Source organism: Trachypithecus francoisi, unplaced genomic scaffold (genome assembly GCF_009764315.1).
Source record: "Trachypithecus francoisi isolate TF-2019V2 unplaced genomic scaffold, Tfra_2.0 Lachesis_group0, whole genome shotgun sequence".
Classification (NCBI taxonomy): Eukaryota; Metazoa; Chordata; class Mammalia; order Primates; family Cercopithecidae; genus Trachypithecus; species Trachypithecus francoisi.
The window spans coordinates 177142197-177430554 of record NW_022681453.1 but is presented as its reverse complement, the minus strand read 5'-3'; the positions used below and the strand labels follow the sequence as shown (position 1 = coordinate 177430554).

Below are 288358 nucleotides of genomic sequence, written 5' to 3'. Positions count from 1 at the left end.
GGGCTGAGACTATAGGGTTTTCTAAATATACCATCATGTCATTTGCAAACAGGAACAGTTTGACTTCCTCTCTTCCTATTTGAATGTTCTTTATTTCTTTTTCTTGCCTGATTGCTCTGGCCAGGACTTCCAATACTATGTTAAATAGGAGTGGTGAGAGAAGGCCTCCATGTCTCGTGCTGGTTTTCAAGGGGAACACTTCCAGCTTTTGCCCATTCAGTATGATGTTGGCTGTGGGTTTGTCATATATGGCTCTTATTATTTTAAGGTATGTTCCTTCAAAACCTAGTTTACTGGGAATTTTTAACATTAAGGGATGTTAAATTTTATTGCAAAACTTTTCTGCATCTATTGAGATAATCATATGGCTTTTGTCTTTAGTTATGTTTATATGATGAATCACATTTATTGATTTGCATATGTTGAACCAACCTTGCATCCTGGGGATGAAGCCTATCTGATAGTGGTGGATAAGCTTTTTGGTGTGCTGCCAGATTAATCTGGCAGTATTTTGTTGAGGACTTTTGCATAGATGTTCATCAAAAATATTACCCTGATCTTTTCTTTTTTTGTTGTATCTCTGCCAGGTTTTGGTCACATTGCTTTGATAGTACATTGGTGCAGTGTTTTCTAGACCTTAACTGAAAATTCTGATAAATGACAGACACCAAAAGGAAAAATGAAATTTGTAAAAGGGACCAAATGGAAAATCGCCATCTTTGACTTTTCTTGTGCTTTCTGAGAGAAAAACCTATCCAAGTTCCATACATAGAAGTTCAAGGCCATGGCTTGTGGTCACTGGAATCTATATCTTAGGCTAGAACTAAAATAAGGTCTTCTTTCATTCATTTTCCTATCTGTATATCTTTTGCCTTATCATGAAATGGAAAACATTGTCTTTTACTGCTAGTTGAAATTCCCAAATTTACATCTTCTCTGAGCCAGACCTAGATCCAAATGCTTACTCAGGGTCTACGCTTAGATATCTATAGGTGTCTGGAAGTGATATGCCTAAGATAAAACTCTTGACCACCATCATCTTTGTTCTACCTAGAACGTATTCCAGGACAGTCTCCAATATGTCAGTTTATCATCTATCTCTTAATCATGTCACAATACTGGGTACCATCTTTGATTCTATTTTCTTCCTTTCTTAATTTGTTTCTTCTGTAAATTCTGTCATTTCTTCCTCTAAAAAGTATTCTTTCACCTTTCTCCTGTTACCATACTAATCTTGGCCATCATCAAATCTCATCTGGATTCCAGCAGTAACTTCTAATTGGTTTCCTTCTACTCTTGTGTAGCATCAATCTATCTAGCCAATGTTATACTAAAAAATGCAAATCAAATCCTTAGCCTCTTTATAAAGACCTAAAAGGTGGTAAATAACTTCACCCCTACCACTTGCAATCTATATCCCATATCATTTTTCTCCTTCTATAATTCCTTTAGCCATGATTGATATTCTTTTATTTCTTCCTATATGCTAAGCTCTTTTCACTTCATTTGGCTTTTGCATTTATCATTTAGCCTGTTAAATATTTTTTTCTACTGTGAAATGGCTAGTTTCCTGTTCTTCCCATCTCACCTTAAATGTCACCTCCTCCAGAGAAGCCTTTTCAGATTCCCCTTCTCTATCTTTTCCACCTGGGCTATGTTTTGTTCGTTCAGTGACTTGTACAATGCTTGGCACTTAGTTGATATTTAATAAATGTTAATTGATTAATTGAATTAATGATTATGAGAAATTATTTTAGTGAGAGATCCACTATGATTGAGATTTTACTTTTGTATGTTTGTTACTTGTTAAGTTGTAAGTCAAATGTTAACAATATTTTATAGCAAAATAGGTGGAAAAGTTTACCATGAAGCAAAGAGAGGAGTTATTTTTGCTCCCCAAAGGAAGAAATAAGCAGCTAATTCTGCTAGAGAAAGTGCTGGTTAGGTCAAGGTATAACAAAGGGACAGAACAGAATAAGATAACAGAAAAGACTGATTTATCTAATGGAGTGGAAGATGTGAACTCTTCCTTTGTCCCTACTACAAAATCTTTAGTACCTTGATCATGAATGCATTTGTGCAGGAAGATTCACTAAGAAGGTGCTACATCTACATTTGGATCCAGATTAGCATGGATTGAACCAGGTAATGCTCATATAACATAAGGCAATCCATAAAGTGCTCACACAAAGGAATCAGAGGATAAGGTAGAGGGTGACATCCTCATGACCACGTAAAATGAAAGCATTTTTAGAATAAGACACAAAATCTACAAAACATAAAAGAATTTTTGATATCTTAAAATTAAAATTACTTTAAAAACAACTGTGAACAAAAGAAAAAGACAGGCAAGAGACTGGAAAATATATTTGCTGTTCATATAACTGACAATATTGTACTACCCTGAATGTATAAAGAACTCCAACATTGTCCTTTGGAGAGCAATTTGGCAATATCTAGTTAAGTTGAAGATATTAATATCAAAAAATTTAGCAATTCCCTTCTAAGCCAACCCCCTAGACAACCCTTACGCATGGAAACATGGATAAGAATGGGTTTTGCAGCTTTGTTTTTCGTGATGAAATACTGGAAATATCCCAAGAGAAAAGAGCAATAAATTATGGAAAAATTGTACAAAAGAAAAGTATACAGCAGTTATAATATTCATAAACCATACAGTTTGGTATACAACCAAAACTATTGAGCACTTATGGATCTAAAAGTATGTATTAAAATATAAACACATGCATGAGAATAAAAATAATGTTTTTTATTATTAACATAATAAAAATTATGTTAATGGTTCTCTCTAAAAAGAAAGGCAAAGAAATGGAATCAGCATCTGGCAAAAATATCATGTTTTTATAAGACTATAAGGGGCATCCATGGGGGCTCATGATGTTTGCATTAAAATCACTTGTACATATAAAGTCTCTGAAAAATTAAAAATAAAAAAACATAGAAAATGAATATAAAGAGAAAAAAGTAAAATGAAGTAAGATGAAACCTAGGCAAGGTAAACACAGTAAGAAACAGAACTGTTCTCTACCTTCAATGTGGCAAAAAAAAAATTATAAAACTAGAACACAAACTGTGTTCCCAATTCTAGGAGATAAATCCTTATATGCAGATCATAGTATTGCATGAATTCACAAATTTTGAGAGTTTCAGCAATTGTTGCAATCCCTTCATTTCAGAAGAGAAGAATCGAAATCAAATGCCAATTCTACCTTCTGCCACCTGGCTATATGCAGTGCAGACTGCTAGGAGCAGTTGTAAGTTTTTCCTGGCCGACATATTTCTGAGTTAGTCTGACAGAGGGGACATAAAGTGGCATCTCTAAAAGCAAATGAAATTATATTGTCACAAATAGGTAAAAGCTCTGGCCAGGGCTCAACATAAGCACTGCCCAATGAATCACTGCAGGCTGCTCTCTTTGCCAAAAATAATCCAGGGCCTTTTGTGTTGGAGGAAGCCATGAATCTTTCTACTCCCCAAGCAGCAAGAGCATCTCTCTGCACTGATCGCTGTGAGAAAACTTCTTAAGACAGAGGTAAGAGGAAAAAAGTATAGTGAGAACTTGAACTCTGAGGAGAAAAGAAATGGGTCATGTTTGCGTCTTGTCTTGCTCATCTTTGGAGAAACTAAATTCTCTTCAAATCAACTAGGAATTTAACCTCCTTGTAAAGAGGCTAAGATTTTATCATAATGTAAAACCTGACACAATTACAGTTGATTTTAAACCAACATTGCTTTTGGTCTTTGTTTTTCCCAGAAGCTCTGCCAGATGCTAGTGCCCCAAAGAAATTAGCAATGTAAAAATATATACTTTCTTTTTAATAAGTCAGGATGCTTTACTTCACTTCCTCATATTTTTCCAGTTACTGTAGCCACTGCAATTGTTGGACAATGGGGTCTCATCCTCAGGGATATCCCAACCCACCAGGGAGAAGTTCAGAGTCTCCAGCACTGTCCTTGTTCAATTCCCCACAGCTGAGGTGACTGGCTTCTATATTCCCAAAGTTTTGCTACTGTCCCAGCTTCCAGAGCTCATGACAAGTAGCAGCTTCTCCCACAAATGTCATGTTACCTCTGCCCTCCACAGACAGCACAGGTTATGATATCTCCACTCAGACACAGGCTAAGTCCAGGTTTTGTTGTAGATTGTGTTTTATTTTAAACTGCTTCTAACCTCAATAGTGTAATGTAAATGAGTGTGACAAGTCCAAGGAGGACAGTTTCCCTAATTGGAGATACACTACAGAGGTGGTTGCTTGACATTTTTCAGAAAACCACACATAAGAGATAGCATCTACAAAGCCTCAGTTAGCATTGTCACTGATCAACACTAAAGGTTTCTCAATTAGCATAATGAATGTTATAAGTGGATTTTCATTGGTGAAATCAGTGGCTTGTTGATAAGCATAACGTTAGATCTGGGCATTCATTGGTGAAAATGATTGTGTTCAAGATGCAAGGATGGGCTAGAATATGACAGACATATTCCTATTTTTACATGAACAGAGAATAAAAGTCTAATATACCTTCCACCCGTAGTAATGGCTCCCTAAATCTGATTCCTACCTGGTTCTGGAATGCTGGTTCAGAACATTCTTGATCACTTGATGCTAAAAAGAAAATTGATTAGAAAATGTATGCCACAGACTAGTGCACATTTGCCTTAAGCGAAGCTTTCATATGAGTTGATTTTGGAGCAGATAAAAGGGCAGAGCCAGGACTTCATGGAGTTTATAGAACTCTGTGCCCACTTGTTTTAGATTTCAGGTATGTGGAAGAATTCTGCTTGAGATTTTCTTTCCTTATTCCACGTAGAGATACTCAGAGGGGAACAGTAAATCTTAATATGTCTCATACTAAAAGGAAGCTGATAGTTGTACATAGTCAATTTGGTTTAAATCTAGTTTTAGCATAAGAACCAAGGCAGACTCAAACAATGGCTTGAAGAGGAAGAAAGAAAAAAGACCAGAGGATGTGTATATAATTGGGCAATAAATGACTGATGGGAAAGAGGGAGTTAAGAACAGGTAGACTTACAGTGACAAAGAGAAGTAAAAAAAAGTAAATAGTAGGTGAACTGAAGGTATTAGCAAGGAGTGAAAATGATAGGAAATATTAAAAATAAAAAGGTAATGTGGTGACCAGGTAAGAGACATAGCAATACCCCATCTCTACAAATAATTTCCTAAAAATTAGCCTGATGTGGTGGTATGCACCCATAGCCTCTGCTACTTACGAGGCTGAGGTAGGAGGATTGCTTGAGTCTGGGCAGTCAAGGGTACAGAGAGTCATGATCACACCACTGTACTCCAGCCTGGATGACAGAGTGAAACTCATGAAAAAACAAAAAGGTAATGTTAAAATATATATTAAAAATGTGTGAATAAGATAAGATAATGACTGTATGTCCTTTCATTGCCACTGGAATATTATCTAACAGGTCTTCTCCAAGATTATTTAATTTTCTAGGAGAATGTAGCTTTGTTTGATTAACCAATTACCATTGATTAGGACTCATAATCTTTGAAGTTATATGTTAATTTTACATGTTGCCTGATAGAAATGCAAATCATATCTGAATATGGTTACTCCAAAAGTTAGTTTTATTGCCCTGTAGGAAGTGAAAAAAAATTATATCTAAATCTAGCAATTTATCCTAGCTGTCTTTCCTTCAGAACCTAAATATCCTCAGTTTTGCAAATTCTCTTTGAACCAGCTTTAACATCCTGCTGGTTCCTTCATTAATGAGTTAAATAACTCTTTGACATGATAGTAATGTTTAATTTTTTAAAAAATTATGCTTTGGTAGAAAGATGGAAGATTTACCGTATCACTTATAAGTAATTTACAGTTGCTCAAAGAGCTAAGAATCAGATTGTTGTTTTATTATTTTAACTCTCTAAATGTCTACATGGAAAGGTGTCAAATTGTTTTCTTTTTTTCATTCCCATTTAACAGAGAAGAAACTGAGTTTGAAGAGATTAAGTAAATTTGCCCTTTTTTAACTACCAGAGAATGTATTCAAAAGGATGCCTGTCGGAGTCTTTTCCCCAAGTTACACAACTTTTAGTTTCTAAAAATAGAATTTTAAAAGAAATTAAAGGGTTATCCCATAAATATACTTCCATCTTAAGCAATCCCTTAGTGCTCACGTTCCGTGTTGCTCCAGGCATCTTGCGGAAACCCTTTACTTTAGTCTGGTCAAGGCATCCACTGCCTGAGGCTAATTATCCGCAGTAGGATCCTTACTTATCCTCCTAAGAAAGTAAGGATGTTTTATAGGCACCTTCCTACAGCTCTTTCCTAATAGTTAGATAAAATAATCTTGGTTTCGGTTCTACCTAGAACAGTTAGGGAACAGTGTGATTATTATTGCAATTTTTAAATTGTCAGAGAACGAAAGAAAATAAGCCTAAGAAGATAAAAATATAATAATACCTACATTCTCCCCAGTTTTGACACCAAGGCTAAAATGAGGTATAATTTCCACCTCAGTTTTTTACTTATTTTTCTTCCTTTAGAGCATGAAGATTGATTTTGATATACAGAGAGAGAACTAGAAAATAGGAACTTTAACAAGACCCCCCAAAAGAAGAGATGTTGAAAACTGAAGCCCAAAAAGACACATGGATTCTCAAATCATCTCTTTTGTTGTGTCTTCAGGGTGTCTTACATTGTGCTAGATACATCACTTGAGGAATTTGAAGTCTACTTTAAAGAGACAAAGTGAACGTAGAGCAAATGGTTCAATAATCCAGTATTAAATGTGAGACAGACCCTACAAGTTACAGAAATTCAAAAAGGCAAGAGTAGAACAGAAGAAAGCAGGTAGTCTGGAGACGCAGGGAAGGTTGAATGCAGAGATCAGATTCCATCATGGGCTTCAGTAATTTGTAAAATTAGAGAGAAGGAGAGAAAGATTTCTAAGGGCCAAATAGATCTGTCTGCAGAGTTCATACTGGTAAATAATAAGCATAATAAAGTACTATTCAGTGAGCCTTTCTTCTTTGTCAGGTATAGGATGTAGCAGTTTCCATAAATGTCATGTATATTTAATTTTATCTAGTTATCAGTCCTGTAAGACAGATATAATTATACCTGCTTAACAGATGAGAAGACTGACATGTTGTCCATGATCTTAACTATGGATTACTGAGTTCACTCACTATATATGAGGGGACAAGGAACATGTGTCTGCTAGGATTGAAAGTGGAAAGGTCACTTGATAAAGTTGCAAGGCGCTAATAAACTTTGAACAGGAGAAAAGGGTCTGGGCTTAAACCAATAAGCATTAGAGAATAACTGTGGATTTTTTTCTTGAACATATGACATGATGAAGTCAGTGTGTGGGATGGAAAAACAGAGAAGAGAAAAAGAGCCTGGATTGCATAGACATGTTTCTTGCCATCTCCGAAGATTTCGTTCCTTCTATTTAAAAAAATGTTTTTTGCCCTATTGTAGTTATATACTTCTTTAATTTTGCTTTTATTTTAATTATACAATCTGGTTAAATGTAAACTAATCATAAAAAACAATTTTAGAAATTGCTTTATAATTTAAAATCATTTTTAAGTACTTTACATTATTTGGTCCTTGTGATAGTTAATTTTAGGTATCAACTTGACTGGATTAAGGGATACTCAGATAACTATAGCTGGAAAAGCATTGCATCTGGATATGTATGTAAGTTTGTTTCCAAAAGAGATTGGCATTTGAATCAGTGGACTGAATTTGGAAAATCTGCCCTTACCCAATGTGGGTGGGCCCCATCCAGTCAGCTGAGGGTCCAGATAGAACAAAAGGGCAGAGGAAACTTGAATTCCCCCTCTCTCTTCTCCCCTACCCCCATCCCACCTCCTGGAACAGGGACATCCTTTTCTCGTGCCTTTGGACATCTGAACTCTAGGCTCCCTGGGCTTTGGACTCCAGGACTTGCACCAACAGCCCACCAGGTTCTCAGGCCTTCAGACTTGGACTGAGTCGTGTTACTGATTCCCTAGTTCTCCAGCTTGCAGATGGTATATTGTGGGACTTGTCAGCCTTTGTAATTATATGAGTCAATTTCTCTAATAAACCCCTTGTCATCTATCTATGTATCCATCCATCCATCTATCCATCCATCCATTCATCCATCCACCCACCCATCCATCTATGTATCTATCCATCCATCCAGCTATCTCTACTGGTTCTGTTTCTCTGGAGAACCCAGACTAAGAGAGTCTTAAAAATGATTCTCAGAGATGGAAAGGGCAGAGTTATTTTACAGATTAGGGAAATGAGGCTCAGAAGGTTAACCTACGGGTCCCTCTCTGTCCTCATCTGCCATGGATAATATCATTACCTATCTATTAGAGTCAAACAAACCAGACACTTGAAAATTATCCTTAAATCTTCTCTGTTCCATATGGCCTAATTCCAATCTGCCATCATGTCCGAACAATCCTATATCAATTTAACAAGTCTCAAATGCAACTCCCCTATCCTATTCCTAGACTATCTTAATTGAGGTTCATCACTCCATCATTTTTCACCTGGATTACTTCAGAAATTTAAAATATATCAACTCTCTCCTGACTCACCAACATCTGATCCCCTTCTTAAACTACTGCCAGTGAGATTTTTGTAAAGCTTTAATCTGGTGATATCTTAAATACCACTTCAATGATTCTCATTATTTCTTATGAATAAATACAAACTCCTTGTTAGATGCAACAGGCTAAACATTTGTGTTCTCCCCAAATCTATATGTTGAAATTCTAACGTCCAAGGTAATAATTTTAGAAAGTGGAGCCTCTAAGAGGTGATTAGGCCAAGAAGGTGGATCCTTCGTCAATGGGATTAGGGTCCTCATACAAGAGGCTCCAGAGAGTTAGCCAGTCCCTTTTGCCATGTGAGGACACAGCGAGAAGGCATCATCTATGAGGAAGAGGACCTGTAATTACCAGACACCCAATTTGCCTGTGGCTTGATCTTAAAGTTCTCAGGCTCTTGAACTATAAGAAATTACTATTGTTTATAAACCACCAAGTTTCTGATAGTTTGTTTTATCAGCCTGAAATGAATAAGACAGTGCCTTGTTAAAAGAGACACCAAAGAGTGCTTTCACCTCTTTGACCGTGCATGGACACAATGGGAAAGTGCTGTCTATGAACTAGGAAATGGACTCTCACCAGACACTGAATGTGCTGGCACCATGACATTTTACCTCCCAGCTTCTAGAACTGTGAGAAATAAATTTGTGTTGTTTATAAGCTACTTAGTCTATAACATTTCTATCAGTCTATGATATGCTACTATTATAAGCCACTCAGTATATGGTAGACAGTTTATGATATGTCTTAGTCTACGAACAGACTAAGACAATAGAGTATACAAGGTCCTTCATGATATAGCCCTCATGCAACTCCAGCATTCTCTTGCAATTTACCCTGCAAACAACAACCCCTAGTCATAGCTCCATCCCATGCACTATATCTTCCAGCGGCACCAAATACTTCCTATTGGTCCCAGGAGACTGCACACTGGAAATCTCTGCATGTGTTCTTTTCTGTGCCTAGGATGCTCTTTTTCATTGACCTCACCAAGGAACGTCCTACTCAAACTTTCAGTATTTATTTCCTATATCCCCTTTCCCGGAAAGCCTTTCTGACTCCCCCTAGTCTAGACTGACTTTTCATACTCACTTAGCCATATCATAGTATTTACCACTCTCACATCATGCTGCGATTTGCTTATTTGTCAGTCTTATCACTAGACTCAAACTATGTTACTACATGTCATGAGCTTGTTTTAATCCTCTGTATTTTCATTTTTGCCATCTGTTTCTTTAATACGTCCTTGTTAAGATGGCATTACTGGATAGAACACTCAACTAGGCTTTGGGAAGAACAAGGGATATAAGGTGGAAATTCTGTAAATCTGAAAAAGGATACTATTCAAGGGAAAGTAACAAAGTAGGCATCAAATGTGGTAGGTCAAATAGCGGTCCCCCAGAACACCTATGTCCTGCTGAAATCTGTGAATGTGACCTTATTTGGCAAAAGGGTCTTTCCAGATGTGATTAAATTAAGGATCTTGACACGAGATCATCCTGGCTTACCTCAGTGGACTCTAAATCCAATGACAAGTGTCCTTATAAGAAAGGATACAAATAGTAAAGGAGAAACACAGGAGAAGGTGATGTGAATTCCGAGGCAGTGATTAGGGTGATATATCCATGAGCCAAACCACAACAAGGGTTGTTGGCAGCCACCAGAAGCTCGGAAGGAGGCATGGAATGGATTCTCCCTCAGAACCTCCAAAAGGAACCAATCTCACTGACACCTTGGTTTTGGATTTCTGGCCTCCAAAACCGAGAGAGTAAATTTCTGTTATTTGAAACCACCCCGTTTATGGGAACTCGTTATAGCAGTCCTAGGAAACTAATGCCACAGGTAAGAACAAGAAAATAATACCTCAATTATTTTCAAAGTGCTTTTGAATATGTTAAGTTCTAACAATTTAAGACTCTTTTCTTTTTCCTTACACAGCTGTTCTCCAATTGTCAGACAGAACTTAATGTAGGGAAGTGCACACAGAGATGCAATACATGCTTAGTAAACATTGATTGACAGATAACATTTTTTGGAATAAAAAGTGAGATACTACCACAAGAAAAACAAAATGAATACAAGTACAGAAATGTATGCCTTTCTTCCTTCTTAAAAAAATAAAAAATCTGTCAGAAATAGAAAAGGACCATCAAAGGTACACGATATCAAATACATAAATTGTGAAACACAAGACACAGCACAAGTTGTTTGTGACAGTAAATGCATAAATTTTTATCAACTTAGAAAAAAATATCAACTACTTATGCATCCAAGTTATATATAGTCCTTCCAACATTTTAAAAGTGTCCTGCAGTGATCTCCAGTTCAAGAAAGATAAGACGGTAACTTATATATTCAGAACAAGTTAGAACTTTTATCTTAAGAAAAAACTTTCTTTGCAAAAAAAAAGTCGACACACGAAAGAGGGGAAAATATATGACAGACATTATTACCTGTAACTGACAAGGATAGGTGAAAAAAGGGGACCAAAATCTTCTTTTGTAATTTGAAATTCAGTATCATATCCTCTTAGCTGGTACCAAGTACCATACTTCTTACTGAGGGATTAACTCCCTGAACTCATGGAACTTACATTCCGGTGCAGCTGTTACAAAACTATATGTAAATCTAAAAAAAAATATGTAAATATAAAACTATATGTAAATCTGCTATAGAATAGCTTTGGACTCTTCTTCTTCCATATAATGTTAATAGTTAATAATTATTGAGTGATCATTATGTACTAGACACTTTTCTAGGCTCTCTTCAAAGATTAATGCGTTTAGTACAACAATATATTATTATATCTATTTTACAAAAGAGGAAACTGAAGCACAGAGAAATGAAGTAGATTGTCTGCTGGCTGAACCATCAGGAAGTGGTGAAGATTGAATTAAAACCTAGCGGCCTAGTTCCAGAGCTCTTGGGTTCAATTACTATATCCTATTGCACCTATATGTTATAACAACATATGATAACTTAAAAGTTACAGAATAAATTAATCAGCCTTTAGTCTGCATCAGAAAACAAAAGTCAAACAATAGCTTTAGTCTCAGAGGTTAAAAAATATTCTTACATTTGGAAAAATGTAGAATATAATAACACTTGTTTTGTAGGATTTATGTGAGGATTCAAGAATAGAACAGGTGTAAATGTGGCTAGCATAGTGCCCAGAACCAAAAATAATAATAAATATTTAGATTTAAAATACATATGTAGAGTTTGTTTCATGAACTTTTTACTATATTTTAAGTGTTAACTTAAAATTTGGCTAAAAATGCCTAAAAATCTGATTGAAACCTACAAAGTATATAGTAAACCCAAAACTGATTGCCTATAACAGGAAAATAAAATGCTATATTTTCCCTAAAATGTTTTATTTTCCTTCTGGACACATAAGGTGACTGTATTTCATGTCTTAGAAGAATGTGATATATACCGTTTCTAGATCTGACCCCCTAAATCCTCCACTTCTGGCTCTAATGCACCAGCTTTTGTCAGACCAATGCTGCTACTAAGAATAACTAGAAAAATTAGATAAAATGCCAAAATGAAACACAAAATAAAAATATCTGTTTGAAAGCATCAGAGGTATTTGAAGGTACTGAAGAGTTAGCAAGGCATATGGAACTTGAAGGGTCATGATGCTACTGACAAAAAAATCACTAAGATAATTTTGGCTTCTATACCGCTTTTATACATCTAACCATCTATTAATGTGTGTGACAAATAGATCAGATATGGAGAAACAGAGAAGAAATCAGCTGCTAAAAAACTGAGAAGTTTAGCAGACCTTTTGACCTTACATCACATTGGGGGCATATAATCAGGAGTTCAGGGCCCATATGGGTGCATAATCTCCATAGGATTATACACCATTGTTAGAATGAAGCAGAAATGAACTAGATCTTACAAGGACTAAAACATAACTTCAAATCAACTCTAATCCTTTATCCAGATGCTAAACAAAACCCTCTCTGAAGAGACATAACATCATTCATAGTCTCTAACACTTATTAAATACAATGTCTGGCATTCAGTTTAGAATTTCCAGGCATATCAAGAAATAGAAGAGGAAAAAGCAGAGAACAGAAACAGACCTAAATGTGATCCAGAGCTATCAGACACAGACTTTAAAATAAATGATTAATATGCTGAGAAAATAAAGACAAACGAATTTTACCAGTGAATTCGATTCTATGAAAAATTAAGGGAACTTCAGAGTTTTTTAAAAATTATAATTACTGAAATTTAAAATATGATAATTTTACAACAGAATAGGCACATTTTTTTTTTTTTTTTTTTAGGCTGGAGTGCAGTGGCCGGATCTCAGCTCACTGCAAGCTCCGCCTCCCGGGTTTACGCCATTCTCTCGCCTCAGCCTCCCGAGTAGCTGGGACTACAGGCGCCCGCCATCTCGCCCGGCTAGTTTTTTGTATTTTTTTTAGTAGAGACGGGGTTTCACCGTGTTAGCCAGGATGGTCTCGATCTCCTGACCTCGTGATCCGCCCGTCTCGGCCTCCCAAAGTGCTGGGATTACAGGCTTGAGCCACCGCGCCCGGCCAGAATAGGCACATTAAAGAAAAGATTAGTAATCTTAAAGTTAGGTGAGTAAATAATATCCAGACTAAGAGAGAGGATTAAGAATGAGATGCACAAAAAGCATATAAAAGACATGTGGAAGAGATTGGAAATATATAACACATGTAAATGGACTCCCAGTAGTGGAGGGAGTAAGAGTGAGGTAAAAGCAAATTTTGAAGAAATAATGGCCCAGAACTTTCCAAGACAAATGAAAGATGTCAACCACAGGTAAAAGAAGCTCAGTTAGCTCAAGGTAGATTAATACAATGAAAACCACACGTAGGCACATCATGGTAAAACTGAACTAAAGCAAAACAAAATCTTAAAAGTAACCAGAGAATAAAAGATGCATCACTGTCAAATGAGTAGCAATAAGACTGGCAGCTGACTTCCCAACTAAAATGATGAGAGCCAGAAAACAATGAAGTGACATCTTTAATGTGCTGAAAAAAATGTCAACTTAGAATTCTATACCAGTGAAAATATACCTCAAAAATTAAAGTGAAATAATACATATCACAATAGACAAAAAGCTGAGTTTATCTGCAAATTTTTCACTAAAATAAAGTTAAAAGGCAGATAAACCCAGAAAAATCACAATAATTTTGAAGATCAAAGCAAAGTTAGAGAACGTACATTACCAAATTATAAGATTTATTATAAGAACTACAATGTCACATTTAATAAGACAATGTGGTACAAGTGCAAGGATAGACATACAGTTCTCTCTGGAATAGGAAGCCAACACAGATAGGCAGTCGAGAAATAAATTACACATATATGATTTCCAACAAAGGTGTTACAGGAATCAGGTGGAGAAACGATAGTATTGTCAATAAATTGTGCTAAAGCAACTGGACAATTAACTTGGGAAGAAAATAAACCTGCATACCTAATTCATACCATAAATTTATTCAGGATGGATTATATATCTAAATGGAAAAGTGAAATAAGGAAGATTCTACCCAAAAATGCATAGAAAAATATCTTCATAATGTTGTCAGTTGGCAAATACTTTCTAACCTGGACATACAAAGCACTAATCATAGAAGGGGAAAAAAGAAGACAAATTAGATACAATTAAAATTAAGAATATATGTCCATCAAATGATACTGTTAAGAGAATTAAAAAGACAAGCTAAAACTTGGGAGAAACTATTTACAATACAGTCATCTGCTGAAAATTTACATCTGGAAAATAAAAAGGATTGCTTTTGCTAAAATTAATAAGAAAATGACAACCCAATTAGAAACAGTAAAATACATGAACATGCTCTTTATAAAACAGAGCATCTATATGGCCAAAAAGCAAGAAAATGTATACTTAATATCATTATTCATTGGGTAATTTAAAATCATAATTTTATATCTTGATACCACTTCAAGCCACCTGAATGCTAAAAATAAAAATACTTTTAAAACCAAACATAAGCAAGATTGCAAAGCAATTGTAACTCTGATACATTGCTAGAAGCATAAACTGTCTCAATCACTTTCAAAAACTGTTTAGCAATATCAAATAAAGCTACAAATAATCCTAAATTATGTCCCACTAATCTTATCTCAAGATATAGACCTCAAAGAAATGAGTACATATTTTTTTTTATGTAAACATAACAGCCTTCTAGTGGAAGAAGATGTCATCTAAGATATTCATAGCTAGAGAGAAATTAATGACTGACTTCAAAGCTTCAAAGAACAGGCTGACCCTTTTGTTAGGGGCCAATTTTGAGGTGACTTGAAGTTAAAGCCAATGCTCATTTACCATTATGAAAACTCTAGAGCTCTTCAGAAGTATGCTAAATCTACACTGCCTATGGTCTATAAATGGAACAACAAAGCCTGGAAAACACTACCTCTGTTTACAAGATGATTTTCTGAATATTTTAACAGTCCACTGTTGAGACCTAGTTTGCAGAAAAAAAAGATCCTTTCAAAATAGTACTGCCTATTGACAACGTACCTAGTCACTCAAGAATTCTGATGACTATGTACAAGGAGATTAATGTTGTTTTCATTCTGACTAACACAGCATCCAGTCTGCAGCCCATAGATCAAAGAGTAATTTCAATTTTCAAGTCTTATTGTTTAAGAAATACACTTTATCCGGCTACAGCTGCCATAGACAGTGATTCCCTTGATGGATCTGGGAAAAGTAAATTGAAAACCTTCTAAAAAGACTTCACCAATTCTAGATGCCATTAGGAATATGTGTGAATCATGGGAGGAAATCAAAATGTCAACATTAACAGGAATGTGGAAGAAGTTCATTCTAACCCTTACGGATGACATTGAGGGGTTCAAGATTTCAATGGGGAAAATAAATACAGATGAGATGGAAATAGCAAGAGAACTAGAAGTAAAACCTGAAGATGTGACTATTTGCTTCAATTTCATGATCAAACTTGAATGGGTGAGGGATTGCTTCCCACAGGTAAGCAAAGGAGGTGATTTTTTGAGATGGAATTACATTCTTATAAATTATGCAATGGACATTGTTTAAATTATAACAAGTGATTTCGAATATTACATAAACTTAGTTGATAAAGCAGTGACAATGTCGGAGAGGATTGACTCCAATTTTGAAAGAAGTTCTACTGTGGGTAAAATTCTATCACACATCATTGCATGTTACAGAGAAACCTTTTGTGAAAGGAAGAGTCATTCAATATTGCACACTTCAATGTCATCTTATTTTAATAAAATTGCCACTGCCACCACCACCACAACCTTTAGTAACCACCACTCTGATAAGTCAGTAGACCTCCGCATCAAGGCAAGACCCTCCTCCAGCAAAAAGATTATGACTTGCTGAAGGCTCAGATTATTGTTGGCATTTCTTAGCAATGTGAAATAACTCTAGAATGGAAGAACCAAACATTGTTCTCACTCCTAAGTGCGAGCTAAGCTATGAAGATGCAAAGAAATAAGAATGACACAATGGACTTTGCGGACTCAGAAAGAAAGAGGGGGAAGAGGGTGAGGGATAAAAGACTACAAATTGGGTGCAGTGCTTAGATGATGGGTGCCCAAAATCTCAAAAATCACCACTAAAGAACTTATTCATGTAATCAAACACCACCTGTTCCCAATAACCTATGGAAATAAAAATAAATAAAAATTATTTTAAATTAAGATAGGTACACTTTTTAGACATAATGCTATTGCATGCTTAATTAACTACAGTATAGTGTATATATAACTTTTACATATACTGAGCACCAAAAAATTCATTTGGCTCACTTTATTGCAGTATTTGATTTACTGTGGTATTCTGGAACTCATCCTGCAATATCTCTGATGTATGCCTATAACCATACAATGGAATACCTCAGGGAAATTTTTTTAAATTATTGCTATATTCACCACAGTGGATGAGTCTTACAATATATTGAGCAAAGGAAGTTAGACACAAAAGAATCTGTATGACTCAGTTTACATGGAATTCTAGAACAAGCACCTTTTACGATCAACAATTAATTAGTTGATAGAAGTAATAATAAAGAAAAACATGAGTGGGTTGAAAATGACTAGAAATGGCCAAGAAGAAATCTTCTGTGTGTTAACTTGACCTGGGTGGTGATTTTATGGGTGTATAAATATGTGGAAATTTATCAAATTACACACTTAAAATTAGGGTACTTTAGTGTATAGATGTTATGACAGGGAAAAAAAAAAACAAGAAAAAATTTGAAAACATATTTCAAAATCACAAATTAATGAAAACAAACCTACAATATTAAAAAAGCAACAAAACTAAAAGTAGATTCTTTATATAGACTAATCAAGAAAGAAAGGTAAGTGGTACTACGGATCTTACAGATATTTAGAGAAAACCGGTGACACTCTGAAAAAATTTACATCACTAAGTTGAAATGTAGAAAATGTGGGTGAAAATTATATTTGTGAAAAATAAAACTTACCAAACTAACAAGAAACTTTCTCCAACTTTAGAAGAAATAGAATATCTGAAAAGAGTCTTATATTTATTAAAGTAATTCAATCAGTATCTAAAAATATTCTGGCAAAGAACATTGTTGGCCCAGATAATTTCTATAGTGAATTGTTCCAACTATTTAACTAAGAATAATATCAAAATTAATCAGAATTTTACATAATAGAAAATATCTCTTTTCAATGTATTTTATGAACCTGATTAGGAATTAAAAGGAAGATAAATCACAGGCCAATCTCTCATGAACATGATTTTTAAAAGTCATCCACAAAATCCTCATCCAATTTAAAAATGTCTAAAAAAGAACAATACATTATCACTAAGCTGGGTTTGTCCAAGGAATGTAAGTTGTGTTAATATTTAGTTCATATTACTATTTGGTATAATTTATTATACCAAATGTATACCAAATGTATAATTGGTATACATATATAATTGGTATACATATTTGGTATATAAATGTATAATTGGTGTACATGTATAATTGGTATACATATTTGGTATATAAATGTATACCAAATGTATAATTTATTACATTAACAATTTCAAAGGAAAAAATCTATATAATACACTCAATAGTTATGGAAAAAGCATTTAATAATTTTTAACATTCATTCACTATTTTTTTGAAAACAGCTAGATAGAAATAAAAACTCCTTTTTAAAATAAATCCCTTATTTATTTAATAAAAATAAATAAAATTTATTAAATTTTATTTTATTAAAAATAAAAAATAAAAAAATTTTATTTTATTAAAAATATAAAAAGTTATTTAAAAATAAATAAAATTTTAAAAGGGAGTTTTTAAATAAATAAAACATATTTTATTTATATTTTTATAAAGGTTTTCTAGATAATAATAGTTATTATTATTATACTACAAATATCATACTTAATGCTGAATTACTGAAACCCTAATCCCCTGAGATTAGAACTGAGTCAAGGATATCAGCTATCAGCATTTTTCCTCAACATCATATTGAAAGTCCTAGTCAAAGAAATAAAAAAAGAAAATAAAAGTTATCAAGATTAAAAAGTAGAAATAAAATTATAGAACAGGATCAAATTCATCATTTCTTTTCAGTTTACAGATATATCATTAAAATTAACAAGTGAATTCAACAAACTTATTGTATACAATGTTAACAAACAAAAATCAATTCTATTTCTGCATATAAGCAATAAATCATTAAAAAATAAAATATACTTTATTTACAATAGTAACAAAAAATACTTATTACTAAGTCTGAGAAAAGATGTGAAATACAGCTGGAGAAAACTGTTAATATTGAGAGTAAAATATTGTTAACAAAACTGTAATTGAGTTATGTTTATGCATTTTTATATATGTATGTTATGTTATATTGAAAGTTTTTAATAATGGGTGAAACTAAAGAAATTCTAAAGAGAGTTGTATCATATTCTGAGTTAGAATACTTAACATTGTAAACTTATCAAATCTTTCTACATTGACCTGTAGATTCAAGGAAATCACAAAGAAAATTCTTGTAGGATTTTTGCCACAGAAATGTGTAAGTTTATTTTAAAATGTACTTGAAAATCATAAGATTCAAGAATAAAAGATGACCTTGAAGCAGAAGAAAATGAAAACACAAACATTTCTAGATATCAAGATTTATTGAATCAAGGGGAGAGAAACAGATCTTTGAAATAAATACAGATTCCAGAAACAAATCCACATATATATGGTCATTTGATTTTTGGCAAATTTACAACCATAGCACATTGTGAATAGATGCACTTTTTATTAAATAGTGCTGTGTCATCAGATATCCTTGTGGAAATAAAAAATGAACCTCAATCCCTATCCCACATCATACCCAGAAATTAATTTTAGATGGATCACATAGCTAATATAAAATTTTGAAAAACTATAGTTTCTTATATGGAATAGGGCCAGGGAAGTACTGGGCAGAGAAGATATGGGGTCCCTGATGAGGGCTCCAGCCTCAGGCCTGTGCCCACGGACCTAAGTGGAAACAGTCACTCCTGTTTTTGTGCCCAAATGTTGTATTTTCCAAGACCACTCTGGCCTGTCACGCCCCCCATCCTGTGTTCATAAAAGCCCAGGACTGTAGCAGGCACACACGCAAGTGACTGGATATCAAGAGAAGCAGAAGAGCACACCAACAGACTCCAGCCATCACCCGCAGACCATCAAGTCGGGATGGCACAGAATTTGATTGGGAATGGTTGGAGGAGAGTCCAGCCACTGAGCGGCCTGACTCCAAGGGAAGACCACCTTCCTACTCCATCTTCCTTTCAGCTCCCTATCCACCTCACTGAGAGCCACTGCCACCACTCAATAAAACCTTGCACCCATCCTACAAGCCCACATGTGATCCAATTTTTCTGGTACACTAGGGCAAGAACCTGGGATACAGAAAGCCCTCTATCCTTGCGATAAAGGAGAGGATCTAATTGAGCTGATTAAAACAAACAGCCTGTAGATGGCAAAAATGAAAGAGCATACTGTAACACACTCCCACTGGGGCTTTGGGAGCTGTAAACACTCAACCCTAGACACTGCTATGGGGTTAGAGAGGTTTGAGTACCAATTATAATTTACAGCAAGGACTGACTTGGCCTCAGGAAGGAACCATTCATTTTGATACCATCCAGCAGTTGGAACTTTTCTGTAGATGAAGACAGATGATCTGAGGCCACATCTGTACAGGCTTTCTGTACCTTGGAAGGCAATCCAGACCTTTGTCGACAGTGTAGGATTGATCCAGCCCTCCTGTTTGCCATCTCAGGGGAGGCTGCAAGGTGCAAGCCCAGGGAATGAAAGATACAAGTCCTAGAGGCACTCCCGGCAGAGGACCCAGCTGCCTCCAGCCCTGCTCCTCTGGGTCCACCCCGATCTTCCTATCCAGCTTCAGCCTCTCACTTGCCCCCACCTAGAAATCCTCACCCTAGACAAGCCCCAGTCTCACACTTGCCCCTCCAACAGATGCCTGGTGAATTTGGTCCCAGTAAGGTCCAGGTCCCTTTCTCTCTACAGAACTTAAAGCAAATTAAGGGGAATCTTGGCAAGTTTTCAGATGAGCCTGACAGATACATAGAGGCTTTCCAGAATTTCACCCAAAGATTTGGGCACTCCTGGAGAGATGTAATGTTAGTTTTGAATCAGACCCTGATAGACACTGACAAGCAGGCCACTCTGCAAGCAGCAGAGTGATTTGGGGATGAGCTTTGTATCACATATAGCATCAGGGAATAAGAGAGTGAAAATTATCCAACTGGAAGAGAAATGGTACTGGTGAATGACCCTAAATGGGATCCCAATGATGAAATGGGAGACTGGAAGAGGAGACACTTTCAGGTGTGCGTAACGGAAGTCTTATTTAGAACTAGAATCAAGCTAAGTTGTCTGTGATCAACCAGGACTTCGATGAAAATCCCACTGCCTTCCTGGAAAAGCTAAAGAGATGCCTTGATAAAGCACACCTTGCTATCCCCTGATTCAGTTGAGGGACAACTAATTCTGAAGGATAAATTAATTACTCAGGCAGCCCCTGATATCAGAAGGAAGTTGCAGAAATGGGCCCTGGGACCAGATAGTACATTAGAAGACCTCCTGAAAGTGGCCACCGTGGTCTTTTATAATAGAGAGACAGGAAATACAGGAAAGAGACAGAGGCTTTAATGGCTGCTAGGAAAGCCCACAAACCCCAGAATTCCCAGAGGGCACCTGTTAACTGCTACAGATATGGCAAGAACAGTAATCTGTCTTCTAAAGTTTAAATGCTCCCATAAAAGGTTTAATTCCTTTCACCAGGGTGAAACAGCTCTGGGTAAAATGTTGTTGTTAGTATATTTTACTTCTTATCTCTGTAATATTTGGCCCTGAATTTTTTCCTTGTATAATGCACATGTTTAACCCATGCATACTTAACTTTATAAAACTTGGTTTTTTTGTTTGTTTGTTGTTTGTTTTTTCTCTCACACTCAGAGGCCATCAATCTCCAAATGGCCAGGCAACTAGCGCCTCGGATGATGGCTCCCCTTTGCCAGGAACCCCCTCTGGGGGGAATATGACTGATATTCCCCCCGCGCCCCCCCAAAAAAACGCCCCCTGTGAGCAGGAAGTAGCTAAGACCAGTTGTCATCCATATTCTAATGGCAGTTAGATGTACCTCTTAAGAGCAGGGAAATGATACGGGAGAGGGGCAGGGAAGTGCTGGGTAGAGAAGGGCAGGGTCCCTGGCAAGAGCTCCATCCTCGGGCCTGTCTCCATGGACCTAAGTAAGAACAGGAACTTCTGTTTTCATACCCAAATGTTGCATTTTCCAAGACCACTCTAGCCCACCATCCCCTATCCTGTGCCCATAAAATCCCAAGAACATAGAGGGCACGGACACAAGCGGCTGGACATCAAGAGGAGCAGAAGAGCATATCAACAGACACCAGCAGGCCTTTGAGACTGGACGATGTGGAATTCGGTCGGGAGTGGTTGGAGCAGAGTCCAGTCGCTGGGTGGCCCAACTCCACGGGAAGACCACCGTCCCACTCCATCCCCCTTCTGGCTCCCTATCCATCTTGCTGAGAGCTACTGCCACCACTCAATAAAACCTTGCACCCATCCTCCAAGCCCACATGGGATCTGATTGTTCTGGTACACTAGAGCAAGAACCTAGGATACAGAAAACCCTCTGTCCTTACGATAAAGGAGAGGGTCTAATTGAACTGATTAAAACAAGCCACCTGTGGTCGGCTAAGCTGAAAGAGCATACTGTAACACACACCCACTGGGGCTTCGGGAGCTTTAAACACTCAACGCTAGATGCTGCTGTGGGGTCGAAGCCCAGAAACGTTCCCCACAACCTGCCCATCTACATGCTTCCGCTAGAGATTTGAGCAGCAAGGAACCAAAGAAGTGAGCCACACCTCTGTTGCATGCCCTGTGAGGGGTATAAGGGAACTCCTCCTGTTTCACTTCTAGATGATAACATAGGATAATATTTTCATGATATTGCCATAGGTAAATATTTATTTAAAGGGATACAAAAAGCACTAATCATAAATAAAGAGTTTTATAGGTTAAAAACTACATTAAAACTAAGAACTTCCACTCCTCAAAAACAACTTTAAAATAGCAAACGTCCAGCCATGCATTCCCAGAAGATATTTGTAATACATACAGTTGACAAAGGTCCTATAACCAGAAGATTCCCACAAGTCAATAAAACGATAGTCAATCTAATAGAAAAATAGACAAACAACACCACTTAAACATACCCTTTGAGAAAGATGATGTCCAAATAGCCAATAAACAGAAAATAATGCTAAATTCCATTAGTTATCAGGAAAATATGAATTAAACCACAATATGATATATCACAACACAGCCAACCAGAATAGTTAATTTTTTAAAAAGTGACAATGCCAACTGTTGGTAAAGATGTGGGGCAAATAGAATTTTTAATGACATAAACTTGTAAAACAAGTTTGGAAACTTTTTCCCAGTGTCTACTAAAGCTGAACATATACATATGCCATTACCTAGCCATTCCATTTCTAGGTAAATACATAAACAACGTGTGCAGATGTGCACCAAGGAAAAGCACAAAAACATGTATAGCAACACTTCAGAGTGACCCAAAACTAGAAAATCAGAAAAAACTCAAATTTATTTCAATAATAAAATGACATGATGGCATATTTACACAATGTAATACTATATAGCAGTGGAAGTGAGCAAATTATTGCTATCTGCAAAAATATGGATGAACTTTACATATATGTAGAGTGAAAAGAAGCTAGGCACAAAAGAATACAGACTGTATGATTTTACTGACATAAATATGAAAACATTTCAGATTAAATGTTGATGATATTGGTCAATCAAGCAGGCATTACTGTGGGGAGTGGAATACTGTTTGGAAGGAGGTTTGAGGGAGCACTCAGGCTTGTTGGTAAAGTTCAGTTTCTCAGTGCAGACCGTGATTTACAGGTGTTTTTATTTTGAGAAAATTTATCAAGTTATGTACTTAACACACAAAAAAATATTTATTTTTAAAAAATTACAGAATGGTAAAAAGGGATGTAGGTGATAAAGAAGGTTTAAGGACTGTATCCACCATTTCCCACTGCAAACTGACCACCTGCCATAGGTTCTAGGTGTAGATAGGAACACTAATTACTTTCAAATCATGCTCACAATTTTGCTAATTATAGGACACCGGACATTTTACTCCTGGATGTTCAATGACCTAAATATAACAAGAAAGTGCAGGGAGATCCTGAGTATTCATCCATGGTCAACGTTTTAAGCGCTGGGCAATAAATACATATGATATTCGTAATTGTTTAAAACCCCTCTCTTTTTCTCCATACTACAGGAAGAGGACACAGTGGAGGACTTGAGTCACACCCTAAAGAGAATTGCCCAATCAAGGAAATCCACTTTAGACTTCTCTGAGACATAAACTTTTACTAAGTAGAGTTACAATATTTAAATGTGTTTGTTACAGTTTTTAGCCCAACCTAACTAATACACTACTCTTAGAAGTTTCGAGGTACACCAAATCACGAAAGTTTCCCAGATGAAAAACCAAAATGTCAGAAAAGGTCAATAATGCTCATCAGGTACTATTTAGTGTCAGCCTCTCTGCTCTTAGTAACTAGAATGTCCTAAGCATTTACCATGTACGATGTTAACTTCTTTACATACATTATTTCATCTAGTTTCTAAATCAATCTCTGTGGTTAATATAATCATCATTCTGCAGACAAAGATAGTGAGGCCCAGACTCACATTTCGAAAGCAGTGATTCATTCCAGAACCCACTCCATTCAGATTCAAATGTAGATCTGTCTTGCTCCAGAACCTGTGAATTTCATTAGACTAGCAGTTCTCACAATGAGCTATCTGTATACCAATTCCTCAAGGAACTGTGTGGCTTAGAAAGATAGTTTAAGTCTCTAAGTTTCTGTTTCCTCATTCAAAAAAGTAAAAAGAGTAAAAATAGGATTGTTCTGGTTATCATATTTATAAAGCACTTAGAATAATGCTGGACACATGGGAGTAGTTTGATACCAGAGAGCAACTACTTTTTAATAATGTAGGTGTGATTGTGTCCTGAATAGATGTTCCAAGCAAAATAAAAAAGGTGGGGGCTGGGGGGAGGCCCATGATCAAATAAGTTTGGCATATCCTAGAGTGATAAAAGTAAATAGATTTCCTGCATGTAGGACTGTGACATTCCAAGAAGGAAAAGTAGAATATGCAGTGTTTCCAGCAATTATTTGTTAATAAAATACTTTATTTTCAGATCATATCTTCATTTAACAGATATTTATTGAAGGTCTATTACATATCAAGCACCAATATAATGATGAAGATGATCTATATGGTTTCTCTCTCATGGAACTACTAGATAGCAGGGGGAAATACAAAAACAATGGAAAAGTAATCAAATAAAAAAGATACAAACCATGAAAGGCTATATGAAGTGGAACTTCAATGTACCTACTGAGAAAGTATAGAGGGAAAGCAGGTATTCCAGGTGAAGGACAGAGTGTAAGTGCAAAGAAAATAACACAACGTAGACATAAAAAATTAGAACTGATCTCAAATTAACAGCTTTATTCCTGTTTGTTTGTTGTTATCAAAGATTGATGTTTACTCCTAACAGCAGCTATGTCCGTTTAGGCCAATTATGTTGTTTGTCCAATTACCCTGTTGTTGCTATGGGTAATCAAAACACAGAATGGTACAAATAAAGAAGAAATTAGAGACTTCAGTACAAATAATTATGCAAATGAGGAAACTGAGGCCTAGTCAGGCTAAACGACTAGTATTTCAATTTCTGGCTGCCTGGACCCACACTATTTCCTTTACATCATTCTTATTCCCTATAGTTCATCATTTCCTGAACTGGAAAAAATAAATAAATAAATATTTGTCAAGCTTGAGACAATGCTAAGTGCTAGGAAAGACTCAAGGCTGAATAACATGAGTAAGGATGTAATCTCTGGCTTTAGGGTACTTAGATTCAAGTTGGGGCACCAGAGAGAAACACATGAAAATAACATAATCAAGTTCAAAAAGTAGTTCACAAGAGCAAATGTCTAGAAAAAACAGGTAGCACGTCACAATGTCCAATGAATCTAAAAGCAGCAATTATTTTAAGAGTTCAGAGAAGCGTTTGCAATGATTTGGTAGGTCTTTTGCAAGTGATCAAAGTTGAATTAGTTATAGAAATTCTGGAAGGATTTGAAAAGCAGAGTGAAGGAGAAAGTTTCCAAATGAGGGTAATGAAGGCATCAGAGAGGGAAGCTCAACGTATGTTGGAGTTTAAAGGGTGCCCAAGCATGAATACAGCAAATAGGAAGTGGCAAACTGCAGTCAGGAATGATCAATGTAATGTATTGCTTGGTCTGAAACCAATTTCAGAGCTTATTGAGAGGATTAATCAAATGTGAGGAATGTTCAGGTTTCTGTAAACCTGGTTTGACCTTACCATTTACTCATTCACTCATTTGAGATTTATTGTCATCCTATGATATGCCAGGCTCTGTTCTAGGCTTTGAGGGTACACAAATGCACAAAACATGTTTGAAGGAAAGAAAGATCCTCTGGGAGCTTGTATTCTACTTTAGGACTTCTGAAATGTAGCTGTATGTTACAATTTCCTGAGAAACTTTTAGAAAAGACTTGAGGAACCTTCAACGCCTGTTGCTAGATGAAAAGAGGCAGTCTAAAAAGACCACATACTATAATTCCAACAGTGCAATATCCTGTAAAAGGAAAACTATACCAAACAAAAAAGATTAGTTGTCTCCAGGATTTTAGGGTGAGTAGGGGAGAAGGATGAACAGGTGGAGCATAGAATTTTTACAGTGGCAAAATTATTCTGTATAATATTGTAATGGTAGGTACAGGGCATTATGCATTAAACCCACAGAACTGTACAACACAAAGAGTGAACCCTAATGTAAACTATGAATCTTAGTTAATAGTAATACATCAATATTCTTTCATCAATTATAACTAATATTCTGCACCAATCTAAGATGTTAATAATAGACAAAACCTCACAAAGGACAGGAAGGAAAATGGAAACTCTGTACTTTCTGCACAGTTTTTCTGCTTAACCTAAAACTTTTCTAAAAAATAAACGAAATAGTAATTTTTAAAAGGTACAGCTCTTAGACCAAAGAAAGAAAGAAAAACCTGCATTTGGGCCCCACCTGGAAATTCTGATTAAATAATATAATGAGTCTCAAGGACTCTTTTTGAAGTCCACCACCAACCCCTCATGCTCACAAACCTACAATACCAAATGCTGGCAAAGACTGGAACATCTAGAACTACTCTCATGCATTGTTGGTGAGAGTGCAAAATGGTACGACCACTTGAATATATACTTACCACATGAATTCGTGATCTCACTCCTAGGTATTTACCCAAGAGAAATAAAACTATATTCACACAAAAACCTGGACGCAAATATTTATACCAACTTTATTCATAAGCCCTATAAACTAGAAATGATCCAGAAGTCTTTCAGCTGGCAAATGGATTCATTTAGGTATGTCAACACAATGAAATACTACCCACCAATACAAAGGAATGAATTACGGAGACATATAACATAAGTGAAACTCAAATGTGTTTTCCTTCGTGAAGGAAGCACTGTAATAGTGATATAATCAACAAAGAAGAAAACATGCAGTTAATAACACAGGGATAAGTGCTATAAAAAATAACAAAGCAGAGGAGGGAGACAGGGAATGCTAAGGATGAACTCACAAGGCCCAGAGAGGCCTTTCTGAGAAGGTGACATTTGAGCAAAGATCTGAAGGAGATGAGTGAGTGGGACTGTGTAACATGAGGGCAAAGTTTGGATTTTATAGGAAGGGCATAAGAATGCCTTTGGAGGATTTTACAGAAAATGGTCAAGAACAAATTTATATTTTAACAGCCCATTCTGGCTGCTAGTTGGAGAACAGACCCCTGTGGTTTAAGAGAGGAAGCAGGAGACGAGTAAGACTATTTATAGTAGTTAAGGTGGGAGATGCTGGCTGAGGGAAATACTCATATTGTACCAACTCCCTCCACACAGAAACATACATAGTTTTCAAAAGGAACAATCTCTCTCAAAATGGAACAGAGATAGAGTATAGCCAAAAGGCATTTTGAAGTCTGTGCAAAGTGCTAATTAAGCCTGGCAATGCAGGAGTGAAAGGAGAAAAACGCTCGCTTTTAGAGTTACCGAGACAAATGTTTACTCTCTCAAATGCAGACTGGCAATAGAAAATGAACAAAGCTCAGTCTAAGTAGTGCTAATCTGTCTTCCACATGTGCATGTTGATGAGCAGGCTGCATGACACAACTGATGGGGAGAGAGAACAGCAATGAAGAGTTCAGCTAAACTGTCTTAGAAGACCCTCATCTGTCCAAGATGCTCCTCTGTAAGCAGATTCTTACCAACACCAGCTCCTCCAAACTCTGAAGCCTTCAGTGTCAGCCAATGGGATTCTGTAACTAGTACTTCCAAGCCAGGACTGAACCTGAAAAATCAGGCCCCTCCCCAGAACGACAAAGAACAATGGCCACAAAGAGTCAACAGTCTTTGTACATGTCTTAGGGTTTTCCCAGAAACCCACCCCAAACAAGGATTCAAGTGCAAGCATTTTCTGTGAGAGATGCAAGAGGCATTCCTAAGAAAGTGGGAAAGTGACAACAGGGAACAGAAAGCAGCTCACAAGCCAGCTTCACTTCTGGAGTGACAACAGGGAACAGAAAGCAGCTCACAAGCCAGCTTCACTTCTGGATAAATGAGCTGAATCCTGACTGCAAACTCTAGAAAACTGCGTAAATTATTGCTTAAGAGTTATATCACCCAAGGAACTAGGAAGCTGGGGTGTTAATATACCAACTCCTGTCAGCCATTGGTAAGGTGCTGCTGAGGACCAGTGAGTAAGTTATTTTCTGAGCACTGCCAGCCTAGAGGCTTTGGGAAAAAAACGTCCTCAGGCAGAGAGATTCAAACACTAGCATTTAGAAGTCAATAGTAGCTCTCTGAAGTCCTAAGGCCCATGGGATATGAACAGAGCATGCACAGATTCCGCAGCATTACGCTTTTTTCCTCTTTGTCAAGAGCAAGACATTCTTCACCTCTGGCCAACATTTCCTCTGCAGAGGAAATGATTCCAACAAATTGCAAAAAGGAGGAACTCTTCCCTCCATCCATTTCTCTCAAAGCACTCCTCATTGATTTATCCATTACATTATTGTTATAAATTAATAAAGTAAGGCATGCGTTAATTTACTTTATAGGTTTCTCAGCCACTGATTTCCTATTATCCCTTTCTATTACCCAACTCACTGACTCCTCCAGATAAATTGTCTGCAATGCAAATGCATTCCAACTCTTGGATTTTATTAAGTATATAAAAGGTGTGTGATTTGTATTAACAACTCAACTCATCACCCCATATTCAAAACTTAGCCAATTAAGCTCAAGTGCATATTAAAATAAGAAATAGATTCCCAATTTCTAGTTAATATTCTTATTGCCTAATGAATTGCTCATTCTTTCTAATTCTAGTGCCATTTGCTTAATTTTCTTTTAATTTCTAAAATATAAGAAAACATCCAATTTTCTAGATGTGTGAAGACATATTGTCTTAAGAGTCCTTGTTAAAATGTCTTAAAAACATTGAGGAAAAGTGCCATAATGAATGATAAGTAATGTATACATCACCTGACAAAGTGCCAGCCACAAAGTAGGCTCTGAATAATTGCTTATTGGAATCAATGAATGAGCCTAATACATTTATACAACTGATGCTCATGCACAAATTAGAATACTGTTCAATTCTCACTGTAAAAGCTTATTTACCTGGTTACTATTGTCTTCATATATTTTCAGTATGCTTGGTAAGGTGAAAAATATATATTTGCATTTATATCATTTCTTAAGACTAATTGGTAGTTCTTTATGGTCTATAAATGCATCAATAAATTTCAATAAAAACAGAAGTCATTAATTCACTCATTTATACATTGAAAATATTTATGAAATGCCAACTATGGGCCAGGACTTATGAAGAATTTTATGAGGCTGATAAGGTTAAAATGATGCCCAGACCTCTAGAACATCATCCTCTGTGGTTAAGAGCTTATAATGCTACCCTAATGCAGGATACAGAACAAGGAAACTGTCCAGAGGGAGTTAGGAAAGTTTTATCAAATGTGAAATATTTGAAATGGATCTTTGGCTAAAAAGGCCTTCAAATGATGAAAAAATGAGGAAAGGCATTCTGGATAAAGAGACAACAGGTGCAAAGTTCTAGCTTTTTCTTTTCTTTCTTTTTGAGGAGACTTCATTGCAGTGTCACTGTATTCAGTTCTCTTGAGAAAAAGAACCAATAGGCGATCTCTCTCTCTCTCTGTCTCTCTCTCTCTCTCTCCTCTCTCTCTCTCCTCTCTTGCTCTCTCTAGTCTATATAGAAAGAGAGAAAAAGAAAGAATTTACCTGAATATATAGATATACCTGCATTAATTACCTAAGTATGTAGAAGGGAGAGGAGGAGGTAGAAGGGAAGAGAGATGGGAGAGATTGATTTTTAGGAACTTACATGGTTGTGGGGCTGGTGACTGCAGAATTTGTGGTAGGCTGGCAGGCTGCAAATTCAGGTTAAGAGTTGATGTTGCAATCCCAAGTCTAAACTGCAGACCGGTTCAGAAACTTAGGCAGGAATTCTATGTTTCAGTCTTGAAGCAAAATTCCTTTTTCTGAAAACCTTGGCCTTTACTCTTAAGACCTTCAACTGATTGGTTCAGGCCCTCCCACATTGTGGAGGCTAATCTGCTTTACTCAGACTCTACCAATTCAAATGCTAATCACATCTAAAAAAAACAAAAAACAGCCTTCACAACAACACCTAGACTGGTGTTTGGCCAAGCAACTGGGTACCGTGGCCTAGCCAAGCTGACACATAATTAATCATTATAGTTACTGAGGCAGTGGTTCTCAAAGTGCAATCATCAACAAGCATAATTAGCATCACTTGGGAACTTGTTAGAAATGCAAATTCTTGGGACTTCCCAAGACCCTCTAAATAAGAAAATCTGGGGATGGGGCCACCAGTATTGTCTTAACAAGCCCTTTAGGTATTTCTAATGTATGTCAGAGCATGAGAACCACTGGACTAGACCGTTAGGTTCACATTTTCGATTATGAAGAAAAGTGTTAACGTAGGAGCAAGGTATTACTTGGCATATTTTTCATAGGCCTCAGTCACTTGATAGATTTTTATGTTTAAATGGCAAATCTGATAGTACCAGCAATATCAAGATGTATTCTAATTTTGGAGACATAACAAAAGGGAATATGATTGATTGTTTATAAATCTTTATTCAGTGATACTAAATAAGCAATCTATTAAACTTTTCCTCCATCACTACCCTGAACTCTTTGGTTGTAAGACTCTGCAAAGCCAGCTTCAATTTCCTTGATAAGGTCAATAGGACCCACATCAGAATGTGCCTCAAGATTCTTTAATAGTGCTTCTATTGGTATTGATCACACAATAGGAACTGTTTTTAAACTGTTTCAGAGAAGTCTAGAGACAATATATTAAGATAACCAATGGGAATGGTTACTGCTTATACTCCTTTCAGTGATTTAAGTACTCCATTCATTCTTGGGCTTCATATTTGTGTGTCAGTTATCTATTGCCACAATAATGCTGCATAATAAGTAACCAAAAAACCTGAATGGCATGTAACAGGAAGTGTTTACTGGTCCTACCTCTGAGGCAGGTGCCTAGGTGGCTCTGCTGATCTAGGCTAGACTTAGCCACATGTCTAAAGATTGGCTGATCCAGGATGCCATCAGCTGGATGACTGGAATAACTAGGCTCTGCTTCGTGTCCGTCATCCAACAGCATTCTCACCCAGGCATGTTCTCATGATGACGGAAGAGTGCAAAAAGAGGAAAAGCAGAAATGTAAAATTGCTTATTCATGCCTCTGTTTGCAATATGTCCATTAATATTTCATTAGCCAAAGCAAGTCACATGGCTAGAGTCTGGATGAGGGGGCACTTTAAAGTTACATGGCAGCAGACCTGATTCATCTGGACAGAGAAGAATTGAGATAATGCATAATACCTACCTCATTTTTGATTGAAAACTCTTCCCTATCGCCTCCCCATTATCTTCACCTGGCTACCTTTTACCCACCTTTTGCATTTACCTTGTAACTTTCCTGGAAAACTGTCATTGGCTCCTCAAGGTTGGATTCCATGCCCCTCCTATGAGTTTCTGTAACTCCCTAAACATCCCATTGTTGTAGACTATCATACAGTTGTGAGTTAGTAAATGCAAGAAAGCTAATGAGATGCTCATAATATATTTGAATAATGTTGTGCTATTTTATTAGTAAACAACTGAAGAGCTACATTAAGATTTACTGGTTTTTTTTTTTTTTTTTTTGAGACAGAGTAGTCTGGCTCTGTCGCCCAGGCTGGAGTGCAGTGGCCGGATCTCAGCTCACTGCAAGCTCCGCCTCCCGGGTTTACGCCATTCTCCTGCCTCAGCCTCCCGAGTAGCTGGGACTACAGGCGCCCACCACCTCGCCTGGCTAGTTTTTTGTATTTTTTAGTAGAGACGGGGTTTCACCGTGTTAGCCAGGATGGTTTCAATCTCCTGACCTCATGATCCGCCCGTCTCAGCCTCCCAAAGTGCTGGGATTACAGGCTTGAGCCACTGCGCCCGGCTAGATTTATTGGTTTTTTTGAGATTTTAACTTCTAGGATAAGTGATGCAAAGTTCTGTTTTTTATAAAGATGAATTTTCCTCATCAATACCCACCCACACACTGCTCTTCTTTCCCATAGGTCATCACTTCACCTGTAACCTTTCCCCTCTGTGCCAAACTAAATCCTCCTTATCTTTCAAGGTTCTACCAGGTTTAGTTAGCAGCAATCCCTAGTGCTCCCATCACATTCCACTTACCTTTATTACAGCATCAATAATGGTTTTAGAAGTGATGGTATGAAGGCAACAGATTATTTCCACTTTCTTATTTAATGAAGCTTCTGGTATTCAGCCAGATTGTGTCGTTAATAGTTCAAAAGATGAAATGGAAACTTACACCCAGAGTGCCCATTGTGACCTGGTGCCCAGGCACCTGTGTGAGCATCAGGCTACAGCCTTACTTTCTAATATCCACCAACTGATTACAGTAAACCTAACTCACTGGGCTCCTGCTCAGTCTGTGATGCCCACTTTCCTGTAGGTCACTAGATACTTGTTGAAAAACCCCTAATTTGGTCCCTGAACTCTTCCCTTAGGTGTTGTCACCTTTCCATCCCCAGGTGACTAGACTGTGCTTTCAGTATTATTTATTGATGTATTATTCAAATATTGCAGCAATACTAGGACCACTCACCAGCACAAAAATACACACAAAGGGTTTGGGCTACCTTATTTTCATAGCAAATTCCCTCAATCTCACTGCCAATGGCCATTTCTATTGCACAAATGTCTTGCCTCTACTTCTTCCCATTGAATTTCTAGCATCTAATTCAGTTGGCAACAAGCTGTTAGAGTTGCTCGTATCTGTCATTCCTTCTGTTTTTGTCCTCTCTTCAATAAAATATGCATCTCTCATAGTATTTTAGTTTCCCAAAATTTATGTTTGCCATCTTCATTTTCTGTTAGGGAGTTCTTGTGGCTGAAGACCCATGCCCTTCCTGTTTACCTGCCAGTTTGAGGTGGGAAACTAGATGGGATGAGAAGGAAAGAAAGAAGGAGGAAGGAAGGAAGGAAGGAAGGAAGGAAGAAGGAAGGAAGGAAGGAAGGAAGGAGGGAGGGAGGGAGGGAGGGAGGGAGGGAGGGAGGGAGGGAGGGAAAGAGAGAGAGAGAGAGAGAGAGAGAGAGAGAGAAAGAAAGGAAATATAATTCAGCATGTACACATCATGAGCAGGAAGCAAGTTGGTCCCAGGTGTAGTGATTAGGCATTTAAAGAAATAATGATGGAAAGCCTGAAAACCATACAGCAAAAAGCATTAAAAATAATCACTGGCCAACTTTGTGAAGTCAATGACTTGCAAGCAGTTTGAGTCATAACTGAAAGGGTCTGTAAAAAAATTAACAGACTTTTTAATGATTGCCATTCTAACTGGTGTGAGATGGTATCTCATTGTGGTTTTGATTTGCATTTCTCTGATGGCGAGTGATGATGAGCATTTTTGATGGGTGCAGCACACCAACATGGCACAAGTATATATATGTAACAAACCTGCACATTATGCAAATGTACCCTAGAACTTAAAGTATAATAAAAAATAAATAAATAAATAAATAAGAAAAAAAAATTAACAGACCAAAGCACAAGGCAGGTTCCTAATCATTCTTCCAAGGACCAATAGAGGAAAAATAATTTCCATTCAGGAAAGGGTTCCTACCATAGATAACTAGTGGTCCTCTGGGCTCTGTCCTAATTTTACACCCTCTTCTTAGGATATGCTATCCACTTTCATGGATTCCATTTCCACTTAAGATATTGACTTTTTTCAGTTCAAACTATCTCTTTGAGCACAAAACTCACATAGGCGCTAACCTATTATATTTTTCTATTTGGATGGCTTGGAGGTACTTTGAGTTGTTTAATGTTTATTTGTCCCCCCCGACACTCTCCTTTCCCCTCTTCTCTCTGCTCTTGGCCCCAGAAGACTGACTCTATGGATTTTAACAATCTGGTTTCTCAGCCTTCTGATTTCTAGATGTGTTTAGTGAGAGTCACTGGCAGGTGCTCAGGGGAGAAGAGAGGTTGAGATTTTTATTTCCCTAGTTTCCTATGCTTTGACAAGTCCACAATACTCTACCTAAGGCCCCATCTCTTTTTGGGTGGCTCTTTCCTATTGCTACAGTAAACTCTGAAAACCATCACTTCTCTTTGATCTTAGACCTATAGATAGTGGTAATGACTTTCCGTCGTTGCTGATATCACAACACTTCACTATCCACTGTAGATTTCTTTTATACCCTGACCACTACTTTGTTAAAAGACTCTTTATTAAACTTTCTTCAATGATACCTTCTGAGTGTACATCTGTATTTAAATTCTCCATGTCCAAAGCTGGATTTAACCTCCTTATATTCCCATTCTCAGCATCATCCACCTGCCCCTTCTTCTGTACTACTTCTCACAGTGAATGTCTGGGTGACACATTCCAGACATGTCCAGAAGCCTGGACATCATGGGTGACTCCTTCCCTGCACACTCATTATCATCTATCAATAATCAAGTCCCGTGCATTCTGTAAGACTCTCTCTTATGACTTCTCCTCAACCTTAGTCTGGGCCAACATCATCTCAGCACATTTATTGTGAAAGTGGCCTAAATGATCTCCATGCCGTTGATCTTGACCTATGTCAATCCATTCTACATGACAGAGGAAGAGTCATTTTATATAAATGCAAATCTGATTAAGTCACTCACCTACTGAAACCCTTCTGTTCCGCTTTTCTGTCGTCATTGGTTATGATCCTGGTTCTGGGGAAGCGGTGCCTGGCACCAGTCCTGATTAATGTTAAGTATAGAACTGTTGAAGTCTTGGGTACATAGACTGCACGTGGAGGCAGGCAGCAAGATCTAGCTCCTCCTTTCTCACTTGTTCTCCTCAACTGCATGCCTCCTGCTGATGCCATGCTAGCAGTAAGCCAGAAGCAAGTAACTGCCTGCAATTGAGAGACGTTAGTCTCTCTTCTCTGTTCCTGAATGTGCTGACTTCTTTCTGTATCATATTAAAGAGTAGTCCTTTTACATTTATCTCAGTTTTTCATTGTGTCTAATCTTTCCATCCATGTTAACCTAGAATTGACATTCATCAATTGATAGTTATGTAGTGTATTAGCTCCAGTACTCACAATAACTAGACTAGATGTTATCCTCATTTGGCTGAAAAAGGAAATAAGCTAAAAATACAGAAGCAAATGTTTCAGAGTCATATTGTAAGCAAGTGGTATGACTGGAACCCAGTTCTGCTGGAGTCTAACATCCATGCTCTTCCCATTCCTGTCTCTCTAAGGTGCATGATACAAGGAAAAGTCAATGTCCAGTGGATATTCTTTTCCCTACAAGGACTTAGTGAAAAAGCTCGAAAAGGAGAACAGAGGTAACTCATAGTGGCATGATTCAACGACTTCAGGTGGTGTCCCAAGCTCCCCAGATGTGCTGAAGGAATTCATCACAACCTACTGAGTATCCTTACACTTGTTCTCCATCTATGCCTTGATTGTGTTTTGATTGTGTTCTCCATCTTTGCTTTGATTGTGGCTCATATTCAACCCTCCTAGGAAGTTTTGCTATATTAGCTTACCAGGTAGTATTTTCCCATTATCACTTTACCTTTGAGGTCAGGCTTGGTGCTCTGGTCATGTCCTCTTTATTCTGGAATCTTGATCCCACCCTACTTCTCACTGATATTGTCCAGTTTATTTCTAAACCACCAAGTTCTCATACTGGTCTGAGGCACTTCCATAGGGATAGGAGCACTTTGGTCACAAAAACTCTAGGAAGAGATCATCAGGGTCAGGGGAAGAAAAAAAGGGCTCCCTTGAGACTGCAAGTAGACAGCAAAGAATAGCAATGTGCCCCTGAGCCTGTCTGTGAAACTGGTGTGCAACCTTTATGACATAAAAATGACATAAAAATAAGATCCACTTATTTTTGTACTTCTGCTCAACCCTAATGAGGTTTGTGTTTTGAATAAAGTTAGTGTACCTACCTCTTTCTTATTATCTTAAATATTACTCACCCGTAGTTTTCCCTAATTTGTAAAGAAAAAAAGCATAAAAATCACCAGTTCATAGTATTGGTGTGAGGGTAAAGGAAATGTGGTACACTATTTGGAATATAGCAGTATCTCAACAAACAGTAGCTAGCTCTTAAGTATGTACTTTACATGGTTCAAGGCATCTCTTAAAATTCATTCTGCTAGGAGCTTCTGAGAAGAGCAAAGTCTAGGATGGGCATAATGAAAATAATAAGAGGGAAAATCAAAACAGAAAGGAAGGAAAGAAGTTCTAATTAAGCTTTTCCATAAAAAAATTTTGAAGATGGATGGACCATTCTGTATAAATCACATGCAAATATTCTTCAATAATAGAGACCAAGCTTGTTCCAGTTTGCAATTATAAGAGACTGCAATTTATAACTTCTTATTCTGGTCTAGGGTTGAATTAAATGTATAAGAGACAGTAATCTAGTTTTGCAACATTCGCAAAGGAGAAATCAGTGAAGACAATGATGGAGGAAATATCAGTGTTAGACTAGAGAAGGCATAGGTATGCCATACTTGAGAAACAGAGCAACACAGTGGCCTAGTTCATGGCAAGGAGAAGCTGGAAGAAAATGGAAAAATATTTCTGTGTGAACATACACAGGTTGTTGACATAGGCAATTTACAATCACTTTCTGGGAATTTCAGTGTGAGATAGGACCCTAAGGGAGATTTTATCCCCTTTGAAAAGGCAGTTTGTATACTGAAAAAAGGTACGACACATACAAATATATATTTCTTTTCAATTAGACTTTCATTTATAAATGTTAATCTCAACAATGAAATCCATAAACTCGAGAGAAGAGATGAAAGACTATACTTAAAAGAGAAAGATATATAGTGACTTGGGCAGTCATTTAACTTACCTCATGATCTCAGTTTCCTCTCCACCACAAATTTTGTGAGAATTTAAAAAATATGACAAAGAGTCATTTGTAAATAACATCAACAACAATAATAGTAACAGCCACTTTTGGAATTTCTGAGCTCTATGTACAAGGTACTATTCAGCACTTTCCATACTTTTTGTTCACATAATGCTTCTGATGAGGCTATGAGATAGCATACTATAACTATTCCCATTGTGGTGATGAGGACATTGAGGTGAAGATAAGGTTAGGTTATATGACAAGCTAATGAGAGAAAGAGCTGAGATTCAAAGTAGGACTGTCTGACTCAGAGTTTAATGTTGCCTTTCCCACCATGGCAGTCTATGGATAGTAGTTACCGAAGCTGTTATGACTGTACTTCTTGGGTAGCCCCAGAAACCTGACCAACCTGACACAGACATGTAAGCAAAATACAACAGCTGAAATGAGACACCGCAGGACTAAAATGGGAAAAATCCGAAGTTTAAGGTTAAAAATAGACAGATGCTTCACTCACTTTATAAACGCCCTGGCCATAGCTCTTGTATCCATGGTTAAACAGTTGGACACATGGCCTGGGTAAATTTCACCAGAAGGGGAAGAGGCTGGCTGTGTCTCACTCATAAAAGAAAGCCACAGGGAATGGGTAGGATAAAAGAGGAGACAAAAAGCATGTCAACAGAGCAGTGAGGGCACAGTGGGGCAAAGTGAAAGAGAAAAGAAACATCCTAATTGTTAACAGAGAGAGGAAAACAGGCAGAAGTTAGCAGGGTAAAGGCTGCCTGGTGACACTGTCCTCTGGGGAGCAAGAAAAGAGACTGCAATTCAGAGCAACTTGGGGGCACTTCGTTAGATTTTATTAAAATCACAACTGTACGGGCACTGAATGTGAATTTTTGTCACCAGTTTTTCCTTAATGTTTTCCGGAAATGCTTTTCCCTCTAAAAGTTAAAGAGCTTAAAATTTATTTGAGGTTGTGAAGAAGAATCTTAAAATTAAAAGCTCTCGGAGGTAGAGTTCTTCCGTAAAATTAGTAGAAATAAATGCTAATTTTTTCCATTATGATCCTGGACAGAAAAGGTAGACAGAGCTTGTAGGGGAAAGCAATCAAGAAGATTTTTAAAGACAGGGCTTCCAGGTGCCAGCCAGGGAGCTTGATGGAGGCTGGACCTGAGCTCTCTTAACCTTAAATAAGACTATTACCCAACGATGTCAAACATGGACTTGCTTTCTATGTCAAGAACAAATCACTTCTTAGTGCAAGTTGGTGCAACTTCTTTGAAGAGCAACTTGGGGACATCCATCATGTTAAGAGTTAGCAATCCCAATTCAAATAATTTTGTCTATAAGACATACACAGATGTGTGTGTGTGAAGATATGTGTTACAGTTTATTTATAATACTGAAAAACTGGACAACCTAAATGGTCATCAATAAGAGATTAGTTACATAAATGATGCTGTGTCGTGCAAGGAAATATTATGCACCTCTTAGCCATTTTGGCAAAGTAAAAAGATCTTTATAATATATTCATTAAAAATAACAGTATATATAAAATGAATGACTTCATTGGTGTTAAATGGATTACACATAATTTAATATCCTTTTGTGTGCATAAAAAGTTCTAGAAAGATTCATTAAAAGTTGTTTTTATACTGGTGGGGGTAGAGCTAGGGCACACTTGAAATGGGAGAAGTTTCAATTTTCATTTTATATCTTTCTGTACTGTTTGCATTTTTAAATCATGAGCATGAATTTTTAAAAACACAATATTTAAAAAGCTGAAAAGATGTTTCTCTGTGAAAAAGTATAGTTTAAAATGGAATCTCTTTAACATTAAAATACAAATCCATACGCAGAAACTATAGTAAAATGGAATCAATACATTAGTAATTTTTTATCCTCTATGACCAACTAGAGTTTATCCCAGAGATTTAATAGAAGTTTAATATTAGAAAATCTATCAACAAAATGCATTACATCATTAGACAAAGGAAGAAGAATTACATAATCATCTTACTGAATGCCAAAGGACATTTGGTATGAAGAAAAAAAGTGATTAAAAAAACTATTTATAAATAGCAGACTTCTATAATGGGTAAACAATAAGTATCTCAAAACAACAGCCAACATCATCATTGGAATGATGGAGACATTCCAATTATGTGGAACATTTTCTAATTTTCAACTTTTATGATGTTTATGTCCGAGATTCAATAAAGAAAAAAAATAATAGTTTCAGAATCTGTCTAAACAATTCCTCTGAGAACAGTGAGAAGGGTAAATATGTGAGCTTGAGAAATAATCCTCAGTACAGAAAAAGACCCAGACTTAGCCCCAAATCAATAGACTAAGGCATTGTTTTAGAATTCAGTCTATTCCGTGGCCTTGTTTGAGAACACTGAGACTCTTCTCATGGAGGACTCTAAACTATCTTTATAAAGTCCTTCAATATGACCCAATAAGAAATGACTGAGCATTTACTCTGTGATCGAGGACTGTGTTGGCTTAAGGCTTTCAAAATAGGAAAAAGGTAAGAAAGGGGCCTGTGGACACTGAAAGCTTCCAGGAAGATGTCAAGATTTGAGATGAGGTCGTGGATTAGAACCAATTCCAGTGTTACAGGACTGCTAAGCGCAGATGACTTTTAGTGTGGTAGAGAATGGCTGCTAGGAGGATAGGATGCACTTTGAAGCAGTCTTTAATGTTTACCTAAGTGTAGAAAGATGTGAAGGTGGCAGTGAGGAGTCAGGAAAGAAGGAGCAGCTTCTATGGAAAAATGCTGTGAGGCAAGAAGCAGCACCAAGGAAAACCAGGGTTCCATTTAGACAAGAAGAGTGAAGAGAATGTTTAGTGGCGAGTGTGAAAATATAGGTGCATTTGTTCACAATGAGACACAAGTGACAGAAACTGAGAGAAGATAAAAGGTCAGGTTTTAGGGTTCAGGTAGATTAGAGGGGATGGCTTTTCATTCATTCATCAAGAATCCCAAAACCAAGAAGCCTCATTGGAAGTAACCAATTTTAAATATCCCAGCTTTAACACATTGACACCAGAACTGTCCAAGGGCACTAGCAATTGTTAAGCAGCAATTCATGGCTCGGATTGAGGGCTGGAACCCCTCACTTTGGCACTTCCCACATCTTACCCCACCATTGCCAAAATCTGCCCCTGTAAGTACGTTCCATGTACAAGGCACTGTGTAGAAGATAATGGAAAGAATCAGGGGCACAGCCCTCTGCTTTCAAAAAATAGGACCACTAAGATTTGTGGCAATGACTCTTAAACATTAGCATCACCAGAATTACCTGGAAGGCTTGTTAAAAGTCAGTTTGCTGGGGTCTGAGGCAGGGGAATCGCTTGAACCCAGGAGGTGGAGATTGCAGTGAGCCGAGATTGTGCCACTGCACTCAAACCTGGTGACAGAGCGAGACTCTGTCTCAAGAAACAAAAAAAAAAAAAAAAAAAAAGTCAGGTTTCTGGGTCTCACACCAAAGTGTCTGCTTCACTAGGTCTGGGGTGAACCCTGAGAACTTACATTTCTAACAGACCCCAGGTGATGTTCATGCTGCCAGTTCAAAGACCACATCTTGAGAACTACTGGCCCAAGGGAGACAGCTGTAAATAACTTGGGAACTCAGAGCGTAGAGATATTTATTTATGGAGATTAAAATCAGACCGTGAATAAAATTTTGGTAAGTTCCCAAAGTAATGACTTTAAGGCCAACAAGGTTCTCTGAAAAATGCATGTGGTTAATGTACATTTTGCAAAAGAAAAACCAGTTCCTAAGTAAATGCAAAAAACTGGACATTATATACTGCCTTGATTCAGGCTTACCCAAGCATTCGAATCAAGATTCTAATTATCTTTACAAGATCAGATCCTGCAGCACAAGATTCACAGGACAAGTCCATGGTCACTGCGTGTGTGGGCCAGTCTAGACTACAGGATACATCTTTCCTCCTCAAGCCTTCCTGGGGAAAAAAAGTATCCATAACAGATAAAGTTCTATAGCAGACTGAAGTTTACAAGTACTTTTACATATGTTTAACTCAGAGACCAATTGAGAAACATGTAAGTGTGCTTGTAAGCTGCAAAGTGTATTTAAATATTAGTTACCTTCATAATTTGATTTGTACAGATTCCCAAGCATGAGTATCACTATCTACCTTTACCCATAAATTGAGTGCTATGGTTTGAATGTTTGTCCCTTGTAAAATTTATACTGACACTTAACTCCCAGTGTGGCAGTATTGAGAGGTGAGGCCTTTAAAAGATGATTGGGTTATGAGGGCAAAGCCCTCATTAATGAATGAATCCATTCATGGATTAACGGATCAGTGGGTTTTCACAGGAGTGGGACTGGTAACTTCATAAGAGGAAGAGATATCTGAGCTAGCACACTCAGCCCCTTCACCACATGATGCCCTGCACTGCCTTGGGACACTGCAGAGCGTTCCCACCAGTAAAGGAACCCTCACCAGATGTGGCCCTTGACCTTGGATTTCTCAGCCTCCATTATTCCATAAGAAATAAATTCCTGGCCAGACGCGGTGGTTCATGCCTGTAATCCCAGCACTTTGGGAGGCCGAGGCGGGTGGATCACCTGAGGTCAGGAGTTTGAGAGCAGCCTGGTCAACATACTGAAACCCTGCCTCTACAAAAAATACAAAAAATTAGCTGAGCCTGGTGGTGCATGCCTGTAATCCCAGCTACTCAGGAGGCTGAGGCAGGAGAATTGCTTTAACCTGGGAGGTGGAGGTTGCCGTAAGCCAAGATTACACCAATGCACTGCAGCCTGGGCAACACGAGTGACACTCTGTCTTAAAAAAAATTGGGGGGGGGGGGGGAAGAAATTCCTTTTCTTCATAAATTACCCACTTTCATGTACTCTGTTATAAGTAACAGAAAACAGGCTAAGACAGTGAGGCTACATAGGAAAAGTGATTTGACTATGGTCAGAAAGATTCCAAGTAGCAGAGATAAAATAAAATTAAGATAGGATTTTACTTCTAAATTATGTACTGTATTAGAAGATATACCAGAAATGTAAAACTTCGCTCTCCTGCTTCATCTATAGCCACCAATGACAGTCCTGGGTGACCATGTTTTATATTATGTCATTCTCTGCTCTTTCTTTTTTCTCCACCTAACCCCATACCACCTCGATGGTTCACTGGACTAGAGGTGGGGACCTCACTATGAGTTGCCATTGCATATGCCTAGGATACTGTGGTTCTCAAACTTAAATTTGCATTACAATCACCTGAAGGCTTGATAAATCAGATCACTAGGGCCTCACCCCAGAGTTCCTGATCCAGTAGGTCTGGGGTGGGACCTAATAATTTGCATTCCTAATGAGTTCCTGGATGATATTGATGCTGTTGGTCAGGAGACCAAACTGAGAACTCTTAAATTACAGGATAGCGAGGACAATCAGATTCCCTTTCTTCAAAATTTGAACCTAGAAATTCTGAGACCATGAGGTTCTTAAGAATGAAAGAGGAAAATGAAATGAAACACAAAGAAAGGATTAATAAGAGCTATGAGGAATTATGGCAGTCTAGATTTATAAAGGAAGAGAAACTATAAAGTGGTAAAACAATGTGGCACAGAAGTGGTTTTCAGAACAGCAGAAAGAATGGGGCAGTTGATGACAAAACAGACCAAAGCAACCATGCAAAGGCACTGGTGCTGAGAGAGCTTCATGGCATGGGCATAAAGACCCCAGAAACCTCCTGACAAGGCCTCTACCATTTCCAAGGAACCAGAACATTCCGATTCCTCTACTTTCTTAGTCTTGGTTATTTGACTTCTTGTGAATGCCCTTGCAATACTCCCTGCCCTATTAGATGTGATAACTGTGATCGTTAATTTTTGTGTCAATTTGACTATGCCATGGGGTGTCCACATTAAGCCTCGTTTCTAGGCATGTCTGTGGGGATGTTTCTGAGTGAGCTTAGCATTTGAACTGATGGACTTAGTAAATTAGATGGCCCTCCCGAATGTGGGTGGGCATCTTCCAATCTGTTAAGGGCCTGAAGAGAGTAAAAAGGCAGAGGAAGGAGTACTTTACCCTATCCCTTCCTGCCTGATTGCTTGAGCTGGGATATCAATCTTTTGCTCTCAGCACTTCTGATTCGTAGGTTTTTAGACATAGACTGGAATTTTCACCATTGGCTCTCCAGTTCTCAGGTCTTAAAACTACACTACTGGCTTTCCTGGGTCTCCAGCATGTAGCCAGCAGATTAGAAAACTTAGCCTCTATAACTACTTGAACCAATTTCTTATAATAAAATCATATATATTTAAATCATATATATATGGTAAATCTATATATATGATTTATTATATACAATGATATATATATCAGTTCTATTTCTCTGGAGAATCCTGACTAATAAGAAATCTGTCTCTTTCAAAGACAGGGCTCCACATGATCAGGAGAGAAGCCCAGAACATTTTTCAATAATCTATCCTATTTATGAAATCCTAGTATTGCAGTCCATAGACTTGGAAACTAGCATTGTTCATCAAAGTAAGGTGGTTGCAGAGTCACCCCAGATCATCAGGTTCCTTAGGACGAGGCCATTCGCTGTCCTCTGGGGCTAACCAGTTGACTCCATCTGCAACCGTCAATTTCTCCAGTTTGTTGCCCTGACAGGTACTTGGCACATGGTCGTTCCCCAGTCGTATGACCTCTCCATGGAAAGCAATCTGTGTCCTAAACGATTGCCAGCATAACCTCCCAGCATGGTTAAGGCCTGCAAAAATAACAGCCAGAGAGTAAAAAAAAAAAAAGAAAGGTAAACTATAGTTCCTAATACTTTTAATGACTAGTTACATGATTTAGGGTAATTACTCTTTGAAAATATAAAGGCCAGTTTTATCGATAAGGTGGAAAGTGTGTCTAAATTACAGATAGATTTACTTGCCAATGCCAGTCAATGTGGTGACTTCCTAGAGTGCTGTCAAGAAAAGGATAATGAGCCTGTGAGCCTGTGTCCATCAAGGGTGCAATGATGGGTTAATAATGTCTGTCATGGCATAGAAAGGGGATAGGGGGATTAAAATGCTATCATAGGTCCCCTATATCTCTTTTCCATTTATCCTTTTTTTTTTTTTTGAGATGGAGTCTTGCTCTGTTGCCCAGGCTGGAGTACAGAGGAACAATCTCAGCTCACTGCAACATCTGCCTCCCAGGTTTAAGCAATTCTCGTGCCTCAGTCTCCCAAGTAGCTGGGATTACGGGCACCTGCCACCACGTCCAGCTAATTTTTGTATTTTTAGCAGACACGGGGTTTCACGATGTTGGCCAGGCTGGTCTCAAACTCCTGACCTCATGACCTGCCCACCTCAGTCTCCCAAAGTGCTGGGATTACAAGTGTGAGCCACCTCATCCAGCCTCTATTTCTTAATTCTATGATTTTATGTTATTATCTCTAATGTGAATGTACCAAACATATATTTACCTCTAAGATGTTAGATTTATTTTTCTTGTAGGGTCAACTCTCTGCCTCTTTTCCTCCTGTTGGGTCTTGGGGCCCATTTTTTCTCAGGTGAATATTACAATACTGCAGCTCACAGCCTTAAAGTGCACAGCAAATGCATAATAATATAGCGTCTGCTAAACACTTTATAAAAAGTAGCCTTAATAATCCATGCCACATCTTTGTTTGCTTAAAAAAACCTACATGTGGCAGATGGATTCAGAACTCCAGCGGAAGGGAGCAGCAGCCCTGTGACCACTGCCACTGGATCCAGATGAAGTGGCTGCAAGAATAGACTTTTGATGAAAACCACATTGATTTTCCCTATTTTGTTTTCTTTGATTTATTTATTTTTTCCAGAGCCTCTTTAAGATGGTGTCAGGTTATTTTGATGCACTATGGCCCTGTTTCTGTAGAAACTGTATCAGCATAAAATTACACAGCAGAGAAAATCATTAGGTCTAAACATTCTTTCAAAGTGCATTAGAAAGACAGCACTATTTATCTTGTGCTGTCAATGTCAACGGGCTGCCTCTTCCTGGGCAAATCACCTCTCTGAGCCTCAGTTTCCTCATTTGTCAAAAAGGGGGGTACAATAGATGAATTCTCAGGTCCTTTCTAGCTGTGATATTTTATGAATTGTATCATCTTCACTACAAACAATTGCTACATGGAATTGGGAAATTAAATGTATTTTGAAAAGAACTACCTTATTATATCTATAATTAAAAATTCTAATTGTTCTTTATCAATGAGAATCCCATCAAAAAATAAAATTGAATAGGTTCTATTTTGGATACAATGTATTTTGAAAAGAACTACCTTATTATATCTATAATTAAAAATTCTAATTGTTCTTTATCAATGAGAATCCCATCAAAAAATAAAATTGAATAGGTTCTATTTTGGATACGTTCAACCCAGTGGCATACCCTTCCCTGGTTCTCAAACTTGAGGGGGTGGGGAGAGGATGGAGTTTCCACCAAGGATAAATTTACCACTATTTGGAGACATTTTTAGTTGTTCCAACTGGGGCCAAGAGACAGAGTTATTCCTGGCATCTAGTTTCTAAAGTCAAGGTATACTACTAAACATCTTACAGTGTACAAGAAAGCTCCCTGCAACAAAGAATTATGTTCCCCAAAATGTCAATAGTGCTAAGGTTGGGAAATCCTGGATTAACTCCAACTCATGGCAGCAGAGTTCACAAAGATTTTGAGGGTGGGGAATGAGAGCTTCAACCGGATGTACAAAAAGGTTTATTTCAATTAACAGACATTAAGTTGTGTGACTCATGTCAACTACACCAGAACAAATTATTCACTACACTACAATATAGTAAAATATTAAGAGTTTCTAAATATTACAACATAATAAAAAAATCACACTTAGCAATTTCTGAGCTGATGAATACTACTAGGAGCAAGTCATTTTTTATGGTCACATGTTTTGCTTGTGTGAAGTTTAATCTCCCATAACTTTATTTTTAACTTTTTTCAAGAAAAGCTGCAAGATCCTCCTTAATTATTATTAGATGCAATAAATAAAACAGTTTTCTATTTTCCAACCTCATTCAGCTAAAGTACAAGAATGGAAAAGCTTGTCAAAGGAATGTGCCTTCTATTTTGGAGGAGAACCAAAAGTACCTTCCTATATCTAGCACGAAGATTGCCAAAATGGAAGCTGAAATGAAAACATATTTTTGCAATTCTGCTAAATTTTATTTTTGCATGTTAACTATCTTTAGAGGATTGGAAAGACTCCCACAGAAAAACTACTATACCTTCTTTTCTCCATGACAAAAGAGAGGCAAAGATTACTACTTTTTGTGCTAAACCCTTGAGATTGGAAGACTGCTATTACAGTAGCATAACCTAGCCAATGCTGAGTGATACACTCAGAAACTGGACCACTCGCTAGGATAGGCCAACAAATTAGAGCTCACACTGTCTTCAGAGTATGGTAATATCTAATATTTTAAGTAATATAATTTAGAATTACAAACATGTAAATCCTAAATGTTGCTTTTTATATACACTCTGTGCCTCTTAGCTGTGCAGTAAATGGGGTCTGAGAAACTCCCCAATCAGTGTCCCCACTGGCAAAACTTTAATCCCAGGTACTGACTGTCATCCTTCTAAATGGTGGAGACAAGATGATGAGTGAACATATTTTCACAAAGTATCCCAAGTAGATCTCTTTATTAAGTGATGACGGATCTGGGTTTGAGTGGTTTCTTTTTTCCACTTAAATTCATCCAAAGCACTAACTTTCCCCTGTAAGTTTTTCCTTTGTTTTATAAAGGAACAAATATCAAGTATCCCTTCTCGATAGTGACCGCCTCTGCTTTATATTTCTGTGATACCATTTGCAGGGTTTTCTGGGACAGAATTAGCAAGTTTGATTAACGATTTGACCTAATCTCTGCTCATGTATTATTTTACTGTTTTCTGTACCCTCTTAATGACAGGCTTTTCATAGTCACAAAGCCCATGATAAAAATTTTATAAAAGAACTGTATCATTTATTAGGACTTCTCCATCTGAAACTTTACTTCAGTTAGAACCTGAAATACCCAGCCCCATCCCATCCCAGACTGCCCCCTGCCATAAATAGCTAACCCCATCCTACCCCAGTCCACAAATATCCAACCCCACTCCATCCCAGCCCACTCCCTGTCAACTGCCCAGTTAAGGCAGGTTGTTATCAAGTTGTCCATTTTCTTTTATCAGTGGAAATCTGATTTGTAAATTCTAAAACTTTTGGTAGGTCACTCTTCAAAGGTATGCTCTTCCACTGCTCTTAAAATAGTATTTTTTTTTTTAGAAACTGTGCATAATTTTATTCTTTACTATGGTAAACTCTCACAAATCCAATACTAGGTCCTAAACTAGAGAAGTTAGAACTCAACAGAAAATTTTGGCCTAAAGAGCCAACAGTGGCTCCATGCAAGGAAGACCCAAGACATCTAACCAGAGCAAATGGAAAATGAGAATAGGCCCAAATATCTGAAACCCCTATCTGTCCTCAGAGTGTGCAGTTAAAAACAACATGGATGGCAGAATGTATAGTAACTCATTGTTTACTTGTGACAGGATACAGTAATTTATCTATTTACAAATCTGTTTCTTCTGGACTGGAATGTGAGCTCTCGAGAAAAGGGAATGTGTCTTATTTATCACCTGAAGGCCTTGAACAGTGCATGGCACATAGAAGGTATTTGATTCACTGAATAACTACATAAATGAACACTAGTTTTTCAACTTGATTTATCTGACCTATATATACTGTTCTGTTCTGCCCCTTACGTTGACTTTTGCATTAAGAAACTATCACTAAAAATTTCTAACAACTTTAGAAAATGTTTCCCTTTCCAATCAGAGCCCTATGGCAATATCTATTTTGTTGATGGTGTTCTTAGGAGGATCTCGAGACATGATCTTAAGACTAAACAAGAAGAAATTGTAAGAAATTAGGGTTGTACATAAAGGACAAAAAGTGACAAATCATTGAAATGAGAGTCCCAAACATCATTTCAGAGTACCCAGACCTTTTCTTCTGTGGAACCCAAATGAACCACCCCCTGACCCCGCCCGCCCCAAAGTTTCTTTATTTCATGACCTCTCAATGGCCATTCTGGCCCTATGATAATATAAAAGGGATGGCATTAGGGAGAAAGTCTAACCACCATTACTCTGCTATAAAACAAGAGTAAAAATGCCAAGCTACACATCGAAAAATAAAAATAATGGAGATTATAAAGCACTTTGCAAACATAAAGGACTCTAGCAAGCTGAATAAGAGACATCCAACAGAGCCACTGCATTTGACAGGATTATCTTAAAACAACAAGGGGGGAACATTCTGTATAACAGAATAAACAACTATTGCAAGTGTCCTGGAAATCCATATGAAGCATCTGAATTTTACAATAAAAAGCTGTTTTTCTGTCTCTTTCTCACTTCCTCTTTCCCTCTCTCCATATGTCCATCTATTCCTCTTGCCTTTCCTCCCTTTTGTAGTCTTATTCCTATTAAAATATGACAAAAATTATCTAAAGTAAAGAAAATATCATCCAATTTACTTAAGACAGAGCAAAACTTCACAGAGTTCTTTATCATTTTAAGTAGTGGAAAGCTTTTAAGAGGAGGCTTAAGTAATTGAAAGCCAAATTACTTCCAAATATACTAGCTTAAGGTATCTGGGTGAGAGTGATTGCAAAAAAGGGCCTTGTAGAAGATGGATTGCACTAATGACCATACTGCATCTTTCATTGCAATGTGACTTGGCAGCTCCTTGCGTCAAGATGGGTAGTTTGTGTGCTCATTTCTTTTTAATGTGGACTGGCCTCTGCCTGAAAGAATATGGCAAGAGTGACAGTGTCAGTTCTGAGTGTTAAGGGCTTTATATGTTTGCACTCTCAATCTCAAAATCCTCACCACTGTCACAGAATAAGCCTGGGTTAACTCACTGGAAGATTTGAGAGACTATGTGGAGATCCACATTGTCCTAGTTAAGAACAATATCAATGAATAGTAAATGTTCAGCCAACTCTTCAAATACATGAGAGAGTCCAGGCAATATCAGTGGAGCCTCCTACCTAACACACAACTTACCCCGGACACCTGAGTTATTTCGGCTGTGACCAGAAAAAAACATCCAGCTGAACCACAGACTTCTAAGCCATGATAAATGCTTACTGTTTTAAGCCCCAAAGTTTTGGAATGGGTTGTTAGATAGAATATCTAACTGATATAGGCCTTATCTTTACTTCCTAACTGCTTGATTAGTTGATTTACCTGACATTTATTAACTTCAATGGAGTTGATACATTCTAAGATCCTGGACATACACTTTGTACCTGCTACATTATAACTGATAATTGATACTTGGAGCAACATCTGTGATGCCAAAACAGCGTTCCTATACTCAGAGGGATGTTCATAGCCTTTATGATGATCACAATCCCTAGTCACAACTCTTGGATACCCTATGCTGTTATTAACATTAAAGAGGTAATGTCCAAGCATGAACAAAACTGTGAAGTATAACACGCAAATTGGCAACATCGTTTCATCAGTTATCTGTGATGAAGTCTTCTTTTCCCTCACAGTTATGAACATATTTAAAGACTTAATCTGGCCGGGCGCGGTGGCTCAAGCCTGTAATCCTAGCACTTTGGGAGGCCGAGACGGGCGGATCGCGAGGTCAGGAGATCGAGACCATCCTGGCTAACACGGTGAAACCCCGTCTCTACTAAAAACTACAAAAAACTAGCCGGGCGAGGTGGCGGCGCCTGTAGTCCCAGCTACCTGGGAGGCTGAGGCAGGAGAATGGCATGAACCCCGGAGGCGGAGCTTGCAGTGAGCTGAGATCCGGCCACTGCACTCCAGCCTGGGCGATAGAGCTAGACTCCGTCTCAAAAAAAAAAAAAAAAAAAAAAAAAAAAAAAAAAAAAAAAAAAAAAGACTTAATCAGACAATCTCTGTTGGCAGGAAAGAGTGAGAAAAGCTCTATCTAAACCAGAGTTTTACCCAGAGACTACTGTCCTTATAAGAACAATGGGAAATCTAGAAAGTGTGCAAACATTTGTGTGAATGTCCAAACATGCATTTTTTACTGAAAAATTGTCCAGTATCCACTCTGAGCAGCTGATAGAATTACTAGACAGAAAATCAGCAAGGATATAGAATATATGAACAACATTGTGCACCAACAGTATCTACTTGACACAGAACACTTCACCCAACAACAGCAGAATTTGCATTTTTTCAAGTACATATGGAACATTCACTAAGATAAAACACATGAAGGTCATTAAAAAAACTCAACAAATTTCAAAGAGTTGAAGTCATACAGAGTGTGCTCTCTGACTGTACTGTAATCAAATTAGAAATCAATCATGGAAAGACAACTGAAAAATCTCTAAAAACATGAAAATTAAGCAAAACACTATTAAATAAACCACAAGTTAAAGCAGAAAAAGTCTCAAAAAATTAAAAGTACATAGACCTCAATAGAAACAAAAATACAACATTACATAAAAACATAAAATTACATTTTAGAGAACACAGCTAAAGCAGTACTGGGAGAGAAACTTATAGCACTAAATGCTTACATTGGAAGCAAGAAAAACTCCTTAATCTAATCGAATCGAATCGAATCTAGTTTCTATTTAGAAAAGTCTAATCTAAGTTTCTACTTCAAAAACTTTTTTTTTAATTGTAACATTTGGTGATTGTAATAATGGCTTTGAAATTCCAGGAAGAAGTCAGTTTTCCAAATTTCTTCTCATGTACATAGCTGTTACTCTCCATTATTCTCTGTTCCTAGATAATATTATTGGTATTATTTCTTAAGCTGTTCCTTTAAATATAAAAATCATGATAGACACTCAAAAAGCTTTGGAGAAACAGAACACCACAAAGAAGAAAATAACTTACAAGATGAGAAAAGAAGCACCTAACAAGTGAAAGAAAAAAAATGATGAAAATAGAAATTAATGGAATTGAAAACAGAGAAAAAAAAAAGAGAGAGAGAGAAAAAATCAATGAACTAAAAGCCAGGTTCAACTGATAAAATTTTAGTAACACTGACAAAAATTAAAAAGAAATAAGACATAAATTATCAATATATTGAATGAAATAAGGGATATCACTATAGATCCTGCAGTGTTAAAAAGATAATAAGGGAATATTAGAAGAAATAGATCACTTACTTGAAAACTAAAAACTACCAAAATTCAACCAATATTAAATAGACAACGTGAATAGGTCTATAGCCATCAAAGAATTTGAGTTTATAATTAAAAAGTTCCCAAGTGATAAGTCTCCAGGGTCAGAGGGTTTTATTTGATAATTCTACCAAATGTTTGAAGAAGCATTTACAGAAATTTTACAAAATCTCTTTCAAAAAATGGAAGAGGAGGGAATACTTCCCAACTCATTTTATGAGGCCAGTGTTACCCTGATACTAGAACCAGACAAAGATAAAAGGAGAAGGGGAAATGGAAGAAGGAGGAGAGAAGGGAAAAGAGAGGGAAAAGGGAGGGGGAGAAAAGTACTAGTATCGCTCATGAACTCATATGCAAAAATCTTTAACGGGATATTAGCATATCAGAGTCAACAATATATGCCCTTATGCCCCATTAAGAAAAGAATTGCTGCCAAGCTGCATGAACTCTTAGTACCTTCAATATCTGCCTTAGTTGCAAAGAGCTGCCTTGCCCAAGGTGACACTCCTCCTGAAGCAGTTCCATTTGGCGAATGAGAAAGGTTGGGGCATAAAGACCTACTTATTTTAGTGCAATGCAAGATATTTTGACAAACCTGTTTTAAGAACTGGGATATCAGGTAAGAAGTTGGTCAAAAGAACACTGGAGCATGAATGCCCTCCCAGATCTAATCGGCTGCCTTATGGGCTCCTCCCCTGCAGTGTGCCACCACTCCCAGGACTACTGTTCTCTGCACAGAACATTAGTCAAAACTTTTTGTTCCACATCAAAACTTTACCCTCACACTCTACCTCTTCAACATTTATCTGTCCTCTATTCTATTTTTATTTGGCAAACACTCTGCTCATATACTTGTTCCAATGGAAAACATATGCATCAAATTCAGATGGTGTTAGTGACTAAATGTCTTTACATCTTTCAGAATCATCTGCATGCTAACATAATAATCCTAGGATACCACCACTTAACCCCAAGTAATAAGGATGTCTTTAAAAATTCTAGTGCCTAGGCTCTACTCTCAAGTAATTAAATCAGAATATTTTGAAATAGAGTCTAGCATCTGTTCTTTTTAAATCCCTACAGGTGATGATCATGCATAGTAAAAGTAAAGAATCACAGATTGAAACATATGAAAGGGGAAAATTTTATCCAATTATGGGATTATCTCAAAAGAAAGAATCTATGTTTCAGTGCAGATATATTTGGCTCTACAACACTCAAGATGCTAAAAACAGAATTACTTTAACGAAATTGTAGTATCAACGTCATCAAGTAATCTGAGCGATTTGTGTTCAGTGGACATCCATTACATTTTTGTCTTTCGTGACTTTGCCTTTGGGGAACAGGCCCTCCCCCAGCCTTCCAGTCACATGATTGTGATTCCCCTGCCAACAGAGTAAGCACATGACCCAGCATGGCCAGCCCCTAGACACAGAAATTGATCTGAAATAGAAAACATGACCCAAATAATATTATTAATGTGTTCTTTTGGAGAGATTTACGTAAATACTGGGAAAAAGAAGTCCCTTCTCCTTTTCAGATAGTTATAACGAACATGCTTGGAAAGCTGGAGCAAGCAGCAACATCTTTGCTGCCACATGAAAAGATTTTTGTGAAATGAAGTTGTCTCAGAGACAGCCACATGATAAAGGGAGTCGGACTCTTGTTGACTGTGTTGGCACCCCTAAATGGAACCCCTTAGCCTTCCCGGTTATCTAGGCCAGTAAATTTCCTTTTTTCATAAACCAGTTCAACTTAGATCTCTGTTATGTAAAATCAAGCATATTCTAATATATGATGTGTTGCCGAGAATCAACTGAAGTAATCTCATCCTTTGAAATCCAACTAAAATTTATTTGTATCACCTACCCTCCATTCTATAGTCATCCATTTAACTTTCCCAAGATTACTATAAAACTTGGGAGGAGTTTTACTGCAAGATGACTGCAACTTGACAGGAATTGACAGTTTCCCTGCATTTAGCTCAAGGTCCTTATGTTACATCTGTGGAAACCTGATCATCCCAAGTAGATTTATCTTTATGCTACACTGATTCATCCAGAGAATTCAGCTCCTTTTCTTTGACATTGCCAGAAATCACTCACAAGGTGTGTGTGAATGTGCCTGTGCATATAGCTGAGGTTACTAAAATTTTAAAGTTATAAAGGGGCTTTATATTACAGAAAAAACCAAATAACCATCACTGATTTTTAGATATACCTGTTTTTAAAAAGCCATTTAGAGTCCTTAATTCAAAGAGAAATCTACCACTAGTTACTGTTTTCAACCTTCCTTGGTTCCCAACTATATTGCTTGGTGCTCTTCCTCTTCCTTTGGACTTTTACACCTTTTCTAGCTTTCTTATTTTCCTGCTGTCTCAGCCTTAGGCTACCCTACCCAGAAAGCCAACAGCCCACTCTATTATATAACAAATTACCCTCATTCAATGAGTCTCATAGTCACTGTTTCAGTTGAACAAAAAGGCTATCTGCGCAGATATTGTGTTCATCAACAAAGAACAATTGCCAACGCTTCTAAACTTTCAGTTTCACCTACTCTCTCCCCAATATGTCATAGTAAATTGAAAAAAGCCATATAGGGATTTACTTCACCAATGATGACAATGCTCCTGCCACCATCTATCCCCCCACCCTCTCTTTCCCTTAGCAGGAAAGACAGCTATAACCAGTTTTGGTTTCAAATAACAATTTCCTCTCTCAAATACACATACGTTTTGATTAAGAGATCCTGAAGAACACCTCAGTTCTTCATTCTGTTGTATAGTTCTCCATTCTGTTGTGCAGACAGCATCATATGCATAGCAACTACTTAGTAAAACTGAAGAAATTTCGAGCAAAAATTTCCTGCAGTTGAAATGACCTGAGGTTATAAGCTGTAGTAGTCCTAGTCTGGAGGTTAGAGAGGGTCAGGGGCAGAAAGGCTGCAGAAGCAGCCAATAGGAACCTTTTCCTCTCTAGGATAGGGTTTCTGAACCTCAGCATGATTGGCATTTTGAACTGGATCGCTCTTTGTTGTGGAGGGTTGTCCTCTGCATTGTAGGATATCTAGCAGCATCTCTGAGCTCTACCTATTAGATATCAGTAACACACACACTCACCCAAGTTGTGACAATTAAAAATGTCTCCAGGCATGGCCAAATAGTCCGTGGGGGACAAAATTGTTGCTGGTTGAGCAACTAACGGCTCTAAGGAATCACTGTTTGGGAATATACAACATAAAAGAAATGGACATAGATTACAATATCATAAAAAGCCGACATATAACCTATTCCATCCTAAAACAATGCATTAAACTTTAATTACCTTGACTATGTAGTTTTAAACGATAACAAAAAATCCAATTTAAATATTAAGGTAAAAAATAATGCTTATTCACTATACTAATTTGTTTTAAAAGTAGTCTGGCACACACTTTTGGTAATGATATATACTTCGAAGCATACTGGGGGAATTAATACTTAGAAAGTGCTTTAAAGATAAGACCATATTAAAATTATTGTGAAGATTTTATAACCTATATTGTTTTGAAATGGATTTTGCTAAGAGATGTTCTGAATTTCTAAATGTAAAACCTCTATTCATCCCTCCCTAATTACTTGTTACTGGATTTTACAGATGTATGACTGGCTGTAGTGCTATGGTTATTGATCTTTAACATTTAATACTCATAAAATTTTTGTCTACAAAAGGTGACCTATTATATTACACTGTCATAGCTAGTTTAGAATCTTCCCCAAGCCATACTGGATTCTTAATATGAGAACATAAGAAAAAGCCAAAAAAAAAAAAAAAAAAAAAGAGAGAGATTGGATATGGCCTAAGCCAGTGAGACCAAGATGGTAGGTGGCCAGAGGACCAAACTCCAAAGTACCCTAAGAAACATGACTCAAAAATTCACCCAGATCAAAATACTTGAGATTAGGTAGGCTGGCAGTGCTATGGTTCTGAGAAGTTTGTGTAACCTGGAAAATGTCTCCAAGGCGTGACTGCCAATATAAAGGGGCAGACCCACAGTGTAGAAATTGTAGTTAAGTTTGGATTTCATAGGCATCTCTTGAAGCTCACTGAAAACAGGGGTCAGAAGAGTAAGACTAATTCCACATCTATCCTGCTAGTGAGAATAAAGCTTCCAATACATCCCAGGTGGCCAAATCTGGTTCAGAAAATAGAAAGAGCCAAGGCTTCTGGGGGCTTAGAGGCTTCACTTGAGTGTGCTGGAGATGGCAGGCTACCTTTATATAGTAATTAACATGTTCTTGTGCTCTGTGGATCAACAGGGTAGTTTTCCGTAATTTTAAACATGGTTCTGTAGAGAGTGACTTATCCAAGAAGATCCTGATACTCATCAACACAGTGGAACCAAAAAATATGACTGAATATTACTAACTACATATTTAAACACCTTTCATTAGAGATAAGTTCCTATCACTGACGCAGACATAAATGGGGAAATGGCATTATAAGGGCTAAGGAGAAAGGGAAGGAGAATGTATCTCTCAGAGAACACTGCAGAATAAACAATTCACCTCCAACATTTCTAATCAAGAGACAAAGGTACTTGACAAGAGTTGAGGCACTCAGACATTAGCAAGATTGGAAATCCATTACCACCTTTGGAGTCAAAGAAGTAACAGGATAAAATGAACATTTCAGGGGCTCCATGAGAGCTGTGTTTCTGTCTCTCTTTATGATCTCAGATTCTACCAGAGACTCCTGGCAGACAGGCTCTCTGGTGGAATCTGAAATTACACAGAGATGCAGCTACTATTAGAGATGGAAATTTAAAGCAGGGAGGGAACATGGAATGAAAGCCTGGCTTCTCTCTCCTTCTGCTGATATATTTCTGGTGTCATCCCTTGGCCATACCCTACTGGAAACCATGTGGCAAGGGAACTTAAATATTGCAGTGCAGAGGAGTCAGCCTTCAGTGTTCCAAATCAGGGGTATAAGGGCAGAGAGTGGGTCTAGGTGCAGAGTTAAAGGGAGAACAACCAGCACAGAAATAAACATTTATTGGACATTCATGTAAGAAGAAGACACTGGACTAGGCATTTGATCTAATTAAAGTCATATGTAGATATAATTGGTGAGTGATTTGGGGAAATCTTTCCCCAAATATTTTCCCTCTCAGTCTGAAATTTCCACTATTCAGTAAGAGTTGGGTTTATACTGGTGCTCTGACAGTCTTTTGGAAGAATAGCTCTTTGTACAGAAAGGAAACACAGTTTGGCAAATGTTTTCCAAATATCACTCTTGAAGGGGGAGCAGGCACATCACATGGTGAAGGCAGGAGTGAGCAAGAGAGAGAGTATGTGTGTATCGGGGAAGCTTGGGGTGGGGAGCACACACTTTGAAATGACCAGATCTTGTGTGAACTCAGAATGAGAGCTCACTTAACACTGAGAGGATGGCCCAAGCCATTCATGGTGCATCCACTCCCATGATAAAAACACCTCTCACCGGGGCCCATGTCCAGCATTGGGGATTACATTTCAATATGAGATTTGGGTGGGGACAAATATCCAAACTATATTATTCCATCCCTGGTCCCCCCAAATCTCAAGTCTTTCTTACATTGCAAAATACAATCATGCCTTCCTAACAGTCACCCAAAGTCTTAATTCACTCATATTAACTCAGAAGTCAAAAGTCCAAAATCCAAAGTCTCATCAGAGACAAGGCAAATTTCTTCCATCTATGAGCCTGTGAAACAAAGAACAAGATAGTTTCTTCCAAGGCACAATCTGGGTATAGGTATTAGGTAAACATTCCCATTCTAAAAGGGAGAACCCAGTCAAAAGAGAGGGGCTACCGGCCCCATGCAAGTTTGAAAGCCAACAAGGCAGTCATTAAATCTTAAAGCTCTAAAATAATCTTCTTTGACTGCATGTCTCACACACAGGGAACACTGGTGCCAGAAGTGGGCTCCCAATACCTTAGGTAGCTCTGCCCCTGTGGCTTGGTGAGATGCAGCCCCTACAGCTGCTATCATAAGATCTGGCACAGACCTGTGGACACAGGCAGAGAGGTTTAACATGCTGGGATCTAGGGACAGTGGCCCCTTTCTCACATCTCCACCAGGCGGTGCCCCATTGGGGACTTTAAGTTGGGAGTCCACCCCTGCAGCATGCTTCTGTCTGGACACACAGTCTTTTCCACACATCTTCTGAAATCTAGGCAGATGGTGCCAAGCTCTTTTACTCTTGCACTTTGTGTGCCCATAGGCTTAACAACGTGGAAGCTAGCAAGGATCATGGAAGTTTGCACTCTCCAGTATGGCAGCACAAAGAGTATCTTGGGCCCTGTGAACCAGGTCTGGAGCCAGAGTAGCTGAGATGCAAGGAGCAGTGTCCCGACGGGCCTGGCCCAGGAAACCATTCTTCCCTCCTATGCCTTGGGGCCTGTGATGGGAGAAGTCACCATGAAGTTCTCCAAAATATCTTCCAGGCCTTTTTCCCATTGTCTTGGCTATTAGCACTTGGCTCCCTTTTAGTTATGTAAATGTTTTCAGCAAGTGGTTGCTCCTCAGCTTGCTTGAATTCCTCTCCTGAAAGAGCTTTTTCTTTCTCTGCCACCTGGCTAGGCTGCAGGTTTTCCAAATTTTTATACTCTGTTTCCTTTTTAAACATAAGTTCCAACTCTAAGTCATTTCTTTGCTTCTATGTCTGAGCATAGGCTGTTTGAAGAAGCCAGGTCACATCTTTTTTTTTTCTTTCTTTTTTTTTTTTTTTAGATGGAGACTCACTTTGCTGCACAGGCTGGAGTGCTGTGGCATGATCTTGGCTCACTGCAACCTCCACCTCCCACGTTCAAGCGATTCTCCTGCCTCAGCCTCCTGAGTAGCTGTGTGCCATCACACCAGCTAAGTTTTGTATTTTTAGTAGAGACGGGGTTTTGCCATGTTAGCCAGGCTGGTCTTGAACTTCTGACGTCAGGTGATACACCCCCTCTCGGTCTCCCAAAGTGCTGGGATTACAGGTGTGAGCCACTGTGCCCAGGCTACATCTTGAATGTTTTGCTGCTTAGAAGTTTTTTACCATAAGATACCCTAAATCTTCACTATGAAGTTCAAACTTCCGTCGATCCCCAGGGCATGAGCAGAATGCAGCTGAGCTCTTTGCTAAGGAATAACATGTGAAACCTTTCTCCAGCTCCCAATAAGTTCCTTATTTCCATCTAAGACCTTGGAACCTGGACTTCATTGTCCCTATCACTATCAGCACTTTGGTCACAACCATTTAACCAGTCTCTTATGAAGTTCCAAACTTTCTTTCATCTTCCTGTCTTCTTCTGAGCACTCTAAACTCTTCCAACCTCTGCCCATTACCCAGTTCCAAAGTCAAGTCCATATTTTTAGGTATCTTAATAGCAATGCCCTACCTCCCACTACCAATTTTCTGTACTAAGCCACCTGCAAGTTGGGGAAAGAGAGAAGCTGATAGTGGTTCAGTCTACGTCTGAAAGCGTCAGAACCAGAGAAGCAAACATTGTAGCCTTCAGTCTGTGGCCAAAGGTCCAAGAGTCCCAAAGAAGCTGCTAATGCAAGTCCCAGAGTCCAAAGGCTAAAGAACCTACAGAATTATGTCCAAGGGCAAGAGGAGCAGAATTAAGCATCTGGCACAGGAAGAAGGAAGAGACCCAGAAGACTCAGCAAGAACTTATCCCACATTCTTCCACCTGCTTTGTTCTAGCCATGATGGCAACTGATTGGATGGTGTTCATCCACATTAAGGGTGGGTCTTCCTCTCCCAGGCCACCAACTTAAATGTTAATTTCCTCAGGCAACACCCTCACAAAACACGCAAAAGCAATACTTTACCAGACATCTAGGCATCCCTCAATCTAATCAAGTTGACACGTAATATTAACCACAGCATCTTTCAAGTGAAAGAGAATAAAGATTTCTTTCTTATACCTGTGACATTTAGAAAAGTTTTAAAAATTAATAGCCCACAGGCCAAATCTAGCTGTAGATATATGCTTGTCTCTCAAAGTGTTGTCTCCCAGAAGGTCTTAAAGGTTTTGAATTAGTTGCCAATTTAAAAATGAGGAGATGCCAAATAAAGCTGCCCAATTCTGGTGTTCTTGAAAAAATTTATAATATCTGGCCCACATTTCTTCAAAGAAACAATAAATGAGAGTGAAAGATGGCACACTCTTCAGTTTTGACCACAGTCCCTACCACGCAACTATTGTCTTCACCATGTTCTGGTCACATGCCATATGCCATTTTTTATATTACTTGAACTTTTAAATTTTAATACCTGGCTTGCCTGACTCATGTAAATTATCTGCCAAGGATTTGTAGACATTTGAATTTCCTAAATTAGAAATACGATCCGTGGATAAACTCGTCAAGACATACATTTTCACCTGACTATAAGGATGAGATCTCCAGAGATGGCATTGACTGCCATGAGTGATAAAAAGTACAGTGGCACTGAGGATTTCTAAGGGAAGATGGATCACCACTTTGAGAAAACTCTACAGAGGGACTTAAGTGGTCAATGACAATTCTTAAAATTTCCTCCCTGAGACTTTACTGGAGTTATAGACTGTGATCTTTTAAAGTCATAAACTATTCCCCATTTATCTCTGATTCTAGCATAGGTACCAGCATATGTTTGAGGCAAAATACACATATACTATGTCAAATAATACTATGATTCATTAACTATTCTGTGTTTTAAGGCCATAATGGCTAAATTAAATTTTTTAATCTGAAAAAAATGGTATATAGTTACTGTCATTTATCAGCAAATTAATAATCTTATCTGATTACTTAGTCAAATAGAAAGTCCCAGCAGTCACGAGAGTCAGACCAAGTAAAGCCTAAAACATCATGCAGAAGTTCTAAAGGATTTAAAGGATTCTAAAAGGATCGAAAAACTTCCAAACAGTGTTTATCCTTTAACATTTTTTAAAGGGATTATTCTCGTGAGTTGCACAATAAGGTCAGTCACTTATAGAAAAAAATATCTGAGCACAAAAGACAGCAGGAAGAGAATTCTACTAATATTGTAAAAATCTAGAGTGTGATTAGCTCTAAGTTTTTAATTAAATACATTGGCTTAAAAAAATAATTGGCTTAAAAAAATAATTGGCTTAACATTCCCAGTAATCCCTGAATCTGGGGTACACAGACTGGTGTTAAATGATGTCCCACTGTTCTCCCCAGTTCTGTTGTTTCTTTTAATGGACTTCTCTTTGAAATGTGTGAGTGTTTGTGTCTGTGTCAAGAGGAGTTGTGTTCTTTATAATAATGGCAGAAAAACTGGCTTAATTTAAAAAATTTATATTGTGTACCCACTGTACTATATACCTGTCATTCTTAAAAAAGAAATTGAATAGTTCTATGAAGAGCGTAAGATCTCTTTTGTCTACATTTGACACAAGATGCTGACATGGGGCACAGGTCAACATCACTATTTGGCCTTGTTGCTAGAGCATGGAGCTTTGCTGTAGTCATGAAAGTTACAGTGTTATGAGGAAAGACATTTAAAACTGTAAGGTCCACGTAGCCTACACCTTTTGGATTTCCTGTCTTTTTAGAATGTCTCTCTTTTGAAAGTTTTCTCATGCCACTGGTAAAGTAAAACAGCCCTTGAGCTCTTTATCTTTTCGTTTATTCTTTCCTTTTTTTTTTTTTTTTTTGCCATAGAATCCAAAAGATCAAAGGCCAAGGTAGTTTGTGGCCAATGGGGAAGGAAGCCAAAGAGGTTGCTTAACTTGCTTTTAATCTAGACCACAGAGGAAAAGGCATTTTTGAGACCTAACTATAGGCTGGCCAGCTCACCCAGCTTAGTTTCCAAATATCACTTTGGAGTCAACAACTTAGGAAAACAAACAGTCTGCTTGCTTTTTCTCTTGTGTCACTGTAACTTCATACCCACAGTCATTTTCCTGCTTTATTTAATGGTTTCTCATCTTGCTGCTATGGTTTGAAAAATGGTTTCCCCTCCGAAATTATGCTAAACTTAATCTCCAATGCAACCATATTAAGAGGGGTGGCCTTTGGGAGTTGATTAAGTCATGAAAGCTCTGACCTCATGAATGGGATTCACACTTTTAGAAAAGTGCTTGAACTTGAAAACAGCACTCTCTTGCCCACGTGTTTTTTCCACCATGTGAGGATACATGGATGGATACATGTGTCTGGAGGATATAGGAACAAGGCACAATCTTGAAAGTGGAAACTGGGCCCTCACCAGACGCTAAACCTGCTGGTGTCTAGAGATCTTGGACTTAACAACCTCCAGAACTGTAATAAATAAATTTCTGTTCTTTATAAATTGCCCAGTCCATGGTATTTTGTTATAGCAACATGAAAGGACTAAGACAATGCTTAGAATAAAATCTAAACTCTAGCCAATAGTCTGTACGTCCCAACATGATCTAATTTCTCTGCTTTCATCTAATACAATTTTCATTTATGGAATTGAGACCATCCCACTGGTCGAATTTTAAGCTCATTCCTGTCTCATGGATTTGCATGTGCTGTTCCTCAGTTTAGAACACTTTCCCAGAGACCTCTGCCTGGCCGGCTTTTTCTCATTCTTCAAGTCTCACTTTAAATATCACCTTCTCGGCTGGGCGTGGTGGCTCATGCCTGCAATCTCAGCACTTTGAGAGGCTCACGTGGATGGATCATGAGGTCAGGAGATCGAGACCATCCTGGATAACACAGTGAAACCCCATCTCTACCAAAAATACAAAAAAATTAGCCGGGTGTGGTGGCGGGTGCCTGTAGTCCCAACTACTTGGAAGGCTGAGGCAGGAGAATGGCATGAATCCCGGAGGCGGCACTTGCAGTGAGCCAAGATCGCACCACTGCACTCCAGCCTGGGAGATAGAGCGAGACTCCGTCTCAAAAAATAATAATAATAAAATAAAATAAAACAAATATCACCTTCTCAGAGAAACCTTCCCTAACTACATATATTTCACATCCACAACTCTAACATCACTGTCTTGTATTCTTATTAGCACAAATAACAATCTGTCAGTTTATTTCTTTGCACAATAACAATATGTTGGTTTATTTATTGTCTTTGTCCCTCCTCTAGAACATAAGCTCTAAGAGAGTCCAGATTTAGTGTGAGTCCCAATGCCTGTGCCTGGCCACGACAGGGCCCTAAAATATTTGATGAATGATAAACAGCACGCATTTGCTAGTGTGTTCCTCTTGGTATTTCCCCACATAGATACATAATGGGATTTGGGAGTCTAGGATCCAACAAATCATGTTCCACACCATCAGAACCACCAGAGCTAAGGCACAAGTCAGAGTGTGAAAGCTCCACCGAGTAAGATGGGAGAAAAGAAAGAAAAGCTAGTATCAGTTGGGCTGAATCAAGCAACATTCTACAGAGAAGAAGCGATTCTTACACATCTTTGAAGATTCTGTTGGATTTCAATAGGTAAAGAAAGAAGAAAATGACACACACAAAAAAAGAGGAGTCTAGGCGTGGTGGCTCACACTTGTAATTCAGCACTTGGGGAGGCCAAGGTGGGTGGATGACCCGAGGTCAGGAGTTTGAGACTGGTCTGACCAACATGATAAGAAATCCCATCTCTACTAAAAAAAATACAAAAACTAGCCAGGTGTGGTGGTGCACACCTGTAATCCCGGCTATTCAGGAAGCTGAAGCACGAGAATCACTTGAACCTGGGAGATGGAGGTTACGGTGAGCCGAGATCACACAACTGCACTGCAGCCTGGGTGACAGAATGAGACCCTGAATCAAAACAAAACAAAAATTAAAGAAAGAAGAAAAAAGAAAGAGGAATAACACAAACAAATGATTAAATTTAAAGACATGTTGGAAGATTGAGATTATGTCAATGGAGTGAGTGAGAGTGTTCATAACTGAATAGTGGGAGAGAAAAATGAGAAAGAAAGTTGGGGCTATATATTGGAAGTTCTGGAATAACAGGATAAAGAGGGCTTGAACATATCTCACTACATAATGGGAATCATTAAAGCTTCTATACCAGGGAATGTTTTTGTTGCAATGATATTTAAGATGGGTTGCAGTGCAGACAGACTGAAAAGGAGGAAATCTGTTAAAAGGCTGTAACAATAATTTGAATGGCAACATTAGGTGCCTAAGGTATAGTTTTGTCAGAAGATGAAACAAAGATATTAATGTCAGAGAGACGTACTGGAGGCTTAATCATGTGGATGTGTGGGATGATAAAAGAGAAATTTTTGTGAAGCAAATAATGTGACTAATATTCGGGAAACGGAAAAACAAAACGGATAAGCTGGATTGGGAAGAAGAACTCAGTTCTTTTACAGGCAGGTGATTTGAGTTGCCTGAAGCACATCCAGACAGAGATGTACTATAGGTAGCTAAAAACGAAGATTCAATTTTGAAGGGAGGTTGGATTGTGGAATCAATCTCTATATAAATAATGATTAAAACTGTAGAATAGTTCACTAGGAGAAAAATAAAGAGATCAAGAGACAAAGACAAAAGGCAGAACATTTAGGAACATCTACCTTCTGGGGTCAGACAGAGGAACAAGAAAACGAGGTTTTTTTCAGACGTTTCCAAAATAGATTGAACACCTGCTCTGTGGGTTAAAAGTTCAAGTTCCTAACAATAGTATAAATAAATGCATCTATTTATCTTCCAGCATGACTTTTCCTGCAGGATTGAAAATGTCTTATTAATGTCACCCACAACATCCATTTATTATGGCTATTTATGATTCATCTTGAAGTGACAGCACACCTAGCACTTGCTTAAACATTTAGGAAGATAGACTTCCTTCTGTAACAGGTATCATGTAAACGGAGACAAGATGTACATTTCAAACTTAAAAAATAAAATTAAGATTTAGGATCTGGGTTTAAAGGCATAAAATTCCTTTGATTGTGTGAATTATTTTTCCCTTCCTCCGAATAATTTTTTGGAAGTAATTTCATTAGTGTTTATTTACATGAAGGGAATTTTCTACATGAATTATGGAATTCTGTTCAGTTTTTATTAAGGTTTTTATACCACTCTGCACTTCAGTCTCTGCATGAGATCTATAGCTGCTAAGCAGTCAGTTGCCAGAAGAGAATGGAAACTATGAGGAAAGGGTAGACATTATGGAACATGCAAGATTCAAAATAATATCAATTTTTATAGCCCAAGGACTTGTCTTTTTAGAAATTGTTGCTTTTTCTTTTTCTTACTTAATCTTCAGCTTGATTAATGGCTTCAAAGTTAAAGGCATCAAAGCCTATCTCCACATAGCCAACAAGCCTCATTTTATGTTCGTTAGACCATTGGTTCTCAGAGTGTGGTCTCACTGCTAGCAGCATCAGTCTCACCTGGGAACTTGTTAGACATGCAAATTTTCCAGCCCCCATTTCTGACTTGGTAATAATTCTGGGGGTAGGCACAACAATTGTCTTTTAACACTCCCTCCTGGTGATCGTGCTTTGAGACCCATTGCCTTAGACCATTGATAAAAATTCCAAGGAGCATTTCATCACCCATAAGATAAAAATCTCTATCCTAAATCTCATCAGTTCATACCATTTACAGATGATAAAACTGATCTTTCTGGTGTATCTCATGGCTTTCTCCAATTGGATGGTGTCTTATGTTTGTCAATAAAAGAACTCCAAAATGGTGATCAATAAAACATATAAGGCTAATAAATGAGAAAAGAATGTGATTCCAGTTTAATGATCCAAGAGTGCATAGTATAGGAAAATACATGTTCAAAATTAATATTTGATAAATACTTAGAACATGTAAAAAATTAACACTCATATTAAGAAATGTTAATGAAAACTTTTGATCTTAAAATACAGTCATGTGTCTTTTAATGACAGGGCTGTGTTCTGAGAAATGTGTCCTTAGGCGATTTGTCATTGTGCTACCATAGAGCATAATTATACAAATCTAGGTGGTATAACCTACTATATACATCTAGGTTACATGGTACAGACCAGTGCTCCTAGGCTGCAAACATATACAGCATGTTATTGTATAGCTCTGAACTGTATAGTACTAAACACTGTTGGTTATTGTAATGGAAAGTTATTTGTGTATCTAAACATAGAAAAGTAAAAATAAGGTGCAAATGATCAAACATAGTACACTTGTGTAGGGCACTTACCATAAATAGAGCTTGAAGGACTGGAAGTTGTTCTGGGTGTCAATGAGTGGTGAATGAATGTGGGTCTAGGATATTATTGCACACTCTTGTGAATTTTATAAACACTGTACACTTAGGCTACACTAAACTTATTTCAAATCATTTTTGTTCTTCAATCATAATGAACTTTAGCTTACTGTAACTATTTGCTTTATAAATGTTTTAATTTTTTAACTTTTTACTCTTGTTTAATAACCCTTCGCTTAAAACCTATTGTACAGCTGAACAAAAATATTTTCTTTATATCCTTATTCTTAAAGTTTTTCTGTTTCCAATTGTTAAATTATTTTTTCTTTTTCAACTTTTTAAAAAAAAATATTAAGACACACACACACAGAGTAGTTTAGTCCTACACAGGGTAGGGTTATCAATACCACCATCTTCCAGCTCCACATCTTGTCCCACTGGAAGGTCTTCGGGGCAATAACAAGCAAGGAGCTGTCATTTCCTATGATAACAATGCCTTCTTCTGGAATACCTTCTGAAGAACCTGCCCCAGGCTCTTCTTGAGGAGTAGATGAGTTTGCACCAGCATCACCACAAACACATGAGTAATGCATTGTGCTAAAACCTTATGATGGCTACAGTATCACTAGGCAATAGGAATTGTTCAGTCTAATTATAATTTTATGGGACCACCATCATATATATAAAACATCATTATGTGGGACATGACTGAATATTTTCCTCAAGCATTTCCATTAAAGTGACAAAAAGAAGTAATATTTTGACTATCACCATACTCCTGAGGATAAAGCTAATACACAATCCTAGTGGTATTCTTTATTATTAGGAGTCAGAACTTCTCAGGGACTAAAACCTTAGGTAACAATAAAGAACAAACAATATGGGTATGGAAAATCTCATTGCTTTTAAGCAAGAAACTTTCAAAAATATCTCAGAAGTAATGCTGAAAAGACAATGGAGACAGCTTATGGGGGTGCTCACAGTATAATACTTTGAACAAGAATCACTATAGTTTATTGGAATAACTTATGTCTGTGAAAAGCCTTCACTTCAGTCCATAAAAGTACTTAATAATGAAAAAGTAGAAGATGTACAAAGAGATCACTGAAAAACAAAAAGAAAGATATATTTATTTTTAAAATATTTTTAATAAGTTAGAAAATTGATATGTGTAGATAGATGTTCAGTTTCTTTATTTGATATATGTTTCAATATCTATATTTTTCTCAAGAAATAGGAAAAAAAAACTACAGTGAATATTAAGTCAAGTAACTCAAGAAAACTTGGGGATTTATCTTGCTAGACCAGATGAGTTATCAGCTCCTATGGTCATTCATAACAGTCAGGAGAAAAATTCCAGTGGTGTCTTGGGAAACTGACATATGATGCAGTGATCACAAGAAGAGAATCTGCTGCCCAGACTCACCCCTTCATCTCTTGGATAATGAAACCACTAGATGCTTTTATCAAAAATATTGAGAAACTAAAGCATCATGAAGTAAAGCCTTACTGCCTGGAACGAAGATTCGATGGACATGGGAACCCTCAGAGGAGGTTCCATGTTTCTGGTATAGGACAAGGGCTTCCAACAGCCATTGACATAGGAACTGAACTTTAACTCTCAGAAAAAAACTTAAGCCAGAAAACACTGGCCTACGACCGGCTGTATCAACTTTGAAGGGATCCAGTAAGATCCCATGTATCAACCAAAAATCATGTGGTTGATAACCCAGAATCTGCAAAATGAATGGGGCTGAGACTGCCTTCTTTTTCTTTCAAGTCTAGCAAGATTACTGAAACCTAGGAAAATATAAATAATAAGTATAAAAAAAAGGGAGGTATAAAACAAGTTTGTGAATATTGTATAAATACTACTTAATAGCTTAAGTGTAGGAATAAATTTTTGAATCCCATTGTGACTGTGATTTTGATTGTGGATGCACATGTGGGTGCCATCTGCTTTTAAAGTCTGTGAAACTTAATGAAATTGGTAAGTATTTTATTAAAATACTTAGGAGAATTTGTCTAATTAAATTTGTAATCAGCATTTAAATATCTAAGATGATTCCATTCATAAGATGTGTTTTATTAGTAGCAAGAGCATTTAAATGTTTTTCTAAAAACTAGTAAGATTAAAATGCAGGCATTAAAAAGGTACCTATAATAATGTTTCCCTGCATAAAATGTTCTTGGTCATGAAAACATCCTAGAAACAATGTTATTCTGAATTTTTTCCTTATAGGAATCTAGCCCCTCAACATCTAAGCATGCACCCAAGGATGGGATTTTGATTTTCCTTTGCTCCTCCAGTAAGCATAAGGCTGGGTACACACTACTAATGGCTTAAAATTCCATAGGAAATCTATAAAATAAACAGTTTCCCTTATCTAGTTTAATTATTTCAAGTAAAAATGGAGTAGATATCTAACATGAAGAAAGCTCTGTTGTCAGTCACATATTGAAAACAAAGATACATAAAATATAGCCCCACCCTTCAAGACTTTTGCAAGAGGGAGATGAAAAGAATTAAGGCAGACTGATAAATACTATTGATTCCTTTTACATCTCCAATAAAATAAACAGAGACTCCTTTACTGAGAATCCCATGGAGAAAGCATGTTTCTTGGTGTGTCTCCTTCCAACAAAACAAGTAAATTCAGTGTGTGATGTCTATAACAAAGATTCGGTCACAGTTTTTCACTTGACAGGGTTGACATTTTCAATGTTTATTTCTAAAAGCAGTAGTGGTTCAGTCTGACATGCTTTTTAGAGCATCATAACTTGAACTTAGAGAACTGGTTCTAGTTGATTATAATGCCATAATGGCATATTTGCCATATTTGCCATAATGCCAATATGGCATATTTGCCATAATAATGGCAAAATGAAATCCCATTTATAATACTGCCATACTAGAAAAAACAAACCTCTTGTATTACATCCCTGATCAATGTGTTAGCTACTCCACACAATATTCAATATTCCCACAAAAACGTCCCAGTATAACAAAGGTTTGGGACAGATAGCACCTTGGAGTCTCCTGTAATAGGATTTGACAAGAGCCAGGCACTCTAGGCAAGCTCAATCAATGTTAATTGAAGCAGAAGTGATTCAAAGGCAAATAGGAGTCCTTGAGAGGTGAGAGACGGGCTTTGGGATTGTGACTCTCTCCTTTTCCCATTACCCCCTTATATTTAATTACTTGTTCTAGCCTATGAATTGTAATTTGATTTGCCATCAGGTGATTCTTGCCTGGTATTAATATCAGGTTAGTTGAGTTTTTCATTTAAAGAAAAAGTATCTCATAACTTTTTTTTTTTTTTTTGAGATGGAATCTCGCTCTGTCACCCAGGCTGGAGTGCAGTGGCACGATCTCGGCTCACTGCAAGCTCCACCTCCCAGGTTCATCCCATTCTCCTGCCTCAGCCTCCCGAGTAGCTGGGACTACAGGTGCCCACAACCATGCCTGGTTAATTTTTTGTATTTTTAGTAGAGACGGGGTTTCACCGTGTTAGCCAGGATGGTCTCAATCTCCTGACCTCGTGATCCGCACGCCTCAGCCTCCCAAAGTGCTAGGATTACAGGCTTGAGCCACCACGCCCGGCCCAAAGCATCTCATAACTTCTGAAGGTGCCTATTTAGCAAGAAGGAAATTGTTCTCTGGCAACTGAGTCTCAAGTTTATAAGGCCCCTCTTCCTGTTCTTAACCCCTTTGATATTAGCAAAATATCAGTAGAAGGACAAATAAACAGACTATTTAGTCTTGAATGATAGTGTTGTATTTCCTCTGGTGCATTATTATATCTATAATTGACCAGCACCAGAACTTTGAATTTGCTTGAGGTTCTCCCAGAAGCAGACTCTAAGATAGGAAGTTTTGTGCAAATTACTTTTTGGGGGAGTGATTCTAGGCAGCAATGGTTAAGAGTTGAGAACAGTGTGAGATAGAGCACGAAAGGTGGCCAACAAAAGTAAGTTAGCAACTAGTTAACACCATGGGCAACTAGAGCATCACCTCATAGAAGAACTCAGAGCCAGTGTAGAATATGCCTCCTTCAGTCCACCAAGGGGCGAGGGGGCTGGGGTATTTACACCCCAACTGTCTTCAGTCATTGGTTGAGGGCTAGTCTCAGGTGGGACAGGCAATACATGCCCTGGCATGTGATGTACAAAGGTGCCCCAGTTAAAGGAAGCCCTAAAAAATTTGGACAGGATGCCAATTGTTGCTGCTACAACTTGCTTGGAAATATGTAACCTGCTCTCAATTCCAGTGGTCATTCAAACAGATACACCATCTCACCACCCTCTGGATAAGCTGTTGGAGGGAACTGGAAAGAGGTTATTTCAGTCTGACATAAGTGACATCCTTTGATCAAGACTTTGGGAACTAAGGTTAGAGTCAGCATTGTTTTGCTCAAGAATCTAATATTGTTTCTCTTTTAGTTTGGTACTCTCTCAGTCACCCATTATATAGCTTTTGGGCTCAACATTCACAGCCATTAGGACTTTCTCTGGATATGATATGCTGAAACCTCAAACTGCTAAGTAGAAAGTAGAATTCAGCATAAGGTAGACTTAACCTGGACCCCATTTAGAAGTGAGTTTAATGTAAAAAACATTATTTAAAAAATATTTACTTTTCATGTTAGGTAGAACATATTTTTCCAAGAGCATAGGCAATAATTGTGGGAAGCAAGCTAGAGAGAATGAGAATAGACCGAAATTACAAATAAGGACAATGAAGTTCCAAAGGTGAGGTTTAAAGTCACAAGCCAGTAAGCAATCAGACAGGGACTGAAGCCGAGGTGAGGAAGCAGCTGAGCATGGCAGTGAAGAGCCCAAGCTCTGGAGTCAGGACAACCTGACTGATTCATCCAGCTCTGCCCCTCACCAACTCGGTGGTCTGGCTCAGTTACCTAACCACTTCATGCCTCAGTTTCTCATGTAGGCAATGGGGGTAATGAGAGTACCTACTCATATAATCACTATGATGATTAAATGAGCCAGTGGTTGTAATGTTTTGCCTACTTCCCAGCCTATAGTAAGTGTTTAATAACTGTTAAATTGCTATTGCAATTATTATTGTCATTGTAATGACTTCAGGGAGAAAGTAGAAAATGTTCTTTCTACTATGCATGTCTTGAAATCCAGGGATAATGTCTGTGGGACAATAATCTGTACCATGGCAATCAGGGAACAACTGTTCCATTTGCCACCCAGCCCAAAATGAAGTATCTTAGCTCTTGTCTTTGCAGCACATTTTGATCACCCTGAAATCCCAGGTGTGGTGGTAGAGAATACCAGGGTTTTCTCAAAAGTGCTTTCCACTAAAGTGACAGATCCAGTTTGATTTGTTTCTTGATGGTCTGAATTATTCTCCTTAGTTAATGAGCTCTTCTTGTCAGTATTTAGAGGGATACTCACCTCCCCTTGGATGACATGGGCTTGATGTTGCAAACAAGTGGAAAAGGTGATGTCTCATACAGTTATGTGTACAGTATATCATTTTCTGAGAACAGGATACTGTCATCTCTGCAAAGGAGGTAAAACATCTGCACTATTTTTCAGAAGGAGGAATTAAGGAACCAAGGTATTTGGTTATGTGGCCAAGGAAGGCAGCAGCAGATTCTCCACTCCGGACTTCTGTCTCATGAATCTTCATGTTTTTTTCCAAGAGCTTTAAGTAAAGAGGACTAAGAAACTATTCAGAAGTTACTCAGTGTTCTCAACTAAAGGTCAACCGTAAGAGATTTAGAAATTCATTCAATCCTTTATTAACAAATAAAATAACCAACATTTATTGAATATTGCCACATTCCAATGAATTTACAATGTGCAAAGTATCATCCATGTGATGTCCTTTTACAGGCACTTATCACCACAATCATAGGAAGTATCATTATCCCCATTTTGTATATGAGGACACTGAGGTCCACAGGGTTTTTGGCTTATCCTAGAGTCTCAGAAATAAGTAGGGACTCCAGAGTTGGAACACAATGGCATATGGCAGCACATATATGTAACAGGGTTAGGCTGTGACTATAGATTTCTGTAGTTGATGCTAATACGAAGAAATGAGAATCTGACTGTACAACTCTGACCTCATGTGTAGACAATGGACAGCTCTAGTGCTATTTCTGAAAGAGCAACAATGCTAGATCCAGCTGAAATGTCTAGCAGGTCACCACTGATAGGTCTACACTGAACTTTTTTAGAAAGCCAATAAGGACACAGTTTTGCAGGAAATTGACAGAGACCTTATTGCGAGTCAACTGAAGGTGTTTTATTGCAAGGCAAGCACAATTACAAAACATAAATCTGAAATACTACAGTTTTCATAAACACAATCACAGAAGCATGCCTTGTTTTTTACTCCAAAATGGACAGATCCACAGACAGACCTGAGCAACATTATGGATGAGGTCAGTTGATCTCTAATTCCTGCTTCTTAGAAAACGGTATTCTGGAACCATCCACTTACTGTTGACTAGCTTATATTCAGGGTATTTGAAGCCAATTTTGATATTTACAATTTCTTTAGCATTCTAGCTGCAGGATCAAACAGGAATTAAATTTCAACCTACAAGGTTTGTGTTTCTTTGTAATGTGACATATGTATCAAAGAGTGTGCACGAGCCCCAGGTATAACGTATGTTTGATTATGTTTCAACTCTAAGTGATAACACATTGAGATCACTTCAGTAGCTAAGCAAATATGACTCAGGCCATTACCTGGATCCAAATTTTTTAAAAAAGAATGAAACAAAAGAAAGGAAATGTATTTTAACTTACAGATCAGTACTATACAAATCAAATGGCACAGCCCCATTTACAAGGTAACCTGAGATTGCATTTCAGGAAATCCCTAGGGATAAAACTTGTTCATAAACAAGGCTATTTTCAGCACCGAATAATACTTTTTAAAGCAATTTCTTGTTTGTAATTCCCAGGGTCAAGGAAAGAAAAAGAAAAGGCAGGAAAAAAAGGAAAGAAAATGAAAAGGCAGGGAAAAAAAAAAAAAAAGAAATCCAACCAGTCAAAAGCATCCAGGACTGTGTGTTAGGCAGGTGATAGCAAAGGAAAAACAGTTCAATGCAGAACTATAGCTGAGAGAACATGAGTCTGCAGGGATGCTGGGTGTGAGTCCACTTTAGGTGCTTCTTGGTTTCAGTTTCTGTGTTTTTATCCTTTGGATCAGCAGCATCTTCCTTACTATGTTTCAGCAGCTCCCTGGACACCTAAGGAGACGGTCCATCATCTGGTCAAAACTCAGGGCCTGTGGAAGAACACATGGGAAAAAGCCCATCAGGCATGAGTCCAAACAATCTGACAGCTAAAGGCTGATGGAGTCAAGGGGCAGAGGGAAGAAAGGATGATTCCTTACCTCCTCCCTGCCTGCCTCCCGCCGCTGCTCCGGAAGGGCGGCTTCATGCTTTGGAACAGCCACTGGCTTGAAATCTTTGAGATCTTGTAGTGAGCTCATAGTGGTATTCATCACCTTGTAGACCATGGCATCTCTGTTGACAAGAACATAAAATAAATACCTTGGCATCAACGTTCTTTGGAATCTCGAGGAGGGGACACAACAGAGCAACACAGACACATAGAAAGAAGGGAAAGGAGGACGAGAGAATAAAACTCAGAAAGGATACTCTACCTGCCACCTTTCCCTGGAATTCCCCTAGGCAGTCGTATCCTGGACTGGAGGCTTGAAGTGATTTCTAAGACAGCCCAGAGGTCTCAAAGGTCTGAAAGGTCAGGAGGCATCATTCCACTGCTACACGAGCAAGTGAACTCAAAACTCAGCTCCTTGAGAACCTCAGCCAGCCTCGCCCCAACTCTCCTGAGTGGATGATGTCACTGAAATACTACATAACAGAGAGCAAAACGCAGTTGAAAATTAGCAGGAGATCCTCCTTCTTCCTTTGCCCCAGGGTGGCAGTCAAGGAAAGGCCAGGGGATGAGGGTAGGGAGGGTATCAACCCATGGTCTTCCCTTTAACGGTTTCAATGTTCAAGACAGCCCACTCTTAACTTCCCACCACATGACAAGAGTTCTAAGAAGATTCTTCCAGTGCCATGGCCCATGTCATTTAGTTCAATCTAGCATTGCTTGTAGACTTTAGGGTATCACTCAGATCCTGAAGAAAGTTTTCATTTCAGCCAGGCTTCCTGCCTGAGACAGAAGAACTCCAGACCTGGAATATGACAGACACCTGACTCCACGTGTGACCCTTCTTTTCCAAAACCTATAGAAAGCCTACGGCTACCTCTTTGACCCTAAAAGAACCTGTCTTCCTGGAACATAGGGTAAAACTCACATAGTGAAGAACGCAAGCCAGAAATAACACAGGCTGGGAATAACACAGGCTAGAAATCATAGAAATTGGAGTGCTACCAAGGAAGACATATAGAGAACAGAATTCAAGAGAAACTTATTCCAACAAACCCACAGGCATACCAAAGGATAGAGGTTGATAGGAGGGGTCTGTCCCAGATACACATAATAAAGCAGGCACATTATGTGTGGAATGTAAAGGCAATAATAAAACTAAGAGTCAGACTGCTCTTTGTTATGACCATGCTCTGGCAATTCTCAACAATGTTGGTGAAAGATACTGCATCCCACCCAGGCAGGTCCCCCTCCTTGGTCCATCACTACCAACTCCACATGTTATCCTGATCCTATCAGAGCCTTTGCTTGTGCTCTTCCCTCTACCTGGAATCTCCTTCCCCCAATCCCACCAGCCCTGTTATCCTGATCCTATCAGAGCCTTTGCTTGTGCTCTTCCCTTTACCTGGAATCTCCTTCCCCCAATCCCACCAGCCCACATCCTACTCACTTTTAGGTGCTATTTCAAATGCTCCCTCTTCAATGAAGGTTCTCATGACCCTCTTGGCTAGGAGTAATCCTTTACTCCCCTTAACTCCTAGGACAATTTATCTATCTTATTTTATTTATACCTTATATTTATACATGCATATTATCTTTCCTATTAACAGACATCAAGATGCAGTGAAAAATGTATGGGATTTGGAATTAGGCCCAGGTTAGAGTCCCATTTCTCACAATGAACTAGCTGTACAATGCTGAGCTAGTTACAAAACCTCTTTAGTTTATTTCCACATCTATATAATGGGAATATCACCTATCTCACAGGGTTGTTGCTTAAAATTAAATAATACATGCAAAATATCTAGCCTGAGACAATACACCCTCTACAATTATTTGTTTGTCTCCTCTGTGCCTTAAGGGCAAAATCTTACTGTTTCATCTTTATTCTCCCCTCCCCACTCCCACAGGACTTACCAAGATAAGTCACAAAACGAGGCAGGTTTAGTAATGTGGAGGCTTTTCTGTAGAATACCTACCACATAGCCTTGTGTGGAAGATGAACTAAATATGCGTTCAGTGCTTACATTAAACTCTGGTACATGGTATGAGTTGTATAAATGTATGTTAAATAAAACGGCCCTGTGAGTTAATGTAGGATTCCCTGCCTCCATGGGGTACTCCAAATATAAATTATCAACATCAGGGAGAAAACAGATACGGCACAGCATTTAGAAACACACATAATGTTGGAGCTGAGACTGCAGTGATTTGGATATTTGTACCCTCCAACCTCATGTTGAAATGTGATCCCCAGTGTTGGAGGTGGGACCTGGTGTGAGGTGTGTGGGTCATGAGAAAGGATCCTTCATGAGTAGATGACTGCCCTCTTTTGGGCTGAGTTCTAACTCTACTAGTTCCTGAAAGAGCTGGTTGTTTAAAAGGGCCTGGCACCTTTCCCTCTCTCTTGCTTCCTCTCTCACTATGTGATCTCTGCACATATGGCTCCCCTTTGCCTTCCACTGTGAGTGAAAGCAGCCTGAGGCCCTTACCAGATGAAGATGTCCAATCTTTAATCTTCCAGCCATGAGAACTGTGATCTAAATAAACGTTTTTTTTCTTCATAAATTAACCATTCTCGGGTATTCCTTTATAGCAACACAAAAAGACTAAGACAGAGACCCTCCCCCATTTTAGGTAACATGTATTGAGAATTCACAGTGTGCCAGATAATGCATTAATAACTTTATAAATAATGTTGCATTTAATTCTCACCTGAACCCTGTGATGTGCTACCTTGACTACCCCTGTTTCACAGATAGAGCAACAGAGGCACAGGCATGTTAAGTAATCTCCCTATGGATGCACAACTAATAAAGTGCAGAGCTAGGTTTAGAGAGTAAGTTGTTTTTCTAACTTTTATTTTAAGTTCAGGGATACGTATGCAGGATGTACAGGTTTGTTACATAGTAAAAGTGTGCTACTGTGGTTTGCTGCACAGATCATCCCATCACCAAGGTATTAAGCCCAGCATCTGTTAGCTATTCTTCCTGATATTCTCCCTCCTCCCACCCTCTACTCTCCAACAGGCCCCATTGCGTGTTTCCTGTTCCCATGTGTCCATGTGTTGTCATCCTTCAGCTCCCACCTATAAGTGAAAACACAGGGTATTTGATTTTCTGTTCCTATGTTAGTTTGCTGAGGATAACAGCTTCCAAATCCATCCATGCTCCCATGAAGGACATGATCTTGTTCCTTTTTATGGCTGCATAGTATTCCATGGTGTATATGTACAACATTTTCTTAATCTAGTCTATTACTGATGGGCATTTAGGTTGATTCCGTGTGTGCTATTGTGAATAGTGCAGCAATGACTATACATGCACATGTATCTTTATAATACAACAATTTATATTACTTTGGGTATATACTCAGTAATGGGATTATTGGGTTGAAAGATATTTCTGCATCTAGGTCTTTCAGGAATTGCCCCACTGTCTTCTATAATTATTGAACTAATTTACACTCCCACCAACAGTGTAAAAGCATTTCCTTTTTCTCCACAACATCGCCAGCATGTGTTGTTTTTTGACTTTTTATAAGTTGGTGCAAAAGTAATTGTGGTTTTTGCCACTAATTTTGATGACAAAAGCTGCAATTACTTTTGCACCAATCTAATAATAGCAGCCATTCTGACTGGTGTGAGATGGCATCTCATTGCGGTTTTGATTTGCATTTCTCTAATGATCAGTGATATTGAGCTTGTTTTTCATATGTTAGTTGGCCACTTGTATGTCTTTTTTTGAGAAGTGTCTGTTCATGTCCTTTGCCCACTTTTAACGAGGTTGTTATCTTCTTGTAAATTTGTTTAAGTTCCTTATACATGCTGGATATTAGATGTTTATCAGATGGATATGTTGCAAAATTTTCTCCCATTCTGTAAGTCGTCTGTTTAATTTATTGATGGTTTCTTTTGCTGTGCAGAAGCTCTTTAGTTTAATTAGATCCCCTTTGTCAATTTTTGCTTTTGTTGTAATTGCTTTTGATGTCTTCATCATGAAATCTTTGCCTGTGCCTATGACCTGAATTGTATTGCCTAGGTTTTCATCTAGGGTTTTTATAGTTGTGGGTTTTACATTTAACTCTTTAATTCATCTTGAGTTGATTTTTGTATATGGTGTAAGGAAAGGGTCCATTTCAATTTTCTGCATATGGCTAGCCAGTTCTCCCACCACTGTTTATTGAAGAGGAAATCCTTTCCCTGTTGCTTGTTTTTTGTCAGGTTTGTCTAAGGTCAGATGGTTGTGGGTATGTAGTCTTATTTCTGGGTTCTCTATTATGTTCCATTGGTCTATGTGTCTGTTCTTGTACCATTACTACGCTGTTTTAGTTACTGTAGCCCTGTAATATAGTTTGAAGTCAGGTAGTGTGATGCCTTCAGCTTTGTTCTTTTTGCTTAGAATTGCCTTGACTATTTAGGCTCTTTTTGGTTCTATATGCATTTCAAAAGAGATTTTTCCTAATTTTGTGAAGAATGTCAATGGTAGTTTAATGGGAACAGCATTGAATCTATAAAGTGCTTTGGGCAATATGGCCATTTTCATAATATTAATTCTTCCTATTCATGAACATGGAATTAATGATTTTCCATTTGTTCTCTCCTGTCTGATTTCTTTGAGCAGTGGTTTATAGTTCTCCTTGAAGAGGTCCTTCACTTCCCTTGTTAACTGTATTCCTAGGAATTTTATTCTTTTTGTGGCAGTTGTAAATGGAAGTTCACTTGTGATTTGTCTCTTGGCTTGTCTATTGTTGGTGTATAGAAATGCTAGTGACTTTTGCACATTGACTTTTGTATCCTCAGAGTTTGCTAAAGCTGCTTATCAGCTTAAGAAGTTCTTGGGCTGAGAAGATGGGGTTTTCCAGATATAGGATCATATCATCTGCAAACAAAGGTAGTTTGGCTTCCTCTTTTCCTATTTGAATGTGCTTCATTTCTTTCTCTTGCCTGATTCTCCTGGCCAGAGCTTCCAATACCATCTCCAATAGGAGTGGTGAGATACGGCAACCTTGTCTTGTACTGGTTTGTGCGGGGAATGCTTCCAGCTTTTGCCCATTCAGTATGATATTGGCTGTGGGTTTGTCATATATGGCTCTTATTATTTAGAGGTATGTTCCTTCAATATCTAGTTTATTAAGTGTTTTTAAAATGAAGGTATGTTAATTTTTATCAAAGACCTTTTATGCATCTATTCAGATAATTGTGCATTTTTTTGTCTTTAGCTCTGTTTATGTGATGAGTCATATTTATTGATTTGCCTATGTTGAACTAACCTTGCAAACCGAGGATGAAGCCTACTTGATTGTGGTGGATAAGCTTTTTGATGTGCTGCTGGATTCAGTTTGCCGGTATTTTGTTGACAATTTTCACATCGATATTCATTAAGGATATTGGCCTAAAGTTTCCTATTTTTTTTTGTTGTATTTCTGGCCAGTTTTGGTATCAGGATGATGCTGGCCTCATAGAATGAGTTAGAGAGGAGTCCCTCCTTTTCAGTTTTTTGGAATAGTTTCTATAGGAATGGTATCAGCTCTTCTTTGTACCTCTGGCAGAATTCAGCTGTGAATCCATCTGGTCCTGGGCTTTTTTCAGTTGGTAGGCTATTTATTACTGCCTCAATTTTCAGAACTCATTATTGGTCTATTCAGGGATTCAATTTCTTCCTGGTTCAGCCTTGAGAGGATGTATATGTCCAGGAATTTATCCATTTCCTCTAGATTTTCTAGTTTATGTGCATAGAGATGTTTACAGTATTTTTTGATGATTGTTTGTATTTCTGTGCGGTCAGTGGAGAGATCACCCTTATCATTTCTGATTGTGTTTATTTTATTCTTCTTTCTTTTCTTCATTAGTCTAGCTAGGGGTCTATTTTATCAATTTTTTTTTTTCCAAAACCCAGCTCCTGGATTCATTGATTCTTTGAAGGGTTTTTCATGTCTCTATATCCTTCAGTTCAGCTCTGATCTTGGTTATTTCTTGTCTTTTTCTAGCTTTGTGGTTTGGTTGCTCTTGGTTCTCTAGTTGTTTTAAGTGGTTTTAGGTTGTTAACTTGAGATCTTTCTAGCTTTTGGATGTGGGCATTTAGAGCTATAAGTTTTCCTCTTAACACTGCCTTGTCTGCATCCAGAGATTCTGGTACATTGTATCTTTGTTTTCAGTAGTTTCAAAGAACTTCTTTATTTCTGCCTTAATTTCATTATTTACCCAGGAGTCATTTAGGAGCAGGTTGTTCAATTTCCACATAGTTGTGTGGTTTTGAGTGAATTAATTAATCTTCAGTTATAATTTGATTGCACTGTGGTCTGAGAGATGGTTTGTTATGATTTTGGTTCTTTTACATTTGCTGAGGAGAGTTTTATTTCCGATTAGGTGGTCAATTTTAGAGTAAGTGTCATGCAGGGATGAGAAGAATGTATATTCTGTTGTATTGAGGTGAAGAGTTCTGTAGATATTTATCAGGTCCACTTAATGCAGAGCTGAGTTCAGGTCCTGAATATCTTTGTTAATTTTCTGTCTCTGTGATCTGTCTAATACTTTCAGTGGGGTGTTAAAGTCTCCCACTACTGTGTGGGAGTCTAAATCTCTTTGAAGGTCTCTAAGAACTTACTTTGTGAATCTGAGTGCTCCTGTGTTGGGTGCATATATATTTAGGACAGTTAGCTCTTCTTGTTGAATTGAACCCTTTACCATTATGTAATGCCCTTGTCTTTTTTGATCTTTGATAGTTTAAAGTCTATTTTGCCAGAAATTAGGATTGCAGTCCTTACTTTTTTCTGTTTTCCATTTGCTTTGTAAATTTTCCTGCATCCCTTTATTTTGAGCCTATGTGTGTAATTGCATGTGAGATGGGTCTCTTGAAGACAGCATACTGATGGGTCTTGGTTCTTTATTTAAATTGCCATTGTGTGTCTTTTAACTGGAGCATTTTGCTCATTTACATTTAAGGTTAGTAGTATTGTTATATGTGGACTTGATCCTGTCATCATGATGCTAGCCGGTTATTTTGTAGACTTGTTTATGTGTTGGGAATGAGATTTTTGAGTTATGCTTTGCTCATTCACTATAGTTCTATTGCAGAGTTTCATGCCATGATAGAAATGTTCTGTGCTGTCTAATATAGAAGTCATTAGCCACTGGCAGCTTTGAGTTCCTGAAATGAACCTACTATGATTAAGATACTAAATTTTAAATTATACTTAATCTTAATTAATTTGAGCTTAAATAGCCACGTGTGCAGGTACAGTAAACTTGTACTACCATATTGGATAGTGAAAGTTTACTTATTTTAGAGATCATTTCATGTAGGCTCCTATTCTTCAATAGCCTTTGGGCCTGTGATGGGAGGGGCTGCCATAAAGATCTCTGACATGCCCTGGAGACATTTTTCCTATTGTCTTGGCGATTAACATTTGGTTCCTCATAACTTGTGCAAGTTTCTACAGTCAGCTTGACTTTCTCTCAAGAAAACAGATGTTTTCTATTGCATTATCATGCTGCAAATTTTTCAAACTTTTATGCTCTGTTTCCTTTAAATATACATTCCGATTTCAGATCATCTCTCTTAAGTTCAAAGTTCCACAGATCTCTAGGGCAGGGATAAAATGCCACCAGTCTCTTTGTAAAGCATACCAAGAGTAACCTTTGCTCCAGTTCCCAAGACGTTCTTTATCTCCATCTGAGACCAATTCAGCCTAGACTTCATTGTCCATATCATTATCAGCATTTTAGTCAAAGGCATTCAACCAGTCTCTAGGAAGTTCCAAACTTTTCCACATATTCCTGTCTTCCTCTGAGTCCTCCAAACTGTTCCAACCTCTGCCTATAACCCATTTCCAAAGTTTATTCCACATTTTTTGGGTAGCTTTATAGCAACACCTACTCTCTGTTGTACCAATTTACTGTATTAGACTGTTCTCACGTTGCTATGAAGATATATCCAAAACTGGGTAATTTATGAAGGAAAGGAGTTCAGTTGACTCACAGTTACACATGGTTGGGGAGGCTTCAGGAAACTCAAAATGATGCCAGAAGAGGAAGCAAACACACTTTTTTTCACATGGCAGCAGGAGTCAGAAATGCCAAGCAAAGTGGGGAAAAGCCCCTTATAAAACCATCAGATCTCATGAGAACTCACTCATTATCAATAGAACAGCAAGGGGGTAACTGCCCCCAAGATTCAATTACTTCCCACTAGGTCCTTCTCAAAACACTTGGGGATTATGGGAACTACAATTCAAGATGAAATTTGGGTGGGGACACATCGAAACCATATCAGTATGACTTTATATATTAAAGAATAATTAACCCTGAGATGCATTCTCAGAGAGCTCATTCCTGGGCACATCTGCCAGGGCAGCTAAAAGTTACATAAAACACATAGACATTTCCATTAACAAAGATCAACACACAGGAGTCCTTGTAGGAGGCATTTGCTAAAGCCTAGGCTACAGGTCTTCTGTAGCAATATGTCAAAAACTAACCAGTGTCAGATGAACAAGAGCCCTCTGCAGTGTTTCTGCCTTTGTCAGTCTTAACTTCCTATCTACCAGCTCCTTAGAGAAGATCTATACATATAATGCAATTCAAGAGAAGACTATATTATATCAGATCGACTTTAGACATACTACTAATCATGATGAGTCCCACGCCCACTGTCCCAGTGCTGTCGGTCTTACCCTTTAAAAATGCAGGAGACCTAGTGTAAAATCTCCAATGCTTGTTGGCCACTGCCCATCTCTTTGACCTCGGTGAGTTGAAGGAAGGACATGTTGCCCCATTGCATCTCCAATAGCACTCAGCTCTCATTCTTCTGAAATGTTTCCTGTGATCTCTCAGGATTTCATGGCACAGATAAAGTAACTGCTTCATAATCCACAGTGTGGCTAACCTACCCACTATTCCCAATATGGTTTGCAACTGAGACATGTCTAGTGGATCACAGGGAATCCTAACTTAGGGCAGCCATCACAATCTGAATCCTTGTACCCTAAGTTGCTCCTCATTTTCAGTCTGGTTCAACTGGTCACCCAGACCGTTTTCCCTATGCCACTTGAGGCATACTCCTTTGAGGAACTTGCATAAGGAAGCCTATTGTACTGGCTTGAATGTCATCTGTCATTACTTTTGGGTCCTTAGAGACACTGGCTTCTTAAATGTTCAAAATCCCTTTCTCCTTTCCAAACCATTTTTCTCACTAATATCTGTGAATGTAGCAGAGAATGTTGGTCCCTTACTGTATCCCTCAGGTCTTACCAAGACCAGCCTTGAAACTGCCATTAACTGCATCTTTTTGCACGAGGTTTGTTTTGTTTTGTTTCTCGAGAAACTATTCTGTCTGGGTATGGTGAGCTATGCATATCTGGGTATTAACTCACTCTGAGAGGAGTCCTCAACCAGTTACTGATAGGAGTCCAGAGTAAATGCTCTAAATCATTTCCCAGAATTTTTCCATAGGCTTTGGCTCTAGCTGTGCATAGTCACAGCTGGCTCAATATCATACCCTTTGTGGTCTGCCTTACTTTTCCTGTCATTCTTTCCCTCTTTTCTTACTGGCATTTGCTATACCTCTCAGATAAACTACTTGCTCTCAAGTCCTTGTCTCAGGGTCACTTCGGGGGGACTAAAACTAAGCCAATAGAAAACTACCTTTTTCTAATTCTAGTCACTTCAGTCATTTCAGAAATGCCTTAACTTTATGTACATATAGATATATGTATACATAAATATGTATTTCCAGGCTATGTCAATTGAATTTACAAATAACTATATATATATATATATCCAGCTGACATTTAAGTTTTTATATATTTTGTTGTGTGCTGGTTCTGTCTTTCCTGTAAGTCGATAAGATGCTCAAAGGCCAGGAGTGCATCACCCCCTTCTATAACTTTCCACAATGCCTAGTGTGATGTTCTGCAGAGTGAATATTCATTTAATAAGGGCTGACGGACAAGGGGCCATGGAGGTCAGGTCTGTTTGTCCTGCGGGCTCGTCAAGGGTGAGAAATTTCCTAAGAGAAAAAAAATTGTGATGCTGTTTTCAACCCTTTGAAGGATGAACCTGGAAGCCTAAAATGGGAGCTGGCCCCGAGACAGGGCACCAAGTCAGAACACCAGTCCTGACTTGTGGCACATGCTATGCCCTCCAGGCCACTGGGACATGAAATCCTGTGTAATCAGATACCTTTTCTTGACCTATTTCTGAGTGAGAGTCCAGTTTGGGGTGAACTGAGCTATATAAGATAGACAGACCAATGCGAGGCCCATTTCTGGGAAGTCTTTCCTGAAAACCCTGGGCCTTTGCTGCAAATCAGTAGACTTATTAAACATCTCAGAGCATATTACAGAACAGGGTGCTAATAGGTGAGGGTCCAATATAGGTAAAGAAGAGGTCCTACTTTGACCCATCTTATCCTCCAGAAGTGAAATATTTATGGGGTATTTAATAGCGTTGAGTGATGAGTAATACTAATGCCACTAACCGCAAATACACTTATTTTTGCTTAGAGCTCTCATCTCCCTCTTGGGCCAGGAGGATTTTATGGCATTTCCACTTGCCTATTTCCCTTCCTAACTAGAATAAAGTCTAATTTATCAAACATTCTAAACATGGAATCTTTATTAACTAGCTCTCCCAGGATACAAAGACTCTAAAGGACCTTCTGAATGAAACAAAGGTGAAATGACACTCGGTGTTATTTCAGAGCTGAGTATTTTGTTGCATTATTTCTAAGCCTTTTACAACTGACAATCCAGATAAAGTATTGATTAAAGAGATCACTCTGCATCCTCAACTTGGCTGCTAACAGAGTTCACTGTAATATAGTTTTGGCCCTTGTTGGTTGAGTCTAATGCCTCAAGAGCAAATTACCACCAGAGACCTCATACACTCAGCACCTCACAGAAACCTTGCCATGACTCCAGGTGCATGGGGCAAGCCTGCCCACAGAATGCAGCCTCCCACAAGCTGTGAGATTCTAAAGGAACTTTTCTAAGGCTTTTTCTGAGGAAAGCACACCAACATATGGCTTTATATGAATCCTGCTGATTGAGGAAACTTTAGATTCTATAGACACTTTCTAAAAATAATTCCAATTTGAATAGAAAGTCAAGTCCTTTTCAGAGCCCAGACTGTTTTGTTCTCCCATCACATGGGAACTTGAAGAGGCCACAGCAATGACAAGCAGACAGAGCAATGTGTAATTCCTCCAGAAGTGAACTGCAAACGGAATTACAAACAGCTGTCACAATGGCTGGGCTAAAAGCCAGAATTAAGAAGGGCATGGAAGGGAAGCACAATAATAACCAGAGACCTCTAAGTACCAAATGTGAAGGCACACAGAACATATTCTCATGACCTTCTCTAACTTCCACCTCCATCCATGCAGAATGCTTCATCTGACAGTCAGATAAATTCACTTAGAAACTAAATCATCATTTACATACAATGTATTGAAAATAGACACAAGAGCCAGAGCAACCAAGTTTCAGAGTAAAGTACTAGAAGAGCCGGTCAATTCAAAAGGGTTTTGCACATTCTTTAGAGAAGAAATCTGCCACTAAATTTTCTCATATGTGCATGAGAGATGCAATACCAAGGAATGTTTAATTATACTCACCTTCAAAGCTACATGTCTGCTGAAAGAGAACTGTGGCAAAATAGAGAACAGGAAACACATTCCACAAGGCTGATTCACTCTCTGGGATTTTTACATGCAGGAGTGCCACTATGGCTTAAAAATGATATATTGTGTTGCCAACAATATTACCTATACATATGGAAGACTTCAGCACTTTCTTAAGAGTCGCATTAAAAACATACCATACTATCCCAAATTGTGCTCAAGTTTGCATTGAAGTTATCATTGGCTATTTAACCTGTAGTAAGTTATAATATTAAACATTACCCCTTGGTAGTCTCACTAATGTCTAAAGTCGTTGAATATTAAAGACTACATTGATAAAGTCACTTCTAAATCTGCCTAGTCTCTACTCCTAAGGCAGCTTAACATTTCTTCACCTTGGTTTTATATCATTTCTTTCCTTTCACCTGAAAAATACATTTGTCCTTGAGAAGCTCTAGGTGTTATTAATGAGGAATGGATATGGGAATATTTATCATATTGTTTTTATGATGCTGATGGTGCTTCAAAGAAGACTAAGGCTCTTACATAAACACTATTGTACACATTTCTGACTTTGCAACTGGAGTATATACTTCCTGAAAGCTGAGGCCATCCCTTCTGCATACTCTTTTTGTAAGCTTCATAATGCCTAGCAGAATGCTGGAGACTAAGGTAACTATATTTTCTGAATAAAAAATTTGATGATCTCTGCAAGGAGTTATTTTGCAGTTCTGCCAAACCAGGATTAGGTATCCCAAGGCTTCCAAAAATAGGCTCCAGACAAGTATTCCTGATAAAAATGGTGCCAATGATTCACCTCCTGGAGACCTTCCCATTTTTTTCCATTTACTCCTCTCCTAATTTTACCTGTAACCTACTGCTGGAGGTGGGAGGAGATGAGGAAAGGAGAGCAAAGGAAGACAATTTTCTCTAAATGACTTCCAGCATTCCTAGCTCTATATTTGAAGAATGGGGGCTCTCAACAAAGTCTTAAATGTAAGATTTTATTTAAGATGCAACTTATTGATGCCAATACTGCAAGGATTTTGCCAGATTATCACAACTGGCGAAGGAGGCCTTAGGAGGCCATTGACCCACAGGGTAAGACAGAGGCCAGATCCAGGAGTTTTTGGTCTTCTAAACTTAATCCTATCCCTCTTGAACCTTTGCATGCTGATGCTTGCGGGAAATGGAGAAGGCAGAGACAGTGAAGTTTGGCAGGGGTGAGTCTGTCTTTCTTTGGGAATGCTGGGAGTAGAGCTGGTTGTTACATGTTTGGGAGCGACACCCAGGAGAAAAGAGAGAATTCTGCTCATTACTAAGACATATTTATGATATACAATGGGTACTCATCTAGCTAACTTTATTCCAGGTTTCAATTGCCTCGCCTATAACATGGGATTACTGATTGTCTTGATTACATTGATCATCTTATATTCGGGCATGGCATTCATACAATTGTTCTAATCAACTGCACCTGTCAATGGGAAAGTCCCCGTTGCTGTAACCCAAAGAAGGTTACTCAGGTCAGCTCCCAAAATGGGTTCACATAAAGTTTTTGCTTCCAAGTCTATACCAGTAAATTTCCAATCCATCAGGCCTTCCAAAGCTGCAACTCACAGGAACCAAGTTCCCAGGGAGGAAATGAATATAAACAGAGTTCACAGTTTTCTGTGTGTGGCCTACCCAGATGTAAACAGATTACTCAACCAGGGTAAACACATGAGGTGCCAACATCAAACTCCAACAGTGACAGTGCCAATTACGACTGGGCTTGCCTTCTTGAATTTGAAATGTCACTTACAGTGGAGAAATGTTCAGTGTGTAAAAGCCCTGTGAAACATAAACCATACCACTATGACTTTCATTCCCATACATGTCACGAGAAAGAAGCCAAGTAGAATAACCAACTTGCTGTGCTGTGCTGCAAACCTTCAAATGCCTTGATTTTTGAAGAAATAGGATTCTTCGATTTAGCCCACAAGTCATATGAACACAAAGGTCCTGGAGGGCTCGCAGGCAAATGAAGAGGGCTGGGTGGAACAGTGTGCAACCTGAAAGTGCGGGACTGAGTTCTAGCAATCACTTGCCATGAGGCTATAAGGGGACGGAACTTCCTATTTTTTCAAGAGAAGACAAAAATCAAGATTGTTTATGGGAAGCTTCCTTACATTAAAATGTTGGCAATGACAAACTTTTTAAATTCCTGTGCAGGCAAACAAGACACATCTATGGGCCAGATTCAGCTTGTGAGTTGCCAAATTCCTAGGCTGCTTCTGTAGATAAAATTATAGACATGGAAAATATCAGATTTCAATGGTTTAAAAATACCAGGTTTCAATGGTTTTAATGTAAGCAGGGTATAGTGGAAAAATGTCAGCCTAGGTAGGAGTCAAGAAACTTGTATGTCTGTGCTAGATCTGTTGTGCTCCTATGAAGAAAAGGTGGGCAAATCACTTGCCTTCCTGGAGTCTTCATTTCCTATCCTCTAAAATGGAGGTAGACCTCAAGGCTATTGTGAGGATTATATCAAAGTGGACAATGACACAAGAACAGCACTCAGTGCACTGCCTACTGTATTACACCATAGTCCACTTTGCATCTCTGTTTTCACAGCTGAAAATTTGGGATAACAATAATTTTACGTCAAAGAAGCTATTGTTTGAATTATGTGGGATAATATAAATTAGGGCTTAGCACACTGCCTGACAGAGAGTAAGAACTCAATAAATATTTGTTATTATTATTATTATTTGTAACCAACAGATTTTTAGTTCTAAATTTTACAGATACAGAGACCTAAAGAGAGAGACGGTTTATCCACAGCTCTGGTAGTGTGTAGCAAACTCAGAATCAAGAAACGGGTCTCCTGACTTCTGACTGGCAAGCTTATCCATGAAGTTCTAGTTTCAGCTAAACTCTTGACTCACAAAGTGCTCTTACTTCGTATTGGTTTCATCAGTATATTCAATATTAATCAATAGGCTGGGATCATTTTTGTTGTTAGTGATTCATAAAGTTGGTATGATTGTATCTTAATTTATTGATAAAGTGGGAGAGGAACAGGGAAGAAAAATATTAGCAGATTTTCTCCATTATTTAAAGTCCAAAAAAAGTCTGTACTTTTCAATAAAATTCAAAGGATTAACTAATTTTTATTTTTAGAAAACCAACTGTATGAAATGGCCTGCATTCTGATTCATTATATAAAATTAGAATTTTGTTATCTTTCCTATAACGATACTGAAACCAACATCCTTCATGATTCCAATAATATGTTTGACATCTGCAGAAAAAGAATGCTATCCTATTTAAATAGATAAAATTATTCCAAACCACTGTTACATAAACAGGGCTTGTGTATATCAATAATGTCTAGGTAAAACACTCAGGAAACTAACTTTGAAAGGAAAACTTCATAAATGTTTAGAAAACAAGAGACAGTATTGTAAATAATCAACAAAACTGAAAGTTCAAAAAACATGTAGTTTACTTAATATGAGCCAGAAAATAGGGCCCTATTTTTAATAATTTTTTCATTGCCTACTACCTCTCATTGATCTGCATTCCATATCTTTTGTTCTCTTCGATTCTCCATAGCTTGTCCCCCTTAAGGACCTAATACTCTACAGTCTCCCCTTATTTTCTCACAAGTTCTCATCCAGGCTCCATGACTACCCATGGTGAGATCAGTCTAGTCAGAAAGTCTATATTAAACATGTACTTCATCACCATTTAACCAGCCCCAGAACAGGCACTTGGAGTACCCTTAGGAAGTCTTGTTCTCTCAGAGAGTTATCTCATTCTGCTACTTCTCTCATATTTTCTAAGTTTTCCATTTGTTTAAAGACTTAATTAATACAAACTAGGAGTCAGTCACTGATCCAACCCATTCAGACCCATTGATTCAACAAATGGCAATCTCAGGCAGCCATTTTTACCTCCATCCAGGTAGGTCCTTAGCTACTATTCAAAACTTTAAAGATAACTACATTAAGCAACTTTAAAGTCTTTACCTTCCTGGTGACATTTTAAGCTCCTTGAGAAAACGGAATGAGTATTGTTGGCATTTAGGAACGTTTCCCCTACCAAACACCTAGTAGAATGTCCTGCACTTAGTAAGCATCCTAGTAATAACTTGTTACATTAAATTATTGCTCAAATTTATGTCTCGTCATCATTCTAAAACACTTTTATCTCTTAAAATTCTCAGTGCTTTCCCAGGAGAAAGTAGAGATGACCTCATTACTATACCTGGCAAAGTCAAAAGCCCAAATTGGATTGCTCTTGCCCTTCTAGTTTGTTACACAGCTAGAATATGAAGCTGGTTAGAAATCACATCCATCCAGGCTGCCAGATCTATCAAGCATCCTATTGAAGATATTAACATATGAGTTGGTTAGAGTACAATTTATGCATTAACATCATAGATAATGGAGATGAAAAGGAACCTGTCAAATCACAGGGCCTATTTGTCTGCTCAAGGAGAGTGTTAAATTAAAATGATTATCTATATATGTTCTGTAGAGCTTTAAAGACTTTATTCCGTATATTCCCTTGAAAATTTGGCAAGGGACAAAGAGCACAGTGGTCCCCTGTTATTTGTGGTTTAGCTTTCCATGGTTTCAGTTACCCACTGTCAACTGCAATCCAAAAATGGGTGGACAGTACAATATGATATTTGGAGAGAAAGACCACATTTACATAACTTTTATTACAGTATTTTGTTGTGATTGTTCTACTTTATGGTTAGTTATTGTTGTTAATCTCTTACTGTGCCTAATTGATAAATTAAACTTTATCATAAGTATATACATATATGAAAAATCATAGTATATACTGTATAGGGTTTGTTACTATCTGCAGTTCCAGGCATCCACTGGGGGTCTTAGAATGTATCCCCTGCAGATAAGGGGAGACTTCCGTGTGTCCATTCTATATGGGTGAAGAAGAGAGTCACCCATTCTCTTCAGAGATTCCAGTTTTGTCCCCTGAGCTCAGACAATGAAATGTTTAGGTCACAGATTTCAGGATAAAAATTCTCTGACAGGTTTATATGTTCCTAATCAGCGTATAAGAGTTAATTACAATGAAGTTTACTCTCATTTTATAGGCATGACTTTAGATAATGAGACTATTTATTTCTTTCTAAAATGTAGTTACAATTCAGATATTCAGTTGCAAGCTGAACAGTAGTGGCTTAACAATGGCTTCATGGGCCAAAATAGAGATATAATAGCACAATCATTCCTACGGTAATTCATCACCTACTGATTCACTTAGGAAAGGTTTTTTTTTTTTTTTTTTTTCCCCCATAAAATAGAGCTCTTTATTAAAACAATTACCTTTCTTTGTATATGCCAAAACAATAGAAAGAACAATAGCAAAAGAAATTCAAACAGCTAGATAAAATTAGGTGGCACATCCACAAACCTTATACTGTTATTTGTCACTTTGCAATCTCAGCATGATCACAAACACACAACTAATTAGTCCTCATGCTGTCCTTAAGTTTCTTGCTCTGTGTGTGTGTGTGTCTGTGTTGGGTGACACGCTTTGCTCAAAGCCATCTGTCCAGCATTATGAGTGTCTAAACTCTACGTGATCTTTCTTATATTGAAGTTTACACTTTCTCTAACATTCACACTAACAGAAAAATACATCTCTCTTGTCTGCCTGCTACTTAGTACAGACTATTCCCTCTTTCTCTTTCCAAGTTTTCTGATTACCCTTCTCTTTACGGCCTTTGCAAAAAGGAAAAAACACGCAGTCTAGAGATACAACAAATTTTATGACACCTCTGCAGGTTAGTTTCTAATTTGGAAAGTAGTTCTGCAAGTTTAAGGAGTTGCTGTGTGTATTACTGTAAAGTTTAGTCTACAAGCCTCCGCAGCTGCTGCCCTGATTAGCTGACTCAAATACAGCTCAGATACTACACGATTTCAAAAGGACTTGGAATTACCTAAACATCAATCTATTTCAGATTTTCTTCCTTTAAAAACATAAATATTTTCCTTACACAGTACACAACACACACATACACACATACTATTTAAGTGCCCAAAGGAACTGCACTGTATTAGATATTTTGACATTTATTTTTTCCTAGAACCTTGTAATAGGCAATACTGACTCAGACAGACATGTAGTGAACATTCGGCAAACACTACATAAATCGTGAACTGTGAAGAGACAATGAAATGTCTGTCCCATATATGACAGTCTAAGGGCTTTTGAGGTGAGAAACAAAGACAGATATAAAACTAAGGAAAACTGTCCAATCTCTAATGATACCTATGTCCGGTAGGCTCAGGATCCTGAAAATTTTTTGGTTTGCTTATCAAACCAAAACAAGTAGAACCAGGAAAGCAGCTTGACAAATTTTAAAGGAAAGTAGCTCAAATGAGGCAGGAGATTCTTAAAGGGGAAAATTCTCATATTATCATAAAGATCCAAATGAACCTTAAAAGAAAGGATTGTGAAAAAATAATACTAACCAAGTAGCTGCACAGGCAGATCTCTCATAGGTTTATATTTTCAAAGACTCTTCACAAAGAAAGAAAAAATGTCCAAGGTGAAGGATGCATACGAAGTCTCAGGAAGGCTAAGCAGAGAAAGGACTAAGGACTTTTGATAAAATTGTGAAGAAATAAAAGTGCCTTTTCTTCTATGAGTCCCTTTTTAAAGCTCAATCCAAAAAGAAAAACAAAAGCTAGGTTAGCTAATTGTAGTACAGTTAATGTTCATCAAAGAAAAAAACAGACCAATCTTTTGCAGTCATTTTCTCTATCAGGATGGTTTTCAAACAAAAAGGGCCAAACTTAACAAAGAGAATATTCATTTATTTACTTTACTGGCTGATTACTTAAATCATTTATTAATGCCTAAATGCTAGGAATTGCACCAGCATCTGGAAAAAAACCTTGGTGCATAAGGCAAACATGGTCTTTTGGCCTCACAGAACTTGAATTCTAGTGCATTTAAAACAGAAAGGAAACCTGACAGCGTCCTTAATACAGTCACACACACATCTTCCAAGGTTAGTAAAGAAGTTATCTATCACGCCTTTGCCAACCTTGAAGTGCTAAAGATTCATTTTATTAATAGAGCTGTCAGATTTCTTTACAGTGTCTAAGAGATGATGAGGAAATAGTAATAGAGCACTTGACTGATTGAGTTTGAGACTCCAGGACCAAATAAATCAGATTCTAAAATACTGAAATATTTTATGGAGTAACTGTAAAACACATAGTGAATTTTATTCTTTAAAACTTTTATAAGAATTTCAAAAACTACACAAATATTAAGTGCTTTTTAAACAATTCTAACCATACAGAGAGACTACAGAAGACCTAGTTATGGGATCACCATAATGTTGCAATCGAGGTCCTTACTCACATGTTTCAATGCAGTGGCATGCTGGAGCCCACTCATATAGACTTAGTACAGCCAATTGTGTGCATTTCTCCCCAATTCTGCATTTAGGGACTGCACATTAGTAACCTGGGCTTGACCACAATGAGAGTATTTACAGCATGGATAGTGGTAAGTACTACAATGAGATTTTCTTCCTTCAGTCTTTCCTTTTTTCCTTCTCTTCCTTCCTCCCTCATCCTCCTCCTTGCTTTAATTTCTCTTCTCCTTCTTCTCCTTTGTTCTGGAGAGCCACTGGTAAAACATTTACCAGTACACCAATGGTTTAATGTAATATGCTGTGACTTCTGAAGAATTGTTTCCCAAAGGGTTTTCTGGATGTGTATAATTTTAATTTTCATAGATGCCACCAGATTGTTTTTTCATACCGTAAACATTTATATGATGATTATAAGCATATGAATGTGTATATGTGTATGTGTATATATGTGTGTATATATATATACACACACATATATACACACAAACTGAGTCCTCACCAGTCCTATGATGAATGTTCTACCTGCTCTTCATTTTAACCAATGAAATAGATTAAAAAAGTGTCCATCATTGTTTTAATTTGTGCTACCCCGATTACAAACGAGACAGGGGATCTTTTTTTTTTGTAAAGGTACCAGCAATTTGCATTTTTCTTCTGTGAGCTGCCTGTTCATGTACTTTGCTTATTTTTCAACTTCAGTCAATAACTTTTTATCACTTAGTCTGGCCAGATAAGTTATACATGATCTTTTGTTCTGTCATGTATTTTATTTTCCCTACTCTATTTTTGATCTTTAGACTTTGTCTTGATATCTTTTGCCAAACATTTTCAGTAAAAAATGTGTTTATCTTTTTTTTGTGATTCTTGGGTTTCATGTTTGATTTAAGCAGTTCTCCCCCTATCGAAGGTTTCAAGAAAAGTCACATGATTAAGTGGTTAAGAGCTTGGACTCTGCACGCAAAGAACTTGAGTCTGAATCCTAGCTCTTCCACTCTGAATGCCAGGCAGCTTTAAGTTTCAGTTTCTCATCTATACGTTGGGCAAAGAATACCAAATTTATGGAGCTATTATGATGAATAAATATTTAACTACGTATTGTGAAATTTGCTGTTCATCGCTCCTCATTGTACTGTCTCCCCTATCCAGAAATATCTAACTTGGTTCAATTTTCAATTGGTTATATTAGTTCACCAAATGTTTTCACAGACATAGTATAAGAATGGCAGAGAGGGCCGGGTGCGGTGGCTCAAGCCTGTAATCCCAGCACTTTGGGAGGTCGAGACGGGCGGATCACGAGGTCAGGAGATCGAGACCATCTTGGCTAACACGGTGAAACCCCGTCTCTACCAAAAAAAATACAAAAACTAGCCGGGCGAGGTGGCGGGCGCCTGTAGTCCCAGCTCCTCGGGAGGCTGAGGCAGGAGAATAGCGTGAACCCGGGAGGCGGAGCTTGCAGTGAGCTGAGATCCGGCCACTGCACTCCAGTCCGGGCCACAGAGGGAGACTCCGCCTCAAAAAAAAAAAAAAAAAAAAAAAAAAAAAAAAAAAAGAATGGCAGAGAGAGCGGCCAAGAGAAGCAGCTGAGGTCTGTGGCACTCATGGAGAGGAATGAAAGTGGCAAGTGAATTTAGCACCTTAAACTGAAATATGCAAGTTCTCCCACTGGGACTGACTACGCACACTGACTTGACCCATACAGGACAAAGAAAAGCATGGTGGGCCAACCGCCCACCCAGAAGTGGCGTGGAACAAAAGGAACCCTACTCCCAGCCAAGGGAAGTGGTGAGTAATTTTGTGACCCTGCTGGAGAAACCATGCTTCTTCCAGGGATCTTTGCAACCCATGGATCAGGAGATCCCCTCGTGAGCTCATGCCACCAGGGTCTTGAGTCTGATACACAGAGCTGTGTGGAGTCTCATCAGAGCCCCTGCTCAGGCATGCACAGAGACCCAAGAGTTTTACATACTCTGGCCCTGGGATCCCAGGCAAGGCAGGAGATCTCTCCGTACATATCCCTAGGAAGCGGCTGAATCCAGGGAGCCAAGAAGCATTGTTCTGCAGGCCCCACTTCTATAGCAACTCACAAGTTAAGACCCTCTGACTTGGAATTTCAGTCAATCAACAGCAACAGGCTGGAGACTTGACACAGGACCGAGTTGCTGGAGCAAGGGGTGGCCACCACCTCTGTGGTTTGGTAGACTCAGCTGTTCCAGCCTGCCGGCATTGGAGAATCCAGTCTGGGTGAGGAAGGGTCCCCCACAACATGGCATGCCTGCTCTAACAAAAAGCAGCCAGATTCTTCTGTAAGCAGGTCCCTGGTCCCATTCCTCTTGATGGGATGCGACCTCCCAACACAGGTCTCCAGCCACCTCCTACAGGTATACTCAGACTGGCAACAGGTCAGTACCCACATGGGATGGAGACTCCAGAAAAAGGAACAGGCTGCCGTCTTTGCTGTTTTGCAGGCTTCACTGGTGATACCTCCAAGTATGGGAAAAATGGAGGCAACTAGGGTCCGAAGCAGACCCCCAGCAAAATGCAGCAGCCCTATGGAAGAGTGGCCTGACTGTTAAAAGAAAAACGAACAAACAGAAACAACAACGTCAACAAAAAAGACCCTACAAAACCCCATTCAAAGGTCAGCAACCTCAAATATTGAAGGTAGATAAGCCCACAAAGATGAGAAAGAATCAATGCAAGAATGCTGAAAACTCAAAAAGTGAGAGTGCATCTTCTCCCCCAAATGACTGCAACACCTCTCTAGCAAGGGCACAGAACTGGGCTGCGGTTGAGATGGCTGAATTGACAGAAGTAGGCTTCAGAAGGGGGGTAATAACAAACTTTGCTGAGCTAAAGGAGCATGTTATAACTCAATGCAAAGAAGCTAAGAAACATGATAAAATAATACAGGAGGTGATAGCCAGAATAGCCAGTTTAGAGAGAAATATAACCAACCTGATGGAGGTAAAAAAACACAAGAATTTCACAATGCAATCACAAGTATCAAAAGCAGAATAGACCAAGCAGAGGAAAGAATCTTAGAGCTTGAAGACCATCTTTCTGAAATAAGACAAGCAGACAAGAACACAGAAAAAAAGAATGAAAAGGAATGAAAAAAAAACCCTCCAAGCAATATGGGATTATGTTAAGAGACCAAACTTATGATTGACTGGGGTACCTGAAAGAGATGGGGAAAATGGAACCATGTTGGAAAACATACTTCAGAGTATCATCCGGGAGAACTCCCCCAACCTAGCAAGACAGGTCAACATTCAAAGTCAGGACATCCCCAGAACCCCAGTATGATACTCCATGAGAAGATCAACCCCAAGAAATGTAACTATCAGATTATCCAAGGTTAAAATGAAAGAAAAAATGTTAAGGGCAGCCAGAGGGAAGGGTCAGGTCACCTACAAAGAGAAGCCCATCAGACTAACAGTGGAAATCCTACAAGCCAGAAGAGATCAGGAGCCAATATTCAACACTTAAAAAAAAAAAGAATTTCCAACTCACAATTTCATATCTGGCCAAACTCAGCTTCATAAGCAAAGGATAAATAAGAAACTTTTCAGACAAAGAAATGCTGAGGGAATTCATCAGCACCAGCCTAGCCTTGCAAGAGCACTTGAAGGAAGCACTAAATAAGGGAAGGAAAAACTGTTACCACTACAAAAACACCCTTAAGTACACAGACCAGTAGTAACACAATAAAGCAACCACATTAAACAAGTCTACAATATGACCAGCTAGCACCATGATGACAGGATAAAATTCACACATAACAATAATAACTTTAAATATCAATGGGCTAAATGCCCAATTAATGGACACAGACTGGCAAGCTGGATAGAAAGCCAACATCCATCAGTATGTTGTCTTTAAGAGACCCATCTCACATGCAAAGACACACATAGGCTCAAAATAAAGGGATGGAGGAAAATTTGCCAAGCAAATGGAAAGCAGAAAAAAGCAAGGGTTGCAATTCTAGTTTCTGACAAAACAGATGTTAAACCAACAAAGATCAAAAAAGACAAGGGCATTACATAATGTTAAAGTGTCCAATTCAACAAGAGGAGTTAACTATCCTGAATATATATGCACTCAATACACGAGCACTCAGATTCATAAAGCAAGTTCTCGGAGACCTACAAAGAGACTTAGACTCCCAAAAAATAATAGTGGGTGACTTTAACACCCCACTGACAATATTAGATAGGTCACTGAGATAGAAAATTAATAAAGATATTCGGGATCTGGACTCAGCTCTGGATCAAGTGGACATGATAAATATATAGAGAACTCTCCACCTAAAAACAACAGAACATACATTCATCACATCGCCACACAGCACTTACTCTGAAGTTGGTCGCATAAGTGGAAGTAAAACACTCCTCAGCAAATGCAAAAGAAATGAAATCACAACCAACAATCTCTCAGATGACAGTGCAATCAAATAAGAACTCAAGATTGAGAAATGCACTCAAAACCACCCAAGTACAAAGAAATTGGACAACTTGCTCCTGAATGACTCCTGGGTAAATAATGAAATTAAGGCAGAAATCAAGAAGTTCTTTGAAACTAATGAGAACAAAGAGACATTGTACTAGAATTGTTGGGACGCAGCTAAAGCAGTGTTAAGAGGGAAATTTATAGCATTAAATACCCACATTAAAAAGCTAGAAAGATCACAAGTTAACAACCTAACGTGACAACTAAAAAAACTAGAGGACCAAAAGAAAACCAAGCCCAAAGCTAGCAAAAGACAAGAAATAACCAATATCAGAGCTGAACTAAATGATATAGAGATACAAAAAATCCTTTAAAAATCAATGAATCCAGGAACTGTTTTCTTGAAAAAATTAATAAAATAGATAGACCTGTAGCTAGAATAATAAAGAAGAAAAGATAGAAGATTCAAATAAACACAATCAGAAATAAAAAGGGGGACATAAACACTGACCACATAGAAATATAAACAAACATCAAACCTATTATAAACACCTTTATGTACATAAACTAGAAAGTATAGATGAAATAGATAAATTCCTGGACACAGAAACCCTCCCAAGACTGATCCAGGGAGAAATCAAACTCCTGAATAGAACAATAATGAGTTCTAAAATTGATGCAGGAATAAATAGCCTACTAACCAAAAAGAAAAAAAAAAAAAAAAGAAATCCCAGGACCAGATGAATTCACAGCTGAATTCTACCAGAGATACAAAGAAGAGCTAGTACATGCCTACTGAAACTATTCCAAAATATAGAAAAGGAGAGACTCCTCCCTAACTCATTCTATGAGGTCAAAATCATCCTGATACCAAAACCTGGCAAAGATACAACCAAAAAAAGAAAACCATGAAGACATATCATGTCATGCCAGTCAAAACAGCTATTATTAAAAAGTCAAGAAACAACAAATGCTGGCAAGACTGTGGAGAAATAGGAACACTTTTATACTGTTGGTGGGAATGTAAATTAGTTCAACCACTGTGGAAGACAGTGTGGTGATTCCTCAAAGACCTACAACCAGAAATACCATTTGACCCAGCAATCCCATTATTCAGTATGTACCCAAAACAATATAAATCTTTCTATTATAAAGATATATGCACGTATATGTTCACTGCAGCACTATTTGCAATAGCAAAGACATGAAATCAACCTAAATGTCCATCAAAGATAGACTGGATAAATAAAATGTGATACATATACACCATGAAATACTATGCAGCCATCAAAAGGAATGAGATGATGTACTTTGCAGGGACATGGATGGAGATGGAAGCCATTAAATACTATGAAATACTATGCAGTTATAAAAAGGAATGAGATCATGCACTTTGCAGGGGCATGTATGGAGTTGGAAGCCATTATCCTCAGCAAACTAGCACAGGAACAGAAAACCAGCTGTTGCATGTTCTCTCTTATAAGTGGGAGCTGAATGATGAGAACACATGGACACACAAGGTGGGGAATAACACACACTGGGGCCTGTAGGAAGGGGGACATGAGGGGAGGGACACTATTAGGGAGAATAGCAAATGGGTGCTGGGCTTAATTCTTAGGTGATGGAATTATCTATTCCGCAAACCACCATGGTACATGTTTACCTGTGTAACAAACCTGCACATCCTGCACATCCCTAAACTTAAAATAAAAGTTGAAGAAAAAAAAGAATGGCATGCCCTCTGAAGTTTTCCCATTCAGGTAAGTGAAATATCAGACACGATTTCAGGCTGCTCCTCTTCTCCTCAATAACTCCTAGATATTCCATTGTTTTAACTTCAGTGATTACAAGATAATGCTGGTCTGATTCTCTTTTCCTAAATGAAATACATTTTCCCTCTGGAAGCTTAGAAAATTTATTTGTCTCTGTCCTTCCAGGATTTCACCAGAAAATACATATGTCTATCTATGTATACTCTTGCATATATATATATCCCCCGACACATATACAGACATATCCTATGTATGTGTAACTCCAGTGTATACACACCAACATATCTATATCTATATATGTATTCACACGTTTATGTACACATGTGTATAAATATGTTAGATATATGAGTGTACATACATATATACATATACATATACATATACATACCCATATACATATCTGTGTACACACAATTTTTTTCTTCAGGGAACCTGCCTTGACCTTGAAAGTTTTCAAACAGAAATTTCAAATCTTTCTTTATATCAAAAAGCTTTTCTTGTTTGTTTGTTTGTTTGTTTTAATTATTGTTGCTCCTCAATCTGCTTCTTTTTTCCTCCTAGAAAATTTTTTTGTTTGCAATTTAAGGATCTTGGAACTATCTTCCGTCTCACATTTTTCACTCAAATGTTTGCTCCTTTGTATTTTTGCTCTATGCTGTGAGATAATCCATAAGTTTGATCGGCCAAGAATCTCAGAAGAGACTATTTTCCTTTCAAACTGTCTATTGAATTTTTAAATTTGCAAAGCATTTTTAATTAATTCTAGAATGTAAGAATTCTAATTACATGTCCTTTAAATCATCTTACTTTTTTGGTAAAGTTCCCATGTGTCAATTCTATTATTTCTATATCAATAGAAAAAGCTTTTCAACTGCTTCATTTGGCTGTTTTCATAATTTTAGTTCTTTCTCTTTTCATGAACATAGTAACATTGCACTTCTTACTCATGTAAAGTTAAGGGTGATCTGATTTTGCCCTTAAAATGTGAGAAACGTGTTGCATGGAACTTCAGGGCAGAAGCTTTAAGAGCCAGTGCATATGTCAAAATACTATTTTCTCTCTGTCAGAGCAACCACTATTGTTCCAGTAAGTGGCTTTTCTATCACCCTGAATCTGTAGTAAGGATGCTAATGCCATGGAGAAGAGCCATCCAGGCAACCCTTGGTGAACAGTGAACATGGAGCCTGAGTGAGAATTAATCTGATTTTAAGCTATTTAGTTTTTGGGGTCATTTGTTACAGCAAAGTCTAGTATATCCTGACTTTTGAATTAGTCTGCTTAGTCTTCCTCTCAGAGCTGAAATATTGCTTTTTCTTCTCACTGTTGAGGGCTCCCACAGTAACTTGTAGAGATTAAGCTGTTGGATTTTCTCATGCAGAGGGAACCCATGAGTCAATAGAAGGGGTATATCTTATGTTGTTAGGCCAGCTGCAAATGAGCTGGTTCTTCTCCTGGAATGTGAGAATGATTTCTTTCTAATATCAAGTTTTTTATTGTACAGGTAACATTCCTCTTTTACATATGATGACTGGAAGATATTCAGTCTTCCCATATAGTAAAACACTATGTTTAAATTGATCCAGCAGGATAGGGAAACCTGCAAAGAGCAAAATCAACAGGCAGGAAGGTGTGGGCTCCTCACAAAATCTCAAAAGTCATCAACTCGATTCACCCAATAATTAAGGTAAAGCAAGTCTTCTCTGTTGCTTACTTCTTGATTATTGACCAATATATTTGAGAAAGAAGCTTTGTACCTGCTTTCTTCCTAGAACTCTCTGGGGAATGTGGAATCACAGACATACCCTCCAGGTTCCTCTAATCTTCTTACATTGGTTACTGTGATGCTCCAGAAAGGAGTTAAGAGGGATAGGTGGACAAAATGAGTGATAAATGCAGTCATCTTCACAGAATCCCCAAGAAGATTTAAAGAGAATAGGAAAGATGTCAGGTGCTCAGAGAGAAATGAATGTTCTGGTTTTCAAAATAAATGGGAAATGAGAAATGGAAAAAAAAAAAAAAAAAAAAAAAAAACACAGACTCCAGAAATTGCTGACCTTGCTATCAAGCCTCAATACAATTTTAATATGCATATTAAATAAATTGTAGATGCTTCAAAAGAAGTGATTATCAAAATTAACACTGGTTTGCCTAGATACAGTTGCTAAGCCTGATTAACTCAGGAAAGCACTATAAACATAAAACAATAAGCTCAGTGAAAGATTTTACTGTTTCAAGATATTCTTTTAAAGAAGACAGAGAAATGACTAGTAGTTAGATGGACTAATGGCTGGTTGAAAAAATATTTTCAAAGAGTATTAATTAATGACTTCAAGTCAATGTGGAAGAAAATCTGTACAAATTGCAGAAAGTTGTTATCCTTTTCAATGACATATATCAATGTCAAGTACAATAGGAGAAATTTGGATTAACAGAAGCTTATATAAATAAGACCCAGGAACTTTAGTTAGCTACAGGGTCATAATACTGCACAAATGATATGTCTGCCAAAACAGCATAGGAAATCTTACGCTGTATTATAAAGATGTTCAGAGTCTAAGAGCTAAGCAAGGTAAGAATCAGTTAGTGTAATAGATTTGATATTGACAAACTCATATGATGCCTTTCTGTTAATAAAAAAAAAATAAAATAAAATAAAAAATGGAGACCCTTCCTATGCAAAGACAAAAACCTGAACCAAGACATATGACTCGGTGGGTTGGAGTGCAGGCTAGAAGTTAGCTTACCTTTTCCTCCATTTTCAGACACTCTCACAGAGCACACAATATACATAACTACAGGGCAGCCTTGGTAACCAACTCCTATACTATGCATTGCTCAGACCTCAGCTAGATTTTGCTCTGAACTGGGTATTCCTCTCTAAGGGAGACTTTCAAAATGAGATTCTTTCACAGATGAACTGAATAGCAATTAGTCTGAAAAATAAGTCATAAGAAAAAGGATTTAAAAACCTGAGAAAGATAGGCTTGATAAGAAAAAACTCAGGAGACCATAATAACAGACTTCAACTGTTTGAAAGGAAGGGGATTTAGGTTTATTCTGGGTAGATCCAGAAGGTCAAATAAGGACTAGCAGGTAGACTAAAAGTGCCTTGTTTGTGGTGAGTACTCAAACAATACGTCAAATCAAAATTATAACAAGACGTGTCTTCATTTAAAATAAAGGGGTATTTTTACATAAATATGGCAATTCAAAAATGGGATTGCTTTCTTTTAAAAAGAATAGTTTCTCATAAGTGAATAATTAATTCTATTAGTCAAGAATTTTATAGAAGAATCTCCATTAAACACAGGTTTAACTAGCAGAACTCTTCCAAGATTCAGTACAATTTCATAGCCTACAGTGGTTGACTATGCACATATAAGGAAATATAAGAGATACAAATAGAAATCAGATGCATTTTCTGCCTTGAAGTAGTTCATTTTCTAGAAATGGAGACATACACGTACACAACCATAATGCTAAGCTTTAAACAATTATTTTATGTATGCCACCAGTATACAGAATAAACCTAAACAATAGACACTACCTATTTTATTTTTATTCTCACCTGCCAGAATTGAAGCCTGAACCATCTAATAATTTGCGATACATGTTTATTCTCCTGTCTAAATGTTTAACCCCATTAACTATACAAAGCACATATTTAATCACAAGACACCACTAAAGTCTATTTTAGTCTAAGGTATAAGAAAACAGACCTGGGCAGGAGATCGAGACCATCCTGGCTAACACGGTGAAACCCAGTCTCTACTAAAAATACAAAAAATTAGCCCGGCGCGGTGGCGGGCGCCTCTAGTCCCAGCTACTCGGGAGGCTGAGGCGGGAGAATGGCGTGAACCCGGGAGGCGGAGCTTGCAGTGAGCCGAGATAGCGCCACTGCACTCCAGCCTGGGCGACAGAGCTAGATTCCGTCTCAAAAAAAAAGAAAAGAAAAGAAAAGAAAAAAGAAAACAGACCTGAACACAGTGCCTGATGCACAATTCTCATTCATGTTTCTATATTTCATGCTTCTTAGGGATCCCATACATCTGATTTTCCCAGGAGGGTCCTGGCTTTGCCTATTGTCCAGCATAATGACTAATACCACTCCCTTCAATCTCAAAAGTATCCAATTTGAGCAGTAAATTATAGGGTCACCCTGACACTACCCTACCTTCCTAATTCCCTATGCTCTACTTTGTGGAATATAAAGAAATAAACGTACAAAAGCACTAAGTGTATAGTTGAGAACTGAACACAATACTGTTATGAACATTACTTAAATGACTTTGATACAAAGCAGATTAAAATAGTAACCCAAGCAAAATACAAATTGTGGTAGAAGGAAAGAAAACCTCCAACTAAAGACAAGAGAAAGCCTCTCTGAGAAATAGATAATTTTCTTAAAACAGAAATGGGGGCTAAAATTTCAATAAGCGGAATAGTCATTCCAATCAGGATATGAAAATGCTTTAATATTCATGTTTATTCATGCATTCGTTTATTCACCTAACAAATGAGAATATAAGTAAAATAGGTTCAAGGAACACTATATTATGTATGTAACAAAACAGGGAAATGGAAATATCAGGTTAGTCGGATATTCCTTTTTTATTGTTGTTAACAACAGAAATTAAAATGGAAAGAAAATAAGAGCAAACAGGTTTCCAATGTATTTTATATATTATTGTTAGCAAATGTGATGCAGTATAACCACCTCAAATAGTCATGGTTTGTCCCTCAGAGGCTTTTTTCATTCAAGTTATTTTTTTCCTCTTTCTCCTTCCTAGGGATTTATGATTTAACAGGCTGTAATAGGCAAGATAAAGCCATTCATCATGCAGGCTTAATGTGGGAAAGTAAATTTAACTTGGTGAGCTTGATATATAAATATTGGCCTTTTTGGGAACACATAGAGCATATTTACTTGAGTGTAAAATCCAGGCTCTATACTATGTCCAACAAAATTCTTAGGTCTGAGGTACAGGGGAAGGGCCTTTAGTGCTTCAGGTTATGGATACTGTTGATACTACTACTAGGGGTGGAAGAAAGGCATTTTGTGTATTCTAGCTTTCCCTAGCCTCTACTTTTTTGAGGACATTTTAATACCAGTACATTTTATCTCAGCATTTATATCTACATTTCAGAAAATGGAAATTAAAATTTAGTCATCTGGAAATTTCAGTGTTGGTCTTCTGTTGGTGGATTTTTTTCACACAGACTTTTGGAATGTCCCTGCCAATAACAGATCAAATGAAGATGGCATTTTATGACTTTTAAAGCTATGTCTAGACAGCTTGTTCACAGGTCATTAACCATATACCAAAAGGGCTTTAACCATTCACCAAAACCATACACCAAAAGGGCTTTAGGTGGCAGATGAGGGAACAGACACCGGAGGGGGCCAACTGAGGCTGTGTAACAACCAGTTACCTCAGACAAAATAGAGGTGTTGGCAGGCTGATCAGTCCAAGTGCGATGACTTCACTTTTATTCATTTTCTGCTCGTGATTTCAGCATTCTTTAGATAAAGCTGAGATTTAGAATGAGAAATCTGGAAATGTACCTACCTAATACATTTAAACCTTCAGTATTAAAAGCTATGCTTAAAATTCTCAATGGATATGTTCCAATCTTATAATTTAAAATATCCTGGGATAATTTTTTTAAATTTTAACATATTTAAAATAAAATTGGAAGGCTGCGTACATGAATAACATAACTTTCATCAGACACAGTGCTTTAAGTCAAGTCATCATCAATATCTTTTTGGCTAAGCCAAAATAGAAGCTATCTCATTGTCAGGCTCAGCTAGGAAAACTTAAGTTAAATACAAAGAATGGTAAGAAGCCAAGTTATCAAGGAATGCTATGTCATATCCCTTCTTTTCCAAACATCTCTAAAACAAGCATGTTATATCCAGTTACTAGAGATGATTCAGTTCAACTCAACAGACAATGTTGGATGTTTACCGTACAATCAGCTCAAGGTGCTGGAGAATGAAAGTTGAATAGGAACTTCCCTCACTAGGCTAACAATCTTCTGGTTTAGGGTATCAGACTAATACAAAGGCAAGGAGAACGATTCAAATTATTAATTTTCAATTTGCCTAACTGCTTCAACTACTATATGCAACTATAAGTACTGTTTGAGGAAGATATGTACAAATTATGGTAGTGAAGTCACCTTTAAGGAACTTAGGAATATAGACTATACACGAGATATAAACATAGAGAAATATGACAAGACAATACTCTATGAATCCTGAAAATACCTTCCTTAGTTCAGTTGATGATACAGTCAAAGTGGTCTCCAAACTTGTCAGAGAAGACTCAGACAAAGAATGAGAATGAAGGGAAGGTTGGATTCAGGACACTAGCAGGCAGCATTCGAGGAGGTTAGGGTGAGTGGGGAGAAAATCACAGCAAAGAAATCTATGCAATTTTCTGGAAATTAAAGTAGGACAGAAAAAGTAATAAAACAAACGCTACAGTTCAGTTAAGAGGACAAAAGTCTTCAATGATAAGGGCAGAAACATTTATGGTAATGGTAAGATAAATTAAATAACTAGAGCGAGGGTTAAAAAATTAGCTATGAATCAGTATTATAGCCTTTTGATGGAAGTTTCCAATTCATAGAATCAGGCTGTTTACAGCTGTGATGGTTGACTTCATTCTCATTGAGTGTTGACGCTGAAAAGAAGACAGTTACACTGTGAAATGCACCCAACACAAGATACTATACATACATTCCAAGAGTTGAAAATTCCAGTCCAGGAAACCCAACTGTAAATTCTTTATTCTGTGGTGGAAAATAAAATCTTTACATGTTTTGAAAAGAAAAATTAAGGCCGGGCACAGTAGCTCACGCCTGTAATCGCAGCACTTTGGGAGGCCGAGGTGAGTGGATCATGAGGTCAGGAGATCAAGACCATCCTGGCTAACACGGTGAAACCCCGTCTCTACTAAAAATACAAAAAAATTGGCCATGCGTGGTGGGGTGGCGGGCACCTATAGTTTCAGCTACTCGGGAGGCTGAGGCAGGAGAATGGCGTGAACCTGGGAGGCGGAGCTCGCAGTGAGCCGAGATCGCGCCACTGCACTTCAGCCTGGGCGACAGAGCCAAACTCTGTCTCAAAAGAAAAAAAAAAGGAAAGAAAAGAAAATTTAAGCATACAATTAATTCATTATACACTCTAACTTGTCACCCCAAGTAGATTAGTTATTTCTATCAATTTTAAGTACATTAGAGCTCTCAAGCAGCAAAACAATTCCTGTGTTATAAAAGACATCGTTAGTCATGTGTATTAAGCCCTAAAATGCCAAAAATAATTCTAAGACTCTTTTAAATTGTTGGAAGACTAGGAAGTCACAGAAGTGTAACTTACTTTATTAATAACAGTAAAAAAAAAAAAAAAAAACAGTGACGGGAAAAAACAGAATAAAGAGGTGACCATGTCATTTATAATTGTATCTGTTTATTTTCTTTAGGGTTTAAAAGTATCTCCGTGGGTGATAATTTCGACAGCATACACACTAAGTTTTTGACATATGGCTGACAAATTACTCTGGAATAAGATTTGCGGTTTTCAAAATGCTTAGCTGAATGAGTTAGATAAGGCACATGATTAGGGGAAACCCTTCGGCATCAAAATATATTGATATTATAATTGTTCCTATACGGATAATAATGCACAAAATAATGTGTCCAAACTACATTTAGAAGAGAAAATTTTCATTCTAGCTTTCCAAGTTGAGAATCTCTTAATTGCATTTAAAACCTTGAGAAAGTGTTCTCCAGCCCCAACTGTTTCCTCTTTTAAAATATATTTCTATAAATAAGGCTACTAGCCTCATTTTGTTTATGATAATGGGATTAACTATTTATGGGCATAACAACAGGTTAAATACCAATCTCCATTACCTGCCAGATGAAAATAATTCAAGAAGTGCTTTTGGCATCTTTTTTTTTTTTTTTTTTTTTTTTTTTTTTTTTTTTTTTTAGTATGGAGGAAGTAACACATTATTCGAATAGTTACTGACCTTTGTCAGAATACTATCAATGCAAACCTATCCTGAAAGTAACAGAGATAGGATAATGAGATATAGCAATTGCAAATTCAAGGTGCTGAGGGATGGAGGCGCAAAGAAAGCCTTTATAGTGGATCTTTCTGTCTGGTGGCAGCTGCTTATCAGCATATACTTCATAAGGTAATTATGTTTGTCCGTTACTTATTTATTTGTTCCCCCAATATTGTCAGGTATTTTAAGAGGAAAAGGTCCAGCAGTGTCTATATACCAAACAGATTACCAAAATAGTGAACCATAAATCAAAAATAAGCCGTTTCCTACAAGATTTTTTTAGAGCAGTTTTCTACTCAAATAACATTGGCAAAAATAAAATAATAGGAATTAAATTAGACTATTGTGGTCATTTTTCTGCCTCATGATCTGAAAGTTTTTCTAAAAAGGCACTCTTCATCATGAATGAGTTGGGATGAGGTTTATACTGTGTCCTTCATTGTACCCAGATGACCAATTCACCATTCAGAAAGTCTTTGATCCTGTGAGTCAGCATTATGAACATATAGAAAAGAGTTTTGGATCCATATCTTATTTTTGCCTGCCATATAGATTACTGCTTCTGTGTATCCTTTCTCATTAGGGTATAGTCATTGATGCATGCTAAAATCAGCTCAGAAGGAATTAGTTGTCTCTTCTACCATCACCCTGCCCTTTTTTCTCTTCTCTTTAGCCCTTCCTATCTTATTACCTTCTCCTTTCCTCATAAAGTGCCACTATGAGGATTCATATCATTTGTCCACAAGCCTATGATATGCTGGCATCTCTTTATGAGTGCTGATCTATTAAACCATCTTTACGTTGCTGGAGATAAGAGAGTAAAGTGAAAATATTCCCCAAACAAATAAAGTCTAATGCCAGCACTGAGCTCATAGCCTGTCTTAATTAGGATCATTTGTATTTAACAGGTAACTTACTGAAGACATAACCTGTGTAACAATTTGTTCGGGACCTTAGTCCAGTTTTTATTTTATCCTGGACACTGTTACAGGAACTTGGTGGTTCAGTGAGTAAAAATGAATTCAGGGACTTCTGTTGCAAACAAGATATGTATGAGAGTAAAAAGACTTTGGAAACACAATGTTAATTGCAAATCATCAAATCACACTACATACAGATTACCAAGCAAGTACAATCAGTTTTTCAGTTAATTAGAAGCATAAAATGGAAGTGTTATTTTATATTTCATCATCAATCTTTCCCTATTAAAGAGATGATAAAAATCAAAAAATGTTAATTTGTTAGATCCGGAGATCATCCCAGGATCATTGGTTTTCAACCACTTTGGAACCAATCCTACTCTCTGAGAAGGCTCCTTTCTAGGACCTCTAAAATCTACATAGGACAATATAAAAATCACTCATTATAGTCCTTTTACCTCACTTAATAGAGAATGACGCTGAATTCCAGGATATCATATGCCTTGCCCAATAACAGATGCATGGCTAGTTGAGGCAGAGGACTCTCTCCTCTTACCTCCTCCCTTTCATCTTTGTATTTCACATATTTGAATATTACAGGGAGATAGGCGCCATTTGCCTAGGGGAATGTCTCTTCTCCTCCATACTGGTTTCACGCCCATGGTTTTTGCTGTTGTTGTTTTATTTTGCACCTACTCTCAAGGTCATATTCTCCATTTGGGTCTACTTGGCCCTTTTAGTCTCTACCCTTTGCCTCCCAGATACAGATCCCATCACTCAGGGCCACTCATTAATTTTTTATAAAACTCTGTATGTCATTTTTGCTCACACTTACTTCACTTATTAAATGGTAAGAGCAGATATTTCTCACATTCACTTTTCCTAATGAGAAAAGACTGACTTCTTGGGACAATATTACTATATAACTGTCACTTCAGGACAAAAAAAAAAAAAAAATACCTGTTTTGACTGTTTTTTGTTTTATCCCTCTCCTCCTCTACCATTTTTAAACACTTATTCCAGTTATGTAAAAAAAACACACACAAAGTGACAATACTACAATTGATGTGGTTTATATTTTTAAGTACTCCTAATCTCAGTATGGTTGGCTGTGTTTGGAATTAGTGGGCCATCCCATCTACCTGATTACCCAGACATTTCATGGGCTCATTCATCATCATAACTGCAGAAATTGCCCAAGATTTCTTGCTTAAGATTTAATAAGTCTGACCTGCTTGTGCAGATACTAATTCCCTACCAGCCAGAGGTGAGCCCAAAATAAGAGCCTTCACTACTACACTGTAAGATGAAACCTTCTTTTATTAGTCCATTCTCATGCTGCTGATAAAGATATACCCGAGACTGGGTGATTTATAAAGGAAAGAGGTTTAATTGACTCACAGTTCTGCCGGGCTGGGGAGGCCTCAGGAAACTTACAATCACGGCGGAAGAGGAAGCAAACACATCCTTCTTCTCATGGCGGCAGCAAGAAGTGCAGAGCAAAGTAGGGAAAAATGTCCCTTATAAAAATATCAGATCTTGTGAGAACTTACCCACTATCATGAGAACAGTTGGAGAAAACCACCCCCATGATTCAATTATCTCTACCTGGTCCCTCCCATGTCCTGCGGGGATTATGGGAACTACAATTCAAGATGAGATTTGGGTGGGGACACAGCCAAACCATATCACTTCTTTACCTCCCTATTAAAATAACCTTAATTGTAATCATAATTATAGAGATCTACTAGTCACATGGCTTACAAACTGCATATCTGCCTTCCTTTTTTTTTTTTCAGACTAGACGTGTTTGTTATTGACATTATGGTACCTCCTGCTTTGGGCAATGAATGCCCTGTGGCATAAGGACTAGACCAAATTAGCAAGTAGCAACATTGTTGATAATCCTGTACTTAAGAAAGTGAGAGTTGTGGTGTCCTCAGAAGGTTTATAAAAGGGCAAACCATGCTTTAAAAAATACACTTCATAATAATCAGCTTTAGGAACAAAATAAAAACAAATTCAATCTATTGTCAACTTCAACAAACACAAAAAATATAACTGCCACTAATGGCAGTGGCAGCTACTACAAAAATTACAAGTGCTAAGTCAAGAAGAAAATTCTCTACATGGATAACTGTCAGTAGCACTATTTTCTGTTAATTTTTTGATGCTCCTATTCAAGTGCCTTAGCAAAAAGATAGTTTCATAGTTTAGGGGTGTTTCTTTTTTTAATCTTAATTAGTAAATTAATTGTGGCTAAAACCTATGCATTGTTTACATATGAGAGAGAAATAATAATATATATTTGTTCTGGGTGTGCACAGAACTGTAAGTTCTCAGTCATCGTTAACATGAATTTACTAAGAGTACTTTCCTGCAAAGTTTTTCATCACTAAAAAAAAATTTATTGAAAATCTACCATATAATCTTCACTGTTATAAGTGCTGATGATACAGCAGTTAATAGAACAGCAAAAACCCCACCAGAAATGGTCGTAAGCTCATTTAACCAACAAATGACAACTCATCCCAGAGAACACATTTCTGAAAGCCAATCAAACAATGCAGCTGTTGGTCTCTTCCTGTTTTCCTGGGTCTCCCTGCTCTGCTCTTGAGAATAAGGTTCATGAGGGCAAAAATTGGCTCTGTCTTCCTCACCCCATCCCTCCACTATCTACTTCATTTCCTTACTCATAGTTGGTATTTTAGTTTAGAAGCTTAATCACTTTCCTCACTATAAACCAGCTAACAATATTTACTAAAGCATACTAATTTAACTTTTGATATTCCAGGCCTGTTGCACTTTGAAAGGACCAAGGTTGCTAAACTCAAATTTAGACATTTGGGGAAAGTAGGGAGTCTATGAGTAGGTAATCCAGGCTTGTCAAATTTTATTCCCAATATCAGCAATGTACCTGGTTCCAGTGTCTTCTGAATCCAAAGAATTCTAAAAAGGTTCATGTTTCTCACAATGGCTTCATTGTGAAGAAATTTGTGCTCCAGCAACAAATAAGACATATGTATATATTTAGATGATCAATGTAAAGAAGTGATTGCCTAATTTACCCTTGTCCATTTATATGTAATAATAACATTATGAAACTACTCTCTCATCTATCCATTAAATTTCTATTATCTGAAGTGTAATTGTTATTTCATTGAGATATCGCAAAGACAGTACCTGTTTTATATGTTGTTGCTTCAGCAGTTTGAAACATGCATCCAAATTTGGCTTTTTATTTCAGAGGGCAAAGGAGATGGAGAAGTGATCAACACTTATTAAAATGTCTCTTAGGGCGAGATCCTTTGCTGTATATTCTATTTACATTATAAGATTCATAATCAAACCTATTTTTTCATTAATTCATTCAATTGATTCATTCATTCAATAAGTTCTTATGAAGCATTTGTGATGTGCCAGGTGTTCTAGCCACCAGAGATAAAACAGTGAATGAGATAGACTTAGCAGAAATGTATCTATCAGAATGATGCTTGTGAAGGTGGTATCATCATCCCTATTTTTCAGATAAAGAAATGAGGCTCAAACAGCTTAAATAACAGGTCCAAATCATATAGTTCACAGGTCTCAGAGCCAGAATTCAACCAGGCAAGCCATTACGATGATAAAACTAAACCCCTTAACCTGAGAAAAACAAAAAATGGGGAAAGGATTCCCTATTTAATAAATGGTGCTGGGAAAATTGGCTAGCCATAAGTAGAAAGCTGAAACTGGATCCTTTCCTTACTCCTTATACGAAAATTAATTCAAGATGGATTAGAGACTTAAATCTTAGACCTAATACCATAAAAACCCCAGAAGAAAACCTAGGCAATACCATTCAGGATATAGGCATGGGCAAGGACTTCGTGTCTAAAACACCAAAAGCAACGGCAACAAAAGCCAAAATTGACAAATGGGATCTAATTAAACTAAAGAGCTTCTGCTCAGCAAAAGAAACTACCATCAGAGTCAACAGGCAACCTACAGAATGGGAGAAAATTTTTGCAATCTACTCATCTGACAAAGGGCTAATATCCAGAACCTACAAAGAACTCAAACAAATTTACAAGAAAAAAACAAACAAACGCATCAAAAAGTGGTCAAGGGATATGAACAGGCATTTCTCAAAAGAAGACATGCATACAGCCAACAGACACATGAAAAAATGCTCATCATCACTGGCCATCAGAGAAATGCAAATCAAAACCACAGTGACATACCATCTCACACCAGTTAGAATGGCAATCATTAAAAAGTCAGGAAACAACAGGTGCTGGAGAGGATGTGGAGAAATAGGAACACTTGTACACAGTTGGTGGGATTGTAAACTAGTTCAACCATTACGGAAAACAGTATGGCGATTCCTCAAGGATCTAGAACTAGAAGTACCATATGACCCAGCCATCCCATTACTGGGGATATACCCAAAGGATTATAAATCATGCTGCTATAAAGACACATGCACACGTATGTTTATTGCGGCACTATTCACAATAGCAAAGACTTGGAATCAACCCAAATGTCCATCAGTGACAGACTGGATTAAGAAAATGTGGCACATATACATCATGGAATACTATGCAGCCATAAAAAAGGATGAGTTTGTGTCCTTTGTAGGGACATGGATGCAGCTGGAAACCGTCATTCTCAGCAAACTATCGCAAGAGCAGAAAACCAAACACCACATGTTCTCACTCATAGGTGGGAACTGAACAATGAGATCACTTGGACTTGGGAAGGGGAACATCACACACTGGGGCTTATTATGGGGAAGGGGGAGGGGGGAGGGATTGCATTGGGAGTTATACCTGATGTAAATGACGAGTTGATGGGTGCTGACGAGTTGATGGGTGCAGCACACCAACATGGCACAAGTATACATATGTAACAAACCTGCACGTTATGCATATATACCCTAGAACTTAAAGTATAATAATAAAAAAAAATTAAAACAAAACAATTTAATCTTTAAAAAAAAAAAAACTAAACCCCTTTTTGCTACCAAACTCTTTCCACTTCCATTTAGTAATTTCTACTCAAAGTACAATCCCCAGACCAGCAGCAGCAGCAGCATTACCTAGGAGCTTGTAAGAAATGTAGATCTCAGGCCTCTGTCTCTGCTAAACCTTCTGAATCAGAACCTACATTTTTAACAACCCTCAAGTGATTCATGAGTACATTAAAACTTGCACATGTCTAGGTCAAGAAAGTCTTTAGCTAGGTAAATGAAAAAAAACAAAGAATTAAAATATTTTGTTGGCCGGCGCAGTGGCTCAAGCCTGTAATCCTAGCACTCTGGAAGGCTGAAGTGGGCGGATTGCCTGAGCACAGGAGTTCAAAACCAGCCTAGGCAACATGGCAAAACTCTGTCTCTACTAAAAAAGAAAAACAAAAACTTAGCCAGGCATAACAGCGGGCGCCTGTAGTCCCAGCTCCTCGGGAGGCTGAGGCAGGAGAATTGCTTGAACCCAGGAGGTGGAGGTTGCAGTGAGCCGAGATCACGAGATCATGCTACTGTACTCCAGCCTGGGCAACAGAGTGAGACTCCGTCAAAAAAAAAAGAAAGAAAGAAAGAAAGAAAGAAAAAGAAAGAAAGAAAGAAAGAAAGAAAGAAAGAGAGAAAGAAAAGATTTTGTTAAAACTACACTAAAGGAGTTATGACTCTTTAGATAAAATATGTAGGCTGAGCCTTCCAGTTTATAACCTAGTTTGGTTAATAGTTTATACACTTGCACTCAGTGAAAAGCATACATACACACATACACACATACCCAAAGCTACAATGAGACCCTCAGATCTCACATCACCTTTTGGAATACATTGACTTTAATATATCAGTTTGCTAAGAGTCTTCAGAATATGCCAGACATATACCATTTTTATCCTACTTCAGGTAAATCCTCTTAATTAGAATGACCTCATATTCCCTTTATGCTGCCATGCTAACCTATACATTTTTCAAGATCCAAGTTAACTACTACTTCCTCAGGCATTTACTCATCAAATTTTTGAAAGCCTCTTATGCTTAAAAAGGTCACTTACAAGAGGCCTGGGCTTTTGAAACATGTCAGTCATTTGCAAAACTTCCTCTGCAGGAATTTATTTCTACCCCTAGCCTATGGCTTTCAATAACCTCTGTCCATCTTGCTTCTTAGAATCTGACCTAATCTGACACTGGTTAATGCCCTTCTCCTCTGTTAGTCATAGGTTCTTAGCTTTAATTGTGAAAGATGTCTCCTGAACTTATAGTGCCTGAGACTTGGATCTGTGTGGACTTTCCCCATCATTCTGTAATGTTCTAGTACCTTCCTGGACCCACTTATAACTTCTTGTCTAAAAATAACGTACCAACTAATCAACCAAAAAGAAAATCCTCTGAATGCTCTTTGAATCTTGGTCCTAAAATATGACTCCCTGCATCTTTAATGTCTAAAGTCACCAATAAACTCTATGTCACCAAAGCTAATAACCACTTTTAGCAGCTTATAGTATTTTAAAGTATTATTCTTCCCACAAAATTCCTTCCTCAGACCCAAAGAGCTCTTTTTCAGAATGCATGAGTCACTCTTGGGGAAACCAGAAAACAAAGACTGCAAAAACACTATACTATTAAGTTCAAAAGCTACTCTTCAAAATGTACAAACCATTTGTATGAATGAGTAGAACAAGAGGAAGGAAGGAGAAAAGCTATATAAAAGGAAGGTATGAGAACCAGAAATCAGTATTCTCTCCTAAAGCAAGTACCATCCATGGCCAGGGGCTGTAAGACCATGTCATCCAGACATATTTCTTTGATACCATCAAAGCCCTTCAACCCACAGTGACCAATGTGCTAACGGTTGATGTCCACTTGTCCTGAAAGTTTGCTCCTTGCCCCATCTGCCCAACTGTACATAGGCAATTCTTTATATAACAAGGAAGATATCAACCCCTGAAGATAAGAGTCCTTGAACAGGCAGTAGCCTGATGAGAAAATTTCCCTCACTTGCTCGAGGTAGGACTGGATGAAGCCCGCTCAAGATTCCCCCTTCAAATCACGAAAATTTTGGAATTCAGAACCAGTTTTATTTTCTCAGATTAGTTACTCTCTAATATAACTTCATTGGTTGCTTATCCTTTTTAAGGTATGTCCTCTTATTCATTGATCTTTCCTCTAAAGTGTTGGCTGTTTCTGCTTCCCCTCATGCCCTACTTAACTATTTCAAAAGCATCAACCCATGGTCTTCTAGTACCTCGATGTCTCCTTCAAAACTCTTCTCCTTTGCCACTAGGGCACTATTTCTCCAAATTCGTCAGTTGTTGGTTTTTCACTCCAATCTCTCTCCTCCTTTCCTTTTGTGTTTTGATTCAAAGGTGAAATTTGAACAGTCTAGGTTACAGATCAAAAGGACCAAGTAAGAAGTTGGATAAACAAACATGAATCCTACACTGAAAATCTTACACTTTGGGTACAGACCTCAATTGTACCAACCACATGTAAAATTCAAACAGTCTTAGCCTTCAATGCTAAGATAGATTGGAAAATTGAAGTAATTAACTGGGCAATTTAGTAAAATAAATAAATAAATTCTAGCAATTGAGAGAAAAGAGGCATTTAAAAAAAAAGACTAAAGGCATCCAGGTTGCCATTCTACATTGATCAAATTGACGAGAAAATTGCTCAATTCTCTATTTCACCTTTCCCGGTAAACACAGTGAAAAATGTCCAGATGACTGAACAATTTCATAAAAGTGACTGAAGTACATACATTACATTCAGGCCTTACTACAATCTACATTTGTGCAAATGCCTCATGTGTAGTATCATGGAGAGATGAGCCTGCATTTGCATAATGACCTCTGCCAGCAGTGGCCCTGTAGGTAGCACTTCAAGAGTGAACAGATAAATGTTATACCTCTGTCAGCAGCTGGAAGTGGGGTTAGGTTGTCCTTGGAGATTTTCTAGGTCTAGTATGGAGTACAAAGTTTTGTTTTGTTTTGTTTTGTTTTTTTGTTAAAGGCCACCTCGTATACCTTTAAGGCAGTATTCCTACATTTTCTCAAATCAAAACAGGTATTTGGTGATTCTCTAGATCAGCGATTTGAAAATGTTTCCCATAAAGGGCCAGGCAGTAAATACTTTAGACTTTGTGGGCCACACAGTGCCTGTCACAACTACTACTCAACTTTGCTGTCAGAGCAGGAAAGGAGCCATAGACATTACATAGATGAAAGGCATGTCTGTGTTCCTATTCAAAAAATGAAATGAGTGAAAAAAAAATGAGTGAAGGCATTGTCCTATGTTTTGCTAAGTAGGTGTATCTGTGGAACATAGTTTGCTGACTCCTGATTCAGACTCTAGAGTGTAAATCCCTTCCCTTCATTGAGTTAGAAAAGCAATTAGTGATCATCTTAACACCACGTTTGTTATTAAGATCATCATAACTATAACTCCCATTTTATAGATTAAAAAAGATAAGTCTGCATAATTGGTAAGCATTTGGGCTGGACTTCAGAACAAATCCAATTTCTTTTCTTTTTTTTTTTTTTTTTTTTTTTAAATACAGAACGCTTCACGAATTTGCGTGTCATCCTTGTGCAGGGGCCATGCTAATCGTCTCTGTATCGTTCCAATTTTAGTATATGTGCTGCCGAAGCGAGCACCAATTTCTTTTCAATAAAGCACAGTACAACATCAAAAATAAAGCATTCTAATAGTAGTTCAATACTGTAGTGGAAGTGGCAAAAAGAGCAACATTGAATTTAAAGAAATAAAATTAAAAGAGTACAAATTAAATGTGTACAATACTAACAGGAGTTTTTTGGAAAAAAAGAAATATACCTGTCAATAGATACTCTGACATGTCTGCCATGAACCACATTTATTTATCTCTTATCTAAACTCCTTTTATTGCCTGTACCACGTTACTGGACTTGGCAATTTTGTTTTAATTCATAGATAAAAGCATCAGGGTAATTCATAGACACAGGGCATCAGTGACACAAGGATGAACTTTTTTAAACACCTATTTCCCATGTTTAGAAGTGGATTTTATATGTGAATATACTTGAGTACACAACAGATAGAGATAATTCAGAACACTTGATAGAAGCAGGTAAACGCTTTAGAATCATTTCAGTGGGCCGGGCGCGGTGGCTCAAGCCTGTAATCCCAGCACTTTGGGAGGCCGAGACGGGCGGATCACGAGGTCAGGAGATCGAGACCATCCTGGCTAATACGGTGAAACCCCGTCTCTACTAAAAAAAAAATACAAAAAACTAGCCGGGCGACGAGGCGGGCGCCTGTAGTCCCAGCTACTCGGGAGGCTGAGACAGGAGAATGGCGTGAACCCGGGAGGTGGAGCTTGCAGTGAGCTGAGATCCGGCCACTGCACTCCAGCCTGGGCGACAGAGTGAGACTCCGTCTCAAAAAAAAAAAAAAAAAAAAAAAAAAGAATCATTTCAGTGATATTATTTTCTTGTCCGAGCTCATATATTTAAGCATATTCATTGGTTAAAAACAGTTTAAAAATTCAAGAGAATATTTTTGATTGTATTTAATATACATTGTTTTTAATAAATACAATTTGTATCTTAAGACTTAAGATATATACATACTAAAATAGAAATATTTTTCCTTGTTCCAAACATTTTTCATTAGTTGCTACTGCCTCAGAGTTTTTCATGAGTTACTGCTAATTATTCGAGTAGCACTTGGATTTAGCAAAACAAAAAAAATTAATTTTGAAATTGTTCTATTCAAAATGAGTACATTGGCAAAAAGCAAACATGTTTCTTGAATTTTTAAGCCACTCTAAATTTATTAGTATTCAAATACAAATAGTATTTGCAAATAGCAAAGACACTGTTTATAGCATTCCCTTTTCTTTGATCCATTGGGTAGATGATGCTGATTCATCATAACCTGCCTTCTCCTCCTTAGGCATGCAGGAGTCTCCACTTCCTAGCCACCTGGTAGTCAGTCAAGGCCATGTGATCAGTTCTAGCCAATGAAATGTGAGCAGAAGTAAGATGCATCACTTCTGGGTTGAGGCAGTGAAATGCCCTGGGTGACCCTCCAGTCTCTCTCTTGCCCAGTTTTGGCACATGTGGAAGAGGTTGTGTTGAGATGGCAGAGCTACAGACTGAAGTTGCATGAATTACTGAATTACCAAGTAGAAGAAAGCTTCTCTGGAGAGTCTCCTGGACCCTTACCTAGGGCCAGCATCATGGGCATGCCACCTATGTGATCACCCAGGACCCTGCACTCGGATGGGCTCTGTGCTTGGCTTAATGCTCTGCGATCACTGTCTCGACAGGTTTTAGAAAAGAGGCCCAATATTTTCATTTTGCACCAGGCTCCACAAATTTGTACCCAGTGCCCCCCAGAGCACAGACTTTGCAGGAATTTTCTGTGAATGTGTTAGCCACTGAGATTTTGAAGCTGTTTGCTTCTGTAACATATACCTATCTTATCCTATCCTAACTAATACAATCCTGAAACCCTTCAAGATTCAGCAAGTGTAGCCCTACTCCAAGAGGCTTCCCTAAATACCCTTGCATCCCCTGGGGACAGTTGCCTTCACTGGGTGTTCCCACAGAACTATTATCTACTCCAGCATAACACACAATTTATTCTAGTTATTTGCTAACCTGTCTCCCTAAGGTGGATACTATGGGATCATTTCTTCCATATGCATTTCAACCCATCTGATGTAACTTCCTATGTAATAGAAACTAGAAAGACAACAATTACATTCCCCAGACTTTTTTGCAGATAAGAAAGCAGATATGTCCTATGTTTTGCTAAGTAGGCGTACCTGTAAGAGGTTGGATATGAAAAAAAAAGGCAACACAAGGTCACAGTTTCACTTTGGGACACTAGTTCTTCTTGCAAGTGTGGTGTTAAAGGAGTTTCTTCTTTTGTGGCAGCTCTGGCAGAGGGTTTTGCTCAATACTGTAAAGCAGTGGGACTTCCCTTGGAGAGGTGATTTGGCATTTCTCCTGGCTGCTCTTGTATCTGGCTATGTAGCATTTAAACCCGGTTTCCAGGCCAGGTGCAGTGGCTCACACCTGTGATCCCAACACTTTGGAAGGCTGGGGTGGAAGGAAAGCCTTCCAAGGACTTCCAAGCTGCAGTGAGCTATGATTGCACCACTGAACTCCAGTCTAAGGGACAGAGAGAGAACCCTGTGTCTTAAAACAGAAACAAACCAAAAAACTGGTTTCCTAGGCCTTCCAAAGACTTTGGTAGCTAATCAATGCCCTCAAAAGAAGTTTTTTCTTTCTTTTTGGCTCAAAATGGACTCTGTTGTCTGCAAAAATAATAAAAACCTATGCTCTCTACTCTTCCCAACTAAAGTGAAAGGTCTTTGATGGCAGGGACTGAATCTTATTTTTAATATTACCTTTCCCTCCCACTACCCAGTCACCTAAGACTAACTTACTGTTTTGGTACATAATAATGGCTCAATAGATATTTTAAGAAGAAAAGTAGGCAGGCAGGCTGGAAGGAAAGAAGAAAGGCGTGGTGATTAATCTTATGTGTCAACTTGACTGGGCTAATGGATGTCAACATAGCAGGTAAGCATTACTTCTGGATGTGTCTGCGAGGGTGTTTCTGGACGAGATTAGCATTTGAACAGGTAGACTGAGTAGAAGATCACTCTCTCCAGTGTGAGCAGGCATCATTGAGGGTCTGAATAGAACAAAAATCTCCCTCTGAATGTAAATTAGTTTAACCATTGTGGAAGACAATATGGTGATTCCTCAAGGATCTACAACCAGAAGTACCATTTGACCCGGCAATCCCATTTACTGGGTATATACCCAGAGAAATATAAATCATTTTACCATAAAGACACATGCACACGTATGTTTATTGCAGCACTATTTACAATGGTAAAGTCATGGAATCAACCCAAATGCCCATCAGTGATAGTCTGGATAAAGAAAATATGGTACATATACACCATGGAATACTATGCAGCCATAAAAAGGAATGAGATCATGTCCTTTGCAGACACATGGATGAAGCTGGAAGCCATTATCCTCAGCAAACTAACACAGGAACAGAAAACCAAGCACTACATGTTCTCACTCATAAGTGGGAGCTGAACAATAAAAACACACGGACACAGGGTGGGGAACAATATACACCAGGGCCTGTTGTGGGCTGGGGGACGAGGGGAGGGAACTTAGAGGACAGGTCAATAGGTGCAGCAAACCACCATGCCACATGTATACCTATGTAATAAACCTGCATGTTCTGCACATGTATCTAGGAACTTAAAACAAAATTAAAAAAGAAAAAAGAAAGAAAAAAATTCATCTGCTTGAGCTGGGACCTCCTTCTTCCCCTTGCCTTCAGACATCAGCACTCCTGGTTCTCAGGTCTTCAGACATGGACTGGGATCTACACTATTGGCTCCTCTGGTTCTTAGGCCTCAGGGTTTAGATTGAAACTATACCCCCAGCTCTCCTGGGCCTCTACTTGCAGATGGTCTATCATAGAATTTCTCAGCCTCCCTAATTGCATAAGCCAGTCCCTCATAATAAATCTCTTTCTATATACCTCTAAATACGCTCTATTGGTTCTGCTTCTCTGGAGAAACCTAATACTGAAGGGAATCATTCTTTCCATTCATAGAATTAGAATACAAACCTGTTAATATATGAACCTCATATTTTAAATAAATGATAAATGTAATACATAACTCAAATACATAGGAGTTTAGTGTTACAGCTACAAAAATTGAATACCTTGTAAGACCTGGTGGAATTTTCCATGTGCTATAGTAAAAAAGTAAACGTGCATTTGCTGCATTTGAGTGTCTATAAGCAATCTATTTTAAGATGCCCTTTGCTGCCAATCTACTTCCCAGATAATAAAATGCTTTAAAAAACAAAAATTACACAAATGTAAAAAATTCTGTGCTTTTCCACAATTTGCAAGCCAGATTTTCATCAGGCACAGATGTATTACATTACCCACAATGGGGTAAGCTGCAGTTCTAGTTAGGGAAGGAAAAAGTGTCCAACTGATTCCAATTTAAACCTATCTCTTCACCTAGGGTTCCTCAGAATTTTTTCCACAGTCCTCATGGTAGCTTCTTGGGTGGTAGCAATGCCTTGAGCCATCCTCAACTTGAAAAAAAAAAAATTAAGTCAACAAATTCAGCAAATGAGTTTTAAAAATTGGTGCTCCTTGGGCAAATGCACTCTTTGCTTCTCCATATGTTCTTTTCAGTGTAGAATGTAGTACTACTTTATATAGCATCAACTTCTTATTTGTAATTGTACAGTCACTGGAAAGTAGGTCAAGACACATTGCAGCTTTCCCGTTTCCAAATACTATATGCCATGTGTGGCATGTATAAAAGTTGAGACTTATAGGGGTTGAAGTACAGGAAGGAAGAGAAAAATACCAAGCAGAGGATAAAAAGAAATGCAATATATTTCCTTCTATTCCCTTTCATAAATCTTCATCTTCTTTCCAACAAGATCTAGGAAAATCACAGTTTCACTTTGGGACAGGGATGCTTATTACTGAAGTTCAAAACCTATGAAAAATTACAGTGAAAAAATCACTCACAACTGATTAATGGTTAAATTGAAAGAAGTGGAAGTGTTGGACCAATCACTTGCTTTTCAAATATCTTTCAGTCTCAAACCCACTCTAAAAGCTTGGCTCCAATCTGCTTCTATAATTAGAGTACCAAAACAAGAGGCATTAATACCTCCAATAGATCATTAATCATTCCAGCTACTTCATGATGGAGGCCACAGCCATGGACTGGAGGCAGGGTTGAGCAAATAAAATAGTCATTGATCTCTATTTGTAGACTAGAGCAAGACAGTTCCCTCCATGTGTGTTTGCTGGTATCAATCACACTGCAATTGCTACATAGACCATCAATAACAAACCCATTCCACTTTAATGACCTGTAACAGTGATAGAAACTATAAGTGTTTCTCAGTAATAAGCAAAGCAAGATCCACTTTAGGTGCCTACACTTGGTTACTACTTAGTCCTTACTAGGTGATTAAACAGCAACTATTCATTGTCTCCTACGGCTCCAACATTGAGACAAAAAGTCACATGTATGTACTGAATGACTCCACAAACTGCCTACTGGATTCTCTTCAATCCTGCATGAGTCAACATCTTCTGGAGAGCAGTAAAACGTCATTAATATGAAGTGTTTGGGGGTAAACTTTTGAAACAATGAGAAAAAATAGTAATTATAGATTTGTTTTCCTTAAATAAGTGAGGTTGCTTTCCTTTTTTGGGCTGTTGGAAAGATCTGAAGATTAGGCGCCAACAGATGTGGAATCAACCCCGGATCACCTACTTTGAACAGAAAAGTAAATCTCTGTGTACCCTATTTCCCTCACCTGTTCACTGCTGATCATAATACTTGTCCATCCTTCTTTACAGGATGACTTCGAAGATGATAGGATTTAAAACCTATAAAGTTCCTTAGATAAGTTGAGAGCACTATGGAAAGGTAAACTTCCACTAAGATGAGAGAAATAACATTGGAGTATTTTAAGGGTCTGTATTAATGAATATTAATATTAAGGATCTGTATTAATGAATATTCTTATAAGAATAACTTCTTTTAGTGTATTACTAGTTTATCTATAAGTGGATGTTTAGATATCACTTGAAAATTATCTTAATCATTTCCAATTTGCCACATTTGACTCATCTGACTTATTAGGTACTCTCTCAATACATAGTAGCAATGCTTCACTTTGCCAAAATAGCCCGCTGTTATCCCCATGCCAAGGTCACCACTTGCATTTTCCATAGATAAATCCTGCACAAGAAACATGTGGTCCCCTGAAAATACTAACCCTGTGAACCCCCAAATTATCGTCCCACTCTCCACGTATTGGTAGAACAGGTTGAGTGAAGCCTCGTTCTCAATCTTTTGTTATCTACCTTGTGACTAGTAAGGGTAGAACAGAGGCATGCATATAGAAATAAAGTCTGCTTCTGGTTCCAATAGTCTAGGTGCCTACATGGTACTGATATGTTACTAATCCAAAAACGTTGTAGAAAACCTTTAAATACTTTCTAAACACCTTAGAGCAATGCTGTCCAATAAAACTTTCTGCAATGAAGGAACTGTTCTTTAATCTGCACACCCAGTATGGTGGCAGCTAGCCACATGTGACTGTTGAGTACCTGAGTGAAGTGTAAAGAAGGAGCTTCATTTTTTTAATTAAAAAAAAATTAAGTTTAAATATCCAATAGCCGAAGTAATTTAAATTTAAATACATGGCTAATGGCCATTACATTAGTACTGAAGCTTAGTCTTTTCCCAGCCCAATTCCAGTTTTGTCATTTTCTTTATGAGACCTTAAAAGTTACTTGCTGTGTAGGAGCCTCATCTGCAACACAGTGGTAATAGTAACCACTGTGCACGGTTTTGTGAGAATTAAATATAATTTATTAACTGCCTAGAGTAGGCATTCAGGCAGTTATTATCCAACATTCTCTACTTACCTAATCCTTATATCACCGTTGAGCATCACTTCCTCCAGAAATCCTTAGCTGGTCTTAAAATTTGGCCTAAAGCCCTTTCTTAATCCATTGTAATACACCTTTATTTACTTCATTTAATTATCTGCATTTTATCACTAAACCTCGGCCTTCCTATTTATCTTTATATTTCAAGCATCAATGTCTAGAATGAAGAAACTCAAAAAAATTATTTAAAGCCTCTTTTAGAAATTGCCAATGTATCCCAATATTCTATACACTGTAGATTTTTCCTTCAGTTATTATAGATATGATAGATAAGAAATGACTAGGAAGTATTATCTCTATTCTTGTGACAGAGAAACTAAATCTGGCTACTTGTGAAAGTCAAATGACTCAATAAAAACAGATTCATGGTAGAAGCACCCCAAGTGGATCTGTTAGGTCTAAGATAGAAAGGAGGAGCTAAGTAAGTCTAAGAACACTAAACTGGGTTCTCCTATTCACTTTTCAAAAGAGCAGCAGGCACTGAAATCTTCAAATGACCCTTCACTGCTTAGCTCCAGAAGACACCAGATCCTCACATCCAGTCACTTTTATACCTGGATTAACTACAATGTTGACAGTGGTAACACAGTGACTATGCTGGGAGTCCTGTTACACCCAATAAAATCCATACTGACTAAGCCTCCATTGAGAACATGGTACTCTTCTGGTTCAGACAGGAAACAAGCCACAAGGCTAAACACTTATGTGGCTATGTGTCAGTTATAACCATAGAGGATGAATCAGATTTCTGTTCCTTTTTTTTTTTTTCTTCAGAAAGACATTTGAACTTGGAAGATAGCAAAATATTAGCCCAGTGTTTAAAGGAATGATGGCCATTCTAAAATGCCCTAGTATAGATCTACACACATGATTTCACACAATAATATGATAACTATTATATTATTTCATCTTCATGAGATTCAGTTTCCACATCTGCAAAATGGTAGTAATAGTATGCACTATACAAGTTTGTAGTAAGGATTAAAGATAATGCATTAAGTGTCTGGAAGAGCTACTAAGGCTATTTTTATTCCATATTCTACACCTATGTAATTCCCACATCACTTCTTCCACAAATCCTAGCCTGGTCTCAAAATCTGGGAAAGGACCCTTTCTATGAGGACCCAAGGCATCTGCATTTTCTCTATTTAAATATATTTTTCTTTCCATTAGACCTTCACCACAATGTTTATTATTGTATCTCTAGAATCAATGCCAAGAACACAAAAGGAAATAACCATTTATTGAAAGAATGAATCAATGAAGGAATGAATGCTTATGCACTAGCCGTCAACAGAACACATGTGGGAATAATTTGCTTCTACTAGTTAGGGCTTATACACTTTTCCCTTTCAGAGTAGTAATTACCTGGTGTGGTAGGCAGAATAATGGGTTCCAAAAGCTGTACATATCATACTCCCCAGAACCTGGGAGTAAGTTAGGCTACATGGCAGATGGAATTAAGGTTGTTAATCAGCTGATCTTAAAACAGAGGAATTAACTTGGATCATCCAGATGGGCCCAATATCCTTGAAAGGGGGAAAGGAAGAAAAATGAGTTGAGTCAAAGGTCATAGTGATGAGATAAAAGGGGAGTTTGACCTGCTGTTGCTGACTTTGAAAAGGAAGGGGGCCATGAACCAAGGACCATAGGTGGCCTCTTCAGAGTCTGCAAAAGGCAAAGGAATGCATTATCTTCCAGAGCATGGGTGTCCAATCTTTTGGCTTCCCTGGGCCACAATGGAAGAAGAAGAATTGTCTTGGACCACACATAAAATACACTAACACTAATGATAGCTAATGAGCTAAAAAGAAAATAGCATTTAAAAAAATCTCATAATGTTTTAAGAAAGTTTACAAATTTGTGTTGGGCCACACTCAAAGTCGTCCTGGACTGCATGGAGCCTGCGGGTTGGACGAGCTTGCCCTAGAGCCTCCAGAAAAGAATGCAGACTTGCTAGCACCTTGACTATAGCTCAGATGAGACCCGTGTCAGATGTATAACCTACAACACTGTGAGTTAATAAATTTGTGTTATTTTAAGCTACTAAATTTGTGGTAATTTGTTTCAGTAGCAACAGAAAATGATACACTTGGGTAGTTTTAAAAGCATATTAATGCTGCGTCCCCCTCACAGAGATTCAGATTCAGTTAATCTGAGGTGTTGCCAAGGCATCAGGATTTTTTAAAATGCTGCAGGTGAGTCCACCATGAAGCAGAGCTTAAGAATCATTCAATTATTTTACTAGAGTTGGATATTTAATATCACTCAAACACAGGCATACAAATCTGTCGAGAAAAAAAAAAAAAAAATTAAACAAGTACCATGCTCAGGTTTAGAGAAAAAGTGGGTCGAGAAAACTTAATTTTTTTTTTTTAATACGAATGTGTGACGAAGTGTGCTCTTGAGCAATATTTCCCTCAGCCATTACAATAACCCTGAAAGTCAGTAGGGAAGATATCACAATCTGCTTAATCCAGGAAAGAAAAATCCAGTTAGGTGCAGAGAAAACCAGTGGATTCCCCAAATCTGGCAGTTACTAAGTGAAGTAGACCCTATTGAGACCACTTAGTGACCAGGATCTTAAAAATGGGAGTACCCAGGACCCTGGGAACTAGGAACTGTCCCAGGGGAACCTATTCTTTATTGAGCATTCCTGAGTACCATGCCCAGGAGTAACCAAACAAGGCAACAAATGTTGTGAATATAAGTCATTAAAACTGTTTTCACATTCTTGACTTTTCAATTGTATCTCTTGCCATTGGTTCAATTTAGTGATGAATTTCAGAATCAGTGCAGGAGTAATCAGGGGAATATAGTCTAATCACCTGAATCAGGCGTTAGCCATCATAGCCCACAGGCTAAACCTGACCCTCCTCTCTTTTTGAAGATAAAGTTTCATTAGAATACTACCATGATTTATTTACATATTGTCTACAGATGCTTCCATGCTACAAAAGTAGAGTTGAGTAGTTGTGACATAGACCTTATGGCCTACGGAGTTGAAAATATTCATATTGTGTAGCTCTTTACAGAAAGTTTGACCACCCTTGACTCACATCAAGTACGGATCCTCCACCTTCCCCAATGCCACCATTGCTATTCTTCAGGCTTTTAAGCTCATGAGGACAATTTAAAGAGCCTGGTAAAAGCATCTAACAATAACAGCTTGTGGATATAGACAGAAACACCTAAGACTGATCTTTTAATAATAATTTTAATTTAACCAGAACTTCAGTTTAGAGAAACTCAATATACTTTGAACATTATTTTGTTTCTTTCCGACAGCTTTTATTAGAAAAAAAAAAAATGGGGGATAACCAATGCATTAAAGACATCGTTTAAATCATTTAAGATATGATCAGTTCCTTTGTGCCTTTTCCCACTGTCAGTATTTTGAGAATTAATTGCTCATTTGTGCACAGCACTGTACAATACAATTTTAAAAGACATAGTATTTGCCTTGTGGGACCTTACACAATTGAAGACAGGAAAGGATGGCAGAGAAAGAATATTCCTTAGGGGATACGCTAAACAAATCCATAAAACAAACAAGCATTAATGTAATATATTCACAAAAGGTGAGTCCCGATTTAACAGGAAAGGCAAATAGAAAAGCATTTGTGTTGATCAGGCAGGTTGCTACAACAAAAAAGTTTAAATTATTTTTTTAAAAAAAGGCATTTGTGAAAGTAGCCCAATTTTCTTAATGAACTCAATTATTTAATGAAAGGTTTCCAGGAGATGAAGCTGTAAAAGTGTTTAAGGTGACCTGAGAAACAACTGTAGGCATATGGCTTAATTATCTTTAAAGGGGCAAATAAGCTGTGAACATTGGTATAGAAATTTACCCCAGAAGACCAGAAAAAGCCAAAGCATTTTTATATCTAACATTGAAAGGGAAGACAAAGCCCTATATTTAAAATGACAAAAATGGAGCATGAGCATCCCCAGCCTCTTAACCCACTCCCATAGCAGACATCATGTAACATTGTGATGTATGATGGGATTTTTATACATTTGGCCTTCATCCTGTTTCCTTACATACAGCTCCTAAAATCCTTGTCATCTCTGGAGTGACATGAGTCTCTTCTGTATGCTAATGAGATGCCTGGTGGCTGGGGGTCCCTGGGTGGCTTCAGGATGGGAGCTGGTCACAAGAAAATAAAGGCATGATTAGAGGGTTGAGACTTTCAGTCCTACTCCCTAAACTATAGGGAGGAGAAAGGGGCTGAAAGGTAAGTTGATCGCTAATAGGCAATGATTTGACCAATCATGCCTACATAGTGAAGCCTCCAAAAAACCTCAAAAGAACAGGGCCTCAAAGAGCTTCCAGATGGCTGAACACATGGAGGGTTCTAGAGAGTGGCATGCCCACGGAGGGCATGGAAGCTCTTTGCTCCTTTTCCCATATTTTGTCCTATGCATCTCTTAATCTGTATCATTGGTAATATCCTTTACAACGAATGAGTTAACAAAAGTAAAGTACTTGTCTTGGTTCTGTGAGCCACTCTAGCAAATTAATTGAACTTGAGAAGTGTGGTTGGTCAGAAGTATCGGTAACAACTTATTACTTGCGACTGGCATCTAAAGTGGGGGAAAGTCTTGTGGGGCTGAGTCCTCAACCTGTGGGATGTGACACTCTCTCCAGGTAGATACTGTCACAATCGAACTGAATTACAGGACACCCAGGTGAGAGAAAAAACTCCCACACACCTGTGGTTACAAAAGTGTCCTCTGTTGTTAGAGTATAGTAGGCCTATATATTCTTATAAACCATTAACTGATCACAGCATTCTTTTGTGTTTAGCATAGACACAGCCTTACAAATCTGTTCATCACAAAATTGAGTAGATTCAACATCAAATGTTCAGAAGTGGTCATTAAATTTAAAAAAGAAAGATACCGCCTCCACTTTAAGTCTTTATTCATTGGACAATGAGAGAGGAATAACTGGTTTCCCTAATTCACCCCTGAACCCCTGCTGCAACTAGCTCCCAAGGTAAGAAAGATGAAAATCATAAAATGATAACCTATTTCAACTCAAAAGGAGCAACATCAGAACTGGGGACTCTCTACAGAAAAAGACAAGCACTAATCAGGGTGAAACTTAGAGCTACAACAAGAGAAAGGAAATGGATGCCAAAGAATTGAAGAGAAGTAATTCAAAATTACTGAGCATATAGTGGATACTGTGCTGTGTGCCCAGATCGCCTTCAGGGCAGAGGCCCTCAATCCTGCAGCTGTCAGAAGTGCTGCCTACTGACAGCTCATAGCTGCACCCCTCTCCGGAAACTGCCCTTAGTCAAGGGGAGCTACACACTCAACCATCCACCCTAGGCAGTCCCCATCCAATGACTGGATGATGCAGTAACAAAAGCTGGGCCCCCTTGGGATAATCCTAAAGGATCAGCCCAATTGGAGTCTTCCCTTGGGTTTGGCTGAAGCCTCATTTGCAATTGCACTGCAATTCAACTTCACCCTCTGCCTAATCCTGCAACCCTCACTTTCTTATAGATATTATTCCAGAGATCACTGCCCCCAAAAATCTACATATAAATCTCTGCCTCAGAGTCTGTTTCCAGGGCAACCAGTTTAACACAGAGCACCATCTGAATAGTGGATATAGTTTGGTACTTTATCACACTTTATCTTATTTAGGCCCCACAAAGATCTAATAAGATCATTATTAGAATGACCATTTGAAAGATGATTGAGGCTCAGGAAAATTAAGTCATATGCTTAACGTAAATACTGGAGCTAGGCTCAAGGATGAATTGGCAGGGCCTCAACAAGAAGTCAGAATATCTAGATAAGCCTAGAAGGATAAAGACTTAAAAGATCAGAAGAGATACCAAAGGCCAAAGTCAAGAAAGGACAAGAAGTTTGAGCCAGTAGTGCAAATAAATAGAAGTTCAATATAAATCCTAACCTTGGGACAGGGAATGATAGGCCTTGAATCTCAGTTATGTTTCTTACCCATGGGGAATCTTAAGCCTATGTTTATACACAAGAAAAAAAAAATGGCAACAATAATGATAGTAGCTATCATTTATGAGAAAGCCATCTCAAACCAGGCACTGTGCTTCATGTTTTACACATATAAGTCATTCTTAAAGCCCCAACAGTGCTGCATGCAAGTACCATGAGCACCATTTTGCAGGTAGGTACAACTGAAACTCAAAATAGTTGATTGGCTTACCCATGGTCACCCAGGTGATAAGTGCAAAAGTCAGTATTCAAGTCCAGGTTTGTCCCAGTGTTTAATTCATGATGCTTCCACTACAACAGCTAGTCCTGAAGGAACTCTGTGAATCTAATACTGATAATAACAGTAGCTAACATATATTGAACACTTATTATGAACTAGATATTTTCTGTCTCTTAACTCTTTGCAACATCCCTATGAGGTAGATACTATTATTATCTTCCTTTTGCAAAGGACTAAAAAGAGGCATTGAGAGAAAGAAAGAAACTTGCCCAAAGTCACATGGCTACTAAGGGGCAGAGCTAGAATTTGAATCCAGTCATCTGACTCCAACGTCTTGTGCTCTATCATTGTGTTAAACCACCAGAAGCTGGGGTAGAGAAACCGGCTTCACATATAGTTCCTTACCACAACTAATGAATCAAAAATTGCACTGAAGTTTATGGCATAAATCTCAGCAATATAAGATGGTGTGGGCCGGGCACAGTGACTCATCCCAGCACTTTGGGAGGCCGAGGCAGGCAGATCATCTGAGGTCAGGGGTTCAAGACCAGCCTGGCCAATATGGCAAACCCCATCTCTACTAAAAAATACAAAAATTAACCGGGTATGGTGACGGGCACCTGTAATCCCAGCAACTGAGGAAGCTGAGGCAGGGAGAATTGCTTGAATCTGGGAGGCAGAAGTTGCAGTGATCCAAGATCGCACCACTACACTCCAGCCTGGGTGACACAGTGAGACTCAGTCTGAAGGAAAAAAGAAAACAAAAAAACAAAAAACGATGGAGTGATCCACTGTGATAAAGAAATTGGAATTACCAAGGAATTGCTACTTGAACCTTGTCTGAAATAGCCCTTTGAGTTGCTCTGTGAACTGGCTTCTCCACTGCAAAGACTCTGCTTGGGTGTTCTTCTCCCTGTGGCCTCAAATTTTACTTCCTAATACTTGGGCAGACATAATGGAGGCAATATTCTATTAGAAGTACCTTTACTGTGATGGTTAATAGTGTCAATTTGATTGGACTGAAGGATGCAAGGTATTGTTCCTGTGTGTCTGTGAGAATGTGGCCAATGGAGATTAACATTTGACTCGGTGGATGGAATGAGACAGACCCACCCTCAATCTGAGTGGGCACCATCTAATCAATTTCCAGTGTGGCTAGGATATAGCAGGCAGGAAAAGATGGAAGAGAAGACCTGCTGAGTCTTCCAGCCTTCATCTTTCTCCCATGCTGGATGCTTCCTGCCCTGGAACATCAGACTCCAAGTTCTTCAGCTTTTAAACTCTTGGACATACACACCAGTGGTTTTCCAGGGGCTCTCGGGCCTTTGGCCACAGACTGAAGGCTGCACTGCTGGCTTCCCTACTTCTGAGGTTTTGGGACTTGGACTGGTTCCTTACTCCTCAGCTTGCAGATGGCCTATTGTGGGACTTCAACTTGTGATCATGTGAGTCAATACTCCTTAATAAACTCCCTTTCATACATACATCTATCCTATTAGTTCTGTCCCTCTAGAGAACCCTAATATATTTATCATTTTATATTTTTCTCAATTTGGCATTATAAGTTCAGTTTTCTTCCTTTACGGACATTCATTACTCCTAGATTTTTAAATAGTATCTCTGTGTCTTCCTGCCCTACTCTGGAACACACCTGATAAATCACCAAGCCCAGGACCATCACTTGAACAAAACTGCTAAAGAACTGCTGGTTCCCACTCCTGAGCTATGCTGATATTCATCTTCCCACCATCACTTTACATATTACCTTTCAGCATCATCACTTCCCCTGGACTTTACAGTCAATACCTTAACCGACTCATTTTGCCTATAAAGGCAACAGACATCACAGTTTTTACTCAGATCCTCATTTGACCTCTGTTAACCAGAGAATGACTCCCATGGCATTTTCCATGAATTCTTGGCACAAAGAAGTCCAGTGTCTCACTTAGTTCTTGCCAGCATGGCAAGAACCTATGTCTCTTAACTCCAATTCCATCATCCTCTACACCAGGTTATTCTTCCATGTATAGAGAAGGGTGACAGCAAATACATGCCTGTCCTTATTCATGCCAATATATTTACTAAATTACAAATAGCTTTATCTGGTTTAGAAATGGCATTCCATAAGATCTCTCTACTTATGCATTCATGACATGAAACCATTATCAAATAATGTGGCAAAGAAGCATGTGTGACTTTTATGGACAAGATATTGTGACCCATTGCTTCTGAGTCTAGATATGACAGATTGGCAGTTTCTCAAGTTCAATTTTGAAAATCAAGTCACCAAGTGGTTAGAGGCACCTCTGAGTCTAGCAGCCTCTGGCTCAGTGCCAGTAGAAAATCCAGGCATCTACTGAAACTGAATGGGCCATCAGAAGTCTGCCTGCCTGATACCACCCTGTAACATCACATGTAGCCCCAGCTAGCTCAGCCCAGCTTCCTCAGGGAATTTGGTTTAGTCAAAGCATAAGTCTTAATGGGAGACAGGCTGGTCCCACGGTCCCTGCTGACAGGATCAGTGGAGATCAATCCAGAGTCAACTTCCAGAACCATAATGTTTCAGAGGAAACTGCCAAATAATAAGCTCCCTATTGGGTTTGAAAGAATAGATGGGAGACCACAAAATCCAAAAATTGGAGTGAAAAGGAAGCTTCAATGGAAAGTTATTTTAACAAGACAAAATTCACAACTCCATCATCATCTCTGAGGTTAGTGACAAAGTCCTCGTTTAGCTACTGATTTACTCTGAAAGTTTGGAGAAAGCAGCCATAAAATGTCCCTTCTTAGAAATGAGAAAAGTAGAGATTCTTGATAAAAAGAAATGTTTTCCCATTCTGTTTATAAATGTCATTGTGCTTACAGGTGAAAATTACACAGAGAATGTATAGAAAATAGATAGCTACAAGTCCTTCACACCCCTCGCCCCCATCCCACATCCAGAAAAGTTCTCAAGCCTCCAGTAATCCCCTGATGCAAGAGCACCCCAAGAAATGTGGGGGAGCATAATGGATCATTGAGCCCCTGAGGTCTCTCTCCAGCTAGATATGGAATTGGGACAAAAGCAAAATCTGGGAACCAAATCAAACAGGTTTAACATCTTCTTCATTTTAAATTAACCAAGCATTTAAGTTCATATCAACAAAGTACATAAGACATGGGGAATCATTGACTCTACGTAAAAACAATGTGTTTTGCAGAATTTTTAAATCAGATTTTGCATCTAGAAGAATAAAAATCATCACTCATGGGGAAGACAATTAGAGGAGCTGAGAAATTTTTTGGCTTTCACCTCAATCACTATAGGGAAAAAAGGAACATGTAGAATTCTTCTCTTACTTAAAATTTAGGAGAAGCTGAAGGAGCTAAACTTGCTTATCCTTTATAAAATAGTGCTCCAGGGAAGGGCATGATAGATAACCCCATATAAATATTGGAAAGTAAACAATGCTGAAAAAAACAAGGACTACTTCTACTGATATTGGCTTTAAAACAAGAAAACAGCTGAAGCAGACAAAAGATTCTCTGTGCAGAGCCACTTGTCTTCCTGCCCCCTCCACTAGAAAACAAACAAGGCTTTATAGCAATAGGGGCAGGTGTGCAACTTATCACCTGGCAAGTTAGGAAACATCGCAGTGCCTCAAACCGACTTTACCCCCTCTGACAAGGCTGGTGTTCAGCTGATGGGCAATTGATTCATACTCAGACACCAAAATAAGAAGAAAAAAAAAAAAAACTCTATAAACTAATTGGAATATGGTTGCTGTCCTAAATCCCTCCAGGTGTTCCTCACCCTGACTGCCCCATGTCTGTCTCTTGGAACTTTCTGGGCCTCCTTGTGACTTAGCACCTAAAATATTAACAGCTGACACAATCAGATGGCCTCCAAGACCCTGCTTCAGGTTTAAGCCCAGGATCTTTAATTTGATTTCTATCCATGCCTTATCATTTGTAAATATTAAGCATGTGGAGAGTTACTTCTTCCCCAGGCATAACTACCAGCTCAGCATTCCTCATATCAACCCAGTGCAGGTATGGTTTTCAAAGTATCATTTTAGGCAGCGTCGTTTCTTTCCCTCGGGAATAACACACACAGTACCCCCAAGAGTGTGGCAAGCCTGGTCTTTGGCATCAGTGTGACTTGGGTGAGAAGCCCAGATCTTCCCCTAGTTTTGTAGGCATGATGAAGCCATGTAACCTGAGCTTTGGTTTTATCAACTGCAGCATTGAGGTACAGCAAAGGATTCTGAAGGGCTTGGGAAAATTAGAGATAACATATATAAAATGCCAAGCGTAGGGCTAGGCATCTGGTGGGAGTTTAATAAAATGTTCTAAGATTATTAACACATTACAAAGGGCAGTAGATACAATATCTGGAACTAGTACTCATGTCTAGCTCTGTATTCTAAGATACACTCCTTTCATTTTCCAGATTTCTTTGTCAACAGAACCCTTCTTTTATACAATGTAAATCAGCATCCAGCTATCAGAGCCCACATGAGTAATTACTTCTCTACTGGAAAACCAGACACAAAGCAGGGACCAGCCAGTGCATCCATATCGCATGGCTCCATCATGGGAAAATTCCAAGACCTCGAGACCAATACTGTGGACCCTCTGTAACTATCCTCTCACATATGAAAGATGGCCCTAAAACAAATGCCCAAGGCTGATACCCAGTTGACACTGGCTGTGGAAGTTCTGACACTAGGACTCCATTGAGTCAAGATCTTCTCTGACAACTGATGACTACGAAACACTAAATTCCACCAAGATGCCACCATAGCAGAGGTTCCTGGTACTTGATGGGTTCTGTATGAGGCAAGACTCATGGCTTTAGGTTCTTGGGTCTGCTGCAATGCTTTCCTTTAAAGTCAATGCCATAAAACTGCATTGTAAGACCAGGACATGATAAGATGCTAACTATATACGTGTGTCCATACAGGCTCAGAGCCAGCCCAATTTATACTGAATTTTGAAATATCTTAAACTATTTTAGAGTTAGGCTCCATGGTATGTATATAAAACATTGTAGTGATAGCAGCTACTCCCCTATTGTGCCTATTTCAGTTAGCACTGGGCTAAGTATTTTCTATACCTCATTTACAACCACTCTACAACACAGACATTATCTCAATTATACATGTGGAGAAACTGAGGCCTAGAAAGGTAAAATAACTTGCCTAGAATGACACTGCCAATAAGACTCAAAACCAGGATGCACTCAAAAGTCCACATACTTTTCAGTTCTTATTGTCTCCTATTTGTATTTAATGCCCACATTGAGGTAGAAATTAAATCCATTTTATAAGTAAGAAAATTGAATTTAGAATAAGCCATACTTGTTAGTGGAGACAGTATAAAAGCCCAGACACACTGTCTCTCTCCATCTAAAAGATGTACAAGGACACAGACACCAAAAGCAGAAGATTAACCAATTATTTTACACAAAAAAAGAAAAACAGAGGCAGCCTTATTTGGAAGTGTACAAATAGTGAAAGAAGAAGAGTGGGTAAGATTCAGAAAGTACAGACCAAGCAATCTGCAATAGGCCTATCACCCCAATCTTCCCTGGAAACAGTCCCCAGAGAAACATTAGTCTATAGTTTTCCCAAAGTTTCTCAAGTCTCTGCTATTTCTTTTAATAAGGCCACAATTCTCAGCTCAGCAGTCTAGTTACAGGAAGATATTTGCCTCTGCTGGCCAGAGCCAAAGAACTTCAACTTATCTACCCTTCTCTAGTCTTTTGGAACTTGAACCAAGATCTTATGATTTATTTTAATCATGCAAACTTCATTCTTCCTTCATTTCTGACATAATCTGTTCAACTAGTTTTCAACAAAAGGCAATACGCCCCCATCTGACAGGAATAGTCAATATTTGGCAAAAGGTTAAGATATGATTCAAGTGGTCAAGAAATTGATATTGAAAATAGCAAATACTTCCTGCTGCAGACATCCTGAGGCAATCTCTCATGGTCTTGAATTCAATGTCTTTATTTCAAGCTAGCAACATAACTGCTGCTGTTTGAGAATATTAAAAGAATAAATAATGACACCTTTACAAATTCAGCAGACTCTCCCACCAAAGGGCTTGAACAAAACTGCCATGGAGTCATACTACACACGGTGAAAGGTAATAAAATCACTGTATTCGCCAGCAAAATAAATCAGTGTGCAGTCCTACAAAGGTGGTTATGGGGGAAGAAAGGCAGAATTTGCTTGTTAAAAAGCTAACATCATATAAAGTTTAAATTAAAAGAATAAAAAACAAAACAAAACCCCTTTTAAGATCAAAGATTTCACAGATTGAGAGAGGGCTCTGAAGCAGTTTTGCTAATAAACATAGCTGAGAAGGCCCCTGCTGCTTTGCTATGAAGGGAGATGCATCTCTACCCTCCTTACTCCAAAATGGAACTCAGTCTCCCTGGCCAGGGGCCAAACGACCTCGGCATTCCAGCGTTTACCCACCATGGTAAATGTACATAATAAAACTCAGAGTTTTGCCATCCCTTAAATGTTTCAGTCATTCTGAGTCCTTTTTAAGAGTGGCTGTTTTAACTAAAGGAGGCCCTGAGACCTAGAATTCTAACACAAACAAAATAAATTAACACCTAGTTTATCTTCAGAAATCATTGAGTTCATTTACCTCTGTTCTTCAGAAAGGAAACCCAGGAAGCACAAGTGCAAAAGGACTTGCTTAGGGGCTCTTGTTAAGACATTTTTAGTAAACATGAGTGAGTCTTGAGTAAACTGCACTACTCATGTGAAAAAAAAAAAACACTGAATTTTTCCCCCTAGCTTCTTAATCAAAGAGGCCTATCTCATGTAGGGAGAACTTTAACAGGCCTTTATAAATATTAAAATCAACTGTTGCCTAGTTAGGTTTTTGATGTTTTCAAAATTAACACATCAATATCAACCTTCACCAATATTTATCTCAAAAAGCTTACAGCCTCATTATATTCCTATGTTCCCTTGTGTATCAACCCTCAGAAGTTCTTGAGATATACAAGACATCCATCCTTTATTCTCCTTCCATACAACTGTACAGTTAAGTGCCTGTCCAGCTCCTCTACTTGGCTGTCTACTAAATAACCACCCAAACAAAACATGCCCCAGAGGGCACTCTTGACACCATGCCCTTAGTCTATTCTTTGCCTCTTCATTGCAGGAAATGGTACCATTATCATCCAGATGTTCAAATGAAGGAACAGCAGTCACCTCTGATTCTGACTCCCACCTTTTGCTTATCCTCCTGCTCCTGCACTCTCTCAGTTCTTCAGAAATCCTGTCAAGTCCATCCCTAAAATATGACTCAAACATAAGAACTTCTTTCTCTATCACCAGTATCTTAATTCAACCTTCCATCAGCTCTCAACTAAACTGCTTCAATAGTCTACTAAGTAATCTTTCGGTTTTCAATCCCACGCTTTCCCAACTCATTCTGTTTAGCAGCGACAATCATCATCTATATGATACAGTAACTGTTCACTTAACATCATTGATAGGTTCTTGGAAACTGCAGCTTGAAGTGAAACAAGGCATAATGAAACCAGTTTTACCACAAGATAATTGATATAAACAAAAGTTAAGTTCCCATGGCATATTTTTGATCACCAAAATGTCACTAAACTTCTAAATAAAAATCTAAACACTTCTAATATTGAAACACTGAAATAAATGTGAACTATACATACATTTTTAAAAGATTAATAGAAACAAATATTATAATCCATTAGCTAATTATTCCATTACAGGGTCATAGGCGACCAGAACTTATCCTGGAAGCTCAGGGCACAAGGCAGGAACCAGCCCTAGAAGGATCCCATTCCAACACAGGGCACACTCATACATATATATACACATTTACACACACTCACACTGGGACCATGTAGACATGCCAATTCGCCTAATGTGCACATCTTTGGGATGTCGGAAGAAACCAGAATACCCAGAGGAAACCCACACAGACGAACGTGCAAACTCCACACAGACAGTGACACAAGCTGCGATTCAACTTTTTTCCTCATCAATGTTACAAGGAGATGATGCTGAGTGAAACCAGGACCTGCTATATCTGTATCTAGATAGATAGATAGATAGATAGATAGATAGATAGATAGGCACTATCATGCATCCCTTAATGATGGGGATAACAGTCTGAGGAATGCATCAATAGGCAATTTCATCACGTGTGACCATCACAGAGTGGTCTTACACAAAGCTAGATGGTACAGCCTACTACACTCAGAGGCTGCATGGATAGCCTACTGCTCCTAGGATACAAAGCTAGAGAGTATGTTGTTACTGCACTGAATACTGTAGGCAACTGTAACACAATGGCAAGTATCTGTGTATCTAAGCATATCTAAACATAGAAAAGGTAGAGTAAAAGTATGGTATTATAATCTTACGGGATCACCATTGTATATGTAGTCCTTTATCAACTAAAACATAATTGGACAGCATGTGACTGTATGACTGTATTATATCACATCTCTATCCTGGTTGTAACCTATCAATGGAGTCTATATCATAGAATTCCATATCCTTACTACCATCTTTAAAACCAATTGTGAACTTACCCGTTCCTAGCTCCCCAATATTAGCTCATATCATCCACCATCTTGCCCTGGGCCAGTCACATTCCATCTTCTCTGGCCTTCTTTCTATAGTTTGAATCCACTGAACTCTTTCATACTTTATGTCCTTCACACTTGCTTATTCCTCTACATGGAATATTTTTCCCTGAGCTGTTGACAAGGCTGTTTTCATTTCATACTTCGGATTTCACCCCAGTCTTTTTCCAAGTACTCCTGCTGCCACCTCAGTTGCTTTCTACCATGTGACCCTATGTACTGCATTCTTTAGTTGCACAGCTAGTCTCCATATCCGTGGAGTCCGCATCTGCAGATTCTACCAACTGCGCATCAAAAATATTTGGAAAAAAAAACAAACAACGAACAAAAACAATATAAAAATGAAAATGTTACCAAAAATTGTTTTTGAGACGGGGTCTCACTCTATGTCCAAGGCTGGAGTGCAGTGGTGCTGATCACTGCTCACTGCAGCCTCAACCTCCCGGGCTCAAGCCCACCTCAGCCCACTAAATATCTGGGACTACAGGCATGCATCATCACGCCAGGCTAATTTTTATATTTTTTGTAGAGAGGGGGTGTTGATATGTTGCTCAGGCTGGTCTCAAACTCCTGGGCTCAAGTGATTTGCCCACATCGGCCTCCCAAAGTGAATACAAATTTTAAAAATACAGTATAACAACTATTTACATAGCTTTTACAATATATTAGGCATTATACGTAATCTAGAGATAATTTAGCTATACAGAGGATGCACCTAAATCATATGCAAATACTAGACCACTTATATAAAGGACTTGAGCATTCTTGGATTTCGATACCTGCAGGAGGGGACTTGGAGTCAATTCTCCGCAGGTACTGAGAGATGACTGTATTTACTTCCTCCAACCCCTGCCATGGAACATAGTCTCCTGTCAAGGTCTTGTCAATTACATTCACCTTTGCATTTTCTTGGTCCAGGACAATGCCTGGCACAAAGTGTTCATAAATGTTTGTCGGATGAATTAATACTCATGGTCATCATGCTTTACTGGGTCTTGTGATTTTCTCCTGTATTGTCTCCTGTTTTATAGTTAATTGTCACCTGTCACCACAAAGCTTTCCCCAAGTATACCTTAGAAAGAGCAACCCTATTTCTCCTGCTTTCTAATAAGATGCTTCCAATTATCTATGATCCAGAAAAATACATAAAAAACTTGTTTGCATTGAATGCAGCATAAGAGTAAATATGCTCTGAATGAAGATCTAAGTAAAGATCTGGTAGTGATATAATTTTATGGTGTTTATTTCAGCTGCTCAGGAGACTACTTTTGCTTACATCTTAGTTATAGGTATATCCTATGGCTAAAGGGAAGATAATTTCTAGGAAAAATCATTTTAGTGGTAGTAGTGGTAATAATAATTGCAGTAATAACCATCCTATGATAATATCAGCTCACATTTACTGAGTATTTACTAATACCAAGTGCTTTCATAATTGCTTTATACATATTTAACTCAATCTCCACAATATCCTATAAAATAAATACTAATAGTATCATGTTCATTATACAGATGAGGAAACTGAGGCACAGAGTGATTAAATACAGTAAATTACCAAAATAAGACAGTTAATGGCACAGAATGGATGTGATCCCCAAAAATCTTATTTTAAAATGTGTGCTCAAGACCACTACCCCATACTGCCGCACAGTGAGCCATTGGCAAGTCATAATTCTGCACCAAAAACAAATGATCCTGGGCAAGGTGGCTCACACCAGTAAACCCAATGAGGCTGAGGCAGGCAGATTGGTTGAGGCCGAGAGTTTGAGGCTTTAGTAAGCTACAATCACACACTGATCTCCAGCCTGGGTGACAGAACAGGACTCTGTCTCTTAAATAAATAAATAAGAATGATTCAGCTATACAGCTCTCTCTCTATATATATGAAATAATGATGTTTTAAAATAATTTATAACCAAAAATATATAAGCCAGCTAATCACATTTCTTAACTTCTAGGAATGTTTAAAATGATAGACATAAAGAATAAAAGTATGTGTATACAAAGTAAAACAATCAACGGAAGGAGCATGAAAAACATGCAAAACACTTTTGTACAGATATAGTTAATCATGAGCCACTGACTTAGAACTGCTCTTTAGAACAGCAAAAAATATCACCAGGAAAGTATTGTTTCTAAAGACATTTGGATTTTGTATAATTTACATACGGCCAAATTAATTTAAATTGAGAACAGTTGATCTTATTATGTAATATGTGTTCCTGACATTCATGAGTCAGCTCAGGGGTCTGCCTAGAGGGAGAAAGGGCAATGAATGTACCCTCAGACTTCAGTCTCCCTTTGCTCAAAGATTTGCCCTATAGGACTGGAGACCCTCACATTTTCAGGGTGAACATGCATCGGCAGGACTGTGGTCCTCCTCGGGATGTCTCTTGCCTCCATGTCAATAGGAAAGTCTCAGGATATAAGGTAAGAGGCCCCTCATGATCAGGATGTGCCTGCATGGAGCCAATAAAAGCTCATGCTGGGAAAGTTGCAGCAGCAGCTGGAAAAAGTGCTGAGGGCAAGAGGATGTGAAGGGGTTGGTGCACAAAGGGTCCTGGGTCAGAGGTGGCAGGCTATGTTTGTAGCTAGTTGAAGCTTGGGGCCCGATCCAGCCTGCTGAGCATCTGGTGCCTGCTCCCCGCCTCTCCGCTGCAGGCAGGGAGCAGGCACTAGAATGCTGTGAGGCTTTGTCTTCAGCTACTAGGATGCAGGAAGGAGTTGCTATTCCATATCTTCATTGTTTACTTGGATGAAGACATAGAAAGTGAGCTCATCAACCATTCAGATGTCACAAGACTGAGAAAGATAACTAGCAGATTGAATGGGCCAATCAAAATTCTAAAGATTTCAACAGCCTGGAATGATGGGTGACAACTAGTAAGATGAAATTTTATAAGGGAAAAATATTGCTTTGGTGGGTTCCCTGGCTGTAAGATGAATTCCCATCAGGAATGAACATCTGCAGGGAAAAAATCATGAAAAGAGAATGTTTTATCTCTGATTTTTTCACTTGAGTGGCTGGATAAAGCGCACCAGAGAGAACACTACCGCGCACCATTATTAACCAAATGGCAAAGAAACCCAGGTCTTCCTTCTACTAGATGTCAATTTCCTGGGTTTTTTATTTCACCGACAGTAATTGCTTGTTGAATTTGATTCTCCATTTTTTATTTTGGGAAGGTTCAAAAGTAAAAAAGTTAAAAGACGAGTACAACGAACTCTCATATATTCTTTGGCCACATTTTGTTTGTGTTTCTGTGTTTGTCTCAAGCATTTGAAAGTAACTCAAAAACTTCAGCACACTGTCCAATGTATAACCACAATATCATTACCTTATTAACAAGATATCATTAATTTATAATTGTTCTCTAATCTAACAATAGCCAATATCCAGTCCATATTCAAATGTCCCAGCTGGCCCATAAGACTCCTTATAGCTTTCCTTTTTCTACACTGAACCCAATCGAGGTTCCCACGTGACATTTGGCTGTTATAGCTCCAACAATCTAGAAATGCTCGTCCAAGGTTTTGGTTTTTGATTTGTCTGTTTCATTTTGGTGTCATTTAAATGATTCCTATATTCTCAGTATTTCCTATAAACTAGAAATTAAGTCTACCTTACACATTTTGACAAGAATACTTACTAGATAATGGTTTTTCAAAACTTTGTGTATTGTTAGAAGGCACACCACATCTGTCTGTCTCAATTTTACTGATAAAGAGCCTGATCAAATGGCTAAGGTGGTGACCACTAGATCTCTCTCCTATAGAAGGTTCTGTTTTTCCTTTTACAATTAGTAAGTAACCTGTGGCATCATGTTTTCAACACAGTATAAGCATATTTTTGCCCAAACAACACCTTATACAAAAGTTTTAATATTCATTGACAATCCTTGGCTTACATCAATTATTTCAAAAAGTCTATAAAAGTTGATATTTTCTAATTCTATCATTACTTCTTTATTATCCATTGTTATTAATTTTTTTTTAAAAAAAGCATTCACTCATCAATTGAAGAGGAACTACAGCTTCCTCCTAAAATTTTAGATTAGATGCTTATTTATTCCCCACATTTGAGAATTCCAACCAAATCGTCTGTGGTCTCTAACATGGGTTGGCAAGCTTTTTCTGTAAAGAATCCAATAGCAAATATGTTAGGTTTTGCTGGCCATGTGGTTTCTGTCACAACTGCTCTACTCTGCCATTGCAGCATGACAGCAACCATAGACGATATGTAAACAAATAGATGTGGTGTGTTCCGATAAAAGTTTATTTACAAAAACAAGTAGCAGACTGGATTTGGCCGTCAGGCCTTAATTTGCCCAGCCTAGTCTATAATAGTATCATTTACTTCTGATACCATTTATTTGCGGTTTTCAAAGCACTTTCACATCCATCATCCAGTCTGTTCTTCACAATAGTTATATTACATAGGTAGGCATACATCTTAATGTGATTAGACAGATGAGCTGAAGCTCAGAAAGATTAGGAAAAGTGAAGCCAAAAACCTAGACTTCTCAGCTCCTTGCCTGATACTTGTATTCTCATTGTGTCTCTTTATGTAGACGGATACAAACTCCAAACATACCATCATGAACAACAAATGCAATGCCTCAAATACTTCTGAAAAATGAAAGGTCAAACAATCTAACTGCCAAATTATGCTTTCCCTAGAGAGTTAGCTATTGATTTACATAGTGAAAAAGAAACCATCGCAGCATAAACATTCTCTGAAAACTATAGTTATATTTTCATTTCCATGAAAAGAAAACAAAATTTAAAATGTTCTGAAATGCATAAGCCAGTTTGAAATTAATGTCTAGCCTCAGTTTGTTAATAGAATATAGAAATAAATAGAGGTGCAAACCCTTGCATATTGCCATTAACTTTTCAACTAGATCCATCAGAATGTCAGAAGCCGCAGTTTTCTTTCTTAACATATTAACATGTGGTAAAATATATATAAGCATATTGAACATTGCAAAGTGCCTCTTCATAGTCAGTTAATATTATTGTTCTTACTGCTGTCGTTGTTAAGGACAAAAATGATCCTTAAATTGCGAGACAAAATGCATATTTTGCCAACCAAGTAAGCTTACATTCATGCTGGGAAAAGAATATATTTAAATACAAAGAAACAAGCTCCGAATCTGGCCTGTTATTGATTCTCATGAACATGCAGTTTTAGTGAAAACAAAGGGATCACAGTCCATTTTCTCCTGTAGAAATTATTCTTGAGTTTCATGGGAAAAGACCAGGCTACTTAACATTGGTAAAATCTTAGCCATTGTCCTATAATTCCACCTCCATAAAATAAAGTTCTGAGATACAGCTATTCTTTCATGGTGACAGACAAATATTTAGGGAAGAGAAAAGAAACTTACTTTTATGAGGCCACTACTCTGACCCAATATTTTACATTAAGTCCAACCCTAATATTTGTAGGGCTTGGAAGAAAAGTACAAATAAAGACCTACATATAACATGCTTAATATTTTTTAAATTATATATGAGTCTAGAAAACATAAATATATTCTATTCTCCTACCTTGAAAAAGACTTTATAACTATAATTATTTTTTTTAAATGTGTGTAAAGTTATAGCTTTTATCTAACTAAAAGTCAGCAAAATATCAAAGATGACTGAAGTGTTATTATACCCATCTGGAAGTTTTGTTGATGGACAGTGACTTGGGGATTAGTAGTTGTCCAGTACTGCAAAATGTTCTCCAGTCACCATGTGCAACTACTGCAAAGAGAACACTAATTCCCAGGTACCTCTGCAACCATGAAGAGAAGCAAGGAAATGGAGGCTTGAGTCTACTGAAAAATAATACTTTTTATGCAATACACTACTACACTTACACCGAGGAAGGTTTTACAATTTAATTAGTCTTTCGTCTTACCAAAGTGCTTTTCTTGCTCAAATCTTCCCCACACTCCAAAGCAGTGCCTGTTTCAGACAGCACAACCCACAAATCTTCACGGCATTCAGATGCAGTCATCTTTTGTTCAAGAACATTGGGCGAGATGTGGGAAAGCATTTCCCTGGGGCCTGAACAGTATTAGTAGTCATGAGAGTGGATGTTTAGCTGCCAACACTGAGTGCCGAATCCTGAGTAACAGAGGCATCGTGTATTCCTTATTGAAGTGTATGTGTGAGCGTGTGTGTGTGTGTGTGTGTGTGTGTGTATGTTGATGAATGTGAAGTTTTCCAAACTTTGAGACCCAAGGTCCTGGGTCCATTTTTACAGGTGGTACTGCCTGACATTAATTTTCTTACTCAATGTAGCTGTGAAGCACTATTTCTAGGTATATATCCCTAAGTCCATTGTGCTGTAGAAGTGAGGGCTTTAATGCCACACATTTTGCATAGCAAGATAAATCCAAGATTTGAAAATAGCTATTTAGCATTGACAACCACCACTATTCACTATGGTCACTTCAAAGACAATTCCAGTTTTCCTATTGTGCATGTTCATGTGGGCAGGGCAAGGGAAACCAACACTAGAGCGCAGGAAGGGTTGGGGGAGACAAAAGCTGGGAACACATTTCTTCCAGGGTTGCTTTGTCTCCAGTTTAGTCTCTTGTATAGCAAAATCATACAATTACCTTCTAGCACCTTGGCAATTTGGAAGTTTCTTTCGATATTTACCCAGCAAGCATGTGGCAGGCACTATGCTGGGATCTAGGAATAAACAGACTAGTCTCTCCCAACAAGAGCCAAATATTCCATGTCTAATAGGCTCTTCCTTACCATTGTTTGAGCCATTATAAGGAAAATATTCATTACTTCTTTCTGATACTTTCCCTTTCACTTTTTCCCTTTTTAAGTAAAAGGCATTAACCATAGCATAAAAAGATGATATTATGCACAGAGTTCTGCTGTCCCAGTAATCTAGAGGAGATGTCTTAAGTGTTCCACATCCTAGCCACCATCCCACAGGACATGTTGAAAGGTAACAAGGGCCAGGCACAGTGGCTCATGCCTGTAATCCCAGCATTTTGGGAGGCCGAGGTGGGTGGATCGCCTGAGGTCAGGAGTTCGAGACTAGCCTGCCCAACATGGTGAAACCCCGTCTCTACTAAAAATACAAAAATTAGCCAGGCATGGTGGGGGGCACCTGTAATCTCACCTACTTGGGAGGCTGAGGCAGGAGAATCACTTGAACCTGGGAGGCAGAGGTCGCAGTGAGCCGAGCCCATGCCATTGTACTGTAGACTGGGCAACAAGAGCAAAACTCCAACTCAAAAAAAAAAAAAAAAAAGAAAAGAAAGAAAGAAAGAAAGAAAGAAAAGAGAAGGGAAAGGAAGGGAAGGGAAGCAGAGGGGAAGGGAGAGGAGGGGAGGGGAGGGGAGAAGGGAAGGGAAGAGAAGAGAAGAGAAGAGAAGAGAAGAGAAGAGAAGAGAAGAGAAGAAAAGAAAACAAGGTAACAAGTCAGCAGACTCAGCATTAACTACCCCCCACCGAATTCCCACCTCTTACATCCATGATATTGGTATAAAAGTAAAGAGTACAAGAAGGAGGCTGAGGAACTGAAGAATTTCTCAAGATTAGCTATTCTCCTCTCTCCCAATACTGGAGAGGGAGGGAGGCTATGAAAAGGAGAGGGAACATTGTGTACCTTAATTGGGGTCAGTTTAGTCACTGAGCTTGCTAGCAAGTCCTTATACCACCGGAGGTAGGTAAAGAGCACTGGGCGGATATGGTATAAAAAGGGAAAGTTTCCTGTCCTGAAATGTATGTAAATTGGAGCTGAACATACCAGTAGATGATAGAGATGGAAACACTGCAAACACAGATGACACTGTATTATAGTCGTGCCAGGCACAGCTATAGCATACAGCAAAGGATGGGAGGTGTTCAGCTAGTGATCAACTAGAAGATGGAGTAGTCTTGCATAGGGAGCTACTTAAGATGAGACCTTTATCAGGAGGCCTGATGGAGCCACCACCCATGCTCAAGGATTTCATGGACTCATCCACAAACTAGGTCAGTAATTAGGGCCAATCTAGAAGCGTCATGCAACCCCACTATGGACAGGCATACAAGGCAATATTTTCATCTCATCCCCTTCCTCATTGCCCTCAACATCAGAGTTATCTTTCGAAGAAGGCAGAGCAAAAAGTGTGTAAGAGAACAGACCATAACCCAGACCCCTCCGCTCTTAGCCACCAGAGCCACAGCTTTAGCCTTGGTTAGGGGGATGGTGGGGTTAAGAGGGAGGGAGGATGGCTGAGATTAAGAAATTATCAATTAAATAGAAGTTTCAAGTTTCTACATTGTTTTGTTTGTTTTATCCATCCCCTCAAGCATTTATTTATTGAATTACAAACAATCCAATTACACTCTTTAAGCAGGTTTTACATTGTTAACACTGAGACTTAAAAACTTTAAGTGGGATGGTTTTAACAAGAAATAAGAATGTGGATTTTGCTAGAGCAAATTCGTAACAGTTTTTGGAAAAAATAAAACCATTTCACATATGATACTGATGGGGTACAGGAAACAGTAGCCCCAAATGTGGCACCTTCTGATACTCAGTATTTCAAGCTGAAGGAAACTGAGAAAGCCACAGAAGCAGAAAGATCTCTCTGAACTTCTTTCTTGAAGACCCTTCTGTGGCAGATGATCTGCCCTATATCCGAAGAGAGGGAATTCTATCCAGACAGGCCAAGAAGAATCTCAAAAGACCTTGCTACTTCCCCAACCCCCAGTTTATTACCATTCAGTCATACTCTTTTTTCAACTGATCACACTTCTACACATCTGTCCATTCTTCATCAAACTTAAGCATAAAAATACATGATCTGGCCAGGCGCGGTGGCTCAAGCCTGTAATCCCAGCACTTTGGGAGGCCGAGACGGGCGGATCACGAGGTCAGGAGATCAAGACCATCCTGGCTAACACGGTGAAAACCCGTCTCTACTAAAAAATCCAAAAAAAAAAAATCTAGCCGGGCGAGGTGGCGGGCGCCTGTAGTCCCAGCTACTCGGGAGGCTGAGGCAGGAGAATGGTGTAAAAACCCGGGAGGCGGAGCTTGCAGTGAGCTGAGATCCGGCCACTGCACTCCAGCCTGGGCGACAGAGTGAAACTCCGTCTCAAAAAAAAAAAAAAAAAAAAAAAAAAAAAAAAAAAAAAAATACATGATCTTCCCTATGTTTGGGGGTCTTCATTTCTGAAGACTCATATCCCATAATATTTGACTAATAAATTTGCTTTGCTTTTCTCTGGCTAATCTCCTTTTCTTTTATGGGTCTCAGTCATACACTTTGTGATGAGTGAGGAAAAGTTATGACTTTTTCTCCCCTACAATATCAAAGCATTCAGACAACAGGAAACAAGGAAATTCTCAAACATATGCATCGAACTGCAGCTAGTGAAAAAGTTATGAAATGACATTAGTGTTCTACAAAGAAACCTAGGGTATGTGCAGGAAGGGTCCCATGAAAGCCGGGCATGGGAAATTCTGCCCTATTTGTCATTTTCCAGCTATTTTTATTTATATCAGAGAGAGATGCTTCTTGTCTTGATTGCTGAAGGTATTTAAATTTGGCAGAACTCCTGGCTTAAATGTTTGCAAAGGTTCATGCTTACAACTGAGGTCTCTTTCTACGAAAGTGTAGAGAATAGAAAACTGCACTCTGCATTTTTCTCTGTGAACCTTCTTGCTTCTCGTCTTCATGGTCGCCTATTAATAGTGATCGCCTTTGGAAAGGAGATCAGAAATTGCTTCAGAACGGGTCTGTTCTTCCAAACGATACTGGTAAGATGGGGTGTTCTTTTTTTTTTCTTTAATAAATCTGTTTCTCTTCTGATCTCCTCACTTTGCAGCTAAAGTCTTTCAACCTCCTTGGGATGAAAGAAGTACTGCAGAATATTGATTTTTTACTTCCCCTATACATTCATGACAAATGTTGAACAAAAGCTTATCTGGAAGTTTGACATCCAATTAAAATTTTGCTCACAAGTGAAAATTCCTCTTAAAAAAAGAAAAAGAACTCCAACTTCTTTGCACTCTCATACATCTTCATCTCACTGGTGACATGTCCCAGGACCAGTCTCAAAAAATTGATCTCAGAATTAACTTGAGGTGTGTGTGTGTTTAAAGTGAGAAGCGTCACTCAACATTTTTGCTTGCTTTGGGTCAAAAAGAAAGCAAGACATGGCATCTACCTGGAAGGGTCATGTAATTTTGTAAATTAGGGGGCAATTTAGACCCAGGGGCTGGGTGAGTGAATGTGTCTGGGGTGAAATTAAGACACATAGGGCTCAGAAGGGAAAAGCATGTTATTTCAGGCAAGGGATAAATATAAGTACAGAGGCAGAAAACATGAGGGCATGGAGGGAAGCCTGAACATATATGAGCAAAGCATCTCGAAACAGTGATGCATTGCTTAAGGGACCAACACATGGTTTGCATGACAAGAAGTCAGAAAAAAAGTCTGGCAACGAAATTGGAGCAGGCTTGCATGGGATTTCATAGAAGTCTCAGTATTTGAATTGGTTCTTTGCTCACTTTTTTTTAACCTCTGATCCTCTTTGTTTCTTTTTCTATTAGCATCCCCTGCCACAACTTTACCTGATAAGCTTTATCTACTTCTTCTTTATGCCCTTCTCCAACTACAAATTGAAACTATTACTGGAAAGGTAAAAGGACATTTGGTAAAAGAAACACTGTGAATTATGTGAAATTATTAATAAAATATTGAAAAGATGATTATAATTCTGTAATCCAAATTAGAAAGATAAATGCCTAGATACACATACATATACAGGCATACCTGCACATACACATATGTGCACGTAGGTTCACATGTACATGCACATGCACATGTATACACATACATACATATGTGGGGGCATGGCTATACATGAATATACATGCATATCTGTGCTCACACACAACATAATATAAAGAAAGGAAAAGCAAAAGAAAATATCTTTCTCCTCTTTAAAAACAAAGCTGGTCCTGAAAGAAGCTGCCAGTCTTTTCACCTCACAGGGTTCATTGTGTAACCCCAAATGCTACAGTGCTTTCCCACAGAATAATACAATCATCTATTGATATCTAACCTCAGCTTGATTATCATTTCTCTGCAGGGCCACAGAACAGCTTCAAGTGATGAATTTAGAGGCAAAAACCTCTACAATCCCAAATTCCTCACTTCCTCACATGGGTCTGGCCCCAGGAGTTCCAAAACATTGCCACCTTTCATGTTTTTGGCCTTTCTTACTGCACCCATCTTGTTTCTCCATAACATTCTGCATTTGTTTTGATTCACAATTTTCACATCATCTTGGGGAAGCAGACACACAGATATATAAGCAGAACATCAAAAACGAGGTAACTGCTCGGCAAGCCATCTGGGAAGAGGCACCGAGCTCAAGTTCTATACCTAATGGCAGTCATTGCTTAGACGTGTTTTAGAGTGGGTAAGTGGCTATATGCTCATACAGGATAAGCTTGAGTAGAAACCTCTAGAGTTAAGTCGTGATCCCTTGGGATGGTCAGCCCACTCTTTTGCAACTGTATTTGACAGGACTCTTTCAGTGGTTAGTATCGAAATTCCCACACAAACTGGCTTAAGCAAACAAAGTGAATGTATTGGCTTATGTAACACAAAAGGCAGGGCGATATCCAGGCCCTCAATCAACACTCCCAAATAAAATCAATCTCAATTTCAACCTCAATCAATTTCCCTTGCTTTCTGCCCCTCCCCTCTCTCATTTTCTTGACTCTGCTTTACTCTGTAAGGGGACTCATTCTCAAGGGACTCTACCCAGGTAACCACAAAGATGGCCAGGCTCCTATTGTATATCCCTTGACCAGCAACTCCAGGAAAAGCCTTGAAGACCCTTCCTATGGGCCTGATCTTTGTCATCTGACTATACCAAAGTGATCCTTGTGGCCAGGATCCTGCTCTACTCTCATTGGCCAGGCTTTCCAACCAACAGTCAGCTGTCAGGAGCTGTGAGGGGTCTGAGATCTTACCCTCCTTGCTGGTTAACAAGAGAGCCTCCCACAGCTTCACACATGCTGCTAGACTCTTGGGTCAGAGAAAAAAAGCTTGATTACTCATGGCACAGAAAGCAGTCGGTGCTTCCTATTCACATTGGCTCCCCTTGCTCCACAAGTCCCTTGAAAAACATACAGAGTGGCCCAGGTAGGTGCTGCATATATACAGTTGATTTGCCTCATATGTGTGGGCCTCAAGTTTAGGAAAACCCTGATCTTATAAGGAGGCTGCTAGCAAACCTGCTCACCCTTCGCCCTGGAGGGAGATATTATCTTTATTATTCTAGTCAGGAAACAAACCTAGCCATTTCCTGCAGGGAGACCCTATCTCTATTATCCAAAGCTGTTTACTATAAACATCCTTGAAAAGATCCTCTGAAACAAGAGCTGACACAAGATGTGCAGAAACATGAAAGATCCATGAGAATTGTCTTCCAACAATAAGCCTGTAAAACAGGAGGAATGGGGAGAAGAGGGGAGGGAGGGTGGTTCTCCACAATGATACCAGAAAAGAAATCCTGAGCAGACAAAAAAGAAAAGTACTGCCTATGGTCGTTGACAGTATCATACTAACTCCAGATGTATTAAATTTATCTGACTCCTCACCTCACTTTTACCTGCTAGGACTCCCTGGCACATTTTGCACCTAAGTGAGCTGTGTCAATGTCAAATTCAAATTATTATTTCCATCTCAGTGTGCTTCCCTTAAATTGACTTATTAAAAAACAACAACAACAACAACAACAACAACAAAAAAACACCCCTGAAAACCCTGGAGGCAAAACACATCACTCTGGAACCTCCCCTTTACATGGACCAAATGGTGGTAAAGGCCATGGATTTCTGTCTTAAACGCCTCCATCACATTTAGACTGATCCCATCGGTTACCTGACTTTGACAATTTGGCCCCTTCATGATCACTCCCCTCTAACTCCTCAAGTGCACACAACTCAAAAGGAAAATTGGAATTCAATACATAGGTAGGGAGGTTAGCGCTGTGCTAGAGTAAGTTAGTAAATACCAGACTTGGGTTCATAATCTGCTTTGTCATGTAACTGCGATGACCCTACCTGTCCATGAACTCTGAGGAATGCTTTGCTTTTTTCCTTGAGCACAGATTCCATGGATGGAATCTAGGAAGAGAAGATTGGCGAGAAAAGACACTAGAAAGGTGTGGAGTCCAAGAAGGGGCAAAATTTCCCCAGAGAAATAGGCCATACCAAAGGAAAGGACAATCCCAAGAAGGAAGGCATTTGAGATTCCACAAGACTATCTTTGAAATAATTGTTATTTTGAGCCAAAAATGTTTCTGAAAACTTTGACCTTATTATGCATAAGGAGTACTACATTTCAAAGATACATGAATTAGTTCTTTCAGTCACAGGCATGGTTTTATTAACTTCAGAATCAGATGACCCAAGAAAGGAGTTTTAAGGTAGACACAGTGTTTGGAGCTGATAATGCTACAAAAGGGCTGTGCTTCCTGCTAAGCCTCACCCTTGAGCTGGGAACTGAGGCCCTAAGCGAAAACAGCTGACCCCGTTTTTCCACCCAAATGTTGCCTTTTTGGCCTGCCCTCCCCGAATCTTCTGCCCATAAAAGACTTCAGCTGGTAGAACAACACAAATGGCTGAGCATTGAGGATACAAGCAGCTGAGCAGCGAGCAAAGAAACAACTGCGCATTGGAGACTACAGACAGACACCACTAACTTCAGACGGTGCAGCTTCAGAGAGTGGCCCTGCCAGAGATGGCCAGGCTTCAGGGAAAGATCACCTTCCCATCCCCTTTCCAGCCTCCCTTTCGACTGAGAGCCACCCACCGCTCAATAAAGTCTTCCTCATTCATCACCTTTCAAACAGTTCGTGTGACCTGATTCTTCCTGGACACCAAACAAGAACCCTGGTGCCAAGAGGGTAGGTGCTGCCATCCTGACCCTCCACTGAGCTGGTTGGCACTTGGCCATCCCCCGATGGCAGAGCTGAAAGAGCACTGGTTGTAACATGCTTGTATGCTGCTGCAGGGCCTGCACAGGGCCTGCTCCTGCCAGAGAGAACAACCAGCTGGTTCCAGCATTTGTTAGCTCCAGTTCCCGCACCCGCTTGCATGCTCCCTCCAGTGAGGAGTGGCCAGCGGCGAGCTGAGTGAAACAAGCCACTCCAGTTCCTGCCTGCAAAGGGGTTCAAGGGAACTATCCCGTCTTAATATGATCAAGCAGAGTGTTGGTGATGGAGATGTTGATTGCATCTGCCAATTCTGGGCTCTTTGGCAAAAATTTCTAAAACAGACCTTGTATATGTTCATTTGACAGATAAAGCAGTACACATAGCTATAGACAAATGCTAGGTAGCAGGTACTACTTCCCTCCTCTTCTAAGCTTTTTCTACAACCTCTAACACTTCAGAATCACATTCATCTACAACATAATAAAAAATATTTGTCTCTGTTCTCGCTTCCTGACACAGAGCTCCTAAAACTCTTGTAACTTTCTGAGTCATAAGGGAAATGGGAGCATCCTTTGTAATAATATTTGGCCTTAGTCTGATTCTTAACAGCTTCTAAGACCCTTGGAATCTCCAGAATGGTATCTTTTAGTATGCCAATGAGATGACCGGTGGCTGAGGTCCTAGACAGCTTCAGGATGGGAGTGGGTCACCAGAAAGACCAGGGCAAGATTGAAGAATTAGAACTTTCACCCCTACCTGCTACCTCCTGGTAATGGAAGGGGCTGGAGATCAAGTCAATCACCAATGGCCAATGATTTAATCAATCATGCCTAAGTAATGGGGCCTCCGTAAAAACCCTAAATCAAGGAGTCTGGAGAGTTTCCAGGTTGGTGAATTTATCCACGTCACAGGAGGGTGGCATATTCCAATTCCAAAATGACAAAAGCTCCTGTACTCAGGACCCTTTTAGATCTCATCCTATGTACCTCTTTGTTTGGCTGTTCATTTGTATCCTTTACGATATCCTTTATAATAAACCAGTAATGGTAAAGTATTTCCCTGAGTTCTGGGAGCCATCATGACACATCATTGAACCCAAGGAGGGAGTCATGAGACACCCAATTTGTAGTCACGTCAGATAGAAGTGTGGGTAGTAATCTAGGGACCTACTACTGGCATCTGAAGTGGGGGCAGTCTTGAGGAATTGAGCTCTTAACTCATGAGGTTGATGCTAACTCCAGTTACTGTCAGAATTGAATTAAATTGTATGTACACCCAGTTGGTATCCCCAGGGAACTGGAAAAGTACAATATATGAAAAACTACTCATTTTTTTGTCGGAAGTTTTGTGAGTAGAGAAACTGATTTCTTTTACAACCCATCCAACCATCCATCCATCCAATTACTCATTGAAAAAATGTTTCTTAAGTATCTACCATGTGTCAGGCACTGCTATGCATTAAAGATTCAGCAGTGACCAAAACATATATAGCCCCTTTCTTCATGGAGTTTACAATCTAAGGTGAAATACAGTTATTCACAAAGTCAAAACACAAAATAATATGATAAAATATTGTGCTAAAGACTAAAAAGGGGGAAAAGGAATAAGCAGTAATGCAACCTTTTCTTGTATGTTAGGGATGTCTTCTATGAAGAAGTAACAATGTTGCTGAGAAGAAAAGGATGTTCAGGTACTAATAGGTGAAATTAAAGGAGAGCAGAAGGCTTCTCACCAAAAGCAGAGACTTTGTGAAGAGTTGGAAAGAACAGGTGGTATGGTCAGGTCCCGAATGGAGGCAGGTGACATAGCAGAATGATGAGGAAGGTGCAGATGGGGCAAAGTTGGGAAGTCAGACAGGGTCCAGTCTGGCGGCCTCATGAGTCAGAATACACAGGCCTCCATAATAGTTCATCTAGCACTGTTATAAAGAAATACCTGAGACTGGGTAATTTATAAAGAAAAGAGGTTTAATTGGTTCACAGTTCTGCAGGCTGTACATGAAGCAGTACCTTCTGCTTCTGGGGAGGCCTCATGAAACTTTTACTCATGACAAAAGGCAATGCAGAGGCAGGCGTCTTACATAGCAGGAGCGGGACTAAGAGAGAGATCGGGGAGATGCGATACACTTTTATTTTATTTAATTAATTAATTAATTAATTAATTTATTTAGAGGCAGAGTCTTGCTCTGTCACCCAGGCTAGAGTGTAGCGGCATGATCTTGGCTCACTGCAACCTCTGCTTCCCGGGTTCAAGAGATTCTTGTGCCTCAGCCGCCCAGGTAACTGGGGCTATAGGCATGTACCAACACGCCCAGCTAAGTTTTCTATTTTTAGTAGAGACAAGTTTTTACCATGTTTTCCATGTTGGTCTCAAACTCCTGGCCTCAAATGATCTGTCGGCCTCAGCCTCGCAAAGTACTGGGAATACAGGTGTGAGCCACTGAACCCAGCTTAACTTTTAAACAACCAGATCTTGTGAGACTCTATCACAAGAACAGCACCAAAGGGATGGTGACACACCATTCATGAAGGATCCACACCCATGATCCAATCACCTCCTACCAGGCCCCGCCTCCAACATTGGGGATTACAGTTGAACACAAGATTTGGATAGGGATACAGGTCCAAACCATACACCCTCATAGACTGGGTCAGGAACTCTGGAAGGTAGTAAGAGAGAATAATGCCATCTAATTTATGTTTATAACAGATCACTCCACCTTCTGCACACATAATGAGCTTTGGTCCAAGCAAGGAGACATGTAGACTATTTAGGGTGCAGATTTTCAGGGTGAGGTCTGAGGACCAGTGTCATAAACATCACCTGGGAACTTGTTAGAAAAGCAGATTTTCAGAGCCCCACCCCAGATCTACTGAAACAGAAACTCTGGAGGTGCGGAGAAGTCATCTGTGTGTTAATAAACCCTCCAAGGTGATTTTGATGCACATCAAGGCCTGAAAAACCACTAGTTTAGGGGATTACTACATCATCATGGCAAGAAACTATGGTGCCTTACAGCAGGATGCTGACAGTACAGATGAAAACCATTAATCCATGAACAATTCCTAAGTACAATCACGTACCGTATATAACAATGTTGCAGTCAACAACAGACACATATATGACAGAGGTCCCATATGATTATACCATCCTTTCACTGTGCCTATTCTAATGTTTAGACATGCAAATATGTACCACCGTGTTACAATTGCTTACGGTAATCAGTCCAGTAACACAGCCTTGGAGCAACAGGCTATGCCATACAGGATAGGTGTGTAAGTAGACTATTCCATCTATGCTTGTGTAAATACACACTATATGTTCACACAACAAAATTCTCATGACACATTTCTCGGAACACATTCCTGTCACTAAGTGATGCATGACTGTATTAATAGATGTTCCCTACAGATTTGGCAGAGGAGAGTAAATGTAGCACTTCTTAGGGCAATCAGGAGAACAACTAAGTCAGCAGGTCTTGCAGCACAAAAGACAGCATGACTGTCTTCCCCATAACTCAGTTTGCATGCTCGAGGCTTTCCTACCCCTAAGGACTTCAGCACTTGAGATTCCTTAAAAAATTGCTAACTCTAAGAGCCAGTATTTGAAACATAATTATATTCAGTTCCATTCAACAAGTCTTTACTGAGGACCTGCTGGGTACAGAGTAAGAAACAGAAATAACTCCCACCAGGAAGACCTAGAAAATAATCATGGAGAGGTGGAGGAATTCTATTAAATAGAAGGCAGAAATTGTAGCATAAAAACTGACATAAAAAGCAGAGAGAGGAAAAGTGCCCACTTGGTCCTTAAGCTGTCCACCATATTCTGCAGGTATAACTGTTCTTTTTTAGGTCCCTTAAAACCCATCCTTCCCCAAACACACATGTATGCATATACACAGGCACACACCCATAGACATGTCCACTCACTCACAAATGCACAGAAAAGTAATAACATGTTGCACAGCACTCTTCTGCAGCTAAAATGGCAAACACATCAATTTTTGCTTACTCAAGGAATAAGAACCACTCATTTCATGAACATAGTTTCTTCTATAATCTCAACTTTTAGAATGAGAACAGAACTACTTAGGAGACTGAACAACTGTCTTAGATCAGGTCCCAAAATGCATCCATCCAGAACACGAGGTTTGTGGAAAGAATATTAGTGATCACCTAGTCTGACCTCCTTGATCAGGAAATGTCAAGGGACTTGCCTAATGTATTATACCACAATACCCACAACAGACTTAAAACAAGAGCCTACCTATTTCTCTCAACTTTTTCATGTTATTCCCTTCCAAAGAGTCATTACACTGAGAAGGTACTCATTTATGTAAAAACATTTGAGTAAACTTCATTTAATGACTGTGAAAATGTACACTGTAGAATATTCCAGCTTAATCAAGAGGCAGTCTGTTCAAGTAACTCCATGCTCTGAACATTCTGGCTAAGATTTCACTGTTTCCTTAGCCACTATTCTACTCTCAGGGTAAGATGTGCTTGCATGCCGTGAAGATAATCATTAGAGGGATTAAAGACATTTCTGAGTGCAGAAGAGTGGCACAGAAACCAAGAGAGTCTTCTTCCTTGGCAACATCAATTAGGCCATCCAAATTGCCAGAGCGAAGTAACATCTTACTTCAAACAGAACAGAGTTGGGGAAAAAAAATTCATGACAAACATCAAGAAAGCAGCAGCAGCTCCAATAATATCTTTATACAAAAACAAACTTCAAACCTTAACAAGTCTATCAGTCAATGTTTGTTTGTTCTTTTTTATTTTCTCAAAATGAAGAACAGCTGAATGGAGCAGGGATTTTGATGGGGATAGATGATTTCTATAATTTGGTTCCCCAAAGTTTATTTGTTCTGGTCATTTTCTCTCATTTATCTTAACAGATCAATATCTGTCTTCAGGTGCTCCCCCACAATTTAGCAATCTGAAAAAGAATGAGTTTCTTCAGGAAAACTGTGACTTATTGGTAGGGTTTGGGTTGGGTCATTCATAGCAGATTTGAGTTTGGGGAAACCTTCCTGAGAAGTACTGATGCTAGTGCATCTGCTAAGTTTAAGATTAAATGTTTACTCCATGGAGAATGTAATCATTTTTTAATTAAGAAGCTTAGACATGAATAAAATAACAGAAAAAAAAATGTATGCTTTCTATTCAGTCCTAAAACTGTCATTGATAGAAAACTTCCTATGAAGACTGGGAGCTCCTAGCTACTCAGCTAAGTCATTCCAGGCATTTTTGGTAACCCAGAAATGCTGTGGCTAAGAATGGGCTCAGGGAACTGTCCTTCACGGGAATCTCTTTAACAGATACGTTTTAGGTGCCCGTTTTGCCTAAGGAGGCAGAGAGAGACCTAGTGAGAGAGAAGTTAAAGAAATAAGAGACAGAGGAAAAAAAGAGACAGAGACAAGGATACTCTGAAAAGAAAAAGAAAAGAAAGGAACAGAGGTAATGGGGTCCAGGCAGAGACCAGAACACACACACACACACACAAACACACACACACACACACACACAATGGCTGCTTCAGTGTTCTTAGTTCACATGCCTCCACCATCAGATGCCCCATTCTCTTGTCCTCGGAATTCTTGAAATCCACTTGTGTCCTTAAATGCAGGCCTCTCACAATCAATGCACATGGAAAAGAACGATCCTGTATCTTGATTATTTTGTGGGCACTGATTTTAATTTTTTTCAGTCAACATGACTCTACTGATCTATATTATAAATGATCATAATCCAACTCACAAATATTAAATTCACAAAGTAAGCAAATATGGTTAGCTCACTCCTTTCCTAAAATCCATTGATGCCTCTCCATTACTCAGAGAATACAGTTCAGTTTCTCTAAAATGCTTCACTAAGCCTTGCAGGATCTGACCTCTGCTCACCTTTTCAGCCTCTGTTGTCACCTCACCCGACCTCAATCCCTGTGTTCCATGGACAGAACTATGGACTTCTCTCCATTACTCAAGCCCACCAGGATCTTGTCTCTTCTTCAAGGCTCTCCCTAAAACCTCCACCCCTCCCTCAGGATCCCAAGGTTCACTTACCAATCCAATCCCTGGCTCTCAGCAAGTAGAGAAAAGCATTCTCTAAATCTCAACTTCGGTTAGCTACTTTTCTTATGTATCCTCGCAGGACAGCACAGTTGCCCCAATCACAGGCTCTCTGGCCATATTGTAACCATCTCCCGACTTGCCTCTCTCTCCCCCATGGGGTAATGTCTTCCATGTTCACTACTGTTTGCCTAACCTCAACACTAAGGATGATATTTTAAAAGTACAAATTTAGGGTCATTTAAAGCTAAACCATTCTTTGGTGGGAGGGCAGTTGTGTATGTATAACCAAAAGGAATTTTCACTAAAAGACATCAGTTAAAGAACTGAATACTTCCAGTATTCCTTATGAAGTTCCATGCTGAGAAATATCTCACTGCCAAATATGAGATTTAACAGTCAAAACAATTCTGGACCAGTGCCGTTTGCTTGGCAATGGTGGGAGGACTCCGGGGGGATTTTGCCCTCCATTTTCAGCCAACCTACTGCCCAGATAATCAGGTTATTTCTTTGAGGTTGAGTTCCCTGGGAAACAGACCCTAAGACTCTGAGATCTGTGTGCAAGAGGTTTGTTGGGAGTGCCCTTGGGATCAACTCTGGAGGGAAGGGAAGGAAGCAGGATTAGGTAGAGAGAGGAGCTATACTGTGATACACTCTCAGTAGAGGTCTGTGGATTCAATGAGGAGTTTGGAGACTTGAAAAGTCCTTTACAGTTGTCTTAAATTGAAGCATGGGGCTAGGTATTGGTGTGCTAGATAAAAGGTTATTGGATACTCTCTGCCCCTTTCCTCCTGGGAGCAATCACAACCTTGGGCAAAGCGATTCCCAGAGGCAGTGAACAACTGGGGAGAGAGAATGAGATGTGAGAACAGTGTCCCTCAGTGGCTGCAGTTGAGAAAATGAATGCCTAAAGCAGGCACCTGGGCTGCACATCACAGCATCTACTACACTATTTCAGCAGGGAGACAACGAGGTTCTGATGCTTTTATTCCTTATCCCTGGTCAGAACTCATGGGTACGGGGTGCTGATCAATTACAACATCCCTTCAACCAACTGGCAATGCAATCGGATATATTTCTCCTTAACATTCCTACAAGGAAATATCTGCAGAGCTAGCTAGCATTTTTCAAATAAAAACATAGCTGTATCAAGAGGCTTTTGGTAGTACAGGTGTTCGGCTTTGGTGAGGTGAAAGGTGGGGCTGAAAAAAGAAAAGTTTGGCAGACTTAATTAATAACAGTAAACAATAGCTATATTTTATGTATTCCACAGGCTTCCCTTGAAAAGGGAACTGAATCCAAATGAGCCTGGATGAATCACAAAGGTCCAGGCCCTCAAAGGGAATTTTCCTGAGGAATTATGATAGCATATGTAGAAACTCCATGCATACTTTTTAGCTGAATTGAATGAAAGCTTATGCAAAATTGTGGCACCCATACTTTTATTCTGAAACAGTGAAGGTTTCAGTTCTAGGTCAGTCTTTTAAAGATAAATTAATAAAGATGTTCTGCAGTTTCAGAATTTTAACAGGAGATACAGAAAATAGCAGAAAAGGAAGACTGGTCTTAGAAGACTTGAGTGAGACAAAGGAGGTAAGGGAAGGTGGACTAGAACCTTAGTATTGCATTCAGGCTGTGTCTGAGCCAAGGAAGAAAGCTTAGAGGTGTCTAAGAGGGGCTGACAGATGCAGGCCCCAGGAATGGCAGAAATCAATAATATGGAGTCATAAAACCAGAAAGGCATTGAACATTTAGATGGCAAAGTAGACCCAGAAAAAAAAAAAATGCAGTGTGCTATGCCAGTATCTGCAAAACAAACAAACAAAAACCATAAAGGTGACGTGCTGCAAATGTTGGCAAGTGAGATCCTGGAATTACCTTGCTACTCACTAAAAATGTGTAAACTCTCAGTGAGATTGTCCTAATTTATGGTACTGTCTTAAGTTACTTTAGTAACATAAAATTTTAAAGGCTTGCATAGACTCATTTGGGACTTCTATTGCCCACCCTTAGTTTTGAAATAATGCCCTCAGCTATGAATTCTCCTACTATGAAGGTTTTTAATACCTAATTTCTGTGTTAGGTTGAAGCCATTGCATGTACACACATTTTACTAATGAACATACATGCCATCCACTTGCAGCTTGCCAACCTCCCTTATGTGTGTGTTTGTGCACAAGCTCCTAGATCCTGACCATGAGTGAGCTACTGGGACAAGAAGGATGGCAATCCCAGCTCTGTCATTTACTATCCTTGAGATCTTGCAAAATTCCCTTAACTATAGGAAGACACAGCTTTCTTATCTCTTAAATAACATAGGAATGAATATTTGAAAAGCCCTGTCCATCTTGCAAGGCTTTCTTAGAGTTTCAAATGAGATTTTACAAGTGAAAGTCACTTATAAACTTTAAGATGCAATACAAACATAAGAAATTATGATGGCATGTGTAGAGAGTATAGGATTCTGCTCATATTATGTAACAAACATAGACAAAATCCAGTCAAATTGGTGAGAAAAAAATGGTTTAAATAAAGTTCATTTACATTTGGCCATTTTTCACCCTGATAATACAAGCTACCACAACATGAAATATAATAATAAATGAACTTGTTTATGGTTACTGTGGAAATGTCTTCATAAAACAGCTATGTCTGGTGTGATTTCTAAAAAAGCCAATATTTACCAAGTGCACTTAATATGGGCTGGCACTATTCTAAGAGTTTTAGATGTATTAAAACTCATTTCATCCCCAATACACCCCTATGAGGAAGGTACTATTATAGTAGTAAACTCGCTTTACTAATGAGAAATCTGGGGCTCAGAGAGGTTAAGTAATTTGCCCAAGATCACACATATAGGAGGGGCAGCACCAAGAATTGAACCCAAGTAGTCTGGCTCCTAACCCAACATAGTGACATACTAGACAGAGAGAATATCAATACTAACATTGAAAAGTTATAACTGTGGGAAGGAGGTAGAAAACGAAGGTCAGGGAAAGAAAATATTTGTAAAATGTTAATTTGCTTAATGTTTTTACCTAACCTCTTCCAAGTGTACAAAACTATGTGATTAAAAACAAACCCCTAGCCTACAAACATACAGTCTAACAACCAGGAGTCTCTTTATTTCTCATAAAGGGGTATATCTGTCCTTAATGGTTCTGCTGTCTGATCTCAGATGGACCTAACTCCATTCCCCATTTTTAATTACCAGCAACTCAATTTGAACCAGGGTAAATGGACAGCTTGATCATATCTGCAGTCTGACATCAGAAATGCTATGACAACCACCCATTTTTCTTTAAAAAAAAAATGATCTCGTAGCTCATATCAGGTCCTATCTTTCATCTTCTGGAAGAAGAGAGATGGAATGTACAAATAAGCCACACTGTTGGCTAGAAGCCTGTGTGATAATGAGCCCTGATCTCCCATAGGTCAGAGTACGATACCAGAGCATTCAGAGCATACAGGGCAAGTCAAATGCCCTTTGAGCTTCTGTGACTACAGGAAAGAACAGTCATTTTGAACCTTTTGGGTTTCTGCCAAGAGAACTTTATTCAGTCCCCAACATGAGCACCTTCTTTGTGCTAGGCACTGTCAGACACTGGGGACACAGAATGAATATGACCCAGTCTCTGCCCTGAGGAGTTCATAGCATAGCAGGGCAATGCAGATACATAAATAGCCACCTGTGATGACTGCTAAAAAAGGGACAGGAGGAGAGCACACACAGAGGAAGGAGAGAATGGAGGGGGGTACATATTCAGGAATTATTTCTGATTAAAATGAATGGGATTTGGAATTTAACTAGGTGGGGTGGGAGAGGGAAATGATCCTAAAGTTTCTGGCTCCCAGGCCAGCTCAGACCATTATACAGAAAGACTAGTTCTAAGAGGATATGTTTGAGTTTATGTGCTCAAAAGCCCCAAGTGACAAGTTTCAAACCATCATTAGCGCCATCTGTTGGCCACAGTAGGAGGTGACATACATTGAGTTGGCATTTGGCTTTATCAAAATGAGCAGTGACAGTTACCAAGTAGAGAACACCTGTATATGATGACGTCCTTAACCTAGAGGCATAAGAAAGGATAATGGTTTGCAAGCTTGTCTAAGACACCTTATTTTGTTGTTGTTTTTGTTCTGTTTTGTTTTGTTTTAGGCTTTTAGCGGCCTGTAGCCAGTTTTTAGTTTCTGTCTCTAGAGATAAACAGAAAAGAGGGGTGAGGAAGGGACTTCACTGACCCAACCAGAAAGGGAAACTAAGAACTCATGACTGTATTCTCTCCCTTGGACACTGTACTAAAGTATGCAGGCTCTGGTGTCCGACTGCATTGGGGTATAAACTAATAGTACATGACATTGGTCTTTTATCTTGTCTAAGACTTGGATTTTATTAGAATGGAAGACGACAATAAAATTATAACTATGTCACAGAACCATTTTGAAAATTAGAATATATGCTACAAGGACAAGAATTCTCATATACTGGTAGTGGGACTATCAACTGAGAGTACCATTTTTGAACATATGTATGTTCCATGACCTAGCAGTTTCACTCTTAGGATTATATGCAATAGAAATGTGTATTATGGGTGCTGAATGCTATATATGTGAAAATTTCCTAATAGTCCTACTTGTGATAAGAAAAAACCTAAAAATAAGCAACATTTCCAGCAACAGAAAAATAGATACATAAACTACTTATTCACACAATGGGACACTATACAGTGATGGGCATGCACAATCAGCAACTATACATAAAAAGATGGACAAATCTTACAAACATAAAATTGAGGAAAGAAGCCAGATACCAAATGCTACGTATTGTATGACTCCATTTAAATAACACAGAGACACAAGCTAAACTAATAAATGTTAAAAATTCTGGATGACTGTCCAGGCACAGTGGCTCACACCTGTAATCCCAGCACTTTGGGAAGCCGAGGCGGGTGGACCACCTGAGGTCAGGAGTTCGAGACCAGTCTGATCAACATGATGAAACCCCGTCTCTACTAAAAATACAAAAAATTAGCTGGGCGTGGTGGTGGGTGCCTGTAGTCCCAGCTATTCGGGAGGCTGAGGCAGGAGAATTGCTTGAATCCAGAAGGCGGAGGTTGCAGCGAGTCAAGAACAGGCCATTGCACCCCAGTCTGGGCAACAAGAGCATAACTCCATCTTGGAAAAAAAAAAAAAAAAAAAAGTCTGGATGATTATCACTGGGTAGAGGGTTAGTAACCAGGAAGGGAGCATTAAAGCATTAAAGAAGCCCCTAAAATGTTGGTGATGTTATTTTCTGATGTGGGTGCTGATTACCTGAATGTATTTACTTGGTAAATTTTTGTTGATTTTTTAAAGTTGAAAATAATATTTCAATCTTTTAAAAGTGCTCTTCTACTTTCAAAAGCTCTCAGCACAGAACCTGCTTGATAACAAGTGTTCAGTATATATTAGGTATTGAAATGTCATGAGAATGAAGAAGAGGATGATGAAGAGTCAAACAGAAGAGTAATTTGGAAGAAGAGTTAGTGAGTATTACTTCTACTGCTACATTCAGAAACATTCATCAGTTCAGTAGACAGTCATGGAAGCCACAACGAAGTACAAGATTGTTAAGGAGAGTTTCTAAGTATGAAACCTGGAAAAACACAAGATAGGCAGAGAAGGAATAATATGGGAGAGAGACTTATCAGAAGGTAGGAAGAGAAGCAAAATAGGATCATGGATCAAAAATAAGAGAAAAGGAGCCTCCCATGAAATGTAGTTTGTAGCGTGTGGTGTCAAGAGTTTTCATGCTACATAAAAATTGGGACAGATGAAGACTACATATCGTCCCACGGATTTGTCTGTGACCCCAGCTGGAACAGTTTTAGAAGAGCTGAATTTAGAATGGAACTTGAGGGAGTAAAAATAGTGAGTCGTGTGCCACTGGGGGCAATGAAGGGAAAGGAAGAAGCATGACACTACATCTAGATGAAATAGATGATGGCAATGTCTTTATTACAATATTAAAGTCCTAAGTATTCTATTAATAATAATTTGAAAGGACAGTGGAGAGGAAGCAATAGAAGATACAGAAAAGATAAGGTAACTGACAGAATAAGGTCCTTGAGGAGGCATGAGAGAAAATGATCCTGTTTTGGTGGCAGTGTGTTTAGGTACTCTTCCAATACACAAACCTTGTGTAGGAAATAAAGGGCACTCTAGTCTATCTCTAATATGCTATGGAAGCTTGTATAAGTCACGTGATATCTCTGGGGCTCAGTCTTTTATCTGTGGAATGGAAGATATTCCAGACTAGATGAACCTTCTCAGATTATTTATATCTCCAACATTCTTTGATCACTTTGAAAGACAAATCCTAACCAGAAAGGCATGGGAAGAGTAATATCCAGCTGTAAAATCTTTCACAGTTTTTAAAGTGAAGAATGTGGCTCATTCAATTCAGGGGTCAGTAAACTTTTCCTGTAAAGGGCAAGACAGTAAATATTTTAAGCCTTTCAGGCCATACAGTGTCTGCCACAGCTACTCAACTCTGCTACTGTAGTGCTGAAAGCAGTCATAGACATACATAAATAAAGTAATGTGGCTGTGTTCCAATAAGCTTTTACTTACAAAAACAGTCCACAGGCCAGATGTGGCCCATGGGCTGCAGTTTGCTATCCCCTACAACTTTGGAGCTGTAGCCATTAATATCACCTCTCATGTAACTCAGAGCAGGACCTCTGATACGTCAGTTAAACCTGCCTCAAATCAGTAAACTGGGGACCACAGAAAACAAGGGCCATTACCTTACTGTGACATCAGGAGGCAAAGCTAATAAAAGTGATACTAAAACAATGAAAACAGATTTAGGATATCACACAGAATGGCTAGGCCAGCTGTTCTTTCTTTCCAGTGAGTATTAAGTAAGAAAAAATGGGATTAAATTCCACCAAGAGTTAAGGGAAACAAGTAAGGTGAATGCACTGGCTATGAAATACCATACCACACTCTAGCATAAAGTAGGGAATTTGGCTTCTTTGGGTATCTTGAAGAATGTTAATAGACAATTATGTGTTAACAATCATCGAAAATACGTTCTAACAGAAAATGATGGGAAGGGAATGATCGTGAAATTCTCTTTCCTTGACCTATTAAAATAATCTTTTTTTTTTTTTTTTTTTTTGGAGTTTCACTCTGTCACCCAGGCTGGAGTGCAATGGTGCTATCTTGGCTCACTGCAACCTCCGCCTCCCAGGTTCAAGCCATTCTCCTGCCTCAGCCTTCTGAGTAGCTAAGATTACAGGCATGTGTCACCAAGCCCAGCTAATTTTGTATTTTTACCAGAGACAGGGTTTCACCATGTTGGTCAGACTGGTCTCGAACTCCTGACCTCAGATGATCCGCCTGCCTCGGCCTCCCAAAATGCTAGGATCACAGGCATGAGCCACCATACCCGGCCAAAACTTAAAAGAATCTTAATTGCAGTGCATCATGGACAATTGTTGGTTGCATCCCAAGCATCCATTCAGCTCTTTCTGACATTCCTTGTTTACATTGGAGAGTCTGTGCAATTCTGGGAATACTAACTCCATCCCCATCTCCAGGGGTGAGCATGTGTCCTAATCTAAGCCAGCCCAGTGAATTGAGCAGAATGAGTCTCAGGCCCTTTCTAGGAATAAGAAACAAGGGCATATTCACCTTGTCTGGACAGGACCATGTGTGGACAGAATGCCTCAAATTGCTGCAGCCCTTTGCTACAATGCAGACAGTCAGACTCTCAATGATGCCAAAATACCAGCAAAGGCAGGGCCAAGAGAATCATGAGCAATAAAGTCAGAGTCCTAATGACTCTGGATCAGATACTGCCTGAGCCTGCTCTACCTTTAACCTTCTAAAGTTACATGAGCTGATATATCCCCTCTGTTGTTCAAGCCAGTTTGATTTGGTTTTATTGTTACTTTCAAAAGATTACATCCTAACTCTTGTATATTCCCCCCGGATATGTATTTATAGCATGCCTTGGGCAAGGACATGAAATGAATGTTTAAAATGGTCCTAATATTTCCGTATGCCTCTAAAATATTTTCCCAAACTTTACATTGCTTTGACAGCACAACAGTCAAATGACTTTCTTTATCATCACCATGGTTCCAGTCTGTCAGCAATTCATTTCTTCCACAGCGTTCACAAGCAAAAGACAGACTACCTGAAAGTCCCCCTGCCCTTTTAATCTGACCAAATGTAAATGATCATAATTGAAAGTCCTGTTCCTGTAAGAGAAGTTCTTTTTGCAAATCAGCTCTGTCTTTAAGTTTCTAAACTCCCACCTCAGATGGCCTCTGAGAGAAAACTATAGAAATGAAGCCATTGAACACACTATTTTCAGCCCCCAGAGAACCTCATCCAAGGGCAAGAAACAAGACATTAGGAATCTTTATGTAGTAGGGCATGTGAAAACTAAATTTCTATCAGAAAAGAAGGGAAGGGACTAAAGAATTCTTGGTTATGTTTCATTCATTCTCTCCATTCTATTTTTAGTTTCCTCCAGGAAGTAAAGTGACACAGGAAATTTTTAGTGTTCAGCATATTAGATACTTTACATCAACATAAAAACAAGAGTAGGACAACCTATTGGCCAAGTTGTAATATTTCTCCCTTGTTAGCCAGCAGCAAAACAAAGATAATGTATTAACCAGCCTCTCAAATCCATTCATCTTCTCAAGATATGCTGGATTCTTAGCTTGGAAAGATGCATGATGGTGAGCATTCATCTTTTAAATGTCATTGAAACAAGGCTACTGCTTCAAACACAAAGTTGTCTTTTTTTCTCTCACTATTGCCTGTATTAAGTAAAACTTTTCCAAATGGCATGACCTCCTGCAAACTCAAATATAGATAGAACAGACCTACTACAAAAAATATGCATTTCTCTACGTGCTCAGAATATAAAGAGAATCAAATAGGTCAAATGGAAAGCAAACAGAAAAGCCAATGAAAAGCAGACACAGGGACCTTAACAGTACCGCATGGATCTTGCATATTTAAGTTGTTTTTGATCAGCTTTCTTGGATTTCACGCCTGTGAGAGAACTCAAAACATTGGAAGGTGAAGGCTAATAGTCTGGAAGCCCAAAAAGTTGCATTGGGAAAAATCCTACTTGTTCTCAGACTCTGGCTACAGCTTCTGCTTCTCCCTATCCCGCTCTGCTCCTCCCTTACCCCGTTATACTAGCTTCTCCCCCTATCTCTTCCTTGGGTAAGCTCATCTACAAATGGCACTATCCTCTGGTGCCCATAGGACTTGAAATCCCATTAGCACAATTCTTGTATTGCTTTTTCCTTCCTATGGGAATACAGGGGAGTAATGTTATAACTATTACTCTAGGAAAGGAAGACCAAAGGCCAAGGTGCCCTTTCTTCTAAGATACCTGCATGCTTGTTTTAAAAAAGTAGAAATAATATTTGCAAATACTCTCATGAAAATTATTTGTACAGGAGTCCTGATTGTTTTATCTTTATTTCTTCCTCTCTAAGTTAGAGAAGAACATTAATGTTTATATCCCAATCCCCCTAATCCTCCCCCAAAAAACATAAAAGGACTTTGTGGGTTAAGGTCAAAAATTGGATTATGTAGGGGTTAAAATTATTCCCAAGAGTCATACCTCTGACACCAAGAAAATGATAAAAGGTCTAGGCCATCCCTTCTCCTTTGGTGAAGAGAAGGTTAGCCAACAGTTAACTACCAGAGACCTGAGAGACCCTCTTCTGTCCTTGTCTGGCCCCTGTCATTAAAAGAGAACACCAATTTCAGGTCCTTGGATCCTTGGATTTATTGAAAAGACCCACCTTCAGGGAGAAAGCTGAAAGAAGTTGAAAAATTGCTCAAATTATTTGTAAACATTGTCTTTGTTAGTGAATAAGAGACTAGATGGAACTGTTCACTATCCTGAAATTTTCATTTAGCCCACAGTTAACAGAAACAACAAATGGTCTGGTTCAGAAAGCAGAGGGACCCCAAATGAGCTTGTAACTCCTCAGCGAATACCTCTTTGATTAACCACGTCACTCACTCCAGCCCTGATAATGGCTGTGGACTTTTCTAAACTCTGCACTAGGCGAGGACACAGAACAAACCCCATTCATCTACTGAAATCTTTGTATATCTAGTTTTGGGAAACTCTTTAAGATTCCCAAATTAACTTATGTAACTATTAGGGTCTAATTAACTCTTAGTAGTAATGCTTCCCCACTGTATTACAAAAGAATATGCACTAAAATGACTGGAAATTCGAACGTCCTTAGAACCAATAGTTAATTAAAATGATGAAAATTGAGATAAAAATAATATTAGATTCTATTAGTCTTACCTAGTGACACGAAGCATGGTCCTATCTTGAAATTCCAAATAAACTAGCATTATAACACAGTTTTGCCCCTCCAAGCAAACTGTGCTGGTGGCATTGATGAGCATTTGAGAACAGGTAGCCTTCTGTTGTAGTTGTGATAGCTCTGTTCTCAAGGACTGGCAAAGAATCGTAGGCACTAAGGCCATAAATTGGGGACAGAAGGGAGTGAAGTAGGGTTTGATTTGCAGGCAAAATACAGAGTAGAGCTAAGCTGAATATTAAGCAAGGATGCCAACAGAACTATTTTAGGGGTTCACTGGCCTGCCTAGGGAGCAGAGGAAAGGGGGAAAAGATTTCCCACTACTATGAAAACCATATCAATCAAAGAAAAAAAAAAAAAAAACCCTAAACATTCCAGATGAAAAATCATAATTGCTAATAAATTGTGACATATTCAAGACAACCAGCTTCTTGGACAATATTATTTGACCTAAACTTCAAATACCAAGGATGTTGGGTGAGAAAAGAATGAGTAAATCCTTCTTTATCCCCCACCACCCAGAAACAAAGTGACCTTCTACCATCTCCAGTTAAAGAGCCAGGAGATTAAATATCCAATTGTCAAATCCAGTGACTTCTGCTCTTAATTAAATTTTTTAAGTTTCTGAAATAATGAACTCAAAGAGATTTCACACAGACACGCACACAGAAGCTATCCAACATTGCAGTCTATATTCATATCACTTCTTTTTCTTTAACCCTTTTGATCAATGAGTACACAGTTTTGCTCAACATTTTCTGTATATTTTTTCTATATAAACATTTCATCTACATATCTGCCATTTTAAATAGTTTTCTATTCTTACGGACATGAAAGGGGTACACATAGCAACAGTTCCATATACACACATATTTGTACATATAATACATACTTTCTTCCTCTTGTTGTAAGGTATGGAGCAACTCCAAACAGAAAGCTGAAGAAAATGCAAAATGAAGATATTCCTACTTTCGCTAGCCTATGTCGCTTTGTCCCCACAAATAAACCACATTAGCAAAGCTGATTTCTTTACTTGTGCTCATGAAAAACAAAAGGGACAAATGCAATCTTTTCCAATTAAAGTTCCACGTTAAAATCTCCAAGGCTATTTCCTAAAGAATATTAACACCTGAGGCCTACCCTTAGAGATTCTAATGTAATTATTCCAATGGAAAGGGTCTTAAATTTAGAGGCAGATGAACTTCCATTTGAATCTCTTCTTCATCACTAGGAGTTACACCCTGTTGGGCAAGTTACTTAAATTCTCTGAGTCTCAGTTTTCTAATCCATACAATAGGAATATTACTGTGGGGATTAGAGAAAATATATTTAAAATCTGCAACATACTCCCTGGCATACAATATACCTCCAAAAATGTCAACCCATTACTAGTACTCATTGTTCTTCAGGTTTCCTGATAGTAAAACAGAAACCAGAGTAAAGAGAAGGCTATGCAGGTTTTGAAGATTCTAACATGTTTGAAATGTCATGCTGTTTAGTAACTATGTCCATGAAAAATTGGACAGCATCTGAAATATTGTTGTGATATCTTAAAGAGGTAATATACTTTAGTGCTAAGCAATGATGTATTCTGACTCTTATTTTAGCACACATTTTTCTTATTAAATATCTTTATCTAATTTCTTATTAAATGTCAATCTTAATTTAACAAAAATATATTGACTATCTGGGTTATTATATGACCAATATTTTCAACCATCACAGGATAATAGAAAGCCCTTTAATGTTTATTTAACAGCAGCGTACTACTTGTTTGTAAATGAAGCCTGAAATTAGTGGTTTGTTGTATAATGGTGTTGCTTCTTGTTTTTATTTTTCTAAGCAGCATAGGAAATTATGCTGTATGTGAATCTGAGCAGACGTAAGATGTACACATTACCAAGATGCTATTAAGTTTTCATGGTCTGATAGTCCTCAGTAGAATCTTATCTGCGTAGTGTCTTGCTACCAAATGCCACCAATGCAAAATGTGTGACCACAAAAATCAAACACAAACATTAAGAAAAAAAAGTGCAAATGGGGAAAAATAATGTTTTCATTCCAGTATATTGATCTGAATTAGAAACTGAGTATTTTATCTAAAGCCATTCCATATTTCTATAAACAAATTGCTCTCGTTGAATTTCAAAGAAAAAGATGCAAAAAGAAGTATGTTGGATTCATCATGGGTCCTGTCTTCTACAGGACAGCATACTCTTGCCTTTTACAAAAAACTTCCAGCCTTGTTACTAAAAAATGAAAGCGAAGAATTCATGAGAATAGAAGGCCTTGCTGGTAGTCAGACTCAGGGGAAAGAAAGCAAAGGAGAGCGAGTGCAATTATTTTCATTCTCAGCCTTCATGTTCCAGATATTAGAAAGAATAAAAGAGGTATTGGAAAAAGTGCCTGAAGGAACCACCCCAAATGTTTTAAATTACTATTCTGCAAATTCATTAACCATCAAAAATATGCTATGCTGAACACAGTCTTCTCTAGATTATCAATCAAAAGCACATTTTCTCACAAATGAACAGGGGAAAAAAGCCCCAACCCCAGCATTTTTGTTCCTCCTGATTTCTTTTCTCTGGGAAAATATTGCTTTAAATTGCTGTTTGTTCTCATAATGGACTGAAGCCTTTGAGGTCTTTACTGCTTCAAGTGCTCTGAATGTACAGTCAATATACATGTAAAGTTTGCACTGATTATATGCAGCTCAAAGGATTTCAAAACATCTCCCTAGAAGCTTTTCCTTTCTCCTCAGAATTCCCATTTGAGTTTCCTGGAGGCTGATTTTCAACAGAGCACAGGAGAGCCTCCTCTCGGAAATGGATTTCCCACAGAAATGGGCTACATCAAAGGAGAGCTTGCTAATGTGAGAGCCATCTCTGATTTCATTGAACCGCCACTCAGAAGAACAAAAACAACCTATTCACACATATCGGAAACGTTATAGTAGGCATGAAGCATGGCTCTAACCCATCCCTCCTGTGCTTTTCTTGGCCAGTTCTTCTTGTGGTTCTATTCCTTTCATTTTGCTGTGCTTATTTCAGAGGTCCTTGGCCCTCTCACTTGAAATTTTTTCTAAATTCAAAGGAGTCATTTGGTATGTAGCTTTGTTGACCTCTCTTCAGCATTTTATAGAATTAATTCTTAAAAGCGTCTTCACTTTGATTCCATTCCACATCAACCTCTCAGTCTCTCTGAGGATCTCTTTCCTGGACCGTCACATGTGGCTGTTCACACAGGATCTGTAACAACTCTTTTCTCATCTCACACTACACACTCATTTCCTCAGGGCAAACGCAATCATTCTTAAGATATTAATTATTACCAGGTGTGGTGGCTCACACCTGTAATCCCAGCACTTTGGGAGGTCCAGGCAGGAGGATTGTTTGAAGCTAGGAGTTGGAGACCAGCCTGGGCAACATAGCAAGATTTCAATTCTACCTAAAACAAACAAACAAAAAAAAAGTAAGCCAGGCATGGTAGCATACACCTGTAGTCCCAGCTACTCTGGGAAGCTGAGGCAGGAGGATTCCCTAAACCCAGGAGGTCAAAGCTGCAGTGAGCTATGATCATGTCACTGCACTCCAGCCTGGGCAACAGAGTGAGACTCTGCCAAAAAAAAAAAAAAAGACCTTTACTTACCATCTATAAGCTAATGACTTCAACCATACATCTAGATTAAATTTTCGCCATGTCTGCAAATAGAAAACACACTACATAATTCAACTGAGTATGTAGCAGGTAGGGAACATTAACTTTTACCTGTTTTGAAAATGTCTTCCTGAAGGAAAAGGTGTAATTAGAGATAAAAAAGGATTTTTTTTCCAGTTTTTTTAAGTTTTCTTTCTCTAAACATGGCATCCAGTTCTGCCTTGCACTGTTATTGCTTATAAGTTTCCCATATTTACACACACATACAATACACACACACTCTCTCTTTCTCTCTCTCTCTCTAAAATGTCAGCCATTGCATTTTGTTCCATGGGTCGTTTAGTCTTATATGCCTGGAGACACATTCAACATAGGCATCTCCATTAGTTCTAATGGAAGGTCAAGCTTAAGAGTGAAGGAAAAACAAAAAGGATGAAATAACTAGTCTGGATTACGTACTTGTCTACCTTTTCCTTCCGAAATATAATCTCTGCAAGGGTGGATATTCTTAGAACCTAGAATGGTGCCTGGCACAAAGTAGATGCTCAGTAAAATGTTTGTCAGATCAAAGAATGAATCTTTGATGATAAGATGTCAAGAGTGAGTGTACCCATTTGGGTCTTTTAGGTGTATTAGGAAGGTGATAGAGTGCAATAAGCCAAATGGGCCACAAGATTTTTAAAAATGGAATCCACAGAGAAGTAATGAAAACTCCCCATTAAATCTCTCCCGACAATGGTGCCCACTGCTTCTTAAGGGATATGTGTTATTATGGTGAGTGACACAAGTCAAGAAAATGGAAAAAATGGAAGGTTCTAATACTGATGTATTCCAAACCATATTTTTGAATGGGTTATGTCTTCAAGATGATTTCAGACACATAGCCACCATGGGATGGCAACCAGTGTGAGCTCAGATATTTAAGGTTTTGTAAACCAGACTATCTTCTTTGGAGAAACATTAGGGAGGACCAAGTGTCTACAGGGGTGGCGATGAAACCAGGAGTGGTACTGAGATTCAGTGGAACAAGTGCCAGAACAGGAGTAGGGGGTCTGGCTTCTGGTCACAGATAGTCATGCTATGAAGCAAGCTGCTTCATGTGCTCTGTCAGGAACATATTGTGGTGCATGTATAGCGCCCTCAATCTCTGAACTCATTTCATTTGACAAATTTTTAAAGGATGGCCACCAGGTGCAAAGCATTGTGGCAAGTGCCATGGGGGACAGAGCAGAGAATCAAGTTTCTGCCCTCAAAAACAGAACTACTGGGTGGTAAGCTGAGATTGCTGGCCTCTATGAGGCTCTGAGTTCTATGTGGGTCAGGGGACCTACGGTGTAATCCTGGATATGAAAACTGTGCCTTTGATATCTGCCTTCATTGGACCCTTTTAAATACTGTATCTATAGTTGCATGTCACAGGAATGCTAGAGACAGTTATTTCATCATTATTTTGTTATATAAAAGCACATATTGGAATTGGCTCAGGGCTCGCTGGCTTTTTGTGACCTCAAGCAAACCAGAAAAATTAATATAATTATGCTATTAAACACTTCTAAATTTGTCTACACCATTACATGCACTATGCCCAAAGGCAAGTAGTCCACTGAACTATCTGTAGTTTCATAGGAAGGGGGCATAACACACATGGTTATCATCTCCTTCAATATGAAACTACCTACCAAATAAATCAGGTCATATTTGAAGGAAGGAGTTCTTAGAACATTCCAAATTAATACACGAAAGCTGGAAGATTAACTAAGAACCATTCTTGAACAAAAAATTGGGTGAGTTGAAAATGACTGGCAAGAGGTTAAATCTAAAGTTGCAGAGTGAGTGCAGAGTAGGAAGACAGAGGCAGGAACGAGTAAGGGAGAGGGATAATAGGTCAGCACCATGCTGAGATTCACATGGAAGGCGCTGCTTATGGGGAAGAACACAACAAGCCAACCTCATGTAGGATGGCTGGTATTTGGAACACTCCATTTTGAACATGTCAGAACATGCGAGGTAAAAGAAGGCTAAGTGATAAGAGCTGGTGATGATGCCTGGAGAGAAATTAAAATAACAGATATTAATTAAAGAAATGAGAAGGATGTGTAGACAGGACTACCCTGCAAAGACAATATCCAAAGCAATAGCCCTTTGGAGGTTAGCATTCTTGATTAACAGCTACTGAGTATCCCCATCAGAGATAAGATTTAGTTTCTAGGGGAAAAAGATACAGTAGTGTCATACTGTGGACGTGGCAAATCTGACTTCAGTGATAGTGGTGAACTTCTCCTGAAGGAAGGGTTCAGTAAAGACAATGCTACAAGGAAGAAATGATGAGGTTTTCTTAGTGGAAGCATACAAAACAAGGTTATGTAAAACCTAAAAAAAAAGGTACAGAAGAAAATCTCAAAGTAACCCTCAGCTATTATCTTGTTTTGAGGTGAAGAAAGAAGGAAACAAATACATCTGATTCCCAATAACCTTCGAACAGGGAAACCACAGGCTTACATCTTTGAAGTACTAAGTACTTGTCACCTGGCATGTCAGAACAGAAGCAGTACAATTTTTTCTATTTAATTCACCAAAATTTTAAAAATTGACCATTTCCTGAAAGATGCAGAAAGGAATGCTAGCAAGAAAAATTTATTTAAAATGGTCTTGTGTATCAAAGTAATTAAATAAATGTGGGAGAGAGAGAAAATGATTCTAATATTAAAAATTGTTTTCTTCAAAAACATCACTAAGCAGTATCATAGAATGAGGAACTTAAAGGACTTAACTTTCTGTTTGACCCATGGCAGAATTAAATTATATCTTCTCCAACCTGATTCCTCCCATGAAATCTATTCTGTTTAGGATGAAGGTCAAGTACCGAGTGAGAATGATTTAGTGCCGCTCTTCAAATCCAATTCCATAATCATACTCTTGTCTCAACACATCAGCCGGACATCAAAGATGAAAAGAAAAAAAAAATGCAAAAAAATGCAACCACACTCTCAAGAACATTATGAAGCTGAAATATGTCCATTTCGAATTCTATCATCCTCAAATACAAATAGAATTTTCATTCATCAAATGCTAAGCAAACACAGAACCTATTGCTGGCTCCACTGTTTTTCAGCATCTCACCTTTTCACACTGAGCAGCACTTCCCATTGCTAGCTCCCCTTTCTCTAAAGAACTTGACTTCTTTTGAAAAACCACAGTGTTTACATCAAACCCTCTCCTTTCCTTTTCTGCCCTTGCATAATAGTCACTTGACTCCAGAGAAAGTAAAATTCAACAACCCATGGCATTACTGAAAATACTTCAAAAACAGGCAGGAGCAAAATAGCACAGTGGACAAGCATAGTGGCTGTTTTGTCTATAATGCAAATCTAACAGCTGCTTCGAGTGGAAAAAAGAAATAGCCTTTATTGAGTATTACTTGTGCGATGATGCACCATTAGGAGTTTTGAGGAGAAAGATGTCATCTAAGTAGATGCCCTAAAACCAAGTTTGACCTGGGCCAAAGGATTGTACACTATAGGAATTTTTTCCTTCCAGTTGCCTCTTCTAAAGCCCCTACTTCAAAGCATGCCATAGATTAAAATTATTCTTCATGGATTAGTTATGGTTTTAAATAAATGCTCTTTTATAGAGGGAATTTGCCAACATGTATTAATTGTGTACCTACCAATGTACTCTGCTTTTTGCCATGGTCTTTACAAAGAAATAGAGGAAGGCTTGTTCTGTTTAAGATATCCATAACCCGCACAGGCAAACAAAACAAAAATAGACAAATGGGATTACATTAAACTGAAAGACTTCTGCACAGCAAAGGAAACAACTGAGTGAAGAAAAAAGCCTTTGAAATTGAAGAAAACATTTGCAAACTATGCATCTGATAATGGGTTAATATCCAAAATACATAAACAATTCCAATTATATACCAGAAAAACAAGTAACCCAATTTAAAACTGGGCAAAGGACCTGAATAGACATTTTTCAAAAGAAGACATACAAGCCAGTGTGGCAGCTCATGCCTACAATGCCAGCATTTGGGGAGGCCATGGGATTGCTTGAGCCCAGGAATTGGAGACTGCAGTGAGCCATGATTGTACTACTACACTTCAGCTTGGGCAACAGAGCAAGACCTCATCTCTTATTTTTTTAAAAAAATAAAGGCATAGAAATGTCTAATAGATGTGGAAAATGCTCAATATCATTAATCATCAGGGAGATACAAATTTAAAACACTATAAAATATAACTCACATCTGTTAAAATGGCTATTATCAGAAAGACAAAAGACAACATTTGATGGTGAGGATGTGGAGAAAAGGGAATCCTTGTTGGTGGGATGAGAGTTCAAAGGGAACAACTGTTGGTGGGAATGTAAATTAGTACAACCATTATGGAAATGAGTATGGAGGTTCCTCCAAAAATTAAAATGGAACTACCATACAATCAAGCAATCCCATTACCGAGTAATGGAAATATCCAAAGGAAATGAAATCAGTATGTCAAAGAGATATTTGCACTTATGTCAAAGAGATATTTGCACTCTTCTGTTCATTCACTGTAACATTATTCACAGTAGCTACGACATAGAATCATTCCAAGTGTCCATCAACAGATAAATGGATAAAGAAAATACATACACACACACACACACACACACACTCACAATGGGACACTATTCAGTCTTTAAAAATAAGAAAATCCTGTCATTTGTGACAACATGGATGAACCTGGAGGGCATTAAGTGAAATGAGCCAGGCACAGAAAGACAAATACCACATGATCTCACGTATGTGTGAAATCTAAAAAAGTTGAACTCATAGAATTAGAGAGTACAGTGGTAGTTATCAAGGGCTGGTGGGTGGGGGAAGGATGTGCATTGGAGAGATTGTCAAAGGATACAACATTTCTGTTAGATATGAAGAATAAGTTCAAGACATCTTTTGCACATCATGGTGACTACAGTTAACACAATGTGCTGTATATTTGAAAACTGGTAAGAGAGTAAATTTTTAAATGTTCTCACCACAAAAAAAAAAGCATGTGAAATACTACACATATTAATTAGCTTTATGGAGCCATTCTGCAATGTATACATATTTTTAAACATTATTTTGTACATGATAAATACATGTAATTTTCACCAATTAATAAATAAAAATATCTACAAACTAATTGAGATAATCAGACACCTTGGTGTCAAAAGCTAAGTTACAGGATAAAAGAGCAAAATGTATATTGTCATCAGGTAGTACATTACATAACTTGTGGATTGTGTAATCAAGCAGTGGTTGGAATTCAAAGGGATGAGATTCCATGTGTGAGTTTGGCAGATTGAGGTGAGCCTTGAAATAAGGTTACAAGGTCTGGCAGCTCTAGAGGAGAAGAAAAATGAATTTGAGGGGACATCATATGAGTAGAACCAGAAGTCAGAAAGACCCAAGTCCTATTTGGGAGGTAAACAAAGAATACAATTGGCTAGGTCTGCTCTCTTGAAGATAGTTAAAAGTCGCTGAGGTCTACGTCATGACTTTTCTGTCATGTAGTGTATATCTATGAGACTGTCTGTCTAACATCCATCCTTCCCGCTCTCATGGCAACTGACAATTGTGTCCACCTCTTCACCTACTGTGGCAGACATTGTTGATTGGCTAAAGCAATAGCCATTCCTAACCCCTACTCAGTTACTGCCTCTTACAACACAGGTTAATAAGTGAGTTGCTGGTTTTACTAGACGCCCTCAAAGGTAGAGACAGTCACACAGCTCCATTTTGACTGATGAGTCAAAAAGAGAAGTCTGCTGTGGGCTCCTAAGAAAGGTGATAAGAGAGACTGAAGAAAGAAGAAACTTTGCTTAACCATGCACTTTCTCTCTACTTGCCTTGAATATGTACATGATGTTCGGACCTCTGGCAGCCACCTTGTGATGAAGAGATAACAAGCAGAAATAAGAAAAGCCTATATAGGGAAGACAGTGTGAAAAAAATAGAACATTATAAGGTTCTTAATAATATCACTGACATAACGGTTCAACCCTAACTTCAGATTTTTTGTTAAAAGGGTAAATAAGTGAATCATAAATGTCCCTTTAGGCCAAGCCACCATTAATTAACTCTTTCTTACTTGCAGTCAAAGTATTCCTGACTGATTTAGCTGCCCTCACCCTCCATAATCCCAAGCCTACAAGGCTGCCTCAAGAGAAACCATATTCTTTATGACTGTACTCTCAGGCTACAGTTAAGTGTTCCAAGGATGAGGCTCTGACTCAGTTCTTCCCTGAGGTTTTACAACCTGAATCTGAGAAGGAAAGTGAGCCCTCTCACTTGGCTTAAGTCATATAAAATGCTACACTTAGGTGGTCAGCAGCTATGCTTTTTGCACTAACTAGAAAGCCTGTCTACAATAAGAAAGGGAGGAGTCAACAGGGACAGAGAGGCACAGATGAAACATGGAAAGAAAGTCCTGGTGGGGTTCAATTCTCTGGCACCTGAGCCAGAGCTATTCCTGAGCCTGCCTGTATTCTTTCTACAGTTTTGTAAGTTAACCATTCTTTGAATTCCAAATAAATCTCCTTTGTTGCCTAAACTAGTTTTGAGTAAGGTTTCCTCAATATATAATAAAAAAATGTAACCTATTAGGTTGGGGCAAGTATAATTAAGGTTTTTGCTATTACGTTTAATTGCAAAAACTGCAATTACTTTTGTACCAACCTAGTATACATTTCATATTATTCCCTTATAGAAAAAATTTCCTATGATTTTACGTTAAACACAAGAGCTCATATGAATTTTCCAGAAGGCCAAAGAAAAAAGTAGAGTTTATCTTTTCTCCTAAATCGTGCTGGGAAATGCTATCATTATTCTGGGTTCAAATTCCAGCTCGACCAGTTGGCAGTTCTGTGACCTTGGGTAAACTATTTAATCTCTATGGACCTCAGTTTACATATCTATTAAATAGAAATGGAAACTGTAGCTAACTCACAGAGTTTTTGAGAATTAAAAATTCAAATTTGAGTTAAATATGTCATTAATCAGTAAAGAACATAGAACAATACAAGGTAGTAAGTACTCAATAAATGTGAGTACATATTCTTGGGCCTACACTAACATCCTTAAAATAATCAGATACCTGATTCATGAAAAATAGTGAGTGAATTGTTAGCTATGAGGTCAACAAGGAAATTAATCTTTTAGCCATTTACTGTATACACAGCAGTCTTCATCATGCCAAAAATATTGTCTAATATTAACTCTTAAAAATAAGCCCATTAAGTATTTATAACTGCAACCACTAGAAAACTGCAAGCAGGCAAGAAAACCAACGATTCAGGAAAGTTAAGTAAAGTAATATGTCCACTATGGAAAAGCTAGAATCTAAACCCAAGGTCGTATAAATTAAAAGACTCAGATTTTCCCATGATACCACACAGCCACAGGAATAAGTATACATTCCATATTTTGGTTCTGTACAGTGAAGTAGAACGACTACAGCAGACTCTCATCTGACACAAGAATTGGGAATCTAAAATCAGATTTTAAGGCAAAATTCAGCACATACAAAGTGACCCTTGAATAATTTTTAAATTTATCTTTATATTTCTATCACTGAGTCCTTAAAAGCATTAAAGCTAAGAATTGATTCTTCTAGGTTTTTTTCATATTTTTTATTTTTTAAAAAAGCTTTGAGGGACAGGAAATATGGAGCCTGACAGGGCAAAGAGATAAACTTTGTAAGCCCTTATCTTTAGAATTGTTGCAGCTGAATCTGTACAAGTAGAACATGTGTGTGGTGCAGCTCCATAGTGGCTGCTGTCCCAGACAGCACTGTCTTGAGGAGTATGGTTACCCACTATGACCATGTAACCTCCCTGCCGTCTTCAAGCGGACAAAACAGCTGATCAAGATCAGGAACACAAAATAAAGGTACAATATTCAAATATTTCCTTTTCCTCAAAACAATTATCTAATTATTCACCTTCTTATCCTATGGGCATACTCCTTTTATACACCTTTATGTAAGAATAAATTTTGAAGCTCCAGGTAAATGTTACAGATTGAACACACATGTCTACCACCACTCTGACTCACAACTCCACCAATCACAGCAATAGAGATTTATTTTTTAGGGCAAAAAAAGACAAAGAAGAGGAGGAAGAAACAGTTAATTTTGAAGGCTGGCGAGCATGTGAATCAGCAGACCAGGGGAAGGATGTCAGCAGTGGGGAAGCGCTTTTCTAAAAGTATTTGTACTGCAAGCCCCAGAAGGATCCAGGTTTGGGGAGCAATAGATACCTACGAAATACGGGGGGAAAGCAGAAAACAAGAAGAATGGCTAAAAGTCTCTATAACAAAGCAATTAGATCCCCCCAGACTCTTTCTACCCCTCTACCTCTCAACACAGACTCCCTCCACATTGTCGTCCTGCCTAACCACCCCGCATACACAGTCACATACACACACCCAAGGTCATCTTCTTGGGTCAGAGTAACAAGGGCTCCAGGCTAGCCCTCCTTACTGGGATTCACATATGTTCAAAGGACATACCCAGCTTGCCCCAACAAGCTCTGGGTATATCATTCCATTTAACTGGATCTTTAATTTACCTCCATAATGCTTCCAGCACAGCAAACTCTCCTTCCCTACCATGTACAAGCAACTAGTTCTTGGTCACTCATTTTAGTCTTCTGCCTCACTTTGAAATTGTGTTTTGTTACTTCGTTTCTTGGATGAAACAATTTAATATCCCATCGCATTTGCATAATCAAATATTGTAAAACTAAACATTGATTCTTACAAACACTATTATACACCTCTAAAGGAAAGGTAGGTAGAATCTGTTTCACTTGTGGTGAAGGAAAGAACCTAGCCTTAGCCTAGCCTTTCCCTTTCAAAGAATGCCAATAATTAATGTCTAACACTCAAAAACATTGAGTGTCATGGTGTATAGTAAAAGCAAAAGAAAATAAGAAAAGAAAAGAAATGAAACTCAGAATCAAATCAAGAAATGATGGTACAAGCTTGTTTTTTGGAAAGATTAAGGTAAAACTCAAGAGAAATAGCTCTAAACATTAGAAATTGTTGACTCTGGGAGGAAGGAATTGAGCTGAGTAGAAAGGGAGAAAGAGGACTACAGTAGATCATTGTGAATCTTATAGAACTATATAATTTTCAAAATTATCTATATGTAACCTTGAAAAAATAAGATTCCAACAAAAAATACATATGCAGGAATCTGTTCCCTCTCTTAGTTGTTAACTTCACATACTGTTTTGCGTTTACATCTCATCCTCTCCAAAAATGTGCAATTACCACATAGCTAAGTCAAGTCAGGATGTCCGGATGATTAACTACAATGCACACTTTAAACAAGTCTGAGAAAATCCATATTTAAATACTATAAACTAGGAGATGACACATCAGTCTATGAAATCTTTCCCAAATGGATTTTTTCTCACAGAGAGATCCTCTAATATATCTAAAATGATTCAGTTGATTTTTAAATGTGATTTACATACAGCTTTACAGCAATATATTCATTGAATACAGAAAAATAGGTCCACATTCAATCTGCAATTTCCATACTATCACACTCAGGATGATACAATTAGGTGAGATTGCCACCTTACAAAAACTTGAGGCAGGCACTGGTTATATTTCAATCAAAATATCCTTTTTGCAAATCTTTTAAAATGAAGTTATCCATCCATTATCATATCACTTTAAGCTTATGAGTTAAAATTGTACCTTGTGAATGATTCTCGCATGTTTAGAGTAGCTCTGAAATATGATTCACAAGCATTATTAGAAGTGTGATCAACCCCACTGAGAATCGCTGCAAATAAATGGCTTTAGTCAAGCGAACTGTTGAAACTCGGCATTCACTGTCAACATCTAGCGGTTTGTTTTCCCTTCTGTCTATAAAGATTTGTTTTCACACATAATGCTTTGTTTGATAACTTCCCCAGCCCTATACATTCTAGAGTTGTTCAACTTAAATTTGTTTTTCATTAAATCACAGTGATTTGGGCCTCCTGTGTTTAACACATCGTAAGGTTTCAAATTATATTTTTTCCACTGCAAAGGAACACATGTCTAGAAGTTCATTAAATTCATTCACAAGATTTCCCATGTTTATTTTGATAGATTTATGGAGAAGTGTAAAACCGTTGAAAAGCTTGGGCATATTTCATTGTGAACACCAAATTTCCACCATGAATGTGAACTAAATTGCACTATTGCACAGTGACTAGGATGCAGAAAGCTCTCAAAAACGGGGTCTTAAAACATTATCCTTCCTTCCCTTTTGAGAAGATGAATCATGTAATATTTAACCTAGTTTCCAGCCTTAGATAGTGACTGAGATAATTGGAGGAGCTAAAATTAAAATTTATTAGATAATGCCACACACTTAGAATGATGTCACATTCATTTCCATTATACCCATGGATCTATTCAGCTATGTTACAATTTTAAATTATTTTTACATCAGTTAATTCTTGAACTAAAAACAGAAATATTTTAATAGAGCACTTTTTTGTTATCTATCACATGGTTAAGACTTTACCTTAAATGTGTGTCTTTTTGTCTTCCTTTTAGAAAGATTTATCCAAGTGTACTAGAGTATACCATGCTATAAGTTTAGGCTTATAAAATTAATCTTCTAAGCAGTGATGAAGATGAGTACCTCAACACTTAAATCAGGCAATGGTTCCAAATTTCCATTGTAAACTTCAAATTGTATTTTCCATATGTGATTCACTTTAAGCTAAAAGAAGATATCAAAATTTGACAATAACTTCCGCTCCTGAGAAAGCAGTGCAGTAAAACTGGTATGAGAGGAAATGCTAAAATGCCTCATCAGTCTCCCTCGAGTTTAAGGTTCCGGTGAGAAAATGGCATGTAAGAGTACTGAGAAAGACAGGAAATCCTACCTGGAATCAAGTTATCCTGTCTCAGATCAGCAGCCTTGGAGGCTGCAGCACTCCTCAGATGGGAAACAACTTCCCAGGCAACATTATTGAAACTATATACATACAGCTTCAGGAAAAGCTGAGAGTACAGGGACAATGTGTATAGCCATATCTGACAGTCCATGAGCAACAGAACTTTTCCATAACCTCCTTTCCCACACAGAAGGCCTGCTCACCTCATAGTAGGAGAGTCCACGAAAACCTAAAGGGCAAGGAAGGCAAAGGTGACTGTGAGGAAACACATTTACATAATCCCTCATGTTGATAGATCAAATGATAGAAATTATTTGAAAACACAGATAGATGCCCAAAAGGCATTTGATAAAATCCAACATCCATTCCTAATTAAAACATGAAAATACTTTTAAAAAATGGAATAGCAGACACTTTCATTATAAAATATCCTTAATGGTGAGAGAGTAGAAAAATCCCTACTGAAAGAAAGATAGAAAAATCAATGGTGAGTGCTGAAAGTTTTAGCTAATTCAGAATAAGAAAATTAAATAAGTGGCAAACATCTTTTGGAGGGTGTTTGCTAACATATATTAAAACTCTTAAAAATTTTCACAGTCTTTTACCAACTAATTCCATGTCTAGGACTTTACCCTCTGAGGTTAACAACCAGAGATGTGCACACTTGCAGGTGACTGTCACAGTGAAGAGTGGAACAAATGTAAACATTGAACAAAAGCAACCAGTAAAGAAATAAATATTTATACACATATGTTACGGTACAGCTATCTGTTAAAATACTGAGCAGTCACTTAAAATGTTACTCAAGATACATAAGTATTTGGGTAAATGATTGTTATATTCTAAGTCAAATAGGCTCAATAATAGTATGATTCTTATTTTGTTAAAAACATTCATATCCATTTATGTAGATACATGTAAAGCAATGTACCTTAAATTTTAACAGTAAATGGTAAAATTACAAGCACTTTTTTCTTCATACTTTTCTATATTTTCCAATTTTTATATAAAATAAACAATGTATGCCTTGCAAATTCTAAAGGAAAGTAAACATTAAGGATCTGTGCCACGCCAGAGGTCTCTTTTCAGCAAGCCAAGTAGGGTTTGGTAAAGTTGACAATAGTAAGGTTCCCAATGACAGATACCAACTGACATACAGGCAAACATGAGAAGGTAGTATTGATGGCTCTATATCTATGTTTGGAAATTCTTAATAATGAAGGATAGGGACAACTGGAGCACATTCAAATATGAGATAATGGCTAGCCCATTTTATTAGCAAATGGACTTATCAGATGCCTATTAAAGAGGTCGTGACAGTTGTTCCCGTTTAACTTGACAATTTCCAAAATACAGTGTGTGGGATGGCCTGAGAGACTACACTATAGCACATGTACTGTCTGGCTGCCACCCCACAGTTTCTGAGCCTGCGTGGCTTGGACAAGATCTGTAAAGGACAAAACCTTTTAGAAGTATGTGAGATGCAGAGCAGTGATGGTGCCTGTGCACTCATCCATCTAGATGCAAGCTGTGGGAGAACTATCCCGAGAACCAAGCTCTAGACAGAGCTGCAAACGGGGACAGTCCACATGACCCCCTCTTTACAATTCACAAAGCAAAAGCAAGGAAGGCCATGCCAAACTGCACCATAAGCACACTGTGCATTAGGACTCCGCAGATTTTATGCATTACCTAGTGAAAGAAGATGAAGACACTTCCAGTAAACGTATCTGTTGGTACACAGAAAACAACAGTCATGATAAAGATGTGAGAGAGCTCATGCTGCTAGACAAGACAGTGGAGTCTGAGAAGAAACCTAAGAAAGACGTTTAAACAAAAGGTGGATATTGACCGCAGATGTCTCTTGCCCAGAAAAGAGAAGTTGCTGACAAATTAATAAGGGTCTTAAAAATTAAGACAAATTATTGGCTAAGGAAAAAATAAATACATACTGTATAAAACTCTTTAGTCCTGGTTCATCATTTGTTCATGGCCCACATAATTTTAAGAATTGAATTCAAATTCTTCAGATTAAAAAAGCTGGGACAAAGATGCGAACAGGTTTTCAAACAAATAAGTTATATTTGTGAGTTACTACAAATAATGTGATCACATTTTCATTTTTGCACACAATTATCAAAAGCAAGTTATCTAGATATTTATCTGATACTCTTCCATCCGTTAAATGTTAAACCCTGATCTATGCATCTAAAATCAGTTTTAGATTTATGTAGTTCAGGGTTTCCCAGCCTCTGCACTATTGGCATTTGCTGGGATGATTCTTTTGTTGTTGGGGCCTGTCCTGTGCATCGTGTTTGTGAGCAGCATCCCTGGCCCCTACTCACTAGATACCATTGGCAGTCTCCTTCTCTACAATTGTGACAACAAAACTGTCCCCAAGGAGGGCAAAATTCCCCCTCCCCTACTTGAGAACCACATATAGGTGGCATTTTGACCACTGAATGGGGTATTTCAAGGTTTGCATATTACAGTTTTGGGGACTTTATAAGCCTCAGACAGTGAGTTGCTTAGAATTGAATTTAAGGTGAATAACAATATGCTTCTTAGTTGTCTGCTGTGATTTAACCTAATTTGAATAAAATTTTAAATTTACCAGAGGGTGTATTGAAGAGCAAATCTTTTATCATAAAAATAAGACCAGCTCATAAATTTTACAAAAAGTTTCAGTCATTTCTTTGTGCTCCCACGGTTGGCAAAAAGAAGTAGGAATATGCTAGAAGGCAAAAGTACAAAAGTATAGAATCTGGTTACCAACACAAACCACTCCATAATTAGCAGATTTAGATTATGTTAGAATGAGACTATGTACATATTATCAATGGAGTCAACATTGGATGCGCACAAGAATGCTCTCCTTGGAGAAAACAATAATTAAGTGTGACTTAAGGGGCTTCTGCCACAACTAAAGTCAGTCTATGGAAATGTGTTTATATCTTTCTTCTCTGCTCTAATCTCCACCTCTGTCTCAAAACAAAATAAAAAACTATAGCTTCTCAGTCCTAACAGAGTAATACATTTAAGACACTGAACCCTTTTGAGATTTCTATGAGGATAACCCTTGCATTATAAAGAAATCAAGCATTAAGCAATGATGTGACAAAGTTAGTCTAGAACAGACAGATTCGAAAGCAGGAAGCTCCCTTGTAAAAATTTATTTCTTTACAAATCAAATTCCCTTGTTTTTCATAATCTGAATAGCCAGTGCTCACCTATCCAGGAACTAAATAAACTAAAAAGTTTATTATAATATTATGAATTATTTATTACTATTAATTCTTGTTGACTTAGAGGAACTTTTCATTATCTTTATTTCAGATACTTTGTGAATTTTTTCTTTCCTTCTTCCTAAGCCCCAAATTCTCAGGCTCAACCCTGCACTCTTCTTTCTTCACATTTTGTCTCTCAGAAAGTGAAGACACACTGACCGTAATAGTAAACGATATTTTTTATAGAATTCTTCCTAAATTCAAAGTGCTGGACCAGGTGCCATGATGTAGGTGATGACTAAATAACAGGGTTCCTTCTGCCCTTGATAAACCTAGAATATAGTGGTAGACACAGAGCATGAAGTCACAGAATGGTAAGAGCCCACGTGCCGCTGTAGGAAAGCTTTCTATGATTTCTTCAGGCAAAGCAAGCAGCTACTCCCACCTCTGAGCACCAATACTCCAATTATCAGGCAGCTTAGCCTATGTGGGATCAGGTATGTGTGCTCTGGAGTCAGACTACCTGGGTTCAGAACCTAGCTCCATCACTTACTATGGGAGTGGCTTGGGCAAATAATGTAACTGTACGTAGGGTTCCAAGTCTCTTAAGCCAAACCATATTAAAGTGTTATCCTACAACTGCTTTGACCTATATCAAAGGCAATGGCAATTTCACATGGTTCAATCTAATATAATTTGGGCATAGTAGTCATACCAACCTTCACGAGATTACTGGAAGGATCAAATGAATGAATGCAAGCAAAGCACTTAGAACAAAACAAGCACATAGTAAACATGCAATACACATTTATTATAACAATTTTTTATAATATTTTCCCTCCATAGATTTGAACTTTTTGATTGCAAAGACCCTTTCTCACTTACATCTGAGTTTACCTCTATTCTAATTTCAACATCTAGAACAGTACAAGATACATACTATGTGACAGTTAATATTGAGTGTCAACTTGATTGGATTGAAGGATGCCAGACCCACTCTAAATCTGGGTGGGCATCATGTAATCAGCTGCCAGCACAACTAGAATATAAAGCAGGCAGAAAAATGTGAAAAGACTAGACTGGCCTAGCCTCCCAGCCTACATCTTTCTCCCATGCTGGACCCTTCCTGCCCTCAAACATTGGACTCCAAGTTTTTAGTGTTAGAGACTAAGAACGGGCTAAGACTGAGAGACTTGGACTGGCTCTCCTTGCTCCTCAGCTTGCAGACGGCCTATTATGGGACCTTGTGATTGTGTGAGTAAATATTTAATAAACTCCCCTAATATATATTATATATATATAATCTAATATTTATATTATCTAATATATATTATATATTAGATAATATATATTATATATTAGGTAATATATATTACATATTAGGTAATATATATTATCTAATATATAATATATTTTATATTCTATATATTTTATACATTATATATTTTATATAGAGAGGGACAGAACAAATATACTATTATATAATATTATATATTATATATATATATATATATAATATTATATATAATATATATCTTATTATATATATAATATAATATAAATATATATATATTAGCTCTATCCCTCTAGAGAACCCTAATACATACTATAATAAATGTTTGTTGGCCAGGCACAGTGGTTCATGCCTATAATCCCAGCACTTTGGGATGTTTGGGATTACAACACTGGAGGATAACTTGAGCCCAGGAGTCTGAGGTTACAATGAGCTATGATCGCAACACTGCACTCCATCCTGGGTGATAGAGTGAGGCTCTGTCTCTAAAAAAACGTTTGTTGATGAATGAGTGAATCTATGAATGAAATGGAGCTGAGAAGGACTTAAGATTACAGCACAGCAGACCTAAGAATTCAGGAGAATTTGTACAAAGGAGATGATCCGTAAGATTGGCAAGATTCAAATGCTTAGAAAGGAGTAAGGAAAGCTTTTAAATAACTGTGAATGAAGGACTCATAGAAAGGCAGAGAAGATACTCAAGGCTGGCCAGAGCCGTCAGCTCTACACAGTGACATGTGCAGGAGAAAATGGCATCCCTCTAGGCTACTGCAGTTCTTCAGTAGTCTCAGTTTATCATTGAAGCATATGTTAGATTTCAGATCCCACTTGCCCAGGATCAGGAGCCTTGGGCAGTGCACAGCCTACACAAAGAGGACCTGAAATGGCTCCCTGAGAGGCAGCAGAGGACTTCATTTCTTAAGCCAGTGCTTAGGACCTGATTTTACTTGGTTAAATAGCTACCATAAGCAAATGCTATCCTCACCACTCCAAGCACCTGCTCTCCTTTACCTCTCTGCCTCCAGATCCCCAGCTAACACAGCAGCATACTGCAGGGTTTGAATCTCAGCTCTGCTGCTTAACTTGATATTGGGCAAGTCAAATGTAACCTCTCTGGATTTCAGTTGCTCCATTCTGGAAAATGGGGATGGTGACATCTGTCTCACTGCTACTGTGAGAAGGAGGTTGAATACTCATGTGTGTGAGACCCTCTGCACAGTGCCAGCCTCCACGCAACACCCAATGGAGGGCTCTATATTGCATTCAACTTGCTAGGTAATGTCTACATTTTTAATATAAAGCACTTGGAAAACTAGTTATTGAAAATGAAACTTGTTCTTTATGTCCCTTGGGGGTGGGAAATTGTATATCCTCACTTTAAATTACCTATTTTATTGAGTACAAGAAGTTGATGCTGCTTTTTTAGCTGATAAAATACTAATACTAGAACACTTTTGAGAAGCAGAAACTAGGATAAAGCATTTAGACTTTTTATATGTTCATAAGTTTATAGCATCTTCTCTTAACCCTCAAAGAACCCCAGAAGATGGTTGAAATTATCTTCACCAATTTACAAATGGAGAAACTGAGGTTCGGAAACAGAGAAGGACTGGCTGGAGGGCACATAGACACAGTGGCAGAGCTGACTGAGGCACAGGCAAGTGTTGAGGGGTCTGACGCTTACACAGTGGAGGATGACCAAGATAAATGATTCAATATTATAAACACAAAATTAGGTACAGCACTTTGGAAGGACCCTGTATGAGTGAGAGGCCCTTCTGATGGTTAACTTTATGTGTTAACTTGACTGGGCCATGGGTTGCCCAGATAACTCATTAACATGACTTCTAGGTGTGTCTGTGAAGATGTTTTAGGAAGAAATTAGCATTTGAATGTGTGGACTTAGTAAAATAGACTGCCCTCCCCACTGTGGATAGGCAACATCCAATCCACTGAGGGTCTAAGTAAAACAAAAAGATGGAGAAGGGGTGGATTCACCCTCCTTTTGCCCGAGTGTTCTCAGGTTTTCAGACTTAGACTGAAATCTGCACCTTTGACTCTAGGTCTTCAAATTATACCATGGACTTTCTTGGGCCTCCATCACGCAGAAGGAAGATCATGGGACTTAGCTTCCACAAATGGTGTGAGCTAATTCCTTATAATAACTTTCCTTCTCCCTCGCTCTCTCTACATGTATCTCCTATTGGTTCTGTTTACCTGAAGATGCCTGGGTAATATAGCCTTGAAGCTTTAAATGTTATTCACTTTCAGATAATTCTTCCTCTGGCTGATGTAAGAATTGATTGCATTCAAATGCAATATTTACGGAGTGTTTGGGGCCCTGTGCTAAGTGTTCGATATGACATCATTCTGGAAGCATCTTCCCCAAATCCTGGGTGTGACATGTCAACTTAGCTAGATTACAGGAACCAGTTCTTTAATCAAACACTAATCTAGATATTGCTGGAAAGGTATCCTGGAGATGTGATTAACTGATCTATCATTAGTTGACTACAAAGGAAATTACCCTCAATAATGTTGGTGGTCTCATCTCATCTAATAAGCTGAAGTCCTTATAAGCAAAGAGAGGCTTCCCAGAAAAGAGAAAAAAATCTGCCTCAAGACTCTAGCGTTAACTGCTTTCTGAGTTTCTAGCCTGCGGGCCTGCCCTACAGGTTTTAGATTTGCCAGCTCCAAAAACATGAACTAATTTATTACACTAAATCTCATTAATTATATATATATATATTTCTAAACTAAATACACACATATTTTAAAGTTTTATATTTAAAAATATGTAAATATTTATAAATTATATATTTATTTATATATTATATATTTTTATATATTATATACATATATAATTGAATAACATGGGTTTGAACTGCACAGGTCCACTTATATAAGGATGTTTTTCAATTAAAAGTTACACAGAGTGCACCTGCCTCCCACCTCTGCCACCCCTGAGACAGTAAGACCAATTCCTCCCCTCACTCCTCAGCCTACTCAATATGAAGACAACAAGGATGAAAAGCTTTATGATAATCCACTATTTAATGAACAGTAAATATACTTTCTCTTAAAATTTCTTAATAGCATGTGCTCTTCTCTAGCTTATTTTAAGAATAGAGTATATTATACATATGACATGTAAACTATGTGTTAATCAACTGTCTATATTATCAGTAAGGCTTCTGGTCAGCAATAGGCTATTACTTACATTTTGGGGGGAATCAAACGTTATAAGATTTTTGACTCTGCAAGGGTTCAGTACCCTTGGCCCCAGTGTTGTTTATAGTTTCGATATGTATACATATATATGTATATACATATTTCTATATGTCTATCTATACATGGATAAATAGGTGGATAGATAACTAAATCTCCTATTGGTTCTATCCCCCTGGATAACCCTGACTGGACTGACCTCCTCCTCCTCCAGGGGTTAGACATGGTTTGTTCTTAGCAATGCTTTATTTGTGCCATATTGATTTGAAAGAGCTTAAGCCAACATTTTTTAAATGTTAGATTTCACATCAAAAAGTAAATTTTTCCAGTTTCCTTTGAAAACACTGGATGCCTAGAAACATCTTGGTGTATGGGGTTGGGTTCTGCTCCCTTTAGAGCGAACTAGTCCTCATTTGTCCATCCTCATCCTCATCACGTTTTCTTTTATCCCACTAAGCCTCCTTCTTTCATTAAAGCTACCCACTTGAACCCTATAATCTATCAGTTTTTGTTTTTTGTTTTTTTTGTGTGTGTGGGGGGGGTGTAGAATACAAGGATACATCTAAAAATCATACCACCAGCTCAGAGACAAGCAAGGTTAGTTGCATGAACTGTTGGCCTGTGGGCTAGACTCACACTCCATGAAAGCTGGGCCCAGTTCTGTTCAATTTTTGTACTAGTCACATCCCAGCAGGAGCTCAATGAGGAGTTGGCTGATTTGTGCCCCCTGCTTTCCAGCCCCTTCATTAGTCATTAGCAGAGCCAACGGAATATGCACAGGGAAAAGACATAAACTATTCATTTTTATAATCATTAGCAGTTCCTGCAACAGATTCAATGGGAGCATGAATTGAAAAATCTTGGCTAAGAGGGCAATTAGGGATTCTGTGGGGCTTTTCCTTTTAAATTTCTTCCAGCTCACCTACATACAGATGGTGCTAAAAATTTATCATTAGTGGGAGATGCTTTTAAAGTTAATATTCTGGTAGAGAGGAAAGACTGTTAATGAGTTATCCATATGATTATGAAACTACCTGAAAATAACAGCAAACTGTTCTGAAGTGTGGTGATCACAGACTTGAGTGACAGAAGAAGTAGCAGCTGGTTTTCATACTATGACAGATCTAATTTGAGAAATAAGCTCAGTGAAAGAGGATATTATTTACTCATCCTAGTCCTTTTCTGTTTTCAGGAATCACAGAACATAGCAACGAATTCTGAATTTACTGCCACGGCCACTACTAAGCTATATGATCACTTGTATAAATATTAGATAAAGGTGCCCTCTCTGGGCAAAGGAGATTGTACAAGGTGCCTGTCTGTAGGAGAGAAAACCCCAATCCTCTGATTAGATAGAGCCCCTGGTCAGGGCACAGGGTTTGGTGAGCAGAGCACAGGCTGAATTTCAGTGCCAAACTTTCCATTTAGATGCTTCTATGTGAGTATGCAACGCCAAACTTCACAACTGGATTCAGAAGTCCTACCAGGGGATAAAGCATTTTAGTTTCTAATCTACAAATAAGAAGCAGAAGGAAAAAAAGGAAAGAGCAAAGTAAGTTCTCTAGATAGGTAGCTGCTAGACATTATATGACAGAACCAGACACTAAAATAATGTATTCATCTGTTTATTCAATGATCAACGATTGAGCAACTAATACGTGCTAATTAATGAGGATTCAAAGGTGTCTCAGACTCAATCCTTCAAGATGCCAAGGAAAAGGATACGGCAACAAGACTCGACAGGAGTAATGACTTCAGAAAAACATTTGGAAAATTGGATTACTGACAGGCAGGAAGGCTGCTGAAGTTTAGGCTCCTGATGCTTGTTTTCTATACTTAATACATAAAGGAATTTCTGAAGGCTCTGCCTGTGCACGTGTCACTTAGAAGGTGCAGTACTGAAAAATGGGAATGAAAACCAATATTTCGCCTTTGCAGTCACTTATCTCCTTAGAATGCCCACAGAGAAGCCAGCTAATTTAAAAAGAGGTTGGCACTGAAGTACAGGATTACAAGATGAAAAACGTGCCCTAGAACCCGTGCAACTGGCTCCATCAGTAAACAGGAAAGATTCATTTCTTCTTGTTGCAACACAGCAAACCAGATAGAGAGGGTTTGAGTTTAATACATAAATGCAAGGGGAAATAGTTAGAAAGTATTTTTAAGGGTTCAATCCCAAATTTTTAGTTACGGTGTAATCCCAATAGCCAGAAATTGGCTTATTTTAAAAATCTCCAGATTCCAAGTGGCAACTATCCCAAATGAAATTCCATCCTCTCTTTCAAAGTTTAATCCTGTCAGGATTAGAAGGGGCTATTAATAACAATAGATAATGATCATTTAGCCATATGTCAGGCGTTCTTCTAGTTGTGTTACTTTATTAACCCACTTAACCCTTACATTATCTCCTTTTTCCTAGTAGGGAACATCGGGTACACCAACTTCAAGTACTTTGCCTAGGAACACAGAGATAACTAGTGTTATGGGTGATGCTGGGATTTGAATGAAGGCCCTCGGGCTCCAGAATCTGGGCTGTCAACCACAACATTTTACTGCCTCTATAATCATCATCGTCTTTCTATTATAATTACCATATTTAATTACAAGTATTAGCTTGGATGCCCCACTCCTCCATGGCATTATGTGCTCCTTGAGGACAAAGACTTTTCCATCGCTAGCACCAGGCCTGCTGCATATGAAGCATCCAACAAATATTTGCAAAATAAATGAATAAATTATGCTTACGGTTCTGTCTTAAACTATGTGCAGCCCTTACCAAAAGGCTTACCACATATACCATAGGAAACAGGCAAAATTAAGTGATATGTAGAAGTTGAGAGAAAAGAAAACACTAAGTAGACAAAAACAGGTAGTTGAAGAGTCTTGTGAAATTGACCAAGGTATCTAAGAAGGACCATTACTGGGCTCACACTGTACATCCAAGCAGCACAAGGCTGACAACGGAGAAGGGGCAAAATCTCTTACACGGATATGCCAAAGCCACATGGAAGAGGGGAAGAAAGACAAGTGACAAAATATTCTGACCGCCCTGGCTGGGATAACTGGCTAACCATAAGCAGAAGATTCAAACTGGATGACTTCCTTATACCACAAACAAAAATCAATTCAAGATGGATTAAAGACTTAAATGCAAAACCTAAAACTACTAAAAACAAACAAACAAACAAACAAAAAAACCTTGAAGAAAACTAGGAAATACCATTCTAGGTATAGGCCCTGACAAAAACTTTATGATGAAGACACTAAAACCAATTGCAACAAATACAAAAATTGACAAATGGGACCTAGTTAGACCAAAGAACTTCTGCACAACAAAAGAAACTAACAACAAAGTAAATAGACAAGCTACAGGATAGGAGAAAATATTCGCAAACTATGCATCTGACAAATGTCTAATATCCAGAATGAATAAGGAACTTAAAAAAATTAACAAGCAAAAGACAAAACAAACCCATTAAAAAGTGGACAAAGGACATGAATAGACACTTTTCAAAAGAAGACATACATGTGGCCAACAAGCATATGAAAAATGCTCATCACTAATCATTCTAGAAATGCACATCAAAATACAATGAGATACCATTTCACTGTGGCTACTATTAAAAAGTCAAAAAATAACAGATGCTAGCAAGCTTGCAGAGAAGAGGAAATGATTACACACTGCTGGTAGGAATGCAAATTAGTTCAGCCACTTTGGAAATCAGTTTGGTGATTTATCAAAGAATGTAATACAGAACTACCATTCAACCCCGCAACCTCGTTATTGGGTATCTACCCAAAGGAATATAAATCATTCTACCATAAAAACACATGCACGTGTATGTTCATTTCAACATTATTCACACTAGTAAAGACAATGAATCACCCAAATGCCCATCAGTGGTAGACGAGATAAAGAAAATGTGGTACATATACACTGTGGAATATTATATAGTCATAAAAAAGAATGATCATGTCCTTTGCAGCAACATGGATGGAGCTGGACGCCATTATACTAAGTGAACACAGAAAGAGAAAACGAAACACTGCATGTTCTCATTTCAAAGGGGGAGCTAAACACTGAGTACACATAGACATAGGAAAGGGAACAATAGACAACACAGCCTACCTGAGGGTGGAGTGTGGGAAGAGAGTGAAGATTTGAAAAATCACCTGTTGGGTACTCTGCTTATTACCTGGGTGATGAAATCATCTATATACCAAACCTCTGCAACACTCCTTTTATCTATAAAACCAATCTGCACATTTACTCCTGAAACTGCAATAAACGTGAAAAAATATATTCTGACCACCCTGCAATGCGATCCCAACTAAGGAACATCTCCCTCTTGCAGGTTGTTGGGGATGATCAGAAGATATCCCCAAGGATCTAATTCTACAAGAGCAGGGGTTTTGCAGATGGACAGGGGTTGGGCAGAGAGAACAGGTGGGGAGGGTGGGGACAGGGAGAATGAATACCAGCCCTTATGGGGCATGGCCTGTAAATTAATGTGGCTGAAACACTGAAAATAGAATAGAAAAGTTAACTACAGCACCCTGAACAAAAGAACCCAGAGAAACAATTCAGAGAGTACAGAGAACACAATCAAAACCAGTTAGTACAATCAAAACACAATCACAAGCTGCCTATGCGGATGCACTTTTTTTTCCTGTTTTACTCTTATCAAATATAAAAATCTATCCAAAAACTGGCTTTTGTTCTTTGCTGCTTGAAGAGGGGTTAGATTATGATTTTTAAAGCTTTATAAGGAATTACAAATGCAGAAAATGAGACACTATCTCCCAAAGAAACAAAGGAAAGAAATGCAATGTCTTCTCCGAAAAACCAAGCAAGACATGCCATGAGGCTAATAAAACCAAATTGAAATCATCATGGCCCCACCTACCAACTCTTCCATTCCTTAATACCAGACCTAAGTACCATAATGCCTCCAAAGTTCCACTGGAAGATAACAGAACAGAAATTAATAGCAGCATTCAGCTATGACCTTCTGGTTGAAGACCTGCTCAATACTGTAGTAAGCTCAGCCTTTTACCAGTGTTTATACAGCCTTTCTTGCCATCAAACAATTCCCCGCCAAAAAAATAGCCAGTGTGATTCTTCTTAAATCCGTTTATGACATACTTCTTTAAATATTCCCATTTATAATAAAATCCTTATCTCACATCTAATTTACAAACAAAAAAACTGTAACAATTACATAAAACTATTTGAATCAGCATGACTAACACCTTTTTTCATTAGATTTACATGAGAAACATATGTAATAACATGGAATTTGAGTAATAGTTCATCTTTGCTAACCCATCAGGCCATATGGAAACTGGCTCCTGCTTATCTCACTCCTCATTTTATATGACTTACTGTCCTCTAGCCTACAGGCCTCCTTCCTACAATCTAAGCACCTTAAAAATTGTATACCAGGTGCTTCTCCACTCTGAAATACCATCTCCCCAGATAGATTCCTCACACTTTTCTTCTCAGCATTCAAATTTCACTTCCCCAAGAGTCCTCCCTAGCCGTTCACTCCCTCTGTTAGCACATCACCCTATTTCATGTTCTATTTCATATTTCATTTTCATTAAATTGTCTTAATCTCTGATTTGTTTATTTCTGTATCATTACCCTAGGAGGTGCCAGGCAAGAAATACATTATTACAAACAAATCTTGCAAATTGAAGTTCACTTAATAAAAGGACTATTTACAAAAGCGGGGACAGACTGTGGAGAAACCATAGGGATGGTGCAGTAAACAGGGCCCAGGAACAGTAAGGGAGATTAGCACCCTTAAGCCTACAGGGGTAAGGGGAAAAGCAGATGCTGGCACATGAAGAAGAAAAGGGTTGTGTATTTCAAAGGCCACTTGGCAGGCTCTGTGACCTTCAGGAACGAATTTAGGCAATTGACAGAGACCCCAAAGAAAGGCAGCTGGAGAATTAATTCCCCAAAGTCTGTTCTCCCTTGCCTTCTGATCTCCAGCAGCAGCTATCCACTGGCCAACCCCAGCAAGAAGCAGAGAGTAAGCAATCTGTTGACGAAGGCCAGAGGTTGGTAAGCCTTTTCTTTAAAAGGCCAGATAGCAGGCCGGGTGCAGTGGCTCATGCCTGTAATTCCAGCACTTTGGGAGGCCAAGGCAGGTGAATCACAAGGCCAGGAGTTCCGGACCAGCCTGGCCGACATGGTGAAACTCCATCTCTACTAAAAATACAAAAAACTAGCTGGGCATAGTGGCGGGCACCTGTAATCCCAGTTACTCAGGAGACTGAGGCAGGAGAATCGCTTGAACCTGGGAGGCGGAGGTTGCAGTGAGCCAAGATCGTGCCACTGCACTCCAGTCCAGGTGAGCGACAGAGTGAGACTCCGTCTCGGAAAAAAAAAACACTAGGCCCGATGGTAAATGTTTCATGCTTCTGAAGCTATAGCATCTTTTTAGCAGGTACTTGGTCCAGCTGTTTTAGGGCAGAAAGCAACAGAGAGAGCAGTAAACAAAAGGATATGGTGGGGTGCCAATAAGACTTTATTTATGGACACTGAATTTTGAGTTGTATATAATTTTCACATTTCACAGAATATTCTTTTGATTTTTTTTCATCCATTTTAAACTACAAAGATCATTCTTAGCTTGTGGGTCATATAAAAAAACAGGCATAGATTTGGCCCATGGTGTGCGGCGGGGGGAGTCTGGAATATACTAAGTGCTCAATAAAAATTTGTTGAATGACGCATCACATGAGTTTTCTGTTGATTATTTCTTTATTTGGTCAACATCATTGTAACCAGCCCTTGAAGCCTCATAAAGTCACATTCCCTGAAAACATTTCTGGGGCACTGTCATGTGGCACTTCAGATTTACAATACAACCAAACAAATCATGCAGTCGACCTGGAGTCTTCAAATGATGTAAAGGTCGGAGGGTGTGCAGGAATCTTCATATGTTACTCCTCAGGGCCCCAAGGCACTTCATCCAACATCTGATTCCAGTAAGAACTGATACAAAAGGAGGGGGGAGAATATTTTCCTTTTCCTTAAGCTGAACGCAGCTCTAAGACTGAGCCTGAGGGACTCTGTATGCTTGACTATGGATTCACCTTCTAATCAAAATGGATAAATGCGCCCACTCGGGCTGCAGCTAGAAAAAGAATGATGAACGCAGGTGGGGCACTCCTAGACAAGTTTAGGCCTTTCTGCTTTTAACTTAAGAGCAGCGCTGGTCCTGGGCAGATGGGTGCTTCCAGAGGCTGGGCAAAAGCTACTGTTATTTTGTACCACCCTAAAACACTCAGGGTAAACCCCAAATTCATAATGATATTTCCACTTTTTAGAGCAACTCACTATCCAAATAAACAATAAGAACATGCCTCCTGAATGAAAAAGAGAAAAAAAAGACATGCCTTGACTTACACCATATTAAACACTAAAAATTTTTAATAGTAACAATAATAGCAAACAATTTTATAATACTTACATGCCATGTACTGTTCTTAGAGCTATGTGTGAATATATATCACACATATCAAAATATATAAGCACATATACATGAACATACATCAAAATATATACATGTATATACACAAGAACATAAAAAATATATACCTATCAAAATATACAAATATACACACACATAAAAATATATACACATGCATATAAAAATTCATTTTATTCTCCCATCGAGATTATGAGGTAGGAACTGTTATTATTCCCATTTTACAAACTGTGAAACCGAGCCACTGAGTGGTAAGTAAATTTCCAAGGTTATTCAGGCAAGCAAGCCAGCATCTGAACCCAGGGTGCCTGGTTCTTAGCACCTACACTATTCTATCCATTTCCACACTAAGTAGTCTATTAAATATCTGCCCAAGAGATGCATGTAGTTCAAAGTTGACAAGGAAATTATAACATGCATGAATTCAAGCATGTATAGTCAAGATTCAACACAACAGATAAACTGAGAGCTAAGCTAAGAGATTATACATCATGTCATTGCAGAATTACCTTCATAGCTGAATGCAATTCAGCAAATGTTTATTCAGTGTCTACTTTGCATCCCCAAAGAATGTGAGGTACCTCTGAGAACACAAGCAGAATATAACAAGGGTTCAGTTATAAGAGTAACACATGTGGGCCGGGCGCGGTGGCTCAAGCCTGTAATCCCAGCACTTTGGGAGGCCGAGGCGGGCGGATCACGAGGTCAGGAGATCGAGACCATCCTGGCTACTACGGTGAAACCCCGTCTCTACTAAAAAAAGTACAAAAAAACTAGCCGGGCGAGGTGGCGGGCGCCTGTAGTCCCAGCTACTCGGGAGGCTGAGGAAGGAGAATGGCGTAAACCCGGGAGGCGGAGCTTGCAGTGAGTTGAGATCCGGCCACTGCACTCCAGCCCGGCGACAGAGCGAGACTCCGTCTCAAAAAAAAAAAAAAAAAAAAGAGTAACACATGTGAAACAACTAGAGAACACATCACCAAAAGGTCATCAAAAGGCAAGTACTTGTCTATATTTCCTTTTTGATGACTTAACTCTCCTTAGTACCAGGTAAATACCAAAGAACTTTACTAGTAAAAGTTTGGATAAAATGGTTCGCGCATAGGATAATCAAGACATGTACAATTAAAACCCACATGGTAACCTATGACATATTTCTCACGTGTGCATTTTAGTTAAGTTCAGTGACTTGTTTGGTGATTAGCTGCTAGAAAACCAAGGGGGGACAAATGGTTGAAACCAATGTTTTGGAGTTATATATCTCAGTAGGACCAAAATGAATGAACAACTGCCCTTATTCCATAGTAACCCACGTTAATTAATTCAACTCACTGACATTTAATTGCATCCTCAGCCTCCTCTAAAAAGTCATAGAAGTGTTTCTGAGAAAATCAACTGAAGGATAGAGTTTTAAATGACGGCAGAGAAATGAAAAAGTATTTCTCTCTCTCTCTCTCCCACTGGGCATGGGCAGGTGGGGATAATGCAGAGGAGCACTAAAGGAAACCGTCTCCTCGGGATGCAGAGAGCGAGAGGTGTTCAGTATTAGGCTTATTTACTCCTTGGCTCTCAAGAGGGCTTCATGTTTACATCTAGTGGGCCCTGACCATTCGAGTGGGTCCATGCGGAGCCCTCTGAACCAGAAAGCCTCTAATAGCCTTCTCCAGACTGCCCTCAAGTTCCTTAGTTTTTTATGACAACATTGGCCAGAATTACACCATTGCCCTGTAGAGATGAAAACTTGAGTAATGGAATTCTAAATTAAACAAGCAATGTGTTTCTACTTCATACTCACCCGCCCATCTACCCATCCACCCATCCTTTCCTTTCTAATTTATATAAAATTGGCTCCAGCTCCTTTTACCCTGCCCTCGAGAAAGTTCAGTATTCTCCAGAAATTGTCTTCAAACACTAGGGGATTTTTGTCTCAAAGTCACTATGGGTCCGTGTGACTTACTCCACAACTCACACAAGACTTATCTTGTGCAGCACTGATCTCGCCTCTCTGTCACCCCTCTCTGGGAATTCAGCCACTGTTTACCCCAGCCATTCACTGGGGTGTGTGCCAGGCTTTACTAATAGCTTTAAAAAACAGCCACACACATAAAAGTTCGAGCATTAGACTTCTTCACACTGTATTAGTCAGGATTCTCCAGAGAATCAAAACCAATAGAGGGTGTGTGTGTGTGGAAATTTATTATAAGAATTAGTTCAAGCAGTTATGAAGGCAGAGAAGTCCCACAATCTGCTGTCTGTACGATGGCAAAACAGAAAACCTGATGGTATAATTCAATCCAAATCCAAAGGCCCAAGAACTTGGGAGCCATTAGTGTAATCCTGATCTGAGTCTGAAAGCCTAGGAACAAGGAGGTGAAGTCTGTAAGTCCTGATCTAAGTCTGAAAGTCTAGGAAAAAGGAGGTCATGTCTGACAGCAGAAGATGAATGTCTTAGTCCAAGCAGTGAGCAAATTCACCCTTCCTCTGCCTTTTTGTTTTATTCAGGACCTCAACGAATTGGATGATACCGACCCCCACTGGAGAAAGCCACATGTCTCCACTCAGTTCACCAATTTGAACGCTGATCTCTTCCAGAAACACCCTTATAGACATACCCAGAAATGTTTTACCAGCTATCTGGGCATTCCTTAGTCCAGTGAAGTTGGCATAAAATTAACCATTACACTGTCCGGGCACAGTGGCTCATGCTTATAATCCCAGCAGTTTGGGAGGCTGAGGTGGGTGGATCACCTGAAGTCAGGAGTTCCAGACCCACCTGATCAACATGGCTAAACCCTGTCTCTATTAAAAATATAAAACTTAGCAGGGCATGGTGACATGTGCCTATAGTCCCAGCTACTCAGGAGGCTGAGGCAGGATAATGGTTTGAATCCGGGAGGTGGAGGCTGCAGTGAGTTGAGATCATGCCACTGTACTCTAGCCTGGGTGACAGAGGAGGACTCTATCTCAAAAAAAAAAAAAAAATTAACCATCACAAACTCACCCCTTTTCAATCTGGCACTTACATGCATCTCCATAAGACATACTTAATCTCCAAAGAAAGACAATAACAACATCATAATTTCTCTTACTCTGCATACAACCAAAATTGCCAACTAAGCTCTTTCCCAGAAGAGGAGGTAAGGTCATTGAGTGATGTTTACTCTTGTTCTGATATTTTATAACTTAAATACTATGATATAAAATTGATAATACTTAAATACTGATGTAAAGTCAACATGTGTTACATGATAAGGGAATAAGACAGGAAAGGAAACAAGGATATTTGCATAATATAATTATATATACGCACATAATATAATTATATATATATTCATAACAAAATAAGGAGGAAATACTAATTGCAATTATAGTCCTTATTTCTGTAACTGATCATTCGGTCATAGTTGGTATTTATAACTACTTTCTTATATTACCCATTCCGTATTATCTTTGCCTTCAGCAGGCACCTCTCATCTAGTCATGGTTCTTTACCTGGTGGGTGACCCAAACCTTCATTACTGAAGGGTCTGGGCCATCAGTAGTTCTGCCTAGATTAAGGTGCTGTGGTTTTCCATTATATTAATCACAAGGCATGGTAATTCTAAGAGACATTCTAAGGGATCTCTATATTCCAGACATCCTCTTCCTCACCAACATTGTAGAGTTGCAGTCTGATTTCTTCTTGATCGCTAGAATCACTCACCCCCACCAGCATAGTAACTCCCTTCTTTGCCTGTTGACTTAAATGCATGAAGAAGCCAAAGTGGCTAACAGCAGTCTTAAATTTCAGTTCAATGGAATCACTGTTGTGCTTCGTAGTAGAAGCATTCCTCCTTCTAGAACTAAGACCTCCAGGCCAGCAGAGCATCAGGTCTCGAGAATAGGAAGCAAAAATTTTGCTAGTGGTTCACCAGGGGTAATATTGAGCGGTACCACTCCCATTTCCACTCCTTAATTCTTGGACTTTGATCCTGGCTATGGGAGAAACAGCACCATATATTGGACACGATTCAGAGCATACATAGTCTACAGAATCTTGCCCCAGCCCTGCAAGGTATTGCCACCTTGCTGGCTGCCACTGAATATAAGTTAAAATGTTTCTTAGCCAATCTAACACTAGGAATTTCTCCATGGCTACCTCCATTTGTAGACATCATCATCCCCCCATGTTTTCTGACTCATTCACTTTCTTCTTCCCATTCTTCTCTTTCACCTTCTCTCTTTCAGGCACCTCTCCCACAGCCATTCTTGCTCATTGGGTATACAAATATATTTAGCTATTTGTTTAATATTTTTCTCATAAACATTGACTTCACCTATCCCTGAATATTCTCCTAAACAAAAACAGCTTTGTCACTAGAAAAACCTTTAGTACCAGCTATCGAAATAATGATTTTTAAATCCCCTCCAAATAAATTAATATCACACCCATATAGATCTATATAAGCATTTACCTTATTTTTAAAAATATATATAATTGTTTTAACAATAAAGCACATTAGCATTAACATAGTTTAACATACAAATAAATGTGCCACAGTCATTTTTATACTTAAAATATACTTCTTCTTAACAGGATAAGGCTCAGCTATTTTAAAGGAAAATTAAATAGTTGAAGTTCCATATTAAGAGGAATCTATTACTCACACTAGTTATACAAAATCCACCTGTATAATTATTTATTGTTTTGGAAAGAAGTTTTCTGCTGCTAAGCTCAGGCCTGAATCCTAGAACAAGTTTCCTTCTGTGGGTGTGCTGTTTCTATGGAGATCCTGAAATAGCATCCACTTTGCCCTGGCTCTCCTCCTGGGCCTCTGATGGCAGTGGCCCCTTCTAAGCCCTAAGTCTATGGCAAGTCCTCCCCATCAACCATTCAGTCAGATTAAATGACCCCCTTTGTGGCTTTGTAAACGTATGACACAGCTTTACCCACACCAGGATATACCCTAAGAGTGAAAGATATCTTCCCACCCAGAGGATCACATCACCTTCCCTTCACCCAGAAAAAGGCCCCTTCCTCATCAGGCTTTGCCCTCATCTCTCAGCTGGGTCTCCATTCATCTGGCTGAATCTTGAATTCTGCACTGGGGTTACAGACATTATGACAATTCTGGCTCACAAGAAACAAGAAAACAAGTGAATATTCTTATTGAGGAACACAGATAAATACGCATTAGATAATTGTGACCCACATAATAAAGCACTTCTACATTTGTTTGTTGAATTTTGTTTTGCTTTTGCTAAGTATTTGCAACAGACAAATAATCTTCATTTAATTACAATACAGTGACCTCGTTTTCAGAAGCACATGGCGCACCATGCAAATCAATAAATAAGAATTAGCCATATCCAAAGTGTTGCAAGTATTTCCCCTGACAGAGCAGGAGTGCAGGGAGAACATCCAACGTGGAGGCAATAATCATGGCACGACAGCTGGACTCAGAAGCCAAGAAGAGTAGAATATTTATAAAATAACTTTTAACCAGCCCCATGCATGGGCTCAAGTTTAGGTTCATAATCATAAATCCAAAATGGAATATGATCATGAACTCACTCTGCTATGCCTACCTAAGATGTGACATGACCTATTTCCAATTTACAGGGGGAGCCAGCATCTGACATGTTCTAGATATTTTATCACAGAGACTCAAACTAAGCATGCCAACTGACTTTTTGTATACAACATCCTAAGAGTTCGGAGATTTGGCATGGGGAATTTTGCTTTTCACCATAGGAAACACAGTTCACTTACAAGAGAAAACCATCTATTAACAGCCCTGAGTCTTGATTATCAGTTGAACACACACCAAAAAACATCTAAACAAGATGCTAAACATATCTATGCAGATGGTCTCATTCAGTCCACAAGTCTCAAGAGAGAAAACTCTAGCCCATTGATGGAGATTGCATCTCCCACAAAGTGATGGAGACATGACACTGAATGCAATTGATCTTTTAAAAAGAGTAGCATTGATATTTGTATGAGAAGTAATTTTAAGAAAATTGAGTTTGAGGATGGTTGCAAACTATAATGGGAATGCTGAAAGGAGATTTTGAAATAAACAGAATTCTACAGCCTTTTATTGAAAAAAAATCCACAGTAGTCTTGATTTGTGTAAGCACAAAATATTCAGTATCATTTTTAAAAATGCAGTCCTTCCCAAGCAAGATTCTTACTGACCTCAATGGAGCTTCTACGGGTGAAACAACTCCAGGGATGTTTCCATGTAGGATTTAAACATACTAATGGAAAGATCATTAAGCCTTTAAACATTCTCTCTGATTGTATCACCAACACAGTGTCCACTGCAATTATCTTTTTCAGGTGTCACTGTTATGGGAGATGCTAGGAAAGTTTCTTTTAAATCATTTATAACATTTCATATCTGTATTACATCAAAATCTTTCATTTTAAGACCGTACTAAAAACTGTTCCAAAATGGTGAAAATTATGTTCTGAAATATAAAACTTTGTTGGCAAAATTAAAAAAAGGTTCTTGGCAAATATGTGAACAATTAAAACACATTTCCAGTAAATGTCTTGTTTATGCACAAACAAGGACTACTTTTTACAGTAATGAATATTTTCCACAGAGTTCTGAATCTGTAAAGTTTGCCACGTGGGACTAGAAGAGAATTTGGCAGGGCTGCTCACTGATTTCTCTCAAGTGTTTACAAATGGCTTCCCATGTTCGATCAGCAGCTTTCTCCTACATTAACAGGAGTTCCAGTAGGAATGATCTGGGGAGAGGAAACAATGCTGTCACATGATTATAGAGTTTTGGTTTTTGGAAGTGATGCTACCTCCAAGGAACCATACAGCTATCCAAGCAGGGAACATTAGCTTTCTTTCCTGTTTTCTCAAATCTTCACACTTGGCTACCTCTTTCTTTCAGCTGCATGGGGTTGGCTAACATAAGGTCAACAACAGAGAATTCTTCTAGAAGAATCTTGGCATAGTTATGTTAAAAAATAAAAAAAAAGCACAATAAGCCTTCCAAATCAATGGAGAAAGAATAAAATTTCAAACAATATTGCCTGAAAAATTGCCAATTTGGAAAAAAGAAAATAAAATTAAAGTCTCACCTTATTCCATACACCCAAATAAATTTCAAAGATACTGAAAAAATAATTTATAAATGATAGACCATAAGCAAATATTTAACTTATTAGTGACAAGGATTTTCTCAGACAAATGCAAAGGAAAAGTCAGGAAGAAAAAAAAATCTTAAATTGTTTTTAAAGAATCCAAAATAAGTTATTTTACTACTATAGTATAATTGCAATTAATATCTTTCTACTTATGAAAATTTTATACTCTCACATCTGAAAATTTAGAAACCACAAAGAAGAGCAAAAAAGCATAACCTACCTACAATGCCAAAAAGTAGCCACATCAATGTTTTCATCATGTCCTACTATTTTATCTATATTAGATACTATATATACAATATGTCAATGTGAACGTACTTCGATGTAGTTGGAGAAGGAATATAACCCCAAACTCCAGGCATGGGACACATACCTCAGACCCAAGCCAATTAAGACTTGATATTCATTTTGACCACAGTGAATCAATCACCCAGGGATGGATGCATTACCTAGTCAGAGCCACTAAGACTGCTCAGACTTCCACAAAAGAAACTCTCATTTCTCATAACAAGCACGGTGCCATGTCTGGCAGCTCTCTGTGACCAGAAAAGAATGGAGCATATAAACTTTAAGTAGTTTTTTCCAATTCTGTGAAGAAAGTCATTGGTAGCTTAATGGGGATGGCATTGAATCTATAAATTACCTTGTGCAGTATGGCTATTTTCACAATATTGATTCTTCCTATCCATGAAAATGGAATATTCTTCCATTTGGTTGTGTCCTCTTTTATTTTGGCGAGCAGTGATTTGTAGCTCTCCTTGAAGAGGTCCTTCACATCCCTTGTAAGCTGGATTCCTAGGTGTTTTATTTTCTTCATTGCAATTGTGAATGGAAGTTCACTGATGGTTTGGCTCTCTGTTTATCTGTTATTGGTGTATAAGAATGCTTGTGATTTTTGCACATTGATTTTGTATCCTGAGACTTTGCTGAAGTTGCTTATCAGCTTAAGGAGATTTGGGGTTAAGACAATGGGGTTTTCTAAATATACAATCATGTCATCTGCAAACACAGACAGTTTGACTTCCTCTTTTCCTAATTGAATGCCATTTATTTCTTTCTCTTGCCTGATTGCCCTGGCCAGAACTTCCAGTACTATGTTGAATAGGAGTGGTGAGAGAGGACATTCTTGTCTCGTGCCAGTTTTCAAAGGGAATGCTTCCAGTTTTTGCCTATTCAGTATGATACTGGCTGTGCATTTGTCAAAAATAACTCTTATTATTTTGAGATATGTTCCATCAATAACCTAGTTTATTGAGAGTTTTTAACATGAAGGATTGTTGAATTTTGCCGAAGGCCTTTTCTGCATCTATTGAGATAATCATGTGGTTTTTGTCGTTGGTTCTGTTTATGTGATGGATTACATTTATCAATTTGTGTATGTTGAACCAGCCTTGCATCCCAGGGATGAAGCCCACTTGATCATGGTGGATAAGCTTTTTGATGTGCTGCTGGATTCGGTTTGTCAGTATTTTATTGAGGATTTTTGCATCGATGTTCATCAGGGATATTGATCTAAAATTCTCTTTTTTTGTTGCATCTCTGCCAGGCTTTGGCATCAGGATGATGTTGGCCTCATAAAATAAGTTGGGGAGGATTCCCTCTTTTTCTATTGATTGGAATAGTTTCCGAAGGAATGGTACCAGCTCCTGTTTGTACCTCTGTTAGAATCTGGCCGTGAATCCATCTGGTCCTGGACTTTTTTTGGTTGGTAGGCTATTAGTTATTGCCTCAATTTCAGAGCCTGTTATTGGCCTATTCAGAGATTCACATTCTTCCTGGTTTAGTTTTGGGAGGGTGTATGTGTCCAGGAATTTATCCATTTCTTCTAGATTTTCTAGTTTACTTGCATAGAGGTATTTATAGTATTCTCTGATGGTAGTCTGTATTTCTGTGGGATTGGTGGTGATAACCCCTTTGTAATTTTTTATTGCATCTGTTTGATCCTTCTCTCTTTTCTTTTTTACTAGTCTTGCTAGCAGTCTTTCAATTTTGTTGATCTTTTCAAAGAACCAGCTCCTGGATTCATTGATTTTTTCAAGGGTTTTTTGTGTCTCTATCTCCTTCAGTTCTGCTCTGATCTTAGTTATTTCTTGCCTTCTGCTAGCTTTTGAATTTGTTTGCTCTTGCTTCTCCAGTTCTTTTAATTGTGATGTTAGGGTACTGATTTTAGATCTTTCCTGCTTTCTCTTGTGGGCATTTAGTGATATAAATTTCCCTCTACACACGGCTTTAAAAGTGTCCCAGAGATTCTGGTATGTTGTATCCTTGTTATCATCGGTTTCAAAGAACATCTTTATTTTTGCCTTCATTTCGTTATGTATCCAGTAGTCATTCAGGAGCAGGTTGTTCAGTTTCCATGTAGTTGAGTGGTTTTGATTTTCTTAATTGTGAGTTCTAGTGTGATTGCACTGTGGTCTGAGAGACAGTTTGTTATAATTTCTGTTCTTGTACATTTGCTGAGGAGTGCTTTACTTCCAACTATGTGGTCAATTTTGGACTAAGTGCGATGTGGTGCTGAGAAGAATGTATATTCTGTTGATTTTGGGTGGAGAGTTCTGTAGATGTCTATTAGGTCTGCTTTGTGCAGAGCTGAGTTCAATTCGTGGATATCCTTTTTAACTTTCTGTCTTGTTGATCTGTCTAATGTTGACAGCGGGGTGTTAAAGTCTCCTATTATTATTGTGTGGGAGTCTAAGTCTCTTTGTAAGTTTCTAAGGACTTGCTTTATGAATCTGGGTGCTCCTGTATTCAGCGCATATATATTTAGGATAGTTAGCTCTTGCTGTTGAATTGATCCCTTTACTATTATGTAATAGCCTTCTTTGTCTCTTTTGATCTTTGATGGTTTAAAATCTGTTTTATCAGAGACTAGGATTGCAACCCCTACTTTTTTTTGTTTTCCATTTGTTTGGTAGATCTTCCTCCATCTTTTAATTTGAGCCTATGTGTGTCTCTGCACGTTAGATTGGTCACCTGAATACAGCACACTGATGGGTCTTGACTCTTTATCCCATTTGCCAGTCTGTGTCTTTTTTTTTTTTTTAACTTCAAACTATACTACAAGGCTACAGTAACCAAAACAGCATGGTACTGGTACTAAGACAGATATATAGACCAATGGAACAGAACAGAGGCGTCAGAAATAACAGCACACATCTACAACCATCTGATCTTTGACAAACCTGACAAAAACAAGAAATGGGGAAAGGAATCCCTATTTAATAAATGGTGCTGGGAAAACTGGCTAACCATATGTAAAAAGCTGAAACTGGACCTTTTCCTTACACCTAATACAAAAATTAATTCAAGATGGTTTAAGACTTACATGTTAGACCTAAAACTATAAAAACCCTAGAAGAAATAGGCAATACCATTCAGGGCGTAGGAATGGGCAAGGACTTCATGACTAAAACACCAAAAGCAATGGAAACAAAAGCCAAAATTGACAAATGGGATCTAATTAAACTAAAGAGCTTCTGCATGGCAAAAGAAACTACCATCAGAGTGAACAGGAAACCTACAGAATGGGAGAAAATTTTTGCAATCTACCCATCTGAAAAAGAGCTAATATCCAGAAGCTACAAAGAACTTAAATTTACAAAAAAAAAAAAAATCAAAAGGTGGGCAAAGGATATGAACAGACACTTCTCAAAAGAAGACATTTATGCAGCCAACAGACACATGAAAAAATGCTCATCATCACTGGTCATCAGAGAGATGCAAATCAAAACCACAGTGAGATACCATCTCATGCCAGTTAGAATTGCAATTGTTAAAAAGTCAGGAAACAACAGATGCTATGCTGGAGAGGATGTGGAGAAATAGGAAGACTTTTACACTGTTGGTGGGACTATAAATTAGTTCAACCATTGTGAAAGACAGTGTGGTGATTCTTCAAGGATCTAGAACTAGAAATATCATTTGACCTAGCAATCCCATTACTGGATATATACCCAAAAGATTATAAATCATGCTATTATAAAGACGTGTGCACATATATGTTTATTGTAGCACTATTCACAATAGCAAAGACTTGGAACCAACCAAAATGTCCATCAATGATAGACAGGATTAAGGAAATGTGGCACATATACACCTTGGAATACTATGCAGCCATCAAAAAGGATGAATTCATGTCCTTTGCAGGGACATATATGAAGCTGGAAACCATCATTCTCAGCAAACTATCACAAGGACAGAAAACCAAACACTACATGTTCTCACTCATAGGTGGGAACTGAACAATGAGAACACTTGGACACAGGGTGGGGAACATCACACACCGGGGCCTGTCAGGGGTTCGGGGGCTCAGGGAGAGACAGCATCAGGAGATATACCTAATGTAAATGACGAGGTGACAAGTGCAGCACACCAACATGGCACATGTATACGTATGTAACAAACCTGTATGTTGTGCACATGTACCCTAGAACTTAAAGTATAATAATAATAATAATAATAATAAAAGAATAGTGCAAATACACAGACAATGAATCCAAGAGATAAAGAGGAACTAAATCTGAGCCCTGAAGACAATTGAGCCTTGAAGTTAGCCTTACCCCAGAATGTCTGACTTATGTGAGCCAATACATTTTATTTATCTTGAACTGGAGAAAGAGTGTTACCAGATTCAACTGTGGTTAGGGCATTGAAAGAATCTCCATGAAATTTGGTTTTTAATAATCCACTCCTCTTTACCAATAGTTTCAATTTTCTTAGTTTAAATCTACCAGATCCCCTTTTCTAGGGCTGTGGTATCACACATTCACATGTTTAAATGCTAGAATAGGAGTTACCTGAAAAAAATTATAAGGAAAGATAAATGAATGATGGACTGCAAAACCACAGCCATAATCTACAAATTATCAAGAAAGTTTGAGGACATATGCAATAATTCCTTTAGCAGTGTAGGGTTTGGCTTATTTCATTCTAATAACTGTTTAGACATGATGCAGCAACACAAATTGTGTATTCCACAGTTCACTTTATAGTCTCACTCTGGGAATCTCCTAAACCCACAGCTATGGCTAAAGCAGTTCAAAAATGACAGCCATTTTCCAAAAGAAAAGAAACCAGCTCTAACAAAACTGTGGTATTTCATAGCTTCCATTACCAGCCAGATCCTAATAATTGTCTTGAAGGATAAGTAGTTATGCTGTACAGGTGCTGCATCAATCAATCAGTAACATGAATTTGCTGACTTCCTATTATGTGCCTAGCATTATGCAAAATGTTTTCTGAATTATAATATGTATTGACACTATACTAAAATGTCTGTTATCTTTGTAGCACCTCAAAAAGATGTGTGGGAAACATCATGCAGACCTCTTCACTGTAGCCATCAACCACACAATCATGTTTGACATGATCTATGGGCATTAACTTACAAAGGTACTGATCAGGTTTCATTGCTGGAGAAAAAAAAAAAACCCTAAACTCCATGACAGTTACATACTAATGTCATTGTGCATGAGTATGTGCGTGCATGTGCGTGTGTGTGTGTGTGTGTGTGTGTGTTAAAGGTAGTTTTTGAGTGCAGAAAATAAGAAAGGAGACATGACACTAAGATACTACTACTAATCACCAAGAGAAGCTTAGTATATAAAGACTATGATGAGCTGTGTTTTGTTTTCTTAAGCCATAATATAATTTGCTTTTTCTTGTCTCTCTTGATTTTTTGGCAAACAAGAGATGGAGATCAGGAAAACGGGAAAGAAAAATGTAGCATTCCACTGAGAAATTTTCAACAGCTGCTGAGTTTGTGGCAAAGTGTGGAATACCGAGGCACCAGAGACTCAGCAGTGACTAAGCCACAGAAGAACTTCTGACCCCATGAAAGGAAGCAAGAAGAATTAAAGCATTAGGATTATTGAGACTTAAATGAAAATTAGTGTCAATGGAAGCAGTTGTTAATAGAAGTTGCTCCTAAGTGAAAATTATATCTGTGGTAGACATTTATCGATCGACTAGCTTGGCTACTCAGCATCCACATGCAATTTTCAGTCTTGGTGGCATTATAAAGCCAGTTATATCCCAGTCCATCCAAGGGGGCAGTCAAGTAATCCAAGCTTCAGTCACTGGACGCTTTACTATAACTTCTAATCTTGAGTAAAGTGGCATAAGACGATAAATGATGAAACAATTAGGTAGATTCTATTGCTGAATCTACCTAATGCCAAGAGTGGCCTGTTCCTAATCTATTGTCGTGGATTATCCTTCAGTCTCCCATCTATTCTGGCATCTATCTGTTCAGCAGCCCTTCTCTAAAAACTCCCTTATTTCTTGACTTGTACAGAACTGGGATCTGTTGCTTACACCAAAGGCTTTTAAGTGATACTTAAGTGAAGTGTTCAACTATACCTAGGTGCTGGTTTCTTTGGCTCTTACTCTAATATGTGATCATTATTTTAAGGGTATTTGGTGACCACTCCAAAGAGTTGGACAACACAGCTCAATCACAGATACAAATTAGGATTTGGAGCATAAGCATTTTCCACAATCATCCAGACCTTGGTAAACTCAGAATAACAACAGTTCTGGAATAAAAATATCCCCACGGCCATAACCCACATATATCACCTTGATCTGTGAGTTAAAAGATTTTAGTCACAAGGCTCCCTGCTCTACACACAAAACTTCAAGCCTAAACTTTCACCAACTTAACCCATTTCCTCAAAGGAAGGAAGGGAGGACAAAGGGGCAAAAAGAAAAGAAAAAAAGAAAGAAAAAAGGAAAAAAACAGATTATAATTCTTTCTAGCACTATTTTGCAAGAAAAAAATACACATTTCTTTAGCTTTTTGGAAATCTTTGCACTCCTATAAGAGTCAAAAAATTATTTTTGTCCAGTATAATCCTATATAATTCATATCTTCTTTATTTGAATTTATTTTGACAACTTCTCAATTCATTCTTTTTTCTGAGAATGATACTGTTGTGTTTTTAGTAGCATAAGCTATGTGGTAGGATCATGATCCTGAGTTCTGGATGATAGTTTTTGTTAACAATAAACCATAATTGTTAACAATTATGTTTTGATGGGAAAAAAATATATAACCAACTCAAAAAGTTATGATAATAAGTTTTATTAGAAAGGATGAAGGCTGCAATTTATGAATTACCTTCTTTCTGCCAGGCACAGAGCTTGATGCTTTCCATAAGTTCTCATTAGTTCCTCATGACAATCATAATAGGGATCATTCTCCCACGTTTCTAATAAGAAAATTAAAAGAGGTCATAGCAAACCTAAGACTGTAATGCCTGTCTTCTTCCCAAAATGCTACACTATTCACTGCTGTCCTTGCTTCAAGGAAACCAGGCCATGCCACCCAAGTACCACTCTCCATTGTATGGCAATTTTCCCAGATTGTAATTGTAGTAATCAATTAGTAATTAAAGCGCTATAAACCCTTTCAAGTGATGTCACCACTTTCCAGACAGTTTCAAAGGAATTTGAACATTTTCCAAAAAGATATGACTAGTCACAGACTGATGACATTCAGCCTGATTCATACTCTATTACCAAAAAGAATAAAGTAGATGAAGAAAAAAAATCCATAAATTAAAATTAACTCACTAAATCGTGCTAGCAGCCACTGCAAGTTGAAAAGCTAGGTTAACTCAGCCTGCACTTTTATGCCTCTGGTAATGTTGTCTAACTCTACAAAGAATAAACATCATCTAATATCCTTGAACCAGTCATCCAAAAATGTCTTTAAGGTTCTGGACTGCATTACTCTTACCAGAGTAATGCTGAGAAATTCAAAAGTTCTTTGGTTTCAGTCTTATTTCTTCTTGAATTATTTGACCACCTTCTCACCAAAATGCAAAAAGGACAAAAGGAATGACAAAAAGGCAACACCTAAAGGATCCACAGAATTTTGAAAATCCATTAATAGATACTCAGACTCCATATCATCAACATGTAACTATATTAATATATGTAATATATTAATAATAGTGCAAATATACTCTTTGTATGCAAAAACAAGCTTTCCTGAGTATACTGATAACAGTCAGAGGTTTGGAATTTCTCATCTGCCTTATTGTTTTTAATAAGTTCTTTCTTTTGAGGATGCTTTGATTGAATTCAGTTCTTTGGGTTTTTTTGTTTTTTCCAGAAAAATATGAGTGTAGGGGAAGATGTTAAGACTTGGAGCTCTAGAACTCCACTGTCTCTGTCTAAGCCACTAGCCACGTGTGGCTGTTGAGCACTTGAAATGTAACTAGTCCAAACTGAGAGTATTATACATGTATCATGCCCACTAGATTTCAAGGACTAGTTCACTAAAAATAAAAAGAACGTAACATTTTGATACTGATTACATGTTGAAACAATGTTTTTGACATATTAGGTTAAATAAAATGTATTCTCAAAATTACCTTTGCCTCCTTCTTTTTACCTTTTTAAATGTGGCTACTAGAAAATTTTAAATTACATTTCTATTTCCGTTGAACAGCAATGGTCTACTGCTATGGTTTTAACTCAGGATCTGTCACTCACCAGCTGGGCCACCACATAGGTTGCATGGATTGTGCGATATACAAGGGTACCTGGCAGCAGGTGCAAGCAGAGGTCAAAATCCTTCCTGTGCTCTGCCAGCCAAGCCATCACTGCAGTGAGAGCCTTTCTCTAATACACACAGAGTGCCACACTGGCTAGGTGCAGCCCTGCTTATCTGCTGCCTCCTTTGAGCATGATACCTACCTCTCTTTCTCGTTTTCCTCATCTGTAAAATGGGGAGACCCTATGGGCCTCATAAAGGTACTGTAAAGATTAAACAAGATCGTGCACATCGAAGGCCCTACCCAGTGTTCAGCAAATAGTAAATCTCAATAAATGGTTGTTATTATTATCTGTTCTGTATAATCATCCCCAGTGATTTATACATCTTCAGACTGTTGAAAGTCTTCAGAAACATTTTCATTGTTATACAGTCATCCCCCAATATCCACAGGGAATTGGTTCCAGGACCCCTCACAGGTATCAAAATCTGTAGATGCTCAGTCCCTTATATAAAATGTCACACTATTTGCCTATCAACTATTCACATCCTCCCATAAACTTTAAGTCAGATTTAGATTACTTACAATACCTAATGCAATATAAATGCTATGTAAATTGTTGTTGTAGTGCATTGTTTCCTGTTTGTATTTTTATTTTGTACATTTTTCTAATATTTCTGATTTGCAGTTGGTTGAATCTGCAGATGTGGAACCTGTGGATAGGAAGGTCTGGCCATACTAGTCCTTCGAGCAGGTGGTTCTCTCCCTCAGATATCCATGATTTAAAAGAAAGTACGAGTGAGTAGCCTGGCACCGTTTCCCAATAGTTGATTGATGAAATAGAATTGACTCAAGAAGCTACCGCCATTACATTTCACCAGAAGAAACTTTACCACAACTATTGGGAAATAAATATAATGAATGAAAATGTTTACGAGTAAAATGAAAATCTGAGGAAAGAGAAGGAATGCCAAATAAACTATTTCTCATCAACTTGCTGTGATTATATTTCTTTCCCTCTAAATGAATGCCAGGTATATAAGAAGGATAAAATCTTTCAATTAAGCTGCTACATAAAGATTAAATGACCTTTAAAACAACTAGAATACTTGGAAAGGCTATTAATCATTATTAGAGTATGCGTCAACCATGATTCAAAAGTATGAGGTCTCAGACTGGGCACCACATTTCAAAGGTGGTAATATTTCACTTCAAAGTGCAAAGTGACAAAGGTCAACTAGATGAAGCAGGAATATAAGTTCCCATCAGGGAGGGCTGTTACCTTGGCTTGTTTTCCCACTATGTGGAAATGAGTTACTGGACACAGACTTCATTAAGCTGTAAGCCCAATTACTATCACATGGCGTCAACCATATTGCAATTACAGCCCTTTCGAGAGGCAGCCAGCCGCTGTTTTCAGTAGAGAAACACTGGTTTGGACAAGGTTTATAAATGATTTTCATTAACTATCATTTACCATTAGTGCAAATAAAAGCACTAAATGCCCACTTTGCTGTAGAGAATGACCTTTGACCCGGATTCTCTCTCTAACCGATGAAGGCTAAATGTATTGTGACAGCTCCTAATCACATTTAGTGCAGCCCATGATTTGATGGCACTGGGTGTCCCATCAACTACAGACAGCCTTTGCAAGGCCATTATATTCTGCTTCCTTTTAGAGATATGCACATTAGAATCCCAGGGAATCGAGAAATATAAGCCTTTCCCAATCATCTGGACTATATTTCAGTAGCTTAAAAAGCTCATACAGTGACATCATTACTTATAAAGAATTACTTGCAATGAGAACATATTTCTCTTCTTTATAATTCAGGTTTATATGCCTAAAATGCATTAATCCGATCAGCCCAACTCTAGTACTACAGATAAAAACCCAGCCATCATAACTCACCAGTCAGAAACAATCCCCTCCAAAATCCACATGTAATGTTTTGCAGCTCAGTTTCATCTCATAAAACGTTAATACAGCTGTGTGATATTTAATACTGAAGCATTGGGGCCTGATTTTGTACTAATCCAGGATAACACATTTCACAGAAACATCAAGGGGAAACACTGTGAAGTCAAGACTTGTAACGTGAAAATGATTTACTTTTGAACTCTAACTCCTTGATTTGAATGAAAACAAGAAAATGGCTGCCAAATGTTCAAAATAAAATACTAAATTATGAGTCCAACTCCACATTTCCATAGGTAATAGCTTATTTTTTTCTAAAAGAAATTAGATCAGGCATGCTATGGTTTGAATGTGTCCCCCCAAGTTCCCACATTGGAAACTTCATTCCCAATGCAACAATGTTGGAGGGATAGGGCCTAATAAGAGGTGATTAGGTCATGAGGGCTATGCCCTCATTAATGTATTAATGTCATCATCGTGGAAGCGAGTGAGTTATCAACCGAGTGGACTTGTTATAAAAGCAAGTTTGATCTCTTCTTGCTAATGGCTCTCACGTGTACTCTCTTACCCTTCTGTCCTTCTGCCATGGGAGGAGGCAGCATGAAGGCTCTTACCATATGTTGGCACCATGCTCTTGAGCTTCCCAGCCCCCCAGAACTGTAGCTGAATAAACTCGTATTGTTTGTAAATTTCGCAGTCTGTGGTAGTCGGTTATGGCAGCAGAAAGAGAATAAGACAATGCACTACCCCAGCAAATATCTGACCCCAAACGGGATAATAGTATCTAAATACACAGTCTGAGGCCAAGAGAGAAAAGAGATTTACAGAGTTATGCTAAAATTGTTTTCTCATAAAAATCCAAAGCTAAAAAACAGCTGAACTAAATATTGCACATGCAGTAATTGTTTGGAAGCAGGTGTCAATTATCAACTGTCTCTGCAGCATAAAGGCCCACTTGTTCTCTACTCTTTGTTCCCTGCAAGCACAGTCATTAAAATCAGGAGGAAAACAGCAAGCTCATGCTCATGCTCTGTTCTATCAGAAAGTGAAACATATTCATGAAAAATTTGAGGAAAGGCAATGCTTTTTATCCTGATACAAATATTTAAGGAAAAGAAAGAAAAGCTACGACACCAGAGGATAGTCTTTTAGAAGTTAAAAATAGATAGTTTACATAGACAGGTCTCCTTTCTATAGACTTTTGGCAGGATACCATGTGTTTTATCAACACTGAAAGAGCCTAACCAGTTTTAACTTGGCTATATGGATACCCTCTTAAAGAAAAGCCCCCCATTATTATTGCTTTCTTTATCTGGAACCTACGAGAACTTGGAAGTCAGAAAAGAATGTTTTCTTCTATGAACTAAACTTTAAAAATCAGAGATGTGCAAAGTCACTTTAGAGAGATACAATGGCCTCTGTGTGAAGAAAGGAGGTTGTTGGCAGTTGAAGCCTGGATAGCGAAGATGATAATGGTATATCATGGCCAAGCATGTTGTCAAACCATTTACTCACACATTTTTTACAGGTAGGGAACTTGAGACACAGTGAGACAAGGAACTTGCCCGGGGTCACACAGAGGAGTCATAGTTGGCAGTGCCCATCCAAGTATACTTTAGAGAATCTGGTCCTAGCGGCAGGTCTTGCTCTTTTGTGGAATTGATGTAATCAACCATCTTATCCTCATGTCATTAAACATTTAAATCATATAACTCACTCACCTCAGCTGCTTATAGCCTCACTAAGCAACCAGCTGACTATAATTTGTTGTCTGTGCCCTACAGGAAGATTGCGGTTTAGCTGGTGACATGTGTCTTGGGATTCACTGTACCTTCATCAATTGGTCTGCTCGTTTTATACATTAGGGTAAAAAGTTTTTGAGTCCACAACTGAGAGAAGAAACCACTAGCAGTGCACTGACAAATGAATGTTCTGAGCTTAGTGAGATTGGGTCCTGAATGTGACAAATTCACAAAATTAATGTCTTTCTGTGATGAGATCCCCAGCAGGTTTGGGGCAGGATATTCTGGACATTGCCATTGGCCAAGTTTGACCTTTTTCCTTTTAGTTAAATGCACACCATGACACAATTCATGGTCTCTGATATATCATGGTTTCCTAAAACATTTTTAAAAGGAAAAAAACCTACAGAAAATAAAAGCCGAAGGTCATACAGTTAACTTACAAAGAGCTCATTACACCACCTTTTAATATTACTTTACAACAAGATTCCCCTGAATATAACCATTTGAGACATGCTTTATTTGTACTTCTTCAATGCTATCCTGCACTTTGGATATGGATTATACAGCCTATTGTGCTTCTTTTTTAAAAAACTTCAAAGTCTGAAACTAAAAGCTCTGCTTCCTTTTTTTAACATTATGCATTTATGAACAAGCCACCATTGGAAATAAAATATTCTAAATGTTTCTTCAAATAGATGTTCCATGTTTTAGTAAAACCAGGTAGTTCTACTTAATCCAGTTTCTTTTGAAGAGAAAGTGCTTTTAAATTCAATCTTTAAAAAATGGGTCACCTGCAACTGTGTCAATTTCCTAATTTATTCATTGCCTTAACCTTGACATATCCATGCTCAACAGGCAACCTGTTCATAGATTAAATTAGGAGGAAAAGCACCCTGAATGATACTTAGAAAACAGAGTTGTGAGGTCAAATCCTAGGAGGGTAGTACAACAGAGGGCTTAAGAGCAAAGACTGAGGTTTGCGGCATAGAGAAGGATCAGAATCCCATCTTTGCTATATGAGAACTATTGACCTTGGGCAGGTTATTTAACTTCTGAGTCTCCATTTTCTCACCTAGATTAGAATATTAAAAAACAAAAACAAAACAAAAAACTAACACTTGAGCAATTACTATGTTCCAGACATTATTCTGATTAGCAATTTAAACCTCACCACTTTATGATGAAGCTGGTATTACTATTGCCACTTACAGGTGAGGATCTTGAAGTTCAGTGAAAATAAGACTTGCTGAAGGCAGCCAGCTAGTAACGCCAAAAGATGGTATTTGAACCCAGGCTGTATGACTCTGACTTGTCTCCTTAATCATTTGACTTAATGCCTCCCAGAGTTCCTAGTATAATTAAATGAGATGATACATGTCAAACATATTACCCAGCATGTACAAAGTACTCAGAAATTACAGCTGTCATTTTGATTTTTATTTATTAATTAATAGTTTCTTTGAAGCTGAGGTGAAAATCAATGTAGGCCTTTGTGGTAAAAAGTTACTCCTTGCATCAGTGAAATTTCTGTTCCTTGTACGAGAATACTACTTACATCACTTTAATAGCAGCAGCAATAACACCCTTATAATAACAGAGTGGTTCAGAGCATGGCTACAAACTCAGAGGATCTGAACTCATAACCCAAGCCTGCTACTTACTGGTGAGATCTTACAAAGTTGTTCAGTCTCTTGAAACTTCACCTGTACAAGGCCCCTACCTCAAAAAAACTGCAGTGAGAATTCAATGAGACTATACATCAAATGCATTTAGCATAGTGCCTGGCACAGAGTAAGAACTCTGTAAATATTAGCTATTATTTGGGGTATGGCCTGCTTCTCTCAATAGATTCCATGTCTTTTTGTATAAATTATATCTATTGGTATGGTTGTTCTTTGGGTTGCCGTATACTAACAAAGGTGTCCAAGAACTATTTTAAATGGTATTGCTTATAAATATCTAGAATGTTGTCTCTACTGGTACATTCACCATCATTACTCTAGCACTGCTAACACATACAGATAAGAGCCACACAAGGCTTTTCTGTTTTCACATTTTTCATCCCATGTGCTTTTACATAACTTTTTTTTCTTTTTAATGAGCTCATTTCTAGAAGTATGTTTCTTGGATCATTCTCTTTTTTAAAAATATATATCAATTTCTAAATATTGTCTGTTTTTCTTCTATACTACTTTAATTGATAATGCTTCCACCACATGTGCGTGCTTCATAAAGTCATCCCTTGATGACAGTCAGTGAGCACGGAGTGTCCACTTTCAGTAGCACAGCTCTGGGTTCTTCTCCAATTGCTTCCTTAAAGATGACTTCATTTCTTCTTTTTTGCCTAACCCTAGCCTGTGATAAAGTCCATTCGATATCCTCAAGTCTTCATATCTCCTTTACTTTAAAAGATCCCAAGTCAGAGAAACCAAATTATAGCTACATGTTAACAGTAGAGAAGGAGAAAGAATGATTTTGAAAAATCATACCAACTCAAGTGGTTGAAAAACAAAACAAAAAAAAATCAATCTAAACATTGGGTTCTTTTTTCTAACACAATAGCAAATAACTTTCACTAAAGCCTTAAAACTGTCTTTGTTTCTCCCTAGCTATTTTAGATTATTAAAAAGCCTTTACTATCCCATTTTCTTTTGCCCTGTGGTCTTTGGATCTCATTAGAAATGTTTATTCTTGAGAATATAAGCTTTTGCCATACAGTCAAAAAATATTGAACTTTTCTCCTTTAATCACCAATTAGCAGGTTTTGTTTCTCTTTTCTGTGTTTATGCACTTTGAACGTGAGATTTTAATTTCTCTGAAAAGAGGCTAAGCCCTTTCACACCAATTTCAAATGGGGAAGGTAAAAGCAGAACATTTCAGCTTTCTCCCTCTTTCTCTTTTTAAATATTTAAGACACAAGGCATCATTTTATCACATGTAATCCTCTTTCTCAGAAAAGTGAGTACATTTTATGCCTTCTAACCAAAACCACATCAACAAAAAAATTACATATTCAATTTTAGGTAACAGAGGGTCCTAGGGAAAGGGGTGATAATCTAATGGTCTGAATGCTTTCCTAGAGAGCAAACACTGGTCCCAGCTAAGAGCACAACTACTGGTCTGACCCTCTCAGACTTATGACATCTATGCCCTTTTTTCTGCGGAGCCTGTCTCAGCTCAGATACAACAACATTCCCAACGGATGTGTCTCCATTCTCCCTTTGCCCTGCCTCTAATGTGGACTCATGGTCATTCCTCTATTCAGACAGACACCAGTTCTACAAGATTTTGCTCAGAGAACTTACATTTCTTTCATACTTGTTTAAAGCAAATCATTTTGCCCCCATTTGCAATCACTGCACTTTCAAGCATATACATTTTGCCTTTAGACTGTTAAGTCAATCTTCCATGCTTTGTACACATAGGTTAATTCTAAAATTGGAAAACCAATTAAGAATGTTTGTGATTTTTATAAACGTGTAGCTATTATTCACTTTAAAACCAAGAAGAGTAACACACAAGGAATCTGTTGTCCTAAATCACTTCTAATTGGAGGAGACATTTTCAGGCCCCCACACCAATTAACCTTACCTTCTTTCTAGCTTCCTTTAGTTCTCCTAAGTCTTATTCTTTTATCATATTGCTGAAATACCTCCTACTACAATCTCTTCATAAACTTCCTGAATTATTGCACACCCAAAAATATCTTCATTGGCCTTCATGCCTGATTGGTAATGTGACAAGTATAGAATGCCAGTTTCAAACCTTTCCCCACTTTCCCAGCATTCTGAAAATACTCTGGTCAACATGGTAAAACCCTGTCTCTACTAAAAATACAAAAAAAAAAAAAAAATTTAGCCAGGCATGGTGGCAGGTGTCTATAATCGCAGCTACTCGGGAGGCTGAGGCAGGAGAATCGTTTGAACACGCTGGAGGTTGAGGTGAGCCAAGATCCCACCACTGCACTCCAGCCTGGGTAACAGAGTGAGACTCTGTCTCAGAAAAAAAAAAAGAAAAGAAAAGAAACAAGCAAACACTGCTTTTTTGTCAGCTATCCAGTGTTGCTGACAAAAGGTAGAATGTCATGTCTTATTTCTTGGTAAGTAATTTGTTTCTTCTCCTCTTTGGAAGCTTTTAGGATCTTCTCTTTATCCTCAGAGTACTAGAATTCCTCTAGGATACATGAAGTGTATTCTCACAACTTTCATGCAGAAATGCATCTCAAATTCTTTAGTCCTAATATGAATCCCATGCAGTAGTACTAAAATCAGATATGGCCAGACTGATGATTTCAAACAATGCTATTAGATCTGTGTCTTTTTCTTTCTATCTCTCAGGCCTGGTCTTCTCTGTGGTGGATTCTTTCTCAGGCTGATACTCTCCTTATGGGACAAAAATGGTCCCTTTCTTGTTTCATGATCACTGAGTCCTTAAGTGCTAGGTATCTCAGAAAGGTAAAGAACCAATATCTCCCTGCTTCCACTCTGATCCCTAAGTAGCATTAACAGCCAGTTCTAACATATCGTAGAGGAGTGGTTAATTACCGAAAGCTGAACACTAAGCTAGCAGTAGGTTTTCTTTTCTTTCATTCTGCTTGGTACTTACTGGAATCTTTCAATCTGAAGAGTTATATTTGTTTTACTAAAAAAAAAAAAAAAAAAAAAAAACTCTTCTATTGTTTTTGTCACAGGGCAAATGACTGCCCCCAACATTGGAGAGACAGGGAAATACAGAGAATTACAATTTTACCTGAGTAGAAACCCAAAAGGAACAACTTCTGGGGAAAGCAGTGCTAGAGTAGGGACACCTAAACTATAATGAATGAATTGCTGGAGGCTCACTGTGGACAAGTTAGACAGTTAAGAACTCCAGGAAACCTAGTCTTAGGGGGCTGCTCCCACAGCCCATAGACATTTGGGCTATGTCCTTTTCTCTATTCTTTCTTTTTCTTGTTCTCTGGAGTTCCCATTAGAGTCACATTAGATGTCTAGACTTCTGCTTCCATCTTAGTATTATTTCCTTATTTTCTGATTCATTTTACTGTACATGATCAAAGGTTTCCTTGATGCTATCTTTAAGAACAGCAACATGGTCTTCAGTCCCATTAGATTATTTAGGCCACCCATTGATTTTTTAATGTCAGCAATCTGTTTTTCCTATTTTCATAAACTCTTGCTATATTCAGGATGAAAGCAATTTATTCTGAGAACATTAATTTAAAGTTTTTCCATTATTGAAACTATTTCTATTTACTTTAGTTGTTCTGTTTATTTTCATTCTTTCAAGATTTTCCTCACTGTTTTCATCAATGTCTGCTAACCTTTGTAACATGGACTTACTTGAAAGCTGTATATGTTTGCTTCCACAGGCATCTCTCCCTTGAATGAAAGGGCTGACTGCAGGCTCTAGGAGGGACAATAGTGTAATTGAGATGTCAACAGGTGCACACACATGAGGCATGCAAAGAGACTGAGGACAGACACAATTATCACAGGAATGGAATCCTTTGCTGTATTTCCTTCCCAAGCACTCACCTTTTCTTCAGTTTACCTGACTATATCTGTTGTGGAGATCAGGACTTCCTACATACACCACCCTGCTTCGCTATAGATTCCTATATTCTCACTGAGATCTACCACCAGACAAATTGTTTTCTTTAGGAAGCGGTTCTTCAATCTTAGCTCAAGAGCAAAAGCCTATTCCTCTAAACTGTTCTGATTAATAAAGGCTCAGAGGGGCAACCAAATGTCCATGTTATTAGAAACACAGTTCTATGAAATGAGTAACTTGGATGATTGCTCTGTGACTCATTCAAGCTTTCTATTGACCCCCAGACTTGACGCTGCTCTGAATTTTTGTTTCTACTGAGCTTTCTCCATCAGTCCACTGATTGAACGGCTGCTTTCTGTCTTCCATATATTCTTCAACACTTCTGGCCACTGATAGTTTAAGGAATGTTCTTGCTCCGTGCTATTATAGTTCCATTCTTTAAAAAATATATATCTGTAATGTTACTAGAAAGAAGAATCAGACACATGTGATCAGTCTACCATTTTAAGCCAGAATCCTACAGATACCAATTGAAGGGTATCAGATTGACAAAAAATACAAAGATTGATGATGTTGAGTTGTGGTGAATGTGTGACAAACAGGCATTTTCCTCTCAGAGGAAAGGAGGCTAGAGCATCCTTTCTGGAGGGAATTTGACAGTCACTATTGACATGTTAAATGACCACAATCCATGACTTTGTAATCTCTATAATTTTAACAATTTACCCTACAGAAACACTAGCGTGACTACTTAACGATATATTATGTAATTATAACGACTGAAGCACTCTACTTAAAAGCAAATACATAGGCAATGGCATAAATAGGCAATGTTTTAACAAATTATTTTATATTCATAAAATAGGTAAAGAATAAGACAAATCTGTTTGCAATGACCTGGAAAGATGCTGGTAATATGTGATTGACAAAAGCAAGTTGCAGAAAAGTATGTTTTTGATGATCCCATGAAAAAATAATAAAACAAAAGCAGTGTCCATCTTAAATGTGCTTTGCTGCTATCCTTACATATTATAAAATGCTTCTAACATATTTCTTTTGTCTGTTCCTATTTATTTTTATTTTTAATTTGCACTTTTTTTTTTTTTTTTTTTTTGAGACAGTGTCTCACTCTGTGGCCCAGGCTGGAGTGCTGTGGCAAGATCTTTGCTCACTGAAACCTTCACCTCCAAGGTTTAAACGATTCTCATACCTCAGCCTCCAGAGTAGGTAGGACTACAGGCACATACCACCATGCCCAGCTAATTTTTGTATTTTTAGTAAAGACAGGGTTTCGTCATGTTGGCCAGGCTGGTCTCGAACTACTGACCTCAAGTGATCACCCTCCTGGACCTCCCAAAGTGCTGGAGTTACAGGTATGAGCCACCACACCCAGCCTAATTTGCAGTCTTTTGCATAAGCCAAACATAGTTGATGGCTATTGTCAGTTAAAAACAAGCAACGACCTATATAGCACCACCAAACATGAAATGCAAGATTTCTCTGGGGGAAAAAAAAGTATTGATAAAATATACTGACCAATAAAGTACTGTAAATCATAAATAAAATATTTTAGTATTTTATAACATTTTATTTTCTAATTTTCATCTTCACACCTCCCAAATTTTAAGTATCCAAATTTTAAAGCTGATGTCAGAATCTTTTATGCCACAATTTGAATTTAACTTCATTGAGACAAAAATAATTTTCGCCAAATAATTTCTAAATGAAAATTTGCTGATTTCACCCAGAATCAATGTCTACTTGTACATCATACCTTCGAAGGCACTGCATAATGTTCTGGTTCCCATACTATTTCTTCAAAAACTCCCCTTTTCCCTTCCGTGAACATTTCAAAGTCAAGAATGAAATAAGCAGCACCAGAAAGTATCACGTAAAAAGCAATGTGTTTCACAGAGAGAGTAAAGTTGAGACTTGTTTTAAAATTTAAAGTGACATTTGAATACTGTATTCTCATAACATCAGAGGCACTTAAGAGTTTTACAAATGAGTCCATCAAAGGCATTCTTCAATTCTGTTACAGTAGTCTTTATTTGTATCATTTCTTTTTTGATTCTTAGAATCTTCATTTTTCTACTTACGTTACCCAGCTGGTCTTGATTGTTGTCTACTTTTTTCATTAGCGTCTTTAGCATATTAATAATTCTCTTTCCAACAATTCTGACATTCTTGCCCTATCTGAGTCTGATTCTGATGCTTGCTCTGTCTCTTCGAACTGTGTTTTTTGTCTTTTAGTATGCCTTGTAATTTTTTGTTGAAAATGAGACATTTACTGGGTAAAAGGAGCTGTAGTAAATAGACCTGTAGTGATGTGGTGCTGAGCTGTGAGGGGCGGGGACACATTCTGCAGTCCTGTGAGTAGGTCTTAGTTTTAGTGAACCTATGCCCCTGAGTTGTAAACTTTACAAATGTTTTTCTGTGCCCCCTTTTACTGCCCAACACAGGTCAGGCAAAACTAGAAGGGGCTTCCCTTCCCCATGGTCTCTTAGGATTTGATAAAAGACCAGTCAGTTAGGCTTTGGTGAAATGGTTTATTTCAAGGGCACATCTTAAGAAGAACAGAACACTTGGGCATATTTAAAAATGTGCCCCTTGTCAGAAGTACAATTGGATTTTTCTCCATTATTCACTATGAGAACCTGGTAGCGCTCCTATAGATAAAACTCACAAAAGTGTGGGAGCAGCCCCCTAAGACTAGGTTTCCTGGAGTTCTTAACTGTCTAACTTGTCCACAGTGAGCCTCCAGCAATTCATTCATTATAGTTTAGGTGTTCCTACTCTAGCACTGCTTTCCCCAGAAGTTGTTCCTTTTGGGTTTCTACTCAGGTAAAATTGTAATTCTCTGTATTTCCCTGTCTCTCCAATGTTGGGGGCAGTCATTTGCCCCGTGACCCTTCAGTTCTCTGAGAGCTCTAAGAGTTGTTAATTTTTCAGTTTATTCAGCATGATTTGTCTTACTGTGTGGATGAGGGAGATATCTTCCAAGCTCCTTACATGCCAGCCCTGGAAAAGTGAAAATGTTATATTGCTTGATATTAGATACATACTTGAATGTGCCTGTCACTTGGAAGTATTATTCCTATTATTTATTTTAAATACGACACAGGAGAGAAAATCTTACATAAACAAATTTATTCAATATGTTAACAGCAGGTTATTACAAGAAGTTAGAGTCTCTGACTCTGACTTCTCTTGGATAGTCTCTCTCAGACTAGTGCCTCCATTAATAGGGTCAAATATCTTGCCTGCAATGGGATGCACAGAAACTTTTCTTAGCTTTTAGAAACTGGTGGTAACAAAGCTTTTAATTCTCTATCTGGTGGTGGGGGTAGAAAGAGAAGGGAATCTTATCAATCCTTTGTTTTGTTTTGTTTTGTTTGAGATGGAGTTTCACTCTTGTCACCCAGGCTGGAGTGCAATGGCGTGATCTTGGCTCACTGCAACCTCAGCCTCCCAAGTTCAAGCGACTCTCCTGCCTCAGCCTCCTGAGTAGCTGGGATTACAGGCGCATACCACCAAGCCCTGCTAATTTTTTTGTATTTTTTTTAGTAGAGATTGAGTTTTGCCATGTTGGCCAGGCTGGTCTCAAACTCCTGACCTCAGGTGATCCACCCACCTTGGCCTCCCAAAGTGCTGGGATTGTAGGCATGAGCCTTGGCACCCAACCCTAATTCTTTGTCTTTACTAAGAGTAACTTACTGATGGGATTAGCAGTTGATTCCTTTAGATAGATAAGGTAGCTATTAAGAATTAGGGCAGCTTCCAAACTTACATCAGTATGTTATCCAAAATTACACTCTCTCCCATACACATATCACATCACAGTAGGGGAAATCCAAATGGCTCACAAACACAGAAAGAGATGTTCAATTTACTATTAGTAAAAGAAATGCAACTAAATCCCATAAGAATGGAAAATTTTAAGTGATAGTTAAGAATAATTTTCATATATGTTTCTCACAAATGGGCTTGCACTAATAATAATAAATATAACCATATTTGAAAGTGATACACATGATTTACTATATAGGCTATAACCAGACAATCCAACCTCCAACATACCACAGAAACATTTTGACCCAATAGAGTATTGCTTGCCATAGCTGGGAGTGAGACCGCCTATCACTAGGGAAATGAATCAGTAAAATATGATGGATGCATATTTGCAATATAATACAATTGCTACTGAAGCAAACCAGTTATACAAAAAATATAAGTCGATATCGAACACATAGTTTTGAGTAAATTAAGAAACCAACAGACCATAGTATAATACACAAAACAAGATGCCATATTTCATAGCGGTGCACCTTTTTTAATGATGGCTCTTCTAGAGTAGGTGCCTATGTGGAAGAGGAGAATTGAAATGGGGTAAAGGGGCATAGAAGAGTAAAGAAGAAAAATGAAAATAAAACAAATGAGAAGCAGCCTTGTATAGGAAAGAGCAACAAATACCAAACACTATACCTTAAGCCCTCTCTAAAAGACTTTTTTTTTTTTTTTTTTTTTTTTGAGACAGGGTCTTACTCTGTCGCCCAGGCTGGAGTGCAGTGGCACAATCTTGGCTCACTACAATCTCCACCTCCAGGGTTCCAGCAATTCTCCTGCCTCAGCTTCCCGAGTAGCTGGGATTACAGGTGTGCACCACCACAGCCAGCCAATTTTTGTATATTGGGTAGAGACAGGGTTTCACCATGTTGACCAGGCTAGTCTCGAATACCTGGCCTCAAGTGATTGGCCTGCCTTGGCCTCCAGAAGATTCTATATTTCACCCACCTTTTCAGTTTCCCCTGCACCTGCCAGCTCACAGCAGACAGGAACCATACCTTTAATCCTTTGTCTTTCACTTACCAAGTTACCACATGCCCATGTTTACCTTCCAGATTGTCATTTGTTTCTTATGAATTTCTTCATAACTAAGGAATTCAATTTAAAAAATCCAGTATCTTAGTAATCATCAACACCTACTTCATCATTTTACATGTTTGGATTTGCTTTGTGATTTAGAAAGAGACACAAATATACTCAGAGCATTTTGGAGCACTTAAATAAATTATATAATCCTTGATACTAAATCCTTACTCAAATTTGTCTATAATTTGGAAGTAGTCCTATTAGTTATACATAGGAGAAAATGACAGGAGAAAGCCTTGCTTAGACATTTACATCAGTAGAAGGTTGTGAGAAGTTAGGGTCCCTGGCTCTCAGACTAGCATCTATCCTACTTGGGCCACGTATAGAAAAATGAAAAGATGCCTAAGAGCTAGTTCCAGGCAGCCAGGAACAGATCATAAGTCTCCAAAGTCATGAGCCTCCTTTCCTCACTGTTCTGCACATATTTGCACTGATTCTAACTGATCAGCTATTTCCCACAATGGCACCTCCCCAGTGAAACCAATATCATTATTTTCAAGGGGAGGGCATCATAAACTAACTTATCAGTACTGGAAAAAGATGCAGTCAAGAGCACAAAAATCAGGAAACTTTTCGGGGAGACAGCAGTTTCACACTTTCATATTTTTCACATGAAATCCAAAAAGGCAGGAGAACTTACTTTCTAAATATTTTTTCTACAACTGAATAAATATTTCAGTGTTAAAAATCCAACATGACATGGTCATAGTCCCCTGATTCAAAACTCCTATCTTCCTCATTTATTTATCACATTTGCCATCGATATAGCACTAAAAAATCAAAGTAGTATTCACTGACAAAATACTTTAAAAAAGAGAGGCTCACAAAGCTCCCCTCCCACCAGAAAAATGTAAAATAGTCTCAGAAGAGTGAATTAAAATGCTCATTTTAGTTTTCCCAAGGTCTAAATCTCCTCAGGCACCTTCTGTGATCTTTTATTTAGAGAGAAAAAATTTTCGGCTGTCCGCCTATACTTTCTCCATCAGGCATTTAGCCCCAAAGAAAAAGGAAAATATCTCTAACAAAAGCCCAAAATATAAGAAATGAAGAAACAGATTAGAATCAAAGTGATTTCTACAGAAGGTTGAAAACGGTGTCACTTAGAGTAACCCTGGATATACAGATTACATGTGACTAACTCTGATCTTTCATAAGGAATTGGAATTTGTATTGATAGAAAAAGCTTCCAGCTATAAGAAAACAAAAGCAGCAACAATAAACAACACTGATCTCTTTTCTCACAGAAGCACTATTCATGGACAAAAGAATTGAAGTGGAAAAATAACTTCAGATTTCAATCAACTCTGTAGAGCTGTTCACACAAACATACACAGAAAACAGGCTTAAATGATAATCGCCTGACCCACGTGCAATCCACCGTGAGTAATGGCACATCTCCCAGGTTGAAGACTGACTTCATGGGCTTAACAGTGGCCTTTAGAGGTCACCAAGAGGGGCATCTCATTCTGACAAAAGTCCACCTAACCACCCCTGCAAAAAGAGATTCTAAAAACACCTAAAGGTTTCCCAGTAGGACTCCAAAGTCACACCCAGGAGAACATCTCAAGGCTTAATAGCCTACAATACCAGGAAATGATTTCATGCAGGTAACTTAAATCACCCACCCTAGAGATTTAACCTGTTTCTTCTCTTTTTCGCTGCAGAGGATAACAGCTGACCCTGCTTCAGTGACAAGTTCTTCCTTTATTGGAAATGCATTATCAAATTGTTCTTCACGATGAGATGCTGTTCTGTCTGACCTTTGCTTCTGGTTCTCCCTTCACATCCCTTCAAACACTTTGGTGGCTCCTCAGGAAACTCTCTGTATCATGAGAACAAGGCATGTGCAGAGAAGAGCAAAGAGTTACTTTCATAATAATTGTAAGAAGAATAGGAGAAGTCCACAGTGGAGGTTTTTAGACATTGGGTGTGTGGGAGGAAATTGAGAGCAACACTCAAAAGGATATTGGAAGAGCCAGTGATCCCTTTCTAAGCACTTATCTTAAAGATACTTCCTCGCATTAACATTTATCCATTAAAGTATACTCACATTTATCTACAAGAATGCTCTCTGCAGCCCTGTTTATAATAGAGAAAAATTAAAAGCAACCTTAAAGTACAACATTAAGGGAAGAATTGTCTAAACTTATATAGAAATTGAGTGGAATATTATTCATCCATGAAAAATAATGCTGTTAGATGAGCATTTAACATTTTTATGATACAGTATATTGCGTCATTTAAGAAAGCAGGTTGCAATACAATGTGTCCAGAGTGTCCTAATTTATGTTAAATTGCATGTGTATTTGTGTTTAAAAATATTAGTCAAGAAAAATATATACCAAAATCTTGGCACTGGTAATTACTGGGTAGTACGATTATGAGGGTTTTTCTCTTATTTTTACCTATCAGTATTTTCTGATTTTTCTCATAATGAGCCTCTGTTGCTTTTAAGCAGAAAAAATCCAGCATTTATTTTAGTTTTACAAATATCTTGTAGAGAATAGCTTAATACTTTGTACAAAACTAAACAGAAAGTAGATGTAATGTAACAGTTCAAATAACAAGGAAATAAGGGTCTAGACAAGGGAATATTCAAAAAAGGAAACATGTCAGAGACATAACAAATGAAGTTAAAGTAGTGTTCAGAATCAATGTCGTCTCTCCCATTCTGCATGAATTCTCTGAATTACTGGATGCCTACTCCTCTTCAGAACACTACTCCCTCTTCGTTTCTTCTCTTCCTCTGCCTTTTCCTTTTTGGCCTAGGTTGCATGCTGCCCTAGCACTCTGCATGTTGCCCTAGGTTGATGTCAGCTGCTACTCTGTAACCGTACCTTCCATCAACCTCTCTCCTGGCCTTTAGAATCGAATCTCTAATCTTTAGAACTCCTGCAGGCCCTTTCAATTCTGTTTGTTTAAAGCCAGAATCATTATTCTCTCCCCTAAATCCTGCTCCTTTCCAGTATTCCTTTTCCTCTACTCAATAGTATCATCATGCACTCAAGCTAGACTTCTCAGGGTTATTCTTAACTCCTCCCTCTCTGTTATTCTTCCAGCAAATCAGGACAAGTCTCATCATGCCCACTGTCTAAAGCTCTCTGGTATTTGTTGTCTCCTCTACTTTTTTCCTCACGGCATTAGCCCAATACCCCATAACCTGCATTAGCTACTTCTTCACTCCAGTTCAATCCTAAGCTCATGTTAAAGCCATCTAGTACCCTCCCTAGTTTGGCTTTGTCCTCAGGCTAGCAAGATGGCCTCTGAAACTCCAGACATTATATTCATGCACAAGATGAGAGGAAGAGGGAGAAAGCAGCTGTGCTTTTCTCTGTTATAAACACAAACATTTTTCAGAAACTCCCCAGCAATTTTTAACTGATGTCTCATTGGTTGGGTTGTGTCACATGACCATTCCCAGCTGCCAAAGTCCAAACTGCTTCCTGCTATGCGCAAGGCTCTTTAAAGTCTAGTTTTAATTTATCTTTCCAGTCTTAACGCTCCCCACAACATCAGCTACATCATACACACACACACACACACACACACACACACACACACACACACCCCATCCTAGAGCCACCAAGTTTCTACCAACTCCCAAACATGAAATGCATACAATGCTTAGGTGTCACTGTATCCCATTTCTATGACCTGGCAACCCCCACTCTTTTCTCTACCTATCATTATTCTTTAGGATCTTTCTGAAACACTCCTCTCCTCTCTACTATCTAAGCCTCAGTCCTACTGTTATGCAGTCATTTTTTCCACTATGCTTTCTTTCACAACCTAACATTGTACACATTCCTCTTTTTTACTTCTATACCCCCAATCCCGTGCCACTCCATCAACAAATGAGGCTGTGAATACAGTCTTTGCTCAGCTCCTCTGTTGAAACTGGCAAAGCTAGATAGTTATCGTCCAAGCCCATCTTGCAGCTGGGAATGGTCATGTGACACAACCCAACCAATGAGACATCAGTTAAAAATTGCTGGGGAGTTTCTGAAAAATTTTTGTGTTCACTTGATAATAGAGAAAAGCACAGCTGGTAGCTCCCTCTTCCTCTCATCTTGTACATGAATATAATGTTTAGAGTTTCAGGGGCCATCTTGCTAGCCTGAGGACAAAGCCAAGAGAATCATGGAGATTACAGCTCTGATGCCACAGAGGTCCTGAACCAACATTACTAGCCACTAACCTACAGACTTACTAGGTGAGAAAAATCAATCCTGACTTCTCTAGCTATTTTTCATGTTTTTGTTGTTGTTGTTGCTACTTGCTGCATCCCTAACTGACACTGTTTTTTAAACAAGTCGATGTAGCAGTAGAATTTCTCGGGACCTACTGGTCTTCTGACACTAAGCATTTTTGTTTATGTGTCCTTCTTTAGGTCTTTAGGCATCATCATTTCCATTTACAAAATTAAAGACTGATGCATTGAAAGATTAAGTAATTTCTCAAACACCACACACAGTTATAAAGGTTCTCAGCCAGGATTCCAACTCAGAGCTGTCTGATTTAAAAGTCTGTTCTTTGTACCACTTGCAAAGACTGATTCAATAAGGCTAGACCAAGAAAGGAGCTATTGAAGACAACATGGGTTTGCAAGTCCAGCAAATGGGAAAATCTGTATCAGCTAAATCCATTTACCAGTTTACCAATGAGTTGGTAGTGTGGGACAGAATGAAAAGGGTTGATAAAGTGGGTAATAGAATTCTTTCCAAAGTGCCTTCACAAGAATTATCAATCCTGCCATTCGGTCACAGACAATTGGATTCTTCTCTAAAAAGCCAAAATGGTTAATGGCCCGCACTCCATTTTCTTCAAGATGCTTGCAAATTTATTCACAAAGGAGACCCACGCTCTAAGAAAGGTTAGTGGAAACATTGTTTAGGCCATTTATGAGCATGCAAAGGCAACACATGAAATAAAATGCCTGTTCCGAATTGAGAAGGCCCTGTCTGGGACCAGGAATGATTTTTAAAAGAGTAGGAAGATACCTCCACAATGTGATTTAAGGATCAAGAAGCATGATTTAATTTACCCCAGAGATATAAGAACAAAAAGTCAAACAAACTTATTATATTGCAGTTAGTCTGATGCACACCATGAGGTGGAAGGAAGTAAGGGCTTTGTACCAGGCAGAATATATTTAAATCCCAACTCCATCATTAACTGCACCTTAGCCTTTGAAATTCAGTGTAATGGTCAAATTAGGGTGATGTGCTTACTTAACAAGATTTTGTGAGGATTAAATTAGATAAAAGATAAGCAAAGTACTTGGTTAATGCCTGGCCCCAGTAAGTGCTGGATAAGTGGTATTGTTGATAATAATAACAACAATTAGAAAAGCAATGGCAACAACAGCTCAGAAGTACCTCAACTGGAAGAGGACCACGCTAACACTGGGGAGAAAATAGATGGTTGAGATATATGCAAACTGAAGTATTACTAGGAACAGGGACATAAATATAAGTTTGAGGATATTTTGTGTAAACAAAGATGATTGCTTCCCTATGAAAGTGTTGATATCTTGAAAGCCTCACATTATTCCAGAATAATCCTCAAAATGACAGTGAGCTTTTACATTTATCAGTCCAAAGTGATGCCCACTTCCCTCCATGTATCAATAGTATAAACACTTTACAATGTGCTTGGCTTCCAACTTTGAAATTTAAGTGATTCTTGCTGAAATGTTTATTATAGAATTGGGTTCACATTATTTTAAGTTTAACTTATAAAGTGAAGTAATATTAACTTTTGTCACAAAATCTCAAATATACATAATTCTAGTTCTTACAAAATGTTCCAAGGCAGCTAAGTTCTGAAACCTGGGATCTCAGGTAGAGATGGTTGCCCTTCTATAAAATCCTCCCTGCAACTTCTACTTCTAGAGAATACACTTGTGTCTGGGAAGCAACTGCCTCGGGAGTAATGGTTCCCTCCAGTGGAAAGTAAGTGGCATTAGCATCTCCACCCTCTTACCCTTCCTCAGACTGGATGCAAATGATGATGTGGCCATCAAGGATGGCAGAAGCAAAAGATGAAAGGAGCCAGTAGATCACTGCATAAAGAAAGCCATCCACTGACCAAGAACACACATCTTAGACTGTGATAAAAGTGAGAAATAAAGCTCTATTGTGTGTGAGACATTATACACCTTTAGGTTTGTCAGTAGCAGTTCAATCTAATGCAGATTCCATAGAGGAAAGTTACATGAAAAAAGATTTAAGACCAGTTCAACTAAGCAAGAGACAAAAAGAAAATCTAGATACATGTAATCACAACATATTAAGAGGATTTTTAAAAATTGAACAACCGGGCGCGGTGGCAAGCCTGTAATCCCAGCACTTTGGGAGGCCGAGACGGGCGGATCACGAGGTCAGGAGTTCGAGACCATCCTGGCTAACACAGTGAAACCCGTCTCTACTAAAAAAATACGAAAAGCTAGCCGGGCGAGGTGGCGCCGGTAGCCCAGCTACTTGGGAGGCTGAGGCAGGAGAATGACGTAAACCGGGAGGCGGAGCTTGCAGTGAGCTGAGATCTGGCCACTGCACTCCAGCTCGGGTGACAGAGCAAGACTCCGTCTCAAAAAAAAAAAAAAAAAAAAATTGAACAACCAGCATCTTTTAAAATTTCCAGCCAGGATATCTGACAGGTGTTATTAACAGCAAATAAATAAATAAATAAATATTGGTCAAATATATTCTAAGCTTCATATCCTGCTTATGTGAAAAGCCGAGGATAGTTATGACCTTCCTAAGTTTAGAAAGAACCTTTACTAAAATTTTTATCTCTATGCAAATAAAAATTAAGAACAGGTTGAGGAATCTTTCCAAGTAACTGGCGATAGGAGCTCACCTACAAGAAGGCCCCCAGTGGTTCTCACCTCTTCCTATTCACACATCTGTGCTTTCCCCTGCCACACTGCATAGGGCTGCTCTGTCTATACAATTTGGCACTGCAAACATGCCAGAGTGTGATTTCCAAGGCTAGGTCATAAAAACAATTGTGGCTTCCACCTTCCTCTCACTTGAATCACTAGTCTGGGAGAAAACAGCTGCAATGTTGTAAGGATACTAAAGAAGCCCTGTGGAAAGATTCAGGTGGCAAGGAATTCAGGCCCCCCACCCACCACTAGCACTAACTTGCCAGCCACATGACTGGGCCATATTGGAAGCCAATCATCCAGGTCCAGTCAAGCCTTTAGATGGCTGTGGTCTGAGCTGACACCTGTGCTGCAATTTCATGAGACATCATGATCCAGAACCCTGCAGGTAAGTTGCTTGAATTCCTGACCTCCAGAAACTATATGAGATAATAAATACTTATTATTCCTTAAGCTGCTAAGTTTTGGGCTAATTTACTATTCACCAATAGATAATGAATTTACTAGCTTGTTCAATATAGAGACAGAGAGAAAGAAAGAGAAAGTTAGCTCTACTTTAGGCTGAAAAGCTTTGCCTATCTTTAATTATGTTTGATGTTTCCTGGAACAGGGGAATAGACTGTGCCAGGCATCGTGTATTACCTTGACTTTTCTTGAACTGAGTCATAGATGAAATCAGTTCTACCTGGGTTACAGGCTCTTTTTAACAAGACAGCAAAGGTTTTACTCATGAACTTGTCATTGGCTCATGTAAAAGGCAAACTTAAAGGTTTCATTCTGAGGAAGGGGTGTTGGCTGGTAGCACTGAAGAAAACATGGATAATTGAACATAACATATAATTCATTCAGGGAATCAGAGACTATTTCTTCAGAGCCTCACATTTCACATAAAATGAAGACTTCAGGGCAATTTGATGCTTGTGCTGCTACACAGCACACTGCATCACTACCATTCTATGATTGAGAACCCTCACACCAGACTACTTTAGTTCTATCTTTCTTGACTGGGGATACTTAAAAGGTGGGAAAAAATCTCTCACTGCCTCCACATTGTGACTGGCTGACTTGTTGGAAGTGTCACAGTGTTTGATCATATGGACATGATTACTGAAGAACAGAAAGCAAAGAACGTGTAGTGGCTCATTTCCCTTTTTACAGTTTGCAGGAACCATCACTCGCTCTTACATCACAGTAGGTGGCATGCTGACAAGGACTGGCAACACAACCCCTTGTCAGAAAACTGTATCAGGCAACAAGAAGAGCTAACTATCCTAAATATATATGCGCTGAATACAGGAGCACCCAGATTCATAAAGCAAGTCCTTAGAAACTTACAAAGAGACTTAGACTCCCACACAATAATAATAGGAAACTTTAACACCCCACTGTCAACATTAGACAGATCAACAAGACAGAAAGTTAAAAAGGATATCCACGAATTGAACTCAACTCTGCACCAAGCAGACCTAATAGACATCTACAGAACTCTCCACCCCAAATCAACAGAATATACATTCTTCTCAGCACCACATCGCACTTAGTCCAAAATTGACCACATAGTTGGAAGTAAAGCACTCCTCAGCAAATGTAAAAGAACAGAAATTATAACAAACTGTCTCTCAGACCACAGTGCAATCAAACTAGAACTCACGATTAAGAAATTCAATCAAAACCACTCAACTACATGGAAACTGAACAACTTGCTCCTGAATGACTACTGGGTACATAACGAAATGAAGGCAAAAATAAAGATGTTCTTTGAAACCGATGATAACAAGGATACAACATACCAGAATCTCTGGGACACATTTAAAGCAGTGTGTAGAGGGAAATTTATAGCACTAAATGCCCACAAGAGAAAGCAGGAAAGATCTAACATTGACACCCTAACATCACAATTAAAAGAACTAGAGAAGCAAGAGCAAACACAATCAAAAGCTAACAGAAGGCAGGAAATAACTAAGATCAGAGCAGAACTGAAGGAGATAGAAACACAAAAAACCCTTCAAAAAAATCAGTGAATCCAGGAGCTGGTTTTTAGAAAAGATCAACAAAATTGATAGACCACTAGCAAGACTAATAAAGAAGAAAAGAGAGAAGAATCAAAAAGACGCAATAAAAAATGACAAAGGAGAGATCACTGCTGACCCCACAGAAATACAAACTACCGGCCGGGCGCGGTGGCTCAAGCCTGTAATCCCAGCACTTTGGGAGGCCGAGCGGGCGGATCATGAGGTCAGGAGATCGAGACCCTCCTGGCTAATACAGTGAAACCCGTCTCTACTAAAAATACAAAAAAAAAAAACTAGCCGGGCGAGGTCGGGCGCCTGTAGTCCCACCTACTCGGGAGGCTGAGGCAGGAGAATGGCGTAAACGGGAGGCGGAGCTTGCAGTGAGCTGAGATCCGGCCACTGCACTCCAGCTGGGCGACAGAGCAAGACTCCGCCTCAAAAAAAAAAAAAAAAAAAAAAAAAAAAAAAAAAAAAAGAATACAAACTACATCAGAGACTACTATAAACACCTCTACGCAAATCAACTAGAAAATCTAGAAGAAATGGATAAAGTCCTGGACACATACACTCTCCCAAGACTAAACCAGGAAGAAGTTGAATCTCTGAATAGCCCAATAACAGGCTCTGAAATTGAGGCAATAATTAATAGCCTACCCACCAAAAAAAGCCCAGGATCAGATGGATTCACAGCCGAATTCTACCAGAGGTACAAGGAGGAGCTGGTACCATTCCTTCTGAAACTATTCCAATCAATAGAAAAAGAGGGAATCCTCCCTAACTTATTTTATGAGGCGAACATCATCCTGATACTAAAGCCTGGCAGAGAGACAACAAAAAAAGAGAATTTTAGACCAATATCCCTGATGAACATCGATGCAAAAATCCTCAATAAAATACTGACAAACCGAATCCAGCAGCACATCAAAAGCTTATCCACCATGATCAAGTGGGCTTCATCCCTGGGATGGAAGGCTGGTTTAACATACTCAAATCAATAAACATAATCCAGCATATAAACAGAACCAATGACAAAAACCACATGATTATCTCAATAGATGCAGAAAAGGCCTTTGACAAAATTTGACAGCCCTTCATGCTAAAAACTCTCAATAAATTCGGTATTGATAGAACATATCTCAAAATAATAAGAGCTATTTATGACAAACCCACAGACAATATCATACTGAATGAGCAAAAACTGGAAGCATTCCCCTTGAAAACTGGTACAAGACGGGGATGCCCTCTCTCACCACTCCTATTCAACATAGTGTTGGAAGTTCTGGCCAGGGCTATCGGGCAAGAGAAAGAAATAAGGGGTATTCAATTAGCAAAAGAGGAAGTCAAACTGCCCCTGTTTGCAGATGACATGATTGTATATTTAGAAAACCCCATTGTCTCAGTCCAAAATCTCCTTAAGCTGATAAGCAACTTCAGCAAAGTCTCAGGATACAAAATCAATGTGCAAAAATTACTAGCATTCTTATACACCAATAACAGACAAACAGAGAGCCAAATCATGAGTGAACTCTCATTCACAATTGCTTCAAAGAGAATAAAATACCTAAGAATACAACTTACAAGGGATGTGAAGGATCTCTTCAAGGAGAACTACAAACCACTGCTCAAGGAAATAAAAGAGGACACAAACAAATGGAAGAATATTCCCTGCTCATGGACAGGAAGAATTGATATCGTGAAAATGGCCATACTGCCCAAGGTAATTTATAGATTAAATGCCATCCCCATTAAGCTACCAATGACTTTCTTCACAGAATTGGAAAAAAACTACTTTAAAGTTCATATGGAACCAAAAAAAGAGCCTGCATTGCCAAGACAGTCCTAAGCCAAAAGAACAAAGCTGGAGGCATCACGCTACCTGACTTCAAACTATACTACAAAGCTACAGTAACCAAAACAGCATGGTACTGGTACTAAAACAGACATATAGACCAATGGAACAGAACAGAGCCCTCAGAAATTATACCACACATCTACAACCATCTGATCTTTGACAAACCTGACAAAAACAAGAAATGGGAAAAGGAATCCCTATTTAATAAATGGTGCTGGGAAAACTGGCTAGCCATAAGTAGAAAGTTGAAACTGGATCTCTTCCTTACACCTTATACAAAAATTAATTCAAGATGGATTAAAGACTTAAATGTTAGACCTAAAACCATAAGAACCCTAGAAGAAAACCTAGGCAATACCTTTCAGGACATAGGCATGGGCAAGGACTTCATGTCTAAAACACAAAAAGCAATGGAACCAAAAGCCAAAATTGACAAATGGGATCTAATTAAACTAAAGATTTTCTGCACGGCAAAAGAAACTACCATCAGAGTGAACAGGCAACCTACAGAATGGGAGAAAATTTTTGCAATCTGCTCATCTGACAAAGGGCTAATATCCAGAACCTACAAACAACTCAAACAAATTTACAAGAAAAATACAAACCACCCCATCAAAAAGTGGACAAAGGATATGAACAGACACTTCTCAAAAGAAGACATTTACACAGCCAACAGACACATGAAAAAATGCTCATCATCACTAGCCATCAGATAAATGCAAATCAAAACCACAAGAGTCCATCTCACACCAGTTAGAATGGCAATCATTAAAAAGTCAGAAAACAACAGGTGCTGGAGAGGATGTGGAGAAATAGAAATACTTTCACACTGTTGATGGGACTGTAAACTAGTTCAACCATTGTGGAAGACAGTATGGCAATTCCTCAAGGATCTAGAACTAGAAATACCACATGACCCAGCCATCCCATTACTGGGTATATACCCAAAGGATTGTAAATTCATTCTGCTATAAAGACACATGCACACGTATGTTTATTGTGGCACTATTTACAATAGCAAAGACTTGGAACCAACCCAAATGTCCATCAGTGACAGACTGGATTAAGAAAATGTGGCACATATACACCACGGAATACTATGCAGCCATAAAAAAGGATGAGTTCATGTCCTTTGTAGGGACAGGGATGCAGATGGAAACCATTATTCTCAGCAAACTATTTCAAGAACAGAAAACCAAACACCGCATGTTCTCACTCACAGGTGGGAATTGAACAATGAGATCACTTGGACACAGGAAGGGCAACATCACACGCCAGGGCCTGTTGTGGGGTGGGCGTAGGGGGAAGGGATAGCATTAGGAGATATACCTAACGTAAATGACAAGTTAATGGGTGCAGCACACCAACATGGCACATGTATACATATGTAACCTGCACGTTGTGCACATGTACCCTAGAACTAAAAGTACAATAAAAAAATAAAAATTAAAATTAAAAAATAAATTTAAAAAAAAAACCATATCAGGAAGACCCAGACTACAACCAAGCAACACACCTCCAGACCTCATCACATACTGCCAAGGACAGTGTCAAGTAATGTCTGACAATTCTGTCCTCATCTCATGCACCATTCTGACCAGCAGTTCATGGCACAATTCATGTCCTCACAGAATCCTGTTTTGAAATGGCTGATCTTTTTTTATTCAACCTGATTTCTCACTAATTCTGAAATCTAGCAAATATTAGAGAAGGCTGTTTATTTTTATAATCACCTAACAGACTCTATTAGATCATTTCCATGAACACTGAATCAGGTTTTAACAAAGTCAATTTGTGGACATGGCATTTTCTCTGCCTTTTAGGTTGTAGGTGGCCTATAAACCCACACTTAAGTGCATCCTTCAATGATTCCCAACCTGGAGGCTTTGAAGAAAGCATCATAGTTTCATAAATAATCCTCACCATTGCAAAAAATGTAACAAGAATCATGCATTTGCGCATGATAAAGCTGCATGAATTAAATAAAGCAGTGGTGGACACACTGTGATCTGATGGCCAAATTGGTCCTAATACCTGTTTTTGCAAATAAAATTTTGTTATAATATAAACACATCCATTCATTTGTCTCTGACTGCTTTACACTATAAGAGTTAAATAGTTGAGACAGAGACTGTGCGGTTCAAAAAGCTCAAAATATTTACTAATTGGCACTTTGCAGAAAGAGTTAGCCAACACCTGAAATAAAGTATCACATTTCTTACTTTGGGTGCTGGGTGTAGCAACTGATATGGGACCCTTTTTTGACCATCTCACACTGACTGTTGCTTTAACTTTAGTGAATAAAGAGACTAAGTAACACATCTGATAGATTAAATCTTTCAAGATTTAAGGTGGAATCAAGAGAGTTTTCCTTCTTAATAAAGTATTTTCCTTATTCAGGCTTATCAAAATTAAAAAGGACTGTGCATGCATTTGTTTAAAGTTTCTACCCACTGGATAAGTTTAAGTAGCCTTCTTTTATTTTTCTTTTTTTTCTTTTTATTTTTTTAACATGACTTATTTGGTCTCCAGTACTTTACAGAGCTAAGTATTCTGAGCCTTACATTGCATGTGCTTTTTAAGTAAACTATTTGGGATACAATGTTTTTCCCGGTTTGAAAATTCACAAGCATGGACTAATCCATATTGTACAAGATCAGAAAATGTTTGTAGCAAAGTTTAATGAGAGTATAACAGCTACACAATTTGATGTCACTGGTTTAGAAACCCAAAGCATACATAGTTTGGCATCAAGACACAATCTTTCCAGTCATGGTGGGTCACACCTGTAATCCCAGCACTTTGGGAGGTTTAGGTGGGAGGATCGTTTGAGCCCAAGAGTTCCAGACCAGCCTGGGCACAGGGCGAGACTCCATCTCTAGAAAAAAAAAAAAAAAAAAAACGAGAGAGAGAGAGAAAATCTTCATTAAAGTCTGAGACTATGATTTTTAGAGACGCTTCCTGTCTTCCACCTTCAAAACAATAGAAAGGGTCCCAGCAAATATCAATTTTATTACAGAAAAGACAAAGCTTAGAATTCGTGGTCTAAGAAACTTTCCCCTCACACTAGTCTCTTACAATTAGATCTGGGAAAAGGATATATTTACAGACTTGGGGGTCCTGACTACCTCACAACGAGACAAAGCATTACACATTGTGTTTTAAAACTTCCCTTCAAAATATTATCCTCATAAAGGATATACAAAAACAAGACCCCAAAGTCCCAGAATATTTTTCAGATCAGCCTTAGCCCTACTGACGTGTTGGGCCTGATAATTTGGAATTAGTAGGAGGCTGCATTGCGCATTGTAGGATATTTATCAGCATCCTTGGCCTCTACCTACTGGATGCCAGGAGCACCCCACCAATGGCTGTGACAGCCAAAATATGACTGAATGTCATATATGACTGAATGTCCCTAGAGGGAGGGCCAAAATCATCCCCATGGAGAAATGCCTCTCTAGAGAAGAGTTAAACCTTTAACTTGCCAAAAGATGGTTATTTTGTCCAACCTGTACAAACCAACTATCCATACAGTTGGAAGCAAAACCTGATTCCTTCCAAAGTAAAGCAGCTACAGGTCCTGGAACAGTTTCTTATCACAACCATGCTCAAAAAGAGGATCATTTCTTTTCTGAGAAAATTCCACCATGCGCGTTTCTCTGAGTTGTCATCTTTTCCTTCAGAACCCAGATTTCTTTCCCAGAATCTGATTAACACATAAAAGGCATCACAGGCATTCAGAAAGACTCATTTTCCAATTCTGTTTCCAAATCCCACCCTGATTCAACAGCAGTGACGGACAGTCTCTTGTAACTGATCAGAGAGAAAAAAAATAAAATCAAAATAAGTAGCCTGCATTTGCTAAAAGAGTCCACTATGAGAGATCATTGCTTTATGTATTGCACATTAACAGGATTTCATATGACAGCGCCAAAAGTCGAATGTTGTTGCTTCCCTTGTGATCCTTTTCAACCCCCAATTCAATTACCATGCTCATTTTTCTGATGAATCATCAGTAGAAAGCCAGACTGTTTTTAGAGAGTGATATGATTCTCAACTCAAACAACAGACTGCTTTACCTACCTGACACCAAATAGACACTTAGTCTAGCCCTGAAGAAGGTTAGACGTTAGTTGCTAACCCAGTGCAAAATTAACCCTTTATAGAACTTGGAGTTTTTCAAAGACAGCTGTTATGCAACTGACACCAAAGAAAAATGAAAAAAAAAAAAATACTAAACAATGTAGTGAAGTGTGTGTTGTTACTTTATTGTTGTAACTACATCAGATAGCCTCAGAGATGCAAATCTCAGCTCTAGACACAATTAAATTGATGCATCAAAATAAAGACTTCACATAAATTTTCAAACATCACAGCAGCTGTAAAATGTTAGGTCTTCAATATTGCTTTTCCCTCAAGGATTTTCTTTTTTCTCTACCTCTTCTTCCTTCACTAAAAGGATACACAATCAGAGAAGCAACATCTGCCATGTTGTTATTGCCACAGATAGTGAATCTCTATAGAATTCAGGGACTGGTGTCATAAACAAGGAGGTTTCTTTGAATTCCAAAATTGCCTGGAAACTGAAAGTAGAACAAATGGACACACGACCACCCAATATTTAGGCTGTGCCTCCCAGCTGGCGTGATTCTGAGCTGAGTGCTTTTGCTACAATCACATACAGAAAGTGAGTGCACATTTCTGAGTAGTGAGCGTGGGAAGACACAATAGTTACAGCAAGGAGTTACAACAGTTTTTCCTCATTCTTGCTCCTTATTCATGTACCCTTTTAGGTTTCAAGTTGCTTGAAGCTGTTGACATCACAGACACCAAGAGTCCATATTTTCACTAGTAAATCTCAGTGGTAAAAGTGAACTCCCTGAGGCACAGGACTCTGGAATGAGCTCTAGCTTCATGTCTTCAGTTCAAACATAAAGAAATAAGAAGGTAATGACTAAAGGGCAATTATGGTTGCCTTGGTTACATCTCCAACTTTTGGCAAATATGTTAGTCTTTCCGTATCTCTATGTTTTAATACTTATTTAAATGGTATGTAAAAATACCAGAAAGATGTCATTTTTATTGGCATAGCTATATATCTTTTTCTTTCTTGATTATTGTTCTCTGTATCGACTGTATTCTCATCCCTTGGTTCAGATTATCTGCCACTGCTGAAATGGAGGAGACAGAGCTGACATCTCCCACTCTCACTGTCTTCCATGCATTGCTACATTCTGAGTGTGATGCCTAGGGGCCTCCGGGCTAACTGGATGTGTAAATAAGAATTTTAGATCACTTCAAGGTGTCATTCAAATTTTCATCCTAGCTAACAGGGAGGAAATTCACCAAATCCACCCTGGGGCCATTTTCCCATCTCTTTTCCTGCTGACAGTTAATGCGCCAGACAAAGGCACAGCAGGTCTCCTATTAGGATCTTTCAGGACTAACTCCCCCATCCTTCCTCCAATCTTAAAAAGATTACTCTTCTCACTCATGGATTTAAAAGAAGAAATACAAGAAGGACTAAAAAGGTAATATCTATTATCAGACTTCTTTTCATATATATTCTTTTTCTTATTTATCGATATCTAAAACCACTAGCAATCATAACGTACTTGAAATTTTATTGAGTAAGATGTAAGAAGAAGAATAGGACAAACACCTTAAGAGTGCAACTTTGTAACTTGGTATTCTTTATCCATTATATAATTTGAAAATTATTCCCTACACTGTTGTTGCAAGCATGGAGGCTCTTTGATGATATTAGATTTGGGCTCTTGGCAAGATTTCTCTGCCTGTGTATTCTGACAGTAAGTACCATTATAGTAACCCCCACAGTGTGAAGACAATCATTAGTAAATGGCCAAGAGGAGATGTCAATGGTGCTTCAGGCAGTGGTTCCACTAACCCCACTAATAAAGGCTTTGAACTTGAGTAATAGAAAAGCTATCTCTTGGAACCCCTTTACCAAAGACTGCTTTCTATAATGGTCAAGGGCAAATACCAAGATTCAACAGGAATACCTAAGTAAAAATAGTAACCCTACTAGCCAAAGGTTTTGAAAGAGATCTTGCTCTAAGCTGCCTCTATACACAACAATATTGGTAATTCTAAAACAATTTGTAAGTCACCAAGAACGTAAAGCAAACCCAGGGAAGTTGTAAAATCTCCGTCCTTGTCAAAGGACTTGCTTCACAGCTTCTCAGAACAACAGCTGAGGCAGGCTAGGAGAGGTAAAGTCATACTCCCTAACATCCCCGTCCTATAAAACTCTCTGCAATAATAGATACACTGTATATCTGCACTGTGCAACATAGTAGCCGTTTGACTTATGGCTTTTAAGCATTTGAAGTGGAGCTGTGCAAATGAGTGACTGAATTTTTAATTTAATTTTAATCATGTTTAAATGTAAATCGTCACATGTGTCAATTGACCATTATATTGAATAATTCAGGTTTAGAAATTGAGGAGGGGAGCAATGAAGATTGAGTGTCTGGTCTAAGCAAGGGAGAAGGCATTGCTAAGAAAGCTGTAAGCCTAGCAAGGACAGCACCAGAGTTTCATCTCGTACACCACCTCCAACTGATGGCTAAGGAATGCCTGCTTCCAAGGTGAAGGCTGAACTCAATAGGAAAGAGTGCTGTGATTAGTTTGCAATGACTAACACGAACCCAGGAAGGGGAGCTGGTGGCACATTTCCTGCATATTTCCCAAGGCCAATATGGCGAGCAGAACTTAAACCCTGCAAACAAAGTAGAAAGAAGTAAACAAGGACAGGTTCTGAGGCTCTAAGATACATGGCCATTCCAGAGAACAGGCTGGATTATGGTTATGTGTTTGCTGCCTTGAATAAACATGGTTAGACAGGGAGTCTGAATATATGCCTACAGCTAAGGGACCACTGGTGTCAGGTATTTTTCTTTTTTGGTTGTTTATTATCTGTAATGTTTATTTAGTTGTTTACTTGTTTAGTATCTCTCTTTCTCCCCCACTAAAATATGGGCTGCATAAGAACATTGACCATCCTGTCCGAGGAAGTAAGTCTTAGATAAAAGATTATCAAAATAGGTACCCTGCTACAGATATGATTGCTACTACATTAGGATTGGAGAAATTGCCTGAAAAGACAGACCTGTCCCTATCCTCATGACATACATTAGACAGATTTTGCAACTAAGAATGTGTGATGTCACATCAACAGGGACTTTACTTATTTTTTCTAATTTAAGTTCAGGGGTACATGTGCAGGTAAACTTGTATCATGGGGGTTTGTTGTACAGATTATTGCACCACCTAGATATTAAGCCTAGTACCCATTAGTTATTTTTCCTGATGCGCTTCCTTCTCCCACCCTCCAACCTCCAACAGGCCCCAGTGTGTGTTTCCCCCTCTATCTGAGCAACCTGACGTATAAGGTATGCAGGGAAAGGTTCAAATTAGGGAAAGCTTCCTTGAGGTATTGAACTGAATTTTGAAGGCTGAGTAGGAATTAACTGGGTGACAAGAAAGTGACAGAGAATGAAGGAAGAGCATTCTAGGCAAAGGGAATGACTTGAGCAAAGGCTTGGGGTAGGACATTGTGAGCTCAAAAATCCCCAATATATATATATATTTTTTAAAGGGTTATTATTACTTTCATCCAAAGAGCAAGCAAGATAGGCAGGAGAGCAGGTTTGCAGGGCCAGTTGAAGAGGCCCCTGGTGGTGTCCTGCCACTCAAATCCAGCCCCTTGGACCTCCTGGGCACACGAACCCATGCAGTATTATCTGAGGGTATGTTCTCAGGAAAGACTGCATGATCCTATGCACCCTATTCCCTAGCTCCTTTAACTCTGATGTTCTTTTGTTCAATTCCTTAAATAGAATAATGGAAAACCGTGAATGCAGGTGGGACTCATTTATCCAACAAAACTAAAGCGACGGACAGATATATATTCAGATTCGTGCAAGAATTTACAATAGGCTTTGCTCATGCACTATTGAATTTGAGTTTCAGGTCTAGACAGTTCCTGAACAGTAAAGGATACTGAGACTCAAAGAAAATGTGACTTGTCCAAGAGTTCACCATTAGAAAGGGTAGATCCAGGATTCAATATCGTACCATCCAAGTCCCACATTCTTTCCTACAAGAGCAGTTTTTTCCCACATGAGGGTTTCCATGGGAAATACAGAGTCAGATTCTTAATGACACAAACCCTACCAACCATGCAACTTTAAAAAAAACAATTATTGCACTGATTTTTGTTCTGCCAGTGAAAGCACTCTTTCAAAGAGCCTTCCCTTCTCCAGCCAGGAAGACTAGCATTCTAAAACACAGCTAGCATCCTAAAACACACTTACATTGTGGTTAGAGGCTTTGGGGAGCTGCATCAGAAAGTCTAAGGCCACTTATTCAGAAAGGTAATATTGTTCCTCCAATTCAAATCCAGAGTCTTGCTTTGAACTATTTTTAAAGTCAATTTGAAGAACCTGGAATCATTCATAGGGCCTCATTAGTTCTGAAATACAATGAGTCATTTTCAGACTCACAGATCAAATGCCCCAAAGCACATTTAACAATGACAGCTCTCACGTCCTGAGAGCCTATAAAGGCACAGATGTTTTACATGCATCCTATAAGAAGGGTGACTAACTTTCCTGGTTTACCTGAGATGGAGAACTTTCAGTGTTAAACTAAGATGAGTTAGTAACCCTGCTCGTAATTCAATCCTGTAACTTCAGGTATAGTAAGAAGACCTTATCCATCATCTTTATTGATAAGAAAATCAAGACCAGAGTGTTCATATGGTTTGCCCAAGTCCTTACAGCCTGTAGAAACACAACTGGGGTTTAAAATGGGGTCCAATTCCCAGGAATGACCCCAAACCTAGGACCGTGGGTAACAAAGCAGTGCAATTTAGCTGAGAGATGCACATCCCTGGGTGCTGACATGCAAATGAACACTTCAGATCTTCCACTTCTCTGGAGAACTCTCACTGTTCTATCTTCTGAAATGGATAGGATTTTTTCTTCAGGACTGAAATAAAACTGGGAGCCTTCTCTTTGCCTTAAGCTCAATGTTCCAATTTGCATGTCACTGCCAGCAGTGTTATTTCACCTGAGGGCTGCTTTTAAAACACCTAGAGCAGTGCAAGGGATTTGGCTGGGAAACTAACTAGTCATTTGTGGAGAACAAGCCTTGGAGTCACACCTGAGGAAGTGGAAAGAGTATATCAGGAAGACTTAAATGTAATTCCTTCTCTGACATCTACTAGCTGTGTGACCTCAGGGTTAATAATAGGTATGTCTCAGGATTACTGTAAAGCATAAGATGAGACCACCTGATGTGAATCTACCTTGCTCTGTGACTGGCACATGATAAATGCCCAATAAATCCTAGTTCACCAACAATCCTAACAAAGCAAGCTTGAAATGTCCCTCACCTTGTAATCTCCTCAAACTTCCACTAGGGTTTCTGAAACCTAAATCTAGGTGAAAATAATAGATTGTATCAATAAAGAATATAAACGACCCAATTTTTTCTAAGCCAGGGCAAAGATTTGAACAGACTTTTTACCAAAGAAAAATAGAGATAGCAATTAAGCATGTAAAAAGATGCTCAATATCATTATTTAATAGGGAAACACAAATTAAAGCCACAGTGAGATATCATTGTACATCTACTTGAAGAGCTAAAATTAAAAATACCGCCAACGCCAAGTGTTCACATGATGTGGAGGAAATGGAACTCTCAAGGACCGGAACTGATAGAAATGTGAAACCATTGAGCTACTTTTAACAATAGATTGGCAACTTCTTGTAAAGTTAAACACACACTTATATGACCCAACAATCTCATCCCTAGAAATTCATCCAAAAGAAATGAAAATGTCCTCACACTCACAAAACAAAGCTGATAGCAGCTTTATTCATAAAAGCCAAAAATTTGTGAGCAACCCAAATGTACATCATCAGGTAAACAGAAAAGCAACATGGGGTATACATCCATACAGTGAAATATTACTGAGTAAGAAAAATGAACTATTGATACATACAACAAAATGGGTGGATATCAAATAAATTTTGTTAAGCAAAGGAAGCCGGATACAAAGGGATATATATTATCTGATTCAATTTACAGAAAATTTTGGAAAAGACTGGGAAAAGTTGAGGGAATTATGCAGCAAGGAATGCAAAAGAACTCTTGAGGATGACGGAAACATCCTACATCCTAATTGTGGTGGTTACAGAAGTGTACACATTTGTCAAAACCCAAACTATAGATTTAAAAAGGGTGAGATTTACTGTCTGTAAATTATATGGAAATTAATGTTACTTAAAAAACAGATTGTATTCCATGGCGGATATGTGCCATATTTTCTTTATCTAGTCTATCATTGATGGGCATTTGGGTAGGTTCCAAGTATTTGCTATTGTGAACAGGGCCGTAATAAACATACATGTGCATGTGTCTTTATAGTAGAATGATTTATAATCTTTTGGGTATACACCCAGTAATGGGATTACTGGGTCTTAAAGTATAATAAAAATAAATAAAAATAAAAATAAAACATTGTACAGAACAAGGAGGTCTAACGTGGGGAGGGGGATGTAAGTCTGGGAAAAGCATATGGGAGGAAGCATGGGACAGATGGACAGCGCAGAGCCAGGCACTAGTTCTTCCAAATGAATTGTGACCTGTGCCTCTGATTATTTGCGGAGCATCACAGGAAATAAAGGAGCCACGCACTGATCAGTGTGTCTATGTGTCCCACAGTCTCGTTTCGTTTGGCTATTCATTGGAACGCTTGTTAGGTCAATACTTTATCTTACAAACCATGTTAAATGGCCTCAATTTTTAAGAATATGCTACCAGAATCACTACTCCTTCTGCTGCCTCCAGTTGTGTTTTTGAGTGAGCTCAGGAATATCTTATTTTTAATTACTTTTTAGAGGTAAAAACAATAGGCTAGTCTAAGAGCATGAATCCATCTTACCACTGACAGTAACTCTGCCATGGCTGTGCCTATGAGAAAAAGAAGATAAACTCAGCAAAAATTCCTCAGCCCAATCTCAGGCTTGATACAGGTGCCCCCAGCCCCCATCCATAAGGAAGTACACAGAGGTCTACAGAGAAGTGAGGACAATGAGGACAGAGGGGTGTGATGGGCTATGATGGGATAAGACAGGATGCACATGAGAGAGATGGGTTGGGAAAGGGTTAAGGCTCCTACCTATTCTTTCTCAAGAAAGGCTACTCTATCCTGACATAAATTTTATTTATCATTTTTGGTGCTTAAATGCACTTCATGTATGAAATGATGTCATATCCTCTCTTGTCATAAATAAACAGGAGTTAATTCTATTTTTGTCTCTACGTTTTCTTTTAAATTTACTGATGTAGGGAATTCCCAAGTCTGGAAACCCCTGCTGGACAGTGTTAGACTGCTATGACAGCCTCAAAGTTTTACTCTCAACCTATTTGTAAGATAAAGTCCAAACTTCCTGGCATGGCATTACAAGGCCTTCATGATAAATATACCTCTAGCTATTACCTCTACTCAATTCTATGACAAACTTCTGAATCTTTCTCAGCCATTCCAAATACTGACTCATTCCCTCTATCTGGAAAGCTCTTGCTCTGCATTTCCTACTCCTCTTAAACCTGGTGAAATGGCTCCTTTCCATGCAGCCTCTATTCAGGGAGGGCAGCTGAGCCCCTCTCTGCAATATCTCTTATTCTCATCTCCTTCATGGCCCTCACCCCCTTATAGCATTATGATCTGTGTATAAGTGTGTCTCCTCCACTGAACTGTGGAGGAGTTTTAACTTCTTGAACTTTGCAGTTCCAGCTAATACATGTTGACTGAACGCATCAATGCAGAATTCAACATAACCAGTATTTATTGAGCACCTCCTACAGGCTAGGCATGGTGCCAGAAGAATGTGTGCCCAGGAATGAACAGCTTACTTCCAACACTTGCCACCCAAAAATCAGAAACTAACATTGTCCATGATTCCACCACCTACAGGACTTCCTCCGTAGGGTACAAGGTCAAAATGTGAGGACAGAAACATTTGGACATGTAAATTCAAAGGTCAAAGAAAAAGCTTTAGAAATTTGAGCAATAAATCAGTTTGCTTTAATTTACAGGCAGACAAAAATTATTAATATATTTTATTCTAAAGGACAGGAGTACCATGAAAGGTCTGTATTTTAAAACATCAGGGCCCAATTGCACCCATTGTCAGATTATCTGTTCAGGAGATGTGTGCTGCTGATCTCATTTTCTAAGTTGAGAAACTAAGAATTCTGAAATTCTAAAGCAGACTCCAAATGTTTCATGTAACCATATAAGAACTCAGAGAAGATTAGTTTCCTAAGAAGAGGCTTTGATTTATGTCACCTGGAGACTTTGACTTACGTCACCTGGATGCATGTTCCAGGTTAAAAGGTATTCAAGTGCCAGCTCTGCCTTTGGGCAAATCACTTATGGGACCTCAATTTTCTCCTATGTAAAAATAAAGAAGGGAGATTAGGTAGATGAGACCCAGTGGGATATGCATTCCAATCCAGTTTTCTAATTTTAGGAGTCTTATTTCGCATATAGAAATACGGATCAGCCAGGTGCAGTGGTTCACGCCTGTAATCCCAACACTTTAGGAGGCCGAGGTGGGCGGATCACAAGGTCAGGAGTTTGAGACCAGCCTGACCAACATGGTGAAACCTCGTCTCTACTAAAACTACAAAAATTAGCCAGGGGTGGTGGCACGTGCCTGTAATCCCAGCTACTCAAGAGACTGAGGCAGGAGAATGGCGTGAACCCAGGAGGCGGAGGTTGCAGTGAGCCGAGATCGCGCCACTGCACTCCAGCCTGGGCAACAGAGTGAGGCTCTGTCTAAATAAATAAATAAGGATCAAGTTCTCTGCCCTTCTTCCTGTACATAAGTACGTGATAGATTCCATACTTTCCTCTGTATTCTTTCTTTTAAAATGGTAGGAATACAATGCTACAAAATGTTCCGGACTCTTGTCTAAATATCTGTCTGTTTCTCCCTCTCCTTTTTTCTCATTCTCTTTCTCGTTCTTTCTCTCTGCCTCTTTCTATCTAGGAAAGGAGTGATAATGGTTATTTTGGCAACTAATATCTATTGTCTTTGGTCTGATAACAGCACCATGATTTTTTTTTTTTCCCCAGGAATTATACCCCATCCAAAAGATCCAATTTGAAGGACACTACATTGAAGATTCCCACCTTACCCTGGCCAAGAAGCAGCTATCTGATGCAAGAGAGGCCAGTTAGATAACCTTCCCATAAAATCCAGGTCTTGCGCAGAGCAGCATAAAGGCGAAAAATAGCTGGGATTTATTTTTCTTATGTCAGTGCCCTTAAGAAACCTTTCAGTACTTTCTACTACTTAAATCTGAGCAACTCTTATGTCAGCATTTCCCCAAAACTAGTTTTGTCATTTTCCCTTTGATTTCTGTAATTACCTTAAAATTTTACAATATAATATTTTGCTCAAAGTCAAGTCAGTTTCTCTTTCCTGAAACCAAAGAGCCCTAACAGATACCACTTTTTAACTCAATCATTTTTTAAGTCTTGAGATTTGCCATCTAATCTTCCTGAAAAGCCATAAATATAATGTGTAAAAGCAGAGCAATCCATTTGCTTTACTAGGGTCTTAGGCATATTTCTGGGGCCTGGGGTAGGATATAGGGACTTTTCATCCTGCTCTTCCTTGGCTTTCCTGATGAGAAAACAGCAGACTATTGACAAGTCAGGATAACTATTTTCTAAACTTCTGCCCACCAGGACCTGAGAACATCTTAAGGACCACAGGCCAAAACCAGGTGGATGAGCACCAGCTTGGTTTGACTGTAGAAAAGTATGTCTGTGTCATTTCCAGTCCCAGAACCCTCTGGTGAACTGAAAAATTGAGGAGACTTGAAGCCCCAACTCATAAAATTTATTCACTATTATTGAGCAGTCATTACCTGTGAAGCACTGAATCAAAACCTCTATACATTTTATCTCATTTGAGCCATATAATAACCATAGACGGTTAGCACTATAATTATTCCTATATGACAGATAAAAGGGTTAAGCTTTGGAAAGGTTAAGACTTTGTCTAAGGTCAAGAGCTAATAAAAGACAAAGCCAGGATCAAACTGGGCTCTTTTTTATTTCACAGTCAACAGTTTTAATCACATGGACATCCTACCTATTGTGGAAACGTTTCTGCTTCTGTGCCAGAAGTCAGAGTTCACCTGGCTAATAGACAATGTAAAACCAAAAAGGCTTCCATTAGATTTCATGCCAGAAACAATCACCCAAGGGGTTAGGCATCAAAGTGAACTACCTTGAATTTATCCATTTCCTTTTATCCTCTGCCTGCCACTTGAGACTTTGCTGTCCTCTGTGTACTGACAAACCCTGTCTTACCTGGAGCAGGAATGTTTTTCAGGTTAAAACAAAAAAGGAAGACCATTATTCCTCACAAGTTAACAGCACTCAAGAGCTTCACCAAAGCTATAACTCCCCCAGGGCTCACTGCAGTTGATGCAGAACTTCAGGGACCTCCAAATTTGTACTTTGCAAGCTGCTCCTACTCAACAGATAAAAGGGAGAGATAGTCACACAGAACTTAAATTTGACTCTTAAATACCCTCTCACAGAGCCTTTCAGGTATAAAGACCACCTTAAAGGCTGAAAGAATAGAATGGAAAGCAACTATATGTTACACATTCACTCAAAAAAAATTTTACTACACAAGTTAACTAGTAGTTTTGTACAAATGTTCATTTCTTTATTGTAATATACATACCTTGATTATGTAGGATGTTAATATTAGAGGAGACTGGGCAAAAGATATATCTTTGCATCTCTTCTATAAATGTAAATTTATTTCCAAAATAAAAGGCTTTCAAAAATGTAATGACATTCTTGATAAGAGTCCCTACAGTATGCTCCTAAAGAATGACTGTTAGGACAGCATTACTGATGGAAGGCAGGTGAAGTGAGAATTGAGTCATTTTCATCAACGAGGTATCATTGGTAGCAACAGTACAGAGTTCCTCTAATCCAAAGCCATGGGAATAACACATCCTGCAAACCAAGGATCTAATCAGAGCTGAGCAAAAAAGAGAGTTTGGTCACAATGCTTCACATCTGAGCCATAAACATATCTTCTATATAAAACACTGTAGTAAATAGTATTGGCAGAGGGAAGGTGAAGCTGGTGTAGGATGTGAGGAAGCAAGTAAAAGGGAGGACAGAAAGCACCATTCATATATTCATGAATGAGATGAACCTGAAGGAAGCCAATAATCATTTTTATTTAGCATCTAGGATCAGATCAGGGGAAGAATTTCCACATTTGCATATGTAACTTTATAATACAGAGGGAATAAGACACTGGAGTGCAGGTCCTCGACACAAGAAACTTTTCTTTAACTTTTCCAAAGAAAGTTTCAGAAACACCCACCCAAGAGTTATTTGGTATAACCAAAGCATTTCAGAAGAATTTTAAAAAGCAATGAAAGGATAAAATATTTAGAGCCTGTAAAAAACTTTCTAAGAAAGTTCTGAGGATGATCAAACCCAGAATCAAGAGCACTTTCAAGAATTTGAAGGTCTCTTACTTAAGGACCATGATCATTCAATCTTCTTTGCTAAGACCAGAAGGAAATATCTCACTAGGTCACCAAAGGTGATTACAATATTATCTTTGGATGTCATTGCAAAGAGAAGAGGCTGCTTTTTGTAAGGGTTTAATATAAACCTGCCTTAAAGCACAGAGGAAGAATAGATGGTCTATTTCAGGTCTGTTTCCTCCCCAATTCATGGAATCAAAGCAATATAATATGCAGCTGCTTTAATATTTCTTTGAAGAGTATTTGCTAGAGAGGAATCAGGAAACATTATTCTAGGACAGAAAGCACCAGTCACATCATGAAACTCAGGCGTAAAAACCCCCTTGACTGATCCAGTTTTCTAACCTCTCTTCCTATTTCATAGACTTTCTGAGGACATATGACCACGAACCTGAAATTTAGGAGACAAGCTGATCTGGCGCTAAGCTCTGATTTCTTTTCCAATAAGACAACTGAGACAAATTCACATGAGAATAAATCATGGCCCTAAACCAGAATCTTAAAAAAAAAAATGCCATTAGCCCCTGATACTTTATTTTCAAGGGGTATATCCACTCCCATCCTATATTTGTAATACCCTTAAGGTAAAGTTAAAGTAAATAATTCAGTTTTTGAAATTTGTATTTTATTGCTCTCATTAATGAAAACATAATCATCTGGTACATTATGTTTGTATATTACTGTTTGAAAACCATACTGTGATAAACTCCTCCACCTCACCCCAAACAGCTTGATAAAACCCCATTTCACTTTATACCAGTTTGTCTTCTATTTATATTTTAATGGAATAATTTGGTCAGACATCCAAAGGACTTCCTACTAATGAAATATGAATTTTCTAAGAAAAATCAATTTATAACTTGCCTTAGTATCCATCAAAGACAAGAACAGTTATTAAAGTCTGAAACACAGCAACCATCCTCAGACTCAAAAGAACCAGTAGGACAGTATCAGAGGCAAGCAAAGGGTTAACACAGCTGCTTTCTAGGTTAAGAGAAGGATGCAACATAATTTTTTAAGACAAACACCTGGAGGTAAAAAAAGTATTTTTGTTTCCACCTCAAGAAATCGCAGACAAACATGAAGCAAATCACATCATCAGAATACTCAATTATCTGAACATGCTAATTAACTAAATGTAATCAACCTGCTTTCAGTCCTCTTTTAACCTGCTGTAATATTTCTAGTGCATTGCCTTCCCTATTTCTCACAACTGGTAGAACGTTAGACAGTCTGCATGGTGCATCAAAGGGAAACAAATAAGCACAGATTTTTGCTGATGGCAGGAATTTCTCATGCTCAGGGCATATGAATCAACAATATGGAAATACCAGTACTGGCTGTATATTTTAATTATTCTCCACACCTATTTTGCAAAAGAGACTTAAAGTTCAATTAGGTAATTGATGCTCAGTTATGGTTATTTCATAAAACTGAGCGCAGACAGTCATTTAAAGTAGTAAATATGCAGTCATGACAGAATTAAATATTCATGAAATCAAGAGCGACTGGAAAGCTGAGGATATCAGAATATTAAAATTCATCATAGTTTTCACAATGTAAATCTTGTGTGCATTTGTAAGGCACCCCGGTCGCATCTAGAGTGTGTTCAAATTCTAGTTCCTTGGTAAACTTCCATTTAAATAACAATATTGATTTTGGAAGATACACAACAATTTTGATTCTTAGCTCAGTTTCAAAATGCAAAACAATTCTGAACATTTGCAAATCTGAACTTGTTAAATGAGCCTGTCTCCAAACACAGAACAGCAATTCAATGTGATCCCGACATGTTTCCAGTATTTATTTAATCCACTAGTATCGTAGGAAAGCTCTAACAGAAACCAAGGCAATCTCCATTAAGGGTCACTTCATGACACACAATTCCTTTCTAACTAGCAGAAGTGCCCATTTTCCTGCACACTTCCTTAAGTGAGGAAAAGTGAGAAAGTAGATTGACTGACTCATTTGGTTCCAATAGTCTGATTTGTTGAACCAACTTTTCCCCAATATTACCAGCCAGTTTCAAAATACATTAACAAATATACAGTGTACAGTTTATACAGATAAAACAAAGCAACATTAGCTTCCACGAAACTAAACTCTGAGTGTGTGAAGGAAGACTGCTCAGAGACAAAGCTGTAATAAACACACCCTACTAATACTATCAAGGCAGTATTTTCTATGCCATTTCCTCTACTTTACAATTTTCTCAGCGGAGGAGACATCAGCACCAGAAAATAACATTCAAGCCATTTTTTACTAGAATCCAAGTACCTGAAGAACTCCTCTTTCCACAGCAAGTAGCAGCTATCCCCTGGTCTACGATGACACAGCAGGGCTGCAAAAGATTTGTAGGGCTCATCTGCTGCCAGGCACTTGATCCCTGCCCTCCTAGAAGGAGGGTGCCAGGTCAGGAGGAGGACCTCCAGCTTAGAGCAGGGTTAAGCAGGGCACTCCATTCTGCAAATGAGCCAAACTTTGCTCCCATTGTTATCTTTAGGTTGATGTCACCACCCTCCAAGGAATCTCAGAAGCCACTTGGCAGCTCCTAAAGAAATGTTTCTGCTAGACCTGTATCATCCAACTAAGCCTCAATTAAACTGCGAGGGCAAGCAAAGGTCTCATCACTGCTTTACTGAGGTGCTGTGCTCTCCCAGAGCATCACACCGCATGTACCAGAAGACTTTTCTCTGCACACACCGCTGAACACTGAAACCAGGACAGACTTCTACACATACCCTCCAGTTCGGAAAGTCACTATCGCCCATGGATTCCCTTAAATCTTAAGCCTTCTTCACATCTGCCACCCCCACCCCCACACAAACGAGGGAAGGGGATTGGGGAGCGGAGGGGTTAAAGTGACAGCCACGACAGCAACTCCTTGGTTTTGTTCAAAAGGTAGCACAGCGCCAACACTGTGGACCTACCTTGCTCTCTCCTTTCTCGCCGTTGGGTCTCGTCTCGGGATCGTCGCTGTCCTCAGCGCCTGCACTCTCGCCGGGCAGTTCATCCTGAGCCAGCTGCTGCGGCGGCGGCTGGGGCTGGGGCGGCTGTGGCGGCGCCTGGCAGGCTCCGCCAGCCCCCTGGGAGCGGGGGATGGGCTCCGGGCGCGGAGAAACTCCCTCAACATCCATCTCCATCTTCCCATTCACTGGAGGGCAAGACAAAAGCGGAGTGGAGACTTGGCAGCGGCGCCCGGCAGCTCCTCAGCTGCCCGTGGCACGCATGGCTCGCCGAGGAGGGGCCGCCTCCCGCGCGCCCTCCCTCCTGCCACCCTTCACCCGCGCTCCCCGCAGCTCCGCTCGCCTGCTCGGCTCCGGCCCTGGCGGCGTCTGGGCCAGGGAGCGGGAGGAGCGGGTGGCCGCGTGTCCTTGGAGCGTTGGCCTTCAGGCGCCCCCGGCAGTCCCGCTAAGCAGAGCGCATCCCGGCGGCGGCGACGGCGGCGCCTACCAGCCGCGCTCCCAGCCTCAGGGCCGCTTGGGGACATGCTCTCCAGCCCGGCCCACGCTCCGAGCCGCTTTCCGGCGTCTCTTGGGGCCCCTCGGCGTTGCCCCTCCCTACTAACCTTCTGAACAAAGTTGCTGGAAGAACAAACCTGGTCGCCAGGATTTGCCCGGCGAAACTGGCAAGAATAGGGACTGTCAGGTGCAAGTGAAATCTACCGTCCCCGCCCGCTGACCAAGCGCCGACCCCTCAGCCTTACACCCTCCCCAACGCAAAGGAGCCAAGGAAAGGAGGGATCTCCGACCTGTGCGAGGTGGTGGCGGCGAAGACTAGAAAGAGAGGAGCGTGCGGAGAGCTGGTGCGCCCACCCCCAACCCCAGGTGACCCCCGCCTCCGCTCTGGCCCTGGTCCCCTCCCTCCCCCGGGCGAGCGCGCCTCCAGGGTCAGTCCCTCCGGGCTGCGCGTGTGTGTATCCCAGAGCTCCGCTCCGGGGTCTGTTCTGCCGCTGGCGGCTCCGCGCCGCACAGCCCTGCACTAGAGAACTGGAGTAGAGAAGGAGAAGCCAACGGCAAATTCCGGGCAGGAAGTCGACCTACCCTTGCCTCTGGCCAGGTCGCAGGTTAGAACCGGGAAGGGGTGGGGCCCCTCGGGGACAGCGAGGACGCGAGTCTCGCGGCGCGCCGGAGTTTGGCGTAAAGGTCAGCAGCAGAGGGTCGATGGGGTAGGAGGAAGGAGAAGCGAGAAGTCGCTGCCAGGCATTTACTGCAATGTGCCCGGGGCGGGCGCCAGCTGGGCGCCGTCTCTTTTTGGTGGTGAGTTCTGTGCTGGAAGAGCGTCCTCAGCAGGGCAGGGCTCCACCAGGAGGCTTCGGCGGTGACCCCAGGGCAGGGAGTGCGGTGCGTCTGTACATTTAGAGATGGCGAGAGTAGACTTGGAAATTCTTAAATCGGGGTTCACCACTAGTCAGGTGATCAGGATGACTTCTCAATTTAACACCACTTGATCCTGGGTAGTAGCTTACAACTTCACGGGAACTGCCACTGCAACTCTGCACGTCCAGGAGGGACCTTCAAGCGACTCTGGAGAGAAATGGCGGGTTATCAAGAACCTTTTCAATATTAAATAGAGCCCATTGTTCTGGGCTTTGAGTTCCATAATGCTCCCAAATGGATCAGCAAATTAATGAACTATTCATGCGTTTCTTAGCAGAGGATGGCTTTTTTCCCCTAACATATATCACAGATCACACTTGCTTGATGAAACTGGAAAATTGCATTGCTCATCCCATGAATGCTTTGCATTAACTTAAACACAACTTTTACATATCAAGACACGCTGCCCCACAGATGCAGTTACACAAGAACACATCATTAGATTGTATACCTCATTGCTATCTTTTAGTCTGACTCTGCATATATGACAGAAATTGATTGCCACTTTCATCAGTGTAGACAACCAATCTGGGTAATGCAATGTGAACAAGCTTTTGAAAAAGAAGAAAAAGTTTAGGGACCAAATTACCCATTCTCTTTTCCTTCACATTTTCTAAAAATCAAATTTCAAGTTCATTTTCTCAATTGGGAATTGTTGAAAATAGAGTGGGCTCCTCCCCAGTACCTGATAATAAACCAACAATCATTAGAGAAGGTTTATAATGGTAAATTAGATTTTATGTGTAATGTGCTTAGCAGAGGGCCTTAGTGCCTAGTGAGCACCTAACATTGTTATACTGAGAACAGTAAGATGATACAAGTTCACACTGAGTGTTCATCTGAAGACCTTGATTTGCAAAAAAGAAGCTACAAATTTAAATTACCTTTATTTAAATTTCCTAAAAGATATTTGGTATCTTTAGAGAACGAAGCCCCTTCTGAAGACAGGAAGAAAGTCAATAATATTTTGTGCAATACAGGTTTGAATGTGTCAGTTTTTTTTGTTTTTCTACAGTGTAGCAATAAAAATCACATGTCAGTTCAGACAGCAGCAGGAATAGCTGACTGGTAAGTTATTATTCTTCCATGCTTGCTACTTCCAAAATATGTTTGTGAACTTCTTTCAAGGCTTAAATGAAGATTACATCAAAATAAAGATACAATACTTCAATTAAATTTGTTCTAAATTTAGACATGTCCTTTTAAAGACTCTTATTGTTAAATGCAAATATTTCTCCTTCTGCCCCTCTATTTTTGGGGGACGTAGTTTTTTTAAGCATCTGTCACAAGTAAATATGGACTCGGAAAATATATTACATTTCAAAACTGTTGATTGCACCTAATTATGCATGTAAATTGCTACTTCAAGCATGCAGACAGCTTGCAACATTTTGAAAATTTTGCCCTACTAGTCATCTGAGGTATTTGTTACAAAATGGTTACTATTTTGCAGTTGCCTTAAATGACTCCTCATTTCTCAATTAACTTTCCATTAATGATAGGTCTATGAATAATTTTAACCTTTGACTTTCTCTTCCCAAATGATTTAAATTAGTAAATCAGCACTTTCAACAACATCACCCTTCTTCCTGTTTATACCAGACCTCTTGATTTTTTGAGTCACTGAAATGGGACTTTACAAAAAGGTATCCTGGGAGAGTAGTCACTCTAACTCCTTGCTACTGAGTATGATTCATGAACCAGAATCTTCCCAACATCTGGGAGTTTGTTAGAAATGCAAAGTTTTGGGTCCTACCCTAGACCTACTGAAGCAGAATCTACATCCAGCAAGTGATTCCTACAACATTTAAGCTTAAGAGCCAGTGCTCTGGCACATCACGTGGTTGGTCTTTCTACATTATAATCATCTGTGGGCACTCATTATTTCCCTAAAATACTACCAAGAAAGGCTTACTAGGAAAACACAATTTAGAAACATTTTTTAAAGACATTATATTCCCCACGACCTCTCATCCTCCAGGATCTTAGTGATGCATAATGAAAAGTTTCATAAATTAAGAATTTATCGGCCGGCATGGTGGCTCATGCCTGTAATCCCAGCACACTGGGAGGCCGAGGTGGGTGGATCACCTGAGGTCAGGAGTTCCAGACTAGCCTGGCCAACATGGTGAAACCCCATCTCAACTAAAAAAATGGAAACATTAGCTGCGCGTGGTGGCAGGCGCCTCTAATCCCAGCTGCTCGGGGGCCCAGGCAGGAGAATTGCTTGGACCTGGGAGGCGGAGGTTGCAGTGAGCCAAGATGGCGCCATTGCACTCCAGCCTGGGGAACAAGAGCAAGACTTCGTCTCCAAAAAAGAAGAAGAAAAATTATCTATATTGTACCTCTGGTAATAAAAGTATACGGTTTTCTAAAATCAAAAGGCATTAACCTAAAAAGCACTTAATCTTGAATAATAAACTTTATGAAAATACGTGGAACTAGTTCCTTAAAGACTTGGTTATTCTTGACCTTCTTTCTACTTGAGACTTGAAAGTCCACAGTTTCTTTCTGCTGGGATAACTAATGTCTTCGGTTGCAAGGCAAACAGAAACTGTCAAGTGCTTGTCTGTGCAGTGGCAATGTAATACAGCTACAATAATTTGGAGTGAGTTTGGACCAAATTATGTGCCCCAATATTTTTAGGAACTATAAAAAATTATTACAAGAATTTCTTTAAATCACACAGACCAACAAATTGTTACTTTAAAAGGCTATCTAGTGTAGTACTTCTCACCTTTAATGTATATGAAGTCACCCGGAAAATGTTGTCAAAATGCAGGTTATGATGCAGCAGGTCTGAGTTTGGGTCTGAGACTCTAAATTTCTGACAAACATCCAGGTAAAGCCAGTGCTTCTAGTCCCCAGACCTAATGGGTTTGCTTTATTACCATTAATGTTTCTCAAGTTTTAATCATGTGGGAAACTTTTTAAAATCTTCAGTGCCCAGACTACTAGGCCACAGAAAAATTAAATCAGAATATTTGGGGTGGGATCTAAGCACAAGTAGTTTTTAAACCTCTCCAGGTGATTACAATGTGTAGCCAAGATTGAGAAACAGTGCTTTAAGTCAGTGAGTGATTCTCCAAATGTGATCCTCAAACCAGCAGCAGTAGCACCTGGGAATTTGCTGGAAATGCACACTCTAATGTCCATCCCAGACTTACCAAATCAGAAACTCTAGAGGTGAGATCCGGCAATCCATGTTTTCACAAGGCATGATTTTGATGCATGCTTAAGTTTCAGATCCACTGCTATGATCAAAGATTCTCTGCGACTGCATGTGAGAATCACCTGGGGAGTGTTCAAAAAACACTGATTTCCTCTCCCACAATCAATTAAATTAAAATATCTGAGGGTGAAATCTAACATGTTAATGTTTAAAAGTTCCCCCCAGTTATTCCAATTGTGCAGACAAGGTTGAGAAGGATGTCTATAGACTGAATTTTTATGTATGCAAATCAGCGTTTCCATGGAGCAGCAGTTTCTTCTATGCTAGTTTTTTTTAAAAAAAGTTCTTAATCTGCAAAAATGGAGACCTAGAAAGGTAGAGTACTATCCCAATTATCATAGATTCAAATTAGTGTATTCAGTATTTTCCGATGAGCCATTTTTCCTTCTTGGTAACATGACAGCAGCTTCTGCTTTCTCCAGCAGGACTTTGATGTGAAATGATTCAATTTTAAGTGGCTATGAGATGTACCCTGGCACCAGCCTGCAGTGATTAAAGATTCCTGTGTCAGATTGGTTAACCATCTTCAGGGATGTTGCTGTAAATCAAGTCTCTGCTGTTAAGGGCTTTAGCACGTTGCTACCCAAAGTGCAATTCACAGATCATCACCTGGGTGCTCATCAGTATCACCTGGGAGCTGTTTATGACTGCTGACTCTCAGGCTCCACCCCAGACCTACTGAATCAGTGTCTGCACATTAGGACCCCCATGTGATATGTATATACATTTAAAGTTAGAGACATACAGCTATAGTGTATCCCCGTAATATACAAAAAAAAAAACAGCCACTTAATCCTGTTACATCTCTTGGCTCTTCGTGGATGTACATCCATTCTGAGAAGCTTGTGGAACTCTTATGGGTAAACTTCCAATTGTAGAGGAATCTACAAGCATCCTTCCCTTTGTTTCAATCCTTCTAGGTTTAGCACCCCTGTCCAGTAGAACTTTCTACAATGATAGAAATGGTCTTTATCTGTGCTTGTCAATAAGTAGCCACCAGCCACATGTGGCTATTGAACAAATGAATTGGCTAATATGACTGAGAAACTAAATTTTAATTTTATTTCATTTTAATCGATTTAAATTTAAATTGCCTTGTGTGGTTATTGGCTCCACTATTGAACAGCACAGCTCAAGAGTAATCATCTTTCCTCTTGCTCAACCCTTATTTGAGTTCCCAGGTTACACACCAGCCCCTCCTTCTCAGCTTCTGTATGTATTAATCCCCAGTGAATGCACCAGGAAGAAAAACATCTGCCTTGCCACCTCATTTACATAATAAGTAACATTATGCTTATTATTTTGAATGAGAGGAGTTTAACTTGAATTAAATGCCACCAAAAGTTGTCAAAACCTTTTTCATAGTATTCATAATTGCCTAGCTTTAATTCTACAGCCTTTTCAAACATCAGCAGACATAGAATGCATTTGGAAACTGCTTTAAGAAAATGAGACAAAAGACTGTAAATGGATTCAGAGTACAGGATACATAAAGACATCCCCCCCACTCCCCAAGCATCTTGTTGGCGTATAATGGAAAGTTGATTACATTGAGTGCATCTATGTTGAAAGTAAATATCAAAACTTGCAGATTATTCTCAAAATGGAAGGTGAAATACAAAATAAAAGAGAGATCATAGAGTTAACAGTACCAGAAGACAGCAAATGAAATTCAAACTAGAAATGTACTCAACACTGAATTTGAATATTAAGTATCTATGGAACCAATGGAATGAGATGGGATGGGATGGGGTGAGATGAGAGGAAAGGGGATAAAACAAAAACACTCATGATTTGAAAACAGAAACCAGCCCCCTCAAGCTTTCTCTTCTCTGGGATAAGAATAACAACAACAACCACATTTATAATTGCACTGCCTATCATTGCTTAAGTGTGCTCTGTACATTATCCCCTATAATCCTTTCAATAACCATGTAAGGTGGGTATGATCAGGAAAAAAATTCTTCCGGAGATTTGGATTATTGTTTTAACTAACACACCTCAGGAAGGCAGAATAAAAATAAGCAAATCCCTACTAGAGAGGGAAGGGGATAGTGTTAAAATAAAGTCAGCCCTTTTCTTTGATTGAAAAAGGATGTGTATCACTTCTAAGCTGCATTAGCCACAACCTGTCTTATAAAAGGAGGGTAACACTAGGAAAATATTTCATCAGGGTCTGTGCCTTGCCCAGCTGCTGATTTGGTACTGTGTGATTCAAAATTATTCCCACAAAGAAATGTGTAGCTAAGGGCAACAGCCTCACTTCTGCAAGATGGTCACTTCATAGCAACTGAAACCAATAAATAGACTGTTGTTGTTGTCCTTAGGAAAGAAACTCCAAGGCACTTCAGATAATATGATTTCAGGAGGCTGGCCTGGACTCAGACGCCATTCAAAACATCTTGAATTTCATGAGGGCTTCTTAAGACTCACCTCACTCAGATGTCATTTTCTCAAAAACAGAGGGCAAGTTTCTTCATGATCCACATCAGTCCAGTTCAAAAGGGAGGGAGCAGTGTGGGGATGAAAGAAGACAAAAATACTTACTCCTTCAGTGATGAACTAAAAGGGTCAAACTCGGTTCTGTGTTTCTACACCTTTGCTGACATCTTAATAAAATTAAGCTACAAACCCTAATAGTTGTCTTGAGCAATGTTTGGAAGATTTTACTTTACTTGCTTTACCTACACCCTTTACTTGCTCAAACACACATGTTTCTTAACAGAGTACTAAAAGTTTACATGTCGTTTGGGGACATAAGATTTCCCAGGATTCTGAACTTTAATTTTGGGGTCACCCAAAAATGTTTCCAGGCTTTTTCAGTTTGAAGAGCAGTCACACTATGCCCAAGCAATATCAGAGCAATTCTGCCGTAGTGAGCTGGCCCATTCGGCTTCCTGAATCTTGTGCAGAATGTCAGTGTTGCTGAGCTAGTTCTGACAACTGGTGCTTCTGAATGTTTAGGTGTGGTGCTCAGAAATGCAGTCCCTCTCCTATGATCTCCCGCATTTGATTATTTCTGTGCCCTTTGATTTGGGACTCTCAGCTTGGATTCCTGGTTGCCATACTGGGGATTTTTTTTTTTTCTTTTTTTTTTTTTGAGACAAAGTTTTGCTCTTGCTGCCCAGGCTGGAGTGCAATGGCGCGATCTCAGCTTACCACAACCTCCGCCTCCTGGGTTCAAGTGATTCTCCTGTCTCAGCCTCCCAAGTAGCTGGGATTACAGGCATGAGCCACCACGCCCAGCTAATTTTGTATTTTTAGTAGAGACGGGGTTACTGGGGATCTTTTTTCCACATTTACATTTACTGGGATCTTTGCTGGACAGTGGAACCATAGAGATGAAGCATGTGGTAGTCTTTGCTTTGTAAACAACAGCAATATGGATACTTAAGGTATGCCACAAAATACTATGAGAGTACTGGAAAAGAAAAAAGTCAGTACACACCCACTTACTCCAGGGGTCTCAGCAACCAGAGTGTTCTCCCTGTGTATCCTTTAGGAGTCTTAAAAAGGGAACCCAATAAATAACCAACCCAAGTTCTTAAGCAGAGAAATAAGGCCAAAGAATATCCAGGGCCAAAATATCACCTCTATTACTGATAACATCTAGGTTGGAGGATGTAGCTTGTATCTGTAAGCAAATGATCTCCCTATTTATAAACACTAAGATCAGGCAGACAAATTCAACCAGTCACAAACAGTGTGGGCATGTGTCCTGCAGGCAGCTAGCTCCCAGAAACAAAAAGGAGGAGGACAGCAAACTCAGTCCATTTGTTCCCAAATTCACTAGGCAGACAAGAAACCTCTCCTGGGGCAGAGGGAGTAAAAGAGTTGAGAGAGGCTAGGGTTGTTGTGCTAGTTGAACTCCATACATATGGAAAGAAATAGATATGAGGAAGAAGGGTTATGCTTCCCAAGTGAATCCTGCTTCAATTTCAGCCTTGTATCCTGTATCCCACGTCCCAATCCCCCTTGCCGACTGCTGTCTCCTGCTACGGGAGAGAACTCTGGAACATACCATGGATAGCTCCATGTCCTGCCTCGTGTATCCACTTACTGGCCCTATATGACTGCTTGGTCACCATCAGCTCTACCAGTCACACTTCCCTCAGTTGCAGAACTAACTACAACTAACAGCAACCTAGACATGGTTGTCCTGGTACAAAGCTGTCAGGAATTAAACTACTGACCCGGCTCTCATTAGCATCATGCTCATATCTCCTGAGCAAACCAGAAATTTTACGAAGGTATAAAGCTTGCAGAGGAAGTGCTCTAGCAAGTACCTTTTATCTTACAAGTGCCTAATAAATATTACATTTTCATAATTTGACTTTTTAAACCACAAATTATCTTTCATACCCTCATGTTGTATGTTTTAGAAGGCCCACCTAATGCAGTGCCTTGTACATGGTGGGAGCTAAATAAATGCTTGAGAATGAAAATTAAAAACCTTTTATGTGGATGATTTTGCATCTCATCTTGGAAAATTTAGTCTTCAAAAAAGTAAAACAAGGACAGTCTATTTGGAAACTAGGTTTTCACCATGGATTTACTATGATCACATGTTTGTGGCAATTTCACTGAACCATTGTAGGAAGGTGAGTAATTGTAACTTCACACAGGTATCTTTTCTGCGTCTCCATTTCCCTATTTGTGAAATAACGTGTCTTATGTTCAACTCAAAAACTGAGATTACAATAGTAGATATCTTCTGACTAGTTAATTGCACACTGAAAGTATCAAATAATCAAGTGAAGGTGAGAAACCTGTAGTTTTTAATGGTATGCTTTCATTTGCACCTCTTCTCCTATTTCTAGATATGGCCATTGATCCCCTGGTCATTATGTTCTTTATCTGTACACTTTGCTTTCCATTTTGAAATCAGAGTATAACAAACATGTACAACTATGGCAAATAATTAGATGCAACATTTTGGAAAATGATAATGTAAATGTAAATACAAAACACATAAGAAAAAATAACCCACAGAGGCAGTAATACACGTAATAAATAATCCTCTAGGGAGAACCAGAAGAGTGTGGATGATGGGTTACAAGGTGTACCTGGATAAATTTCTAGAGAAAAGAGAAGGACTACTATACTGGAGAAATAGAAATTTTGGTGGGTGATACACACTTTTTTCATATTTTGATATTCTCACATACCTTTAGAATAACATACATGCTTAGAAATTAAGACATAAGATGCCAACTGTTTGCTTCTTCTCACTCTTCCCTCTCTTTTTACCCCTTAGTATTCAGGCTCCCAGCTGTCTGCTCTGTCGACACTGTTCTGTTGTGTGTCACTCATCACCTCTCCACTGAAGGAATCAATGCCTTTGTGGTTCCCTTATCTTCATCATCCGTCTGTCCCTTATTTCACTCAAATTTTATCAAAAAATTTCAAATTAAGGACTTTCAAATTCTCTGAAGAAAAATTGAGTGAAATAATTAGTCTTACACAGTCTTAATTCCTCCTCCTTTTCTGACTAATCCCTCACCACTCTCATTTTTACTCTTTGTTCCCTATCCATCCCCAAGTGACCTGTTTTACTCCACACATGTTGTTTCTTGAGAGCTCACAAAACTTTAACTTTCTTGAAATACCACTCATTATTAATCACCAGAGCGATTAAACACAGCACTAGGCATTTAATGTACAACATTTCTTTTATTTATCATAACAGCCTCATTGCAATAAGCATTGCTAGCTCCATTTTATATCTGAGGAAAGTGAGGTTCTGACAGTATAAATAGAATGCCTAAAGCCACAATCCTGGTAATAGCAGAACCAGGCATTTGAATTCAGGCCTCAGGCCTCTCAGACTCAAATTTCATGATCCTTTCCACCTATATATGTCAATGATCTCTTGCTATATAACGAATTACCCCCAGAATTTAATACTCTAAAAAATCATTTATGATGCTCACACAACTGCAATTCAGACAAAGCTTGGTAGATGCGACATGCCTCAGCTTTATTCCACATCAGCTGGAGCAGCTCCAGTGGGGGCTGAAAGCTCCACATTGAAGACGGCTCACTCATGTGGCTGGCAAGTTGGTATTAGCTGTTGGCTGGGGCTCAAGGGCTGTGGCCGGAGTCTCTGTTCCTCTTCACATGAGCTCACCAAAGGCCGCTTGGGCTTCCTCACAACATGGTGGTTGTGTTCTAGGAGCGAAGAATCTACTAGAACAAGGCAGAAAGCTACTAGAACAAGGCCATTTCTTCTATACGCTGTTGGTCAAGGCAAACACAAAGGCCTACTCAGGTTCAAGGGGAGAAGACATAGACTCCACCTGTTATATGGAAGTAGTAAAGTACTAAAAGAGCATATAGAATAAGAGAAGACCCTGTTGCAGCAATATATGGATAAAACAAGCTGCTACATGATGATTCCTCTATGAATCCCATCTATGAAGATGACTTTCAAATTTATTTTTAAGCCCTGACATCTTTTGTGAGGCCAGTTCCATACTTCTGATTGTCTATTAGAATTTTTCAAAAACCAAATTCACAAAGCTCTTTATTAAAACCAGCTTTTACCCAATTATTTGTTATTTATATTAACAGCACAATTCTTCCTAATCATCAAAGTTGAACAGCTCACATGCAGTTTTGACTCCTCTTTCTAGCTCCACACATCCAAACAGTTGCTGAAACCTATTAATTGTATTTCATTAAACAATTATGCATTTATTTATTTTAAAAAAGGTATTGAGTACTTACTATGTATCTGGCCCTGAAATGGTGTTAGTTATTAATGATGGAGATAGCATAGTACACCCACACACATATCTATGAAAATATATATTCATATACTGTATGTACACACACACATAATGTCTTTGCTCTTGAGTAGTTTGCAGTCATGTAGAATGAATAGACAAATCAACAAAATGTTAAAATTGTTCGTATAAGTATTATACTCTTAGTAAACTCATGGTGCTGAGGTTGCAGAGGAAGGACAGAAACACTAACCTAGGTTTGGGGTGAGTGAAAGGTAACGAGAAAGGGTCAGAGAAGAAAATGAACACTAATCTGATTTTAAAGGAAGAGCAAGAGTTTTATTCCATCTGAGCTCACACTTTACAAACAAATCAAAACAAAACAGTATGCTGTTTTGCCCAGGATGACTTGAAGCTGTTTGGCCAAGAGATAGTTTTTGAACCATTGAATGATAACCAAAGCTAGACCTCTGTTCAAATATATATAGACGCTTAATAAATGTGTCTAACTTCTAGAAAGTGAATTAATTTAATAATAATCAGTATCACTGAGTACTGAGGTATTTGAAACTCTATGTAGAGAGATTTTTTAAAATTGCTTTTTAAACAAGAAGGAAAGAAGCCTTTCACAGACTAATGTGCTGGTATTTTGCCAGGTTGCTCTTAGATCCATTTCTCATTGTTTGTTGTGTCCCCTGCTCTGCTCTGTGTCACAGGAAACTACATATCTGGGCTCTTTTGCTAACTGATCTCTGGGTAGTTTCAGGCCATGGGAGGTACTGGTAGAAGATGGCAGGTTAAGGAGGGAAGATGCTAGGGTATTTCTTCCCCTCTCTCCTGCCTCAGCTGCATCAAGCAACAGCTACATCTCTGTGGCTCCAGCTCTTGTGAGACAGATGGACCCTCCTTCAGTTGCCCTAGATCTTGCTGGGCAGCAGCCCCCAACAAACCCCCACCACCATGGTTTTAGTTCCCATTATGTGGCCCCAGATTCTAGGACCAGGTAACACACCCTCCTCTCCGTGGAGTTCTAACCCTAGGGGAGGGAATAGCCTCCTGCTCTTGCTAACCTCTGGGTGGCTTCATCGTGTTCTGCTGGCCATCCCATATGCAACTGAATCTATCACACTTGCTTCCATTTGAAAGGCTAGAGTGGCAACGGGTTTCCTGACTGAACTCTGACTGGTAATACTTAGCTCATTTTAAAATTATTTTTAAGTGTGGTAAAATATACATATAAAATTTTCCATCTTAACCATTTTGGGTATACAAGTCAATGGCATTAAATACATTCACATTGCTGTGCAACCACCACCACCGTCGGTCTCTAGATTTCTTCTCATCTGCAAACCTGCAATTCTGTAGCCATTGACAATAATTCCCCATTCCCCTCAAACCCTGCCCCTGGCAACCACCCTTCTACTTTCTGTCTTTAGGAATCTGACTATTCTAGGTACTTCATCTGTTGAAATCACACAGTATTTGTCCTTTCCTGACAGGCTTGTTTTACTTAACATAATGTCCTCAAGGTTCATTCATTTCATAGCATGTCTTGGAATTCCATATCCTTTTAAGAATGAATAATAGTCCATTGTCATATATATATATATACATATATACATATATATATATATCACATTTTGTTTATTCACTCAACACAGATGGATATTTATGTTGCTTTCACCTTTTGGCTATTGTAAATAATGCTGTCATGAACATTCACATAGGAATATCTCTTTGAGTTCCTGCTTTCAGTGCTTTTGGGTATATACACGAAAGTGGAATTGCTGGATCATATGGTAATTCCTATTTTTAATTTTTGGAGGAACTACTGTACTGTTTTCCAAGCAGCTGTAGCATTTTACATTCCCACCAACAGTGTAAAAGAGTTTCAATTTCTCTGTATCCTTTCCAACATTTATTTTCCGTCTTTTTGATAGTAGCCATTCAAGTGGGTATGAGGTAGTATCACATTGCATTTTTTAATTCACTTTAATGCCAGAATAGTATCTTAGAGTGGTACAAATTTTTGTTTCAACTGTGTCTTCTAGTCATATGGTAAGCCGTAGGCAGGATTTCTGGCATTAAGTTTATTCCTGCTCTATGTTTCCATGACAAATTTAAATAAGAGACTTACCAGCTCCCAACAACTGAGGCTCAGTGAGGATTTCAGAGTAAGACGAGCCTTCTTCAAATCCCACTTCAGCCACTCACTCTATGACCTTAGACAATTTATCCACCCCTCTCTCTCATCTCAGTTTTCTCATCTATCACTTTGTGAATAATAACCCATGCCTTGCATAGATAGAATAATATTTTCCCTTCATATTTACTTACATTCCAGATTCTTAGTTTTAAATATTTGATTCTTCACATCTTCCTACCTTGTTTAGATAGTGAAAACTTCATATGCTTTTGTTAATACAGTATCAATAAAAAGAACTGAAAATGTGCACATGTTGCTTTCCCTCGTGGCTAAGTCTGAAAAAAGTAGCTAATTAAGAGTGCAAGTCCCTGATGTCTGATGAACATAATTTTAAATTCTAACTCCACTACCAGTAAATGTATGACTTTGGAAAGTCACCTAAGTTATTTAATTTCTCTGAACCTCAATGTCCCCACCTGTAAAACAGGGATAATAACATTTCCTGGCCGGGCGCGGTGGCTCAAGCCTGTAATCCCAGCACTTTGGGAGGCCGAGACGGGTGGATCACGAGGTCAGGAGATCGAGACCATCCTGGTCTACACGGTGAAACCCCGTCTCTACTAAAAAATACAAAAAACTAGCCGGGTGAGGTGGCGGGCGCCTGTAGTCCCAGCTACTCGGGAGGCTGAGGCAGGAGAATGGCGTAAACCCGGGAGGCGGAGCTTGCAGTGAGCCGAGATGGCGCCACTGCACTCCAGCCCGGGCGACAGAGTGAGACTCCGTCTCAAAACAAACAAACAAAAAAACATTTCCTACACCTTTGGGTTGTTGTGGAGATTAAATAATAAAATTACATAAAGCTCTCATCACATTTATAAATACCTATTAGGTATTATTAGACTCTATTTAAATTGCAAATTTAAAATTTAATAGACCCACTGTTGAAAGATCCATTGAAAACTTTTCACATCATAAAAGGGGTTTTAGTTTGGGTTTACTTGAGGACATGCTGATAAAGACTATTTCTGCCCCAATTTTTAGATCTTACTTGGGTATCCCAAATTCCAGGGTGCATAGTAACTTTGTATCAGTTAGGTATCTGCCTATATGAGTTGGACAAGCTCTAGCCACCTGGTCTTCTTCCAGCATGTTTGAATGTTGGAATTCTATGGCATTGTGCTTTTTGTGTAGCATAGGAAGTCAGAAGTCTAGATTTTGAGTAATAGTCCCAAACAGAGCTAACCATATTCTTCTTACAAAGGCATAACATGCTCAACCACAGTCCATACCCCTCAGAAGTGTTTAATGACCCTAACTCATTCATTTCTCATTCCCTAAGAGAGCAAAGTAAGCATAATCTCTACCTCATTCATTCAGCCCTTCATTTCACAAACCTTTCCTGAGCACTTGTACCAGGCTCTAAGAACTATGCCAGAAATACAGAAATGCAAGACATAGCTCCAGCCCTCCAGGATCTCAGGAGACTGACAAAGAGCCCTACATGCTGTGGGAACCCAAATGGTGTCTAACTCAGTCTGAGGTGTCAGGGAGAAAGCAGTGGCCGGGCTGAATCTGGAAGAATGAGGAGATGTCAACAAGAAATAATAAAAGGGAGGGAGCTTCCTTGCTGTTCAAAGTGGAGAGAACAATGGGTACAGAGCAAGACGATGAGTGTAATGTACATTGCAGAACCTCAAGTGTGTAAAGGAGAAATGAGAGGTGGATGGAAAGGTTGGCTGGACCCAGATCGTGAAGGTACTTCTATATCATGGTAATGATGGTGGTATTTTAAGCAAGGAATAAGATGTGGGAGATTTCATGATAACCCTATAGAGAAAAGTAAGGTAAAAGGGCAAGGAAACCAACTAGGGGACCAGAGTTGTAAGAGAAGCAAGAAATAAGATTTTGAATAAGAGAGCAACCACAAAAGAAAGAAGAGGTGCTGTATTCTAGAGGGAATTAGAAGGCATAATCAACAGGACCGAGTGAGCCATTAGATGTATCTATTGCTTCTAAATTAGGAATGTCAAGATCACTGAGCAGACTATAAATATTCTCTGACCACATGTGGGTACACCAAGCAAGGCTTCAAAAGATGGCCAAAGTAAGAGCAAAATCAATGTGCCATGTAGTCAGACTCCAACCAAACCTGACCTATTTTTACCAACTATGCATTGAAATGTCAGAGGCCAATGCATTCTATGGGATTTTTGTTGAATAGAAAAAAAGAAAGAATCCATACTTTCCAGGTAGTGCAAATTTTTCTGTCTGTGTTTATAGTGCTATTTGTTCTGAAAGCTCTCTTCAGTCTTTTACAGGAAATTAAGTATATGCTTTTCAGTGTCAACCATCAGACAGCTAAAGACTCTATTTTTCATTGTCATTAAGCAAATCTTCACCTACACAAAACCACTTTGTTTTTAAGAATCTCTAAATAAATAACATTTACTAACCTCACTGACATTTACTAACCTCACCCATTCTATTTCTTAAAACACCTTGCATGAAGAAAACCCTCCTCATACATACTGTAATTCTCTCATATGTCCAGGTAAGGCTCTTTCTTCTCATGTTCTTTGGGGTATGTTGAAGAATAGCTGTTTTATGAAAGGGATAGATTTGCCTTTGACTAGCTCTTGTGAGTGAAAATGATTTCTTCCTCAGAGATCAACACAAGGTGAACTACACTGTATGTATTTGCTGCAAATTACCCTTCCCAGATTCCACAGCTAATCACTCACCATTTATAAATAAAGGAATTTTGGTTTGAAATGGAGAGCTAAAGACCTTGAACACCAATTCCAGAACTAGGTATATTGTCAAACATTTTCTTGCCTCACAGTTTTTATGTCATTTAGAATAAGGCAACCTTTATGGAGTTTATAGTTGAAAGACACGATTTGGGGATGTACTTGTCATATGTTTTATGGTAATTCTCCATGCCTCAAAAGGTCTTAGTAAGCTGGATGACTGAGTCTTTCCATGGTCAAGTATTGGGCACATTTTGGGAAGATATTGGCAGGCTGGATACTGGGTGACTGAAATCCAGATTTGGAACCCAGAGAAAAGGAGAACACAGAATGAAAGGTAGGACCAATTCAAGGCTGGATGAAGAAAGAAACTGCAAGAGTTTTTTTTTTCTTTTTCTTCTTTTTTTTTTTTTTCTAGTCAAGATGTTTTGGGCTGCAAGTCAAGGAAAACCAACTCAAATTGTTTTAACAACAAACATGTATTAGTTCATGGAACTAAAATGTGTAGAAATAATATCGTTTCTAAAACAGTTTGAACTGGGCTCTGACTTTATTTCACTTCTATTCTTTTGTATCTATCTTTCTATACTGTGCCATCTTTGTTCTCAGGCTGGCTCCACACTCATTGTGCATAACTCCCCATGAACTAATCATCATAATCAGGAAAATATCATCCGGTTGACACAAGCCAATCATCTCTTGCTCCTATGTATGAGTGTGGTGGTCAGTCCTACCAAATCACATGCCTACCACAATAGAAAAGGAGTGGAATAGATGCTAGAGAGGCATCAATGCCCACTACAGTATCCAATAAATTCATAGTCAATGAATACAGAAGGGCAGAGCCAGAAAAGAAGGGAGGCAAAGGAAATTGAAAGCAAAATAGCCATGGCACCATCGTCAGACTCAATCCACCAGTCACAAGAGAACCTCACACTGGAGCAAAGCTAGCCTAGGATGGCAGGATGATTGCATTCTTCATGTTGTAGCAGGTATCTAAGAATAACTTTTGAGGGAGGTTTGAAGCCAACACCTACATACATGACAACCACGTCCTCATTTAAGTTATTCAGAAAAGAACAATGGTGTTTATAATGAGAGATAGCTCATGGCAGTAAATCGCCATGCTAGAATAAGAAAAAGAGACATTAATTTTTTTCAAGCAACTAATGTGCTAGTTAGTAAATATCTGCTCTTAAGGACAAAGTAGAACTCAGAACCACTGAACATTTTATTAAATAAAACATCTTGTTTCCTAAGAATTACACTATGTGAAGTGACAGGCTGTTCTAGTACTGACTGATTCCTTCAGTAGGAACAGAAAGTTTATACACCAATATTGAATAGGGAAAGGAGAAGGCTCATAGACATAGGGAAAGTGCATTTTATCATTTATCAAGATCTGAGTACAAAGACCATGTGTTTTGTTTTCGTTTATATTAAGAAAGTCCCTCTGAGAATAAATCAATTAGTAAATATCTTTCACAGTGCTTGGCAAGTAGTAGGTACTCAATAAATGTTCATTGAATTAAAGTATTTATTGAGTACCTTGTAAGTACTGTGACAGGCATTGATGGTAGCTTAGCAGACACTGCATGTCCCTTGGCACTCACCATGTCTGAGTACATGGATTGCTCTTGTTAAAAGCATCTAAAACTCTCTGCTTGTAGGAGATGTTTAGTCCATACAAGGGGTAGGTTGGAGGTGCTTGGAAGTTAGTGTTGCTGGGAGCAGCTCTCTACCAATGATGGATGGGAATGACTGGTTAAGTATTCTAGCTTTTTTGCCCCTCAGATAGGAAAGCTCTACATTGTCTCACAGAGGTCCTGAGTAGGACTGAGCTGCAGTTGTCCACAGCACTAACCTGCTCATTAATACATCTTTCTACCCATTCATTTTTCATGTTCCCACTCTCCTGCCAATGCTTCTTGGGATCACCTCCTAAATCAGCTCTTTTTGCTTGCAAACTTGTCTCATGACTAGCTTTTAGAGGAATACAGCTTATGACAGTAGCCCTCCTAATAGCATTCTCCCTTTCTTTCCAGCTAACAGATCCCAAATATTCTGGAGAAAGGCAATAAACCTATCCCCAGGATATGAATTACTATTAGGATACACCAAACATGACAATCTCATTTCAGTTTCTACAGCCCAATCTTGCAGATATGATCACTCTAGTCAATGAGATGTAAGCATAAAACTAATGAAAATTTTCTGAGGAAGCTATTGTTATCATGACCAAAAGTTGTAGATGTGACTGCCTTCTTTCTGCCGTAAATGTGATCATGGTACCTGGAAAGAGCTGCAGCAAAGAGATCATAGCAAAAACTTTGCTGGCGGCAACATCATTGACTCACTGAACCAACAACAACAATGGCCCATCTCCAAGACTTCTTGTTATGAGAGAAAAAGCTTTATTTGTCAACTTTATTCAGATTTCTGCTACATACAGTCAAAAGCAATCCCAGCCAATACAAATATGTTAAGGGTTGAAAGAGATAATGAAGGAACAGCTCATGACTGTTTCACTGGGGAGTGAAAACTAACTTATAAGACAATTAGACCATTTTTATTAACTCTAAGGTAATGGGTGTGATGTAATACTTTGTTCAGGCACAGGTTGAACAACTAACTGGGATAGATTGAAGGGTTATAGGATGTTTAAGACGAGAGGATCTTTTAGGTCCTTTCTAGCCTTAAGTTTCTATCATTCTCTCACTACAGAGAAGGAAATAGTTGGAGTAGTAGTCCCGGTAGTAGTCCCAGAGAGAAAGAGAGAAGAAAGAAATACATGGGCCTTGGAAGATACGTAGGATATGAGTAAAGGGAAACAAAGAGCATTGCAATTAGAGCAAAGTGTTGGAAATGTATGCTGCAGAAATACTGTCTACAACATGGAAGTCTCATAGTTGAAAGCACCAAACTTGGGTTCCCCTCTCCCCACCAAAATGAAGAAAGGATGCAGCTGAAGATGATGGATTTCAGTGTAGATGTAGATGTAGACATATAGCCATTTCAGAAGAGCATGTTTCACCCGTAATATCTGCTATGACTGAAGTCAGCTGATCTTGCTTTTAAACCCTTTTAGGAATTTCAAAATCAGCTCAATGGATAATGACAAAAGTGTTAACTTCTGTGACACCATTCTCTGAAGATGAAACTATAATGTCATCAGGGGTGGTGTTAAATGCCAGAATGAAGAGAAAGTGGAAGAGACTGATACGGTGGAATGCAAGGATACTAGACCCCTGAGAGCAGCCTGTTGTCATTGCTTGGCATTTACAGCATCTGTAATTCATTAGCTATTCTTTAGCAAAACCCTGTGAACTAGATTCATTTCTTTTTTAATGAGGAAACAGAAAGAAGATCAAGGAATGAGCTCAAAGCAACCAAAAAAAAATATTTTCAGTAGTAAGATAAACAAATGTTACCATGAGTCTAAAAGGCAGAATTCTACAAGGGGAAGAAATATATGGCCCCTGCTAATTTTAACCAGGACCGTTGCCTGTGTAATTGCAATGATAATAAAAGTTACTGGTATCTATATTTTACAAACTACTATTAACTAAATTACCTCATTCAAACCTCACAAAAGAAAAAACAGAAGGTAGGAAAGTCAAAAATTAGATCCTCATTTTACAAAGGGGAAAACTGAGGCCCATAGAGGTTAAGCAATCAGCCAAATAACCAATGAAGGCCACCTGGTTGGCAAGGAACCAGAATCCCATGCAAACTCCCATTATCTGTTTATTACCCCTCCCCACCATGTAGGTTTTGGCTACAACAAACCAACTTGATGGCCAAGTCTGGTTAATCCTAGAGTGCCAAGATACAGGTCAACACAGATAAGTAATTTGTTAGGATTTATGTAATTCACTTAACTCACTGAATTAATTATTTATTAAATGCTGACCATGTGTCAGACACAATGCTATGTGCCTTGGGTCCCAAGGGAAAGCAAATTGTAAACTCCTGGCCTTGAGGAGTTTACAATTCCCTTCAAAGAACCCAAGTTACTCTCCTCATATCTGAGGGAGAATTCCTTTCCAGGAAAGGCACTTTCAGCTCACTCTGGTGCTAGAGTGACACCTGCTATGATTTGCTGACTGGATCACGAAGGACATGGAGATTTACAAAAGTGAACAAAAAAGAATCATGAGGGGCACTAAGAAATTCACTCAAAACCATAAAATTACATGGAAATTAAATAACCTATTCCCCTATTCCTCAATGACTTTTGGGTAAATAATGAAATTAAGGCAGAAATCAAGAAGTTCTTCGAAACTGAAGAGAATAAAGACAAAACATATCAGAATCTCTGGAACATAGCTAACACAGTGTTAAGATGGAAATTTATAGTACTAAATGCTCACATCAAAAAGTTAGAAAGATCTCAATTTAACAACCTAACATCACAATTAAAAGAACTAGAGAACCAAGAGCAAACCAAGCCCAAAGCTAAGAGAATACGAGAAATAACCAAAATCAGAACTGAAATAAAGGAGATTGAGATACACACACACACACACACACACACACACACAAATTATTCAAAAGATCAATGAATCCAGGAGTTAGTTTTTTGATAAAATTAATAAAATGGATAGGCTGCTACCTAGACTAATAAAGAAGGAGACAAGATTCAAATAAGCACAATTAGAAATGACAAGGAGAATATTACCAGTGATCCCACAGAAATACAGATGACCATCAGAGAATATTATGAACATTTCTATGCACATAAACTAGAAAATCTGGAAGAAATGGACAAATTCCTGAACACAAACACCCTCCTAAGACTGAACCAGGAAGAAACTGAATCCCTGAACTGATCAATAATGAGCACTGAGATTGAGTCAGTAATCACTAGCCTACCAACCAAAAAAAAGCCCAGAATCAGACAGATTCACAGCTGAATTCTACCAGATTTACAAAAGGTATCTGGTACTATTTATTCTGAAACTATTCCAAAAACTTGAGCAGGAGAGACTCCTCCCTAATTCATTATATGAAGCCAGCATCATCCTGATACCAAAACCTGGCAGAGACACAACAAAAAGAAGAAAACTTCAGGCCAGTATCCTTGATGAACATCAGTGCAAAACTCCTCAACAAAATACTGGCCAACCGAATCCAGCAGGCATTAGAAAGCTTATCCACGATGATCAAGTATCCCTGGGATGTAAGATTGGTTCAATATATGCAAATCAATAAAAGTGATTCATCACATAAACAGAACTAAAGGCCAAAAAAACCCACATAATTATCTCAATAGATACAGAAAAATCCCTCAATAAAATTCAACATCCGTTCATGTTAAAAACTCTCTATAAACTAAGTATTGAAAGAACACACCTCAAAATAGTAAGAGCCACCTATGACAAATCTATGGCCCACATCATAGTGAATGGGCAAACACTGGAAGCTTTCCCCTTGAAAACCAGCACAAGACAAGGATGCCCTCTCACCACTCCTATTCAACACAGTATTGGAACTTCTGGTCAGGGCAATCAGGCAAGACAAAGAAATAAAGAGCATTCAAATAGGAAAAGAGGAAGTCAAACTATCCCTCTTTGCAAATAACATGATCCTATGTCTAGAAAAACCTACAGTCTTAGTCCAAAAGCTTCTTAAGCTGATTAACAACTTTAGCAAAATCTCAATATACAAAATCAATGTACAAAAATCACAAACATTCCTACATATCAACAATAGTCAAGGCAAGAGCCAAATCAGAAACACAATCCCATTCACAATTTTCACACACACACACACACACAACCTAGGAATACAGTTAACCTGGGAGGTGAAAGGATCTCTGCTAGGTGAACTACAAAATACTGCTCAAAGAAATCAGAGATGATACAAACAAGTGGAAAAACAATCCATGATCATTGATAGGAAGAATCAATAGTGTAAAAATGGCAATACTGCAAAAAGCAATTTATAGATTCAATTTATAGTTTCCTATTAAACTGCCATTGACTTTCTTCACAGAACTAGAAAAAAACTGTTTTAAAATTCACGTGAAACCAAAAAAGAACCTGAATAGCCAAGACAATCCTAAGCAAAAGGAACAAAGCTGGAGGCCATGCCACCCAACTTCAAACTATCATACAGGGCTACAGTTACCAAAACAGCATGGTACTGGTACAAAAGCATAGACCAAGGGAAGGGAATAGAGAACCGAGAAATTAGGACACACACATACAACTATCTGATCTCTGACAACATCGACAAAAACATGTAATGGCAAAAAGATCCCCTATTCGATAAATGGTGCTGGGAGAACTGGCTAGCCATAAGCAGATGATTGAAACTGAATCCCTTTCTTACACCATATACAAAAAACTACTCCATCATAAAAAGAAATGAAATAATGACATTTACAGCAAACTGGATGGAATTGGAGACCGTTATCCTAACTCAGGGATGGAAAACCAAATACTGTATGTTCTCACTCATAAGTGAGAACTAAGCAATGAGGACACAAAGGCATAAGAATGATACAATAGACTTTGGGGACTTGGGGGAAAGGGTGGGAGTGGGGTGAGGGACAAAAGATTACACATTTGGTATAGTGTACACTGCTTGAGTGATGGGTGTAACAAAATCTCAGAAATCACCACTATAGAACTTATTCATGTAACTGAACACCACCTGTTTCCTGAAAACTTATTCAAGACAAAAAGAGTTCACTATCAAAACAACAAAACAAAACAAAACAAAGAAAGAGATGGAAGGGAATAACATTAGAATGGCAAGGGATCATGGAATGGAGTTCAGATAGACGATCAGTGAGGGAAGAAGGGGAGAAAGGAATCAGGGAGGTAGATTATGGATGGTGAAGCACACGTTAGTAGTGTTCACTAGTAGTTCTGGTTCTCCTCTTCTCCCAACACAAGGGAAGATAATGCTTCATTAACACCATGGAGTTAGGCATGGCTGTGTGACTTCCTTTGGCCAGTTAAATAAGAGTGGAAGTGACAGGTGTCTCTCTTGGATGGAAGCACTTCAAAGCTCGTATGTGATTCCCCTTGCGTTCTCCTCTGTTAGAATGTTGAGATGGTGATGTCAGTCACATGGCCAACTCTCTGTCAGCCTGGGTCCCTAAGTGATGATGATAATATAGCATCCCTCAAGTGACATGCTTTAGATGTGTAGTGTGAGTGATAAATAAATCTGTGTTGTTTTAATCCAAAAAAAGACAGATTAAAAAGATTTAAATGTAAAACCCACAACTATAAAAAATCCTGGAAGACAACCTAGGCAATGCCATTCTAGACATAAGAACAGGCAAAGATTTCATGACAAATACAGCAAAAGCAATTGCAACACAAGCAAAATTGACAAATCGTATCTAATTAAACTAAAGAGCTTCCGCACAGCAAAGGAAACTATGAACAGAGTGACCAGACAGCTCACAGAATGGGAGAAAATTTCTGCAAACTATGAATCTGACAAAGATCTAATATCCAGAATCTACAAGGAATTTAAACAAATTAACAAGCAAAAAAAAAACAACTCCATTAGAAAGTGGGCAAAGGACATGAACAGACACTTTTCAGAAGAAGACATACACATGGCCAGCAAGCATATGAAAAAAAACTCAGCCTCACTGATCATTAGAGAAATGAAAATCAAAACCACAATGAGATACCATCTCACACCAGTCAGAGTGGCTACTAATAAAAAGTCAAAAAATAACAGATGCTGTCAAGATTTCAGAGCAAAAGGAACACTTATACACTGTTGGGAGGGGTGTAAATTAGTTCAACCATATTGGAAGACAGTGCGGTGATTCCTCAAAGACCTAAAAACAGAAATACCGTGTGACCCAATAATCTCATTACTGTGTATATACTGCAAGGACTGGAAGTCATTCTATTATACAGATACATGTACACGTATGTTCATTGCAAATCTGTTCACAGTAGCAAAGACATAGAGTCAACCAAAATGCCCAACAGTGGTAGACTGGATAAAGAAAATGTGGTACGTATGGAATACTATGCAGTTAGAAAATACTGTGCAGCTAGAAAAAAGAATGAGATCAGGCCCTTTGAAGGAACATGGATGGAGATGGAGGCCATTATCCTTAGCAAACTAATGCAAGAACAGAAAACCAAATACTGTATGTTCTCACTTACAAGTGGAAGATGAATGATAAGAATACACGGACACGTGGAGGGAAAACAACACACACTGAGGCCTATCAGAGGATGGAGGATAGGAAGAGGGAGAAGATCAGGAAAAATAACTAATGGGTACTAGGCTTAATACCTCGGTGACAAAATAATCTGTACAACAAGCCACCATGACATAAGTTTACTTATGTAACAAACCTGCATGTGTACACTTGAACTTAAAAGTTAAATTTAAAAGAAGAATGATACGGAAGGTCTAGGAGCAATGTAAGAAGCTCTACAATCGTACAGTCCAATAGAACTTTCTGAGGTGATGAAAATGTTCTATGTCTGCACTATCCCATTTGGTAGCCATTTTGAAATGTGACTAGTATGACTGAGGAACTGAATTTTTAATGTTCACTTTTGGCAATACAGTAACCATATGTATCCAGTGGCTGTCATATTGGACAGCACAGGTCTAGAAGCTAATCCTAGAGCTGAACAACAGAAGCATGTTTTGCATTATAGTGCAGGAAAAGTTACAACTTACTTCTCTTTGTGCAAAGATGGAAATGTATTTTCTTTCTTTACTTTTCTTTTTCTTTTTTTTTTTTTTTTTTTTTTTTTTTTTTTTTTTTTTTTTTGAGATGGAATCTCACTCTGTTTCCCAGGCTGGAGTGTAGTGTCGCAATCTCAGCTCACTGCAGCCTCTGCCTCCCAGGTTTAAGCAGTTCTCCTGCCTCAGCATCCTGAGTATCTGGGATTACAGGCGCGTGCCACTACACCTGGCTAATTTTTTTTTTTTTTTTTGTATTTTTAGTGGAGATGGAGTTTTGCCATGTTGGTCAGGCTGGTCTCGAACCCTTGACCTTGTGATCTGCCCACCTCAGCCTCCCAAAATGCTGGAATTACAGCCATGAGCCACTGTGCCCAGCCGGAAATATATTTTCTTAATAGCCAGGGTCAATATTTTTATATGAAAGGAACTGTCTTTTCTTGGAAAATTGTCTTTATAAGCTAATTGGGGTAACATTAAGGCTCTGAGAACATGAGTGTTGCACTAGTTCAGAGCCCCTGAATCTCAGCACTATTTTGACATTTTGTACTGGATAATAGTTTGTTGTAGGATGTTTTCAGCATCCCCGGCCTATACTGATTAAATGACAGTATCATTCCCAGTTGTGACAACCAAAAATGTCTCTAGACGTTGCAAAATACCCCACTGGTAATAAAATGGCCCCTGGTTAAGGACCACTGCAATAATTCAAGTAATAAAACCACCGTCAAGCTGCTTGAAATGACAAATCAAGAAAAAGTAGAGTTTGCTCTTGGGAAGGAGAGGAGACAAAAGATTTGAGGAGATGAAGAGAGCAGATAAGGAGGGAACATCCAGGGAGAGGGATGAGGTAGGCATTTTGTGTGCTTTGGGTAAAGTACCAGTGGGAATGCCCAGGGACATACAGCAGAAGAAAATTTAAGAATAAGAAAGTTAGCTTTTCAACCTGGAGTTGCTTGTAATACCATGATGTAAAATTCCTCTCATATCTTCCTGCGCCTGACCAGTAAAATTAACTATGCTTTGCAAATGTTTCTGCGAGCCAATTTTTATTGGACTCAAGAAAGAAGCTAAGAGCCATACTTGGACTAAATTACAAATCTAAAGCAGGTACCTGGGCATACAGGTGATAACAATAGTGAAGATAACAGACTGAATTCATTGAGTCTTTTTTATGGGCCAGGCACTGTTCTAAGCGTATCTTAGAACATCTAAATGCCTCTCCATATATTAGCCTCAATTTACATACGAGGATATTGAAGAACAGAGAGGCAAATTGTCTGTATCAGTTAGGGTTCAACTAGGAATGGAGAACCACCCTACCTATTATGGTGGTTCTGCACCCTACCATATAGTAAGCTCTTCTGCATGTAGTAAGCTCTTCTTACTATTATGGAGTAAGGAGTGTGCCAAACTAAGGAGACCTTGCATAATTATGAGAAGAGCTAGAGGAATAAGGTTCCAGAGAAGGGGAAGTGGAGGATCAGGGGAAAGTTAATAACAGGGACCATACCACAGATGGACAAGTGGGAGCTGGCAAGCACCTCCTGTCACTGGGATGGGATCACAACTGGGGGTAAGTATCTGTTGGTGGGCCTGGGTCCGGTGCTGGTCAATGGCCTGTAGTCCAAGAATGGGATGTGAAGTGGAGAAAACTAAGACAATCTACCTATAGGTACCCCTGGGTTTGTCCCTCACCAAGCTCTCTCCCTGATGCCTTTTACCCAACAGTTTAAAATCTACTTGAAAGGCAAATATTCACACTTAACATTTATGCAAGAAGATGTTCTGGCAATATTACTTACAAGTAAAATAACCCTTTGCTTTTTATAAACAACTAAAATAATAGGAAAAGATTGTGTAAGTTACAGTACAGCCATCGAAATATGTTCAAGACTATTAAATGATGTAGGGGAAAGATTATTATATAATGTTAAATAGTGTTATGGACTGAATTGTGTCCCCTCAAAATTCATATGGTAAAGTCCTAACTCCCACAGTGACTGTATTTGGAGATAGGGTCTTTAAAGAGGTAATTAGATTCAATAACGGCATAATCCAATATGACTGATGTCCCTATTAGAAGAGGAAGAGCACCAGGAGTGTACAGAGAAAAGGTCCCATGAGGACACTGAGAGAAGACAGCCATCAGCAAGCCAAGGAAAGGGGCCTCAGGAGAAAACAAACCTGCCATCACCTTGACCTCAGACTTCCAACTTTCAGGAGGGTGAGAAACAAACTCCTCTTCTTTATGTCACCAAGTCTGTGATATTTTGTTATGGCAGCCGTAGCAAACTAATACAGATTGACTGGAAAAGTATGTGTGTGTGGTGTGTGTATGTACACCGATGATCCAATTTTTAAAAAGGCTTTCTCATACACATAGTAAAATGACCAGAAGGAAATATACTAAAACCCAACTGGGAGGTTATGAAGATTTTTATTTCATTCCTATGTTATATTTTTCTCTGAGTGATTTATATAGGAATAATTTAAAACTGGTTAGTGTGCCTCATTCATTTATGTAGGCTTTTTGTTTATTTTTTCTTGATGTGTATATATACTCTGCTTTGTTTACAGAAGAGATCTGCAAGTAAAATTCTTTCCTAAAAACAAACCCTGTTTTTCAAAAATGATGTTAACTCACTTATTAAAGAAATGAGGTGACTATTTTAAATCCTTGGTCATCAGCATCTCAAACCAGCCCTCAGCATTGCAACAAAATGGGCCAGGACAGCTCCGCCTCTAGAATGGTGAGTCTTGGTGCTGAACGGATGTAACCTCAGGTAAGGAGCACCCCTACCTTCTGCTCCCCTCTCCTCTCTCCTCCCCTCTCTAGCCACACAACACCTACAAGACTGAGGGAACTCAGCCAGTCTTGAGGTGCTGGAGAATTTGACAACTGAAGATTCACCTTCCAGTGGGGTTATGTTTGAATGTGGCTTGGCACTGCAATATTTTAAGGAATAAAGAATAGGGAAATATTTTTGGCCATTCTCTCCCTCTCACCCTTCCTCTCTCACCCGCTCCTTATGTCCTAAAATTATGCATTGTTTGACTAAAAAAGAATTCCCTATGTTTTCTTTTCTTTTCTTTTTTTTTTTTTTTTTTTTTTTTGAGACGGAGTCTTGCTCTGTTGCCCAGGCTGGAGTGCAGTGGCCGGATCTCAGCTCACTGCATGCTCCGCCTCCCGGGTTCACGCCATTCTCCTGCCTCAGCCTCCTGAGTAGCTGGGACTACAGGCGCCCGCCACCACGCCCGGCTAGTTTTTTTTTTAATATTTTTTAGTAGAGACGGGGTTTCACCGTGTTAGCCAGGATGGTCTCGATCTCCTGACCTCATGATCCGCCCGTCTCGGCCTCCCAAAGTGCTGGGATTACAGGCTTGAGCCACCACGCCCGGCCAAATTCCCTATGTTTTCTAAGTCCGACGCCTGTCATGCTCATGGCTGTGATAGAACAGTTAGGAGTAGAGCAGACAGACATCCTGGAAGCACAATCCTAGTTATACAACCTGGGCAATTGGTAACAGAGTGTTTCCACATGGGTTTATGGGAAATGCTGACCCGTGGAAGGTGCCCAGGAATGGAAAGATGAGCAGGAGATCCATACAGCCTAGCAGAGAAGTTTATCACAATGAATCAGAGCCCTGACCTCCTCCCTTGCCATGGATGCATGCAAGAGAGGTAAGTGTGAGGAAGCTGTGGGAAAATGTTCTGGGCTTAGGACCCTTTCCTCCTGTAGTAGTGTGATTCCTACATATCTCATTTATCTGGAAATATAATTTCCTGTATGTTCTCTAGCAATGAGATTCTCATCCAATTTCAGTGTCTCTGCACAATGCCAGCTCACTTTCTCACTGGGCAACTTGGAATAACACACATTTGGCACAATTGGCTAAATCATTTTCATTCCCATACCAGCAGGTTCCAATCATGGCAACCTAATCAATCTTCTGACCATCTACATTAATCCCCAAAATGACCCAGATAATCCAATTGGCTGCAGTGTGGCCCAGTGACAATTTACATCAGACCATCTGGTGATTCTGTCTCCTCGAAGGGTAGCCCAGAAGGGCCATCTGCTTTAACATTTCATATGTCCTGCTGAAGGAGGCAAAGGTTGAGGCTAACCACACACCAGCAAGCCATTCTCCTCCTGCCTTTGCATGGACCAAAGAAATCCTGAAATGCACTATAATTCAGCTGCTCACAACCTGCAGAGCCTGCTTTGCATTCTCCATGAACACATGGTAATATTCAGAATGCAAATTAAACTTTATGGGTGCCATAACCTTGGCCATTTATTGCAGCAGATTCTGTAATTGCCTGATGCTGCTAATACAGCCAAGACTACTTTGACTTTTTCTTTTTCTTTTTTTTTAACTTTTGCAGATCAAGCTGCCATGTCGATTAAGCAATCCTGTTGTTTCTTTGTGCCATTTCTTTAGCTAATGTATTACTTAAGGTTCTTTCTTAAACAAGCAACGGGAATCAGTTTCAGCTAGAGACAGGCAGTAAAATTAAGAATAAAATATATTAGTATGCTCAAGTTCAAGTATTACTTGGGAAATGAGTAGAGTTAACATTCTGAAGGAAAATAGGTTTTCACAATAATACAAGGAAAAATATAGGTTAATTTAAGAGCAACTGGTGACTACATACTAGAAGGTAAAAGTTGCTCTTTGAATAATTTGAACCACAAAAGCATCTATGGTTTATACTAACTTGGAAGAAAATCACCAGCATTAGAATTGTCACCAAGGGAAAACCAGGAAAGTCTGGGCTATTGTTGGCCTATATAACATCTGTGTGCAAATTAGAAAAAGATGTGCATTTCTCTAGGCAGGTAAAGCCTGCTGTAAGCAAGCATCTTCCATTGTAATCTTCAGCCCTGAAGAAGCCACCACCAAATAAAATGTCCCAGGACAGCAATTCCCCCTCCTATATTTTTAAGACATGATGATACAAGGAGGTGAATGTAAAAATCCTAATTTGAGAATGGAAGTAGGTAGCATTTCCAGAATGTCCCAGGGTAAGGACTTCCCCAAGGAAGATGTCAGGTAGAAATGCAGGTGGAGTTAAAAGAGAAGTTTGGGGATTTGAATAAAAACTAAACCTCAAGCATATGGTTTGAGATGCCCTGGATTATAAGAGATCTGTTTTCCTCCCACTGTCCCAGTGAACTGCCAGTGTAAAGAAATCAGACTTAAGTTCATTTTCTTTTGTCTTCCCTACCTAGTGCTGTGGTCATGAGAAATGGATCTTAAACCAGGACACTGTCGAGCTCATTCCTTTGGCAATACTTATGAGCTGGACTTGGCATGCAGCAATGTCCAAGGTAGTTCCTGCTTGTTATTTCTGAGGTGGCTAAAAGAAAATAATGTATTGAATGGACATGGGGCAAACAACAATCAGCAATAAACACAATCAATATTCTGCCATAGCACCATAATAAATTGCATAAAGGACCCTCGTTCTTCTCCTCCCCATGTCATATGAATTTGTCACTCGTCTCTCTAAGAGGCAGAGTCTATCTCCCCACTGTCTTAGATTATTTGTACCCCTAAAACAAAATACCACAAAGTGGGTAATTTATAAACAGAATGTATTTCTCACAGTTCTGGAGGCTGGGAAGTCCAAGATCAAGTTTCTGGCTGGTTCAGTCTCTGGTGAGGGAAATGATCACTCTGTCTGTGATGGTGCTTGGTTTCTGTGCTCTCTGGAGGGGATGAATCTTGTCACATGGCAGAAAAGATGGAAGGGCAAAATACAGCCTAAGCTGGTTCCCTCCAGCTTTTTTATTTAAAAAAAAAATGCACCCCATTCATGTGGTGCAGCCATCATAACTTAAATCACTTTCCAAAAGGCCCTGCCTCTTAATACCACCACAAGAAAGATTAAGTTTCAACATGAATTTGGGAAGGAATATAAACATTCAAGCCACAAAACCCACCTTTATATCTGTGCTCAACAATGCAACTACTTGTTTTCATTAAATAAATGAGGTGAGAATGATAGCATGCCAATTCCAAGGCTAGGCTTTGAGAACACTTGCGTTTTTCTACTTCTTCTCTTGCACTTCTATCATCACTTTGAGAAGGACGATGCCAGACTCAGTCATCTGTTCCAAAAGTGCATGAGAGACACACAGAGTAGAGCTACCCCCGCCACTCTGAGCCTAGATCAGGGCCTCTAATCAACCTAAAAATGCATGAGTGAGTCCTGTGGAGGTCAGATGACCCACAAATATGTGCGTTATAATAATAAGTGATTGTTGTTTTAGGCCACTGAGTTTTGGGGTGATTTATACACTGTAATAGCTAACTGATACAATAAGAACTATGGTAGCTCCTCAACTTGCAAGTTTATGGACCTTTTCACAAATGGCTTCCATTAACCCGCAACAACTCCCAATGTCTGCTTCTGTTCACAGTTCCAAATTCCTGACAGAAACAAATAGTTGGGGAGGATGCAGTCAAATATCAGGAAACATAAGTCTCTTTGTGTTCAGGGTCCAGAGACCCTCCCCAAAGATGGCTGTCACAGCTGGGCCTTCTGTCCTGGTCATAAACTGTGAGTGATTCCTTCTTCAATTTGCATCTCCTTGTACTGCTGACAATTAAACACCTCACTCAGTTCCAAACACAATGTCAACAATCAAGAAAAGTAAATGATAATCAGGATAAAATGCATTGACATCTCTGCTGTCTATTCGCCCATTTCTGGAATTTTTCATAAGCCAT

The 288358-nt window shown here is 38.6% G+C and overlaps 1 protein-coding gene, 1 long non-coding RNA gene and 1 other non-coding gene across 8 annotated transcripts; 1 reads left to right on the top strand and 2 right to left on the bottom strand.

Moving 5' to 3' along the window:
- Nucleotides 1–71485: 71485 nt before the first annotated feature.
- LOC117084281 (transcriptional activator ptaB-like) lies at nucleotides 71486–257924 on the bottom strand. Of its 4 annotated transcripts, none has more exons than XR_004437383.1 (5): nucleotides 257738–257924; nucleotides 256625–256848; nucleotides 72878–73088; nucleotides 72605–72737; nucleotides 71486–72496 (listed from the first exon to the last, which is right to left on the bottom strand). XR_004437383.1 is itself a non-coding variant. In XM_033212872.1 (3 exons), exons 2-3 carry the CDS (start codon nucleotides 256835–256837, stop codon nucleotides 240826–240828), a joined length of 321 nt encoding a protein of 106 aa, XP_033068763.1. In that variant the 5' UTR covers nucleotides 256838–256848; nucleotides 257738–257924; the 3' UTR covers nucleotides 240341–240825. The 4 variants fall into 4 exon arrangements, 2 of the variants coding, with proteins under 2 accessions (XP_033068763.1, XP_033068762.1); XR_004437382.1 differs by lacking the exon at nucleotides 257738–257924 and adding an exon at nucleotides 257446–257715; XM_033212872.1 differs by lacking the exons at nucleotides 71486–72496; nucleotides 72605–72737; nucleotides 72878–73088 and adding an exon at nucleotides 240341–240933.
- On the bottom strand, nucleotides 115409–115515 carry LOC117084567. Its single transcript, XR_004437500.1, has one exon. It is a non-coding gene; the product is annotated as a U6 spliceosomal RNA (small nuclear RNA).
- LOC117084282 lies at nucleotides 242649–256461 on the top strand. Of its 3 annotated transcripts, none has more exons than XR_004437386.1 (3): nucleotides 242649–242745; nucleotides 242852–243005; nucleotides 256198–256461. It is a non-coding gene; the product is annotated as an uncharacterized LOC117084282 (long non-coding RNA). The 3 variants fall into 3 exon arrangements; XR_004437384.1 differs by lacking the exon at nucleotides 256198–256461 and adding an exon at nucleotides 251236–251660; XR_004437387.1 differs by lacking the exon at nucleotides 256198–256461 and adding an exon at nucleotides 243216–243302.
- Nucleotides 257925–288358: the final 30434 nt, after the last annotated feature.

Coding starts and splice junctions, on each gene's coding strand:
- LOC117084281 (XM_033212872.1), bottom strand. CDS start 256,837: ATGGAGATGGATGTTGAGGGAGTTTCTCCGCGCCCGGAGCCCATCCCC. Junction 240,934..256,624: donor GCGAGAAAGGAGAGAGCAAG/GTAGGTCCACAG, acceptor TTTTTTTTCTAG/AGATGGAGTCTCGCCCTGTG.